The 285401-nt window shown below is 42.1% G+C and overlaps 16 protein-coding genes, 1 long non-coding RNA gene and 1 pseudogene across 34 annotated transcripts; 11 read left to right on the forward strand and 7 right to left on the reverse strand.

Moving 5' to 3' along the window:
- Positions 1–5313: 5313 nt before the first annotated feature.
- LOC147233182 (glycerol kinase-like) lies at positions 5314–30677 on the forward strand. The gene is made up of 20 exons (XM_086147747.1): positions 5314–5488; positions 8081–8154; positions 8253–8359; positions 8436–8513; positions 10487–10566; positions 10697–10834; positions 10947–11056; positions 11151–11217; positions 17456–17491; positions 18090–18157; positions 18250–18292; positions 18392–18472; positions 19271–19349; positions 19444–19540; positions 19935–20019; positions 20848–20968; positions 22122–22265; positions 22349–22444; positions 23274–23333; positions 23415–30677. Exons 1-19 carry the CDS (start codon positions 5435–5437, stop codon positions 23330–23332), a joined length of 1617 nt encoding a protein of 538 aa, XP_086003873.1. The 5' UTR covers positions 5314–5434; the 3' UTR covers position 23333; positions 23415–30677.
- Positions 30678–33438: 2761 nt separating this feature from the next.
- On the forward strand, positions 33439–37321 carry LOC147233183 (uncharacterized). Its single transcript, XM_086147445.1, has 2 exons — positions 33439–34058; positions 35318–37321. Exons 1-2 carry the CDS (start codon positions 33564–33566, stop codon positions 35957–35959), a joined length of 1137 nt encoding a protein of 378 aa, XP_086003571.1. The 5' UTR covers positions 33439–33563; the 3' UTR covers positions 35960–37321.
- Positions 37322–38200: 879 nt separating this feature from the next.
- Positions 38201–44137, forward strand: ddx18 (DEAD (Asp-Glu-Ala-Asp) box polypeptide 18). The gene is made up of 14 exons (XM_086147765.1): positions 38201–38334; positions 38742–38918; positions 39017–39211; positions 39659–39794; positions 39903–40003; positions 40092–40291; positions 41098–41212; positions 41367–41506; positions 41583–41744; positions 41828–41980; positions 42160–42273; positions 42663–42719; positions 42801–42978; positions 43765–44137. The coding sequence occupies exons 1-14, from the start codon at positions 38229–38231 to the stop codon at positions 43908–43910; spliced, it is 1980 nt and encodes a 659-aa protein (XP_086003891.1). The 5' UTR covers positions 38201–38228; the 3' UTR covers positions 43911–44137.
- Positions 44138–50206: 6069 nt separating this feature from the next.
- On the forward strand, positions 50207–64204 carry LOC147233185 (actin-related protein 3-like). Its single transcript, XM_086147748.1, has 12 exons — positions 50207–50402; positions 54562–54617; positions 55352–55476; positions 56210–56320; positions 56512–56607; positions 56695–56802; positions 58157–58300; positions 59918–60091; positions 60298–60390; positions 61688–61813; positions 61895–61978; positions 63203–64204. Exons 1-12 carry the CDS (start codon positions 50359–50361, stop codon positions 63296–63298), a joined length of 1257 nt encoding a protein of 418 aa, XP_086003874.1. The 5' UTR covers positions 50207–50358; the 3' UTR covers positions 63299–64204.
- A 1704-nt stretch (positions 64205–65908) lies between these two features.
- On the forward strand, positions 65909–80448 carry LOC147233186 (MAGUK p55 subfamily member 4-like). Of its 6 annotated transcripts, XM_086147755.1 has the most exons (22): positions 65909–66270; positions 66872–66921; positions 67137–67206; positions 67390–67511; positions 67659–67736; positions 67885–67968; positions 68050–68181; positions 68275–68356; positions 68469–68554; positions 68639–68725; positions 71778–71974; positions 72795–72853; positions 73038–73055; positions 73538–73573; positions 73665–73685; positions 74421–74459; positions 74557–74724; positions 75272–75352; positions 75608–75701; positions 75776–75884; positions 77858–77992; positions 79625–80448. In XM_086147755.1, the coding sequence occupies exons 3-22, from the start codon at positions 67188–67190 to the stop codon at positions 79808–79810; spliced, it is 1833 nt and encodes a 610-aa protein (XP_086003881.1). In that variant the 5' UTR covers positions 65909–66270; positions 66872–66921; positions 67137–67187; the 3' UTR covers positions 79811–80448. The 6 variants fall into 6 exon arrangements, with proteins under 6 accessions (XP_086003881.1, XP_086003878.1, XP_086003875.1 ...); XM_086147752.1 differs by having other exon boundaries at positions 66872–66981; positions 67885–68181; XM_086147749.1 differs by having other exon boundaries at positions 67885–68181.
- A 3189-nt stretch (positions 80449–83637) lies between these two features.
- tmem237a (transmembrane protein 237a) lies at positions 83638–91296 on the forward strand. 2 transcript variants are annotated; one of them, XM_086147771.1, is made up of 11 exons: positions 83638–83748; positions 84790–84872; positions 84978–85103; positions 85839–85944; positions 86028–86182; positions 86381–86501; positions 87201–87392; positions 89901–89974; positions 90064–90151; positions 90303–90424; positions 91157–91296. In XM_086147771.1, exons 2-11 carry the CDS (start codon positions 84803–84805, stop codon positions 91222–91224), a joined length of 1122 nt encoding a protein of 373 aa, XP_086003897.1. In that variant the 5' UTR covers positions 83638–83748; positions 84790–84802; the 3' UTR covers positions 91225–91296. The 2 variants fall into 2 exon arrangements, with proteins under 2 accessions (XP_086003897.1, XP_086003898.1); XM_086147772.1 differs by having other exon boundaries at positions 83682–83748; positions 84793–84872.
- Positions 91297–91697: 401 nt separating this feature from the next.
- On the forward strand, positions 91698–142171 carry LOC147233188 (abl interactor 2-like). Of its 5 annotated transcripts, XM_086147770.1 has the most exons (13): positions 91698–91831; positions 112292–112459; positions 125063–125239; positions 125526–125543; positions 126153–126256; positions 133135–133287; positions 135272–135396; positions 135734–135922; positions 136050–136115; positions 137149–137313; positions 137414–137494; positions 137770–137931; positions 139071–142171. In XM_086147770.1, exons 1-13 carry the CDS (start codon positions 91715–91717, stop codon positions 139244–139246), a joined length of 1701 nt encoding a protein of 566 aa, XP_086003896.1. In that variant the 5' UTR covers positions 91698–91714; the 3' UTR covers positions 139247–142171. The 5 variants fall into 5 exon arrangements, 4 of the variants coding, with proteins under 4 accessions (XP_086003896.1, XP_086003892.1, XP_086003894.1 ...); XR_015106254.1 differs by lacking the exon at positions 125526–125543 and having other exon boundaries at positions 135734–136115; XM_086147766.1 differs by lacking the exons at positions 135734–135922; positions 136050–136115.
- A 6029-nt stretch (positions 142172–148200) lies between these two features.
- Positions 148201–152755, forward strand: cnot11 (CCR4-NOT transcription complex, subunit 11). Its single transcript, XM_086147447.1, has 7 exons — positions 148201–148923; positions 149645–149809; positions 150152–150304; positions 150596–150798; positions 150900–151102; positions 151212–151308; positions 151449–152755. The coding sequence occupies exons 1-7, from the start codon at positions 148605–148607 to the stop codon at positions 151644–151646; spliced, it is 1338 nt and encodes a 445-aa protein (XP_086003573.1). The 5' UTR covers positions 148201–148604; the 3' UTR covers positions 151647–152755.
- Positions 152756–154461: 1706 nt separating this feature from the next.
- Positions 154462–159689, forward strand: LOC147233190 (CCR4-NOT transcription complex subunit 11-like). Its single transcript, XM_086148435.1, has 6 exons — positions 154462–154561; positions 155773–155901; positions 156222–156433; positions 156574–156776; positions 156860–156956; positions 159498–159689. Exons 1-6 carry the CDS (start codon positions 154495–154497, stop codon positions 159687–159689), a joined length of 900 nt encoding a protein of 299 aa, XP_086004561.1. The 5' UTR covers positions 154462–154494.
- A 1737-nt stretch (positions 159690–161426) lies between these two features.
- LOC147233191 (dynein regulatory complex subunit 3-like) lies at positions 161427–163124 on the forward strand. Its single transcript, XM_086148437.1, has one exon. The coding sequence runs from the start codon at positions 161427–161429 to the stop codon at positions 163122–163124; it is 1698 nt and encodes a 565-aa protein (XP_086004563.1).
- Positions 163125–167727: 4603 nt separating this feature from the next.
- Positions 167728–180944, reverse strand: LOC147233192 (plastin-2). Its single transcript, XM_086147773.1, has 16 exons — positions 180835–180944; positions 176790–176871; positions 176544–176692; positions 176333–176456; positions 174352–174484; positions 174075–174156; positions 173817–173982; positions 173602–173744; positions 172928–173023; positions 171743–171938; positions 171205–171283; positions 170263–170377; positions 169924–170057; positions 168702–168822; positions 168063–168187; positions 167728–167961 (listed from the first exon to the last, which is right to left on the reverse strand). Exons 2-16 carry the CDS (start codon positions 176854–176856, stop codon positions 167829–167831), a joined length of 1863 nt encoding a protein of 620 aa, XP_086003899.1. The 5' UTR covers positions 176857–176871; positions 180835–180944; the 3' UTR covers positions 167728–167828.
- A 2094-nt stretch (positions 180945–183038) lies between these two features.
- Positions 183039–190964, forward strand: LOC147233193 (GDP-Man:Man(3)GlcNAc(2)-PP-Dol alpha-1,2-mannosyltransferase-like). Its single transcript, XM_086147774.1, has 6 exons — positions 183039–183162; positions 183707–183928; positions 187023–187225; positions 187424–187592; positions 187765–188399; positions 189234–190964. The coding sequence occupies exons 1-6, from the start codon at positions 183083–183085 to the stop codon at positions 189515–189517; spliced, it is 1593 nt and encodes a 530-aa protein (XP_086003900.1). The 5' UTR covers positions 183039–183082; the 3' UTR covers positions 189518–190964.
- On the reverse strand, positions 186764–189361 carry LOC147233194 (uncharacterized). The gene is made up of 3 exons (XR_015106255.1): positions 187656–189361; positions 187421–187563; positions 186764–187237 (listed from the first exon to the last, which is right to left on the reverse strand). It is a non-coding gene; the product is annotated as an uncharacterized LOC147233194 (long non-coding RNA).
- nek5 (NIMA related kinase 5) lies at positions 190403–213520 on the reverse strand. Its single transcript, XM_086147775.1, has 22 exons — positions 213396–213520; positions 212536–212632; positions 212327–212424; positions 211671–211754; positions 210044–210114; positions 208207–208293; positions 203921–203975; positions 202959–203072; positions 202714–202800; positions 201490–201556; positions 200893–200987; positions 199870–199925; positions 199666–199785; positions 195497–195575; positions 194305–194418; positions 193953–194045; positions 193725–193820; positions 193530–193607; positions 192335–192481; positions 192081–192255; positions 191068–191290; positions 190403–190598 (listed from the first exon to the last, which is right to left on the reverse strand). The coding sequence occupies exons 1-22, from the start codon at positions 213510–213512 to the stop codon at positions 190412–190414; spliced, it is 2340 nt and encodes a 779-aa protein (XP_086003901.1). The 5' UTR covers positions 213513–213520; the 3' UTR covers positions 190403–190411.
- Positions 213521–217703: 4183 nt separating this feature from the next.
- Positions 217704–231842, reverse strand: LOC147233196 (integral membrane protein 2B-like). 8 transcript variants are annotated; one of them, XM_086147784.1, is made up of 7 exons: positions 231621–231842; positions 222621–222752; positions 222298–222366; positions 220306–220455; positions 220062–220172; positions 219661–219811; positions 217704–218668 (listed from the first exon to the last, which is right to left on the reverse strand). In XM_086147784.1, exons 1-7 carry the CDS (start codon positions 231702–231704, stop codon positions 218580–218582), a joined length of 786 nt encoding a protein of 261 aa, XP_086003910.1. In that variant the 5' UTR covers positions 231705–231842; the 3' UTR covers positions 217704–218579. The 8 variants fall into 8 exon arrangements, with proteins under 8 accessions (XP_086003910.1, XP_086003909.1, XP_086003906.1 ...); XM_086147783.1 differs by having other exon boundaries at positions 220306–220458; XM_086147780.1 differs by having other exon boundaries at positions 222298–222399.
- Positions 231843–234114: 2272 nt separating this feature from the next.
- On the reverse strand, positions 234115–236381 carry LOC147233197 (putative tubulin polyglutamylase TTLL9 pseudogene; annotated as a pseudogene).
- A 3134-nt stretch (positions 236382–239515) lies between these two features.
- Positions 239516–246673, reverse strand: donson (DNA replication fork stabilization factor DONSON). Its single transcript, XM_086147785.1, has 12 exons — positions 246237–246673; positions 244919–244990; positions 244618–244818; positions 243675–243853; positions 242997–243072; positions 242804–242906; positions 242539–242638; positions 241787–241930; positions 241506–241704; positions 241135–241204; positions 240867–240997; positions 239516–240551 (listed from the first exon to the last, which is right to left on the reverse strand). The coding sequence occupies exons 1-12, from the start codon at positions 246609–246611 to the stop codon at positions 240408–240410; spliced, it is 1794 nt and encodes a 597-aa protein (XP_086003911.1). The 5' UTR covers positions 246612–246673; the 3' UTR covers positions 239516–240407.
- Positions 246674–254663: 7990 nt separating this feature from the next.
- Positions 254664–277523, reverse strand: runx1 (RUNX family transcription factor 1). The gene is made up of 8 exons (XM_086147786.1): positions 277115–277523; positions 275177–275328; positions 274993–275103; positions 271561–271717; positions 266210–266314; positions 263167–263382; positions 257017–257163; positions 254664–256939 (listed from the first exon to the last, which is right to left on the reverse strand). The coding sequence occupies exons 1-8, from the start codon at positions 277140–277142 to the stop codon at positions 256389–256391; spliced, it is 1467 nt and encodes a 488-aa protein (XP_086003912.1). The 5' UTR covers positions 277143–277523; the 3' UTR covers positions 254664–256388.
- Between the last annotated feature and the right edge of the window lie 7878 nt (positions 277524–285401).

Below are 285401 nucleotides of genomic sequence, written 5' to 3' on the forward strand. Positions count from 1 at the left end.
GATGAAACCCAGACGTCAGACTGACAGTTGCTCCCAAGGTCGAACAAAAGGCCCTCCACACCTGCGAGGTAAACTGGGGACCCCGGTCCGAAACTATGTCCACGGGAATCCCATGGAGGCGAAACACATGTAAAACCAAAAGGTCAGCCGTTTCTTTAGAGGAAGGGAGCTTAGGCAGGGCAATAAAATGAGCAGACTTAGAGAAACTATCAACGATGGTCAGTATGGTCGTATTTCCTCGAGGTAGGCAACCGAGTGACAGTCGACTGCAATATGTGACCAAGGTTGACAAGGTACTGGTAAATTGTGTAGGAGACCTGTGCTGGGCTGAGTAGAAGTTTTAGAAGCAGAACACACAGTACAAGCAGCAACAAACTCACGAGTATCTTTTTCAATAGTTGGCCACCAAAACTTCTCTGTGAGTACCTCTAGTGTCCGGGAGGTGCCAGGATAACATGTCATCCTGGACGAGTGGGTCCACTGGAGGACTTGGGAACAAACAGAGGCCGGTACATACAGCCGATTTGGAGGTCTGCCACCCGGATCCGGGTTCTCCTCCGAGGCTCGTTGAACTACGGATTCAATTTCCCACACAAGAGTAGCAACACAGGTCTCAGGTAGAATGGTATAGGCTCACCTTGAGTCTCCAACGTAGTGAACTGACGAGAGAGGGCATCAGGTTTAATGTTCTTTGAGCCGGGACGGTATCAGGGTGAAGTTAAATCTGCTGAAGAACAGTGTCCAACGGGCATTAACTCTTAGCCGAACGTATGTACTCCTGATAACGATGGTCGGTCCAGACAACGGATGTTCAGCTCCCTCCAGCCAGTGGCGCGGCATTCCTCCAGTGCCATTTTTCACCGCAAGCAGTTCCCTATTACCCGCGTCATAGTTTCTCTCAGCAGGAGAGAGACAATTTGAGAAAGGCACATGGGTGGATTTTATGATCAACCAGGGAACGTTGAGAAAGGACGGCTCCGACTCAGATGTCGGAAGCATCAACCTCCACAATGAATTGCGGACTGGTGTCTGGCTGCGGAGCTAAACTTGTCCTTGAGATTATTGAAGGCTTTGTCTGCTTCAGGTGTCCATGAAAAGGTCTTGTGAACAGAGGTCAGGGAGGTGAGAGGGGCTGCAATCTCTGATGAAACGACGGTAGAAATTTGCAAACCCCAGGAAGCGTTGTAGTTGCTTACGGGTTTCCGGAATTGGCCAATCCTGTACTGCAGACAGGATCTGTGGATCCATCCTCACTTCTCCAGCTGAGACGATGTAGCCCAAGAATGAAACTGTGGAACTCACATTTCTCAGCTTTCACAAACAGGCGGTTTTTCAAGCGGTGTTAAAGTACAAGACGGACATGTTGGTGCTCAGCGAGACTTCGGGAGTAGATCAGAATGTCATCCAGGTAAAGGAACACAAACAGATTAATCATATCCCGAAGATCATTGAGATTCTGAAAAAAACTGCTGGAGCATTTGTCAAACCAAAGGGCATCAAATATTCAAAATGTCCAAGGGGGTGTTGAAGGCGGTCTTCCATTCATCTCCCGGTTTAATCCGAATCAGATGGTAAGCATTGCGAAGATCCAGTTTTGTGAAGATGGTTGCTCCGTGCAAAGGGGTGAAGGCTGAATTGATCAAAGGAAGAGGGTATGTATTCTTCAGTGATCTCATTCATTCCTTGGAAGTCAATGCAGGGACGTAGACTCTTATCCTTTTTACCAACAAAAAAAAAAGAATCCAGCACCAACAGGAGAAGATGAAGGACGGATGATTCCAGCTGCCAGGGACTCTCAGATATAAGTCTCTGTTGCAGTCTGTTCAGGTTTTGAAAGGTTACAGGCGGCTAGTAGGAAGGGTGGCTCCAGGAATTGGCTCTATCGTACGATCATACGGGTGATGTGGTGGAAGTGAAAGGGCTTTTTCCTTACTAAAACTACGTCATGGTACTCACAAGGAACTCCTTCCAAGTCTACTGCAGGGGTGGGAGACGAAGGAACCCGACTGGCAGGTGTGAGAGCTGAATGCAGACAAGTTTCATGACAGAGAGGATCCCACCTCCCTTTTTCTCCAATCCAAGTGTGGGTTGTGTAGCTGGAGCCAGGGGTATCCTAAAACCAACGGAGAATTGGAGTGGTCGATCAGGTAGAAGGAGATGTTTCCAGCAATCAACAGGGTAACAGGAATAGTTTGGGGTGACTCGAGTGAGGTGTAGGCCATTTAAGGCTCGAATCTTCAATGGCTTAAAGATTTTCCACAGGTACTCCCATTTGGAGAGCTGACTGTCTGGAAAACTCTTCAGCTCCAGCGTCAACCAGGGCTTGAAGAGGGACTGACTGATCCTGCCAACAAGGGGAAGCTTCGCACTGTAGCCGAGGTGGGGATGAAAAGGTGGCTCGACTCACCAGTGATTCCCCAATTACTGATGAGCCCTTTTCTTTTTCCCGACGGAGAGGACAAGCGATGAGGAAGTGGCCAACCTTTCCACAGTACATGCAGGCATTTGTGTCCCTGCGGTGCTGCCTCTCTTGTACAGAGAACTGAGTGTGGCCCAACTGCATGGGTTCCTGATCAGGAACCCGGGGCTTAAGAACAGCTGGTGGTAGAGGAACTGGAGTAGAGCACTGCCGCTTCTCTCGGCGACGTTCTCTCATCCTGCTGTCTATTCGGCTAGCCAAAGCAATCATCTGGTCCAGACTAGTGGTTGCATCTCGAGTTGCTAATTCGTCTTTCACCGAATCATGCAGGCCTGCATAGAAAGCTACCTGGAGAGGTTCGTCATTCCATCCACTAGATGCCGCCATGGTACGGAACTCAACGGAGAATTCTGCAACGCTGTGATTTCCTTGACGTATATTCGGACTATTACTGGCATCTCGACCCCTGATGGAATGATCAAAAACTTTCTTCATTTCATCCGCGAAGGCGGAGTAGGAGTTGCAGATGGCCTCATGACGCCTCCAAACCGCTGTGCCCCACTCTCTCGCCTTTCCAGTGAGTAGGCGAACGAAGGCTACTTTGGCTCGGTCAAAGGAGTAAGAAAGGGGCTAAAGCTCAAAGAGACCCGAGTCAAAAAGGCTTCACATGAATCCGCGTCACCGTTAAAGCGCTCAGGGACTGGAACATTCGGCTCACGTGCCGATAGAGGAACATTCAAACCAGCACAACTAATTGTAGGTGACAAGTTAACTGTGGCACCAACTGAGAAGTTAACTGGGTGACTACCAGTTAATCAGGAGACTTTATGTATAACGGCGCTACTGCTTTCAACCAGATTCTGCAGCAACGCTTCATGTTGGCCTAAAATGGCTCCTTGACTAGCTATAGTTTGTTGTAAAGTTAACTCATGTTGCGCTGCCTCTGCACCGGTCTTGTTGCCCGCTGAGTTCATCATGGCCAGAACGTTCTGTTACGGATGGTTCAAAGACTCCGGTGCGGAGCAACCAGGACTCAGAAATTAGTAATAAATATTTAATGGTTGCCAAAATACAAACAGAAATGGAGCCAAACAAGAACCGAATAAGGGACAAAGGACGACTAGCGAAACTAGTGAACAGGCAAACAAATTGACGGCGACTAGCTTTAACGCCAGCCTAAGTGGCGATACAAACAAACGTTATCAATTATTGGACGGGTTACGAACAAACCTTGTTTGCTGATTGTCAGTTGCTTCCACCTGTCTACCTCGCCGCCACACAACCGCACACCTGGAATCAGAGAAGGGAGAGAGAGAGGAACAGGGAAAACACAACAGACGTTGCTTCTAGCAGTGGACGTAACACAAAAACAATTGTGAATTATTTGAAAATCTTTAAAACTTATGGAAAAATCCAAAAACCAAGAAATATGCAGTTTGATGACTGGTATTCCTTTAGAGCCACTGAGTTAGGTACATATTGTATTCCCCTTGCCACTTTTATTATTATTTTTTTATTATTATTATTTTATCATTATGTCATTGATATTCGATTGTATTTTGCCATGTTTGTTCATGTGTTTTGTCTGATAACACTTTATAAGTTCAAGAAAAAAAATGAAAAAAAATTCTGGAAGTAGAACACCATAATAAATGGCATTGAGAATGGGAAGGCAGTACGAACATATTTTATTTTGGAAAACTTTTTTTAAATATTTAGGTGTATGTGTATCAGCTAATAAGTATTTTAGTTATACTCTTTACATGGCTGTCTGATTTTTTAATCTATGTATTATTTTTGGAATTTCCAAAAACAGCTGTTTTATGTATATAACAAAAACAACAACAACAACAACAATAATAATAGGAATAATAATATAATGTGACGAAACACCTAAACATTGGTGGTAATGAGAATAACATTTAAAAAAATACTTGTATTTGTTACTTCGAGCTGAACATTCCGTCAAGTTGTCAGCCCACTTTCCAAGTGACGTCACGAAAAGTGGGGCGATGAAAATCGAGCCCAGACCCTAATAATAATAATAATGATGATAATGATAATCTAAATCTAAAACAAATCTAAGATAAGATGAATCTAAGATATATCTAAAATATCTCACTTGGGTGATTTATAACTTCGAGCTAAACGTCCCGTTAAGTGTTCAGACGGATTTCTAAATGACGTCACGAATAAATCTCGATCCCATCCAATCAGCGACGTCCGCAGGTGGCGAAGCACCCGGGTTTCTATAGCAAAAGAATAGTAGGAAAATATGTCTGAGATTTCTTGTGAACCACCAAGTTGAATACATGTTATATTCTCCTTACAAGATTTTTTTTATTTTTTATTTTATTTAATTTTTTATGTATTTATTGATTGATTGATTGATTGATTTTTAAATTGTATTTATCCATATATTTATTTACTTGTTTTCTTTTACTTTCTTTTTTGTCTGGCATAAAACATTTCTCACAAACCTTTAACACTGTTAAACTTCTGATTACATACAGAACGATGTCCTTATGTCCTTGGCTCCCTCATCCCCGGTTGTTTCATTGACATTCGATTCAACCTTGCCATATTTATTTGCGCATATGTATATTTGTTTATACTGTACATGTTCAATTTAAAAATAAATAAAAAAATAAAATAAAAAAATGAAAAAAAATAGCAGAAAAATAACCAGTTTGTGGGGCCGCGCGCGCTGCTGCGTCAATTCCTATCACCGGCGCGGGCTCACGCCCTGATTGGCCGGTTGATCGGCGGGCGTCGGCCACGTCCTGTCCAATCAGACGAGGGGGCTCGCTCGCCCTCCGCTCACGAGGCATGTGAGCGGTGCCCTCTTAAGCCCCGCCCCCTCCTGAAAGCTCCCATCCGCGAGCGGGGCGGAATCAGACGCGTGCGCAGAGCTGAGTGACGGCCGGCTCCGGTCAACTTGTTGCTGCTTTTCGTTTTCGAATAAGATACTAGTTTTACTTTTTGTTAAAATAAAATAAAATAAAAACAGGAAGTATGGACCCGCTTGTTGGCGCCATCGACCAGGGCACGAGTTCCACTAGGTTCCTGGTGAGTAGCGTGGCGCGGTCGAGCTTCGTTCACAGCTGCTTCACGGGGGAGGGGGAGGGGGAGAGGGGGTCCGTGGAAAATACTGGAGTTTCAATTGAAGATCGTCAACGCGGCTCAAGACCACGTGACTAACCCCCCACCAATTAATGAGATTTGTTTATAAGATTTGAGTGATAGGTTTCCCAAATCATAATCATCATAATTAGTTATTAGGTTATAATCATACCAAATTATAATCATAATAAATAGTTATTTTATAATCGTCATTATTATTATTATTATCATTATTACTATTATTACATTCCTAAAAGATGTCTGAATAAAAATACTATTTTATTTCGAAACACTCAAAGTAGAATTCAGTGATAACTTTGCATCCAGGCCATACATTCAGAAATTAATGAAGAAATATTTACTTAAATGATAAATATTAATTAATAAGAGTGTGTGTATGGCTGGCAGCGGGAGAAATGCACCTGGTAGAAAATGAATTTAAGTATTTGACATACTTCTTGTCTGAAAAAGTTTGGTGTTTCAATTTTTTATAGATTTATTTATTTATGAATTAATTAAATAATTTAAAAAATCATTTTGAAAAATTGCCTTTGTTTTTTTTATTGTTGTATTCAGTCTGGTTTCACACTTCCTCTTTTTCTCGCAAAGATTTATTCATTTTGTAATTGGTCATCCTAGTAGTTGTGCAACAAACTATGGCCTCAGTGACCTTTGAATCGCTTTTTAAACTTAACAGCACCGTTCAACTTGAATTTCAGTAAAGGCGGAACATCACTGTTTTCATCGCTCGTTTGTCAGTCTTATCATGTTGTAAAATAATAATTTCCAAATTACGAGGGTTGAATTAAGGTTATCTTCAGCTATTTAATGCGATGATGTTCATTTAGTTTTTATTGAACCTTTCAACCGCACAGGTCAGGGACGTGTCTTATATCTGAAAGCTTCAAGTCCACCAGACACTTATATTGCTTTTGGATCAGCAAATAGAAGGGTTGGGTTTGGGTTTAGATTTCAACATAACTTTTCATGATTGCATGTAAATTATATATTATTATATAGATATGTGAACTTTTCCGTGCGAGCTTTAAGTTATCATGTTGCTTTATTATTTTATTTATTTATTTATTTATTTTTGACAAATAAGTGAAATGTGTGATGATCCCTGCCGGAAGCAAGTAGGTCAGCCGGATGATTCCGAGTTTGGCAGGAGACAGGAGGCAGGAAATGGCGGCGGCATTTCTGTGCCGCTTGGTAAAAAAAAAAAAAAGGCTGCGTTGGTGTAGAAACGCGTTTAAAAAATAAAGCATGGCCTGGATTGAGCTCCAAGGCTCGAAGCCCCGGCAGACGAAAATTAATAATCATCAATAAATTATTAATAACATTATTAATTTGATTGAAAATTGATCAGCAGGTTTGTGCAACAGGAAAGAACAAGCAGGTTCTGGTCGTCCCTGTTTTTCTATCTCAGGGTCACCTGAGAACACCAAGGTCACGAGGGGCAGGAGTTTTATTTTAATAGAAGGTAAACTTTAACCCACATGTTAAAGGTGGTGTTTGAGGTTGGCAGGGCGTGCGCGCGCGCACACACACACACACACACACACACACACACACACACACACACACACAGAGACACAGAGTAACTACACTTTGGTCTCGAGTCGCAGTTTTAGGATTGTAAGAAATGCACGTCGTGTAAACGCAAGGTGGACATTTCCCTTTACTTAAAGCGTCAGCATCTTCTTGTGATGCATTTCTGACGTAAAACTGACATTTAAATAAGCAATCGTAAGAATGAAAGGTCCCTGGAATTTAAGCCAAGTCAGAAATGATCCTATAAACAGTAATAACTATGCTTTTTTTAATACTCATTACTATTGTAATAGCAATATAACAACAACAATGTCCAATATAATTTTTCTAACCATTGAATTTATTCTTGTTACTGATAGTAAAGAAAAGCATAAAGTACAAAGAGCTCTTGCAAGGGTTAGTGTCTTGTATCCTGAAGGTCCCATGGTTGGAGTTTGCATGTTCGTGTTAAAAAAAAATCGCAAAGTAGGATCATCGGAGACCCTAAATTGCCCTGATTGAATGATATGATATTGAGTGACTGGTTGAACGTCTCTATATGTGGCCCTGCGATCGAATGGCGACTGGTCCAAGGTGAACCCCACCTCTCGCCCAATGAAAGCTGGGATAAGTTCCAGCATCTTAATGACCTTGGGTCCAGGATAAGCGGTGTAGATAATATATGAATGTCTTGCAACAAGTTGTGAACTTGCTGTTGGTCCCTCTACACAAAAATCACCCTATTATATTGTTATTACTGTGTTATAGACATGTTATAACTGGTTGCTCTTGCTACTGAAGTGGGATGGGAGGAGGGGGTTGCACTACACGAAGTTGATCCTATTACCAAAGCAGAAGAAATGCTGACTTCTGCTTGCTGCGCGTCCCCCCACCTTTTTAATCCCACCCGCAGAATCTTATGAGAAAGCCTGCGTTTGCATCACCCGTGCTAGCAAACAATTCAGATTATAATGTCTTCCTTCCAATCTTTCTTTTCCTCCGCAGGTGTTCAACGCCAGGACGGCCGAGCTGATCAGTCACCACCAAGTAGAAATTGAGCAGAGTTTCCCCAAGGAGGGGTGAGTTAACCCCGTTCCCAGGAACGCCGATAAATATTCACCCACTTCTTCCGAACGCCGGGTTTCTTGTTTTCTGAGAGCGTGCATTCCTCCGTCAGCTGGGTGGAGGAGGACCCCGTGGAGATAATACGCTCCGTCTACGAGTGCATGGAGAGAACGTGCGAGGAGCTCCGCAGGCTCCACATCGACATCAGTAACATCAGAGGTGGGGACGGCGTCCGCCCGACTCGCCGGCGCGTCCGCCGCCGTTTGACCGACTGTCCTGGATGCTGTCTTCCCAGCGGTGGGTGTGACCAATCAGCGGGAGACGACGGTGGTGTGGGACAAAGAGACCGGAGAGCCGCTCTATAACGCTATCGGTAGGTGTATTTCACCAGCTGGATTTTCGTCAATCATTCATCCGTTATCCGGATAGCTCATCCTCCCCAGGATCACATCAGATCCCATTCCAGCTGTCATTGGCCAAGAAACGGGGTTCACCCTCGAAAAAGTCGATCATAGGGCACGAAACCAGTCATCATCTCACGTCATATAAGAGATATATATATAGAGACATACAATGTCACATAGAGATATACACCATACACTATTCACCCTGTCATTCACATGTCATATAAGAACATATAACATTCACCCTCTCATTCATGCATCATATAAAGACAAATGACATTCACTCCATCATTCAAACGTTATATAGAGACATATAACCATTCACGCCGTAATTCACGTCATATAGAGATCCATTCATCCTGTCATCCACATATCGTATAGAGATACACATTCACCCTCTCATTCAGACGTTATATGTAGATATATAACCATTATGTATCCCATTCACTCATCATATAGACGCATGAGATCTCTCACCCTCTCATTCACATGTAATATAAGAGAGATACAATCATTCACTCTGGCAGTCACGTGTCATATAAGGACATATAACATTCACGCCCTCATTCATAGAAACAGACGACCATTCAATCCGTCATTCAAACATTATTTTGCGTTCAGTGTTCAAAGCATGTGAAACAGTCATCTAGACCAGTGTTTCCCAACCTTTTTTGAGCCACATATTTTACATTAGAAAAATCACACGGCACACCACCAAATAAATATGTCAAAAACATTTTTTAACGAATTAGAATGAAACCGTAGTCTCAATTTACTTAGTGTGAAATCTAATATATCTAATATCTGTAGATTTGTCAAGTTGCAATGCAAATTTCCCACTGATGTGCAACTTTTCAAAACACTTTTTTTGCAATGTCTGAAGACATGTCATCAATATGTCTGAAAATTGTATTATTTGAGAGAACTCGGGCTAATTCTTTATCAACGCCAGAGCCGAGCATTTCTTCTACAATGATTTGCCGGCAAGTGGTATTAATTTTTTGCCACAGTGTGTGGCTGTTTGGATTTAGAGATGAGTTCAGCAACTTTGTAGCAAGCTTTCGCCGCTTTCTCACTCGTCTTGGTAGTTTTCAACAATGCTGCCTGTTTGTTTACGCAGATACGAGTACTTTTTATTTTAAAAATGTATCACGCAAAGCATCACTTATCACTCTGATACACAGATGCACAGGTTAATTCACTACCCGTTGCCATCGAAAGGGCACGCTGCCCACATAGACATAGGAAGACACATTACTTGCGTTGAATAAATTATTTTCGCAATATCAGGTGAAAGTGGGTATTTTTCCACGGCACACTTATGTGCCGCGGCACAGTTGTTGGGAAACACTGATCTAGACATCTAACCATTCATATCCCATATAGAGACAAAAAATAAGATCGGCTAACTGGTTATAAGCTAAGCTCCGCCCCTATCCCTAACGCAGCCTGGGATTGGTTAATCCTGATGTCCTCAGGTGTCACTTCAGCTGGAGTCGCTTACCTGGTTGAACAGGATAGAAAATAAATGAATGATGATTGAATATGATCTTTAAAATTGTTGCACAATTAACTTTTCATCAGTTGTGGTGAGATGATCCAAATAGAAACACAAAACTGATTCAGCATTTTTATCTGTGATAAATGTTTTTGTGTGCATTTGTGTACACGCATGCCTGCTCCAGCCATGACTGATGTATCCTTTACGACTATGGTGTTTTCCCCTGAGGTGCGATATTAGTGTGTGTGTGTATGTGTGTGTGTGTGTGTGAGTGAGTGTTGCCGCCGGAGAACAACTCAGCAGAACCAGTTCTACGAGTTCCTACAGCTCCCTGGCTGCAGGCAATTTTTTTGACAGTTATTTTTTAGAAATGCATGATAACAGGGATGTTCTTTGCGCACTTGTCTCACCCCTGTGCGCACTAACTCACACCGTGCACAGTTTGGCTGGACTTGCGCACGCAGTCGACAGTGGAGCGGCTCATCAACAAAGCTCCCGGCCGAAACAAGAACCACCTCAAGGTGTGATTCACCTTTTTATTTAAAATACTCAGAAATACTACTCCACGCAATGCATATACTATACTATTAAAACTACATCCGACCACACAATATTCACGCTATACTTTCTGATGTGTCCTCGTCTCGCCAGCACAAGACAGGCCTCCCCATCAGCACCTACTTCAGTGCGGTGAAGCTGCGCTGGCTGCTAGACAACGTGGACAAAGTACGGCAGGCCGTGCAGAGCGGGCGCGCTGCCTTCGGCACCGTGGACTCCTGGGTCATCTGGGTGGGTTTGCAGGACGCCGCTCTGACCCCGCAGGGCCACACGGTGCTAATAATGAGTTTTTCTCATGTTTGTTTTACAATCACACACACACACACACACATGTCACAACCAGTGTCTGACGGGGGGCAAAAACGGAGGGGCGCACATCACCGACGTCTCCAACGCCAGCCGCACCATGCTCTTCAACATACACACCATGGACTGGGACGCGGAGCTCTGCAGGTAAACACACACACACACATACACACACACACACACATTTTAATGTCACTGTAGGGCCTCAGAGATGTAACTCCCGTGTTTCCCTCACTCTTAGGTACTTTGACATCCCAATGGAAATCCTTCCCGAGGTCAAAAGCTCGTCTGAAATATACGGGAGGATCGTAAGTTCATTTCCTGATAGCAGATCTGTGTGTTTGCATGTGTGTGTGTGTGCGCGCGCGTACACTTCTCTCGTGACACAATCCCACAGAGCAGCTGATCGTCTGCTGACGGCCAGGAAGCGGTGAATGTTTTTCCTCATTTGTGTTTTTTTTTTTTTTTTAAGAGAATGAATAAATAGATGTATTTGAATCACACAATGCGCCTAGAAAGACACACACACATAAACAAAGTCACACACTGATGGCGACAGCAGTCAGCAAGCGGCTACCCAGACCGCTGGCACCGAAAGACACTTTACCATGCAGAAGGCAGGGCGGGAGCTGGGAATTGAACCACGAATCTTCCGATTAGCAGTTAATGACATTTCCCGTGTGTCACATGACTCTCAGACGGGGCTCAGACGTGCCATGGAAAACGTGGCGAAAAATGACAGATTTATTTTCAATTCATGGAAAACATGGAAATGAGAAGAAAAAAATCCCAGAAAATTGTTTCTTATTATTTTCTAATATTCATATATGATATTATATGTAACTTAATTTATTTATGTATTTATCATACTGCGCTGTGCATCTGCTTCAAGCAGCAGTGAGTCACATGAATGTGCGAATGGCTGATTGAATAATTAGGTCTCTAAATTATGTGTGAATATATGTCTTTATATATCATGTGAATGACAGAGTGAATTTTTATATAGTATGTCTAAATGAATTGTAAGTGAGACAATGAATGGTTGCACGACAGAGTGAATGTTGTATGTCTCTATGATGTATAAATGAGAGTGAATTGTAGTATGTATTTATATGTGAACGTGGGAACACATGGTTTTATGTCTCTATATGATGCGTAAATGAGAGAGTGAAGGATTGTTAGTTTCTATATGTTGCTTAAATCTCTATATGTTGCCACTTCGATCGAGCAGTCCCGGGTGAACCCTCTCGCTCAATGATTTTTGGGAAAGGCTCCAACACCCCTGCAACCCTGAGTGCAAGATAAGCAGTATAGATCAGCAGTTCCCAATCTTTATTGTACCAGGGACCAGTTTTGTGAATGAAAATGTTTCCACAGACAGGTTAGAGCAGACCTGGGAATTTTACAGCCCGCAGGCCACATCTGGCCCGTTTCTCTTTTTTATCCGCCCGCCAAACAATTTTTGAGAGACAATTTTAATAAGACAACAATTTTCTCTAAATATTTTGTGTAGTATTTTCAATCAATATTGGATTGAGAAAAACTCCTTATTTTTTCCTTTTGTTTACTTTTGTACGGATGATTGCATATTGAATATTGTCAGCACATTTATATGATCGTGAATGATTTTCAAGTTGAAATATAATGCCGAAACATTTAAACCACAATTTTCATTTTGTTCAATTTACTTGATACCTAGTTGGCCCGCGCATAAAAAATTAAATAAGAATTGTGGCCCGCCAGCCAAAACAATTGGGTTAGAGGCACAGGGGTTCAAATAATAAAACCTTTTGTTAGTTCATAATATTTAATCTGAACACAATGATTACACTTTATATTAGGCAATGACAATAATTTTTCACTATAATAAAAAAATAAAAATAAAGTTTTGAAGGTTTCATAGCTTCATTTGCCAGCTGTTAACCGCAAATAATGCATAGCGGGTGCAGAGCTGGTGTATTACCTGTTGAATGAACCCGCGACTTACTAAACTGTGGTCTCATCCTTTTACTAATTTCCTCCCGAAAAAGCTCTCCGGTCACTTTTGTTTCTGGCTCATATCTTTCAAGGGCTAGCTTGGGATAGCCGAGGTGTGAAATGGCAAAGAGTAAAGTGCGGCAGGAAGGCAAAACTATTTGTACCAAGAAAGATTTTGTCTGTGGACTGGTACCAAATGATCCGCGGATGGGGGGGTTGGGGGACCCTGGTATAAATGACGAATTCATTTATTAGTTAATCTAATCTGGTTTCATGAAAATTGAGAAAGAAATTGTTGGAACTGCTTCTTTAAGGTTCCCCCATCTGATATATTGGATTTGGTTGTGGCTCAGTTAGTAGAGCCGGCGCTTCTCCAATTGGTGGTTGGCGGATTCGATCGCCAGCCCCTCCTGTCTGCATTGGGCAAGACACAGATCCCCAGCGCTGTCCCCATCAATGCATGAACAAGTGATGGAAGCGACATATAGGTAGACCTTGAACCATTTCCCACCGTAACCCTACACCCCAGGCTGTGCCGGTAGAGAATTCTCTCACACAACCGAGTCTCAGACGGTGGCTGACCACCGGCGTTATCTTTATTTGTCGAAATGTTCTTATCTCTTGTCCGCAACTCGACCTCTTAGGGAACGACGCAATATGTGGAACATGACCTTTGCCCTCGACGCGGGTTGCTTGTCCAAAAATGCCCCTTCAAAGTCGCTTGTGATTATTTTGGCTCTTCCGCCAGTAACATCTTTTATCATCTGCCCAAAAATAATCTAAAAGCATCACTGAAAAGAGATAAGAAATAAAGATGACGTAACCCCCACCCAATGTGACACCTTGGGCGAGATTTTTTATGGTGCCCCCCCTCCTTCGGCGATTTACGTACACAAAAAAATCAAATTGGGTTGTCTTTACACTACTCTCCCTCATGTATAGCATCATCCAATTAACCTGTGCTTAGAAATGACAAGTAAATGCAAAAGAATCTGAAATTCAATATAAATACCCTTACCACAAAATAAAAAATACTATAAATATTGAATAAAAAAAAATAATGAGGAAAGATAGGGGAGAGACTAACTATATTATGGTACTATCATATGTAGCAATATTAATTGGGCATTTCTCTACATTTGAATCAATGTCATCTAGACAATTATATTGACATGAATATTTTTTCCTGAGTTGCCTTTGACTCCAATGACAGTGTTTCCCACTGAGATCAATGTAAAACCCATTGATCCATTCTCCAGCCCCAAAAACAAACTGCACTCTTGAAACTTTTTTCGAAAAAAACACAAAAAGGAATTAAAGATTAGACCTTAATTATTGCTGTTCTTCAGGTGTTCTTTCTCTTCTTGCCAGCACTTGTACTCGGCCTTTCTTTCACAAAAATTATCATGCAAAAATAAAGCCTTCTCACATATGAGGCCCTTGCTAATGCTATCTGCTAACACTATCTCCAGCTAACTGTCTTTCATTGATCCAAACTAACAATAAATTTGCTTGTAAACTTACTCGTCCCTTTAGCCACATGCACCGCCTTTGGCGCATTGTTGTTCTTCAGGATTGTACAGATGGTTGACTTAGCCGTGCCGTGGTGCTCTGAGAGATCTGTAACGTCTACACCAGGGGTGTCAAACTCATTTCTCATCGTGGGCCACGTACGGCCTAGGTAGATGTCAAGTGGGCCGGACCATTAAAATAATAGCATATTCAACAATAAATAACCAAAATATCATGTCTTTCCTCTGTTTTGGTGTAAAGAAGTACAAGGACATTAGAAAATCTTGGAATTTAATGACCAATCCCTTTACAAAACATTTCATGAAACACCTCATATTTCCTCAGACAAAAGTGCGATATACTTCTATCATTCACATGTATGAATTGCAATCATGTGATCATGAGATCCCACTGATCGTACAAAGGCACAAAACTTTAACAAGTAATTGGTATTGAAAAATATAGTAATGCACTTTAAGATTAAATGAGACTTATAAAGAAAGGGATTTTTAAACCATTTACACATGTGCATATAAAATCTAAATTGAATCCCTGCCTACACCCTCCAAACTAAAAAGGGTGCTATTAAATGTGTAAGGATTGGAGTATTCACCTGCCCCGTAAATGTGTAAACTTCATCCATGAAACATGCATACTCATACAAAACATACTGAAAATGTATGGAGTTGCATAAACAGTAGAATTCCATGATACTAGTTTGTAGTGAAGCTGGTGACTTAACTTTAAATTGCACATATTCGCTAGCAATTAGCTAGCTGGCTTTTACCGCTGCTTCACTGATTTCTCGGCTATCGGTGAAAGTGGACGCTGTTTCCTCAGACCCGCCAGCAATTCGTTGATCTTATCTCTTCTCAGTTGTCTTTACAAGCTGTCATATTTTTCGCTCTGATGAGTCTCGTAGCGGCGCCGTATATTTTATTCCTTAAATACCGCAACTTGTTGCAAACACGCTAAGCACAAAGGTTGACGTAGTCCATTTTTCTTTGAAAATTCTACACTTTTTAAGTACTTTTCTCTGTTTTGATAACGACATTTTGGCTAATGAGGGCGTAGCTGGGAGTTAGAGAACAGGGTAGAAACAACGTCATAACAAGCAGCAGGTGGTGCATTGATGACGTCTGCTGATTGGTCCGTCTCAGTGATGCGGATTGTTGTCTACTCTGACCAAAATAGTGCGCCTCCTAGCGGAAAATTCTCGAATTGCACTTAATTAAAAAAAAATAAATCCTTGTCTTTTAAGCATTTTTTCACTTTCAAATTATCCTGCGGGCCTGGTTGAATCCCCTTGCGGGCCGGTTCCGGCCCGCGGGCCGTATGTTTGACACCCCTGGTCTACACACATGTTTACATGCTCACATGTTTAGCTATTATTTCCTTCCTCAGATAGACTGTAACCTTTTTGCGAGTTATAATGAGAGCTAGCTTACTAAATAAACAATGGATGATGTAAACAGCGCAGACTAGCACCCACGACTGCCGCTATGCTACAACACCACAATGCAGAAAAGCCTTGAATTTTTTTGTGTTTGTGCACCAAGGGCTTATTAACAGCTCGATTCGAAATCTAATCGAAAACTCTGTTCGTGGACCGTTTTGTTCGTGATTAAGGGCGTTCAGAAGCCCAGGTTGTGCTGTATTGTCTAATGGGCCAGTTAGCTTCAGCCAAAAGGACATCTTGACAAGGTGCTGGTGTGGAGCTTAGCAGGGTTTTGACAAGAGCAAAGAAAAGTCTCAGAGCTCAAAGTGGACGGCCTTCTGTCTCGACCAGGCGGGATAGAAAAAGAGAGTGAGCGAGAGGGAAAGCAAGAGTGTGATAGATTGATTGCACAAATGATCTGATCTTAATATGAACAACGGTGCTAACATGCTAATTAGCTAGTAGCTAATATGATACTGTAGCGAGTCACGAATGTTGGGGTTAATGTTGATGCTTGTTTTCTGTGTGATTTTGGGCTTGCTGGGAATTTTGTGGGTGTGGTTTGGGGTGCAAGGAATTTTGTTTTATTTTTTACCTGGAATTGAGCCGGAACAGTTAGTTCTATTGCAGGCTTGTGTGGCGTGGCTCTGGCCAACAACAGCTATTGCTTATTAAACGGACGTTTAATCAACCAGATGTTTTCCCAGACTAAAACGCTAGAATACAATAGCCCTTTATAGGTTTTATAGCTTTAGCTATTGCTTTTTATAGCTCCAAAGCTTTAATATTCATGAAATTACTAATGATGGGTGCCCAGCAGGACTGCTGCAGTAGATTAACCCATGCCCCCCTGGGAACCTGTGAAATAATAGAGCCAAGGGACTCGGTAGAAGATAGTTAAAAATCATTGTACTTAAGTCCTTACAGCCTTGACTTGTTACTTAGACACTTTATAGTTTTATTTTTATTTCTTATTCTCCCCCCTTTTTTTATACTGTTTACACAATTTCCTACTATTATTTATTATTGTTATGTTTTACTTGAAACTCTGGCACAATTTCCTTTGGAATAAATAAAGTTGTTCTTATTCTTATTTTTATTCTTACTTATGAAGAGACGTGAGTTCAGACAGGATAGGAGGAGCGAGAGAATGAGAAAAATGCATCATGGGATAGCGATATGGCAACATAACTGGAGGCTATCCTGGCAATAACTACTAGTTTTCTTGTTTTAAGCCTGTTCTTAAACAAAGAGTTGTGTGTATGTGGGGGGGGGGGGGGGGGGGCTCATGTTCCTGGATTTTGGAGGAAAAAAGAAAACGAAAAGAGAGGCCGGAATGAGCCACTGCAACCATTTTCTAAAGGTTTTTGTGTGTATTACGTGTCAGGTGTTTCAATGACCTGATGTGAAAGCTTCCCTTCCACCACTTCAACTACTAATACCACTACAGCTACTACTACCCCTAGAATACTATCAACAGCCGCATAAGTATTTCACTGTTATTTCTTGTTGTATTTTGATATGAGGTTCTGGTTCAAATCATTACATAACAGTTTCATGCAGTCATTATTGCAAATCGTTAACATGTGTGTGTGTGTGTGTGTGTTTTGTTCCTCCAGGGATCAAGCTGCCTCGCAGGAGTTCCCATCTCCGGGGTAATGAAGATCTCTTTCGTCTTACGTAACAAAAGTGTTCAGAGAATGGTCACACACAGTATGCACTCACTGATAATCTTGTCTGGTTATTGAATTTCACTTATTTATGTTTGCTTATTTATTTAAAAAAGAAATTCTGCTTGGTTATTAGTTTCTTCCAAAAAAATATAATGTTTTTTTTCTTGCATGTTTTTTGGTAAACACATAAAGATTTTTAGCCCAATTTTTTTCTTCTTTTTTTGTATTTTTTTTCTCAAAATGAATCTTATTTCTTGCAGATGTTTTATTCTAAAGGAGTGCATAAATCTTTGCTTTTGGAAGAAATGAAAAAAATAAATGTATAAACACATGAAAGCAATTAAGGGTAAATAGGATCAAATGTTAAAAATTAGCAATAATACCAGCGTTCTCTTCTTTATTTTGAAATCCACAATTTTAATTGGCAGCTGTTTTACATCCTGTTGAAGCTGACTTTTATTTTAAAAGGTCAAACATTTAGTTTTATTTCTCAAAAGGATTTTACATATCAGCTGGTTAAAGCTGGAAAACTCGCATTTAAAAACCGAACCACCCAAGCATCTCTGACTTTTCCTTTCAGTGTCTCGGCGACCAGTCGGCTGCTCTGGTCGGTCAGATGTGCTTCGAGGAAGGCCAGGCCAAAAACACGTGAGGCGCCATTTTCCTAATTGTTTTTTTGCCTTCTCGGTCACACGGTTTGGTGTTTGCGTGGCAACCTCACGGTTGGTGATGGTGTGCAGGTACGGAACCGGCTGCTTCTTGCTCAGAAATACAGGGACCAAGGTGAGGACGACAGCCACTTTTTTTTTTTTATTTAAGAGCAGCCTTTTTTGTCCGCTATTTCCTCCTCCTTATGTTTTTGTCCCCCCCCTTGGTTTTCAGCCTGTCATGTCAGAACACGGCCTGCTGACTACAGTCGCTTACAAGCTGGGTAAAGACAAGGCCCCCTGTTATGCTCTGGAGGTGCGTGAACATCCTGAAATGAATGAGTGACTCACCTGACCTGGTGTCTCACTGTAGATCACAATGTCATCAGCAAACGTCATGGTCTGTGGACATTCTTGTCCAACCTCATCCGTTAGCCTGTCCATCGTCACTACAAGCAAGAAGGGGCTCATGCTGATCCCTGATCTAATCCCATCTCCACCTTGAACTTCTGTCACACCTACAGCACACCTCAGCACTGCCTCACAGCTAGCATACATGTCCTGCACCAGTCTAACATACTCACCTGCCACCCCAGAATTTCTCATACCATACTAGAGTTCTTCTCTTGGCACCCTGTTGTATGCTTTTTCTAGGTCTACGAAGGCACAATTCAGCTCCCTGTGACCTTGTCTGAACTTCTCTACAAGCAGTCTTAAAGCACATTCTGCATCTGTTGTACTCTTTCTAGGCATGAAAGCATACTGTGACTCACAAATGCTGACTTCTGCTCTCAGTCTAGTTTCCACTACTCTTTCCTATAACTTCATCGTATGGCTCATACTCAATCTCTGATGATTTTCAAAAAGGCTCAAATCCATAAGGATTTTTCTTGTTGACATCAAGGCAAATTTAGGGTCCTTATTAGTGTCTCGTGAAATTTTTGGAGACAATTAGGTTAGGTTGAGGATAGAAATCACTTTGGTGAAAGAAGTTAAGCGTTTGGCTCAAGCATTGTCAAATTATAAAAGCTTAGGCTTCCTGCGTATTAGTTTTGATGTGGTGTGTGTGATTGTCGTTCTGGGCAATGATGTTTCTGGTCCTTGTCGCCCACAGGGTTCAGTGGCCATTGCCGGCGCCGTTGTCCGCTGGCTAAGGGACAACATGGGCATCGTGAAGACCTCCGCTGAGATTGGTGCTCAATCTCTCTAGGTTTTTTTTCTTCCCCTCCTCATGTAATCTAGACAACATTTGTTTTGAATGACCATTGTTCCCTTCTATCACGGCAGAGAAATTGGCTGCCGCAGCGGGGACATCTTATGGTTGCTACTTCGTGCCGGCATTCTCCGGACTCTATGCCCCCTACTGGGAGCCCAGTGCCAGAGGGTGAGACGGCGATGAAATCCGAGCCCGACACCTGTCAATGTTACGCTTTTTATGATTAGCAACTGTTACCTCCTCAATCTGGGACACTAAAATCATTATTCTATCAGTTAGCGCACCCGACACGAGCACTTGTTTCCAACTATGGGGCTGTTCTGTTCTGAATAGATGTATGTCTCTATGTGACGAGTCAATAGTTATACGTCTCTTTATGTGACTCTCGATTGGCAAAGGGGCCAGCTTGAGCCCCGTCTCTCGCCCAATGACGTCTTGGATAGGATCCAGCCCTCCTGTGATTTTTACTGCAGGAAAAGCGACATAGAGAATGAATGAATGAATGAATTATTCCCAGTTATGGCGTGTCCACGATGACTGTCTCCTCCCTCATGTCTCCCAGCATCATCTGCGGACTCACCCAGTTCACCAACAAAAACCACCTGGCCTTCGCAGCCCTGGAGGCCGTCTGCTTCCAGACCAGAGAGGTCGGTGTCACCGTTTGACGATACATCCATATATATAAATGTACACATATACATACACACACCCACATATATATATATATACTGCTCAAAAAAATAAAGGGAACACTTGAACAACACAATGTAGCTCCAAGTCAAACACACTTCTGTGAAATCATAGTGTCCACTCAGGAAGCGACACAGATTCATTTTGACTTGTTTTAAGGACATTACATCAAAGTTGGATCAGCCTGGAGTTTGTTTTTACACTTTAATTTTGAGTGTGATTCCTAATGAGACCTCCATGGGTTGATACAATTGATTTCCATTGATCATTTTTGTGTGATTTTGTTGTCAGCACATTCAACTGTGTAAAGAGCAAAGTATTTCATAAGAATATTTCATTCATTTAGATCTAGGATGTGTTTTTTAAGTGTTCCCTTTATTTTTTTGAGCAGTGTATATATATATACATATATATGTATGTATATATGTACACATATATATATGTATATATATATGTACACACACATATTTATGTGTGTACACATATACATACACTCACCCACACATATATATATATATATATGTATGTATATATCTTTATATATCTTATATATCTATATATATCTTTTTTAAATTATTTTTGCTTATAGAAAATATACTTCTGCTACAGGAAGCTAAATTGACAATTTGAGCCCTTTTAAATTTTATCCTTATCTCGAGGTTCGTGATTGTTTTTTATCTCTCATTTTCAAACCCCGTGCCATTTTATCGCGATAAGTAATCAGATGCTACCTGTAGGGAAATACACTGATGGTTCCCTGTGGTGTGCCCATATTTGTGTCACAGATCCTGGACGCCATGAACCAGGACAGCGGCGTGCCTCTGCTGCAGCTGCAGGTGGACGGGGGGATGACCACCAACCGGCTGCTGATGCAGCTGCAGGCTGATATCCTGTGCATGCCCGTGGGTAAGCTGCTTTTTATCCTCAAGCAGCTCATGGGATGGGACACTAGTGTGTCATGTAAACACCAGTGACCTGAACCGGAATCTGAACTTTATCCCCCTTTCTGACGGGGGAAAAAAAACAAAATATCAAGATGTTTTTTTACCAGGATTCCAGTTACCATAGTAATATACCGGGATCTCTGCCTAGCTGGGAAAATCACATGTCAAATATACCAAATTAATTTTATTTTTATAAGCAATTTAGCTGCAGTTATTGAAATAGCATGAAAATGAATTATATGTATTTTGCTTTCCCCATTTAAATTTTGTTTTGAAAAATATCCCACATAATTTTTACCTCTTGTTCTTCTTCTCCTTTTGGTTTTTCCCTTCATCGGTCGCTACAGCGAATCAACTTTCTCCATCTAACCCTATTCTCTGTATCCTCCTCTCTCACACCAACTACCTTCATATCCTCTCTCACTACGTCCCTGAATCTTCTCTTTGGCCAAATCATTTTTGATGCTTAATCAAAATAATTTCTAGATAATTTCTCACTGATTCTAAAGGGGACTGGCCGTTGATTTGGTTGAATATATATGATAATTACAAAAGAGGTGATTTGCCTTTTAGCTTCCAAACAGATGGTAATTTAACAATAAAAATAAAAAAATCTGAGATGTAGCACAGAAGAAAATCATCATATAGCAATATATTCTAAATAATAATACATTTTGTTTAAGGTGTCTTACCCAGCACTCAAGGACATACTCGGTATTCAATATTCAAAAATATAGATTTAAAAGAAACAATGAAAATAAAAACGATAACCAAAATGGTAAATTTTTTTCTTCTCGTTTTTTATATATAGTCACCCTCGAAAAATAATGGCCTATGTCATTTTTTCAGATTTTTCAGAAAACACAAAACACTGATCCATTTGTCAAGCTCTTGAAATTGGCAATTTCAGCATCATGAGGAGAAAAACATTTTTGTAAAAAAAATGACTTAGGCGATTATTTTAAGAGGGTGACGATATGCATAATCACATACATACACACATACTATATGTATGTATAAATACATACATACATATATAATCTATAATAAGAGGTGACAGCAGGTAAACAAGTCACTATTTTATTGTCTGTTGTTTTCTCTCGCCGCCGCTCCAGTGAAGCCCTCCATGTCGGAGACCACCGCTCTGGGTGCCGCTATGGCGGCGGGGGCGGCAGAGGGTGTGGGGGTGTGGAGCCTGAGCTCCAAGGACCGCCCTCACATCACCTGGGAGAAGTTCCATCCCCAAATCAACTGTGACGGTGAGAAAATCGCCGCCGATCCCCTCGAGGCCGTCTGAGCAGCATCTGATGCCGTTCTCTGACGTGACTCTTCTCGTCTCAAGAGAGCGAGTTCCGCTACGGACGCTGGAAAAAGGCCGTCCGGAAATCGATGAACTGGGAGACGACGGACATAAACGAGACCAGCTGCGACACAAATGGTGAGAAACACTCAGCGTAAAGGTTTTTCTCCTGCGTTGAAAATAATGAAAAAACAGATTTAACAGTGTAAAAATTTGCTTTATTATTTCGGAAAAATTAGCAGCTAAATAATGACTCATGTCCAAGAAATTACCTGAAGGTAAAATTGAAAATGAGCAATTACAGAAATGTTTCTTTGTGTACTTTATTTTGAAATGCTTTTGCTATTTCAGCTTAATCCATTTTACTTCCTGTTAGGAAGAACAGCCTTTTATTTTGAAGGATGTCATCAGAAAGGCTTGCATGTGATACAGTAACTTGACTATAGGGGACTTACATGCCACGGAAAAATGCACAGATAAAATTGACTTGATTGTGCAAGTCTATTTTGCAAATAAAAAAAGTTTTTCGATGTTTCGCAGCATTGGTAGATGTATTATGCTCATATGCTGGGAAAGATTTCTTTCATTTCGCATTTTTTATGTTTTTTCAAATGTAATTTTACAACCATCGTTTCAACTTTGTTTGCTACACGGCAAACTTCCAGGTACTGACTTGAAAAATAAGCAAGAATCGAGATGAAAATCTGCATCGTAGTTGAGAACTCTGTCCATTTTGGGAGCTAAAACCCAGTCGTTTACATAAAAGTGGATAAAAATGGAGCTAAACAACTTGCATGAAATGAAACGCAATGAGCTACGTTTGTATAACTACGAAATAGATATCACGACACATTTATTTGTATTTAACAAGCAAAAAAAACTTTAATGTTTGTATATTACAAGAGAAATGTCGTGCCTTTTGTCTTGAATGTGAAGGATTCTATCCATATAGTCTCTCTGCCTGCAGGTGTGGGGTCAAAGGTCATCAGCACCCCGTCGGGCATCTCCACCGAGGTGGATCACTAAGGTCAGGCTTGTGGTGCTTGTGCGTATGTGTGCCTTCCTGCACTGTGCATGTGACAAAAACAGATTTTTTTTTTTTTTTAAGACTTTAAGGAACCAGGAAGCGGGCAAATTTGGTAATTTTTTGTACCTTCCAAGATGTCTGGCCGCAGACTCTCCTGCTGACGCCGAACAGCGAAATGTCCGGCGTTTACTTTTACCGGTGCTAACCTGCTAGCGGTGGCTTTGGAGCAACAAGGACAAAGAGCAGCGAGCGGGAGCAGGAATTGGACACTATGGAGCTCAATATTTATTGCGGTATCTTGAAAAAAAGACTTTTTTAATCTTAAGTTTACGTTTGTATTCATCGTAAAGCAGGGTGATCTCGACTAACTGGATTTTGTAATTGATGTCATTTTAAATATTATACTTATATACTGTATGATAAATCGAATGCTGTGGGAATGTTAAGGGATGAATTAGCGGTTGCTAATTTTTGTACTTCGTAATTTTGGAAGCATATAGATGCGCTCCTATAAAAAGTATCAAAATTCAAATTTGGATTGGCAATCCCAAGCGGCACAGGAAGGTGATGTCAGATTCTGATCTTCTTTCACAACTTGTCTGGGCACTTCAATACGGCACACACTCAGCTGTTTCCCTGCTAGCTTATATCTGATACTCCCGACAACCCCCCTTCCAGACACCACCACATCCAGATTTTTTGTTAACAGATAATCAAAAACAAATCTGTATAGGCAGGGGTAACACAAATATATAAAAATGTATAGCTAAAGTACTTTCTGTGCACATATTGTTACGCTTGGCTCCCAGGAGGACAGAGACAGGATCGTAGATGGTTTAATAAGTGGTTAGTCAGGGACGTCATACACAGGTGAGGTAGAAGACAACGCCAACTTCTCATAGCGACGAGATCAGACAAGGTCTGCAATTTTGGGTCTGCTTTTATACTTCTGGCCTAATTAGCGGGATTGCTCCCTGGTGTGACGTGTTAACCAGGTGCGGCGGACAGTACCCCCGCACAGCGGCGGCGTAGAGCGGTGGGCTCTGGCCCACACCCTCTCACTCTCCCTGAACCACTGATCGACTTCTGAGGATTCCCTGTCCAGGGAAACATGGGTGGTTGGTAGCCAAGCATGCACTGGAAAGGCGTCAGCCCACTGGTTGGCTGCTGGAGGGAATTCTGAGCGTATTCTGCCCAGGGAAGGAATTGACTCCAGTTTGCAGGGTGGCGAGGACAGTAAGTGCTGAGGTAGCGGCATACCTCTTGGATTTTGCATTCTGTTTGTCCATTGGTCTGGGGATGGTAACCAGACAACAAGCTCACTGTCACCCCCAGCAGGCGAAGGAAGGCTCTCCAATTTCCTTCAGGATTAATAAAGTTGTTCTCATCTCAATACCTGGATATGAATTGAGGTCCTCGATCAGAGACGATGTCCTCCGGCAGTCCAAAGTTCCGGAAGACCTGGTTGAAGAGGGCTTCTGTTGTAGGGACTCCCCTCATGGGGGATCAACTTGCATCCCTTGCAGGGGGGAAGGTCTGTGGCATAATCGATGCAGAGATGGGACCAGGGTCTATTTGGGACGGGTAAAGGTTCCAGTTTCCCTGCTCTTAGGTGACAAGGCGTTTTCGCCCTGGCACAATCGGGGCATCTGCGGACGTCTCGACATTCCTGGCCACCAATATTTGTCTCGAAGCAGGTTCTGTGTTGCACTCATTCCTGGAGTTGAGTGTGCAGAGGTGAGGAGAGATTTCTGGATGGTTTGCAGTACGAGCGGCCGGAGTGTTGGGTGGTGCGGGGTCGGACACTGATGCTTCCCGGATTTCTTCATCCAGGCTCCACGAGCACACTGTTTGGCAGAATTTTCTCAGGTTCTTCCGGGGCGTTTTCTGGGGAGTGAATTCGTGACAGAGCGTCGGCTCGCCCATTGAGAGTGCCAGGGCGATATCGGATGTTGCACTGAAATCGGGTGAAGAAGAGGGCCCAGCTAGCTTGGCGGGGGTTTAACCTCTTGGCTTGGCACAGGTACCGCAAGTTCTTGTGGTCAGTTAGCACCGTGAAAGGGTATTTCGCTCCCTCAAGCCAGTGGCGCCACTCTTCCAAAGCCAGCTTGATGGCCAGGAGCTCTATTGCCAATATCATAATTGCTCTCTGCTGAGCACATCCTCTTTGAAAAGAAGGCACAGGGCTGGAGTCGGGCCGGCTTTCGATGTGGCTGGGACAGGATGGCTCCCACCCCGGTGGTCGAAGCGTCAACCTCCACCATGAAGGGAAGATCTGGGTCCGGGTGGTGCAGCAGAGGAGCGGTCATGAAGGCCTTCTTGAGCTCCTGGAAGGTTCGTGTGGCGGTTGGGTTCCATTGAAGGTGTTTTGGTTTGCCATGCAACAGGGAGGTGAGCGGCGTAGCCAGTTGGCTGAAGTTCTCTATGAACCGTCGATAGAAGTTAGCGAACCCCAGAAACCTCTGGAGTTGCTTGATGGTCTGGGGTTGAGGCCATGAGTGGACGGCACTGACCTTGTCTCCATCCATACTCACTCCCTGTGGATGGAGATGGTAGCTGAGGAACTGTACGGTGGTCTGGTGGAACAGACGTGTCTCTGCCTTGAAGAACAGTTGGTGTTCGAAACCTGGTGAATGTGACTGGACAGATCAGGGGGTCATCTATATAGACCACAAATTTTTGGAGGAAGTCCCTGAATATCTCGTTCATGAAGCCTTGGAACACAGAGGGGGCATTGGCTAGGCCATATGGCATGACCTTGTATTCCCAGTGACCAGAGGGGGTTACAAAGGCCGGTTTCCACTCAGTGAGGATGCTGGCGCTCTTGGCTGCCGCTTCCCGCTCTCAAACCAACCAAAGACAAATCTCTCTATAGTTACGGTTCTCCAACCAACTAACCAAAGTCTAATCGCTCTATAGCTACTGTTTCGGTCTCTCCACCAATCTACCTGGATCTCACAACCTCGACATCTCCCCTGGACTGCATGTGTGCTGCTGCTGGACTTACCTCCTGTCGGACGCTGGACCGGCTGAAAGGTGCAACCATCGGGAGTAACCACCACTGCTGCCTGGGTACGGCTCACCTGGACAATCCCCGGCGCCGCTCCAACTGCCAGTTGGACCTGAGCAGGCTGGCCGGCTACCCTCTCAAAACGCCGATCCCGACGGCGCCTAGCAAGACGGCATTTCCATAGGCCGAAATATGCTTGCTCCTCCATCTCTCCCTCCACCAGCAACTATCTCCGACATCCAGCACCTGTCTCCTCACAGCCCCGGGTATGACAGCTACACACCGAAGCAACTCCTCCAGCTCGTCCCTAAACTACCCGCCCCCCCACGACACTCCTCGCCACACTCCGTAATCATGGACTTCTTAGTCGACCCCGCTACATTCACCGTGGCTCCCGTCGCAACTTTTCATACGACCTTACAAACAGAAAATTAAATTCCAACGCTATTGACACAGCACAGCTCACAAACCAGACCCAAGCCTCTTCCCAGAGTCATCACAACAAACCGCGCCATCAGAACACTTCCCGCGTGAACTATTTAAACCTCCGTCAAATTCCAACTTCTGCCCCTTCCACTTCACAACAAAAGTCAATAAGAATCGCTCTCTTCAATACAAGATCCCTCAACAATAAAAGCCTCATATTAAATGATTTCGTCGCAGATAAACTGGACCTTCTGTGTCGAAATGAAACATTGCAAAAACCCCAGGATTATTTCTCTCTCAACCAAACCCCCCCCACTGGATACTCTTACCTGGACAAACCACACACTGAGGGCAGAAGAGGAGGCATTGCTGCAATTTTCCACAAGGATCTCCAACCTCGCATACTCCCCATCCCTTCTGCCCCTTCTTTTGAACACCTGACTTCTTAAACTACCTGGACCCAAACCACTCACAGAACAAGGGGATATTAATGCACAATTCATTTCGTGCACCGTAAAAAAAAAAAATAAATCATATTTTATTTTTTACTAAAGGGTGCGGTGAAGGAGCATATGAAACTGGTGGGGTTTGGTGCCTCCAACAAGGTTAAGAACCACTGCACTAATCCATGCATTTATCACCTCCAGACTTGACTACTGCAATAGTATCCTATATGGCCTCCCCTCTAATGCTCTTCAAAAACTGCAAGATGTCCAAAACTCTGCTGCCCGACTACTTACCCGCTCCCCTTCCAGAACGCATCACCCCCATCCTCTGTCAACTTCACTGGCTGCCCATCAAACACCACATCCACTTCAAGATCCTCCTCACCACCTACAAAGCCCTCAACAACCTCGCCCCCCCATATCTCACCGACCTTCTACGTCGCCACTCTCCAGCACGTCGTCTTCGCTCCTCTGATTCAAACCTCCTCACTCCAATCTCTAAGTCCAAGTACCGCATCCTGGGAGACAGAGCCTTCGCCACCCCACCCTCTGGAACTCCCTCCCCCCAGCCATCCGAGAGTCAAACTCACTGTCTTCCTTTAAACACAACCTCAAGACCCACCTCTTCCAAATCACCTACAGCTCTTCCCACTAACTATTTGTATGTTCTATGTCTTCTGTCATCAACTTGTAAAGCGTCTTTGTGTACCTTGGAAAGCGCTATAGTCCTCCGGTAGTCCACACGGGGCCTTAACCCTCCATCCTTCTTTGCGAGGCCGCAGGGGATTTCCGACGGTCGGATATAGCCCTGGTGCAGGGATTCCTTTATATAGGTCTCCAGAGCCGCCTGTTCTAGGAGAGAGAGGGTAGATCTTTCTGTTCGGCAGAGGATGGCCTGGAAGTAGATCGATCGCACAGTCCCCGGGACGATGTGGAGGCAGCGCTGTGGCTCATTGGGGACTGAAGACGTCCTGAAAACCAGCATACTGAGAAGGGATCTGGGCCCGGTGGTCTGGCTTGGGGCTTTCCACTGATGTGGCGTTGAGGCACTACTCTCATTAGAGGGAGCTGGGGAAAAAAATTGCTCCTCAGTGGCCCAGGAAACAGGAGGCTCATCCGCAATCAACCAAGGTCTGCCTAACACCAGATCCATCTGTGACTCCTCCAGGACATGAAACGAAATGTTCTCCACATGTAGAACCCCATTCTAAGCTGAAGGGAGGAGGTTTGTGTGTTGATGTGCCTGGGAGATAGAGGTTTTCCCCATCACTGATCGTACGATGAAGGAGGGGGAACTTGTAGCTGTCGGCAGAGTGCACCGGAGATGAAGTTCCCCGCCAAGCCGGAGTGCATGCACAAGGTGGGTGGAGTTAGACGCACCAAGCTGGACTGGGATAGTCAATGGAGTTAAATAGATGTTAGAAGTCACAGCGCCCACCTGGCATTTTGGAGGTCTCGTGGGGCAGTGTGATACCCGGTGATCCTTATCGCCACAGTAGAGGCAGTTGTCTACGCGTCGGCGTCTCTCGGTGGTTGATATTCGGAGGGCATCCACCTTCATGGCCTCTTCTGCTTGCTCCCGGATGGCCCTGTGGCCGTGGTAGACCTTCCCAGGCCAGAAAAAAGGCCTCTCTCCGGTACGACACTCGGATGGCAAGCTGGATGAACCTCTCCAACCCCATGGTGTCATCATACGCCACCAAGTGGAGGCGCAGGGAGGTGTTCAGGCCTTGTCAAACCTTGGCCAGTAGGGCTGGCGCATTCCATCCACTGGCGGCTGCTAGCATCCGGAACTGTAGGGCGTACTCCGCGATGGACCCTTTCCCCTGGCGGAGGTTGAAAAGTTGACCCTGAAGCGAGGAATCCCCCTCTGGCAGGCTGAAGGCTTCTAGGAAGTGCTCCATGAAGCTCTGCGCCATCGCGGTCACCGGGCCAGGGGTATTCCATATCGCTTCAGCCCACTGGAGTGCCTTACCCGACAGGAGGGAGATGATGTAGGCAATCTTGGACTTCTCAGCGGAGAACCGCGTGGGCTGCATCTCAAACATCAGCGAGCATTGCAACAGAAAGCCCTTACAACTTTCTGGGGAGCCGGAGTAGGTGGCCGGGCTAGCCATGGGGGCCGCACGGATGACCTGATGAAGCGTGGAAGAGCTTGTGGGCTCCATACCAGGTCTGATCTTCTGTTACACTTGGTTCCCAGGAGAACAGACACAGGATCGTAGATGGTTTAATAAGTGGTTAGTCAGGGCCGTCATGCACATGTGAGGTAGAAGACACCGCCAACTTCTCATAGCAATGAGTTTGGGTCCGCTTTTATACTTCTGGCCTAATTAGCGGGATTGCTCCCTGGTGTGGCGTGTTCACCAGGTGCGGCAGATCCTTGCCTTGATTGCTGTGCAGCTTGCCCGGGGACCTGATGAGTCATGACACGTATACACATACATACAAATATTAAACACATTTTTCCAAAATAAAGCTTTTTCTACCATTGGCTCGTGAGGTCCATTTAAAGTGGTGTTGTAAAAAGACTTTAAAGTTTGCTGTTAGTCCGTTTTCCCAAAAGTATAACAAGTTGTACAAAAAAATGAAGTCCTTTTCCTTGGTGCGGGCTACAAAGTAAAGAAAAATGTCCTTATCTTGCAGCTCCAGCGAGACTCCAGTTTCCCTCTTGATAAAGGCTAATACATTTGACCAGAATATTTGAGTACAAGCAATAATAAAATAAATGTACAATAGATTCTTCATGTATTCTACAGAAATCACAAGTGTCACCAATATCAATTTTAAATCTTTCCAATGTTTTTTTGCTTTGTATGTGAGTTTGTAAGATATTTCCTAGATCTTAATGCTTTGACAGAATTTATTACTAATCAGCCATATTTAAGTCCAATCTAACCACCACATTCCAGTTGTCGCAGGACCGGGAAGAGGCTAGCTCGGGCAAAATAGTTGATAACGGCGTCTGTTAGGGCAGAGTGTTCAATACAGCTCAAGAATCTGCTCAGGTCTGTCACAGCATCCGATTCAGAAGTTGTCTGCAATTCCATCTGGTCATATAATTGTATGATTTGCTGGACAACATTAGGAGGTGCCATGCTAACAAGTCTGAGTGGTCAGCTAGCAGGTAAACAGCTGAGTTGGTGTTGTATTCTAGTGCCTGAAAGAAGCGCCGTTTGGGTTTGCGAACCCAAATACAATTTTGGTACATTTTTTGTGCGGCGGGACATGAAAATGAAAATGCAGTTTGCTCATTTTAGTTATAAGTCAAATTATGCTGCTACATTCTGAAAATGAAAAGGCATTTTGTTAATGCATTTTTTTTTTTTCAAATTGCAAGTTGATAACATTTTGCTGGGGTATGTTTTGAAAATTAAATATTAAATGTATTTTACTTTTTAATTCTGTGACAGAATGAGCAGTCTGGAAGAAGAAAATAAAAATGCACTTTGGATTACTTATTACTCATTTTGGTTTTGAGTCAAAATATGCTACCCCATTCTGACACTATTGTCTTTTCATGTCAGCGAGGCATAGTTATGGTTTATTAAAGTGAAAATCGATAAACCAAAGAGAAAATAACCAATATTTCATGCCTCTCGGGTCTCTGGTAGTCATATAATCAGCAGGCGCTATTGTCTCTGGTCATGTGTAGCTGAGGCAGTAGAGAAACAAGTACACATGTTGAAGCTATGCTGCTGCTATGCAGAAAAAGAAAGCAGGTCTGTCTTTACTGTGTCATAAAACAAGAAAAGGGATGACAAAAGCTGATACTGCTCATCACCGTCGTAACTGCTTGTGGGGTGAAGCAGAACTAAGTATATGGGAACGTGTTTCTGCTCGGCTCGGATTTTGGGGCACATTCTGTTCAAATTGTCGAAATTTGACGGAATAAAGGCACTCGGAAGTAAAACTAAAATGTTTATGAATGGGGATAAAGACAAGGAATGGAAAACGTGGGGACCCCAAGGCGTTCCCAGACCAGCCTAGAGACATAGTCTCTCCAGTGTGTCCTAGGTCTTCCTCGTGGCCTCCTCCCAGATGCACATGCCCGTAATACCTCCCCCAGGAGGCATCCTGAGCAGATGCCCGAGCCACCTCATCTGACTCCTCTCTATGCGGAGGACCAGCAACTCTACTCCGAGCGCTTCCCGGATGACCAAACTTCTCATCCTATCTCTAAGGGAGAGTCCGGCCACCCTACGGAAAAAACTAATTTCGTCTGCTTGTATTCACGATCTTGTCCTTTCGGTCAGTACCCACAGTTCGCGACCATAGATGAGTGTAGGAACATGGATCGACTGGTAAATTGAGAGCTTCACCTTCTGGCTCAGTTCCCTCTTCACCACAACAGACCAGAACAGAGTTCACATCATTGCAGACGCCGCGCCAATCCACCTCTGTATCTCCCGCTTTATCCTTCCCTCACTTGTGAACAAGACCCTGAGATACTTGAACTACTCCACTTGGGGCAGGACCTCTTACCCGACCCGGAGTGGGCATTCCACCCATTTCCGGTTGAGCACCATGGTCTCGGATTTGGAGGTGCTGATCCTCATCAGTCAGAGCTGAAGATCATGGCGTAGTGATCAGAACACAACAGAACTACATCATCTGCAAAAAGCAGAGACTCAATCCTGCGGCCACCAAACTGGTAGCCCTCGAAATTCTGTCCATATAAGTTATCAACAGAATCTGTGACAAAGGACAGCCCCGGCAGAGTCCAACTCCCACTGGCAACAGGTCTGACTTACAACCGGCAATGCGGCAAAGCTCCGACACCAATCATACAGGGACTCAACACCCTGTATAACGGGTTGGTACCCCATACTCCCAGAGCACCCCCCACAGGATTGAACGCAGAATACAGTTGAATGCCTTCTCACAAAACACATGTAGACTGGTTGGGCAAACTCCCTTGGCCTCTTGAGGATCCTGCCAAGGGTGTAGAGCTGGTCCACTGTACACAGTGTTGACGGAGCACTGCTTACCCCTCCTGAGCTTCCAGATGGTGGACCAGAATCTCCTCAATGCCAACCAGAAGTCATTCTCCCTGAACTCCTCCCATGCCCGAGTTTTGGCCTCGGCAACCACCACAGCTGCATGCCACTTGGCCCGCTGGCACCTGTCAGCTGCCTGCAGAGCCCCACAGGCCAGAAAGACCCGATAGGACTCCTGCTTCAGTTTGACAGCATCCCTCACCACTGGGGTCCACCAGTGGGTTCGAGGGCTGCGACCTCGATAGGCGCTGATCGCCTTATGACCGCCGCTCCGGTCTGCCACCTTGACAATGGAAGCACGGAACATGCCCCATTCAAACTCAAAGTCCCCCACTTCTTTCGGGGCATGGCTGTGGTTCTGCTAGAGGTGGGAGCTGAAATTCCTTCCCTCACATTACATTTGGGTCTGCCAGGTCTGACTAGCATCTTTCCCCACCATCACAGCCAGCTCACCACTAGGTGGTGATCGGCGGAGAGCTCCGCCCGCCTCTTCCCCTGAGTGTCCAGGACATGCACCCGCAAGTCCGATGAATCTACCACAAGGTCGATCAAAGAACCGTGGCCTAAGGTGCGTTGGTGCCAGGTGAACATGTGAACAGCTTTATGCCTGAACACTATGATTGTTATGGACAATCCGTAATGAGCATAGAAGTCCAATTACAAAACACTGCTTGTGTTCAGGTTGGGGGGGAACCATTCCTCACAATCACGCCCCTCCAAGTCACATTGTCGTTGTCCATGTAGGCGTTGAAGTCCCCCAGTAAAACAAAGGAGTCCCCGGTAGATGCGCTCTCTAGGAGCCCCTCTAAGGACTCCAAAAAGGGTGGATAAACTGAACATGATTGCTAACAGATGCATAATATTGTTTCCATAGTACAACTTCTTACCTTTTATACAATTATTTCTTTTAACTTTCATCATCGCCTTCATAAGATAACCATCCACGTATTGCACAATGAAAGCTGAGATAGACTTCAGCATCCCCATGATCCCTAACTGCAGGATAAGTGGTAGATAATGGATTACTGACTCATGAGTCAGGAGTCGGTTACTGACCCATGACTCAGTAAAATGACCGGAGTTTTGAACGATTCGTCCAGGACTCGCACGGAAGTAATTTTCTGTTGTCCTGACACAAACGTTTTAGTTTGTCTAACTTACGATTTAAAACAAGGGCTGTGACTTCGGTACATTAATTGGAATACATTAATAGAGCTATTTAATGACAGGAAAGAAGGGTTCAAAAAAGTGACACATTTTAATCGCGATCTCAATTTGCATCGCGGAACGTTTGTCAGCGTGCGACTTGCCGGCGGACATATTTAACCGACGCACGGGGTCGATTAGCATGATGGACAAGACGGACGAAATCACGCTCGTCGACGGGAAATTTAAATTCAAGATACTCCCCAACGGAAGTGTAAACAAACGCGTCGTTATTTGCACACTGTGCGGGAAAGAGTTCGCGTATCACAAAAGCACCTCCACTCTCCGTTACCACCTCAACGCAAAACATGCTAGCGTACAGCTCGGTAGCGTCCATTCAGCTAGCCGCGGCGCCGGTGCTAGCAAGCGGTGCGGCCAGTCGACGTTGCCCCACATGTCGGGCTTCAAATTCAGAAACAAGGTGTCGAAGGCCACGTCCAGGTGGATCGCCGTGGACTGTAGACCGCTTTCCATGGTTGAAGACAGAGGCCTGCAGGAGGCGCTGCAGATGGCTTCGGTCGATGACAATTATCAGCTGACGTCCAGAAGGAACATGTCCCAAAAAATCCAGCACCTGTATGATGGGGATGGGGAAGTAAAACAGGTTCTGGTGAAGACTGGAGATCACTGGGCCACTGTGAGTCTGTTTGGGATCCTTTCTTTATTATGCATGTCAACCTGAAAATATATAAAATAATATGTATAATATCTAAAAATATTTAAATACTTAACATATTTATAATTTTGAAAATTATTGCTGCGCTCATCCATTGGTCTGTGTCGTAGATTTGAATCAAATGTTCAAGTGTAGGTTGATGTTCTCTCACTGTCTTTTGTGCTGTTAACATTGTGAATTTTCCACGCTTATATCAGCTCAAGCTAAGTTTATGTCAAATTTTGAAATACTACTTCAATTGCATGCACTTGAAATTTAAATTGCATTTCAGTGTGTGGAAACATTGATTTAACACCTAAGTTCATTTGAGAAAATAAAAAGTGCTTTCGAAAGATGAACCTTTTCTTGAGCACTTCTTCATAGACATGACGATACATGTGCTTGACATGTGTGGTAAAAAACTGAAAATAAATTCAGTTCGTTCCATCATTTGCTACAAATGAAGTCACATTTATGTATGTGCCACAAGTCCAATCAGATCTGAATTATATAGTGCCAAATCACAATATGGCACTTGTCACTCCACGCATTGTAGAGAAGGTCTGGATGACATTCTTTAAAATGACTGTAAGAAAACCAACATTCTCCCATCATCGAGGAAAATCTGCCTTTTCAGTGAGGCGGAAACTCAGTGCAGGCGGCCTTCTGTCTCGACCGATCGGAAAAAGAGGTCAGAAAAGGAAAGCAAGATTATGATAGAGACATGGGCGGTATGAAGGTTAGGCTCAAATAATCTTATATTAATAATAGCAGTCACACATACAGTCACATCTTTTTTGCTAATGTAATACAATAAGTGCTTTGACATTTTTAATTTCAATATTATATTAATAATATTGAATATTGTAAAGACGTGTGTGTGTGTTTATATACATATATATGATGTTCAATAACAGCTTCAATATCTTAATATTAATATTGGAATAGAAATATTAATTATTGACCAATACTAATGCTGTAGTATTATTTATATGATATTGAATGTTATGTTTATAATATTCAGGATTTATAGTCATAAAATTAATAACAGGATTGCTTCACAAATTAAGAAAAAAATATTTATTTTTAAATGCAATTACATTTAACCTTATTCTAATTTAATTAATTCCAGATATTTAACTCGATTTTTTTTTTTTTTTTTTTTTTTTTTTTTCCAAAACAGCCTCACGGTTTTGTGCTTTTTCTGTGACTGATTTGTATCCTCCCTTGGTCTGTTAAAGGGGGACCAGTTTGAGATGCAGAACGAGGATGGAGACGGTATGGAGTCCAGTGCCGCTGCGGAGATGAGCCCTCTTGGTCCAAACCTCACCAGGCAAGACCCGGATGAGGAGCATCCCCCGGTGGCCTCCACCTCCAGCCCGGCTCCCCCGCGCTGCCCCGGCCCCCAGCCGCAGGTCCCGGACGTCATGACCCTTTGCTGGGAACGTCACCACGACGACCCGCTGGACGCCGCCGACCACACGCAGCACATATTGAAGCAGTTCTCCGAGGTGATGCTGGCGGACATGGGGCAGATCAGGGACCCCCAGGTGCTCATGAAGCTCCGCAGGGACATCACAGATTTGGTGTTTAGAGCCGTGCAGGAGGACATGCGTAGACGCCCTCCCCGACCCCAGAGCGAATGTTCCTGGAGGCAATGGCTCCTGAAGAGGAACGCGCAAGGCTGCGAGGCGACACCGCGGGAGAAATGGGACGAGTCCAGGCACACCAGGAGGACATCCAGGGGTGTTGTAATGCAGCCTGTCCAGCAGAGCGCCGCGGCGGACGGGGTTGTTGACGCCCTGATTCCGCCTTTGGACATGGACACGGAGACGGAGGCGCATGGGATTAAGATCGAAGATGAGACCGGCGTTTTCGATTGACATCTCTGGCGGGTCGCTGCTCTTCCTTCCCCTCGCCAATGTTCAAGTTTTTAATCCACAGTCCGAAGCTCCACCAACAGAGAGAGACGGTTATTCGGATAAGATGATTTCTCATGATTGTATCTTTTTTTTTTTTTTTTTTTTTTTTTTAATTATTTTTCCAAGTAGTTTGTTTACAAACTTTTAGATATTTTCCTGCTCCCCTCTTCCCCCCCAAGTTTCCTATAATTCAGAGTTATTTCCTGCAGATACTTCCGATACCCAGAGATATTGCAAATTTTGCTTGCTCTATAATCTCACATAGGTTTTTCGTAACTTCAGGTCTGACCTTTATATATGTTTTTGTGTTGGATGGTAATTTGCTCACTCTTTTTGTGGGAATATACTGTAAACTGGTAAAAAATGACAAGAAAATAAATGGAAAGTGCTGGACATAAAAGATAGCTACATAAAAGTTTATTAACAAGAAACAGAGCTGCTGTGTTTGCTTTTGTTCCTGTTTATTCCTTTTTATTCTTACAGTATTTTGGCAGCTTTATGCTGACATGTGAGTTTTGGTTGTTTAGAAACAGCAAGGACTTTAATCCTTTTTTTAAATGATCACTTTATTTATTTTTGTAAGAGTGTAAATTTGAACTATCATAGTTTTTCAAGTCATATTTGTTAGAAACATGACCATAATACATTTTAATGTAAAGGAAGCCTTGCAGGTTTTCAGTGAATTTTCATCTCGAAGTTGAAGTTGGGGTGATAAAGCCAATAATGATGCCATGATTATTATTCCTCTCAAAATCATGAAATGTTTCCATTATACATTAATGATGTGTGTTACTATCAATTCCATCTATTATGAATTAATCTGGCATAAGGTATACTTTATTGATCCCCATAGGGGAAATTCTTTTGTCACAGCAGCATAACAATTACAGTATCAATGAATATAAATAGAGACACAATTAAATCTGAGGACAGTTTTTTTTTTTTTTTGTTTTTTTATATGATGACAATACAATTTCAATATCTTGAAACAGAGAGAAGTTAAAAAGCAATGGAGTATCAGATTCACGTCCTTGTGTGTGTTTAAGACGTGTTTTATTAAAAAAAAAAGCTGGAAACTAGCATTGTTATCTCGGTCTTTCTCTTTTATATCCGAGTTCGCTCTTCAAATCCTTTCATCCAAATTAGCAGAGTAACAGCAAAGAGAATTTCAACATGTCTTGGAAGACAGAACATGGCTTTTTTTTGTTTTATTTTGGGCGGAATTGTCAATAAACCACTACTGAATTTTTGCACTGACCAGCTCCTGATTTCCTTAAATAGACGAAAGTCCCAAACTAAAAAAATAAAAGTACATTTGCAACCTTGTTGGCAGCTGCTCTGATGATTCTGAAGCCCTGCGTTGATTATCACGATGCTGAGTAGATTGCTGCAGGTTTGCTCTCTAATGATAAAACATACAAGTAAAACACAATGTATAAGCTTATTCACACTACAGGCCCGAAATAAAAACTGCGCGCAGTACTTCATCAATAACGTTTTTACACACTGACATTTGTTTTTACCGCATTCACTGATTTGTGTGTCCAATCTGTTTATAAATTATAAATTAGACCAGGATGGATAGGATCAGGAATGAGTCTATCAGAGGGACGGCACATGTTCGATGTTTTGGAGAGAAGGTCAGAGAAGCCAGACTGAGATGGTTCGGTCATGTACAGAGAGGAGATAGTGAATATATTGGTAGACGGATGCTGGAATTGGAGCTGCCAGGCAAGAGGTCTCGAGGAAGACCAAAGAGAAGATTTATGGACGTCGTGAGAGAGGATATGAAGGTAGCTGGTGTGAGAGAGGAAGATACAGAGAATAGGGTTAGATGGAGAAAGTTGACTCGCTGTGGCGACCCCTAACGGGAAAAGCCGAAAGAAGAAGAAGAAGAAGACGGTTGGCGTTTAAATCCCCGCATGTGGTCTAGGGAACGGCCTGTGAAGGACTCAATGAGACTAGCTGCCCTTCATTGTGCCTGATTGTAAATCTCCGGGTCCTAAAACTGTGATTTTTTTTGTCATCCAGGTTATGGTTAATTATTGACACATATTATTTTGGCAACCGGACTCAGTTTTTTCTTGAATACGAGTCAACTCTTATTCGAAACGGGTTTTCTTGTTCAGTACGCTGGGTCTTATACATTTCGCTCAGGCAGCTCAATAGTATTTCCGGAAAGGTCCTGAATATCACACACACGCGCACGTGTGCGTCCATCCCTGCGAACATGGCGGACCTACAGATGAAGCTTCTTCGGAAGAAAATCCAGAAGAGAAACGCGAAAAACAAAGAGCGAAAACTCGTGAGGAAGCAAGAGGAGGACGAAGAAACGGGTGTGTTTTCTCAAATACGAGCTATTTTTGTTTGTATCTTTTTCAGAAACCCTCCATACCGTCTATTAGCCTTTTTAGCTTAGCGCGATAGGTTCCTTCCTCGCCGGTTTAAATTAAAAAAACAGAACTCAGATGTTTTATCGGTCTGTACTTCCAATCCATCGTTTCATTTCTAACGTGCTGTGTTACCAATAAAATCGCGACAATATCGTCTAAATTCAGTTAGCGTGATGTTACACATGGCATCATCTGCGTTGGCTTACAGCTATCCGTTTTGTGAAATCCCCGTTTAAACGTTTTGACTTTACTGAGGATGGTCTGGATTGTGACTTATTTCATCATGTTCAGTTTTAGTTAAATGTCAATCATCCGACCTTATTCGTCATTAACGTCCGTGTTGTGTCCAGTGGATGCCGACGAGCTGCTGGAGGAACCTGCGCCTGTCACTGAGACACAATCTAAGCCTGTGAATAAACAAAAGAAGAAGAAAGTTGCTCCTGTAAACGTCCAGTGTGTCACAGAGAACTCTCAGAAGCTGCCGAAGAAGAAGAGGAAGAAGGTCGCTGATGATGCAGAGCCACCAGGTAACAGCTGCCTCAGATTAATCTCCAAACTTATAAATAAACTTTTTTTTAAATTTAAACCAAGAGAGATAAATTAAATATACCCGTTCCCATTCCAGCTGAGAAAAAAACTAAAACAGAGCAAGGCGGTGAAGAAGAGGAGGAAATGGAAGATCACACAGAACAGGTTTCTGACGAAGCACCGGCAGAAGAAGCTGCAGAGGTAGATGAGGAGGAGGAAGAGGAGGAGAAGGATGGAACTGAAGAGGACGAAGAGGAGGAAGATCAGCCTGAACTTCCGTCTGGTCTGACAGGTAGAGAACGACTCATATCTGCTCTTGATCGAGAACATATGAAAATAAGCTTTTTTTCATAAACATAAAAACTTTTTGTCCCTTAGGGGCAATTAATCAAAATAACAATTACAGGATGAAAAAAGTCCAAGTGCTGTCATTTAAATTACTCCCAGTAAAGCACAGGCATCCCACTCTCTGCCTGTTGTCAAATTTTATTTTATTTTTTCCCTTCCATATGGGTTGATTTTTTTTTTTTTTTAAGTGCCCCAAAGTCTACACCAAGACATTTACAGACACAGGTCGCTTGTGTTGCTTAACTCATCTGACGGGGCAAACCGCAAGGACACGTTATCCGGACTGGAAAAACAGACACTTATTCCCATGAAGAAATTTTTTTGTTTATAAAGCAATGAATGTCAAGCCAGATGTGCATCTGAAATGCCGGTTTGTCCTATCGTGTGTCAGGAGCTTTCGAAGACACCTCCTTTGAGTCCCTCGCCAGCCTGGTGAGTGAAAACACCCTGAAAGGCGTGAAGGAGATGGGATTCGAACACATGACAGAGATCCAACACAAGAGCATCCGGCCCCTGCTGGAGGGAAGGTGAGTAACAGTTCTTCGCCCCAGATGAGAGACTGCTTCCCTGCAGGCATTGAGGGTTTTTGTGGATTTTTATGCCCCGTTCTTCATTTTTGCGTGCGTGATTGGCAGGGACGTCCTGGCCGCCGCCAAGACAGGAAGTGGTAAAACCCTGGCCTTCCTCATCCCGTCGATCGAGCTCATCTACAAGCTGAGGTTCATGCCCAGGAATGGTAACTGTTCATTTTAACGCCGCCCACACCTTCACTGCTGCAGAAGCAAAGCTGCGAGCCTCTAATGCTCCTCCCGCCCTTCCTCCAGGCACAGGGGTGGTGATTCTGTCCCCGACGCGTGAGCTCGCCATGCAGACGTATGGCGTTCTGAAGGAGCTAATGACCCATCACGTGCACACCTATGGCCTGATCATGGGGGGCAGCAACCGTTCGGCCGAGGCCCAAAAGCTGGCCAACGGGGTGAACATCCTGGTGGCGACACCAGGCCGCCTGCTGGACCACCTGCAGGTGAGCGTGTCCCCAGCCGAATAATCAGATCCAGTAGAACCTCAGATTATGAATTTGATTCGTTCTTTGACTCTGTGCTCAATCGGAAACATTTGTGAACCGAATACATTTTTCCCATTGCTCAATTTGCCAGCCCCCAAAATATACTGCACTATTTTATAACCTCTTATGGGTTTATTCGTGGCAAAATATAAAAAGGAATTAAAGATAACCCACTGGTGTTCTTTCTCTTTTTGCCAGCACTTCTTGCATGAGACCCCCACTAACGCTCTCTTTCATTAATCCGAACTTCAAATCACATAGCTGCTACTTCTAAGACTTGTGACATTTGCTCATGTAGTCGCCCCTTTGCCACTTCAACCATCTTTAACACATTTGTGTCCTTCAGGAGTGTACAGATGGTTGACTTGGTGCATAGTGAGATCTCTAATGCGAACATCACCTTCACATTTAGCTATTATTTCCTTCTCCAGATTGGCTGGGATTCTTGACTCTTTCTTAATACTCCTATTGCTAGCACTTATAATTTTTGGGGGGTCATGATGAGGGCTAACACTCCGATGAGCGATGTGAACCGCGCAGAGAGCCTGTGAGTTCGTGCATCAAGGCTCGTTCGCGGCTCGATTCAAAAATTTGATCGAAAACTCTGTTCTTAGGCTGAGTTGGTCATGATGAAGGGCGTTCGTAAGCTAACCGTATGCACTTTCACTATAATCTTGTAGAGAAGTAAAAGAATGCTCGATGACTTGCAGCTTTTTTCATTTGTGAATTTCAAAAAAAAAAAAAAATCATGTGCATGTCTACAGAACACACCCGGCTTCATGTACAAGAACCTGCAGTGTCTGATCATTGATGAGGCTGATCGGATCCTGGAGGTGGGCTTCGAGGAGGAGCTGAAGCAGATCATCAAACTCCTGCCCAGTAAGCGATGCGTTTACGGTCACGCCCTCCAGCAAGGGAGTCACACCCTCGTTCTGCCATCCCGGGTTAAAGTTGCAGTTTTTTGCGTGTTAGCGTGTAATATTGTAGCGTAAATGCAACCCGGTCAGAGCCACTCCGTCCTGCCTTTCCGCAGAGAAGAGGCAGACCATGCTGTTCTCGGCAACTCAGACCCGCAAAGTGGAGGATTTGGCCCGCATCTCCCTGAAGAAGGAGCCGCTGTATGTCGGTGTGGATGACAACAAGGAAACAGCCACCGTGGAAGGCCTGGAGCAGGTACTGCCGGCTGCCACTGGCGGGTCGGGTGGCCCCGAGGGCTGTGTGTGTGTGACGATTGACCTCTCGCCTGCAGGGCTACGTGGTGTGTCCATCAGAGAAGCGCTTCCTGCTGCTCTTCACCTTCCTGAAGAAGAACCGTAAGAAGAAGCTGATGGTCTTCTTCTCCTCCTGCATGTCCGTCAAGTACCACTACGAGCTGCTGAATTACATCGACCTCCCGGTCATGGCCATCCACGTGAGACCCCCACGCCTGACGTGTCTGCCGCCGCCCTTCCTCTCGTCTCTGTCGTAACCTGCGTCCGTTTGTCCTCCCGACAGGGCAAGCAGAAGCAAACCAAGCGCACCACCACCTTCTTCCAGTTCTGCAATGCCGACTCAGGCATCCTGCTGTGCACCGATGTGGCGGCGCGAGGGTTGGACATTCCCGAGGTGGACTGGATCGTCCAGTACGACCCGCCCGATGATCCCAAGGTCCCTTTTTCCGTTGTAGCCGAGTCTCTGCCGCGCCTACCTGCGTGTTGTCTGAATGTTTGAGTTGCTTGCTTCTCTGGTGGTTTCCCTAGAAAGATGCTGAGCCTGTAACAGTGTAGCTTAAGAAGAGGTTTCATTTGAATATGTATTTACCCCCCCCCCCCCCCCCCCCCCTGCAGGAGTATATCCACAGGGTGGGCAGGACAGCCCGGGGCGTCAATGGCCGAGGACACGCGCTGCTGATCCTGCGTCCGGAAGAGCTGGGCTTCCTGCGCTTCCTCAAGCAAGCCAAGGTAACAAAGTGAACGCCGCAGAGGTTGCACATCGCGGCTCGCACACAAATGTCACTCGTTTTGTCGTTTATTTATTGTAGTGCAGAAACTGAGTGACTTTTTTTTTTTTTTTCATTAATTTGTTAGCCACGGAAGTAAAATAGCCTTGGTGAACTTCAGTGACCGAGCTGATAGTCATTTACACCGGATTATTTTATTATAAATTATGGTTAATTTATAATTGAAATAATCTGATATGAGGTCATTTTCTGTGTTTTAGGCATTGTTTTACTGGCTTTATTTTTCCTGTTGGGAAAAAAAAAACAGCAATTAATTTGAGTTGGGTTTTTTGTTTTGTTTGCAGTAAATAATATGAAAAAAAAACAACAATTTGTACCTTGTATTTCCAGGTCCCGTTGAGCGAGTTTGAATTCTCCTGGGCTAAAATCTCTGACATCCAGTCCCCGGTAAGGACACCCGAGCAACGGATTTGCCAGCCCTGCCGCCGTCCCCCTCTCTAAATCGGAGCACTCTTCTGTGTCCCCCAGATGGAGAAGCTGATCGAGAAGAACTACTTCCTCCACAAGTCGGCCCAAGAGGCCTACAAGTCATACGTGCGAGCGTACGACTCCCACTCGCTCAAGCAGATCTACAGCGTCAACACGCTCAACCTGCCCATGGTGGCGCTGTCTTTCGGCTTCAAGGTCCCGCCCTACGTGGACCTCAGTATCCTTCTCAACTTGTCGGGTGAAATCGACTGCGTTTTTTAGGTTTTCCGTCTGAGCCCATCACAGCTGTCATTTGGCGAGAGGCGGGGTTCGCCCCGGACTTGTCAATCACAGAGCCACGTGTCGTGCAACCACTCGCTCTCGTTCAAGCATCCCTATAGACGGCCATTCACCCTCTCATCCATAAGTCAGACAGCGACAGACAACCATGCAAGCGTCGGGCCAGTTTAGGGTCTCCGGTGAACCTCCTGCATGTTTTCGGCCTCTGGGAGGAAATCGGAGAACCCCATGGAACCCCCCAAACTGAAAGGCCCCCTCACTCAGATTCGACCCAGGGACCTTTTTGCTTGTGAGGCAGCAGTGCTAAAGATTTGATAATGAGTATCTTTATATAGTGCTTTTTATCATAGTGATGCACAAATGATTAGTAGTTGTGGCACAACATGCATAGCTGAAAGTTTGCTTTGTCTGAAGAGGACTAGGGTTTAAACTTTCAGGTTACTGTGGCAACCACGGTTACCATGAAACCAAGGAAAAATCCCCCTTTTTGGAACAAAAGGGTAGATTTGAAGGGATGGTAAGTTAAAATGGTCTCCTTCCCACCCATGTTGTGAGTACACTTGTAGTTTGACAGGAATGTGTGTGAGAACGATCATGTTTCTCAAGCTAGAAAACTGAGATTCAAGAATTTTGATTTCCCACTACACAGAAGTTTGTTTTTGATGAGAATCTTCTAGACAGCCAAAAAAAAATTTTCCTTAATGCCATTCCTCCCCCTTCCAAGACGTCAACAGCAGTAAAGGTGCAAAGCTGCAGAAGCGAGGAGGCGGCGGCGGGTTCGGGTACCAGAAGTCCAAGAACGTCTACAAATCCAAAATCTTCCGCCATGTCAGCAAAGGGAAGAGCGACAAGAGGCAGTTTTCTCGCTGAACCTGCCCATGGACTTTTTTTTTCTCCTTTTTTTTTTTTTTTCCTTTTAATCATTTTCCAGCTTCAAGAAACCGGACTCTCAGACTTAACATTGTATATTGTTTCTTATGAAATGTTCATGTATTTTGTATAAACATTAGCTTCCACTTCACATGTTAGGACTCAAGATTTCCCTCACGTCTATAAAATGCTGATGTAAATTCCAATGAAATTCTTGGGAAAATACATGTGAGGCACTGATGTCGTGTTTCATTTCAAAAAAGGGAATTCTTACATTTCATCCTTGCAGCAGATCAGCAAATAATCTCTCCCAGTGCATCTATACAGTATACATTCATCTTTTAAAACACAAGTAAAAAACAATATCCTTTGAATTTTTTTTTAATTTCTGTGCATCGGCACCACTGCCCATTATGTTATAAGTCACAACTTGATTTTTTTTTTAAATTAGTTTATAGAAAATGAAGGAAAATGAATATCGGGTTAAAAAAATTGCTTCTGCAATTTACAAATCTTCTTTCGGCTTTTCCCGTTAGGGGTTGCCACAGCGAGTCAACTTTCTCCATCTAACCCTATTCTCTGTATCTTCCTCTCTCACACCAACTACCTTCATATCCTCTCTCACTACATCCATAAATCTTCTCTTTGGTCTTCCTCGAGACCTCTTGCCTGGCAGCTCCAATTCCAGCATCCGTCTACCAATATATTCACTATCTCCTCTCTGTACATGACCGAACCATCTCAGTCTGGCTTCTCTGACCTTCTCTCCAAAACATCGAACATGTGCCGTCCCTCTGATAGACTCATTCCTGATCCTATCCATCCTGGTCACTCCCAAAGAGAACCTCAACATCTTCATCTCTGCAACCTCTAGTTCTGCCTGCTGTCTTTTGGTCATTGGAACAGTTTCTAGTCCAAACATCATCGCTGGTCTCACCACTGTCTTGTACACCTTTCCTTTTGTTCTGGCCGATAGTCTTCTATCACATAGTACCCCTGACACTTTTCTCCACCCATTCCAACCTGCTTGGACCCGTCTCTTCACCTCTTTTCCGCACTCTCCGTTGCTCTGGACTGTTGACCCTAAGTACCTGAAATCCTCCAGCTTCTTGATCTCCATTCCCTGTAGCCTCACCGCTCCACCCGAGCTCCTCTCGTTCACACACATATATTCTGTCTTGCCGCGACTAACTTTCATTCCTCTCCTTTCCAGAGCATACCTCCACCTCTCTAGATTTTCCTCTACCTGTTGTCTGCTCTCACTACAGATCACAATGTCATCCGCAAGCATCATGGTCCATGGGGATTCCTGTCTAACCTCATCTGTCAGCCTATCCATCACCATTGCGAACAAGAAGGGGCTCAGAGCTGATCCCTGATGGAGTCCCACCTCCACCTTGAACTTCTCTGTTACCCCTACAGCACACCGTACCAGTGTCTCACAGCTAGCATACATGTCCTGCACCAGTCTAACATACTTCTCTGCCACTCCAGACTTCCTCATACAATACCAGAGCTCCTCTCTTGGCACCCTGTCATATGCTTTTTCTAGGTCTACAAAAACGCAATGCAACTCCCTCTGGCCTTCTCTGTACTTTTCTATTAGCATTCTCAACGCAAATACTGCATCTGTAGTACTCTTCCTAGGCATGAAGCCATACTGCTGTTCACAAATGCTGACTTCTGCTCTCAGTCTAGTTTCCACTACTCTTTCCCATAACTTCATTGTATGGCTCATCAACTTTATCCCTCTGTAGTTGTCACAATTCTGCACATCCCCTTTATTCTTAAAAATAGGCACCATCACACTTTGTCTCCATTCTTCAGGCATCTTCTCACTCTCTAAGATCCTGTTGAATAATCTAGTCAGAAAATCTACCGCTGCCTCTCCTAGACACTTCCACACCTCCACAGGTATATCATCAGGACCAACTGCTTTTCCACTCTTCATCCTCTTCAATGCCTTCCTCACTTCACTTTTACTAATTTTTGCTACTTTGTGGTCTACAATAATCACCTCTTCTACCCTTGCCTCTCTTTCATTTTCCACATTCATCAGTTCTTCAAAGTACTCTTTCCATCTTCCCATCACTCTTCTAGCATCTGTCAATACATTTCCCTCTCTGTCCTTTATCACCCGGACCTGTTGTACATCCTTTCCATCTTTATCTCTCTGTTTCGCCAACCTGTATAGATCATTCTCACCCTCCTTACTATCCAACCAAGCATACAAGTCATCATAAGCCCTTTGTTTTGCCTTTGCTACCTCTATCTTTACCTTTCGCCGCACCTCCCTGAACTCCTGTCTGTTCTCTTCAGTCCTCTCAGTATCCCACTTCTTTTTCGCTAACCGCTTTCTCTGTATATACTCCTGCACTTCCTCATTCCACCACCAAGTCTCCTTATCTACTTTCCTTCCAGATGACACACCAGATACTCTTCTACCTGTCTCCCTGATAACACTAGCTGTTGTTATCCAATCATCTGGAAGCTCACCCTGACCACCCAGACCCTTTCTCAATTCCTCCCTGAAAACCATGCAACACTCCTCCCTTTACAGCTTCCACCATTTTGTCCTCTTCATCTTCCTTGTCACCAGAGTCATCCTACAAACCACCATCCTATGCTGTCTGGCTACACTCTCACCTACAACTACTTTGCAGTCACTGATCTCTTCCAGGTTACCTCGTCTATACAAGATGTAGTCTACCTGCGTGCTCCTACCTCCGCTCTTATAAGTTACCCTATGTTCCTGTTTTTTCTGGAAAAAGGTGTTCACTACAGCCATTTCCATCCTTTTTGCAAAATTTTTGCAATTTACTTTACAAATATTAACCATTTATATTGAAAGACTTTTTTAGTATTCTGTGAATCTCAACATTTGTGTTCTGGTTGACTTTGACATCCATTACCCTTTTAAAATTTTGTTAATTTTAACTAAAGTGACTTCTGTTGCATTACATCATTCAGGTACATACATACATCCACAAAAAAAAAGGTTTTAAGTATTTAGAAGAAAATACAGTTACGTCTGTGCTCTCATCAAGAGCAACTGAGAACGAGGGAGAATGATTAGCTTCCTCAAGCAATTGATCGTAAATGTCAGCTGAAATTTCAGAAATGTGCTCTGCCAATGTGTTGGCCAAGAGGCTGATGTCGCTAAACTGACCCTTCTTTTCCAGACAGATATACTTACAGCATGCTGATATATATCAGATATACACACTTGCAGCCTGCAACGTGCACTGTTTGATGAACTCACTGTCTTTGAATGGCTTTCCTGCCTTAGCGATCATCTCACCGCATTGCTGGTTTCGGTTGCTGCAACTGTTTTTGAAGAAATCATTTTGCCTCAATTTACATGTTTTAAGATCAGCAACCCGGTTCTCTCGCTCATCTCCCTGGTATTTTGCGTACTGAGCATTTCTAGTTTAGTAATAATGTCTGATGTTATACTCTGTGCACTGGAACTTTAACCATGCATGATAGACATGTTGAGATGCCACTGCTCAACAAAAAAAATACCCTACTTCTAAAATCCTCTGTCTTTTGATAAAGACATGACATGATTTATTTCCCCATTCATTCAGTGACAGTCCTGAGCCATGGTGACCAACGTCGGTAATTAATGTTCTTGTCAATCCTGTCATGGCAACTTGAATTTCTTCATTTGAAGACGTCCGAGAAGCTTCTTCGGTTCTAAAACCCTGGCAGTTATATTCGGAAACTCCCCGCAGGTCATTAGAAATAAAGAAGCCTCTCGGATGAGCGGTGAAGCGTCCTTGAGTGAAGAAATTCAAGTCCAGTTATCACGGACTAGACTCATTTGTGATATTTTTTTTCCCCGAGCCTGAGCTCTGGTGGCCCACAAGATGCGGGAGAGGAAGAAAAGCACAGGCCTGAAATTAGATATCAGGTAGGGGACCTCAAAACATCATTTCCTGGGGATGTAATTGGCCCCCTTGGTTGCAAGTCTGAGACCCCTGCTTTAATCAATATTGATCGATCAATCACCCGCTGTCAGGCGGGTTTTGAACTCCAGGTCTGCTGTTCAGCGTGACTGGAAAATGGTGTCTGAACTCATTTACCATAAAATCATTTGGATACGCTAAGATGTCAATGTGACACAGGTATGTTTTTGAGGTTCCGTGTATCTTGGCTTCACAAAGATATTTTGCAATTCCAAACAAAAATATTTTCAATTTTGTAGACTCCTGCAAGTAGGGGAGGAGAGACTGGCTTCAATGTTGATGCCACTTCTGGCCCTGGCTTTTTTTAAGTGCTTTTTTTTTTTCCCCCACTTGTTTTCAGGACTTTTGAGTCTCGCTGATGTTATCACTCATTTCATATATACTGTTTTTCCTGAGCTCAGGGTCGGGGGTCCCTGGTCAGTCTGTCACATATAGATACAGACAACCATTTGAATGTCAACAAAAGATGTCCAACTATCACTCACACCCACACATCATTGAAATTTAAGGTCTCAAATGAACCTCTTGTATGTTTTTGGACTGAAGGAGGCATGCAAACATGCAAACTCCACACAGAAAAGCCACCCTGATGGAATCTGAACTCCTTGCCGTGAGGTAGAAGCACCAACCACCATGTCATCGAAATGTTTTTGATAAAAACTCTGTTGAATAAGCAGATGCTTAGTACCAATCACAAAAAAGCACATCGCGTCGTGCACATTATACGGTTTCTATCCCTCAATGAGCATTTTTCCTGCATCCACACCATTAAAGGATGCAATTACAACCTCCGAATGCAAGATGGCAGTAGCATTGTTTTTAGAGGGAGTTGATGAAGTTGTGGTCAGAGTTTTTCTACTTTCACTGAAATGTCTAAATGTATTTAGAAGAGAAATGGTGGTGTTGGATATGATAATATTAACGATTATGGAAGAATTTTGCCCCCGTATTCTTTTCTGACTTACCCTAAAGGGCCACATAAGGAAACACAACCTCTCACTTCCTCATTCATGCATCATATAGAGACATAAACATGAACACATCTGGGCAATTCAGGGTAGTGAACCCCCTTCATAATTACGGACCATGGGGGGGGAAACCAAAACAAAAAAAACAAAAAAACATGGGAGGAAACCCCTACCAACCGCTTTGCCACTGTGCCTGCTGGTCAAAATACACTTTTTTCAAAATTAGTTTCATTATTGTTTTTGTCAAAGTACCTTGGCATCTTCTGGACCCTGTAAAATGCGCTTTTTTTAAACACATAACAGTGTATTACAAAACATGCAATGCAGCAAAAGCATGGCATACTATGAGACACCTGAGATACAATACTTACCTTTTTCTTTTTTAAATCACCAAAAATCTGAAAATAAAACATGGTGTTGCAATGATATACACACCGTTATATACCAAAGTGTTTATATATGTATAAAGCATCTTCTGATAATTACAACAGGGGAGACTCGGGTAATAATACTAGAAGTTGATGGCTACGGAAGGCAATTTCATTTTTATTTTCTTTCCACTTTAAGAAAACACTTTTATAAAGTGATAATGTGACTTAGAGAAATATTTGATTTAAGCCAAAAATGAAAATAAAGAATAAATATGATACTCCAATCTAATAAATTACAACACACATCACATAGTTCATCCCAATATCACTAGGAGGGATACCTTTTTTTCTTTCTTTGACACAGATGTTGGTGCGATTGCGTTTCAGTACATTATATTTTTTCAATCCACAATACTTTTATATAGGTTTAAAAATGTTTGCGGTTGAATAAAGTCTCTTCTTTATGACTTACATTTGCAAATGAAAGATTTCCTTTGACTAAAAACATTTAATGCCCACTCTCCAGTCTGACTCCCTACAGAGTCTGTGAAACTCTGTTTCAGAGAAGGGCTGACAAATCATTATCCTGTTACAGGCAAAAAAAAGTTTTTTTTTCACTTCCTTGAAGAAATTCTATGTTTATTTTTCAGATATTAGTAGTTCAAGTTAATGTAGAGTTTATCCTGTGGTGAAGGTTAATGTGTATTTTTCAACTGCACTTACAACTTCTGTCCAGAGGGGGCGCCAAATCCAACAAATACAAAGTTCCGTGTTGTAGTTTACAATGAAGAATTTTCTTTCATAGATAAAAAGGCAAGAAAATGAGTAATAAGTAAACCTGGTTAACGAGAAAGAAATAAAAATAAGAAATGGCAACAAAGTTGATCGGAAATCGTTCCTCCTCCGCACCCCACAGACCCCCGGTGAGTGACAGCTCCTCCGCCGCGCCTGCGTCGCTCTCCCCGGCCTCCGCCATCTTGCCTCTCCTCCCTGACTGGCAGAAGCCGAGTGCGGAAGTGGAAGCGGCAGTGAGCGGCTCAGGGTTCCGCCTGCGGACGGTCTGCCAGGTCTTCCAGCGGACACAGCCCGTGATACGTCGAGTTCAACAGCTTCTGCTCGACGGAGACTCGGGGGAAAGATGGCTGGACGGCTACCGGCGTGCGTGGTGGATTGCGGTACAGGGTGAGTCGCGGGGCAAACGTTGGGGCTTCGGGCTGTCAGTGTCAGCACTAACGGGGTGTGTATGTGTGTCAGTCAGTCCGTCTGTGTGTGTATGTTCGCTAGTATGCTAAAGACGAGCTAGCAGTGGGACTTATCGCTACGATGCTCTTTCCAAGCGTGTCTCACCGCTGTTATTAGCTTGTTAGCTAGCTAACGTAATTTTTGCGCGAATCCCCCCATGTCTGTTGTGCTCCCGTCGAGCGGATTTCATTGTAAACCCTCAGCTCGTTTCTGCCGCCGACTGGGTAAATCTTTGCTACCCTGCCGCTTGCATTCGTGAGCCGCTCTATTAATGCACTCAGGGTCAACAAGGCAACGTCCTGCGTGACAGTTAACGTGCCCGTGGTCTCCCGGTGCTCGTCTCTTTAGCCCATTTAATTCATGAATCTTTCTGCTCATCAGACTGGACCTGGCGCATGCGCACTCGTGTTTTCCACACACTTCCTCATTCACGCATTTTAGCCCATATATGGTCGTTCTCGGCATCCCGGCAGCTTCTTTCCATTAAGCTGTCTTTTCGCTTCTTCACCGGCCCACTAATACTTTTATCTAGCAAGGATATATTCAGAAATGCGGGCACTGATTTGTTTTCCAGAGAGGTCATACAAACAGACCGTCCTGTTTGTTCTTATCTACGTGCATTTCCTGCTTTGGGGAACTATCCTTACTTCTTGATAAGGGCTTCCTAAATCTTGTTCAGACATTTGACAGAAATCAAAGTTACCGTGAGTCTGTTTTCAAGGAATAAATCAATGCAGAATCCCTTCAAAACTGCAGTCAACAGGATGACACCAGGTTCAGGAGTGTATTGCATCGTTTTTCATGTTGAGACTTGAAGTCATTCATGGTTCACGCTGCATACCTTTGCGTTTCCCTGCCTGCTTACCAGCCCTGCTGCCTCAGATCTGCACCCAGACAGAGGCCGCAGAGCCAACTGCGAGGTGACCCCGCGCCGCTCTCTGCTCCCAAGACGGATTTCACTAACCCCGGCAGAACTTTGCAGTCAGCAAGGTGTCTGCAAGTCTCTAAAAGGCACTTAAATAACCTCAAAATGTGATGTAGTTTTTAAATGAAAAGTATTAGCAATTTTTGCAGAACTGAAACCAAAGGGAACATCGGAATGTATGACGTCTCCCCCGTTTGCATAGGTTACAGTAGATCATTGATCATATATTCAACACATTGATTCAGTTTTCCACTGGATTAACTCAGAATTTTAAACACAATCCAGTTAATCTATAGTAGAAAAAGATTTGGCAATCTATGTCAAGACTGAAATCGCAAAATAAACAACAATCAGGTAGAAGGTAGCTCTAGATATCCCGGATCACACACATCTTTACATTGTATCTGACACAATCGCTCCACTTTCAAATCTTAAGATATGGGTTCTGATATCATTGTGTAGCTGAAAGAATGAGGTTGAGATCCACAATGGCTTACTTTTTGATTATTTTTTATTGCCATAGCTATATGCTGCCACTGTGAGCAGGAAGTTAGCAGCTGTCAGTGGATGTGGTGAGGAGCTGGAGTTTTTCAACAGTTGTGCGTCACGCTTCATTGTAAAAAAAAACAAAAAAAAACCACAGACAACCAAGGATTCGACTCAGCTGTCCCTTAAACGCCTCTAGATGACAGTGAGATAGAAATTTGGATATATCACTCATGCACATGACTGCGCATAAGTGTTTTTGTTTTCGTACCACATTGCATTGCATACCCGTAGGCTTCCCAGCCAGGAGCGTTCAGGTGTCGCACCAACAGCCGACTGCAGTTTGGGTGGAGTCGTCGTTCATCCGTGCTCCCGATGCATCTTTCAGACTGCAGTCGGCATTCGTTTCTGCATGTTTGTCATCATAACAGGATGCCGGGAACGGTCAGGGATGTTGAAGGTTACTGAAGAGTTGATATGAAACAAGTAGAGGGAAGCAACCAGCTTCTGTCAGAAATACATAAATATATTTAGAGCAGGACATTGAAGTTCTCTCTTTTCTTTTTAGCCTTTATGACTGTGCTATCAGCGAAAGAATTATTTTGGTATGCACCCGGTGAAAAGTTCTGTTTGCTTAGATAAAGCTGTTGACCTCTACCTGAAAGATAAAGCTAAGATAGAGTTTGCACCATTGGGAAAACATTCTTATGTCGCTGAAGACTGAAAAACCACCTAAGATATCTATACCCCGCATCTCTCCTGATAGAAACAAGGAGTCATTGAGGTGGAGTAGATCTAATACACGCCTACCTTTAGCTCAACACACGATTTGTTTTTAACCTGCAGCTCTCAACCATAATTCGCTAAACCGCGCGGCCCATCCAGGAATTCAGCCTAGTGCGGAGGCTTCAGTCGTCCTCTCAGCGTTGCGATTTATTCACGCCTGTTGAGGCAGGTAGAAGAGGACAAGCTGAGACTCTTCTATGGTATGAAGGTGTTAAGATCCTGCTGCTGCTGCTGCTGCTTCTTCTCTTTTTTTTTTTTAATGGTCTTATCAGGCTGCTGCAGTTGCCTCTCAGCCTGGTGCTGCATTGTTTCGGGTTAAATGTGAGAAAATGTCATTTTTATTTCTTTTGTTTACATGCACCTCTGTTTAGAATTTCCCAGCGAATCGTCCCTCCGGCAAACACGGTGCTGAAGATTTTGCATACAAATGACCTATGCAAAAATCATTGATATTTTAGCAGGAAGTTAAATGAACAACATACTCAGACCATGCATTCATAAAACATGACAAAAACCCTGCTACCTTTTAAAAGAATGAAACATCCATGCTTAAGTTAAATGCCGAGCTTCTATGCTTCTTTCATATCTATTGCCGTAAACTAATTAGCGACCGATCTCCCGGTTTTCTATCATAATGTGCCCATTTGTTCGTTTCTTTTGGTTTCCAATCAACACGGCAGCGGTGTTTGTGAAATGCCCACAAAGGATTTTCATGAATTCCCCAAAGTATCTTGAGTTTTTTTTTTTAGCAGTTGTTTAATGATTGGCGTGGCCAAGTTCAAGTACACCACTGCAAGGTCCTTTTATTCCCTATCTTAAAAAAAAAAAATATTGAATTCAATTCATTAATCTTTAACTTTTTTCTCACCTCAGTCACGGAGGGAAGGTGTTTTGTCATGTTTGGCTCCATGTGTTTTATTTTTTCAGAAACCTTTACGGGCGTCCCTCATATTTTAATCAAATGGCAGTCGGTCAGTTAGAAAGTCTTGCTTCAGTGTTTGCATCAGTTTCCTTTTCTGTCTTTTGTTGCCGACATAAGGCATTTGCTCCACATTGTTATTGTTATCATTATTATTATTATTATTATTATTACTACATGGCATGTTATTATTGACATGGAATATTAAAGCTTTAACTGGGTGCAGTCAAATCTTAAATGTCTTGAAGTCCCTTTTTTTTTTGTTGGTCAAAACATAAAAAGAATCACAGGCACACACTTGTTTTTACTTCCATATCTGATTTCACATCTTTGCTGATGTGGCCCTTTCTTTTTTTTCCCTCCTCTTCATAAAGTTGTATTCAAAGGAGCTACTATTATGACCAGGATGTGGTCCATTAAAAGTGTTAAGCAGTGTCCTGTATCAGGAAGTCCTGGAGGCCAGTCTGGGTCCGTCCCACACAGGAGCACATCTGGCTGGCATCTGTCTCTCAGGGTGCAGTCGCGGCGGCGGCATGAAATTTCGCCAAAGTCTGAAAATATACTCCTTAAATCTGAATGCAGGATGACTTTTTTTTTTTTTTTTTTTTTTTTTTTTTGATTAAAACATGAAAATGCAGAAGTCAAAAGTCGGTGCAGAGGTCACAGCTAGTTTACTGACTGGAATTGTGACATTTTTTTTTTTTTTTTTTTAGTATGGCTAGTTTCTCTGGGCGACATGAATGGCTCTTTTAGCGGATTCCCAGCGGCGAACTGCCGAGCTGCCGTCGCTTCTGGCGCCAAACCAAGCTGTCCGAGGACAGTGATGGCATTGATGAAGCGATGGCCGTCACTGACGCGGCCAAACCAAATCTTGCGCTGAATTAAACTTTCATGCGTCCGAATGTAGCGGGGTGTTTGTTTGTTTTTTTGCCGAGAGCACATTACAAATGGAAATTCTTCTTCCTTTTTTTTCCTCCTTGTAGATACACCAAACTGGGGTATGCAGGGAATACAGAGCCACAGTTCATCGTGCCATCATGTGAGTGTTTAAACTTTGACCTCGGTTCCACGCACACACACACACACACATACACACACGCAGTCCAGCAACCCCTAGAACCTGCAACCAGTCACACAGGCTGTGTCCAGGGCGCGTTTTCAAAATGAATCACAGCAGTTTATTTATAACAAAATGTAGTCCAGTAACAAATCCAAGGAATTAAAATCCCCTAGGAACTTTCATATAAATTTACATGATTTTTTTTAGTTTATTTTGGGTATAACATATATACACTGCTCAAAAAAATTAAGGGAACACTTAAAAAACACATCCTAGATCTAAATGAATGAAATATTCTTATGAAATACTTTGCTCTTTACACAGTTGTGCTGACAACAAAATCACACAAAAATGATCAATGGAAATCAATTGTATCAACCCATGGAGGTCTGGATTAGAAATCACACTCAAAATTAAATTGTAAAAACAAACTCCAGGCTGATCCAACTTTGATGTAATGTCCTTAAAACAAGTCAAAATGACTCTGTGTTGCTTCCTGAGTGGACACTATGATTTCACACAAGTGTGATTGACTTGGAGTTACATTGTGTTGTTAATGTGTTTGAGCAGTATATATAAACAAATGCCACAAAGATGCTTAAATATTGACTGAATATTGCATGATATGTAGCAAAAAAAACGCAGATTAATTCGTGCTAAAACTGCAGTGGTTGAAAAGATTCACGTTTTAACCCGGCCGCCGTCGCCATCAGGTATCGCCATCAAAGAGTCAGCCAAGGTGGGTGACCAGGCGCAGAGGAGGATGATGAAGGGGGTGGACGACCTGGATTTCTACATCGGCGATGAAGCAGTAGACAAACCCACGTATTCCACAAAGGTACAGACTCTCGGCCATAATGCTTGCACATTAGTAGAAAGTTTTTTTTTTTTTTGGGCATGTAATTTAGTTTGGAATTGTAGATTTTTATTTATCAATTTTTTTTACAGATTTTAGACTTTTCGATCATTTTAACTGGGATTCAAAGGGTCCTTTTTTTTTCCCTCCCCACATGTCAATGAAAGTCGTGAATGTTAGATTTTTTGGGCCAAATTTTTCCAGGAGCTTGCAAGCTGTTTTTCAAAAAAAACACACGTTTTGTGTATTTTTTTTTCTATATAATCAGCGAAATAATACTCTAATTTGTTTTCTGAGTGATTCCTTTTTTTTTTTTAGATATGAAAATAATTAGAAGATAAAAAAAAAATAATGATCAAGAGTTTGTGGTATCTGCTTTTTTTTTTTTTTTTTTTTAAGTTTTAGTTTTTCCATCTCTGACCATCAATTATAAGCGACCCGTCTGCGGAAGCTGCTGTTCACAGTGCCTGCAGGAAACACTCATGACGCGTTTCAAGGGATCTCAGACCGCAGGCACGTTTATAAAATATGTGCGAAACGAAATTAGCTGCAGGCACTCCATCTCAAAGCACATGCATTACTCATATCGTCCCCAAGGGTGTTGTTATATTTTCTGTCTGCGTTTTATCGTCCTGAGAAATCAACCAACATTTTGATCGGAAATAAAGAAATAAAATTAAGACGCGTTTCTCTTTCTCCCGCTCTCTCCGAGCAGTGGCCGATCCGTCACGGTATAGTTGAAGACTGGGACCTGATGGAGCGCTTCATGGAGCAGATCATCTTCAAGTATCTGAGAGCGGAGCCTGAGGACCATTACTTCCTGCTGGTGGGACTCTCAAAAATAATTGTTTTTTTTTTTCTGCCGTCCTGTTTCGTGAAAGACAATAAAATCGGAAATGAAAAATCATCTCGGTATTCTCTGCTATAAATGGAGAGACAAGACACATAGCTGTAATTCTTGCTTCTAACCTGTGTGTGTGTGTGTGTGTGTTTTTGACGTTTCTTCTGCATTTGCAGACAGAACCCCCGCTGAACACGCCGGAAAACAGAGAATACACAGCCGAGATCATGTTCGAGTCCTTTAACGTTCCCGGGCTTTATATCGCCGTGCAGGTCGGTGAAAAGCCTTGCACACGTTGTCCCTCCGTGGTTTACACTATGATGGTAATGTGTGTGTGTGTGTGTGTTTGTGTGTGTCAGGCTGTGCTCGCCCTCGCAGCCTCGTGGACGTCCCGACAGGTAGGAGAGCGCACGTTGACAGGCACGGTCATCGACAGCGGAGACGGAGTCACCCATGTCATCCCTGTGGTGAGTTTACAGACACACACACTGACTTCCAAGACTCACACACACACACAAACACACACATAAACAATCAGAGCTGTGCAATGAAAGTGGCTCCAAATGAAAACATGTTTGTTTACATTTGGGTTTCTAGTTTGAGGGCCCTGATGGAGCTCCTCACCAGGAAATCCTCTGCCGAGCAGATGCGCCAAGAAGGAATCTCTCCTCAGGCAGATTTATTTACTAGCCAGACATCAGACTTCCTGTTCCCCAATGAAAATCCGGCAGCGGATGCTTAAAGCCCCCACCGCCGTGATTGTCGCTCCGTCCACAGGCTGCGGGCGGAGGTGATTCTCCGGCTGCTCATCCACGGGATCCGAGCCTTTTCCCTCTCGGAGTATCGCACTCCGATGGGAGATTTCATAGTCGCGTTGCGAGCGAGGCAGCGCCGCGGGTCATATTAATATTTGAAAAGATGTACATTTAATTTTGATTGAGTCCTGGAGAAAAAAATTCCGATTCAGTTGAAGACACGAGGTCAGAAGAAGGCAAAAAAAAAAAAAAAAAGACACAATGACCTCATGCTAATGTTAGCAGTGTTAACAGTTCTGGGGACATGGTCCAACAATAGCTTTAATATTAATTTAAAAAAAAAGGAAACTCAACGGTTTCTTGGTATCCCGGATTTTTTTTTTTTTTCACTCAGTAAATCATGTCTATTTGGAGGTTAACACCTTTTTTTAAGCCCCGAAACAGGAACAAACTACTTCAGCTTCATGGAAGAGGAAATGAATCGTTCTTTGCCGCTCGCTCACCCTGAAATAAGGAAGTTGCGCTCTCAGCATTTGATACTCGACAATCCCACTGATCAAACATTATGCTTTAAAATTTGACAGTTGAGGCTGATAATAAAACGCGATTCCTCTTATTTCCTCGACCAAGAAGGCGCCATATCACTTCTTTATGTATTGAAAATAATGTATACGTGCGCTTTTTGTTCTTTGACATTAAGGGTTTCGGCAGACACAAAAGTTGGAAGTGTCGGAATTTGTATGCTCGAAGGGGAAAAACGTGTTTTTTACCCGTTTTTCTCCAGAAAAACCTCTCCACTTTGACACGATAGTGTTGATCTTCTCTCTCGCTCTCTGGTTTGGAAGGAATTACTCAGCATCAGGAAATGTGCTTGCAGGAACCATTTAGATGTAGAGGCTCTGAATCAGCATGTCTGTGGCCTGAACACACACACACACACACAGACACACACACACACACACACAACGCTCGCCGATCCAAACGGCAGAATCAAACAGCCTCTCCCTTTCTTTTGTGGCCCTGTTGGCGTGACGTCGCCTATGTTTTGTGTTCCCGCGTCTCCCAGGCCGAAGGTTATGTCATCGGCAGCTGCATAAAGCACATTCCCATTGCGGGGCGGGACATCACCTACTTCACCCAGCAGCTGCTGAGAGAGAGGGAGGTGGGCATCCCGCCCGAGCAGTCCCTGGAGACCGCCAAGGCAGTCAAGGTTGGTCCGCAGCCACATTCTTTTTTTGTTTTGTTTTTCTCCCCTTGAAAAATCACACGGACCTCATATCTCATGTATCTCTGACCCAGCTTTGGATTTTCAGAAATTAAACCGTAAAGGTTATTTGAAGCAAAAGACTCGGGCCAAAGTCGTCGTAAGAGATGTATGTCAAGGAATTATTTTATTTTATTATGATTATTTTGCATTAAAAAAGATTTTTTTTTACAGGCTTTTCATAAGTGTGCACCTAAATTCTTACAAAAAAATGTGCTGGGAATTGGAATTAAAAAAAACTGGAAGGAAAATTTTGAAAAAAATTAGAAGTAAAAGACTCGGGTCAAAGTCGTTGCAAGAGATGGATGTCAAGGAATTAGTTTATTTTATTATTATTATTATTTTGTATTCAAAAATAATTTACACATGCTGTTCATAAGTGTCCACCTAAATTCCTACAAAAAATGTGCTGGGAATTGGAATTAAAAAAACTAGAAGAAAAATTTGAAAAAAATTAGAAGTAAAAGACTCGGGCCAAAGTCTTTGCAAGAGATGAATGTCAAGGAATTAGTTTATTTTATTATTATTATTATTTTGTATTCAAAAATAATTTACACATAGTGTTCATAAGTGTCCACTTAAATTCCTACAAAAAATGTGCTGGGCATTGGCATTAAAAAAACAAGAAGAAAAATTTGAAAATTGAAGTAAAGGAGTTGGGCCAAAGTCATTGCAAGAGATGTATGTCAAGGAATTATTTTGTTTTATTATTATTATTTTGTATTCAAAAATAATTTATACATGCTCCTCATTAGTGTGCAACTAAATTCCCTACAAAAAATGTGCTGGGAATTGGAATAAAAAAAAAACTAGAAGAAAAATCAGAAAACAAATTTTAAGTAAAAGACTCGGGCCAAAGTTGTTGATAGAGATGAATGTCAAGGAATTATTTCATTTTATTATTGTTACTTTGTATTCAAAAATAATTTATACATGCTCTTCATAAGTGTGCACCTAAATTCTCACCAAAGATTGTACTGGGAATTAGAATTAAAAAAAATGCTTTGCCTTTGTATTTGTCGCGAAAGGAGAGTTGTTAAAAAAAAAAAAAACCTTGGAAATATTGAATTTGTGACTCATGCACTAATTTTTAAACACTTTCCATCCAGCCCTCCGTGCAGGTTTAAACTCAAATCCCTGCTTTTTACCGCATCCCCAAATAGCAGTGGGCGCACAGAGCGGCCGCAGCTCGCTTCATCGTGTTTCCACGACAACGCGGTCCTCGTCCAAAAATATTATTCCAATGACCCTTGCATGCACACGTGCCTTGCGTATTTGCGTGTTGCACTCGTGACGCTGTCTAAAGCTTTTATTCGCTGCAAAGATTTGAAAAATGTTTGTAGATAATCTCAGCTAATCAAGAGGAGCATGTCTTCATGAGGAGCTGCTGCTCAGCAGACCCAAATTGGAAAAAGAAAACTGTTTTATTAGCACCCCGCCGTCCTTTTTTGCAAATTGCATCCAAAAGTGCAGCCGGTACAGAGAAAGTGAAACACCCAACAGCTGATCTTTGTCCGGATGTCGCGGCGAATGCCGAGTTGATCGAACTCCTCCTCCCCGCAGGAGCGGTTCAGCTACGTCTGCCCAGATCTAGTAAAAGAGTTCAACAAGTACGACACCGACGGCTCCAAGTGGATCAAGCAGTACACCGGCATCAACGCCATCAGCAAGAAGGAGTTCACCATCGACGTGGGCTACGAACGCTTCCTGGGTCCCGAGATCTTCTTCCACCCCGAGGTACCAACAATTATTCCCCGTTGTATGGTTCCCAAAATTCTTTCTTGAATTCCCCTGTATTATTTCTCGCTAATTTGCAAAAAATATAAAACAGAAAAAAAAAGAAATCATTTGAGCACTGCGAAGGAAGTGAAGGATGATGAAATGTCGCTTTCTATTCGACGCCCCCATGGTGACATTTCCTGTTTCTGGACTCCCCGATGCAGTTTGCCAACCCGGACTTCACCCAGCCCATCTCGGAGGTCGTGGACGAGGTCATCCAGAATTGCCCCATCGATGTCAGGCGCCCTCTGTACAAGGTGAGACGACTTCTGCACAACAGCTCCTTCGGCGCTGTGCAAACTTTTTGCAAAACCATTGCAGGAACCGGGACGTTTACGTGCATTTTGACAGCAAAGGAGTCAGGGACGGCAGACCTTAGCTCCTAGAAGCACTTCAGCTCCTACTTTGAGGCAGGGGGTTTTGACAGTTCTGTAGGTAAAATAGCATTTTGCGAATCTTAAAAGATTTTGCCAAAATGAAGACCTAAAAAAAGGGAAACATGTAAATGCACTTGACGGTAAAACACATGATTAATTTACTTTGATATGGTTAATGGATATGGATAATTTTGATCGGAATTGTGTGATGATTGACAAGCGGAACCCTTTATTGTTTACGTCCGGTGTTCTGACAGCACACGAATTTACAGCAAAAAGGAAACAAACTGAGCTATATGCACAAATAAGCCTTAGCGAGGTTAAATAATTGTGATTGTTTATTTCCATTGTCACCCGGAGGCTCATACCTACATATGTTACCGCGCCAAATCTATTCAAGATGTGAATGATATGTTTATTAGTCGGACATGGTCATTACATTTGTGTAAAGTGGTATAAAAAAGTATTAAATTCGATTTAGCTGATAACAACAGAAAGCCTGTAGGTAACTGGTGGGTCCATTACCAGATACTTCTTGACGACTCTGCCATTTTTTTTTTTTTTTTTAAATGATTGCACCGGCCAGCTGTTTTCTCAAAAACACTTCAACCCACATGACGGTCCATGATTATTATTCCCGGCATGCAGAACGTGAATGTTGTGGCAACTCCACCTCCGTGTTGTCCGTGTGTTCTTCCACCTCTTAAAGGGGTTTTAACCTGGTTCCTCATCTCCTGTAGGAACGCGAAACAAAAAAAATTCCAAAATGAATTTTTGTTTTTTTTTTTTTTTTTCCTGTCTTCTAAGCAGCTATCTGTCGCCTTTAAATATGCAAAATAATCCAGAATACACCAGAGGGAATAAAACCTACCATGTTACATGTACACAAATACATAAATAAAATATGACGCGGTATATATTATTCACACCACAGTTAACATGGTGAAAATGAGAAATTTAAAACGATAGAACCATCACAAGGATACACGTTGATGTTGCAGTTGACGATAGTTTTCGATTTCAGTAAATCATGTAATTAATAGTAATAATAATAATAATTCCCTCTTTTGCCAGCAGGGGGCGCTGTTGCTACCGAGGAACCTTTTCTATCCGTATTTCATTTCACTGCTCGATTGTCCCTCTCAGCCCAGTAACCTCGGGGTGTTTCCGTCCGCAGAACATCGTGCTGTCCGGCGGCTCCACCATGTTCCGGGACTTCGGCCGCCGCCTGCAGAGAGACTTGAAGAGGACGGTGGACGCCCGGCTGAAGACGAGCGAGGAGCTGAGCGGAGGCAAGCTGAAGGTGAGGCCGAAGAGTGACTAAAAGAATTTTTTTTTCAGAGTAAACCTTTTTGCAATCGATTTATCTCTCTCGTTTCGCCAGCCCAAACCAATCGACGTGCAGGTCATCACTCACCACATGCAGAGATACGCTGTCTGGTTCGGCGGATCAATGTTAGCATCAACTGTAAGTAGGCTTTTGTCTGAGTGGAAACTCCCCTTATGAGTGTCCTGACTTACAAGTAATGCTCAGTCTTTTTTGTTTTAGTATTTAATATAGAGTTAAGAGCAAGCGGAATGAGCATTTCCCATGAAGTGGTATTTAGAAACACTCTGGGCGCCGCCTGGAAAAACATGGGCGAAGTGTGTGCGTCGCAAACTTGACCGTGAAGTTTCGGTGATATCGTGACTGAAAGCATCATCAGCGAGAAGATGATGCGCAAGACATTTACGGGTCGCTCAAAGTCAGAGACTTTGATTGTTTTAAAAAGAGGAGCTGCGTTCACTCGGTTGCTAAATGAAGCTTAGCGTTAAAGTGTAGCAAAGTGTGCAATTTACTTTGTAACATTAAGTGTGTAGCCTGTAAGTCAAATGACAGAGCATGAAATGAAAAACTCCTCCGCCGATCTCCGCTAATATTTTCGTCTGATTTTTTTTATTTTTTTTTAAGGAAATACACTTAATAAAGCCAATTATTTTTCTTTGTGTTCTCTTATATTATATAGTATCATTTTTATTTGTAAAGTACAGTTTTCTTTCTAAAAATTACAGGATCTGGAACAGATTAATACTGTTTGTTGATTTAATTTGAAATTTAATTTAATAAACATACAAGCTCTGTCACAATACGGATTAAACTCGCAAGTCAAGATATTACTTATTATTATTGTTGTTGTTGTTGTTAGTGTCAGCCTCATTTTGTCTGGAATTAGCATTAGCGTTCTAATTCTGCTGTTGGTTTACAGAGATCCAATCTCTCCGGCCCGAAAACCAAACTAATGTCACCATTAAAGAGCAAGTAGGAGATTAGATTTTTTTTTTTAAAGACGGAGACATGTTTTTTTCATTGTCATCGCCAAAGTTGCTTCCAGGTCTTAATAAATGAAAAAATAAATGTGGAAGACAAGAATAGCACTTCAAGATTTTCCACGGTTTAATTGAACTAATTGAATTTTTCACACCATCGTTCTTCCTCCCAAAAGACGATGCTCTTCCTCGGGCATCTGCGCCGCTTTGTTCAGGTCCTTCCTTCGTTGGTTTTTAAATGCGGCGAAAATCGTTTTTTCCTCATAATAGCTGCCTCGCACTGAGGTAACAGGGTTGAAAAAAAAACAAAGTGACCTATGAATCAATCCGCGAAAACACACACACTCTCCAAAGTGTTAATGCGCGCCTCTTTCTTTTTCCGCAGCCGGAGTTCTACCAAGTCTGTCACACCAAGAAGGACTATGAAGAAATCGGGCCGAGCATCTGCCGCCACAACCCCGTGTTCGGAGTCATGTCCTAACGTGGAGACGGAAACGAGGGAGGTTGGGGTCGGGGTGGTTTGGGGAGGGGGAGTTGCTAACAGACAGGCTCGGGCGGAGGTGGGAGAAAAGGCCGCACCGGTGGTGGTTCCCGCGCTTTGGCTTTCGAAAAGGCAATACGGAATTTAAAGATGGAAAAAAAAAAAAAAAAAAAAATACAAAAAAAAAAAAAAAAAAAAATTGTGAACGCTTTTTTTTATTTTATTTTATTTTTCATTTTTTATTTTATTTTCCCAAAAGTGAGGGATGCTGTTTAGAGAAAAGGATTGTGATGGTGTTTTTGGTTCAGCCGAGAAACATGCAGTGTAGTGGTGAAACGAAACGAAATCAGCAATTTTCACAACTTAACAGTCCAGGTATGGATAGCATAGCATCGTCTTCATTTTTGATTTTTTTTTTTTTTTTTTTTTTTTTTTCCTGCTTCAAATGTCTGTGTATCATGTAAGAGCTTGTTTATATTTCATACTAAAGTTTTTTATATGTAAAAACTCGGGAAATTTGGGGTTTAAAAAAATAAAAGGTTAGGATCACCCTGAGCTTTGATACACAGTCGTTTCCTGTCCGTTCCAACCCGGCGCCGTCTATCCCTTTTTTTTTTTTTTTCTTTTTTTTTTTTTTTCCTCTTTCCTTAACCCTTTCGCTCGTTCAATTGCTCATCCTTGCGTTCATTCACCCGCGTCCGCTTTTGCATCCACCTCCGAGACGCGGCAAAAGAAGAAAAAAAAAAGATCAAGATGGAACTGAATCAGAATGACTGTCAGACCAGTATTGTTAGACTAGGTTATTATTATTTTTTTTATTATTAAATACCAAATTATTCAAAGAATGGGGGTTTGTGTATTTAAAGCCTTGCAACATTCCAATAAAGGCGCCAATCTGTTTCTAAAGACTGTCATGCTTTTGTTGCAGGGGGCGGAATAATTAAGACGCGTTGGCAGAAATGGTTGTAAACAGTGCAGCTGTCAAATTCATTTATTCATTCATTATACCGTTTATCCCAGAATGTCATTCTCATGTCATAAAGAGACACAATTGTTCGCTCTTCATGTCAAAATCATCTTCTCGCGGCAACTGGATTTGGTTTTCTTCCCTAAAAGATGGTCCACCTTGCATTCCTCAGTTCATCCACTCTCTTTTTCACACATATAGATACAATAATTCATTCATTCAGGGAATATAGTAATTTTAGGGCCTCTACTGAACCTACTACATGTTTTTGCACTATGGGAGGGAAGACATAGACGAACACGCATCCGGAGACCTTCTTGCTCTGAGGCAACCGTCAAATCATTTCTATACAGTCTACAACACATTCTTATTTGTGTCCGTGAGGTATAAGTTAGATTTTCTTACAAATAAGGACGCTCTGTGTTGTTTTCTTTGAAATTAATGTAATGCCCCACATCACTTGTCTGCAATACAATACATTTATTTACACAGATGTAAATATTGCATTTTTGTGCCTCATAATATCACATAATTTCCCCCAAAAAATGTTCCCTTACTACAGCAAAATGGATTAAAAGAAATGACAAAAAAAAAAATTACTAAAAGTTAAAAACAACCACATTTATGGTAGCTTGTATTTGATATGATTGGACGATATGATAAACATCCTCATTGTTCAGGCATGGATTTTCTGAATGACGGTCAAAGGTCATATAATCCCATCAATCAAATGAAGCCGTTAATACGCAAGACGAAAACGGCTAAAAAATGAATGGGGTTGAAGATGTAGCCGATTTGGGATAAACCCGATGAATCAAAATTACCCATCGCACCACCCTTTTTTTAACGGATCCACCTGCAGCCACTGAATGTGAAATTTATTTTATTTTATTTTTTAATGCACAAGCTTAAAACAGCTAAAAAATAAATGGGATTGGAGATGTAGCCACTTCGGGATAAATCCGATATATAAAAATTCCCATCACATCACCTTTCTTTTTTATGGATCCACCTGCAGGCACCGAATGTGAAATTTTTATTTTTTTTCTATTTTATTTTTTATTTTTAATGCTCAAGCCTGAAACGGCAAAAAAATAAACGGGGTTGGAGATGTAGCCGCTTTAGGATAAATCTGACGAATAAAAATTCCCATCACACCACCCTTTTTTTTCCAATGGATTCCCCTGCAGACACGGAATGTGAAATTAATTTTATTCCTTTTTTATTTTACTTTTTTTCAATTTTATTTTTTTATTTTTTAATGCTCAAGCCTGAAACGGCAAAAAAATAAACAGGGTTGGGGATGTAGCCGCTTTGGGATAAATCCAATGAATGAAAATTCCCATCTCACCACCCTTTTTTTTAATGGATCCACCTGCAGCCACTGAATGTGAAATTCATTTTTATTCATTTTTTATTTTATTTTATCTTATTTTTTATTTTTTATTTTTTTCTAATGCTCAAGCCTAAAACGGCTAAACAAATAAATCCTATGAATGAATGTGATTTTTTTTTTTTTTTTTTAATCTGACAACTCCGATTATAAATATAAAACCAAACAAACACGAAAGGTAAATACAGTTAACAATAAAGGAACTCAAAATTTAGTAGATACTGGACACTAAATGCCTCCTCCTGCAGTTGAATGTAAATTCTCAAGTGCTTTTTGTTGACAATTAAAGCGGACCCGACAATTTAAAAAATTTACGGACCAACATTTGAGAAGCAAATCAGCTCCCGATGTGAAACATCGAAGAAGGAACCGCACGTGAGTGAGGGCAGGTCGACGTGGCGAGGCGGATCGAACCGCCTCAGTTCCGGAGGTCAAGGTCGAAGGTCAGGGGTTTGTTATGTCAGAGTGCGTGAGGCTAAAAGCAGCGGAGACTTAAAGTCCTTGGCGGTGTGACGAAGTGCTGCAGGCTGAAGAGGAGCGGCGAGGTGTGAGACGGCCGGCGAGCGATGAGGATTTCGGAGGAAGGCGCACAAACGGACAGATGACAAGTAGGTAAGGAAGGTTTTGTGGATTAAGACGAGTTACGAGGGTGGGATTAGCATCCGCTCGGCTGGTTTGGTGAGTTCTGATCCCACTCGATTGATCTAAGCTAATATTGCTAACATTGCTAACATTAGCGCGCCGGTTCCTGCAGAATTGCTGTTTTTTTTTTTTTTTTTTGCCTGAAATTGCATTCAATTTTTTTTAAGCTAATTACAATGAGTCGGTGTTAATTATTGACTGTTTATTGTGGGCGGGGCTTAAAGAAGTCTGGTCATGCATTTATGGCCTTGGTGGATATATTGGAAGGCCTATTTTGATATATAGAAAAACCAGTTGTTTTATTTTGTTGTGTTCTGCAATAACAAGAATGGCTATTTTATTTTATTCTTTTTCTAAAAGGATGACTTTTGCCACTGTCAAGCGGCCATATTTAATTTCATAAACAAATCAGGCTCCTGCCCGTGACTCCGAGTGACCAACATCTTCCCAAGATGGCGACGCCATCCTTAAAAATTCAAAGCGGGAAAACGTCGGCCCGAAAAACACCACGCCGGTCCGTGTGACGTCACCTTTCCTGTGACTTTGCATCTTTTTTTTTTTTTTTTTTTAGAGGCGGCTCGTCCTCAGCGCGGGTGAATGGAAACCTGGAGCTGAGCCGAGGTAATTGGCTAAAGCGGAGATGTGACCTCGGACTGTCACAGGAAGCACCGAAATAAAACGGTTGGCTTCCTCCGCAATCGCCCATTAACGGCCGGTCGGGTTCTCAATGATCCACATGCGATTTATTTATTACAGTGGCTAAGTAAATTCAATTAAATTAAACTAGGATGAGTTTAATTTTCCTTCTCATCGCACTCACGAGCGTTCATTTTCAGTGACGTAAAGCTTTGAGCTTTATAGCTGATCTGGAAGGTGGGACAATCGGCATGAAACCAATGGAAGGAGGTGAGTGTCACACACACACACACACACACACACACACACACACACACACACATGCACACATTTCATAAGTCACTGCTGATTCTGGTAGTTGTTAAAATGCAGGCAAGTCTCCACTACACTGTACTCATCGGTGATGTGTGTGTGTGTGCATGTGTGTGTGTGTGTGTGTGTGCATGCGTGCAGGCGTCAGTGACGTGCTCTCGAGCGTAGTGGAGGACCTCGGCGATGCCGTCAGCAGGGACGTCAATGGCGCTCAGATTCTCCACGAACTCCTAACCGCGCCATGGCTCTACGCCCTGCTGAAGGTGCAAGGCCCGTCGAAATTTGCAGGAAAATACTTGTTGTCGGAGTAATCTGATTACACAGAGAATGTTTCAGATACCTATAATGTGACTTCCAAGGACAATCGCTCCACACTTGTGCTTGTACACTCGTTATTTTTGTCTCATTAGGTATACGAGTCTTTGGTGCAGTTCAAGAGACTGTCGCCTCGTCCACTCCTGCCTCATGCTTTAAGACTGTCCCAAGAGGTACACACACACACACACACACACACACACACATGGAATTCTCTCAAAAACATTTAGCAATTCTCAGCTCGACCTGGCTTCCTGTTACCCTCCGGGGTCAAAGGTCAAATTTTGACGCTGTCTTTGCGTGTGTGTGTGTGCGGGTCAGATCATGTCATCCTTGCAGAAGGCCCGACGTCCCTCCTCAGATGCTAAAGACCTCTACATGCTCCTCAGCTCGCCGCACATCCAGGTGTGTGTATGTGTGTGTGTGTGTGTGTGTGTGTGTGTTCTCTGTTGCAACACTGACACACGCACTTTTTTTTTTTCTCAGGCTCTCCTAGCGGCACATGACAGCGTATCCCAGTCAGACTACGGGCCGATTCTTCCCCCGCTTCCAAGTGAGCTTCCCGAGGATGAGGAGGCCATGAGGATAGTCTGCCTGGTGAAGAACAACCAGCCGCTGGTGAGGAAGCGTGATTGGAGGGAAAAGCAAAAACCAAATCGAACCTGTCAACTATTTTGTGTGTGTGTGTGTGTGTGTGTGTGTATCGGCCAGGGGGCCACCATAAGGAGGAACGAGGAGACGGGAGACATCTTCGTCGCTAGGGTGATTCATGGAGGACTGGCTGACCGCAGCGGTGAGTTCAAGGAGGTCATTGAGAAGGACCATCGAAGATAATGTCTATTTAATGTATGCATTTTTAATGGTGTGTGTGTGTGTGTGTCCGTGTGTGTGTGTGTGTGTGTCAGGCCTCCTCCATCCCGGCGATCAGCTAGTGGAAGTGAATGGGAACCCTGTTGTCGGTCTGGAACCGGAGCAGGTGATCCAGATGATGGTGCGTCTCCTCTTACACAAAACAATGAAATCTTAATAAAACAATTCTAAATATGTATAAAAAAAAATGTTTTGTCTGTTTCAGACCAGCTCAACCGGCACGATCCTGTTTAAAGTGGTTCCAAATGCGGTTCAGATCATCAGCCGCAGCAGCAGCAACAACCACAAACCGGTAGGAAACCGTCTGACGGAATCAAATCGCCAGTAAACGCACAATAAGTCATACTGGAATACGAGGAAATAAATCTAGAGTCTAAAGCGTTTATTGTCACATTCATGGACAGGAAACTTTTTTCAATGCGCAACAAAATTCTTACTTTGCTGTCTGTAGTGAAGACAGATTGGAAGAGTTAGTAGAGACAAAGAAATGACTGGTAAACATAAATATGTGTATGTATTTGTATATACAGGACGGTCTCAGAAAATTAAAATATTGTGATAAAGTTCTTTATCTTCTTTAATGCAATTACAAAAACAAAAAAATCATACATTCTGGATTCTTTACAAATCAACTGAAATATTGCAAGACTTTTATTATTTTAATGTTACTGATTATGGCTTACATCTTAAGAAAACTCAAAAATCCGATCTAAAAATATTAGAATATCATGAAAAAGTAATTTTTTTTGTTTTTTCAATTGCATTACAGAAGATAAAGAACTTTATCACAATATTCTAATTATCTGAGACAGTCCTGTATACATATTTTTTTAATCAATATTATTTGTATATGGAGGTATGGTGTCCTTGAGTGTAGAGTTTGTTGCATTATATAAAATGTATGATTATGATCATTAATGTAGCGAGTCGCAAATGTTGATGCTTGTTTTCTGTGTGATTTTGGTGTTGCTGGGAAATTTGTGCATGTGGTTTGGGGTGCAATGAATTATTGTTTTGTTTTTTTACCTGCAATTGAGCGGCAACAGTTACTTGTATTGCTGGCTTGTGTGGCGTGGCTGTGGCCAACAACAGCTATTGTTCATTAAACAGATGTTTTAACGTCACCTGGGTGACTAAAACGCAACATTGTTATTATTATTATTATCATTATCAGTATTATTATTATTATTGTTATCATTATTATTATTATTATTGGTCAGTATTGGGCGTACTGATTGAGCGAGTGCAAACTGAAATGCATACGGTTATATTCCCGGGACATGTAAGATGAAAAAAGTGCAGATTGAGATAAAGACAATTCAATGTTTAAAATGGTTGCCATGGAAACGACGAGTGGAAACAGTCCAAAGGATACATCCTTTTAAAAGACAGAAACGTTATCTGCAGTCAGTTCAGCGAATGACCCAGACACTTTGAGGAAGGCTAGTGCTCTTATCTAATATATTATAAATATATGATACATATTTCATATATATATATATATATTATAAAATTGAAAACAATTTGTGGATTATTTTCTTTATTTCTGTATGAAGTCCACCCGTATTTTTTCATTGACTGCAAGTTAAAAGTTACAATTGCTGTTGCTTGCTTTGATATCATATTCTGCACATCGTCTTGAGTTTATCTCTTATTTTTTGCAATAAATCTACTTAACTGAGATCTTTCAGTCGCTCAGCCTCTCGGTGACTTGACACTTCCCTCAGCTACAGGGAAAATGTTCGAATTCGTGAACTCTCAAGAGCTTGTGTGTGGTGCTGAAATATATTGAATAGGATGTGATATACTGTATGTTCCGCATTATAAGGCGCACCTGATTATAAGGCGCACCTTCAATGAATGCCCTATTTAAAAAAAAAAAAATCACATATATATGGTGCGCGGCATTATCAGGCGCATAGAATAGAAGCTACAGTAGTGGCTGAGCTTGCGTTATGCATTCACTAAACGGAGCTGCGCTGACGGGAATGTCAACAAAACAGTCAGATAAATCAGTCAAACTTTATTGATAGAATATAAACCAATGTTCTGACAACTCCGTTCACTCCCAAAACAAGTTAGTGGATTCACAATACGGTACCGCATGTACCGGTAGCTCTTACCGGTATTACCGGTATTCAAGGCGTTTCATAAAAGGAAAGCACCAAGAAGGAGCGCCTCTAAATTCATGGATGTTCATGTCGCTAGCTAGCGCTGTTGCCTTCATTCGAATACTGACTGTAGAGACGCTTCTACTTGCTGTTTTCTGTTCAACAACCCACTGTTCAAGTTTGTCCTCTAACTGTAGCCATCGTGCTTTGTCTCCTCTGGAACTCTGCTTAGTCTTCTTTACTTGGCGTAGGTCATCTTGTAGCTTCCTCCACTTCTGCACCATTGATTCGTTCATGTTGAATTCTGTCACCCGTGTTCTACTGCGTCATTGAGTTTAAACTCTGCGTCGTAAGCGTGTCTCTTGAAAGGAGCTATTTTGGGGTCTTTATACACACACAAGTGGTGTGGGACTGGAATTACCCTTTACCATTTTTACCACTGCTACTTCTGCAATAGGCGCACACACACACAAATTGAAATGAAAAGGCACGGTTCGCGCAGTCATATATCCCGGTATGCATCGCGCGCTACTTCTTCTACGGGGGAAAATGGAGTCAAGCGGCTGCTTCCCGTAGTTGGGAGACCTCTTGCGGCTCAATATTGATCCACATATAAGGGGCACCGCATTATAAGGCGCACTGTCGGTTTTTGAGAAGGCTTTTACTTGCGCCTTATAGTCCGGAAAATGCGGTATGTCAAAATCACTGAAATCCAGCTGTATCCCTTTAGAAGATACAGCTATGGTTGAATGTCTGTAGAGGATCTTGTTGTGGCAACTGGACCTCAATCCATGTGATCCAACAGGTTTCACATTCTAAGAAGTTTGGCTTCACCCTTCCACAATCTGATCCAGGTGAATCCCCAAAAGTTGCTCCTTTGTCCCCAACTAACGACACCCTGCCGATCGACTCAAGCCATCGTAACTGAGACCCTTGCACAACCTTGACAGTTATATTCGGAAACTCCCTGCAGGCCATCGGAGCTGAAGAAGCCTCTCGGATGAGGGGTGAAAAAAATTCAGTTGCCGCGACAAGAAAATTTTGACAGCATGGTGAATGGTTGTTGCCCTGCGATTGATTGGGTCCAGGGTGAACCCCATCCTTTGCCCGATGACAGCGCCCCGCGACCACTCAGTGCAGGATAAGCGTTAGATAATGAGTGAATGAAAACAAAACAAGCTCGAAAAGTGACCCTTTTCTTCTTCTTCTTCTTCTTCTATTCCTCTGCATAAGGTGTTCATGAGGGCAATGGTGGACTACTGCCCCCTGCAGGACTCCTCCATCCCCTGCCCAAGCGCAGGGATGGCCTTCAACAGAGGGGACCTGCTGGAGGTGGTGGACCAGTCCGACGGCAGGTGGTGGCAGGCCCGCAAGCTGCCCTGCTCCTCGTCATCGGCGGGGCTGATTCCCTCCGCGGGTCTGCTGAAGAGGTGACACGTCCTGACACCCCACAACCTCACAGATGTGGAGTGTCCCTTTTCAACACATTATTTTTTGAAAGAAATCACCCCATGTCCATCAGGAGGCTTTTTGCAGCCTGGACATTTCAGAATGTTAGAAATCTAAACAGCAAATTAAATTTTACCTGATTCAAAATTCCTTGAAGGTACCTTTTTTTTTTTGACATGAAAATTAATCGTGCTTCAAAATACAGACGATTAAATGCATACATGATCATAGGACACCGTGGGACGGAAAACGATAAAATCAAAATGTTATATAAAAAAAAGTTAAATATTATAATGCAATATTATTGATATTATTAATAATATGAATAACATTATATATATTATTATTATTATTATTATCAACAATAACAATAATAATAATAATATATATAATGTATATAGTAATATATAATAATATTAAATATATATTATATAGCTATATGACTATATATTCATATCCAGGAGGAGCAGTGTGGTTTTCGTCCTGGTCGTGGAACAGTGGACCAGCTCTAAACCCTCAGCAGGGTCCCCCAAGGGGCATGGAAATTTGCCCAACTAGTCTACATGTGTTTTGTGGACCTGGAGAAGGCATTCGACCATGTCCCGTGGCAAATCTTGCGGGGGGAGGGGGCTACCAAACCCCAATTGTACGGGCTGTTCTGTCCCTGGCTGACCTGGGACAACTGAACATAAATGTGCACAAAGTCAACAATAAATTTAAAGGATGAGAAACCAAAATTCCATCAAGGGGTATGATTGAAAAAATTCAAATTTTGACTTTTTCCTTCCCCCTGTCTTGCAGCAAACAGAGGGAGCAATGGTGGTGCCAACCGCTGCGGGGTCACGTCTGCATCAGACCACGTGAGGGTCGCCGTCGGCAACCACGATGTGTTTCCCCGTCCCGTGGGATTTCTTACAGGGTTCCTGTAGTTCAGTGTTCCTTATTCTCCTGTTGCTGGTTTAGTATCGGGGAAGGTTAGTGGTTAAATTCCCGACTCCTTTAGCAATCCTTTTCAACGTGTTTTTTTTCCTCCTACTGCTGCAGTGACCCTGGCTGATAACGGTGGGTGCAACTGCTGATTCACCTGCACACACACACACACACACACACACACACACACACACATGCATCATTTTAGCAGTCACAGAGGTTCGGAGGCGAATCTGGAGCACTTATATTTTGAAGCCCCTGCGTCATGACCTAGCGGCGCACTGCCCCAGATATACAGCTATAACCTTTTTATAAATGCGTTTATTCCATTATCGCTCTTTAAAACAAGATGATTGTTCTCTCGGCTGCATGTTCTGTCATCCGGGGTAGGATGGTTATGTAAATATTTAAATCAAAGGAGAAGGCACATGTTCGGGGTTCGATGCTTTCCACCAGAAAAAGGAATCTAAGTATTCCCCGTGGGAGCAGGGCATCAGGAGGAATGTGTACAACTCCAGACTAGTTCTGGGAAATAAAAAAAAAAGACAGTTGGATGTTTCAAACTTTCTACTTTTTAGCTGATTGATGAAAGTGTCTTGTTGTCTTTGCTACAGAGGAAGATTCAGCATCCGAAGATAAACAAGCCGCAGGTAGAGCTGGTCTAATGCCTCCTTGATAATGTAGTACACGAATTCCGGCTGTTGAAATAACTACTATCCATCTATTTTGTTTTTTTTTCAGATCAGGAAGATATTGATTTTGGTAGGTAAGTCTCTTTAGAGACTCAGGTAGATGCTGAATATTGTGTTTTCTCACTAAAATCCCCCTTAATAGTAATAATAACAACAACAACAACAACAACAATAACAATAACAATGATAATAATAATAATAACAACAACAACAACAACAATAATAATATGATTATTATTATTATTATTATTATATTATCATTATTATTATTGTTAATAATAATAATAATAGTAATTATTATTATTATTATTATTATGACAACAACAAGAACAACAACAAGAACAACAACAACAATAATAATAGTAATATGATGATGATGATGACGATTATTATTATTATTATTATTATCATTATTATTATTTTTAATTATTGTTATTGTTAACAATTGTAATTATCATTTATTATTAGTACTATTATGTAATTATTATTATTTTAACAATTGTAATTATTATTATTGTTAATAATAATAATAATAATAATAATAAATCAATACATAATAAATAAATCAGCCTAATGTCAAGAGAAAGACAGCTCCACAGCATTGGTGCACAAAAAATGTTTTTTTATTGCTTTTCTTCAGGGATTATTCGGTATTAGTATGCTGATGTAAATTGGAAAAAAATTACTGCAATTTCAATGCCGCTATCTTTTGCCAAAAATCATAAATAATGTGATCGATTACGAGATCCAAAGCTGTTTTTGGAGTTTTATTTCTTTTTTTAAATGTGATATTTTCCACCTTCAGAAGAGGCTGATGCCGATGTTACAGAAGGGATCTACCTGGGTGAGACATGTCTTAGTTTTAGTGCAAAATCTCTCCTAATCTGACTGAGATGGAAATTAAAAAATGATGGAATTTCTACTTTTTCCATCTTCATCAGCCGGTTTCAGGCAAAGTTTCCGTCTCTGGAGGACAACGTCGTACAGGAAGAGGCGTCAGTCCTGCCCCTCCTGCTCGCCCAGCAGCAGTGCCCTGTCCTCCCCGTATGAGGAAGTGACTTTGTACCAGCGCCCCCCGCAGGAGAACCACCGCCTCATCATCCTTGTAGGTAAGAGAGTTTGTTGCCATGGTTACCTTTTGAGTTCATGTTACTTCCTTCTACTCTCAAGGACTTGAGTTTGAATCCACTTTTTACTATTGAGAACAATGAACTTCCAGTCCAAAGGATGACCTTCATACCAAAAGTATTATAAAACAGAGAAATCAAAACGCAGGAAACCAGATTTTAAAGCTAAATTCTGAGCTTATGGCGATATCAAACAGATTCTCTGAGCGCTGACCTTCATAAATGTTTGTCCTGACTCAAATTCCTGTTATCCAGAATCTGACATCCGGTTTATATTGGGATAATCTAGTTAATGTCTCCTTCGTCTTTCAAAAATCATAAAAAAAAAGTAAAAAAGGTGTTGGACTCTTGAAGCAACTTCTCCAGTTCAGCACAAGCTACTTAGTGTGTCAAAAACATTTTCCTGAAAGACATCGAGTCATGCAGCTTTAGAGACAAATACAGCAGTGTCATCTGCATAGTGATGAAGTTTTCCTTCACCGTATGTCCAATTTTTTTCTCTTTTGATACCTGACCTTGCTGACACCAGGTGCTTCAGGAGTCGGAGTGAACGAACTCAGGAAAAGACTCATCAAACTGAATCCATCAACATTCCAAGGACCTCTTCCTCGTAAGAACCCTCCACTTTCCACCATTCTCCCCGACTGAAGTCAGTCACATTCGTGTACCAGAGTGATAGTAAGAAAAGCAACTCATACAGAGACGATGCAGCAGAAGTTTGGTATCCAGAATAGTTATCTGGGCACAAATTTTTTGATAAATATCTTGAGCAGGAGGTGCGTCACAATGATGATTGATGTTTCTCGGTACGCTGTGCCGTCTTGTCTGCCATTGAATGATGCTGCGCTCGCGGTTCGCCTGTCAGACACCAGCCGTCCCGCTCGGCCAGGGGAGCAGCCGGGGAGGGAGTACCACTTTGTCAACAAAGAGCTGTTCGAGTACATGGTCTGCAACCAAAGGTATGCTTCTCTGGGACAGCTCATTAGCATCCTGTGGAACATCATGAACCCACCAACCTGCTGTTCGCCTCTAGATTTGTGGAGTACGGAGAGTACAAAGGCCACCTGTACGGGACCAGCTTTGACGCAATCAACGAAGTGCTTAAACGAGGAAGGATGTGCATCATCGATGTTGAACCTCATGTGAGTTTTTGCCCAGTATTTGGGTCTTATGGTGATATCATCGTATGTCACTAATCCTGCACTTTTTGGACTGTGGGAGGAAACCAGAGAGCCCTGAAGAATCCCACGCAGACACGGGGAGAACATGCAAACTCAACCTGGGTCCAGGATCCATCACCATGTCCCCCAATTCGAACTAGTGTTATAAAAAAAATAAATAGTCGGTTTCAAAGAGAGCGCAATAATGTTCCCGGTGTCCCTGGCAAACCCTGAAGACCAACACATCAATGCGCTGTAACTCGGGCAGAATGTTCACATCTTTGGTGTACAGTATACCCTTGTTTTTCGCGGGTTTTACGTTCCAAAAAGAACCCGTGACAGGCAAAATCCATGAAGTAGAAACCTTTATTTTTTTTTACAATTACTATACAATTGAGCACTCTATTATACATTGCTGCTATCGTCCTTATGTTTTTTCTTCCTTCTTTATGGAACGAACGGAAGATTCATTAATTCCGTAATGCCGACCTACAGCCGCATCGCTTTTACCTTCCCTTAGCATGTCCAGAAGTTTAACTTTATCTGCGATAGATAGCATCTTCCGCTGCCTTTTGGGCCCTGCCGCAGGTGCTTTTGTCGGTCCAGAGCGTTTTGTCAACATGATGGGTTTAAGAGAAACTCGAAATTGCAAGAGAATTTGCACATCTGTAATGTAAATTTGGCAAGCTGTTTTATGTACGTGTACATATTAAACTGCAACGTTGCTGACGCACAGGTAGAGAAGAAGCGGAGTGACTTTTTAGCCAATCAGAATGCAGAACACAACGCACCATGCAAATCCGTGAAGTAGTGAAACTGTGAAAAGTAAACCGCGTTATAGCAAGGGATCACTGTACAACATCAACGCAAAATTGGTCCGATTGATTGGTAGTGATAGGAAAATGACCAACTTGAAATTCTACCACTTATCCTGTCCTTAGGGTGACAAAGAAGCTGTAGCCTTTCCCGACTGTCATTGGGCGAGAAGCGGGGTACACCCTGGAGCGGGGTCGGTTGACATATAGAGGCATACAACCTTTCACTCTCTTTTACGCATCTGGACATCCGCGATGATCCATTGACCTTGGGCGTCCACCGGATGTGGGGCATTCAGCAAAAAATCAATTTTTGGAGGCTCACAGCAGTGCGGAGGCAGTTGTTAGCTCTTTGTTCCTTTAAAACGGTGCACCCTTTCTGTCTAGAGTAAATGGTACTTCTGCCAATCCCCCTAAACTCACGCGCATGATTTACATGTGTTTCCTTGACTCATAGCTCGTGCTTTCTTCAGCATTTTGTGCATCAAGTTCTTTTATAAGTTCTTTCTACTCAGATTAGAGTATAGCTCTGGAATGGTTGCAACTTTTCATAGTTTTTTGGGGGATGTTCAATGAAATATTTACACTTACTGCTCGCATTTGTTCAAACTGAAATTGATAAAATCATATCTGAGGTCTTCTATTTCACAGGAGTGAGTGAAAACCTGGCTTTATTAAGCACTGAAAAAGAATTACTCAAAGCTGGTGTAAAAGGTGAAGTAGTACAGGTGTTTTGCGACGGAAAGCATCATTCGGGGAAAAGACTTCTATATGTTTCATTGATTTATATAAAAGTCAAAAAAATAAATGTATAGAATATCTTCAAAATATTAGTATATTAGGCATTATACTTGAGTATTTGAGGCATACAAGTTTTGCCCCCTGAAATTACTGGCAGAGGCGCCAGGCGCTGCACCACAGCGATTGATTTGGAATTAATTCCTAAGCTCGTTTAAAGTTAAATCTCTTCATTTGAACGTCGTCTATCTACTCTCTGATGCCATCATATGATGTCTTCAGTTTGAAAAGGCAAGGGAGGGTGAAACCAACCAGCACGACAAGCACAATGACTTAATGATTGCAACTAATTTCCCCAAAGTTTGTTTGTTAGTTAACCCCTCATGCTGCTGTCACTGTCAGAGCATCCCGCCTCTGCGGACGAGGACTCTGAAGCCCTACGTGATCTTCATCAAATCCCCCAGCCTGGAGAGACTGAGTCAGACCAGGAGAGACGCTCGAATGACCACCAACTACAGCATCAACAGAGCTTTCACGGTAACGCCATCCATACATCTAAAGACTTCATCTGCTCCTTTACCGTGTCTGCTGCCATCATACCGCTCTGTTGATTGTTCCTCTACCAGGTTTTCTTTTTCCGGTTTTGTTGGAGCTCATCTATTGGTTATTGATCGTGTTACGTCGCCGTAACAACTGAAAGACTTGCGATAATATCGGGCACTTTTGATATTGTTGTAAACCCAAGGCTCGGAAAACACTGATTTAAGACAGCTTAGAATACCACCCACTAAACAACCAACATGACAGAGACTCCGGTACAACTAATATTTTCTTCCGACTTTCAGTTTTAAGTCCGCAACTTTGAAAATTATTAGCTGTAAGTCCAGTATAAGAAATCCACCTGCCATGCTTTTTTCAGCGAATAATCATGCAGGAAAGACAGAGGCTTCTGTTCCGGCGTTGAACTTTCCATTTTTCTGTCTCCTCTTGTTGAAATAGCAAATATTCTGGTGCCATTTGTGTCTGGGGAAGCGTTACTCTTAAAATGTTTCTTAGATCACTATGCATCAGAATAATCACTACCTATGATTCTCTTACTTCTTGTCAAAATCTTCTTGTCTTGACAACTGGACTTGAATTTCTTCACTTATATTATATATATTATATTCGGAAACTCCCCATTAGAACTGAACAAGCCTCTTGGATGAGGGATGAAATGTCCTCAAGTGAAGAAATTCAAGTCTAGTTGCCAAGACAAGAAGATTTTGTTTTTTTTTTAATTTCACCATGACCCATAATTCCCATAATCAGACAAATGTAGGCTTATACTGAGAACAGAACCGATTATTTAGTTTCAGTATGCTTAAATACACAAAATAGAAGTATTGAAAGTCAAAATCACATCAGGGTCGTCTCATGACACGAACCGCCACTCTTTAAAAGTATTCAAAGAAACATGACTTTTCATTCTGCAAGCATTACAAAATCTGTATGGACTAAGGGCTAGAGGTGAAAAAATGATAAAAAAGACAAAATTATATGTAAATTGACAAAGTGTTAACACGGTAGAATAAAAAGAGATGTTAGCAGAATACAAATAGATGGTGGCAGCAGGAAAAAAAGGGTGTGGATAAAGTGCAGACTTAATGCAACATTACATTACATTGCAGTCATTTGGCAGACGCTTTTATCCAAAGCGACTTACAAGAAGCGCAATTCAGTCACCGAAGATCCAAAGTACCAGTAGTTGGAAGTCAGAAGTGACCACTCAACCAAATAGCCATCTCCGAACCATATACCCAGATACATCAATTTCATCCTTATTTTTTTTTTTTTTGGTGCAGCGGTTGGGGGCTGAGTGCAATTTGTAGGGTAGTGGTTGGTGAAGAGGTATGTTTTCAATGCAAAAAAAAAAAACCTGCGCTTTTACCAGAGCAGAAACCCTGGACTTATCCAAGAAATACGCCTTTCGCCTCAACCGGTTGGGGTGGAAAGAGGAAGAACGAGATAGAAAGCAAGGGTGCGACTGAAACAGATGGGGGCACAAAGAAGCGCTAACAGTTACATGCTAATAGCTAATAGCGAAGGAATTAGCGAAGAGCGTGATGGGATGTCTCGGGTTTTTACGTCAGTTTTACAATCACGACCCGGCGTCTTTTCCATCTGCAGCAGGAGGAGCTGCGGGAGCTGGAGGAGACGTCCCAGGTGATGGAGGCGAAGTACAAGCAGTTGTTCGACAGCGTGCTGGTGAACGACGATCTGCAGGACGCCTGCATGGAGCTTTTCTCCATCATACAGCAGGTTCAGAACGAACCCCAGTGGATTCCCGTCAGCTGGACCCGGGCGGAGGAGTAGGAAGAAGAGGAGGGGAATAAAACGGCGGTGCAGGACGAGGGCGGACCGAAGGTGTAGGGCAAGAACAAGCAGGTGATGCTGTTGGTGAAGGTAGTAAAAATAGATCGGAGAATCGTCAGGCTGCTATCGTATCGTCGTAGTTGACTCTCATCCACAACCGGCAGCTGACTTTCAGGAAAGAAAGAAAGAAAGGCAAAAATCATCCTCATTGTTGGTGAATAATCACGACTCGGTGCCGAACACTTGGGAGGACTCATCAAGTCAAGTCAGATTTTTGTTTATATGGCACCAAATCACTGTTGTCTTGTGAAACTTCCCACATTGAGCAGGTCTTGGACCACCGCTATCTACAGAAACCCAATATTCACGCACAAGAAAGCGTTTGACGACGGCGGAAACCTTGGGTGGATCTGAGCTTGAATCGGACGACTTTCTGTCTCGACCGGTTGGGATAGAAATAGAAAATCATCCTCTAGATTTCCTGAGATTTACACTGAAAACATTTTAATACACCCTGGATTCTGTCAGATGTGTTTCTTGCTGAAATGCTTTTCAAATTAGTTTCTTTTTATTGTTTTCATGTAATCACATATGTAACGGTGAGTTTTTTTTTCCCTGCCAATCAATTGCAGATTATTTCCCGGTCATCAATAAAATATATTTCTATCATCTTCGTGTCTCGTTCATTAATCCCTGACTAAGTCGGTCCCGCCATTCACACCTTTCTGGTTATGGAAAGCTAATGCTAATGCTAACACAGCGTATCCTTCTGCTTCCCCTTGTCATCAAGGAATTATAAATAAAATGTGTCGGGGTTTAAATCTTGCCGGATGAATCTGTTCAGATATAAATTGATTTTTCACGCGGGACACAGGCCAGGTCGACCTTTGACGCTTGACCTTGTTTACTCGACTTCCTGCACTACGTTGGTTGCCGACGCCCGACCAATTCCTGACTCCCGTCTCCAGGCCTTCGTGTTCGCGCCAATTAGATCGATGGTGAATGTCGGCTTCTCTGGGCCTCCGTCTGTTGCTCGGGTTTAATCCATCCCGGGGCCGGCAGACGCAGCTCAACAGATTAAGAGCGGGATTAGCGTCTTTTTGCCTGCATCGTTCAGCTTTACCGAGATGCAGACAAACGGTCGGTGGGCGCAGCGCAACACGTGTGGGTCTCCGGGACGGTTGACCCCTCCCTTGTCGAAACCTAAAAGAGGGAATATGCCGCTGCCGTGTGGGGAAAAATGCACATGTGGTTAGAAAAGAAAATTTCAAGTCAGACGAAAAGCCAGAAAGTCAGACAAAAGCTATTTCTTTAAGTGAAAAAAAATTTGAATCTGACAATAAAAATCAAAAAAATTTATTTGGAGTTGATCAAACGGCTATATGATGACAAATACAATATGGCCACAAGCATGTGTTTGCCTAATAGGATTGGATGAACTGACCTGGTTTCTTAGACGGGATGGTTTTACCTTTGACCTGTTAACCTCAATGCAGTGGCAGCGGCGGCGACGTACCTCATCCAGATCTGTGTGAACAAAAGCTCACAATCCCCCTGGGACTCACTTTGTCATTGTACTTCCTGCAGTACAAAAGTCATATATTCACTTTATTTCCAAACATGTGATCCTCCTGTAATGTATTTGCTAATGTTGGAGATGTCATGGAGACACAAGAGGTAGTTTTGGACCATAAAAGACTATAGATGTTTTTTTCCAGAGAAGAGGATGCTAGAAGGAGAGAGACGACGTTATAAATTGAATACAAATAGACATTCTCTCGAGCACTATAGATTTCAATTATAAAATAAGTCTTATAAAATATAGCTGCAACCCACGATGGATTTGCAAGGGAGATATTTATAGCTGTGGCTAGATTTATATGAGATGAATCACCAGTGTAGGCAGTGCTACCAGCACATGTTTGTAACCCTATATAATATGCAAACGCACACAAAGAGAAATAAAATGTATTACATTGGACATTGGACTTGGACAGCTGAGATGGTCGGACTCTACGTTGAGCTTCACTTGCATGGGCAGGCTTTGCACTTTTTTCTGGGAGTCGCTAAGGTGGTTTAATTTCCTCCAGCTAACCTTCTTTTCTCGCACCTCTAACTTCTTGTCCTCTTTCACGCCATCCATAAATCTCCTCTTTGGTCTTCCTCAAGTCTTGCTCCTTGGCAGTTCCAATTGCACCCTCCTTCCCAGATCTTCACCATTCCTTCTTAGTCCATGCCCAGACTATTTCAATCTGACTTTATTTCCATAGCATCTAACATGTGCTGTCCCTCTAATGGACTCATTCCTGATCCCAGCCGTCCTCCTCACTCTCAAAAAGAGAACCCGGATATCTTCATCTCAGTTTCCCGTTTTCTCCTAAATGCCACCGTCTCAAAAGCATACAAGTCACTTTTCTCCACCTGTTCCAACCTGCTCGGACAAGTTCCGTCACATCTTCTCCACCCTCTCCATTGCTCTGGACTCCCTGTCTAGAGCACCCTCTCAATTCATTCCTCTCCTTTTCCGGAACATACCCCCACCCATCTTGTTGCCTCCCCCACCTGCTTCAAACTCTCACTATAAATCACAGTGTCATCTGCAAATCATCATAGTCCATTCAGATTCCTGTCGAACCGTGTCTATTACCTTGTCATCACCAAACTAAAAGAGGCTCAGAGCTGCAGGCTTCTGCAATCATTGAACAAAAACAAACACCGTATTTTCCGCACTATAAGGCGCATCGCCTTATAAGGCGCATCTTCAAACAATGGCCTTTTTTAAAACTGTTTTCATATATAGGGCACACTGCATTATAAGGTGCATGGAATAGAAATGACTGTAGTGGCTGGGGTTGCGTTATGCATTCACGAGATGAAGCTGCACTAAGGGAATGTCAACAAAACATTCCGATAAGTCAGTCGGTCAAACCCCATAAATACTCCAAGAGAACTCCCTTCTCTCCCAAAACAAGTTAGTGCATTCACAATGGGGTACTGTACGTACAAGTAGCTGTTACCGGTATTTGCGCTGCCTTCATTGAAAACAATGTTTTTCCAACTCCAGTTGTCACAGTTCAAACTGTTTCATAAAACAAAAGCACCAAGAAGGACCGCCTCAAAATTTATTGATGTTCATGTCGCTAGCTAGCGCCGTTGCCTTCATTCAAATCGAGACTATAGAGACGCTTCTAGTTGCTGCTCTCTTTTCAACAACCCACTGTTCGAGTTTGTCCTCTAACTATAGCCATCTCGCTTTGTTTCCTCAGAAACTCTGTTTAGTCTTCTTTACTTGGCGCAGGTCATCTTGTTACTTCCTTCACTTCCGTACCATTGATTCATTAATGTTGAATTCTCTCGCTGCTGCTCAATTCCTGTGTTCTACTGCGTGACCGATCGCCTTGAGTTTGAACTCTGCGTCGTAAGCGTGTCTCTTGAAAGATGCCATTTTGGGGTCTTTCTACACAAACAATTGGTGCGGGACTGGAATTCCCCTTTACCGTTCTTACCGCTGCTGCTTCAGCAATGCCCCCTGACTACGGTAGCCATAACTGACCGTTATTGATCCATATATAAGGCGCATCGGATTATGAGACACACTGTCGGTTTTTGAGAAAATCAAAGGCTTTTCGGTGTGCCTTATAGTGCAGAAGATACGGTATGTAAGACATTCTTACTTTTCTGTTTTACCTATGTTTGTGTGTATTTACTGTGCACACAAAGACAAGTCTGTTGACTACAATGGGGAGTTAATGGGTATGTGCGGCACATGACTGCCAGTGGAGCAGTTCAGAGGATTAAGCGGCGTCTATTGCTACTTTGCAGCACCGCCAGCTGGCCACTCCATTGCCGCTCATCCCATTGCAAATCTCCCCAGAGCAGCACTCAGATCCGCCAACACCCTCCTCCGTCCACCACCTTGCTGGACCTTCGTATCTCAGGTATGTACTTTTCAAGTTTCCATTTTAGTGTCCTTTTTGTTTGAAAAAAAAAAACCCAAATCAAGCAGTTGAGCTCGAACAGGACGGTATTAGAGGACAGACGGGGGGGGTATTATCTGAGGCGTTTCCTCTGACACACTGAGCTCAATATGCTAACCGGACCTTTGGAAGTTCCTGGAAATCACTGATTTTTCTGCACATCTGACTTGTAATGACGCCACATGTTTTTCTGTACGTCATTACAAAAACAATAGTTGCACCAGGGTCCGGGTAAGGACTTCCCCATCAAGGATAAATCCAACTAACCTTACCCGTACTGTTGTAGACTGATAGTGGCTGCAGACGGGGAAATGTCCGGATTCATCTAACTGAAGATTCATTCAGGTTTAGATTGCCGAATGTGTAAAACTAGACAATGAGATAACGTTGAGTCAAGTTAAGTTAAGTCAAGTTTTTATTTATTTGGACAAAATTACAACAGTTTTCTGTGCTCCTTTACAGAAACAGGAAACAGGGAAAAAAATGATCCAAGTTCTAGTCAGGTGGCCTTCTGTCTCGATCGTTTGGCATGGGGGAAAAGGAGAAAGAATGCAAGAGTGGAATAGAAAGATTGGAGGTATGAGAGTTTTGCAAGACTGGTGCAAAGGATTTCTTGCTAATGGTCGAATTAATGATGGAACTTGGGAGAAGATATGGGGTAACCATCATGCATCGATGAAGAGATGTTTGTGCAGACAGGCTAGGCAGAATGGCAGGAACAAGAGAAGTCCATCATGGGATACAGGATGACCTTTGACCTCTTCCCAGTACATGCCAATGAAGGTTTTTTTTTTCAATTAAGGGTCAACCTGATGGTTGTATTGATACAACATCAGTCCCAGATTCGTCATACTTGTTTATTAGATCAATGAGACCGATATTAGAAATTAAAAAAGCATAAGGGTCAAAGTGCTGAGAGGGACGAACTGTTCACTCTGATGGAGTCGCTGGTGATCCATGTTTTTGCACAAGAGCCCTGTGACCCGCCAATTCCCTTTCCAGCAGAAACGTCACCATGCCTGCCGCCAAAAGCAAGAAGAAGAAGCCGAAGAAGGAGGTGAACGAGGTGGAGGAGCAGGCTGAGGGTGAGCGTGCACTTGGGAGCCACTGACCCACGGATGTGTTTGATTCAACCACGATGTGCATCTGATTCTTTTCTGCTTTATTTCCTTTTTTTTTTCTCTCCGCAGGTCACGAGGTGGAAATGGAGGAAGCGACCAATAAGAGCCACTCCGACAGCAGAGACCAGGTGACCCCAGAGCTGCAGGACCCGGCACCACAGAAGAAGAAAAAGAAGAAGAAGGCGCAAACCATGGGTAGCATTTAGACCAGCGGTCGGGAACCTATGGCTCGCGAGCCATCTATGGCTCTTCCGGTGATGGCGTTTGGCTCCCAGACAATTTTGAGTTGAAAAAAAAAAACAGTTTGGAACTGATTTTAAAATACTTGTGATATTTCTTCATAATACTGTCATTTTAAAGTAAACAGAAATTAGATTTGAAGATAAATTTCGCGGGTCACCCGTCGGTCGGGACGGGAACCAATGGCTTCCGAGCACGTCCGGATAATTTTAAAGGTGAAAAAATCTATTTTATCAGCCAACTAGTTTATCCTTGTAACAGATTACCGTGCATTCCAGGGGGCGTGGACGGAGGAATTTGCATTTGGATCTGCGGTATGTCAATATGCAGTGATAAAATAGTCAAATTATAAGCGACACTTCGAACTAATCCATGCAGCACGGAAAAGTCGCATTAAAAGTAATACGTATTTAATTTATTATACGTTAAAAATACTATATGGCGCTCAATGGTATATATTTAGAAATATTTTGCTTTTATGGCTCCCCAAGTCAAAAAGGTTCCTGACCCCTGATTTAGAGGTTCCCTTCTGCAAAAAAATCTCGTAAGATTAATTTTTCTGATTTATTTCAAAATTACATGCAAGGGGAAAACAAAACAGTACCAATAAATTCCTCTGGTTTTACCAAAAAATTGCTTCACCCAGACGACAAACTCTGCAGGTTTTTACTTCAGGATTTCTTCTCTCAGATCAGGAGACGGAGGTCGCCGATGTGCCGAACGGAAACACCACCGAACCGGTGGTGGATGAAGAGGAGATGACGGTTGCCGTGACCAGACGGACAAAGAGGAAGAGGTGAGGGCAAGAGACACGACACAAAGGACGTCCATGAACCCGCGTCACGTGTTTTTTTTTTTTTTGTGAAACGCCCTCGGCAGGAAAGCCAAGATGACAGAGCACTACGGCGACGAGCTGGTCGCCGAGGATGAAGACGTCACCAACGGCAACCAGTCGCCCATCCCCCAGCTTTCCCTGTTTTCCGCCCCCCACGGGCAGAGCCAGCCACTTGGCCGAGTCTTCGTGGAGCGAAACAGTCAGTGTGACACACATTTCACACATAACATAAAATTAAGCCGAATTGTAATTAAAATGAGCTGTTTTTTTCCCTTATTCATCTCTATTTTAGATGTGTTTCATACCTTATGATTCATATTGTCTCCTCAATTTCCCACAATGCACAGCTGTTGCTGTAATTACAAGTGTGTGTGTGTGTGTGTGTTTGTGTGTGTAGGGCGCTTCCAGGCAGAGCGCGTTGAGCAGTTTCGACACTCAGAGCTGACGGACGACTACGTGGCCCCCCAACAGATCTGGACCACCAGAGACGTAGCAATGAAGGTCCATAAGAGCTTCAGGTCTGACCCGGATTCAAACCCTCACTCCTTTTAAGCAAGCATTTTATTTATTTATTTTTTTTATTTATTTTTTTGACAAACACCTACTGATCATAGTTATATTGACCTGAAAAATCAGCTGGTCAGCATCAATGGAAACCTAATGGTGAAGAAGTTAAAAAAAAAACCAACATGAAATAGATTGGAAAAAAAAAACATATAGCATAAAATTTTAAACATACATCCATTTTTTTTTCTTCTTACAAATAAGTGAAAAGGAAAAAATTAAAAATATATATGTATATATATGTATATATATATGAGAGTGTGTATATTCGTATACGAACTCTACACACACACACACACACACATATATATACATATTGTATAGTATTCTATACATATTTCCATTTTTTTCTTCTTCTAATCCAATGCCAAATAGGAAAATAATCAAATGAAAAATCACTATAAAGTAGTTTTTCAATGTATTTTTATGGACATTGATGTAGCACACCACAGTTTCCAATGGGTTTTTGCCTATTTATTCCCTGTTTTTTTTTTCTTTATGAGCTGCATCCCCTGCCCCTCCACACACACACACACACACACACACACACACACACACGAGTCAATAAAACACAATTCCTGCATACGGAAAAATCCTCACACCCTAAAAACGTGCTGATGACAACGTTTTTTTTTTGTTTTTTTTTTTGCCAGGGTGCTCGGCCTGTTCTCCCACGGGTTCCTGGCCGGCTACGCCGTGTGGAATATCGTGGTGGTGTACGTGTTGGCGGGTGAACAGATGACCACACTGCCAAACCTGCTGCAGCAGTATCACCCGCTGGCTTACACCGCCCAGTCTCTGCTCTACCTGCTGCTGGCCATCAGCACCGTGTCGGCCTTCGACAGGTCAGCGTGGGACTAAACTAACTTAACTAACTAAACCGAACAAAAAACAGTCGAATATTACGATTCATGACAGGATGTTTATCCCCATTTGATTTCCCCTAAAATGCCCCTGAAACGTCCATGTATGCCAGAGGGCGTCAAACTCAAAAACACACAAAAATCAAAACTTGGACAAATTCCTGGGCCAACAATGATATTTATTGAAAAAAATCTTCCTCCAGATATAACAATGAACCCAAAAACTAAATATGGACCAAGTATAGCTTAATGCTATACCTTCTGCAGCTTCTGCTTTACGTCCAGGTCCTTGTAATTCTCATAATGCTTTGTTTCATAGTGTCTTCTATGCTATGTTCATTCGTTAAAGCCACGTTGTAACGTGTTATATTTGTGAACAGATAATCTGCCTCCTGTCTTGAAAGCTGCGGTTGTCCGTCTTTTGTTTGGCAATTTTTGTGGAGGTCGAAATTAATTTGCCCGACTGTGACTGTAGCATGTTTGTTAGTGACGGCTGACAGAAAAAAGGAGCGCTTACGGGTTCGACTGCGCGGCAACATACTAGCAAAGCATTGTGGGATTTGTAGTATTAGCGGTACGTGCGGCGGCCCGGCTTTAATGCACATTTGATATGATCTCACGGGCCAATTAAAATTACACAGCGGGCCAAATTTGGCCCTCGGGCCTGAGTTTGACACATTGGATGTATGGGATTAAATCTCACACAACTTTTAAAAATGTAATTTTAATTAATTTAATCTAATTAATCTAATTAATCTAATTGATCTAATTGATCTAATTAATCTTATCAATTTAATTTAATTTAATTTAATTTAATTTAATTTAATTTAATTTAATTTAATTTAATTTAATTTAATTTAATTTAATAAAACAATGGCTTAATATCGTCATCAAAATGACAATTACAAGATTCCGAGTCTCTTGAGCTACATTTGCAGGACGTTCCTGGTTGTTCGTTCATCGCAGACATCCTCAAGCCCCTCTCTGGTTAAGGGTTGTTGTAATTTCACCATCGTTAGTGAAATGAAAAAGAATTTCAAAGTATCTGTCGAGGTTCTCGGTCATCCAGGTCATCTGGGTCATGGAGACGTCTTGTTGAAATCTTTTCGTCGTGGCAACCTGGCTTGAATTTCTTCAGTGGAAGACGTTTCACCCCTGAAGAAGAACTAAAGAAGCTTCTTGGATGAGATTTGAAACGTCTTCAAGTGAAAAAAATTCAAGTCCAGTTGAAAATCTTGACAAGAATCTTAAAATACTTTTCGGGCCGAGTTCACACATGGGATTTGTAGCTCATCGTGGCCTTTGCCTCCCGCCATGGGGGATTCAAGGTCATATCTTTAGGTTGGGGGTCATGGGGGTTTTGGTTTGGCTGAGAAACATTAAACAAAACCCCCCAAAAAACTTGCCAGGTCTTGCCGATGTGCTGTGTGTTTTGGGCTGGTGTGTGTTGGAAAGGTCCAGGGCGCTGGCCGTGGTGCTGAAGCTGCGTCGCTGGTGCCTTCTTCCCTCAGTCCTGTCAGTCTTTGCCTCTCCACTCTTCCCCGATAATAATACTTTTAAAAAGGGGTTGTCATCTTCTCCTACCGAAAAAACAGCTTGTCTTGATGGATATGAAACAGTTTACCTGAATAAATATCAGCTGGTTTTGCTTTTACTCCCCCAAACAGACCAAGCGGTCATGTCCGCCTTGATAAGATCATTTTTTTCAAACAAGCTTTATGAAGTAATCAAAACTTGATTCCGATGAATTAGTTAGAATTAAATTAAACAAATGGGCGGCACGGCGGTGCAGTGATTAGCGCTTCTCCCTCTTTCACCCAATGATTAACCCTAATTATATGAATTAAAGAATTGTATGAATAAATATTCGGATGATTACCAAGTTTAGTCACTTGTGAATGTACATCTAAAAGTATGGTGTTGCCTTCAAAAATAAAACACAGTTGCTACTTTGGTGAAAATATCTTATTTATATCTGAAAATCTTATAATCCATCTTGAGATCAGACTGCGCTACCACCGCGAGAAGTGAAATTGTGAGTCATTTTATCTGTTGGTTAATTTTTTGGAAAGGAATTCTAAAGAGGAAAAAAGGTTAAAAATATGTACTTGTAACGTCACACACACAGAAACCATGTATAATTTTTCATTTGTTATCTTTACCGTCCTGAATTAATCGGGTCATGATTCGGCTGGGATTTGAACTAGAACCTCTAAAACCCCATGAATGTTTTTATTTGATTTTTTTATTTTTATTTTATTTTCAGATTTTATTTGTGATGGATGAGAACCTCTAAAACCCCATGGAGAACTGTGGATGAATGTTTTTATTTGATTTTTTATTTTTATTTTATTTTTAGATTTTATTTGTGATGGACGAGAACCTCTAAAAGCCCATGGAGAACTGCGGATGAATGTTTTTTATTTGATTTTTTATTTTTATTTGATTTTTAGATTTTATTTGTGATGGCAAACCTGCTGTGACCCACAGGGTGAACCTGGCCAAGGCCTCCATGGCCCTGAGAGGCTTCATCACCCTGGATCCCGCCGCTCTGGCGTCTTTCCGTAAGTGTGGCGTGATGCGTACAGCGACGACAGCGACGACAACGACGACAACGCCTCGGATGATGATGACGGTCTTCTGTGTCCTGCAGTGTATTTCATCGCGCTGATCCTGTCGCTCAGTCAGCAGATGACAAGCGATCGCATCAACCTCTACCCCACCGCCAACGAGACTCTGTGGTGAGGAAATTCTGGATCTGTCGATCATTTTTTTTATCGTTTCGAAACACCCTCTTGTCTTCGTGCAAAGGAAATGCTTCGCTCACCCCTGGGCTCTGGAATATCATCTGCATCTTAAATATTTGTGGGTTCTGTCTGCGTCCTCATGAAGGCCTCCCGGTTCTGAGCAGCAGATCCTGCAGCCGTGGATCGTGGTTAATCTGGTGGTGGCGCTGTTGGTGGGCCTAGCCTGGGCTGTCATCTCCACCCGGCCTGACATCGACTACACCGAAGGTAGGCAAAAAAATATCTACTGTGCAGAAAAATTGACTAAAATACAGAGCATAAAAATCTAAAAAAGAAAAGACATTTTTTTAATTAAGCATCTGTGTGGAAAAATCATGTGATGCTAAGCTTGATATTTCGTTTCATACAGTTCCTAAGAATCCTGTCTCGCTATGTGACCTAAGAAAAGTCACAGATTACATTAACCTCATAAAAATGTCAAAGTTTGAACTTCAATCTGCATCCACTTTAATAATGATACTAATAATAATGATAATAATAATATCACTGATACATTTCATATAAAGGCGCTTCACTTGACACAATGTAGACATATACATATACACAAAATACAGAAAAAAAAAACAATAAAAGTGACAAAGTGGTAAAAATAAAAAAGTTGAATAGATGAAATAGGCACTTTAATTTGCAGTCTTAAAATTTAGGCTATTTTATGTGCTTTTTGATATTTATTTAGAGGACATTTGTGTAAATACAAGGAAGTAGGTGTTGATAAATAAAGTTTCCAAAGTCAAGTATGACCCCATTAGCTGCTATTCCTCATTACGCCACTAGGCGGCAGTAAAGAGCCGTGTCGTGAAGTTCTGGGCGCTTGAATATAGTAGCAGCTGCATGTTGTAGGAATTGTAGTCAAAACGTGTGTGTATATTGCAAAAATTAAATTTCATGTTCAGTCTTCAAGATATGACGATCTTGTGTGTGTGTGTTTGTTTGTTTTAGAGTTTTTGATGACCATGGAAGTTGATGGATACCCAAGAGGGGAGGAGAACCTGGACCTCCCCGCGTGAAAAACCCACAACTGGACCTTGTTTTCGCCAGAAATTATTTAATTAGAAAAAAAATATTGTTTTTTTTCAAAATCAAACAACCCTCACACCTCGCAGGGATAGTGCAGTAATGTTAGTTATTTTTACCTGCTAATTTATAGAAAAAAAAAACATTCTAACATCAGCTGATTGATCGGTTCCTCGTCGGTGCGTTCAACTACACCTCGTTCATAACAACCACCATCTATTTCATCCGTCACCAGGAAGTTGCCTTCGTGTATGTAAAGCGTAAAAAAAAAAAAACAATCGGTGAATTGAGATTATCAATCTTCGTATTCCGAGCCTCGTAAATATATATATTTTTTTTTCAAATGAAGGCCTACTTCCACCCCCGCCTCAATTCGCCTCTCCGTAGTACCGGCGTGTCCGAGCGTCCCTGAACGCAACATGGAGCCGTGCTGCCGTTCGAGCGAGCAGCCTTCAGTTAGTTGATAGTAAAAGCATGTAAAAGATGGCGGAGTTACAGATGCTGCTGGAGGAGGAGATTCCCGCGGGGCGGAGAGCACTGCTGGACAGTTTCCCCAACCTGGAGAGGGTCGCCGAGTACTGCGAAAGCAACTATGTACAGGTACATGTCGGCCCCGGGGGTTGTCGGTGGGCGGGCGGGCGGGCGGCGAGACGTCCGGGACCGGGACGGAGCACCGGTCCTCTAAGCCGAGTCCGCCTCACTGCGCCCGGGTTAAATAGATCCGGACCGCCGCTGCTCTGGAGCGAACACAAGTGTTGTAAACAAGTGCGGTAAAGTTATTTTTTTGGTCAAGTTTTGATAGATATTACGAACGAGATTTTTTTTGTGGATAAACTTGTGTGATAATTTACAATGCTAAGTTGTATTTTATTTTATTTTTTATCTTATTTTATGGAAGGTTGGCTCGGTTTCTCACTTGCTCTGTAACGTTGTAATAATTGAAATGAAAAACAGGATAGTTATTTTGTACGGAGAACTTTTCATCATTTTAAAACTACACATCGTCTGTCAACGTGGAATTGTGATTTATTTTTTAAATTTAATTCAAGTAATTAAATTTAATTTAATTAAAAACTTTGTGATTAAATCAATGAAGTATCTTCATTCTGTCTGATTTTGTAACCTTACGTTTGGGATTTGGATGAGGCTTGGAGTGAATTAATTTAGTTTTTTTGAGTGGATTACATCAATTGTTTTGGCTTTTGAATGGTAAAGTTTAAGAGTTGCCAAAGAGTTTGTGTAAAACACAGATAAAAAAGACGTCTATCTATCTATCTATCTATCTATCTATCTATCTATCTATCTATCTATCTATCTATCTATCTATCTATCTATCAGTCATCTAAACATACTCTTGATATTGCTGATTTTGATTTTTTTCCCATTTTACGTAATTATCTCGATCAGATCAGGAAATTTAGTGTTCATATTTCAAAAATAACGCGCTTTCACTCAGTTACTTTATTCCAAGACGTTACAATAATATAGTTACAATGCGATAAATGCGTTTCTGTCTTCAGCCACTCGGGGGCCGACTGGTTCTGGAATTATGATAATTAGTAGTAATTGCATCTTTAATTTTCCTTATTTTCGCATCTGATTTTTTCTCATGGTATTTTGATATTCTACACAAATAATAACTTTTCTGTTTTTATTCCAATACTTAACATTGTTGATGCAAGTCTCCCGTTGAAGCCTTTCTGTGCCGTTTCCGATTCTGTTTATTACACCCATCCGATAGCTATTCCCATACAGCTTCAATTTTATGCATGAAAAAAGCAATTTGATTTGCTAATAGGGTATTTGTACCGCATCCAGTATGATTTGTTGAACCTCATCTCAGCCCTGCCAGCGTGGATCTCGTAATGGATGAGCTGCTCATTTGGGAATCTGTGGATCGATAAATTGACGGATCATGTCTTGTTATAAACTGCCTGTCAGCCCCCGAACACATTTGTCTCCATGTCATTTTTTTTTTTGCGACCTCTGGATGGCCTGCTGGAATTAATTAAGGGAGATGAGCGTCCCTTTTTTTTTTTCCCTCTCGCGATTCAAACGTACATCAATTTTTTCAGCAGACGACCCGATGACCATCATCACTCATTTTACTCGGCGGGATATTTAGCCCGGTTCTGAGTGTAAACGCTTTTTACATGATTACGTCTAGATTTCTGCAATGTGAGAAGGCCGAAATTGTGCTGTTCCTTGCACATTTCAGGAAATAAAGATATTAAGCCTTTTTTGCACTGTAGGAACTTTTTGCTGGTCAGATAACCCTTGCAGGAACTAGTCTGTTTTTTTTCTCTAAAAAGCTCTTAAAACCCTTTTCAGCTCCTACTCTGCGACAAGGTCTTTTTATGGTTCTATAGGGACTCATAGGTGCTTGGTGATTGTTAGAAGTCATAAGCCACAGCCATTATCAGATACTTCTTCCAGTGCGGCATTTTCGAAAATGATCGAGCTCAGCTGTTTTCTCACGACTTGCAAGAAACAGCAAGAAATCGACCAACGAAGAGGTCCGAGCGCTCGCAGCGGAACATAAAAATTCTGCAAATTAAGTTAGCTAACGCTGGGGTTTTTCACAAGGTGAAGCATCGCCTCACCGCTTGTGTTATACCAAAACTAAAAGGAAGAGGCTGGTTCCTGGAACGTGATTTGACCCGGACAGTCTGGAACTTTTCTATCCGAAAGCGGCTGTTGACATGGCTTCAACATGCCGATAAGACCTCCGGTTCAGAAGCAGTAAACAAAAAGTTGTAGCATTTTTTACAGAAGTAATGAGCACACATGTATGTGAATATCCAGTTTCCACTGTGTGGCGCCACCTAGTGGGCAAGAAGACTCCCTGAAAGTGCGGATAATGTCGGAATGGATGTAACACATTTAGTGTTTTCATACCTTCTGATTTCAAAATACTTTTCAAGAGATTGCATTCACACAGCAACTTGGGGGATCAACGTCTTGCCCAAGGGTACTTTGGCACACCGACCGGTGGATTCGGGAATTGAACCGCTGACCTTCCTTTTTCGAGGGACCCATGCTCCGCATCTGCACATCCAGCCCCGGAAACGTTGCTTTTACTTGACGTTTAAAAACAAATCAATGTAAAGATGCACGTCTCACCTCTGATTATTATCAGGATACCCTTTTTCAAGATATAATCCCCCAAATTTTTCCATTGGCAATAATATATTCAGCTAATGAATGTTCAATTTGACTTTGTAGCAAGTGCTTTGCAAAAGGTCCAGTTGCCCTTCTGTTCCAATGTCATTAGTTGGGTAATTAATCCAGCTCCAATTAATCATGGTTTTTCATGCCCCAATTTTGCTATTTTGCGTGGCACTATTTTGCGTAGCACTTCCGTCTCGTCCTGGTTCGATTACGTCATCTCCCTGTGTCTGGTGGGTTTCCTCCAGATTCCCCCTACCGCTCCAAAAACATAGAGTAGGTTCATTGGAGACTTTACTTTGCCAAGATCAGGTGTCGGCAACCCGCGGCTCTGGAGCTGCATGCGGCTTCCTGTATTTAGTATTTAATTCAAATATATTTTATTTTAGTTCCTTCATTTTTACTTAATAAGTGACTGCACGCGCCAGTAAAAGGATGACAGCACACAGAGAGAGGACGGTATTTTCGGTTTTCTGTTGTTGGATGATTTAAGTGCGGGTTTTTTTTGTTCATGAATACAAGAAGGATTCAAATAGACATTGAATACTTTGCTTAAAAGTAACCTTCAACCCAACGTCTTTTTTTGCGGAGTTCAAAATGTTTTTGTTGCATGCAGAAATGTAATTTCATTTTCTTCGCAGTTGTGCGTTGATTTAAAAAAAAAAAAAAAATTACACATATTTTGTTTGTACAAGAAAAATAACGTTATATGCTGTGTTAAGTCATTTTAAATTTCAAAAAAGGTTGTATGGTTCCCGGTGTTTTCTTTACTGTTGGGAAACAGGTCTAAATGGCTCTTTGAGTGGTCAAGGTTGGACTTTATTTTCTATGTGACGTTTGAATGAGAGAGTGCATTGAGACATATTGCCATTCACTCTCACAGAAAGATTTAGTGATTTTGAATTTTGAATTAGAGAGTGAATGGTTGCAGATTTTGCTCTATATTTTTGCAAGATTGACTTGTAACCGATCCAGGGTGAACTCCGCCTCTTGTCCAATGACAGCTTGGAGAGGCTTAAGGGTAAACGCAGGATAAACGGTATGGATACCTAATAGATGAATTTCTGCTTATTGATTTGGAGCTTCTCCAAATAATCTCCAAAGGTCGAATGCCAGCTGGCGCTCCGAGTTCTAGGATCTCCAGCGATCATTGCGTCTAAATGTTTGCCATGCAGTCGACCTGCTTTTTGTTTCCCCGCGTGTTTGTTCGAATTCTCTCATGTTTTTTGCCCTTTCTTCTCTTCTTTCATACCCAACCCCCCCCCCCATCGTTCCTTATTTTTGTTCCTAAACTGACTCATTTTTTTTTGTTTTTGTTTTTTTGTTTGCCTCAGTGATCTTTTAACTTTTTCTCCTTTTGGGCATCACACACTGCCTCCTCATGAAGAAAAAAGAAAAAAAAAAAAAAACTTTCTAGTTCATTAGCCTGTTTGTCCAAACGGGGCAAACTCACATGGCCTACTTTCCTGCTGCCAGCAGATGAGAGGTTACATAACCCCCGTGGTGGTTTTGATCCCGTTGTAGGGGCTAAGTCTTGGCCTTCAAAGTTGGCTCATTCTAAAGCTATGTGACACTCCCCCAACCCCCTTGGTAAAAGCGTTACATCACCTTTTAGCCAGTATCTAGAATAAATCCGTCACGGTTTTGCTTCCAGCAGGACCACCTCTAATGACAAACGAGTTTCCCCTTTTTTTTTCACATCTGGCTCGGTTTGTCACCCGGACAGGCAGCGTCCCGTCATTGACCGGAAAGTGGTGCTGCGACTTTTCGCAGATGGACGGATAGGAGCCACTGCGCTCCGGCTGTGTGACCCCCGGGATTCGGGTTTTTGGGTTCCAGGTCCCGTATCTGCAGACGGACCTCACCGACCGCGGCATCTTCTGCAGAGCTGTGACAGCAAAGCCAGATTTATGACGCTAGAGATGGCACGACAGTTTTTGATGATCCGGTTCAGCTGTGAAAAATCTTTTTTTTTTTCCCCGTCAGAGGTAGCTGCCCATCTCGGTTTAATTTGTCTGGTTCTCTTCCCAGGAAGTCTGGTTTCTAGCTACTGAGCCAACTCCAACCGATGAGTTTGATAAAGGGACGGGCCAATGAGGCATCATTGGCCTTCATTCTCTCCAATCGGTTGTTTTAAACAGGCTTAAACCTCTCGCTGGGAAGAAATTTGTCATTCCTGGACTTCGATCAGCGTCAGGCACGTGTAGAATTTCGGCGCTTGTCGGTGTCCCGCCTCTGGTTTCTTTGGTGTGAATCTGAACTCGCTGTGCAGCTTCTTGTGCGGAAAGTTAAAGCTAAATAGCCGGTTCCTCCGCTGCAACTGAACATTTCTGGTCTTGTCGGTGGAACTGAAGCGCCCGGAAACACTATATATGGAGCCGTTTGTTGGGATTAAACAAAGGGAGCATGGCTTTAACGTAACTAATATTCCACCAGGTCGGAGTCAAAGCCTGATTCGGTCCCTTGCTCTGATTGGTCGAACCAAAATAATGGTTTGATCGATGTTACCGAGCTACTGTTGTTTATGACTGTTTTTTAAAATACCCCAAATGATCTGCTTTCCTTCGACATGCCCACTTCTAGCTTGGGTACTTCGTGTTTCCCATGGGGAGGTGCTCCAGTTTGGTATAGTGCACATATTTCTGCGTCTGATTTGTCATTTAACTCGATGTTCGGCTTGCGTTATCCAAACGCTTCGTCTTCTCACACTTTAGAAACGTGTTGGAAAAACGGCTTCAAGTTCTGAAGCACTCGCTGTTGTGCAAAAAAAAAAAAAATTAAACCCGTGGCCGCTGAGGTTTGGCGTCCGTTCCTGTTGAGCGCTCGCTCACTGGCGGGTCTCCCCGGTAACGTCCCGTCCGTCATTTTGCAGAAATCCTGAAGGTGGTATCCGCCTCGTGTGCCTTCTTTTTGGAGGCGAGCAGGATCACTGCAGCCAAATGAACATTTTTTTTTGGTTTTCGGCCAGAACTTTGAACGAAACACCCCGCCAGCAATTAAAAGGTTGCCCTAATTTTTTTAAGCAAAAGAAGCCGCAAAAGATGGCTGCATTTTTACAAAGCGGTCGACAGGAAGGCAGGTGTTTGGATTCCCCGAATTCTTCTGTGTGTCGATCATCGGTACGTTTTTGAAGGTGGTGAATTGACGCGTTGTGAAAATAAAGCGACATTTCTTACCAACCCATCTGTAAATAAGGGTGGATTTTCCTTGTAGGAGCCCCCGAGCGGACCCCCCCCCACACACACACACACACACAAACACACACCCTCTCCCCCCCCGAATCCACCACAGCTGGTAGCTCTTAGCAGCAGAGGGAGGTGTAATGTAACCCGACCTCCGTCTCCTCATTGAAAACACATGGCGCTGCTGCAGGAGGCTCGGCACGGAGGCCGCTCGCGCGTGTGTGTGTGTGTGTGTGTGTGTGTTTTCTCGCTGGTAAACCGGGGTGATCAGTTTCCCCCGTTGCAGGAGAATCAACCTCCACCTTGGGGTTCGGTGCCAAGAGGAGTCGAAAAAAAAAAAAAACGTCTGAGCCTTTGGAAAGAAGGGGAGGGGGGCCGTGATCATACGCTTGGCAGGAAATGTGCGCAGGATTACAGGATCAGAGCCTTGCACTCCTTTACGTTCCCGGTGATGAGGTAGAAATGAGATAAACCGATGCAATAGAATGGTAGCATTTTGTATAAAAACGCGGGTACTTACCGTGTTCTACGGGATTTTTTTTTTTTTTTTTTGTGTGTGCGACATAATCGCCGATGTTCGCAAGAACGTTGGCAAGATTTGGGATTGTGCACATCCTTAGCTCTCTGTACTCTGCTCTGCCTGCGTCACGGCAGACGCAAACGGCAGATGGCACATTTTGGTCTGGTGCCATAGTTTTGTTGTGTTTAAAGGAGCTAAAAAATCAGGTTCGGAATTCATGATTTTTTTTTTTTTTTTATACCATTATATGGAAAATCACGCCAGATAATCCTTGCTAGGAGATATGTCATTTATTTTACTTTATTTTAGTTTTTTTTTTTTTTTTTTTGCACCAGGATCCTTCTTACTGACTGGGCAAAATTACAGAGAAATATATGTTAGATAACAGAGACATGTAATGCTATCATGATTGTCTATTAGCGGTAAATTATTATTATTTTTATTTTTACCAAATAATGCATCCAGAATGTTCATCTAGAACCTCATGTAGAATGGATTTTGTCTGTTGCAAAAATCTACTGATCTATTTTTTTTGTCATAAACGCTGAATTACGAACCGCTATTCATTCATTTATTATCTATGCTACCTATCCTGCACCCAGGTTTTGCAGGGGGTGCTGGATATCGGGGATCACCTTGGCCGCGAAGATGGCTGCCTACTGCTCGTGGTTCATACATTATGGGTTAACTGCAGAGAGAATTTCCTACAAGGGATTAATAAAGTAGAATAACCTGGAATGAAACATTAGCATTAATTCACAACACAAAGGATGCGGTACTCAGTTATCATCACTTGTTTGGATCTAGTCTGGGATCCTCCAGTAAAAGTCAACAAATCGAAACAAAGAAACAAATGTTATATTTGCAAATATTCCCGCAGACTAATGAATGAATCACTCAGTTTGACAAAGAAATATACAAAATAGGAAGGGTTACACTTCTGGACTTTGGTACCAGCAATGTATGCTCCGTAGCATTGATTCATATATTAGTTATACCACTTGTCTTGCATTTGAGGTTGTGGGCAAAGGCAGGGTTCACCCTGGACCGGTTGCCTGTCAATCACAGGGCCGCATATTGAGATATACAACCATTTTACCCTCTCATTCATAAAGACATACATCCGAGAACAAGCAAACTCCACACTTGCTGTGAGGCGGAAGTGCTAACCACTGTGCCACAAGTCTAACTCTGAATTTGATTTATAAATATCGGTCGCTGCTCTGACGACCGGTCACTTCCTATCCTGGAAACTCTGACCTGCGATGAAAAGGCTCAGGCGGTGAATATCTTGGAATCCTCATACTCCTCCTCTGTTGGCCGGTCGCCTCGTTGTACCTTAAGAGGCCAAACGAAAATTGGAGAGGACAGACAATGCCCACAACGGCATTGACAGAAATCGTCTGAAGCGGTCAACAACGGAAGCCAAACCTCAGTCCATGCGCAAGATACCCGACCGGAGAGATTATCTAAAAGAAACGGCAAGTATTCTCTGCTCCTGGCGCCTGACATGTGAGAACCGGCAGTGCCGCGCTGCTTGAAGCCAAAGTGCGCCCACACCGCCAACACACAGCACGTCTCTGCCGTTTCAGCCCGTCCTCTTTAGCACCTGCCCACCTCCTCCATCTGTGGCGCGTTCTATGACGCCTCCGAATCCCAGCTCCTGCCTCAGCCTCCGGACTCTCTGCTGCTTTTTTTGTACGAATTTTGGAATTCTAATGCACTGGAAAATGCATAGATCTCTTTTTACAAGAGACTGAAAGCTAAATCAACCACGAGCTACTGTAGGTGGGGGATGAGTCTTGCTGATGATGAAACCTGAAATTTGAGAGGATCAATACAAGATATGAAATGTTATGCAGGTGCATCTGATTACAGCCTCCAATAGGCTCGAGATGAGGTTTACCAAAAGGTAATCTAAATCAGAAGTTTGCTCGAAATGTTCCCTCTCTCTGTCTGGACTCAAATTCCAGACACTCACACCTCAGTTCCAGAATTGAATATTCGTTCAATCTGTTTACCGGAGGTCACTTAGCCGCAGCTCCGATTTGCTCCTTATCATCTTCCGCTTTTGGACCAAGAAGTACTAAGACATGCAGCTCGATTTTCCTTTTAGGAAGTACCCTCCTCCATGGGAACCTTTTGGTCACGTTCAAAACAAACCACCATGAAGAAGAGGACGACAGGGACAAGATGTAGAGTAAAGTTACAACGGCACGGCAGGAACCACGGACAATCAAATGGGTTCAACCCTTTAGTTATTTTGGGGCAAACATGTATGCTTTACTGCAAGCCCCTGGAAGTCCCTCACAAGAGTACAGCTGACAAGGGCCCAAAAAAGTTTTTAAAAATGGAGCTTCATTGTACGCAAGAAGCATCTGGTAACGGTTTAAAGGAGTCAGATGAGTTCCTATGGAACCGTTAAAAGACCCTGCCGCGGAGGAGGAGCTAAAACTGACCAAATGCAAGGGGAAAAAAAATGGGCCTTGTTCCTGAGAAGGTTCTAGGAACTGCAAAAAGTTACTGCAGCGCAAAAGCGGCTATTATTGGTGATCCTTCATTTACGAAAGTCATGTGGCTGACGAGCGAGGCCCGATGGTTCATACGCCACCGCGATAAAGGTCACCGTCTCTGAATGAGTGAGTGTGAAACACAAAACACGCATGACCGAAACCGGGTCAATGGGTGATTCACCCCGTTAGATTGGTAAAGCAGGGCGTTGAACGGGGGATGAGAAATGTTACTCTTTCTCCTCATCATCTGTTCAAAGGCCAACGCCGCGTAGGCGTCGTCGCAGATGGAGTGGACTTTCTCGCTGACCTCCTTTACGTTGGAAAGAAAATACATTTGTCGGTCTTCAGGCTTGGTTTCAGTCTTGAACGTCAACTGGACAAAAGGTTACTCCGTAGCCGCGGGGCCTCCCGGACCTCCATCTAGACAGCGTTATTTTTAAGAAAAACAAACCATCAACGCCATTAGAAATTCCCAGCTCACTTTCCACTGCAAAAGATGCCCCCGGAAAAAACGTCACGTCAGGAGCCGAGGATGAGATGCGCGAAAAGTTTCGTCGCGGGGAAAACGAACCATAGGAAAACACGTGTGTGCTGGAGAACAGACCCTGACCTTTTTTAATCCTCATGCTAATTTAGTTAATTTTGTGAAAGCTCTTGAAATGTAATTTTTCGTTAGTTTCCTTTTTTTTTGTTCAATGAGAAACAAAAAAACATCAGTGAATGTTCATTCATTCATTCTCTGTACCGCTTATCCTGGACTCAGGGTTGCGGCAGTCGATCGCAGAGCCACATATCTAGACACAGAACCATTTACTCTCATTTGATTTACAACCATTCACACAAATTCAGTCTCTATCTATAATCCTGACGGATTCATTATTACACCATCTGCCGCTGGGGTGCATCCGGTTTTCTTATCTTATCTTATGACCTTCACCTGCAATTAACATAACTCCCAGACTATAAGCTGCTACTTTTTTTTTTTTTACACAATTTGAACATTCCGGGTTAAACAACGATAATTTTCAGATTTTTTATTAATTTATTGATTTATCCTATTAATTTTTTATATTTTTGGGGGGCCTAACAAGCTTCATGCTGCCAAAACATTTAGCCTCGTCACATCAAACCAGTGAAATTCTGAGGCTGTTCAATTCCGACACTGAAAAAGGCAACTTTACTGATTTTAGTGCTAAGGAAGAAAACGAAGATAGCGATCAGCTGCAGGTAAGTTGGACAAAGTGGGGATAGAAAATGGATGGATGGACCTATTGGTGTTAATTATTATTAATCAGTTTTTATCAGCTGAGTTACAGGCACTGTTCAGAAAAAAGAATTTCCAGTATGTATTTGTGGATGTTACTGGTATGTATTTAATTAAAAATTCAAACATGTTACAACGTGGACACCTGCGGCTTATAGACAAGTGCATGCTATATATGTACTTATATATTTACTTAGTTATATTTAGACAGTGTGGCTTATATTCAGGTACACTCAGTAGTCCAGAAAATATGGTATGCGTCATTAATCAGCAGGAATGTCATCTTCACATTAGCTTGCACACACACACACACACACACACACACACACACACATAGCCACGCACACACACAAACGCACACACAGAGGAGAGTGAGCAATCCCTGTAAGGTAAAGAAGGCAACTTGGTGGCCCTAGGGGAAGGTACAAACTGTGTGTGTGTGTGTGTGTGTGTGTGTGTGTGTGTGTGTTAGCTGAGTGGCTCAGACGCACTTGGCATTGGTTCAAACAGACATGCAGGGAGTGTTAGGAAGTTAGTGTGTGAGTGTGAACCTCGCACACACACACACACATATCCTGGTTTTTTATCAGCTGGAAAATTGTGCTTATATTTATATTTATGTACAGCTTTCCTTAGCACATAAGGGAAACTCGGCTTAGACGGCCGTTAGATCGCCCTCCTTTCCTTTCCAGGAACTTGTCTTTTCTTCTCAACTGCAGTCAAGTCTCAGATAGACATAAACACACTTATTTCTCGTGTCGGAGTTTGGTTTTTCAGACTCAAATTACTCTTTACTCATGATCCACAATGTGACATAACACCAGGTAGCTCATAACAACACCCTCGAGCCCATCACGAGTGCACACAAACATGTCGCCCACATCCCATAAAAAGTCAAAACAGTTTTATTTGCTGCGTGACTCACCGTCATCATCCGACAATCATTTATTGGCGGCCAACCTTGTAGCTTTATTTTTTTTAAATTTTTTTACAAAGGTGACATCGAGTCGTTCATAATGGAGAGGATCCTTATGTCATCAGCACACACACTCTGCTCTTTTTTTTTTGGTCCGCAAACATTTTGGTTCATGAACATCAAATAATGAATCAAAATACGTCTTTTCTCTAAATCTTCTACCGTCCAAAAGCGCTAACCCTGGTACCACATGTACGTGTCGCTCCCATTTGAATTCGAGTCCGACTCGTAGCATCTTTAGGTTCAGGCTCAGGTCAGGCACGCGCACGACGGCGAATGCAGAGGGGAGTGAAACACGAATTTTTGTCGTTTAAAATGGAGAGGTTCCTTTCGTCATCAGCAAACACACACTCTGCTCTGAAAGCTCAAGACGGATTTAGAACCTGGTTATTCAGAGTCTGACCCGAACACCCACCAGGCACCAAGCGCGAGTAAGGAAGGAAATCTCCGCGGGCGCCGTAAATGTTCGCACCGAAATAGTCGCGGGATCGACCTTTCATCCAGAGAGCTTTTTCCTTTTCTTTTGAGCTTTGTTTTTAAAGCAGAGAGGGGTCACAGACCCCGAGATCCAATGCCCGGGGATCGTGTGAGGTTTAGAGGCATGCATAAAGGTGTTTGCGATATCAGGAAGATGAGCAAAAAACTTAAACAATGGGAATCCGCAGGGATGGATTTCAAACCGAGGTTTATCATATTCGGACCCTGGTCAACAACAAATAGGAGCTGGAAACAAGCACAAACATGCAAATAAACAAATTCACGGGCTTCACATGTTTCAGCATCGTAGCGTCGCAGCAGTTGTATATGCTACTCCGCATTGTTTACATCAGGAGTGCTCACACTTTTTTAGCATGTGAGCTACTTATAAAATGAAATGATCTACCCACAACAAAAATGCAAAACATTTTTTTTATGTGCAATGTATGTTGATGTACCTTGCATAAACACATGAGCCAATATTGTTCAACTCAAAATAAATATGTACCTTAATTTCCGGACTATTTAGCGCACCTCAATATAAGCCGCACTGGCTAGCTGATTGCTATCTTGGGTGCACTAAAACCGTCAAAGTCGTCTTCTTCAGTGTTGGAGTTGAACGGACTCAGAATTTCCCGGTCATTTCATCGGTCCGATGTGACGAGGATGAATGTTTTAACGGCATGAAGCTTGTTAGCCCCCTCCCCCCCCCCCCCCCAAAAAAATCCATATATTAGCCGCATCGTTGTTGAAGTGAAAAAAGTCGCAGCTTATAGTCCGGAAATTACGTTACATTTTTTGTCGTTACCGATGACAAGGATGGCGTGACTCACCCGGAACGATGCTTCGGACGCGGATTTCGCTTTTGAGGTGTGTTGTGTGAAAAATTACCGCTGTCCGGACAACTTGGATTTCAGTTCCTTCACCTTTCTCTTTCTCAGCTCGCTTTTCAACGGGATATCTGTGTCGTATTTTCCATGAACAGTCCGAAAATGCCACTCCACATTACCCTTCTTTGGTATTTCGATGTTAGACCGGCAGATGAGGCAAACAGACTTCGAAAAGTTTTTGTCTTCTTACTTGGTCCAGGTCCCCCACTCATTTTATACTATTTCTTAAGTTTAAGAGAAAAAAACGAGGGCTAAAAATTGGAGGTAACTTTTTGCTCCACTTTGCGCTGTTGTTCGTGCATGTGCAGTGACCTCAGTGTCAGAAAAAAATCAAATGTCATCTGACTGGCTGCCCTGTAAATCAAGTGACGGGATGTATGATCGGCTGATGTCTATTTTTTTTAATGTCACGCAATCTACCGGTATTACCTTTGCGATCAACTGGTAGATCGCGATCGACGTATTTACAATGTAACCCCTGGTTTACAATGTTCATCATTGAGTTCTCCTGTTATAATACTTTATCGTGCTTTGTCAGTAAGTTAGCCCTCATTATAGCTCCTTAAAAAGTTGAGTGGTAGAAAATGTGAGCGTGGCGTTCGTCTGAATCTACCATCTGTACGATCCTGAACAACAAAGATGCGCTAAAGATGGCTAATGTGGCGAGTATATTAATGGAGCAAAGGTCTCAAGTCTTAGAAGAAGTAGAAAAGGCATTAGTTTGTATTAATGGAAGACAGCTTGTTGGAGATAGCGTGAGCATTAGTAAGGGTCTCATGCAAGACAGCTTTTGCTGGTTTAGTGTAGGAAATGCCGAGTACATTTGCTGGCAAGAAGAGAAAGAACACCAGAAATCCAGCAATAATTATGGTTATCTTTCATTTCTTTCTGTATTTTTGTCACAAATAAACCCATAAAAAAGTTTCGAAAGAGTAAAGATCAATTGCATTTACATTGACTTCTACCAGAAAACATTTCTTCAAAGAACAAATTGCATTTGAATTTTTCTGTTGAAGATCAGCAGCCTCAGCTCTATGTGTTTTCTCTAAATGTTTAACCGTCCAAAAGCGCTAACACCGATAACACACAAGCAAGTCCGGCTCATCTGTGCTGGAAGTTCCAGCTCAGGTCAGATGCGCTCATGTCAGTGAGGCATAGAAATGTGAAATGTTTTTGTTTAAAATGGAGAGGGTCCTTTCGTCATCAGCAAACACACTCTGCTCTGAACTGCTCAGGATGGATCTAGTACCTGGTTATTCAGAGTTTGACCCGAACACCCACCAGGCGCAAGGCGTGGGTAAGGAAGGAAGTCTCCGCGGGCGCCGCTGGGTAAATGTTTGTACCGAAATAGTCGCGAGATCCTTTTCCTTTTTCTCCAGAGTTTTTTTTTTTTTAAGCCGGAATGGGTCACGGAGATCCAATGCCCAGGGGTCGTGTGAGGTTTAGAGGTATCAGGACGATGAGCACAAAACGAGGGCAAAAGGAATCGTGCGTCGGTTAGCACGTACAGCTGGTCTGATTCATGCGCAGAACCTCTGAGATTCGGTTTGATTAGGAAAAAAAATCCTCAGCTATGATGTGTGTGTGTGTCTGTGTGTGTGTGTGTGTGTCCTCGGGCCAGAGGAGGCAGCCCGCAAACTAGGTCAACACTAACGGAACATCAGATGGCTAATGGGAAAGAAAGAGAGAACAAGTGGGAGATGTGAGGACGATGTGGTGATGAGTGGGAAGTAAAAAGAGACGGGACGATTAGGAAACGTGAAAAAAAAAGGCCAGGACAGAGCGGATTAGAGAGGAGGAAAAAAAAGGGAGACAGTTCCGACTCAAGGTCGTCAAGGTGCGCTTCAGAGCCGGGCTGGCTGGGCCTGCACGTCCTCGAACCACCTTTTCGTCAAATAGCATGTTTTCGACTGCAGAATCAGTGGGCCGATGCGATTTCTCATTTTGAACAAAATACAAATTCCGCTATCACTTTGGTTCGGTTTAGATATAGATGTAGACATGACCCTTCGACAAAAAATGACAAGGAGTGGTTGTCTGATGCAGTGGTCTCCAACCCCCAGTTGGAAGTAGTCCGCAAAGAAAATCTTTCTCGGTACAAATTATATTTTTTTCATTAGACTTTCCGGATCTTATTTTGAAAAACACTTAACTCACGCCATATCACACATCAGCTAGTGAAAGCTAGCCCTTGAAAGAAATGAGCTAGAAAAAAAAGTCGCTTTCTCGGGAGGAAACAAGCAAACAATGAGACCACAGAAACGTTGCAGACAGCTAGCAAAAAAAGAAAGCTGCATTTAAAAGAAAATATCAAGATTCTTCTTAAGTTAGGGGTTCATCGCAACAGATGATACAAAAGCTCCGTGCCTGCTATGTATTATTTGCAGTGAAAGGCTAGCTAATGAAGCTATGAAACCCTCAAATTTTTATTATTTATTTATCATTTTTTGTAATTGCCTAATATGAAGTGTAATTGTTGTATTAAGATTGATTACTGTGAACTGACAAAAGTTTTTATTATTTGAACCCCCGCGCCTCTAACTGGTCTGCGGAAACATTTTCATGCATAAAACTGATCCCTGGGGCAAAATGGGTTGGGGACCGCTGGTCTAATGCGTAGGAATATGGGTCATCGGGGTAGGAACATGGGCCCTCACCCAGTGGAGGGCTGTCAGGGCCTGCAAGGCCTTCTCTGCTGGCCTAAAAAAATACGTGACTCACATATTGATTCTAATTATATATTTTGTCCATGAATACTTGGTCTGTCTGCTTCCTGTCATAGCTTTTTATCTGGCTTTGCTGCTCCTAGACATGTATGTTCATATTAGAAACATTTAACTTATCACATTTCAGCCATTACTTGTTGCCAGACAGGGTCAAAGTCAAAGAAATCTGTCTGGAGGCCTGTATAATCATAGCAAAAAAATAAGTGCTGATCAAAGTGTGGCTTTAACCAATCAGATTTTGAGTTGCAACACCGAGGCCCTCTAGAAGAGTATCCTTTGATTGGATAGTCAGAGAGTGTACTAGCCAGAGCTAGCATGCTGCATCTGTAGCAAGCTGCATGAACACAAATATAGTATAGTGTTGATATAATACCTAATTTGTCAATCCATGATGGCTGAAGGAAGAGAAGAAATTGGTGCGGTTGCATATTTTTTGTCAAACCCATTTTAGAGACAGACTTTTCAAGTAAAGCTGGACGTCATATAGAAAGGTCAGGCAATTCCGAAGCTAGCAGGCCTGTTACAGCAAGGAAAAGGAGCACTACTGAAGGCCTAGGTGTGAAATGCACTGCCCGCCACTGCCTTCACCTAACCATTTTCACGGTCACAGACTTAAAACTGAAAGACAGAAGGAAATTTTAGGAGTCTTTTTAGAGTCGCAACGCCCCTGTCATCAGGAGCAGTCTTGGATCAGTCTTTTCAAAGTCTTGGTCTTACGACAATGTTCTGTCAGTCTTCACGGTGAGGTAACACAATCGACGACCAATAGATGACCTCCGACAAAACAGGAAACCGGACAGACAGACCGATAGACAGACAATCACCAAAGTGGTATTTGTTGGCGGATGAATGGGAACAGCGAAGGATGTCCCGATCAATACGGAGAGTCCAGAAAGGGCAGTGGGCAGCCTGTCTTGAACCATCTTAAGTGTCCAACGTAAAGCTCTGCAAATACCCAAGGAAAACATTGCATGATGGGAAAAAAATTGCTGGAAGAAACTACACTGCTCAAAAAAAATAAAGGGAACACTTAAAAAACACATCCTCGATCTAAATGAATGAAATATTCTTATGAAATACTTTGCTCTTTCCACAGTTGAATGTGCTGACAACAAAATCACACAAAAATGATCAATGGAAATCAATTGTATCAACCCATGGAGGTCTGGATTAGGAATCACACTCAAAATTAAAGTGTAAAAACAAACTCCAGGCTGATCCAACTTTGATGTAATGTCCTTAAAACAAGTCAAAATGAATCTGTGTTGCTTCCTGAGTGGACACTATGATTTCACACAAGTGTGATTGACTTGGAGTTACATTGTGTTGTTCAAGTGTTCCCTTTATTTTTTTGAGCAGTATAGTTGTAGTCTTGCAAATTGTGTCCCTGTAAGATTCAGAATCTCAGCCTAGTCTCAAACTCTAAAAAACTAGTCGTTCACGTGATTTGATAGATATTCAGTCTTCTCCAAGTCTTTTAGATTAGATCAATTGTTAGCATGACTCCAAATCAAGATTTGTATAAAACAGGGCTCCGCCAGCGCCCTTGCCTCTATTTTAGAATCATGATCAGAAATGCTGTATTGATCCCGGAAGGAAATTGAGTCTGCCGGACTCCCAGATCACATTTTTAAACCGATGATTCATTTTTGATGCGGATGCCTTCCTGCTGGTCGGCACGGTTGAAAATCCAATAGCATCCCGTGGCTAAAAGCACTGTGGTGCGACATGCATATTTTAATGAATGAACAAGTACAACACTCATTGGATCATTTTGCATTATAAGTACATAATGCCAAAAGCACTGATGTATTCGATGAATATAGAATAGCAGTTGATATGTAAACATCAGCTACGATAATCCCGTCTCTGTCGGATGAAGCCTAAAGCCCTAATAAGCAGCTGAATGTCGGGGCTTGGATGTCTGATAGAATCAATTCCACGTGCCTTTTGTGCCTTGAGTGTGTGTGTGTGTGTGTGTCTGTGTGTGTTACTGGTCGGTGAAAAAATAGGCTTGTGTGCTGACAGGACAGCTGGAGACGCCGGAACTGGGTCTGCATGGAGCCCACAGAACAAAATGAAAAGGAAAAAAAGTGCTTTTTTTGAATCTGTCAGCATCTAACTGTGACCTTGAACATCTCGGGAAACTTGAAATGTAACAAGTACAATTTTATTTTATTGTATTTCACTGTAAACATTCTTTTATATATATATTTCTTATATAAAACATTCTTATCCATTCTTAAATATTTGTATCAAGCATATCATATTTACATGTATAAAACACAAAATATTAAAATGTATTTTATTTAAATACAAACATTGATACATTTATGTATTTTTATTATTTATATCATATTTCTAGATATAATATTCACAAAAATCATGCATATTTTATTTAACTTTATCACCACTTGAAAACTTAAAATCATATATATATATATACATAATGAATATCTTATATTTTATATATATTCATTTATATATATATCATTTTTTTATTCACAAGTATCTCATTTACGTACATACTCTGGGATCAATTTAGTATTTATGATTCTGATTCTGACAAAATACAGAAAATTAATGTATATTTTTATTTTACTCTATTTCATTGTATCTTATGACCACGTGAAAACTTTGAATATAGATATTTAGACTTTGATTTAATATATGTATCATATATACGATTTTTTTTCAATTTCCTCCATGATCAATGAAGTATCACTGTTTCTGAATCAGCTGAAATACAGAAAATGAATGTTTATTTTATTTTATTTTTTAATTTAATTTAATTCAGATTCATCACCCTAAGAAAATTTGAAACTTTTACATATTTTATTAAATACAACTCATTTTCATACATAAAATACAGAAAATTAATGTATACATTAAAACCAGTTATGGTTTTATTTACAGGGAAAACTGTTTTGTGTGGGAAAAATACTCAAGTGCTTATTTCAAGATTATTTTATATTTTCCTGAATATTGTGATACACAATTTTTCCCCCGACTTTCAACAGTTTCATTTTGACCAGCTGTGACTGAACAGCTCAGAGCTCTGGGTCACTAACCGACTCCAACTCTGTGTGTGTGTGTGTTTGTTTATGCTTGTAGCGTATCTATTGTGTATGAGTAAGTGTGTAGTGTGTGTTTTTCTGTGTGTGTGAAGAGGGAGGCAGAGCGAGACACACACACACACACATTGGTGTCAGCATGCTTCTTGTCAACCTCGGGCATGAATGAGTTTGCACTGACCTACATCAGGGTTTCGGTAACGTACACACACACACACACACACACACACACACACATCATACGTCTCTCTATGTAAGTTCTCCGGCATGACACACCCACAAGAATGAACGTACTCACACAGATGGCCACACACTTATTGATGCAAGCTGACACGTTACACACACACACACACACACACACACACACACACACACACATGCACGGTTCTCCTAGTAAAATGATGAATTTGACATTCCTGCACAAATCACAGGATTGTGCTGTGTGTGTGTGTGTGTGTGTGTGTGTTGGGGAGAATGGGGAAGGAGGGAGGAGGTGAACCAGAACATGTACTGTCGCATTGAATTGGAAGGCAGATGCACAAACACACACACACACACGCACACACAAACACACACACACACACACATACACACAGACCTAGACAAGTGTAATGTAAAAAGAATCTTCAGGCCACTGTAGGTCTTTTCATCCAGTCATTACTAACCCTCGGTTTTACACACCGGCGTTTTTGCCTCACTGGAAGCAGTCGAGGGATTTCATTGCTCATTATAAGGTTGTGCACATTTGGTCGTCCCGGCTGTGCACGGGGTCTGTAAGATCAATGCGGGTAGACGATAAAAATGTTGAGGAACGTGAGCAATGGGAATCCGCAGGGACGTTTTTGATCAAATTTTAAATCGACCTGCAAACGAGCCTCGGTGCACGAACACACAAACAAACAAACTCGCAGGCTTTTCTGCGTTATGGCGTTGTAGCGTAGCGGCGGTCGTGACTGCTACTCCGGGTTGTTTACATCATTCATCGTTGTGTCCTCCCATAATAACACTTTTGTACTTTTTTTCAGTCAGCTAGCCCTCATTATGGTTCCCAAAAGGTTATAAATGCCTGTGCTAGTGGTGTTAAGAAGATGTTTAGAATTCCAGTCAATTTGAAGAAGAAAATAATAGCTAAATATGAGAGAGGTGTTCATGTTACAGATCCATCCAAGCATTACAACTTGGCTAACTCAACCATTTGTACAATCCTGAAGAAAAAAGATGCACTAAGGTCGGTTGATGTGTCAAAAGGGGTGACTTGGTTCACAAAGCAAAGGTCTCAAGTCTTAGAAGAAGTAGAAAACTTTTTGCAAGTTTGGATTAACGGAAGACAGCTCGCAGGAGATAGCGTTAGCATTAGCGAGTGTCTCGTGCAATAAGGCTTTACTTTTGCAGGTTTAGTGAAGGAAACAAGTACAAGGGTGGCAAGAAGAGAAAGTACATCAGACACACAACAATAATTATGTTATCTTCAATTCCTTTCTGTATTTTTTTTCACAAATAAAACCATAAAAAAGTTTCAAAAGAGTGCGGTATGTTTTTTGCCGCTTGAGAACAGATCAATGGGGTTTACATTGATTTCAATCAGAAAAATGGATTCGGTCCGTGAACATCCCGGTTCAGGAACGGAGTCAATGAACAAATTAAATTCGTAAGCTGATAATAATGTACATGATCCAATTTGTTTTTCGTCAAAGGTCATTTGCCTCAGCTCTACGTCGTTTCTCTGAATGTCCAAAAGTGCAAAAATCTGAGTCCAGCTCATCACCACTGGAGGTTCAGGGTCATGTCAGACGCGTTTGTGTCTGCAAACGCAAGCTGAATGAAATATGTGCCGTCAACAGGAAGGCGGGACTCGTCACTGTTTTGTGTTTCCCCGTCACTTTGCGTTTTCCTCACCGGGAGCTTGGCTTCGGCATCTCAACGCTCACAGCTGCGACAGGAGGCTGTCGAAAGAGGGCGGAAAAAAGAATTTCAACTATTTCAAGGCTTTGTTTTAAATTTTAAGACTCAAACCTCGAAGAGAGTCTGAATCCAGAGTTTGACCTCTTTTCGGGCGATAAGGGTTGTATGATTATAAATTGTTCTTCCCAGAAAATTTCCTGATATGAATTGTTCATCTTTTGTTTAATTGTAAATTAATAATTCCAGTCGCTACTAAATCCAGTGGAGCTTTTAGGTTTGAATTTCTTCGTCCTTGTTCGTCCCTCCCGGACCCATATTTCCCATTTTTCTCCGTATGTTAGCATAATGGTGATAATGTTCTCTCCCAGTCCGCAGACAAGCAGCGGGCGCTGGAGGAGACGAAGAGCTACACCACGCAGTCGCTGGCCAGCGTCGCCTATCTCATCAACACGCTGGCCAACAACGTGCTGCAGATGCTGGACATTCAAGCCTCGCAGCTCCGCCGCATGGAGAGCTCGGTCAACCACATCTCGCAGGTCAGTACAAAGGGGACGGGAAAAAGTCCCTTGGGGTCGTCGCACAGAGTCAGAACTATGTGGGCGAAATTCGTGATCGTGTACTCGGTACCAAGTAACGCTGAGTGTGGCGGCCTGGGATTCTTCCCAAGAGGTTCGGGCACTTAAGACAATGGAGGAAAAGCAATTGACGGTGAAAAGTAGTCTGAGTGCAGAAGCATGTTTTTTTTTTAACTGTATGATTTTGAAATATGCAAGGTTTGGTAATATATGATTGTCTTTAAAGGGAACCATTATACTTACGCTTTACGGCTTGTCTCAGACTGGAATGTGTTGATAATAAATCACCAAGAATTAATATTTCTTTAAAAATCACAATTTAGAACATATATTTTAATCCTGGGGTTCTGCCATTGTTTTACTAGCACAACACATCCTGGGTTGTTGATGTATGGAGGTCGCTTGTGTTATTTTTGACTTGGCACAGTATGTTATATACGCTAATAGTGCCACATGGTGCTGCTTTTGGGTGCAATTTCCAGTTCAAGGTAAACAAAGGCACTTATGCTAGGCTACACACCTTTCCAAGGGACAAGGAGAGAAGAAGGGAGTGCAAAATTGCTTGTTATATATGCTAATAATGGCACATGGTGCTGCTTTTGGGTGCAATTTCCAGTTCAAGGTAAACAAAGGCACTTATGTTAGGCTACCTACCTTTCCAAGGGACAAGGAGAAAAGAAGGGATTGCAAAATTGCTTGTGGACATACACAACTTCCTAATAGCCATGGCCTTTGCCGCTTCTCTATGGATGCATTAAACCAAGCTAAGCTGCTGAAGGAGCTCACAGATGCAAGTTTGAAACAGAGATTTTCTTTCACAAGCATACAAACGGTCCTCGTGTGAAGCCCGCTCGCTGCAGGTAGGAGACGCTGGATGTTCTCCTGCGAGGATGTCAACAACCCACTACTGCAGAAGTAGTATCCGATGGTGAAAGACCGGAAAGGTCACGGAGGAAGCTGACGCTCAGTCAGTAAGTCTTCAGTGAGCAGCTGATGACAGAAAGTGGAGCTCCTCACAACAGACGCTTTCTTTCTGTTAGCATAGCAATGCAGTTGCAGCACGCGCACCATCTTCTTCAGCCGCTTCTTGCCTCCTCGCGTCTTTGTTCATCTTCGTTTTAAAGCTCATTTTGAATTCCATCTTCAGCATTCTTTCACATCTGTCGGGTTCAAAAGGGAAGGGTTGCACAGATCACATGTTTTTGCACCGTACGGTGAAATGAACGGGACAGAGTCACCCTCGTGACATACCCATCTCTACCCAGCACTCTGGGCAGTGCTTTTTTTGTATAAAAACTAAGATACGTTTTTATAAAAAACATATCTTTTTTTATTATCGATTTTATGTTGATCAAATAGGACAATAACGTCTTGGTAACCATGGATCCCTTTAAAAGTGTTTTGTTTTTTACAAAACAAAACTATGACAGTTTGCATCATGAGGCTATAAAATACATCTCCTGTTTTAGTCCCCCCAAAAAAAAACAACAGAGATTTCCTGAATGACACTTGGTTGACCCTAATGTTCTCCACTCTGCACCAAATGGGAAAACTAGATGAGGGAATTTATTCATTCATGCATTCATTATGTATGCGGCTTATTCTGCACTCGGGGTCGCCGAGGGTTGGAGGGGGCGAGACTATTCCAGTCGTAATTGGGCGAATGGCGTGGTTCACCCTGAACCGCTAACCAGTCAATCACAGAGCCACATACAGAGACAGACAACCATTTATTTCCTCATTTACATATCAGATAGAGATATACTGTGGAACCTTGACTTACAAGTGCATCAGCTCGCGAATGCTCTGAGATACAAGCTGGAGAGGTGTTTTGCTTTATGATACGAGCGGGATTAGCGTTTGACACAGACGCTGTCCACGAAGTGGCGTTTAAAGACAGTCCGACATGCCATCCGCCACTTCAGGGGTGGCCAACCAGTCAGAGGCTAAGAGCCACAATTTTTATTGTGTTACTACAAAGAGCCACATCTTACACATGAACTGCCGCACATGAACCCCCTTCGGTCCACTCTCTCGCTGTCTCTTCCACACAGAGACCTCTGTAAATGTCACACATCATCATGATAATGACAAAAAGCCATTCCCACAGAAGTAAGGCCACAGGCCAGTCATTTTCAACCATGAACACTGTTCATGTCTACAAACAAAAATATAATAATTTGCAACATCATTTTTTCTCTTACCATGCATATTGCTTAGTGGGACTTCTGGCATTCCTTCACGTCCGTCTCTCAGAACAGATTGATGTTTTGATTTCACATGTTTCAGGGTAGAACGAAAGGGACTCGCAGACATATGTTGACCCGTTTGACATTTGGGTACTTTTCCATTGGCATACTTTTCCAGAATTCAATAGTCAGGTTTTGACTTGGTCCTCTTAACAAAGATCGATTATCTCCAACTCAGACGCGGCCTCATCTGTGACCAGTGGGGGATACAAAAAGCCCATATCCGCATTAAACGGGTCGTCGAGGAACGTAACTGTAATGTCATTTTTGGAACAACTGTGTCTGCTTTTTCTGCCTGACCTTTCAAAGCGACCAACTTGTGCTTGCGATGTTCAGGCCCCTTTGGAAATTCCTGCTCGACGTTAGCATGGATTTGATGTCTTGAAATGCGCCAATGATCCCTGACATATAAAGCAGAATGGCTTACCATTACATTCAACAAAAAAACACTCTCCCCGCTCTGTGCATTTTTTCCCTTCCATTTGTGAGAATGCCGTGGGTGGCCAGGCCTGCACCGCAAGGTAGCCTAGCAAAAATCATGAAACAACGTGTGCCTGTAGTGTCCATGAAGAGCTTGAGAAGTTGTTGTTGGTGAGAAAGGATGACGGAGAGCATCATCTGTGAGAAGACTGGAGACATTAATGGGGATTTGGTGTAGCAGATGGCAGGGATGTCAACAGACAAGGTGTGAATCATTCAAAGCCAGTCAGAGTTGGATGGTTTTAACAAGAGGAGCGAGATTCACTCTGTAGCTAAATGGAGTTTGGCAATAAAGTGTAGCTAACTGTGTCAATTACATTTAATGGTACATTGTAGCGTTAAGTGTGTCGCCAGTAATGCTGGGTTTACACTTTAATGATTCACGCGGTCGCAGACTAAAAACTGAAAGTTGTAAACACATTTTTTGGAGTTTTACTGGTGTCACAGCGCAGTTTTGATCTTGATCGTAATCTGATCAGTCTTTTTCTAGCCTTGGGCTTCCGCCAGTATCAAACGTGTTTGTCATTATCACAAGTTTTTTGGCTAATCAACAACCAGTAGATGAGCAGGAACAAGAAACCTGGTAGACAAACAATCACCAGAGCGGTATTAGCAGCAGAGATGGTATTTGTCGATGGTATGGATGAACAGGAACGGCGGAGGACGTCCTGATCAATATGGAGCGTCCAGAAAAGGGAGCGGATGGTGGAGCTGTTGGCAAAACAGCCCGGCTTGGACCATCTCAACTCTCAAACACATTGCTTCTCAAATAGCGGTGCGCCCCAGCGGGGAACGGGCTTATTTTTGCTGGACTAGAATAAAGTGTAGAGCAGGAGATATGAAGTGCACAAGTGAACAAACCCTCAAGAGACAACATGGAAAAAAATATTTAACAGGGATGATAAGAAAGGTGGTGAGAGACGGAGAAAAGGAGATAAACGAAAGTCACCTGAAGGCTAAGACGAGGAAATATGACATAAGAGACGAGTGTGTTTGCTGTTTATAAAAAAAAAAGGGTCCTGAGTTAATGTTGTTGATCAATTTGAATTATTATTTATTGATTTTATTTATTTATTTTTCAGTATCAAATGTTTCAGACGGTCAAAAAATGTTCATAATTAGAACTTAATTGTTTTAATTAATCAACAAATTGATTCACTATAAATCTTTTCTGATACAGACTGAAGAACAATGTGAATAAATTATTCTTTGTTGCAAGTTACTCCATATTTCTTTCCTTTTTTTCTTTCTTTAATGCAAATTAGAATACAATGTTATGCAGAGGTGTACAGATAACAATTTTAGAGACAAATTATACTATTTATACTTGCGGCAGAGTGTGGTGGGGGCTTGAAATGTTTTCTTCTCCCTGGAGGGGGGCGTAACAGAAAATAATTGAGAAGCAGTGCTCCAACAAATCACTACCGAGTGGAGAAGGAAAACCGATGGACTGAAATAGCAGAGATTCTGCTAATAACATTGCATGGTGGGAAAAAATTGCTGAAAAACTAGTTATAGTCCTGTAAATAGTGACCTTGTAAGATTCACAGTCTTCATAAAAATCTCGATCTCTTAACTTAAAACTCTTAAAAATAGTCATTAGATATGAGCGGGTGCTATATGATAGCTTTCCATTAGGCTTTTCCAAATCTTTTCAAAGTTTTCTCCTCTAGCTTAAGTCAAGTGATTGAGCATGAAATGAAAAACCCCAACCTCCACCACCGATCTCCACATCTTTGTGCGATCTTATGTAAATTAACGTGATAAAAGCAATTTATTTCTTTAAAGACTTTTTTTTATTCTGTCCTCTTCTTCTCCTTTTGGCTTTCCCTTCAGGGCTTGCCACAGTGAATTAACCTTTTCCATCTAAGCCTATTCTCCGCATCCCCTCTCTCACACCAAGTAACTTCTAATCCTCTCTCATTACATCCATAAATCTTCTCTTTGGTCTTCCTCTAGACCTCTTGCCTGGCAGCTCCAATTCCAGCATCGGTCTACTAATATATTCACTATTCCTTCTCTGTACATGACCGAACCATCTCAGTCTGGCTTCTCTGACCTCCTCCCATGTAACGTGCTGTTCGTCTTATACTCATTCCTGATCCTATCCATCCTGGTCACTCCCACAGAGAACTTTAGCATCTTTATCTCTGCAACCTCTAGCTCTGCCTCCTGTCTCTTCATCATTGTCACTGTTTCTGGGCCATACAGTATCACTGGTCTCACCACCGTCTTGTACACCTTTCCTTTCTGGCTAATAGTCTTCTATTGCACGGTACCCCTGATACGTGATACTACCACTCCAACCTGCTTGAACCCGTTTCTTTACCTCTTTTCCACACTCTCCGTTGCTCTGGACTGTTGACCCTAGGTGATGAAATCCCTCAACTTCTTGATCCCCACTCCCTGTAGCCAAACCCTTCCACCTGGTGTCCTCTCATTCACACACATATCCTCATAACCATCATTCATCTCCTTTCCAGAGCATACCTCCACCTCTTTAGTTGTTCCTCAACCTGTTCCCTGCTCTCACTACAGATCACAATGTCATCTGCAAACATCATGGTCCATGGGGATTCCTAACCAACCTCGTCTGTCAGCCTGTCCATCACCACTGAAAACAAGAAGGGGCTCAGAGCTGATCCCAGATGAAGTCCCACCTCCTCCTTGAACTTCTTTGTTATACTTATAGCACACCTCACCACTGTATCAGAGCTAGCATAGATGTCCTGCACCAGTCTAACATATGCCACTCCAGACTTCCTCATACAATACCAGAGTTCCTCTCTTGACACCCTGTCATATGCTTTTCTTAGGTCTACAAAAGTGCAATGCAGCTCCCTCTGACCTTCTCTGTACTTCTCTATTAGCTTTATCAAAGCAAATACTGCATCTGTAGTACTCTATTTAGGCATGAAGCTATACTGCCGCTCACAAATGTTGACTTTTGCTCATCTAGTTTCCACTACTCTTTCCCATAACTTCATTGTATGGCTCAACAACTTTATACTTCTATGGCTACCGCAATTCTGCACATCCCTCTTATTCTGATTCAGAATAAGAGGGATGTGCAGAATCACATCACTCTTCTTCTCTATTCCTCAGCCATCTTCTCACTCTCTATGATCCTGTTGAATAATCTAGTGAGAAACTTCTCTGCCTCTCCAAGACACTTCCATACCTCCATGGGTATATCATCAGGACCAACTACCTTTCCACTCTTCATCCTCTTCAATGCCTTTCTCACTTCACTTTCACTAATCTGTGCTACTTTGCGGTCTACAATATTCACCACTTCTACCCTTCTCTTTCTTTCATTTTCCTAATTCATCAGCTCTTCATAGTACTCTTTCCATCTTCCCATCACTTCGAGCATCTGTCAATACATTTCCCTCTCTATGTACTGCCCATCATTTCCTGTAGATCCTTCCCATCTCTGTCTCTCTGTTTTGCTAACCTGTATAAATCATTCTCTCCCTCTTTCTCTCCATCTTTACAGTCCAACCGAGCATACAAGTCATTGGACACCCTTTGTTTTGCCTTTGCCACCTGTATCAATACCTTATGCTGTAGCTCCCTGTTCTCCTGTCTGTTCTCTTCAGTCCCCTCAGTATCCCACATATTCTTAGCTAACCGCTTTCTCTGTGTATGTTTCTCCTGCACTTCCTCATTCCTCCACCAAGTCTCCTTATCTACTTTCCTTCCAGACGATACACCGAGTTCTCACCTACCTGTCTCCCTTATCACATTAGCTGTAGTTGTCCAGTCATCTGGAAGCTCTCCCTGACCACCCAGACCCTTTTTCAACTCCTCTCTGAAAACCATACAACACTCTTCTCTTTTCAGCTTCCACCACTTTGTCCTCTGCTGTGCCTTTTTCCTCTTGATCTTCCTTGTCACCAAAGTCATCCTACAAACCAGCATCCTTTGCTGTCTCACCTACCACTACTTTGCAGTCAATGATCACTTTCAGGTTACCTAGTCTATACAAGATGAAGTCTACCTGCGTGTTATAAGTTACCCTATGTTCCTGTCTTTTCTGGAAAAAAAAGGGTTCACTACAGCCATTTCCAACCTTTCAAAGTCTACCACCATCTGTCCCTCTGCGTTCCTATCCTGTTTACCAAATCTGACCATCACTTTTTCATCCCCTCTATTTCCAGCACCAACATGACCATTGAAATCTGCACCAATTACCTCTCTCTCACCTCTGGCTATATTCTGCATCACATTATCTAACTCATTCCAGAATTTCTCCTTCTTTTCTAATTGACATCCCACCTGCGGGGCATAGCCACTAACAACATTGAGCATCACACCTTCAATTTCCAGTTTCAGACTCATAAGTCTATCTGACATTCTTTTCACCTCCAGAACATTCCTAACAAACTCGTTCAAGATAACCCCTACTCCGTTTCTCTTCTTGTCAGTACCATGATAGCACAACTTAAAACCTGCTCATAAGCCTCAAGCCTTGCTACCTTTCCATCTGGTCTCCTGGACACACAGTACATCCACCTTCCTTCTCTGTATCATGTCAACAAACTTTCTCTTCCTGTCATAGTCCCAGTGTTCAAAGTCCCAGATTCTTACCTTTCCTCTTCTCTCTCTGCTTCCAAACATGCCTTTCCCCTCTCCTTCTTTGACTCACAGTAGCCCAATTTCCATTGGTACCCTGCAGGTCATCAGTACCAATGCCTCTACCGATCCAGTATGGGATATGTTAGGTTTGAATTGTATATTTGGTTTTGGCAAAAGTTTGTGCCCCCCTGAGGCTCCATTGAAGTCTTTTTTATTATGTACGACAATATTTGGTCATTACTTGTCATATATAAAGCACATTTTTCTTATTTAAAAACACATGACAAAACCGGGGGGCTGGATCAGATTAATAGCTTTTCAGTTCATTTTAAAGGGGAAATTTAATATGATATACAAGCATATTGAGTTACGACCTCAGTCATGGAACAAGTTAGACTCGTAAGTCAAGGCATTACTGTACAATGATTCGCTGTCATTTACACGTCTTGGCAATTTATGGCATGTTAACCTACTGCATGTTTTTTGGACTTTTGGAGGAAACCGGAGAACCCAAACAAACACGGGGGAATACGTGCAAGCCCCGCAACCAAATGCTAACTACTGCGCTACTGTGCCGCCGCCAGCAGAATTCAATTTTCAAATGAAGTTTACCAAACAGGGAACCATAAGATGAAAACAACAAAAAAAAGAACAGTATTTTGACAGAAAAGTAGGAACGTAGATTCAATTCCAACTGCTTTTAAAAAAAAAAAAAAATCATCGAACATTATTAATTCCTTGCAGGAGTTCGCTTTTAAGCTAATGAAGGAATGGTTCGTAGACATCTGAGTGCACTAGGAGAAAACTAGGTTGTCCCTGAACTGCGGCACGAAGATTTTACATAACACTCGTACATCTCACACTCGAGCTGGCTCACACTCCCAGAACAAACCAGCATGCTGCGCATATCAAACACTTCCACCACTGGCCGAATGAACTCCCAAGTTTCAACCCCCGGCTTCGGGTCTATGGGGCTACCATCTACTTGGAACCCAGTGTAATCCCAAAACTCTGCATGCAGAAACGACGCCTCGCTTCCACTCCCTCCCCCCCAAAGCCAGACAGGGTCACATCTGCTCTGTCGGCGGCGAGTCCCCCCCCCTTGAGGAATCACGCTGATGCCGATTTTTCTTTTCTTCCAAGTACATTTCACCTTTCGAGATGTGCTCATCGACTCCGCGGACGATTAAAATGAACCAACCAATTGATTTCTTCACCTTCACAATCACCTCCTGCTCATCTGATCTGAGGTTTAATGCTTTTGTTTGTCTACGAACGGGATATACTAATACCTTGACTTACAAGTTTAATTCGATCCATGACTGAGAACTTAACTTAATTCTTCTTGCATAACAAATTAAGTTGCCCCACATTTTAAACCATATTAATCCCATTCAGGTAACATTTTGTTGTGTTTTTAAATAAGAAAAATGTACTTTATAAATGACAAATAATGCATAAAAAATGAGAATGCAATGAGGTTCGTGGAGTTTTTTATTCTACTCCACGAACGCACGCACTCTACTAGCTTACTGGCTACACACTTGATGTTACAATGTATTATTAAATGTAATTTGCATGCTATGCTACATTTTTTGGCTGAAATCATTTAACGATGGATTGAACGCCGTTCTTCTTTTTAAAACAATCAATGACTCATCCGTTGACGTTCCAGCCATCCGCTGCACGAAATCCCTGTAAATGCCTCCTGCCTTTAAGTTAAGGGACTGAGATTTTACAAAGAGTGTGAATCTTACAGGGTCACTATTTACGCGACTACAACTAGATTATTCCAGCAATTTTTCCCACTATGCAATGTTATTAGCAGAGCCTCTGCTATTTCAGTCCGACGCTTTTTCTCCTCCACTCGGTGGTGATCCGTTGGAGTGTTGATATGGTCCAAGCTGTTCTCCCAAGTTCTCCTCTTTCTGGACAATACATATTGATTGAGACGTCCTTCGCCGTTCCAGTTCATCCACACTGCCAACAAATACCGTCTCTTCCGCCAAAACCGCTCTGGTGATTGTTTATCTACCAGGTTTCCTGTGTGCGGTTTTCTTGGAGCTCATCTGTTGGTTGTTGATTGTGATATGTCACTGTAAAGACTGAAAGACTTGCGATAATATCAAACACGTTTTATATTGATGTAAGTTCAAGTCTAGGAAAAGACTGCTCATATTATAAGATGACATATTATAAACTTCCAGTTTTTAGTCTGCAACCATGTGAATCCTAAGGTGTAAGCGCAACGTTACTCGCTACACACTAAATGCTACATTGTGTTCCTAAATGTAACTTGCACACTATGATCTACTTTATTGCTAAACTCCATTTAGCTACGGAGTAAATACCGCTCTTCTTTTTAAAATGATCAAACCGTTTCTCGATTGGCTTGGAATTACTCTTCCGATGCCTCGTCCGTTGACGTTTGCAGCAGCGAATCCCCGTAAATGTCCCCTGCCTTCTCACAGATGATGCTCTCAATGACAACAACTTCTCCTTATCTTCATGGACGAGTTGAGAACACATACACACACTGGGAAAATCAACTGGGCTACAAAAATGAAGGCCTGAGATACTCCCAGTTTATGAGAGAGGATAATAATTTAGAATTACAGAGATTATCATCCATCATCAGACAGTATTTCTCTGTCTTCCTGCAAAAAACACAGCAGGTGGACTTTGAGTGTTTTAAATTGACGGTTCTGCTGTCTTCCCTGAGGAGGTACACAGAGTTTAAATTTTGAAATCCCACCCAGGCGCACAAAGAAAGCGTTTGTGTCCAAGTCACACCTCGAACGCGGCGTTGTCCTCCAGACCAACAAAATGTCCCAGTGTGCATTGAAATCAGTCCTTTCATCGGGGACAAAAACCGTGTCGCTGTTAACAAAGTTTAGTTGTGCAAATAAAGCCGCCGTTGTCTGAGACTTCATTTATAAAATGTGCGGCGGAGTCTATTCACTGTCGCCTTTTTGTGTTGTACAGTTAGTAATGCAAATTGTGGCTCTGTGTTTCTTGTTATCATGCCAGCTGAATTAAAGTACTGTGGGGTGAAACTTTTTGGACAATATATAATAGAAATAACAACTTTACACAAACATTTAGACATTTTAAAAGATACAATACTGCAAAATAGTGTAAATAGTGCCAGCTAAAATTTCTGTTGTTCCCTCAATGTCTTTTTCCCCCCGACCTGTACATTTCTGATTTCCTCCTGCAATCCAAAAACATTCATTGGAGTGTTTATATGTGTTTATATGACCTGTGAATGAGGGAGTGAATTGTTGCATGTCTGTATATCATCACTTTTTTTTTCGTTTGCAAGCTACTCTTAAAATGATCAAATCAAAATTATCTACCACACACACATGCATACATATACATATACATATACATATACATATACATATACATATACATATACATATACATATACATATACATATACATATATCTTCATATACATATCTTCTAGTTTGTCTTCATTTTCCTTTCAGCTTTTCCCTTCAGGGGTCGCCACAGCAAATCAACCTTCTCCATCTAACCCTATTCTCTGTGTCCTCCTCTCTCACACCAACTATCTTCATATCCTCTCTCATTATGTACATAAACCTTCACTTTGGTTTTCCTCTAGACCTCCTGTCTGGCAGCTCTAAATCCAGCATCTATCTACCAATATATTCACTATCCCAAAACCATCTCAGTCTAGCTTCTCTGACCTTCTCTCCAAAACATCTAACATGTGCTGCTCCCTCATTCCTGCTTCCATCCTGGTCACTCCCAAAGAAAACCTCAACATCCCCGTCTCTGCGACCTCCAGCATACATGTTCATGCATACACAGGTCCCTCTCAAAAAATTAGCATATTGTGATAAAGTTCATTTTTTTCCATTATGTAATAATAAAAATTAAACTTTCATATATTATACATTTTCATGATATGCTAATTTTTTTGAGATAGCAATTTTGGGTTTTCATGAGGTGTATGCCAAAATCATCAGTATTAAAACAATTAAAGACCTGAAATATTTCAGTTGGTGTGCAATGAATCTAAAATATATGTAAGTTTAATTTTTATCATTAAATTATGGAAAATAATGAACTTTATAACAATATGCTATTTTTTGAGAAGGACTTGTATGAATAAGAGAGTGAATGGATGTTTACCTCTGTCTGTCACTTTGACTTAACTTTTGGCTGCAGGTATTTTTATTTATTTTATGTAACTGTATTAATCCCTTGAGGTCAAATTCCTCTCTGCATTCAACCCATCATCGATTAACCACGATTAGTTAGCTGCCATTTTGAGCCGCCAGGGGAGCAATTGGGGGTTCAGTATTTTGCTCAACAACACTTCGACACACTAGGAGGATGTGGGAACTAAACCAGGAATTTTCGGTTCTAAAGATGATCACCTTTCCCCCCTGTGCCAGCCCCCCCCCCAAAATTGTTATTTTGTATTATTATTGCATTGGCCGGGAATCGAACCCGCGTGGCAGGCGAGAATTCTGCCACTGAACCACCAATGCTTTCATATATATTTCAATTTCTTCACGAATCATTAAAATAATGACAGCATACAGCCAGATGATGGAATTTTTGGTTTGCTGCCGGTAGATAATTTAAATCGGCCAAATTAAGTTAAAAAAAAAAAAATTATATTATTCATAAATAGAAGAGGGACTCAAATAGATATTGACTATTTTGCTTAAAAGTAACCATCAACCCCCAATTTTTTTTCGAACTTCAATATGTTTTGTTGCAAATAGAAATGTAATTTTGTTTTTTCTTCGTTGAGTGGTAAAAGTTGCCGACACCTGCACTAGGTTTGATTTCCGGCGGGGGAATATTTGTTTCCGAGGATGATTACCACGCTGCCCCAATGTGACACTAAACATTCATTGGGTCACACACAAAAGGGTGCACTTCACTCACATTCACATTTAACCACTATGCTAACGGGCCTGCAAAAGTAACATTTCCTCAGTCAGCCAGCAGTTGTCATGAGAAAAGTATTGCTTTGTCTGAAGGAGCTGCAGAGAAACAAAAGAGGACCATCTTCGCCAAAGTTCTGCACAACAATTGACTAGCAATGGCTCCACTCTTTATTTACCCTGCAGGCTTGTAATGGCGGTTCGCATTTTCGGAAACACGTTATTTTTCTATATATTGTTACAGTTTGGGGGGTTTGTTATTGTCTTCATTTTGTCAGATGAATGAAAACCAATCTGCCGCGACCCTCTTGTCCTTCCAGACCGTCGACATTCACAAGGAGAAGGTGGCGAGGCGGGAGATCGGCATCTTGACCACCAACAAGAACACGTGCCGCTCGCACAAGATCGTCGCTCCGGCCAATCCGGAGAGGCCGGTGCGCTACATTAGGAAGCCCATCGACTACAACGTGCTGGACGACATTGGACACGGCGTCAAGGTGGGAACAAGGATAGGACTTTCAAAAAAAAAAAAAGGTGACCCATCGGAGTCACCCAGATCAGGAGTGGTCCAATAGTCAGTGTGTCTCAGTAAACTCAGGTGATGAGCGGGTGGAGTCGATTATCTGGTTATATTTTCAGGTTTTACGTTTTATTGAAGTGCCGCTTAGTGTGCCATAGTGTTACTCTGGCATTTTGCGCTTTTTTGCCCCCCCCGGATGACGTTTCTCCCCTCTGTCTCTTTCTTTTCCCTCCTCTTCTCTTTGCTCTCGTTGACGCGTTCAGTGGTTGTTGAGGTTTAAGGTAAGGATTCACGATTCCTCTGCATGAAAACAGCACAAAAACGGCATTATAAAGAGAAGCCAGTAAATGGATTTAGATTAATCAGACAGCGAGCCCAAATGTTTCTTTTATTTTGATTCCACAGCAGCAGGAAAATGTGCAAAACAACCTGCGCGTCATCCTGTTTGCAAATTCCCCTTGTGGAATGCAAAGTGGAAGGTTCCTCCTTTTTTTGAGCTTTTTTGAAATATCGACTCCTAGAATTTTCCCTAACCGTCAGAAAGTTGGGGTTTATATGTTGACGGATTGAACCAGTCGTGTTTTCTGTCGGATGTGGATGTTCAAAAGCACACTTTTTCATGTGACTTTTTTTTAATTATATTTTTTATTTTTTGTCATAACAAAACAAAAATAATCTAATAAATGTATTAAATAAAAATAAACAAAACAAAAATAATTTAATAAATTAATAAAAAAAATAAAAAAATAAATTTAAAAAAATAAATAAATATATATATATATATATATATATATATATATATATATATATATATATATATATATATCCCCCCCATTATTTATTTATTTATTTATTTGTTTGTTTATTTGTTTATTTATTTTGTCTGGCAGGTGAATGGTCAGCAGAACCCCAAACTAGGAGGGGGTCTATCCAGGTCCAACCCCCCTAACCAGAAACCACCCAGCCCTCCCCGAGCAGGCAGGAGCATCTTGGGGTAGGAAATGTCACACACACACACACACACACACACTCACCCTCTTTGCAGAACGGAGAAGTGTGGATGGCGTTTCGGTTGTAATCAAAGTCGATGTGGCAACGAGAGTATGAGAATGAACAAGATAAGTCAGTCAAACTTTATTAATAGAATACAAACCAACGTTCTGACAACTCTGTTCACACTCCAGAACAAGTTAGTGCATTCACAACTATGATACCGTACGTACCGGTAGCTCTTGCTGCTATTAGCGCCGCTGTTGTTTAAAACAATGCCATTTCCAATCAATTTGTCACAGTTCAAAGCGTTTCATAAAATGAAAGCACCAAGAAGGACCGCCTCTAAATTCATTGATATTAAGTTCCCGTGTTTGTTCTCTAACCGTAGCCATCTCACTTTGTTCCCTCGGAAACTCTGTTTAGTCTTTACTTGGTCATCTTGTTGCTTCCTCCACTTCTGCACCATTGATTCTGTTGAATTCTCTCGCTGCTACTCTATTCCCATGTTATACCGCGTGAATGATAGCCTTGAGTTTCAGCTCTGAGTCGTAAGCGTGTCTCTTGAAATGACCAGTTTTGGGGTCTTTACACACAAATGGAAATGAAAATGTACACTTTGCGCAGTCAGATATCCCAGTATGCACGGCGCGCCACTTCTTCTATGGGAGAAAATGGAGTTCGTGGCTCCTTCCCGTAGTTGCGAGACCTCTTGCGGCTCAATATCGATCCATATATAAGGCGCACTGGATTATAAGGCGCACTGTCGTTTTTTTGAGAGGATTATAGGCTTTTAGGTGCGCCTTATAGTGCGGGAAATACGGTACATTCAAAGGTTCTGTGAGAATTTCAAGATTGAGGGACCAGCCAATCACAACTAATCAGATCTGGATTTATGATTTATATTTGCAAAAAAAAAAAAAAATTGGCTTTTTACTCATCCATTGAGTGAGTGAATGAAATTTTTTTCCCTTCCCGTCCTTGTTTCGGGGCTTCCAAAGATGCCTTCAGTCGATTGTTGCTTTTATTGCAAAAGCTCCAGGAAATCCCTGGTGTTGACCTGTTGTGTCGCCTCCGCATTTCTGATTTATATCGATTTCGGCTTTATCGGCGGCACAGTGGCGAAGTGGTCACAGCCTCCGCCTCAAAGGTTTTTCTTGTTTAGATTCCGACTGGAGGTTAATTGGAGACCCTGCATTATCCAGACGTACGAGTAAGAGGAGTGAATGGTGTCATGTGACTATATGACGTGTGAATGACTATCAGAAACTGTTGACAATCCTGATAAAAGTCCATCAGGGTTTTTTTTTTCTTTTGTGAAGGGCATCGGACGGATCCAGGACTTTTCCCTTGACTTTTCACGCGAACATAAAATGGGTCAAAGCGGGCCGATGTGTTACGAACATGCTGCGGTTGTGTTTGTCTGCAGTGGAAGCATCCTGCGGCGAGGTTATTAGACAGAGGGGATGACATCACTCGGGCACACACACACACACACACACACACACACACATACACGTAGACTCGGAGGAATAACGTCATGCATTGTGAAAGCTTGTTGTGTTCCGTCTCCTCAAACATGTAGGTCATTCAACCGTGGCTCTCCCTCCCTCACTCTTGCCAACTGCAACCTCCCACCTTTTTCTTTGACTGAGTTCCTCCCCCTTTATGTCATAATAATGTTCCTCATCCCACTTTCATTTTTTAACTTATGTCATCACCAAGACGGACTTTTCGCTTTGTGCAGGCGTAAGCCATGTTCCCCTCTAAATCACTAAAAATGTAATAAAAAAACATACAGAAATGAAGCGCAAGAGCGAAGGTGTTGGAATGGAAGGTCTTTAAAAAAAGCAGAAACACCTTCACTCTGTGAGGCTTAGTTTATCTGTTTGCGCTTCATTTCTGTGTGTTTTTTTATAAAATTGATTTAGAGGGGAACATGGCTTACGCCTGCACAAAGCGAAAAAAGTCCGTCTTGGCGGTGACATAAGTTATAAAATAAAGGGGGATGAGAACTATGACATAAAGGGGAGGAACTCAGTAAAAGAAAAAAGTGGGAGGTTGCAGTTAGCAAGATTGAGGGTGGGAGAGCCACGGTTGAATGAGCTACGTGTTTGAGGTGATGTTGTTTCTGCTTTTGCTAAGCCTGATCGACTGTAGCGTGACTAAAATGACATGTTTGACATGATCTTTCCTGTTTTTTTCATTGTTGATAACCTTGAAAATTCAATTTTCTTTATTTCTCACCCTGGTTTTCCGACTTTCAACTCCCGAATCACCCGGATATAAGGCAGCAGCTTGTGTCTTCATGCCTGATAAACTGAAACATCCAACACAGCTGTTGCTCAGCTTATTACACGTCTGAAACATCCCCGGAAAATGTCAAGAGCTGACCAGCTGTGTGTTAAATGTTCAAAGTTGGCATTTTACTCGGCAATGGGAGTTTTCATCTCCAATTTTGTGCATCGGATTTTTGGACTTTTGCGCTTGTGTCTGAATTATTAGACTTTCTTTGCAGATTTAAATGGGGAAAATCACCAACTTGTTGCTTAAGGCGTGAGATGCAGCGCCCTCTAGTGGCGAAGCTGTGAATTACACTCAACCCTCCTATTAGGTGTCCTTTCCTTGATGAGATAAACAAGTGTGTATTCAATCAGGAAAAAAAAACTTCCCTTCCTTCAGTGGTTCTGCTTGTTTCCTCCTGTCCAGGTTTCTGTTTGCTTCATCACACAGATATGATGGTCCGATATCGTATGTGTGTGTGTGTGTGCACGCGTGTAATTGCATGACATGCCAGCTGGCAGGGTCGGTGTTGGCTGACCATATTGGTGGTGTCAGTGTTTCCTCCTGCTGGTTGTCCGCCTGTTTCCTGACACTGAATCTTAAATGTGTGTCAGAGTTTTATTTTTTTTATTGGTGCATAAAACAGGCAAAAGTATAGAGAAATGAGACATTACTTGACCCCTCCTAAAAAATAAGATTAATGTACCCGACGGCTGTAGAGACAGTGAGCAAACACTGCAGAAGCTCTGACATTTTGCTCCAACAGGCCAAATCCTTTTCGTTACAATTAGAAGGAGGAAAAAAAAAACCACACACAAAAAATACCTCCCATCCAATTTCAAGCATCATTTTAATTTTGGGTCGAGTCGCTTCTCCTCTAATGGCTCATTTCCTTTTTTGCATAATTGTATCCAGCTGGAACCTCATGTCAGAAAAAGGGCGGGTTGAATGATATACGACAGGCAAGTAATATGGTGGACACAACATATATCATAGCTTTACGTTCGCAAATAAATACTTATTCCAAATAATAATTTGTACTTATTTTTCCTTAATTGATTTTAGCATGATGACTTTGAGGACTTCATAAATTCTTAAAGGACTTCAAAAGAATGTGTTGTTTCTGACAGACCTGGATGGTCCTTTTTCTTGTCCATTTTTTCAGATTCCTGATCACAATCCTTTCTTTTTTTTATTCTTATTATTTTTTTTCTAATTCTCATATCCCTATGCAGGAAAGGATATGATAACGGCATTTTTTTTTTCTCAGAGTACCAACGTAACAAAAAAAGCTAGAGATGAAGCGGTTCGAACATTGAACAGCGTTAAACCAAATTTAGCCACGCTCAAGCACTCGCAGCTATATTCATAACCCTTAACATTTTGGAGAAACAGCACGCGTCTTCATAAACTTAGCCAAAAAAGTGCTTGCATTTAAGTCTCTAACACAAATACGGAGAGAGAGGAGCTATTTTCCCGGAACAGCTCACGAAGTTTGCGCCGAGTTAAATAGCACTGCTATTTTTACACACCGTGCAAAACAGTACTGTGCAATTAGAATAAAAATTGTATTTTTGACAGTAAGTATATTTTCCCATCCCGATAACCATTTATGATAATTTAGAGGGAAATTGCAGATTTCCCTTGGATACCCTAAATAAGCCAGATGAGTAAATAGTTGTATGTCTCTTGTATGTCTTGTATGACTTGTATGTCTCTAGCGGTATGAATAATGACAAAAATTATTATTTAGGTTGAAAGTAAGGAGGGATGCATGAGTTGCATGTCTCTATATCAAGGATGTCATCAGCATATTTGTTGCCCTCAAAATGCCACCTGTAATGGTAACAGTAGAAATGTAACTAAATGCAACCAAATATAATGTCAAATAAATGTAGCTACTTCTTAATGTTAATAACAATGTATTACTCATTCAAATCCAAAATGATTGTACTCTCTGACAACTGACGCTGCCTCAAAACACCAAAGAGATACCGTTTTTTTTTTCCTCAAAGCACAAACATGTATTGACCTTCCCATCTTTATTGAAACAGCCTACTTTTCTCTTCCTGGACATTTAGAGATCATTTGTATTTCTCAATATAATTTGTTAAAAATGGCATTGTTGTGGATACACTGCAGTCTTTTGGCGGGATTGCTGTCACTTAACATGATCGGCATGAATCGTGGAAAATGTAGTTTATGGTCAATGCACACGTTTTATTTATTTATTTTAACACAATCGGACCTTTTAAGACGCTCTCGCGGGCCACATTTGGCCCCCGGACCTTGAGTTTGACAAATTTGTTCTATATGAGGTGGTAAGGGAGGGTTTATAGTAGTATGTCTCTATCCTGTGATTGGCAGGATGAACTGCCTCTCACCCAATGACAGCTGGGATAGGCTTCAGCGCCTCCGCGTCCCTGAGTGCAGCGTAAGATGTGTAGACAATGACTGAATGAAAGACAGTTGAAATTAGGAGGTTGTAGATGATAGATGCCTCTCAACATAGAGCGTGTCGGATCAGTCCCGTAAAAGCCTACGTGCCTTTCGACTGAAATTTCAGACAGCTGTGGGTCCTTTTCCGGCTTTTGGTTCATTCCGGCTTCGAAAACCACAGTCGCAGATGCTTGAAACGTGCTCAAGAGGAAAATGTGGTGGCTGAGATGCGTCGGAATGTGTCTTTATGGAAGTTCATATTTCACTGGTTACGTTTTCAAATGATCTCCATCTTTGTCCGACCCGAGATGAAAGTGGTCTGTGTGTGTGTGGTGATCTCAACCCAAAAAACCCCGCATGAGCAGATAAGCTACATTCCTTCAGGACAGGCGTTGACTTCCCATTGAATCCCCAGAACGTGTCTATGAAGGCTCTCCGTCATCCAAGTTGAGGTCAATCAAATCTTGTCGTGGCAATTGGATTAAATGTCCTTTTTTTTCTTCTTCAATTCTAGTAGACCATGGGGAGTTCATGGTTGGGTTGCGGTTGGACGCTGGTCCAAGTCAAGAAGATTTGTTATGTTAATAAGTGAGTTTTGCAAGGAACTTGGTTGATAGGGGTTGTTATGTTTGTGTTGGTGCCATTTGGAGAACAAAAGTACGAACTCTTTGGACTCACCTGAGTTGAATTCTGATTTTGTAATCGTAAGTTGTAGATAGCGTAAAACAGAAGAAGTCTGTTGGTTAACTTGGGCTTGGACTTTGGCGGTAGTCCCCAGTGCTTGGTTTGGGTTTTTGATCTCTCTGGGTGAGTTACAGGGATCTGGTGTATTCATCTGTCTTGGAACTGAAAGAGCGTCCCTCGTCCTTAGAGTGTTAGTGGACCGTGAAGGTCTGATCTGAAGAGGTGGCTCTCCTGTGTTTGGGCCGTATGTTTGTGCAGAGGTTGTTTTGCCTTTCCAATAAAGAGGTCATTACACTCTACATTGCACTTAACGTCGTACACTACATTTGCGATCTTGTATCTGGGTGTTCTTTCTTTTTGGTGAACCAAGGCTTTGTTTTAGGACACATGGATCAAACTCAAGGCTACATCTAGCGAACTGAGCTTTGATACACTTTCAATTTTTACTGCATTTTCATTTTTGTATTTTTTTCAATTCATGTTTGTTTGGTTGTGGTTTGCGTGTTGAAAAATCTTCCTGATGTTTCTGAAAACTAATTTTTTTTTCCGTCTTTTATATAATTTATTATCTGATTAATATTGCTTTAGTGGCACTAACCTATAGGCTTTGTTAGTTCCAGGTTCAATACTGCAATAGGGTAATTTCAACCAGATTCCACGAAACCGAACAAGTCAGGACATCAAGTTGTACCCATTTTTTCAAATTTTGGGTTTTTTAGGGTACCCAAAATTTGGGTACCCCTGCCTTGTGTTGCGGGCTATGAAATGTGACAGTATTTGGTGTTTGCGGGAAACCCCTATTAATTTTGTCCTGATACTAGCAGCATATTGTACCGGGCATCAAGGTTTGCGTAGTGGTTTGCACTTCTGCCTCACAGCAAGAAGGTGCCTGGTTCCATTTTCGAGGGCTTTCTTTGTGGAGTTTGCTTGCTCTTGGATGTATGTCTATATATGATCTGTGAATGGGAGGGTAAACTGGTAGTATCTCTTTGTATGTCACCCTGTTATTGACAGGCAACCGGCCCAGGGGGTACCTTGCCTTTGCCCAATGACCACTTGGAGAGGCTCCAGCCCCTCCTCACAACTCTGAACGCAGGACAGGTGGTATAGCTAATACCATACATTGCTGGTACCAAACTCCCAGACCTGTAACCCTTCTTTTTTTTGGTATATTTGTTGGTCATACTGAGTCAACCAGATGATGCACAGGTATGACACGGTCATACGGTTACAAATTTGGTATCTTTGTTTTGACGTGCTGTATTACTTAATAAAGTTAAAGATATGCACTTTTACCGGTGGATCCTGGACTAGATCCGAACAAGTGACTACAACTGAGTTCGGCATCGTTCGTGTCGTGAATTTACATTGATGTTTCGTTCCAGGTTAATAGGTTGGGGAGGAGGTGCTCCGCCGCCATCGGGCAAATTAACCTCCGTGATAACGTGTTCTCCACCTCACCTCTTGCATGTACAGGAAGAACTCCCCCTACAGGACACTGGAACCAGTTCGCCCCCCAGTGGTACCCAATGATTACGTGTCCAGCCCAACCAGAAATAGTATAACAGGCGGGCAGCTCCCAAGTCCGGTCCGCACAGCCACCCTAAACCACCGCCCTCGAACCTACAGGTAGCCATGTCGCCGTGACAACATGGCTGTTGGAAGGAAGCTACATGCCCAGTATATCACATGGCAGATCTTCAGCCAGCATGTCCTGAAAAGGGTGTTTTCACTCCTGTGGTCTATTTACGCCAGTTTCAAATCTGGCGGGGAACGTAACAAGAGTCCTGTTTAAACTGGAGGTGCGAAAACACCCTGAAATATCATGATTGCAGCTTCTGCATAACCTCCTTTGCGCTTCCATCCGTGTTATTTCTGATTTTCATGAGGAGACATAACGAGGGGCAAATATTTGGGCATTTGATGGAAACAGGGAAATTAAGAATTGAGAGCGCAAACGGCTAAATTCGCCACCATGGAGTTGATCAGGCGTCACTTTGTCCCAGTTTCCCTCTGAAAATGTGCTCCCGTGTGTGATCACCTCACCGCCGACTCAAATGACCTCGGCTTCGCCTCCGCTTTGTGCTTTTCGTCCGCGAACCGCCGCCGCTCAGTGTTTCTTCTGGGTTTGTCGCTCCATTGGAAACTGTAACTTGCATTGAAACCCCGCAGTAAAGCGCAGGGCCCAGTTATTGAGCCATAAATCATTGACCATAAACGGTCACAAATTTAAATTCAACAACGGAATGATGATAGTAATCTAGTTTGAAAAGTTGCCTGGAAAAATGCACCAAGCAGCTTATTCTCTGAATGTCATTCACACCGCAGGGGCGTCTCTGCAGGGTCCCAGCTGAGAGCGCCTTGTGAATCCAGACACGAAGGACCAAATCTTGGACAGTTTTTATCCTCATTAGATATCGGAATATCTCACACGGCAATGATTTTCTGACGCCGTGGGGTAAATAGCCGGAAAAAACACTGAGCCTTCTGCTTCCATCCTCGCAGCATCAACTAACTGACTAACTGATGGTCTTCTCACCACACGGATTTACTTTCTCTCCTCCTCAGATGTTTGACAGGTGAGGCCTGTTGCTTCTCTGGACCGGGAAACAAAAATGCAACTTTTTTCCGTTGCGAATCAAAATGCACTCGAATTGGTTTTTTTGTTTTGTTTTTTTATATAGAATTCAACATCGTTAGTTACAGATTTTTAAAATGATGGTCGATTGTAAAGAAATCGGTTCCATTGATTTCGAGCTCAGGTGACGAACCCTGTCGAGGTTTGTTAATTCGGCTGAAATATTCTGCATCTGGAAGTTATTTCCAATATTTCTTCATCCAGTTCACAAGCTGAACTTTTCCACTTTTCTTTTCCTCTTTCTCAAGTTGCATTTCTCCCACAGATATTAATACAATATAATTTGATGAAATAAACAAATAAACTTTGAAATTACATGATATAATTGATATATATATATTTTATATTTTTAAAATACACCTTAATTTCAAGTTTTTTTGAACCATTATGCACTATTCTGACTTTTTGTACTTTTCAAAATCGCCGTTCTGCCAGAGATCCCCTAGGCCCAATCAAGCGGCTGCCTCAGACATTGGCCCCGCCCACTGCGCGTGGATTCGGCCAATGAGGTCGCTGATTTCCTCTGCTCCTGATGTCCAGGTCACAGAGTTCCCGCGGCTGTCGCTCTACGGTTCCCTCCGTCGTTCCCTCCGCCGCCGGCCGATCTGTTGCTCCGTTGTTCGCATCTCCATCCGCCTGCTTCTGTCGCTGCCTCTTTCTCATTTGCTAGTTTCCGTCTGACATCACGGCCCTCATTTATCAAAACGAGCCAGAATAAAAGATTTTTTTTTCTCGAAGAAAAATCGGGCTCATTTAATTTGTCATCGGTGGATGTTTCAACCACATTTCACATCAGGTCTTACGCAACAATTCTCCGCGATGATCCCACTGATCTACTTGTTTCTATGCAAGATTGATAAATGAGGGCCGACATTTCTGTCTCTTTTAATTCTTCAAACTGGCTCAGCGTGGCAAAGGTAGCATTAAATAAAGCACTAATGTATTCACTTTGTGTGCGTTTGTGTGTGTGTGTAGCGGCAGCAGTGGAGGTAGTCACCCGAGCAGCAGCAGTCGCAGCAGCAGCAGGGAGAACAGCGGCAGCGGCTGCGTCGGCGTTCCCATCGCCGTGCCGACGCCATCCCCACCCTCCAACTTCCCAGGTGCCAAACACCCGCACGCCATTGAGTGACAGTCTGCCAACTCAAGGATGTTTGCATATTCAAACCCCATCCACACCTGCCGTCGATATTAGTTTCGGTTGCCTCGAGATAAACTGTGACCGCTTCATAAAATCTGCGCTTGGGTTTAAATCAACCAGTCTTTTCACGGCAAATATTGCTTCATCGCCCATCAAGGCCGAGATATATGAGATGCAATATCCTTCTTAGGCGGGTTGACTCTGTCATTTTTATGTTTTCCCCCACTCACTCCCTGCTTGGACTGTCCTTCACTTCCTCGTGTCGTTTTCCTCACTTCCTCTTCTTTCTTCCCCTCAAGTTTCCCCGACTGCCGGACCGGCTAGCTCCTCCTCCACCGCTCCTAACTCCTCCCCCTCCCCGACCCCGTCATCTTTCTCGTCCTCCTCCTCCAACGCGACGCTAACGCAGCCGCCACAGCACGCCGACTCCCCGCCTCCACCACCGCACTTCCAGTCAGACGCCGGCCCCTCCCCGCCCCCCCGACCCCGCCTCCTCCACGCTCCCCGACCCCGCCTCCTCCGCGATCCCCGATTCCGCCCCCAGCACCTCCCCTCCCTCCGACCCCTCCTCCGCCGCCGGCCTTCCCCACGAACAGTCGGCCGTTTTACCCGAAGACCCGTGCCCTCTTGCTCGTCCTCTCTCTTCCTCCTCCTCCTCCTCTTCTCCATCACCTGCTGAAGGTGAGTTTCTCCTCTCCCTCACCCCACTTGCCTCCGAAACAACTCTCCTTCTCGCAAGCTGAACAGAAAAAAGGATTTAAAGTCGGTGTCGCTGTATTTTTTTAACAACTTATAAACCAAGGTTTTGTGCAAGAGGAGGGAAACGGTCGCTAGTAGCTGCAAAAACCGGGGGTGCCCAACACGCCGATCGCCATCCACCGGTCAATCGCAAAGCCAATCGGTCCGAACGCGGATTCAAAATAAATATGCCACGCACAGTGTGCAATGTTAAAGCACGTGAATACACCACAGTACAAGTTGCATGACTAGATCGCATGTTAGTAAAAAAAAAAAAATAGTCGTTAGCCTATCATCCATCCCCGCTGTGGTATTTGGCATTTGATTGACATACAGTCCAACCAATCTGAGCTCTCTATCCCATTACTGTTGTATTGTCAGGACTGTGCAACAATATACAGAAATACCTTGACTTGCAAGTTTAATTGGTTCTGTGACCGAGCTCGTAACTGAATTTGCTCGTACATAAATCAAATTTCCCTATTCAAATGAATTGAAATGCTATTAATTTGTTTCAACACTGTGTTTATATGAAAAATGCAAATAACAAATAATGAATGAATAATAATAATGCATAATAAGAGAATTTAAGGTAATCAACTTATGTTATTAAGCCTATTTACTTTTACTATCACTTAACTTACTCACTACACACTTTATGTATTTGCTACCTTGCACACTATAATACACTTTATCGCTAAACTTAAGTTAGCGACGGAGTTCATATTTTTCATGCTCATGTTTTTCCATGATTTTGTTAGACCACAAAGTGTTTTTAAACGCCACTTATACGCCACTCACGAACAAAAAAAATTTATATCTCTATGTAAATATACATGTATCTATGTATGTATATATGTAACACTGTTATTGTTGGTAGGTCATATTGACTTGGTCATCTTAAAAGTTAGATTCAAAGACAGCTCAAGTGTTTTTTTTTTTTTTTTTGGCTAACGGTAGCATCATTGTGTATTAGGTCCAATTGTACCACAGTTCTACAGCATGAACCGACCCCAGCCCAGACAGCAGACTCCACAGGTGGGGGGGTCACTGCCTTACCGCCGCCCGCCCTCCGTCACCGGTCAGCCAATCGCAATACAGAACCAGGTCAACGGTGGCCCGTACTACAACCAAAGCCCAGGTATGCAGACGAACGGGTGCTGAGGTTTGCAGACAATGTGATGATATTGTTAGGATTAGCGCGAGTAAAGGTGTGTGTGTGTGTGTGTGTGTGTTTGCAGCGTCACCCCCGCCCCCTTCGCTCCTCCAGTTCACCCCTCAGCTTCCTCTGATGGGCTTCGTCGCACGGGTTCAGGAGTCCAGTGAGTAGAGAAAGAATCCGAGCCGTGGAATCTGGGTCAGAACCATAACTAAATTAGCTAGCGTTGACCAACCGTGCAGCACACATTTGGATTGGAGATCATGTTTGTATTCAGGTGATGAGTCCCAGAGAGTCGGTTGAACTCGACGTTGAAGTGGTGACACAAACTCCAAGTAACTGCGAGTTTGCCTCGGTGCTGCCCCCTACAGGCCAAAAGATGAAACTGCATGTTTGTTTGTTTTTAATGGTTTATTATCTTGCGTGTCTGACTCTCAGTTTCGGACGTCATTCCCCCACCTCACCTGGCTCCTGAGGACCAGGCCGCGGCGGAGGAGCCTCTGCCCCCGCCTCAGGAGGACGAGGACTCGGCAGTGGTGTACAACGACCCGTATGCCGAGGAGGATCCTCCATGGGCGCCGAGGAGCTACTTGGAGAAAGGTGAACTGCATTACTTCTGCTACCACTACTAATACAACTAATGCTTGGCTTAAACCTGAAGCCTTTTAAAAGATTTTGAAAAGACTCGTGTAAATTTATAATCTTACACCAGCTCAGATTTAAGACTAGTTTTTAGGGTTTAAGTCTCAGCCTAGTCTTAGCATAGTCTGAGACTAAATAAGAATAAGAATAAGAACAACTTTATTTATCCCGAAGGAAATTGTTGTGCCAGAGTTTCAAGTAAAACATAACAATAATAAATAATAGTAGGAAGGAGGGAGAATAAGAAATACAAACAAAACTATAAAGTGTCAAAGTCAAGGCTATAAAGTGTTTTAAGGTCTTAAAAAGTACAAAGATTTAAAGATTAAAGACAGTCGATCTTACATTTAAAAACTTTGCAAAGATTTTGAAAAGACTGCAACTGTCTTTTCATGTCATGCAATGTTTTCCCGTCATGCTGATACTAGGTTTCCTGTTTTCGGTTTAGTTGGAGCTCAGCTATTGGTTCTTGATTCAGTCTTTACGGTGACATAACACAAAGACAACAATGAGATGAGATGAGATGAGAACAACTTTATTTATCCCGAAGGAAAGTTGTGCCAGAGTTTCAAGCAAAAACATAACAGTAATAGGTAATTGTAGGAAGGAGGGAGAATAAGAAATACAATAAAATATAATAAAATACAAATTGTCAAGGTTTATATAATAGCAAACACATTGATATTGTCGTAAGCCCCAATACTAGACAAAGACTGAGCTACATCTGCACGAAGGCTGTAAACACTGCCAGCTTAACCCTCTTATTATGTTAAGGGTCAATTTGACCCCTTTCACCCATTGACCCAACGGGTCAAATTGACCCTTAACATAATATGAGGGTTAAACTTAATGACCAAGATGGAGGGAGCGCTTTGCAACCCCAGTAAGACTCTTGAGATCTCCTTCAGACTTCCAGTTTTAAGTCTGCTACTGGAAAATTGTAACGTGTAACCCCAGCATTATGCTATTGCTACCTTCAGTACCACAGTCAGGCATCTCTTATCCTTAATGTAGGATTTTCAATGGAATAGAGGTCCTCTCGTGAAATGAAACGATGTCCCTTGTTCAAGTTCATTTTCTGGAATGTCGCCCCCTAGTTGTGGCCATTTACGACTACACGGCTGACAAGGAGGACGAGTTGTCCTTCCAGGAGGGAGCCATCATATACGTTGTGAAGAAAAACGAAGACGGCTGGTTCGAGGGGGTGATGAACGCGACCACCGGCCTCTTCCCCGGGAACTACGTGGAGTCCATCATGCACTATGCCGACTGAAGACGGAGACTTCCTGTCTTTAAGCGCGAAGAGAAGGGAAACGGACACTTTTGAAGTTCTTCTGAAAGTTCACATGCGTCAATCGCCACGTGGCTGATATTTTTTTACAGTCATGTTCTCAATTGAGTCCAAGCATCGTTGCTTTCAAAGCCAAAACCGTCAATTTCTACGCACAAGCTTGGTATAGCATTGGTATATCAGGTGGACGCCATCAACATACTGTATTTTCACTACCATAAGGCGCAATCTCAGTTGTGTGTGTCATTACTGTATTTAACACACACATAAGGCGCACCTGATTATAGGGCGCGGGGTTTATATACAATCCACGCCCACTCTCCCCCTTTAACGTTCTTATGGTGTCCTCTACTACATCCGCCTTACAACAACAACACACACACACAAGCATACAAGTTTGTGTATTTAAAAATAGAGCTAAACTAAGTTTGGTATTCACATTTTTTTACCGGAAATCGTCATCAATTATACCCATCGAAGTCCTCAGCCTCTGTTTCTGATTTGAACAGCTGCGTTAAATCTCCATCAAACATGCCAGGTTCACTTTCTTCACTGTCAGAGTCACTTTCCGTGCCGAGCGGCTCCTCGAAAATGATGGCGGCTTTTGCGAAACCTCGAACAACAGTGCCAGCAGGACACGTTTAGCCCGAGCATGGGCTCGAAAGTGAGCGGCACCTCGTCCATGTTGGTGATGCGGCTGGGCTGCATGTTTGTCGGCGATGTTTTCAGGGTTGTTAAAACAACAATGTCCAGCATAATGCACATACCCGTTCTTTTATATACAGTACAATCAACACCCACACTTCCCCCTATAACATTCTCATGCTGTTCTCTACTACGCACACAGGGCGCACTGCACTATAGGGTGCGCCACACATTTTGAAGAAAATCTAAGACCTTTATGTGCGCCTTATAGTCGTGAAAATACGGTAGTTAGACATTCAAGGAATCAAGGATTTGCTCTCTGCAAGCAGCTACCACTGGTCAATTCCAGGCTTAAAAATTTTCTTCATAGAATTAAACAGCAAACTTTTCGAAAGAAATTTAATGTGAGGCTTTAAGTTTAGAGGAAAGACGCCGCCTGGTGATGCAAATGAATATATCTAGAGCCAAAGTCCAGCAGCCAAACATTGATAAAAATGGCGAATCAAAGAAGGCCTTCCTGTGAAGCAAAGCACCTTTTGTCACTTCTGGGAGCCAATGGTCCTCTGTTGGGTATGACATTTAAAGCCAAATGTTTGGCTTTAAATTTCATACTCACAAAAAAAAAAAAAAAATGCTCAATGTTAGCAAATGAAGAAAAAAAAATTGCATTGTGAATTTAAATATCAGACGACACGCGATAAAAAGAAAAGTAAGAGGGAGCGGGCGGCGGTTGTTTTCTCGTCCTACATTCGAATTAATATTCCTGAACTCGCACAGTTTATAACCAGTCAGAACTTCACAATGACCAAAAAGTAACAAAAAATGTGCAAATTTGAAAGGTAACCTAGCAACAGTCAGCTCATTAGGAGAGGGGTCACGAAACGATGGGTCAGGAACTATCCCTCGGACACGGGGTTCCCTTATAAAGGTCTCCTCACCTTGGGTTGTGTGAGAAGCTGATTTCTCGCCAAGACTCAAAACAAGGTTTGTCACAGTGCTACGGTGAGAAGCAATCAGAGGATCTGGACGCCGCCAGGCGCCAAATGGCCAATACAACACTACCAAATAGCTTTGAGAAAAAAAAATCAAAATTTCTTTGTTGGTTTTTTTTTTCCCCCTCGATGGACCGGTTGTGTCCGATCTGTCAAGACAAAACAAACCGATGGTGATCCAGATTTTTTTCCCTGGAAAAAAAGCACAGAAGAAGAGAAGCTCCCATCTGTTGTTTGCACGCTTTTTTGCCATGGGACTACCTGATTCATATATTTATGTCCTGTGATTTTTTTTTTTTTTTTTTTTTTTTTGCAGTTCCCTGCAATGAAAACTGGAGCTCAAGACAAACGTTGTTTAAAAAAAATCTATGAACTCTGCTTTTTTATGTTTTGACCCACCTGGGAGAAGGGAGGGTTGGCAGGACCCTCCGTCTGCGGGATCCTCAACATGGGTGTCGTGGTGGTTTGGTGCCTCAAGAGTATTGTGTCGTCGTGAAGTGAAGTGGATCCGAACCAAACTGCCTGCATGTCTGATATATATTACATTCATACATGACTTTTTAAAATTGCTATTATTACCGGTGCGTTGTTCTCTTACGTTGCCTCAACAAATTGTGATTTTTTTTTTTTTTTTCCACTTCGCTGTTTTGTTTTGTTTCTGCGACGACCCTCTTGCTTTGGGAGTCCAGTCTGTTTCTCAGATGCAGATGTATTCATTCGGTGCCATATGTGTGTGTGTGTGCTGAGTAAATGCAGATGTGTGGTTGCAAGCCGGAGTGCACGAGTAAGGATTCAAGGCTAGTCGGTTTCTAATTGTGTGGCTCCGACTCCCAAACACTTATTTAACAATCTGCATTAGCCAGACATGTTGAAGTGACCAGCGAGCCTTTCGGTCAGAACACGGCGAACCAAATGTGAGATTTGCTCGTCAGGCGCTGTTCATCCTGTCTTAACTCTGCAACTTCCAAGAGGTCATTTTTGCATTTTCATGAAATGAGAAAATTAATCATTTAGTGAATAATGGTGTGTGGGATTGATAAAAAAAAAAAAAGAGCATTTATAAAATTGCCAAAGGGGTGAAAAAAAAACGCTGTATATTTGGCTGCAGCATCAACATGGTGCCTACATGAAGTGTGTGTGAGTATGTGTAAAAGAGAAAATGCTTTTTTTATGCAGAGTAGTTTCTTCCTCTTAAGTAGGCCTAGATGTGTTATTTTGTTGTTGTTCCTTGATGAAATCAATTTGCAATAAACTTTAAATAAAGCAGAAACCTGAGGAGCAACCACCTTTTGTCCCACCATGATCCGTGTTCCGGTCAAAAAAATAATAAAAAAAAGTGCTAAAACACTGGATCATCTGTCATTGTGGAAAATCATCAGGGCCTTTCTCACTGGAGCTCCAAATTTATCTGGATTGCATTTAATGAGAATGATCTTGAAAATAGTGCAGAACCTGCTAGTATAAAAGAACACCTTATGATTCAAGCCTGTCTAATATGCAGTAAATCTTGAAATGAATCTTGAATGAAAGTTCAAGTCAAAAATGAAATGTATTGCTGATTCATGTGACATGTCTGTTGTGTTGCTTTCCATTCATGTGAGCAGAAGAAGGTTATGCATTGTATCAATGGATGATTATCTAGAGGCATTTGAAAGAAGACGGTTTGTGCATAGTGTGTTCAAAAACCAGATTAAAACTTAATCCTTCATCTTTTTAGATCTATCTATCCATCTATCTATCTATCTATCTATCTATCTATCTATCTATCTATCTATCTCTATATATATACACATATCTACACATACACATACACATATCTATAAATACGTGTGATATGTGTACATATCATACACATATCTATAAAATATATACATGAATACATGAATCGACAGAAACACAGTAAATGAGAAAAGCATCCAAAACCCATGTAAATTAATATGGATTTTTTTTATTATTTGTGTCAGCCTTATGTGGTATTTGTTTTAGTTATGAATGCAGGTTTTAGAAAAAAATACATAAAAATACCAAACTACAAGGCCCGTAATGTACTTCTTGGACAGGGCTCAGCCTCCCCTGGCTGGTTTGCTCTTGTTGCCAAGTCCGGATCCAGAACATTGCGAACAGCAGGCTGGGTGCTCACAGATGGATCTGATGGAGGCTGAGCAGGAGCAGCAGGATACATAGATATATTTAGACGATGGGCCGTGGATTACGTCTGTCAGCACCAACACGACTGCTGTCGGTATCACCGCTCCTGCAGTGGGTGGAGGAGAATCTTTTCAGCACCAGCATTCCCGCTCATCATTCAGAAAATATAAGAGATAATATCGGGAATATAAGACACACAACGGTTTAAAGTGAAAGTATTTATAAACAGGGACTCTGTGTTCCCGTCTATGTTTTTCTGGATGGGAAACAAAAAAAAGTGGAAAGCTTGTAGACTCTCAAATTTCATTCAGCTAAAAATTCTTCTGCCTGTCAATGACGCCACCACTGTCACCATCATAAAAATAATGAGTTTGTCCTCAAACATTTAAACATATGAAACAACACTATATATATGTATATATATATATATATATGTATGTATATATATATACATATATATATATATGTATGTATGTATATATATACATATATATATATATATATATACACACACACATATATATATATATATACACACACACACACACATATATATATATATATATATATATATATAACTTAGTGTAATACATAAACTCCTTTAGAAGAATTAATTTTGGTTGCTTCGCCATTTGCTAATTTCCTGTCAACTGTTTGGCATTAAGAATCACTGAATTGCTAAGAACATGTTTTGTATTTATGTCTAATTTCTAATTTTTCATATAGTTTCTTGCATTGTTTTTCGCTAATTTGTAACAGATCATTTTTTGAAATCTAATTAGATATGCGGGTGTGGTATTCAGAGACCTGATGACGAGATGTCAATAGTAAATTATATAAAACAGGTGAGATTAGAAACCAAAACACAAACCCTCACTGCTTCATCATAGAAAATAATAATTCAACATTTTATTTAACATGCCTTATTCAATTCAGCCTCAGGGTGGCACGGGCCAGTGTCTCACTGAGCCAGTCTCAAGCTCGGATAAATGAGTCAGGAAGGGCATCCGGAGTAAAACTTTTGCCAAAACCAAACATGCAAATCAATTATAATGACCAGATCAAACCCGATTGGTCGAGGCCTGGGTTAACAACGACCGCCATTGGTACCGATGACCTAATGGGAACAAATGGAAAGAAGGAGGTCAAAGAAGGAGAGGAGGAAGGTATGTTCGGAAGCCAAGAGAGAAGAGGAAAGGCAAGAGTCTGGGACCGAGAGTAGGGACTTTGAAGGAAGGTGGTTATACTGTGTGTCCAGGAGACCAGGTGGAAAGGTAGTAAGGCTAGAAGCTTAGGAGCAGGTTTTAAGTTGTACCATCATGTTACTGGCAAGAAGAGAAATGGAGTAGGAGTGATCTTGAAGGAGGAGTTTGTTAGGAAAGTTTGTTCTGGAGGTGAAAAGAATGTCAGAAAGACCTATGAGTCTGAAATTGGAAATTGAAAGTGTGATGCTCAATGTTGTTAATGGGTATGCCCCGCAGGTGAGATGTGAGTTTTAGGAGAAGGAGAAGTTCTTGAATGAGCTAGATGAAGTGATGCAGAACATTCCCAGAGATGAGAGAGTGGTAATTGAAGCAGTCTTCAATGGACATGTTGGTGAAGACAATTGAGGGGATGAAGAAGTGATGGGCAGATTCAGTAAACAGGATAGGAACGCAGAGGGACAAATGGCGGTAGATTTTGCAAAAAGGATGGATATAGCTGAAGTGAACACTTTTTTTCCAGAAAAACAGGAATATAGGGTAACTAATAAGAGCGGATTGCAATGGTGATGGATAGGCTGACAGATGAGGTTAGACAGGAATCCCCATGAACCATGATGTTTGCGGATGACATTGTGATCTGTAGTGAGAGCAGACAACAGGTAGAAGAAAATCTAGAGAGGTGGAGGTATGCTCTGGAAAGGAGAGGAATGAAAGTTAGTCGCAGCAAAACAGAATATTTGTGTGGGAATGAGAGGAACTCGGGTGGAACGGTGAGGCTACAGGGAGTGAGGATCTAGAAGCTGGAGGATTTCAGGTACTTTGCGTCAACAGTCCAGAGCAACGGAGAGTGTGGAAAAGAGGTGAAGAGACGGGTCCAAGCAGGTTGGAATGGCTGGAGAAAAGTGTCAGGGGTTCTATGTGATAGAAGACTTTCAGCCAGAATAAAAGGAAAGGTGTACAAGACAGTGGTGAGACCAGCGATGCTGTATGGGTTAGAAACTGTTACAATGACCAAAAGACAGCAGGCAGAACTAGAGGTTGCAGAGATGAAGATGTTGAGGTTCTCTTTGGGAGTGACCAGGATGGAGAGGATCAGGAATGAGTCCATCAGAGGAACAGCACATGTTCGATGTTTTGGAGAGAAGGTCAGAGAAGCCAGACTGAGATGGTTTGGTCATGTACAGAGGAGGGATAGAGAATATATTGGTAGACGGATGCTGGAATTTGAGCTGCCAGGCAAGAGGTCTCGAGGAAGACCAAAGAGAAGGTTTATGGACGTAGTGAGAGAAGATATGAAGGTAGTTGGTGTGAGAGAGGAGGATACAGAGAATAGGGTTAGATGGAGAAAGTTGACTCGCTGTGGCAACCCCTGAAGGGAAAAGCCGAAAGAAGAAGAAGAAGAAGAAGAGCGGAGGTAGGAGCACACAGATAGACTACATACTGTGTAGGCGAGGTAACCTGAAAGAGATCGGTGACTGCAAAGTAGTTGTAGTTGAGAGTGTAGCTAGACAGCATAGGATGATGGTTTGTAGGATGACTCTGGTGACAAGGAGGATCAAGAGGACAAAGGCAGAGCAGAAGACAAAGTAGTGGAAGCTGAAAATGGAGGAGTGTTGTAGGGTTTTCAGGGAGGAGTTGAGAAAGGCTCAGACTGGTCAGGAGAGCTTCCAGATGATTGGACAACAACAGCTAGTGTTATCAGGGAGACAAATAGGAGAGTACTTGGCGTGTCATCTGGAAGGAAAGTAGATAAGGAGACTTGGCGGTGGAATGAAGAAGTGCAGGAGTATATACAGAGAAAGAAGCGGTTTGCAAAAAAGAAGTGGGATACTTAGAGGACTGAAGAGAACAGACAGGAGTTCAGGGAGATACAACGTAAGGTAAAGATAGAGGTAGCAAAGGCAAAACAAAGGGCACTTGTATGCTCGGTTGGACATTAAGGAGGGAGAGAATGATCTATAAAAGGGTGGTAAACAGAGAGATAAAGATGGAAAGGATGTAAAGCAGGTCCGGGTGATTAAGGATAGAGAAGGAAATGTATTGACAGATGCTAGTAGAGTGATGGGAAGATGGACAGAGTACAATGAAGAGCTGATGAATGTGGAAAATGAAAGAGTATTGAGGGCAGAAGAGGTGACTATTGTGGACCACAAAGTAGCAGAAATTAGTAAAAGTGGAGTGAGGAAGGCATTGAAGAGGATGAAGAGTGGAAAGGCAGTTGGTCCTGATGATATACTGTACCTGTGGAGGTGTGGAAGTGTCTTGGAGAGGCAGTGATAGAGTTTCTGACTTGTTTATTCAACAGGATCTTAGAGAGTGAGAAGATTATGGTGGAAGAATGGAGGCAAAGAATGGAGGCGAAGTGTGATGGTGCCCATTTTTAAAAATACGGGGGATGTGCAGAATTATGCCGACTATAGAGGGATAAAGTTGAAGATCCATACAATGAAGTTATGGGAAAGAATAGTGAAAATTAGACTGAGAGCAGAAGTCAGCATTTGTGAACAGCAGCATGGGTTTACATCTAGAAAGAGTACTACAAATGCAGTATTTGCTTTGAGAATGTTAATAGAGAAGTACAGAGAAGGCCAGAGGGGGCTGCATTGTGTTTGTGTAAACCTAGAAAAAGCATATGACAGGGTGCCAAGAGAGTAGCTCTGGTATTGAATGAGGAAATCTGGAGTGGCCGAGAAGTATGTTAGACTGGTGCAGAACATCTATGCTAGCTGGGAGACAGTGGTGCGGTGTGCTGTGGGGTAACAGAGAAGTTCAAGTCGGAGGTGGGACTCCATCATGGATCAGCTCTGAGCCCCTTCTTGTTTGCAATGGTGATGGACAGGCTGACAGATGAGGATAGACAGGAATCTCCATGGACCATGATGTTAGCAGATGACATTGTGATCTGGAGTTAGTGCAGATAACAGGTTGAGGAAAATCTAGAGAGATGGAGGTATGCGCCGCAAAGGAAAGGAAAGGAAAGTTAGTCGCAGCAAGACAGTATATGTGTGTGAATGAGAGGAACTCAGGTAAAAAGGTGAGGCGACAGGGAGTGGAGATCAAGAAGTTGGAGGATTTCAGGTACTTGGGGTCAACAGTCCAGAGCAACGGAGAGTGTGGAAAAGAGGTGAAGAGACGGGTTCAAGCAGGTTGGAATGGGTGGAGAAAAGTGGCTGGGGTACTATGAGATACAAGACAATCAGCCAGAATGAAAGGAAAAGTGTACAAGACGGTGGTGAGACCAGGGATGCTGTGTGATGATGACCTGGTCACTCATCCTGGAGTGACCAGGATGGATAGGATCAGGAATGAGTCTGTCAGAGGACCAGCACATGTTAGATGTTTTGGAGAGAAGGTCAGAGAAGCCAGACTGAAATGTTTTGGTCATGTATAGAGGAGGGATAGTGAATATATTGGTAGACAGATGCTGGAATTGGAGCTGCCAGGCAGGAGGTCTAGAGGAAGACAAAAGAGAATATTTATGGACGTAGTGAGAAAAGATATGACAGTAATTGGTGTGAGAGAAGAAGATACAGAGAATAGGATTAGATGGAGAAGGTTGATTCGTAGTGGCGACCTCTGAAGGGAAAAGCCGAAAAGAGAAGAAGAAGTAGCCTGCGCTATCCTAGACCTAGAAAAAGCATATTACAGGGTGCCAAAAGGAGCTCTGGTATTGTATGAGGAAATTTGGAGTGGCAGAGAAGTATGTTAGACTGGTGCAGGACATGTATGCTAGCTGTGAGACAGTGGTGCGGTGTGCTGTAGGGGTAACAGAGAAGTTCAAGACGCCATCAGGAAGATTGATTCGCTGAGGTGGAGGAGAAGGAGAAGAACCCTTGCGAAAAAAAAACCAAAAGAAACAAAAAGTAGCCTTGCGCTGTCCTCCGGTCCACGTGGTGGCGCTAGAGCTACCCTACGCAACAATAGGCACCGAAGAAGAAGAAGCGATTCCAACCCAAAATTCAAACGGCTAATGTGTGGTGGCTCCGTCTGTCCTACTCGGGGATCAGAGCCTCTGTTTTGACCAGGGTTCGCGGGTCCATCGGTGGTTGTCGAGATTCTAAGGCTGTTATGCAGCTCCCGAATCGTCCGGGGTGGAGTTTGACACCGGAACTTCTTAGTTTTGTCATGACTTCGCCGGCTCTCGTCAGGTAGCGCTGCTAAGCTAGCTCGTTGCTAAATGCACTCCGGGAGGTGATGACTTCCAGACTTTTGAAAAACTTGTCAACAATCATGAATTAACTACCCTCGCCTTGGGATTTATCGTGGTATATTTGTCGCGGCGACAGATAAACGTACGGTCGAAGTTACAGGGGTCGATTTATCCAGAGCCGAACCGCCGCCGGTGCGACCATGACGCTCGCCCCGAAGGAGCTGTCCAACCTGCTGAGCATCATCTCGGAGGAGGCTTGCACCAACACCTTCGAGAGCCTCTCCACCCACTTCCACCACTATTTCGGGAAATCGGAGCACTTCCGTGTGGGCTCGGTGCTGGTGATGCTCCTGCAGCAGCCGGACCTGCTGCCCAGCTCCCCGCAGCGGCTCACCGCCCTCTATCTGCTGTGGGAGATGTACCGCACCGAGCCGCTGGCCGCCAACCCCTTCGCCGCCGTGTTCGCCCACCTTCTGAACCCCGCGCCGGCCGGGGAAGAGCCGGAGAAGGTGCTGTCAGGTGGGTCCAGAAATGTTGACGAAAAGGCACTTTTTCCCTCACAACCCTACCCCAATGAGACAATTGTTGTTTAGAAGAATGCAAAAATACGTGACTGATCAGAATCGGTACTTCTTTATTGACTCCCCAAGTGGGAACTGCATAGAAACCTAGTCAGAGGGTGCAAGTTAAGAAAAATAAGCATCAATCTAAATATATAAAAGCATATATACAGATGAATATATAGTTCCCAGTTATTGTAATTTATTAGCATTGGATATGGGTTATTGCACAAAGTGAGTTTTGTGTAAGCTGTCTGATACTCAAGAGTACTTGTGGCGGGTTGCACAGTGTGAATGACCCTGACCGCCGTTATGACTTTCACTTATGCAATTAATTATCCATATTTTTACTTCATTATTTTTGGACCATCCAAAGTTTTCTTGGAAGAAATTGTGTGTTTCTGTTTTTTTGGGGGGCATCGGCGCCCTTTTTGTGACACCAAATGCCAGAGACTGAGAAACACCTCACTCATTTGAATTGACAAAAACATTCTGAAATGTGACACCCAGACAATCCAGATCTAATTATGGTATCACATAAGTGATGTGTTGAACCCTTAAAACATAAAATCTTGTTTTCCCACTGTTTTAACCTCTCATTTCAGAATTTGTATAGTTTCTTGAAACTAGTGTTGTGTGTGTGAGTATGATACATTGACTCTGTTATCTGGTGTGTCCAGGGTTCCTGCCGCCCATCACCCAGCCCGAGAAGTTTTTCCTGTCGCAGCTGATGCTGGCGCCGCCCAGGGACCTCTTCAAGAAGACACCCAGACAGGTGTCGTGCATGGACGTTGGCAACATGCCCCAGTCCATAGACATCAGCGGGCTGCAGCTCGCCTTAGCAGGTCTCGCATTCATCTACCGTAGAGTTTTAGAGCAGTGGCACAGTGACACGTTAAACACAAGTGCAAAGGATAGTGTATCCCCTGTACCCATGCTTAAATTGTGAAATGAGTTAGACGCAGCCGTCACGTCTCAACATGTACATTTTTGATTATAAGATTGTTCATATAATGAGGAGATCTTAGTATGTGTGGATGCTGGTCCTAACAGGGTCGGTCTTCTGTCTCACCATCCCGATTTCGAGGACGGACCCACCAAATCCGATCGGCATTCTGATTTTATACCGTCAAGAGTTCAAATGTTAACTTTTTGTTCAAGTAAATGTTCGAACTTTTCTTTCACAGAACGACAATCGGAGCTTCCCACCCAGAGCAAGGCCAGCTTCCCCAGCATCCTGAACGACCCGGATCCGGACTCGTCCAACTCGGGCTTCGACAGCTCGGTGGCCAATCAGATCATAGAGTCTCTAGTCACGGGGCCACGCCCTCCACTGGAGAGTACGTTTCCTTACAGTCCTTCGTCAGTGTCCTGTTTTTCTCTCAGAAGACTTGTAAAGCAAACCTTTTTTTTTATATATTAGAGTAAGTCTGACTTCAGAATGTTTTATTTTGTTTGTTGGTTACACATTTGTTGTCCCTACCAGTTCTTCGTGGTCCACCATGATCATTGTAAGGTCCTTTGTTGCTTTTGCTTGTGTCGCTTTGGTTACCAACCCATCGTGTGCCTTTAGACGCAGCCTCATGTATCGATGTCGACGTGCTGTAACTTCACACTCCGCCGTCCGTCAGGTCACTTCCGGCCAGAGTTCATTCGGCCCCCGCCACCTCTCCATGTGTGCGAAGACGAGCTGGCGTGGCTGAACCCCACAGAACCAGACCACAGCATCCAGTGGGACCGATCCATGTGCGTGAAGAACAGCACCGGTGTGGAGATCAAGCGTATCATGTCGAAGGCCTTCAAAAGCCCGCTGTCCGCGCAGCAGCAGTCCCAGGTTAGCAAAGGGATCGCTCACGAGCCTGCCAATGAAATGCTGATTTTCAGAGAGAAATGCGAAAGTCATCCTGTTTCTCAAAGGGTACTTTTGTTTTTTAGCTGCTGGCTGAGCTGGAGAAGGACCCCAAGCTGGTCTACCACATCGGCCTGTCCCCGTCCAAGCTGCCGGACCTGGTGGAGAACAACCCGCTGGTGGCCATCGAGATGCTGCTGAAGCTAATGCAGAGCAGCCAGATCACCGAATATTTCTCGGTGCTGGTGAACATGGACATGTCGCTGCACTCCATGGAGGTCGTCAACAGGTGCCTACGCATCAGCAAAACTGCGTTGGATGCGGGGAAATCTCCCTGCTGTCACATCTTGTAGATTTAGGAAAGGGGTTTTTATTGATGTTGTTTTTTCCTGCGTCAGATTGACTACCGCTGTGGACCTGCCTCCAGAGTTCATCCACCTCTACATCTCCAACTGCATCTCCACCTGTGAACAGATAAAAGACAAATACATGCAGGTACAGACTTCCTTTTTGTTTCTTGCTTCTAGGAATCTACCCATAAGCTGGGATGAATGAAACAGAATTAAAAGCACCTAAAAGTATGTCAGAAATGCATAAATACAATTGGCGAAATGTGTTTTTTCGTTGATCCACAGAATCGTCTGGTGCGTCTGGTATGCGTCTTCCTCCAGTCGCTGATCCGGAACAAAATCATCAACGTGCAGGATCTTTTTATCGAGGTCCAGGCCTTCTGTATCGAGTTCAGCCGCATCCGCGAGGCTGCCGGCCTCTTCCGCCTACTCAAGACCCTGGACACTGGCGAGAACCCCCCCGAGGCCAAACCTGCCAAATAATTCACAGACGCTTCACAGACACTACAAGTGGACTGAAATTAAACTTGTAAATATGAAATGACGTTTTTCTTTCAGACTTTTCCGTCAAGTAAAAACAAAAAAAAAATACATTGGCAAAATCCGGCATCCCGATTTTGTTTTAAAAATTTTTTGTTGAGAAGTTTAATTGTACATGTCACCCTGTATGTATGTGCTTTCATGAATTCCAGCACTCATCGTGAATAACACGCGTCTCTACTTAAAGCTCCCAAAAGTCCGACGGTGGATGAGACGCCGAGAAATTATCGGACGCAGCCCACATTTCAGAGCAACATTACACTGGTGTTCTTTTCAGATAAAATATTAAAGAAGATGCTCAATGTCATAACGCTCTTTATATCTTTTTATTTTTATTTTATTGCCGCCACAATCAGCTGCACTGCTTGCAGTGCATGGACATCTGCAAAGGTTTGCTAAGTTCCATCCAGGATGCTCCTGGGATCTTGATAACGGAGACAAGGAAGACCTGACACTTTTTTTTTTTTTTTGTAAAACTGAATGTCAGACTACAAACCAAGAAGTTTGCTCGTCTCAAACTCTGGGAGGGAATTCAAACCAAATCACATCGGTTCAGGTTGTTCATCATATCCTGTTGATGAATAATATGGATCTCCTGCTCTGCAACCTCTGGACTTCAGGATCAATGACACACGATGACATGACAATTGCCTTGCATTTTCTCCTGAGAATTACTTGTCACCGTTATTTGAAACAAAATTGATAGAATGACCATTTCTGTGAGATATTTTGTCATTTTTCTTTATGTATGGACTCTCATTGTCGCAGGTAAAGCGAGGAAAAACAGACCAGACCAACTATGCAGGAATAGATTTGTCTGCCTCAGTTAGTTGCAGTTGCAGTAATTCTGCTGTTGACATGTTGAAAGTACACGTAAACTGGTCTTGTCACAGCGTGAAGCCTCGAACAGCCACCCAGACTGCGTCCAAAGCTGCCCAAACCTATAAAGAACTCTAGTAAAATTGTGATATCTTGTTCATTTCAGCAATAGGTCTCAGGAAGAATCACATGTTTGTTTTTGTAAGGAGGACAATAAATATGATTAGGAAGGCGTGGATATTTGTGTCCTGTTTTCATGCAAAACTGTTCTTACCAGCTGTTTCCTGTAATGTTTGTAAACCGTGCATTGTGTCTTGCCGGAACATTTTGCTCATCCGAGATATATAAAGTGCATTGTTTCCTACAAGTAGCACACACACTGAAAATAACTCCATACTTAGCATATTTTTGTTTACAAAAGCGTGGGTGTGCAGAATTCATTTTGAAACAATGCCATTTATTTTTAATTTCAGAAATGATTCTGCTCAGCTCGAGCAATTGGATGGGCACATATTGAAAGCATCTCCTGGGTTTGTTTGAAAGGAATCAGCACAAAAGCTTGCATTTGTTTGTGTCTTCGCAGGGCCCCTGTCCATCATTCCTGGTCCAGGATCTGCTGAATTGGGAGACGAGGTTTTAAAATCTTGAGGTCCATATTAAGCCCACCATTGTAAAGAAAAAAGATGGATGGATAAATACATACATACATACATACATACATACATAAACACATACACTGGGCTGACAAGGCTTGCATGGCCAGTAGGGGGCTTTGTGAGCCATTAAACGACCGTTGAGTGCACTTGTCGGTTTTTGAACATTTTATCCCGTTCTAGAGGCCAGCGAGTTCCAGCAGAAATACGGTCTCGGGCTAACGCCAGCCTTGGTAACCAGCTTCAGACACACTTTTACTATCTGAGTGGAAATCAGAGAATTTCGATGGCTAAGTGTGGATGTTGTTTTGTGTGTGCAGCCGCGACAGGTGTGATGTCACGTAGTGGAAGAGAACTGATAAGGGGGGGGGGGGGGGGGGCTGGGTTTATTGCATTCCTTTTAAATAAGAATGTGTGTGATAATGGCAGTGGCTGTAATTGTTTTCAAATTACAACAAAAAAGTAAAAATTAAACATTCATTCCGATTTGGCCACTCTTGACAAGCACCGATGTATTACATTGCTAACAACCCGATGCTAACAATGTGCGCCGTGTGCTAGGTCTGCTGAAGCTACATGAAGATGTAGCCGCACTCCTAGGCGTTGTGAGGAGGGAAACTGATGTCTAAATAGGGGAACAAAACCAGAAACGGGGGCTGGGTGTACTTTTTTAAAATAAGAGACTATGTGATAATTATTAGGAGTGTACTTATCTTCATTTGGCAAATAAAAACTAACAATTAAACATTAATTAAGATTTGGCCATTCTGGCTAGCACCTATGTATTACATTGCTAACAATGAGCGCCGTGTGCCAGCTCTGCTAAAGCCATGACTAAGCTAAAGATGTAGCCGCACTCCCAGGCGCTGTGAGGAGGGAAACTGATATCAAAATAGGGTAAATAAACCGGAAATAGGGCGTAAATTGGTTAATTTTTCAGAATGGTTATCGTGATAATTACAATTACTCCACTTATTTTCTAATGATAAGTGAAAAAAAGATAATTAAAGGTTATTTTGGATTTTGTCCGTCTGACAAGCATCGTTGTTCTACGATGTTAACACTATTTTGTGCTAGCTTTGCTAAAGCCATGACCTTAAGCTAAAGACCTAGCTTCTTTGCACACTGTTTGGCTCTTACAGCAAGTTTTGGTAAAAGTTGGAAATATGTTATTTACTATGACTTCACTTTATCTGTGAAGGTATATGTGTGTTTGTATTTGTGTCTGTTTGTGTACACGCCCTCACAGACCACAGTCCCATGGCCTGGAGAGTAGGCTGTGATGTCAACAAAGGTGAAGCCATGATGTCACACAGGGGATGATACATTGTGCCAAAACCGCAGTGGGTTACACCATTTACCTCCACAGGATAGGTGTCACAAAGGGTGGGTCAGTAATGAAACCTTGGGTATGTCGGCTGCCATGAATCCTTACTGAAGGAGAGAAAGGAGAAGAAAGCATCATATTCATTCAAGAGTCCTGCTTTAGAGCCAAACTTGGTTTTGAATTGGTATGTGATGTGAAAGGGGGTGGGTTTTGCTTGGAAATGATGTGGAGTATGTAGTATGTGTAGTCAGGGTGGGCAGAAAGTACGAAGAGGTATGGCTGAGAAACTACTAAAACCAATGCAAAAAGACATCAATGCGGTAATGTGGAACAGGGTTTTAAATAACAACACAATATGGAAAAGTGGGAGAAAAGATGCAAATGATTAGTTGGAGGAATTCTTGATATTAAAAATAAATCCCTGTCGAATCTCACTTGGCTTTGAGGCACCACAACATCAGTCCTTGAGATTTCTGGTAAGAAGCATGCAAAGTCAGTTATGTGGACTGATGGATTAACTTGGTACTTGAATAAACATAAAAATAACTTTAAAAGAATGCTTCTCTGTGGAAAGTGCCTTGACTTAATTCATGTTGTGATTTGGCACTACGTATGAATAAAAGTGAATTGAATGACTTGATGTAAAACATTGCTAAACGTTGTTATACACTGGAAAAAATGTCAGAGAAGCAGTAAAAAAATAAAAGTCAAAAGACATCACATTTTTAAGCATGACTGTGAGTATACCAGCGCAGGACAATAGAGCCTTAAATAAATGATGATCTGGAGAAGATACTGTGCTCAATTTGGAAAGTAGATAGGTATCTAGAAGGAGGGAAAAGGAGAAAATGGACTGAACCTGTGATTCCTGATGGAAAAGAGAATGTCAGAGGTTTAGTTCTCCTGTACTTTGACCAAAGTAAAATAGAAGGGCAAATCAGAGTTCTAGGGCAACTCTTGAGTGAGACATAAGTTAAGAAAAGACAGCAGAGGATAAATAGAAGAAATATTGCCAACAATCATTTTAGCAAGAAAGCTTTGAAATCGTCCAGGCCTGATTTTCTTAATGTTATGTATTTTTTTAATGAGCATTTATCAAATGTGAGATTAATGTGAAAAATAAATGATCAATTAAATAATCGTTATGATAATCTGTTGCCATCACATGGCTGTTACTCGCTGGATCAGAGATCTTTTTTTTGAGGTTTGAAAGTGATTGTGTATTGTCATTTTCCCTGTGTGAGCGAACCACTGTGTGTTTGTTGCCCAGAGCGACAGTCAGAGCTTCCCGCTCAGAGCAAGACCAGCTTCCTGTACAACCTGGATCCAGGCACGTCCAGCTCAATGGCCAATCAAATCATAGGATCTTTGGTCTTGGGGCCGCTCCCTCTGTTGGAGAGTAGGTGCCCTTTCCAGTCTTCCAACAACTTTTCAGACTATTGATTCCAGGAAACACATCATTTGGCATTTTTGAATTGCAAACAGGTCCAGAAAGATATTTGACAGCAACAAGATCAAATCTTTTTGAGAAGAGTAGTTTTTAAACTCAGCAATTACAAAGTAGGTCAGCAGCCCTCTGCTCATCCTTGCCCATGCTGACCTTTATTGCTTTTGGCAGTGTTGCTATGGATACTGACATTTGCCTGTGGGCCAGACCAAAATCCACCTGATATATTAATGTTGACCTGCATTAACTTCACACACTCCACCGTCCATCAGGTCACATCTACCCCAAGTTCATCCACCCGCCACTGCCGCTACCGCCTCTGCACGTGTGCGAGGATGAACTGGCTTGGCTGAACCCCATCAAGCCCGACTACACCATCCAGTGGGACCAGTCCATGTGTGAGAACAGCGGCGGCAGTATGGAGATCAAGCGCATCATGTCAAGGGCCTTCGAGAGTTCGCTGTCTGCTCACCAGCAGTCCCAGGTCAGTCTGCTGTCTTTGATTACAGTTTGCCCTCGGCATCATGAGCTGGACAGCAACTCCTCGTCGCTTCTAACAGCAGGCTTCCTGCTGTACCTCAAATTGGTTTTGCTGTTATCTGTATTGGCCTTGTTGTGTTTCAGCTGCTGGCTGAGCTGGAGAAGGACCCCAAACTGGTCAACCACATCGGCTTGTCCCCATCCAAGCTGCCGGACCTGGTGGAGAACAACCCGCTGGTGGCCATCGAGATGCTGCTGAAGCTGATGCAGAGCAGCCAGATCACTGAGTATTTCTTGATGCTGGTGAACATGGACATGTCGCTGCACTCCATGGAGGTCGTCAACAGGTGCTCGAAACCGCGTCGGTTCGAGCTGGGAAGTCACCATGCTGTCACATATTGTGGATTGATGCTGTTGTTTTGTGCGTTAGATTGACCACCGCTGTGGACCTGCCTCCAGAGTTCATCCACCTCTACATCTCCAAATGCATCTCCACCTGTGAACAAATTGCAGACAAATACATGCAGGTACGCACATCCTTTCCCGCTTTTACTGTCATCCTCACTCAAGTTCCCTGAAAACTTTCCACAGGTTACCAGAAAGCAACTTTGAAAATAGCAAATGTTGGTCAAGTTTACAACAACACACTTCTTAAACTGACACAAAAACAAATTTCTAATTATTGATATGAAAAATTAAAACCTCTTTGAGGCCAACAAGGAAGACCAAAGAGGAGAGAAAGCTAGAAATTAGTTTAGCAACACTCAGCCTCCTTTGAATCATTATGAGAGGCTGCTGGATACGACAGATCAAACATATGTAGCGGTTGTAGACTTGGACGTGTAACGACTAAACATCTACCTAGGCTTGGGAGAGAGGTAGGGCTTAGGTGTCTTAAAAAAGTAATAGAAACCGGTAAAAATGACTCGAACAGCTAAAAAATTTATTGATTAAATGAAGTGGAAAAAGAAGAAAAAGAGCTCTTCAAAGCAAAAACAAAAATAATTCTGTCTCTAGTCCAAAAATAAATTCCAAACAGTCCCCGCCCCCCAAAAAATGTGTATTATCCAATGACTGAGTTAAGTCAGCGGTAGTACTCTTACATGGTGACTTATCTGTTGTCGAAGTGATCCATTATCAGGTTCCTCTGAGGAAACCACACCGCTTTCTTGACCATCCTCCGACTTCATCTGTTGCTCACCAGAAAACCAATCTACACAGACTGCAGACTAATGAATGATTCCATTCTAATTATATTCTTCTACCTTTGTGTAACCAATAACTAAGGATACACCCCTTTTTTAACAATGAGATGACGTACTCATCACATCAACCCATAATATAATAAGCATTTGCATTACTTATAAACTTACTCTTCAGTGTAAAGAAAATATGTTGTATAAATCACACAAATTGCTTTGTGAAAAACATTACCACCTGCGAACTGGCTTAAACCGAGTGGCGTAAAGTAAACAAAATACGCAGTTAAAAGTTCCTTTTAATGCTCAGACGCGGTTCAGTTGGCTACTATCCTGGCTGTGCTATTACGCAGCACCAGCAACTAGAGCATTTGCTACCTCTTATCAGACAAGCACAATGATATAGGATATACTAAGTGGATAAAACATTAACATTAACGCTAAGTGCATTTGTAACTGTAATAACTCATAACACAGTTCTCAACATCTACTCCAACTGGTTTTATCGGAATCCTTGTCAGTGAGCTAAATGATAATCCCCCTGCATTGCTAGCAAGGGTTGATTTAGCAGGGGACAAAAACACGCTCAACTCATCAGAGTTCTCAGTACGATAATACTCAATGTCACAGTCCTGCTTTCTTGCATCAGTCTTCGTTTCGAGTATCTCAAAAGACTAAGTGGATGGAAAATAATCCGTTTTAAAGTATTCTTTATCTTTTTTCAATCAAGTGCTTGGAGCTCATTAACTCATGTAAAAAGTGGGGACTGAGGAGGAAAAAAAATTGAAGAAACTAGTTGATCACTTTTCTCCGGGCAGCGTGGTGCGCCATCTTTATGTAATCCCTATATTACTACATTTTAGTAGCCTTCATATTCATAGGGGTTATACATACCCCGTAAAACATTATATTATACAGAAGCAAAGGACTTCATAAACTGAGGAATTCGATTTAGACTGGATTCATCTCAATATCATGACAGATGTACAAGTACATGGCAACACAATGCAGTTCAGCATCTAACGGTTAGATGCACGGAAATGCAGTTAGCAGCGGGCTCAGATATAAAAAATAAATTAACAGTATGTACATGGCATATTATCTCAATAATTTAAAAGTCATTTACAGATAGGGCACTATGAAAATAGAGATAGATATGCCCATTAAATGTAGTAGACTATAGATAAGAACTATGGGCATCATTTACAAGTAGAAATGTACAGATGATAAGTAATGCTGTACAAAAATGCAGTTGAAATGGACATTAAATAATACATAAATATGGACCGTAGCTGCCTAAGACTACTAAACTAGTATAGGATTGTATGGTAGATTGTGTGTGCTTGACAGTCCCGTAGTGCACTGGTCCCCAACCTTTTTATTACTGCAGACCGCTTGACAATTTTACCGCGGACCAGGGGTTGGGGGGGTGCGGTACACATAGATTATTTATATTGCGACTATAAGAATAAACATGAATCAACTGTGTGGATCCACCTTTTCCCCTTCAAAAAGTAACTTAACGTCTGACGTCTTTTTTTTACTCATTTTGCTAGCTTGTGGGTTACATTTTTGGCGTTCAAGTGACCGAGATGTAACCGAGAGATTCCGGTCATTTTTCAAAATAAAAGATTTTTCAAAATAAAGATTGTTCAGGCTCAGATAATAAATCCAACGGAAATAATTGATTATTTCTTGTGCTTCCCGGTACTAATTGATCCAAGGACCGGTACCGGTCTGCGGCCTGGGGGTTGGGGACCACTGCAGTAGTGTACTGTGGAGGACAGTCCCTGATCCAAGGAGGAATGAAATGGTATGAACAACGTCACTGTTAAATAAAACTATTTCTTCTCGTTTTGTGATCCGCAGAATCGTCTTGTGCGTCTGGTGTGCGTCTTCCTCCAGTCACTTGTCCGGAACAAAGCTGTTAAAGTGCAGGATCTCTTTAAGGCAGTACAGGCCTTCTGCATCAAGTTCAACTACATCCGTGAGGCAGCCGGCCTTATCCGTCTCCTGAAGACACTGGACGTGGGCAAGAACACACCCAAACCTGGCAAATAATAAGCTCAGAGAGCTTGCACAAACAACAAGAGATGGACTGAGATTTCAGGGGCGTAAATACAGATTGACGTTACTTTCAGACGTCCCAAGTCTTGTCTTCAGTTCTGACATCTTCAACTTCTCCTCCTCTTCGCCAGGTTAGACCAGCAGCTCTGGATTCTGTTTTATGTTGTTTTTTTGCAACTCTCTGTCCTCTGACAAAAAAGAAGTCCTGTCAAGAATAGAATTGTTTTAAGGTTCTGTGTTTGCGTTTCCATGAGTTCAGCAACTGGACTGAGATCAAACATGTATAGTTTACATGTCACGGTGTTTCATTCAGACCTTCTGTTCATTCATGTTCCCCCCCTTCTTCCTCCAAGTACCCCATCCAGGATTCTGGATTTGACTTTACCATCCTTCTGTTGAATTCTGAGAATGAGTTAGATTGTTTAAATAAATATATTTATTGTGTTGGTCTGGTCCCATGTTTGGAGGATGACCACTGCTACGGTCTGAATGGCAGTTGACAGCTTTTCCCTTCACTGTCTCGCCACGCTTCAGAATGTCCCATGTAGGAAAGTGACAGTGGCCTCAACAGAATTACAGTTAAAAGTGGTTAATCTTCTTCTCCTTTGGGCTGCTCCCTTCAGGGATCACCACAGTGAAACATCTGCTTCCGTCCGACCCTATTCTCTGTGTCCCCTTTTCTCACACCAACTAACTCCAACTGTCCTCCGTTGATGTTGAGAACCTCAACATCTACATCTCTGCTACCTACAGCTGCTTTCTCTCTTCCACCCTTTCCATTGCTCTGGATTGTTGACCTTAAATTCTGAAAATCGTCCACCTTCATCTCCACTCCCTGTGGGTTCATCCTCACACCTGGGTCCCGTTCTTGCTGCGGCTAAATCTTCATTCCTCTCTTTTGTAAGCCATACCGTCACCTCTTTAGGTGTTGCTTCATCTTCATCTCCCCGCTCTCACTTACAGATCAAAATTTCATCTGCAAGCATCATAGTCCAAAGAGATTCCTGTTGTATAAAATGACAAAATCAATCCTTATCTCACCCACACATATTTGTAGAGATGAATTAATGATTTTTTTTTTGGATTTGTTCTAATAAGTTATTTAAAAAGACAAAACTACTGGCTGATACTCTATCACACCTGGTATTTTTCTCCACCTGTTCCATCCTGCTCGAACACATGTCCTAACCTCTTTTCCAAACTCGCTCTGGCTCCGGACGGTTAAAAATCCTCCACCTTCTTTATCTCTACTCCGTATAACCTACACCGCTCCACTTGGGTTCAAAGCATTTAATAATCACACAAAAAAACACTGGAACCAGAGAAATGTGGAAATGCCAAGAACCTTATGCTGACCCTCGAGAATACTCAAGGAGATCCAGGTTAGAGGAGGAAAAATGTAAATCAAGATAGGACAAGCCAGTGGAGAAGACGTCTGAGTTCAGAACAATGAGGAATACGGAATTTTGTAATCTTTAAAATATAACTCACTGTTTCTAGAATCTTAGCAGAGACCACTGGATCTGCAGTTGATGGTAATGTCCATGATCACTCCGTCTCTACAGTACAGACTGCAGTTTCACATGATGTCACACAACAGAGAGTGACATCGTCACCGTTTGCCATGGTGTAGCTATGATGTGTCATCTGATCAACACATTTGACGGTTGTATGTGAATGGGGGGCACGTGAACTTTTTACTTTCCCCTCAGTTCTGCAGCAGCTCCAATGATGAAAAGCAAAAACATACACGCCACCGGCACCCAAGGCAAAGGTTCTAAGTCCAAACGGCTGGCCCAGCAAGTCCAGGAGGTGGGGGAGCAGACCCAGCAGGATGTGACGGGACAGACAAAGTATCAGGCCACCAAGGAAGAAAAGGACGCATTCGAGCGGCAGAGCCGCAGCCTGCAGGACGAAATCCGATTGGCCGTGGTGGAGCAGTGTCCTCGGGATCCCGCCGGGCGCGTCGCCAGGTTTGAGAGGATCAACTTCAGCGAGGTCTGCGAGTTGCGTCTAGAATTCCGAAGCATACAGAAGATCGACCATTTGTGGGAATTCACGCTGTTAACTAAGCTTGATTTGAACAACAACGTCATAAAGAAGATCGAGGGGCTGGAGAACCTGATCAATCTGACGTGGCTCGACTTGTCGTTCAACTGCATTGAGAGAATTGAAGGCCTAGAGACCCTGCAGAATCTGGAGGTGCTAAATTTGTCGAACAACAAAATCAAGATCGTTGAAAACATGGATACGCTCGAGAAACTGACACTTTTCGGGATCACGAACAACCTCCTCAAACAGCTGGACAACGTCCTGTATCTTAGGCAGTTCAAGAACCTGCTGACCCTCAGCCTTTTTGGAAATCCAATCTCCAAGGACAACGATTACAAATACTTCATCATCGCCTACTTTCCGAAACTGAAGTTCCTGGACTACATATGCATCGATGAGAAGACGAAGAACGACGCGTACGAGAAATTCCAATTCGCCATTGAAGAAATGAAGCACGAGGCTCTGCAGATGAAACAAGCCGCCGAGGCCGAAGCGGAACGGGCGGCCATATTAAAACTGCACATGGACGCCTTTGTGGAGGATCTGAACGGCTCCAACTTGTTCAAGGACATGCTCAAAGATGACCCTGAGGCAGACAAACTGCACTGCCTGTCCGGGGTGGCCAGTCTGCTTCACGCCTTCGAGGAGCAAATGGTGGAGCTGTGGGTCCAGCTCTTCGAGACGGGCTTGGCCGAGCACAAGCGGCGGGAGGTGGAGGTGAGCTCCTTCTCCAGGAACCAGACCCTGGCTGTGACGGAGTACCAGAGCAAAATAACGCACATCCTGGCCGATTTCGAGAGGCAGCACAAGCAGAGGGAAGAGGAGCTGCAGCAGTTAACAGATCCTGAATTAATGGCCGCGAAAGTCACCCACTGCAAGGAGCAAATAGCCCTTCTTTGCAACAACCTCCTGATGCACGAGTTCCAGCAGGTGTCCCTGCTGGAGGACATGATCAACACGTTCGACACCAACATCTCCAACATGGTGGGCAACTTCATCGAGACGGCGCAGGAGACGTTCGCCCGTTGTCGAGATCTGGAGGATGACTACAACAAGAAGGTGCACGAGCTGGCCGAGGCCACCGTGGAGGTCGTCGCCGAGGAGATGGAGGAGGACATGCCGGACGACGTCAGGGAGCTCTTCACCGACCACCAGCGGGTAATGGAGGCACTGACCATCAGCCACGACAACCACGTCATGAAGATCAACGACAGGGAGACTCAGTTGCTGACGCGCATCGGCACATGGAAAGACGCCCTCATCAAAGGGTCACAGGACAAAGAGTTGAAGCTGCACCGGGTGCGGCTCTCTGACATCCACACGTACGTGGATCACCTCAGGGAGCAGCTGGAGGAGTTGCTCCTGTACGATCACTGACAAGGTCAGAAAACTAGGTCAAAGCCACGGCTTCACTGGAAAAATGCCATCAGGGTCGTCCATGTACTCGTATAATAAATGAGCTGACCCTCGCAAATTTTTTAGACATGAAAATAGGCGTGTTTTCTAGTTTTCATTAAAAAAAAAAAATAGCTTTGTGACATCACTGCTTCTTGTTTCACAGCCCTTTCGCCAGCGCACACACACACACACACATGTATTCACCAATATTTGGATCTCATACATATATGAGTCTTAAACTATATTTTACTAAAAAAACAGAAAATATATTTTAATTTCTCCCATTCTGCCTAGAAATGTTCTGGCTATATTAACCCCCCCCCCCAAAAAAAAAAAACAGCTGATTCATATAAAGTCTACAAACACCTAATTTCAAAGTCCTACTTTGGGTACTTTTAGAAGAATCCATCTTGTGAAAAAGACATAAATGTGGATAAAAAGTTTGTATATGATAGAAAACATAGAAATTGAATAATTTTGAAGTTAACCAAAATTTAATGTCTTATTATCTTGCCCCTCACCTTTCCTATATAAAATCATTTGAAAATCTTCACTCGCAAAGGCAAATTTTTAAATGTAAATGGCTAGAAAAGTAATAAACTTGACTCAAAAAACTGAAATGAAAATGGAAGTGAGACTAGCTGAAAGACAGTGGGCATGTATATACATATATATATATGGGTGTGTGTGTGTGTGTTTTACTTGTTTTTTATTTGCAATTTAAAAATCACCCTTTTAACCTTTTGACTCAGATATTTTGACATTTCAATTTCTATTTTCATTTTGCTTTGTTGCATTTGGATGGTCTAATGCTAGGATTATTGAGAGGCGTCACCTAGCGAACAATGGGTTACCTCATGGGATTAATAATGGAGGAAAGCGCAATTGAATCAGGGTGATTATCATTACCAGAAATCACAGCAAGGCTGAGACGAATGTTCATGTTTTACAGTTTCTGATCATGAAAATTCATAAAAGCATAGTGTTAGACAACAGCTGGCTGTATATACAGATGTTTTGGTAGTAACTTTCTGTCCCCCCAGTGTCTGCGTAGGTTTCCTGCGGGTTCTCCCGGTTCCCCCAACAGTCCAAATTCATGCAGTAGGTTCACTGGAGACCCTAAATTACCCAAACATGTGAATTACAATATGTGAACTTCAGCGCTTGATTCACGGTATTTGAGTACCAGTATCCAGACAGCATTATTTGGGATCAAGAATATTAATACCAGGAGATGAAGTAGAAAGGTAGCAAGGCAAAAAGCTCAAGAGAAGGATTTCAAGTGTTCTATTTTGGTATTGATGGGAAGAGAAATGCAGTTGGAGTTATCTTGAAGGGGTTGAAAAGGTGATCAGGATCTGCTTCCAGATGACTGGACAAATACAGCTAATATGATCAGGGAGACAGGTAGGAGAGTACTTGTTGTGTTGTCAGCAAGGAAACTGGATATAACCATTAGGTCATGGAAAGAGGATGTGCATGAGTGTTTGCAGAGAAAGAGGTTAGCTCGGAAGACGTGAGACACTGAGGGGAATAAAGAAACCAGCTCGGAATACAGGGAGGGATGCATCGCAAGGTGAAGATAGAGGTGACAAAGGTCAAACAAAGGGCGTATGATGACTTGTATGCTCAGTTGGACAGTAAGGACAGAGATGCACAGCAGGTTCACGTGATTAAGGATAGAGAGGGAAATTAATTCACAGTGCTAGAAGAGTGAGCATTTTGAAGAGTTGATGAATGAAGAAAATGAGAACAAAAGAAGAGTAGTAGAGACAGTTGTGGACCCCAAAGTAGCAGAGATTAGTAAAGGTGAAGTGAGGAGGAGATTGATGAGGATGAAGAGTGGAAAGGCAGTTGGTCCTGATGATATACCTGTGGAGATATGGCAGTGTTTAGGAGAGGTGGCCGTAAAGTTTTTGAATAGGACATTCAACGACCTGAGAGGAGTGCAAGAGGATGCCTGAGGAATGGAGGAAAAGAGTGCTGGTGCCCACTTTTTAAGAACATGGGAGGCATGCAAAGTGGTGGTAACTAAAGGGGGATAAAATCAACAAGTCACACAATAAAGTTAGAGTAGTGGAAACTAGACTGGGGGCAGAAGTAAGCAGTGAGCAGTGGTAACGTTTCATGCCAAGACTATTGGCAGATGTTGTGATCTTTACTGAGAGCAGGGCGCAGGTGGAGGCAAATCCAGAGACATGGCGGTATGCCCTGGAAGAGGAGAGGAATAAAGGTGAGCCCAGGCTCTCTTTGCAGGTGATTTAGCAGGGTTTGCTGTTATTGTTTTTACTATAAACCTGCAAATCTGTCACTTCCAGATATAAAGAGAAGGAAATCAAATGCAAATCTTCACTGAGTATGAAAACGGCAGCACCTGTGTTTCAGAAAAACACAAACAATATCAAACTGTTACTATGGTGTTGCATGAAAACCTATTGAAATGAAGAGCGAAGTAATTAATGGCAGGGACTTCCTATGTTGATAATCTTAACTTTGTGTTTGCACACAATCAAGAAACAATAGCTGACTGCTGTGGAATTTATTGGATTATTGAAATATAATGGATTATTACTTGGATCAAACTTTGACAACAAAAAGTGGATGACTGAAAGCCTGCGGCGTGCCTGACATCCCTCTCAGGTCAAATGATGTTTGTCAAATTAAATCACTGAATCTTTAAAATGTGCCACTTCATAAACATTGTTCAACTCAGACGCTTTGATTGACGGATGGTCGCCGAGGAGATGACCATCAAAATGTTTCCATTCATTTTTAAAATCCTTTTTTTGATTTAATTTTTCAGCCAATTATCCCTGTTAGAGTTTTTATTCTGGTTCAATTTAATCTAAATCACTTTTTCTTTTAAAATCAAAGTGTGCTTTACCTGCGCAGATTTGTCACTTATGAATTTAGCCTGGAGAGGCGGGATTAAATTGCAAAGCTTTAATCGCCAATGATTTATTATTCTAAATGATCAAGAACTCAGGCCTGCAAGTGTGTGATCACAAAGCATACAAGTCCCTACTTGTATGCTTTGTGGTTTCAAAGTGCTTTATTTTGGTTTACACTCACACACAACCGAGGCAGAAGAATCCTGCCTTGGCGGTCTGTCCAGAGTTGCGTTCTTACCAGCACGCCAAGTAATTGTGCACATGCATGCGTGCACACACACACACACACACACACACACACACATCATCTTAAATACATCGAAGTGCAAGACAATAGTGATGGTAATACAGATCCATGGATGCCAATTGATATTAAACTCAACAAAAGAATATTTGCTAAACTTATGAAGTTGAGATGTTAAAGTCTCACAAATCGTTGACTTTAATTTTTAATTATACATACTAATTTTATTAAATTATATTTTTATATTGGTTTTATTTCACTTCTTTTTTCAGTATGCATCATTGTCATACTCGTGTCCTGGTGAAGAAAAAAAATGGGAGAGGCTGCCAAGTAAAGACCTCGCTGAGAATAATTTTATTTTGATTTTAATTCATGTTCCTGTACCACTTCTCTCTTGCTGTAGTAAGAACACTTCTTTAATCAGTTAAATTTATTTTATTGTGTTCCAGGTCATCAGGTTAAGTTCTTTGGTATCGAGTGGATCACACCTATCAGGCGCAGAGACAGATTCATTCATTCACTCATTCATTCACCTTGCGGGTTTACACATTGCCATTCCCAGGATTATACTGATAAATTTCAAAACACTGTTTCGCATCATAAAGTTTATCTATCAGAAGAGACAAATAACGCCCCCCCGAGGGATGATAATTTGTCTTTTGTCGTCAGTGTTTCGGCACCACAAGGAGGCTTTTTGGCTCTGACAGCGTGTCCTCCTGCTCGCGCAGCGGTGGACACTGACAGTTTGGGAAAAACCAAGTTGATTCATGCCGAGAGCTGAATTTACATAATTAGTCTCTCATCCTGTTTGTTTCGTTGAGTGTTTTCTTTAGGATGATCTGCCTGAGAACAGTTAGTTTACTGAGTTAGGGATGTTTTCCGTCTTTATAGGGGATCATATAAAGATGTATTAAAATGAATATATTACTGTCAAGCATTTGGGATAAGCTTTCTGATATGCATGAGTTGATGATAAGCCACAGGAGTAATGAAAAAAAACAAAACAACAACAAACCAACAGCATTAATGTCCGCATTGTCATTCAATGATCATTTTTATCACTTCTCAACAACTAACAGTGTTTTGTTTTTTTTTAATGTTCCGCTTTTTAGTCCACTGAACACACATATCTGGAGGCAGAAATAAGTTTCATTTCAGCTGGCTGATTTTTTTATTTCACATTTTAAAAAAAAATCATAATAATCCAGATTAGCCCTTCAGGGAGGTTCCCCACGATGGAGACGATTTACAGACTTTATACTGAACAGGCCACATTCTCTCTTTTTGTATTAACTAGAAAAATTAGCAAGCCTTTCAGTTCTCGTCATATATATATAAATATATATATACTGAAGAGATAAGGGGGTTCTTCTTGCATTACTTCACTTCCTGTTTGTGAGACCTGTTGATAAATCCAATACATCAGCTCATCGAGTTGGTCGATACGTTTGTTTTTTTTTGGTCTTTCTTGCACAGAGTGCGCAGCTATGTCCTTTGACCTCGTTGCCTCCAATATCCGGATTCTTTTCAAGGGCTCGCTTTCGTCGTCTAGGCTCTCTTCATGCCTCGCGCCATCAGGCAGGCGAACACCGTCATCACCATTTTGGGTTTAACCTCCAGCAGGTCCTCGGGCAGCGCGTACACCCGGGCACCAATCTTCCTGGCAGTGGAGATGGCGTACCTGGCAAAAAAACAATCTTTTTACATCCCGGTTCTTCACGTTTCTAAAGCCATCGTCCGATCCTCCAGTTTTCTTCTTTGTTTCTACATTGCTCTACATACTTTGCGTTGTTGAGCTTCTCTTCTTCAGTCAGGTCTTCTGTCTTCAGCAGGTCGTATCGGACTGATCCAGGCTGGATGGCATCGATCAGGTCCAGCACCGGCAAGCTGCTGCTGATGGAGGTGTCCTGTTGCAAGTGTGGGAATGCACATATTTGCCATGATATTTTAAATAGGCTTTGTGATTTTGTGAAATCCGGTGTCAACAACCGGAAGCGTTCTGTTCCGTTGCGCATCTGGTACGACTTTTTCAAGCGAGTGAAGTGGATGAAGCATCTGTGTTTGTGTTTTCAGATACAAATCTGGAAAATACCTCTTGAAGCTTTGAGTTTATGATGTAAAAACCAAAAGAGGAAAAATTTTTGCTTGCAAGCTACTTATAAATTGACCGAGTCAAAATGATCGACCAACAATAAATATTATAAATGTATATGTACAGAGTATACATAAGAATTAAAATATATATTGTTTACCTTGCATAGAAGCATGGACAATTCAGTTGAATAGAATTGTGCGTTGCCTATACGATTGACCGATAAATCGCAATTGACGTGTTTGGCTAAATTATATATCTTTCGTGCTAGATACATAAAAACAGGATATAAATTAATGAATAATGAACAAAGCGTTGGTATTGGGTACCTTAAAGCTGGAGATGGTGGGTTTGCCCGCTTGCGCGAGTGTGTCGTTGACCCAGCCCACGATGGTGTCGTCAGTCACCTTTGTGCCGGCGCCCAGGTCCTCCAGGATGTTCAGAGTGTATCTGACGAGACGAATAAGCAGGTTCAAGGTTTTAAAAGTTCAATCAGCTCATTTCGAATAAAAAAATATCAAGTTTTTGTGTTTTCTCCTGGTCTATACAGCCCTAAATGTCCAGGTGCCATTGAATCCAAAAGAACTCTTAGGACCCCGCATTCATCCGGGGGGGTGGACGCCCTCTCTTTGTTTAAGAACAGGCTTCAAACCTTTCTCTTTTAGAGATCTTATAGGGCTAGGCCTTATTTCATTTCCGAATATTAAAGCTATCACTGTATCATTTCGGCTGTTAGCATGTTACTGTTAGTGCTACTGTTTGCCAAAGGGGAATGTTGGGTTTCTGTCAATCATATTCTGATCTACATCGCCATGTGTATATATATATATATACATATACACACACATACATATATATATATATATATATGTGTGTGTGTGTAAAAATATATCAACACATATAAATACACATACATGTATTTACATTTACGGTCTATGTAGAAATGCATTTACACATATATGTATATGCATATTCATATATACTTACAGCTATCTAAGTCGAATGGATGTCACAACACTAATCAAGGAATGACAAGTCAGATTTTTAGGTATATGTATGATATACATATATGTATCTACATACATATATATATATATATATATATATACACATATATATATATATATATACATATATATATTATATATATATTACATATATATATTATATACACACATGCACGCACGTACACACACGCACACGCGCGCACACACACACACACATGCACACGTGCGCGCGCACACACACACGCACACACACACACACACAAAAGCTGTCTTGACTTTCCTTGACTTGAATATGCGAGAAGATAGCATTTCAACAAAGTTGCTACCTCCATTCCTCTTACAAAGCTGTCAGCTAACAGCTGCACAGTGGGGTTCCTCAGCCAATCTGAGCTATTTCAGACTATTACATTGTCACTTCCCACCTGCAAACATTAGAATCTTACAATTCCTATAAGCAGGTGAATCAAAATCACAGTCCTTCTCCTTCCCTCTGTTGTCAACAAATTATTTTGTTATTTTTGTGATATTGTGAGATCTGATTTACCTCCTCATGAGCTGCCAGAGCAGAGCAAGGGTGAGGGTCCGATTCCCTACGTTTAGGTCCTGGCCCGCGATGCCGACCAGGGAGAACTTGGCCTCTTTCTTGCCCAGCTCCACGGCGTAGTTGCAGTTCTCCAGCTGCAGAAACAGAACCGAGCCTCGGGTTAGGCCTGAGTGGACGGAGCAGTCATGTGACTCCCATCTTGAGGAACTAATGAAACCAAACCAGGTTTCTAAAGAGCATCAGTCTCTCCCTACAATATCAATCACATTCAACTGCTTTATATATTTTTTTAAACACCAAAAAAGGTGTGGATTACTCTTGAATTCCACAAAGTCCTACCTTCTTCATGTTGCTGCCCAGCTTAGGGTAGGGGGGCTTGTTGACTCTGTCCCAGTCCACTGGCACCTTGATCTTCTCGTACAGCTGGAAGATCACCAGGGCGTCGTCGATGTCCCTGCAACACATGGAATGCAATGCTTTTAAATAGATAAATGAATTTTAAAAATAATTCAAATAGCAATAGTAAAAAAATATAAGTATAAATATTTTATATAAAAATATACATATAATTCATTATTTATATTTATAACTTGATATCAATATTGTATATAATAACATTATAATATAATCTTATATTACATTACATTACATTATATTATATCATATTATATTATATTACATGATTACATATAACATTATAATATTGTAATTTATTTATTGTCAATTAGTGTCACTATTGTTGTTGTTGCACAATATAACATATTTTAATATTATCAATAATAACAACAAAAACAACAACAATACTATTATTAAATTGGCCTCCTTGTGGAGGTTGAATAGTTCCATCAGATGCTGAACTCCCAAAAATGAGAATTAGGCATGGCAGCACCTTTTCGATAAAATCTCAGTCGAATAAACTGATATTAGGTATAGCGTTGTGGAAGATAAATATTTTATACATTATGCAAACAATAACACACCATCCGATTTCCGTATATTTACATACATACATACATACATACATACATACATACACATACATATATAGAGAGAGAGAGCAAGAGAGAGGGGGAAAAAACTTATATTGGGAAAATAAGATATATACATATTTTTTTAGGCGTCATTTTTCGGGTATACCAAAGCCTCCAAAAGCAGGAAGTGTGTGATTGTTTTTTTAAAGCCCCTGCTCACAGTGATGTTCCCTCACCAAGATCACACTTTGGAGTCACTTTTGAGAATTCGTGTGATCAGCGATAGTTAAAATTCAGATGTTTTCCTTACGCGTAGAGGTGATTGACGCGAGGGTTAACACCCAGCGAGTTCATCCAGTTCCGGAAGGTTCGCTCCTCCCTGGTTTCCCCTACCAAGAAAAAAAAAGTTAATATTGATATATAAAAGCACATATTTATATCATTTTCAGCAGCTCTTGAGCTTTGTGATGCTCCTGACAAAATAAATCCATATTTAGAGTAACATATGAATGTGATAATTAGAAATATGCCTGTTTGACTTTATTTTTTGACAGAAACAGGATGTAATGAGCGCATTATAATTCACAACGATCCACCTACACACTTGCTCACAGAAAAGGTGCATGGAAATATTTAGGCAAGCACAGATATTATGCCAAGGCAAATTCTCAGTGGTTGTCACCCGCAGGCTTTAAGCTTTCCACATCCTCAGTGGGGTTCTGAAACACGGGTCTGGATTTTCCTCTTTTATTGCCGATGTCAGAAATCCCGCCATATAAAAATCTAATTTTCACCAATCTGGCTAAAAGCTGTCGCTCTGATCAGGGAACCGAGATTCAGGAGGTCACCTTCGATGGAGCTCCAGTCTATGTCCTGGTTCTCTGGTTTCTTCAGAGCTGGGTACTTGTTGAACAGGTTGGCGACGAAAGCCAGGTTGAGTTTGGGGTTGCCCCGGACGACGTCAGCCGGCATGACAAACTGCCTGCAGCCCAGCCTGTCGGCCTGGTCCAGCATGCACTCGGCCCGCTTCAGGTCGTCTTTCTCCTGCCGAAGACGATATCGTGTCAGGGTCGAGGAGAGTTTGATTCATTTACCTATATGTGACCGTCAAGGTCACATATAAAAACATTAATCATTCACGGGTCTGGGCCATTTCGGGTCTCCAATCAACCTGCAGCATGTTTTTGTTTACTGTGAAAATGGAAATCGGATGGAAAACCAACATGCATGAATTGGGAATCGAAACCAGGGACCTTCTCGCTCTTGGTTGGAGGTGCTAACCAGCGCGCCGCTCTACGATGTGACATTTGTGGATTCATTGTACGAAAAAACGATTACATTTCCGACCTAAATGCTTTACTGAAGCATAAATGCTGTATTCGGACACTTATGTTTTTATAAACACAAATACGTCAGGTGACACTGACAACAAATAAAAGTTAGCGCATCTGCTAAACCCCTTTCCCTTTGGGAAAGCGTATACCTTTGGCTAGGCTAGCACTTGTCATGCTGCTATAGGCTTGCTCTGCCAAGATTTCCCACAATGCACTTCGAATAATAACCTCGAATCTCCTCCTGAGACCCTGGGCTCTTCACATTTTCGCAAGTTCCCTGTGGAGTAACTTGATTTAACATAGTGGCCTCACCAAGTGTCAAAGGATTTCTACATTAAAAGTATTTTTGTCATGTCAGCTATTAGCATGTAACTGTTAGCACTACTGTTATTATCTTATCACACTCTTGCATTTTTTGTCTCTCGCATTCTCTCTCTTTCTACCCTGACAGCATAGTGATCTGTCAAATGTTTCCGGAAAAAAAGGGTGGGAAGTGTCAGGAGACAACTCTTGTTCAATTTGCATTTTTAATTCGGCACAAGCCGGTTCAATGAGAACACTTGCTTGTGCCCCCTTGAGGCAAAATTGTGCATCTGCACCCCCTGGCCCACAAAATAACACCACACAAAATGAACAATTTAAAAATGGATACCTGGGCCTGATGAGAGCTGCTAGTCGTTCTCCGAATTTGGGTCTTACCCTGATTCCGGACACGTCGATGGCGATGGGAGGGATCCCTTCTTCATCTCCTTTTGGTGCCACCTGGTTCAGTAGGTTGTAGTAGGCTCTGGAGTCCTGGAACATTTCAAGAACATTATAACATGTGAAAATGACTAACAATATTCAGTTTATTCATCAGTCACTTTATTAAAAATTCTGGATGGAGGTCTTTGCTAAGCAAATGAGGAGCTAGTAATAGGTGTAGGAACAAGTTTTGATAGATAATTAAATGAAAACTGCGAATGAGGCTACGCAAAGACCACCGGTGACGACCAAAACAGGATGTCTCGAGCACCTTCCTGTGGTCCACAGTTTCCCCTTCGTCAACAAATCTAACCGACAAGAACTGCTTGCCATTCTATTTGAGATCGGTGCTTAAGGTGAAGATGAATTCATAATTCAGAAAAAAAACAAACATGTTTAATTTATGACTACAAGTGGATTTGGAAGATTTCCGTACAAGTACATGGAAAAAAATCTCTTGAATGAACTTTAAACATGTTTTGGTTTTGGGGAAGTGTTTGGATGAGTCTACAGGAAATTACCGCATATGAGGTTAAGCGGCTGAAATATGACTATAATTGAGAAGCCGAGGGAAGTTGGTTGGTTAATTTTTCCCATCGGTCAATCGTTCTCGGTATGTGCACAGTCACCTTGATGTCCGAACTGAAGTTGTTAATCTTCGGCGCGCCAGCGTTCTCCAGGTGATAGTTGGCCCAGCGCAACAGCAGCTCCTCCGGCGAGAGTTTCATCAAGTCCTCGAGACTTTCCCCGTCGCGCAGCAGAGCGATCAGAGCTTCAAAAAAAAAAAAAAAGCAAACTCAGCTGTCTTGTACGAAGAAGTTCACTAGTCACTAGTGTTCTTCACCTTCGTTCCTGCTGAGCTCGATGTCGGCGAAGAGTCCGATTTTGATGATCTGCCAGAGCAGACCCAGGACCAGGTGCTGCCTTCCCTCCTTCAGGTCCTCGGCGCCGATGTTCACGACGTGGCAGCCGATGGCGGACGATGAGTTGAGAGCCAGATTCAGGTTCTCCTGGCAGATCAGGAGCAACAAAGCCAAGACATGAGCATTTAGAAGGCTAAGGGTTCACTTTCCGATCAAAGTGCCGATGCGTCACGTCTCACCTGGATGGTAAAGGGCGTGAGCTTCTTCTTATTGATGGTTCTTTCATCGATGGTGTCCGGGACAGACAGGTTGATCATCTTGCTGCAATTTATTTAGTTATTTATCTTTGGTTTGCTAACTTTTCTGCGAAATACCAACAAATCCCCGCAAATGTATGCTAAAAATCATCAACATGAATTATCCTAAGCCACAGCTGTTTTACTCCTTTGAATTGATTTTTTTTAATTCCTGCTTTGCGGCAATGCTTTTCAGAGTGCTGTAAGACACAGGACATACCAAAGAATGATCCCGTCGCCCACTGCGGTGAACAGATCATTGCTGTTGGGATCCACGGGAAGGATGTGACTGCAGTCTGTGTCCTTCTCCAGGGCCTTATTGATCCAGTTCACAAAGGCCACCTTCTCCTCCTCTGCAGCCAGAAGATGGTCAGAGTCAAACCCGTGACCGTATGCAAGAGGGTCAGCAGTTCAGCTGCTGACCAATGACCCAATAAAATCAAGTATGCATATGCCAATAAAAATATTGCACATTTCCTGTCTTTGCATGTTTTGCAAACATAACATTTTCCACCATTACTTTTCCACCATTCTGAAGGCTAACAATGCAAATAAAAAAGAACCAAGTTGTTGGTAAAATGGTATCACCCCTGTTAACCATGGTTTCTCTTTTTCTTTTTCAGCCATTAGTGATTGGGTCCATCGATTCAGTTAAACTGAAGAAATCCACTTGGTCCACCTTCAGAGAGTGCAGGACCCAGTCAACATGTTTGGGTTTTAGAGCATCTTACTTTACCTGTCAAAATGTATCCTGAACTGTCCGACACTGCTCCCCTAAATAAGACTAAACTCCATTCATAATAATGTGTGCAAGAAATGTTCAACTGTGGAATTTACTCTTACTACTTTATGCCATGTACATGATGGCATCACCAAGTCAACAAAAAAATCCATCCATCTTATGCCGCTTATCTGGGGTCGGGGTTGGAGGGGGCAGCAGCCCAAGCAGAGATACCCGGACCACTTTGTCCAACTCATCCGGGGGAAAACCTCGAGGACTTTCCCCCTGATATGCCCGGTACACCTCACCAAGGGGAGATGTCCAATGGGCATCTCAAACTAAATCCACTTCTGGCAGCGGCATTACCCTGAGCTCCTCTTCTACCTCCGAACTCTTAGCCTATCTCTAAAGGAGAGGCTGAAAACCCAACGGTATTCAAGTCTTCTCCTTTCGGCTTTTCCCTTCAGGGGTTGCCACAGCGAATCATCTAACCATATTCTCTGTATCCTCTCTCACACAAACTAACTGACTACTTCCATAAATCTTCTCTATGGTCTTCCTCTAGAGCCTACCTGGCAGCTCCAATTCCAGCATTTGTCTACCAATATATTCTCTATCCCTCCTCTGCACATGACCGAACCATCTCAGTCTGGCTTCTCTGACCCTCTCTCCAAAACATCTAACATGTGCAGTACCTCTGATAGACTCATTCCTGATCCTATCCATCCTGGTCACTCCCAAAGAGAACCTCAACATCTTCATCTCTGAGACCTCTAGCTCTGCCTCCTGTCTTTTCATCATTGTCACTGTTTCTAGGCCATACAACATTGCTGGTCTCTCCACTGTCTTGTACACCTTTCCTTTCATTCTGGTTGATCGTCTAGTATTGCGTAGCACCCCTGACATGCTTCTCCACCCATTCCAATCTGCTTGAACCCATTTCTTTACCACTTTTCCAAAGTCTCTGTTGCTCTGGACTGTTGACCATAAGTACTTGAAATCTTCCAACTTCTTGATCTCCACTCCCTGTAGCCTCACCATTCCACCCGGGTTCCTCTCATTCACACACATATACTCTGTCTTGTTGCGACGAGCTGTCATTCCTCCCCTTTCCAGAGCATACCTCCACCTCTCTAGATTTTTCTGCTCTTACTACAGATCACAATGTCATCTGCAAACATCATGGTCCATGGCAATTCCTGTCCAACCTAATCCATCAGCCAGTCCATCACCACTGCAAAACAAGAAGGGGCTCAGAGCTTATCTCTGATGAAGTCCCACCTCCACCTTGAACTTCTCTGTTACATCCACAGCACACCTCACCCCAGTCTCACAGCTAGCATACACAAGTCATGAATAATGTGATAAAATAGCTGGAGCTTCTTTGCTGCTTGAGGAAAAATTTGGTGGTTTGAAAGCTACTAGCTTCGGTACAAGCGTTAATGAGCATTCAGTCACAACAGCGCTGGTGTTCGCTGACCTGAGTAGGAATGCTGAGTTCCCGACTGCTCGGAGGTGCCTGCCACGCTGCAGAGCCCCTCCTTCTTGTTGATTGCTTTTCTGAAGGTCTTGCCCACCTCTGTGCTCTTCAGCCCGTGGACGATCTGAGGGCGAAAGAGTCCCTTTACTGGTCACCCGCACTTTATTCGTGTCTCTAACCGAACAGATCAGCTTGGCGCAAGTGAACGCACCTTAGTGAACTCGTCAAAAGTGAGACGGTCGCTGGTCATGGTCAGCTCCTGGATGATCTCCCTGACCCTGTACCCTGGAAGCGGCAGGTTGGCTTCCCTGAAGAGTCTGCTGAGCTCATCTTTGCTGATGAAGCCATTGCCGTCTACGTCTGGACAGGGAAGCAAAGGGTCGGTCCAAAGTCTGGTCTCTCTGGATCCATTTGAACTTTGATGGCCAAAATAACGAAGTTGTATGCTTTCACTTACCGATCTTCGCAAACGCTTCTCTAAGTTCTTCCAACTCCTCTGGAGAGATAGGTGCAGTGGTTTCCATGTTGAGATTCTGAAACTGGCAAAACACAAAAAAAAAAGACTGAAAAAAAAAAAAACAACACAAAACAGCAACATCTAAATTAAAAGTCAAAACCAGAAAGGGGGAACTCTGGAGATCGGTTGATTTCATACTGTGATGCAAACCGTTCATAGTTCTCACTTCTGTCAGCCTTCAACTTCCTGATCCTGCAGCACTTCCTGTTGCTTTGTATAACGAGATCTGAGGCAAACCGGGCTTGCAGCAAATCTAACAATGAAAACCCAGGGAAGGTAAAGCAGCAGGAGGCCCGTGGTTTTTGATGGAGGGTTGAGGTTTGTTGTAAACTCCAGTGTTCAGTAGCTGCGCTGGTCGTCGGACGCTGTTATTCTCAGGGGAATTACATTTTTGGAGTCTTTCAAAATCAACCCGAACTGACATGAAAAATGCTATTTTAAAAGGCAAGAAAGAGGAATACATATATTCTGTCGCTGCGCATTCAAATGACGACACTTGAAGGTCAGCTTCAAGGCCAAGATTCACTTTGGCGGATTTGTATTCGTAACACAAATACGGGAAGTTAGAGGACTCGTCCAAGAGCAGACAGAATGAAGATTGCAACGGAGGACTTTGGATAATCTGACAGATCATCAAAAAGTGCATTGATGGGGCCAATAAACACAGCTCCTCTCGGCCTGCCAGTTGGACTCTTGTCCTGTAGCTTGAAATATTATTCTATTTCTTCTTTTGCAGGGCATTAAAATACAAGAGGTATATACATCTATGTTTAAACATTTATAAAATTACACATCAACACAACGCCAATGGTACAATCCTGTCCTGTGTTTTGGAGGCTGCAGAGTCAACGGTCCCAAGGTGGTTTGATATGTAAGTTTTTGTGCTGTAGCTACTGGTGGTCTTTTCTGCAATGTTTGAAGAGGCATCACACTGGTCAGAGTGGCCAAACCGTCTTAAAATGAAATAATCTGGCTTTTTTCAATGTCTAATTCGATTAGGTTTCAAATGAACTTAGTCTAAGATGATCCATCGTGCGTCCATCCGCCGGAGAGGTCTGAGCAGAGTCAGAGGAGATGAGTGTCGCACCGTGGCGGCAGATCTGACGATTAACATCTACGATTTTGGGGCGCCTCCGTCTCAAAGCAAGAAGGTCCCTGGTTTGATTCTGACAGAGGAGCTTTCTGCGTGGACTTCGCATGGACTTTGCGTGGACTATGTCTTCGTGAACTCCCTCTGGACTCTCGGATTTCCTCCAAACGTCCAAACACATCGCAGAAGTTCATTGGAGACCCTACATTCCCCATGAGGCTATTGAATGGTCGTATTGTTTATACTGACTGGAGTACAGATGATGAATGAATGGATGATTGGAAGTTTTTCTCCCTTATTCACTTTTTTTTTAAATGTAATCGCTTTTAACTTGGTAAAATGATCCAACATTTACCTTTTTTTTTTCCATGAAACTACCACAAGTGTTTCGTCTTTGCAAGTCTTGATAAGTCTTCCGCATAGATTGCGATAGGAGGGTTTAGATTCTATAGTTTCATTAAAAAAACAAAAATCAAACTTCAGTTTGCAGTGAGCGGAAAAGGCTGCTGCAAGAGAGAGAGAACCTGAAGTGAACCTGAAATATCTGCGGTCACATCATCTTCGCTCTTCAGCTGCTGATGATTCAGTTCGAGCGAATGCGAGCCTCTGCAGATCCTTTTTAAGGCAGACCTGTGACACTGAGGAGGAAGGTCTTCAAACCAGACGAGATGACTCAATCTGAAATGGCTAAAAGTAGAGGGTCTTTTTTTCTTCTACCTCCTCCTTCTGAGCAAAGTCAGCGTGCGAGACTATAATGCAGTTGTAGTCGGGAAAAAAAGGGAAAGACGTGATCTATATTGGGATAAATTTAGGTTGGTGATTGATTATAAGTCACATGCTGATGCTTTTTGTTTATAGATTCAAATCTGGCTGGTCAGATACTTTGGAGAAGGTGCACTTGGAATGCAGACGGCGTCGGCATCCTGTGTTTCCAAGGGCGACCGCAGAGGCGAAGAAGCTGCTTCGAGAGGGCATTCAAGAGCCAAGATCAACGCCTTCCTATCAATCCCTTGCATCTCTTTGCAATTCGGGACATTTTCAATTAAAACGCCCTCTTTCGAGTACGTCATCTAAACGTAAGCTACAATCTGAATTATACATATCCGGTTCTCTTCAAATCCAAGTTGTGTTAGACAAGAGTCTGGATAATTAAGATACTCTGGTTCATTTTTAGAAAATGGTTTTGCGAAAAAATACAACAGAAAATGAATTTGAATTAACCTAAAATGCCTTTAAAAGTTCCTTTTTTTCTGAATAGCTATGTGTCCAATCAATATTTGTTAGGTCACATCAGAAGGAGATATGATGGGATGTCCTATTTTTTGTTGGGAAAAACAAGTTTGTCAGTGTAACGTAATTTACGAAAATTAAGAATCAAACCAAACATTATCTGTTTAATAATGACCTCCTAAATCTAGTTACTGTTAAGTTTTAGTGGTTTAAAAAAAGTTTTGAGTTTTGCGTATGAAGATATGAGCAAAGGTTGAACCCGGATCCTGTCGAGTGAAGTTCGACGAATAGAGGAAGAAGAAAGGCCATGAGATCTGTTTGCAGTTATGGCAAATAATGCACTCCGAAGGGGATGCTGGTGCCCGTGCGCATTTGCAGGAAGAAGCCCTACAAGCAGAAATGAAAGTGCAGCTAAAAAAGACGAGGACAAAGATAAAATCTCCCTTGTAGTTCCCTTGACGTGTTTAAAAACTTCCAGTCACGCCTTTAGATAATTTCATCCAAGTGTAACTACCGAGAATCAGTGTAAATGAATAGAAATGTATCAAAATAATCGCAGTGATCCACATCTATTGGCCCGTGTGTTTATTTTCACTTGTTTCATTCACGATCGCACTTATTTCATTAAAAAAAAAAAAATGGAATATGGAGATTAGTGGCAGAAATGGGAAAAATAGCCCAGATATGCAAGTGAGACAGTGACTGATTGTATGTTTGCGTACATGGCTGGTGACCAGTCTCTCGCCCGACGGCGGCTGGGATGGGTTCCAGCATCCCCCAAATCCCGAATAGGGTAAGCGGTAGACAACAGATGGATTGATGGATAGAGATTAGCTGCTCCTGCTTCTGCATTCTTGTGCGCTGAGAGGAAACTGTTCCGTAAAATAATTTCAAAACTCTGCGATTCCAGGAGGTGACTCTTCCTGTTACTGATAGCGTAGAGAAAAAAAAAAACTGAACCACTGCACCCGTTTAAACTTTAAATTTAAACTTTGGGTTTGGAAGGAAGGGTAAAAAATTATTGTAGCATTATGATACTAATTTGCTTTTTGAAAACACATGTTTTATATTTGTATTTGGTTTTTTTTTTTTTTTTACACTCACAGTAGAAGAATATTTACTCAGAATAGCGATGCACAAACCTCGACAAGGAGGAAGTGATGATACTACCATGTGGTCAATATGTTTAAAATGGCAAAGATTCTTGTTATACTATTAGTGGTGTATTTTAAACAAACAACCAAAAAAAAAAAAAGGAGAAATAAAAAGCCTTCTTTTTTTTTGCAACTTTTTTTTGACTCCGACAGATAATAAAACAGAAGGGTGACCGTCAACCATCATTTTCTATGCGCTGCCAGGAACATTTTCTACAACTGTTTTGCGGTTAAAGCGAGGAAGACTATAGACTTCCTTTCAGTTGTGCAGCTTCATCTTCATGGCTATGAAGGCTTGAGCTGCAAATTGGGTTTTCATCGTCAAGTTTGAATTGATTTAGAAAATGCACCGGCAGTGCGGCCTGGATCCTGAATCCAAATACGGCACAAATATCAAGTCTGAACACCAAATATGGCTCTTAGACACAAATATAGAAAAAGAAATATGGAGTGAAATCTACGATACGGCGCCTTCAGGGAACACCTGAAAAGTGAAGTTTGGAGCGGTTACCTGAGAGGTGAGGCAGTGTGGGAGGTCAAGGCTTGCAGGTTGTCTGACTGCTTGACAGGCGGCTCATGGAGTCAGAACAGAAAACACGACGGTGGCTCACCAGATCCAACCTATGAGGAAGGAAGTGACATTTGACAAACGCTCAGCTTTTTGTTTTTTCTTTATAAGGCAAAAGTGCTTTACGGAAGCCAAGGTGATTTGGTCGACGGGTGTCGGTGACACGAGTCACTGTGCCACTGTGTGGAATTTGTGGGTTTCATTGAAAATACGATGGAGAAAGTTTACCCTCTGTGCTGATGAAACACAAGTGACGCTTTTTATAAATATTAAAGACAGAGTCCCTGTTTTTGTGAATGTTCTGTCAGAGTGCACGCGAGCAAACACACAAACAGGTACTTAAATTCATACATCATAGTCTATTTACACTGCACTACTTTGTGTTGCTTAAATTAAAATAATCTGACCTGACAAAAGTAAATTTGAGTTAATCAGTACATAGCCAAAGTTGATGTTTAAGGAAAGATAATCTAAACAGCCGAGACGCCTTACTTGAGAGATATTGCGTAATTGAGGAACCAGTATGTACATTTCATAATTGAGCATGAGAATTTGCCAAAAAAAATGTAAAATTAACAAAGATTAAAAAAAAAAATTGAGATCGTACCCCACTGATACAAAAACACTTTTTAACAATCCAATTTTCGCTCTGGAGTGTGGAGATTTAAGCGATTCGCCCCGTTTCCTGTTTAGCTTTTATTTTGAAAATGACTTGCTGTCACTTCCGGTATGTACAGCCCGTAAAAAAAGTAGCTTGGCTCTAAGGACACATTGACGGAGAAACTAAACAGGATTTTTTTTCGTACTAGCAGAGGCACAAGGTTGGTATATAATTTTTAATATTTTTTTTATATTCAGCAGCTTCACTGTTTACGTCTACATATCTCTTTATGTGAAATAAAGTCAGTTCCGGCTCTGAGATGAAACAGCTGCTTGTTCACGTTTTCTCCTCGACTTTGGCGTTGCTTCGGGGATTTCTATTAAATCTTAACTCATCATTTCTTCAGTGTAAGAACTTCCACTTCTTGTGTAACACAATCACAGAACTTTCACAATTGCTCTGCAAAACAGTAAACAAACCCAGTTTTGACGCCCCAATGAGGTTTATAATGTCTTCCTCATTGAACCCCCATCTCATCACAATATTGTACACCGAGGTGTTGCAATGAATGATTTACAAGAGTAGATATACAAATATGTCAAATGTTGATACATTTTATAGCTTTTCTGAGTCATCTCAACCATGTCCTCTTACCGACACGAAGGTGCTTTTCTACAAATGGTGTCAGTAACTTGTAGTTCAAGGAATTAAAAAGATTTTTTGCGATGCAGCGCCCTCTACCGTTCAATTGCTGAATGCAAACTACTCCAAATAAGTAATTTGCTATTAAATTTTATGTTTTTGTTGATGAGGTCCATTTGTTAGTTTAGAAATTGAATCTAGTGGTGTGAATCTGTTACCAGTTTAGAACCTTGTTTCTGTGGATACGTAATCCTGGAGGAGAGTTTTTTTGCCGTTAAAATTTGATATTCATTACAATGTCGGCATGCTACGGTTTCTTCATTTTTATATTGCTTTGTACTTTATCCTGCAGCAGAAAAACAATTTCCCAGAATGGAAGGAAGAATAAATAAATCCTGTCCAATTAATTGTTAGAAATCCTTCAAATCACATGTTGATGACGTATAGGTAAACAAACCCTGAACCAATCAGAGACTCGGAAAATCGGATGACGTCTCCTCCAGCGTTGCGGAAAGCAGAGCTCTCTGCGGACCGCCACGACCCACATTGATTGAATCACGTGACTGGAGACAACCAATCTTTGACCGAGTTCTGAGTGTCAATATTCTTTAATTTACTTTGTTTTTTCTTTTGCAGGGCACAAAAAATGATTCCCGGCAATTTCTGTATGATTTGTTTTTCTAAATATTGCCTGAAACTCTTCATCTCCCAAAGCAACTGCGTGTTCAGAAACTCATTCTGTTTAACTCACAATTCATACAGCAATTTCTTGTCGCTAATTTCACGGGTTTATTATGCAACAAATGAAAAAATAAATAAAACTGAATTATTCCATTGTATAGAATTTTTCTCACATTTACCCAATAGTGTGAAAACGTGTCGTTTTTAAATTTGGTGTCACGTGATTCTCATAGGTCGTAGTGGTCCGTGGAGTGTTTTGCTGTCAAAATGGAGGAGCACGGATACTACCACGGAAACCACCACCACCATCATCACAGCCTCGCCCCGTGTTTCTGTGATTTAATGCGGTAAATTTCGCCACCAAGCCTCGTCTCGAACAGTAATTCGTCGTCCCCGGAAAAAACCTGATATTTCGTTTTCAGAGAGCCAAGTTGACGTTAGCCTATCTAGAAGCTAGCTGGCTAAGCTAAATACGCCAACGTTTTGTGCATTTCACTTGTATCTCTTTCGTCGCTGTTGATTTAATTACTTTCACAAATACTGAAAAAGTTAATATGATTTCTAAATTTGAAGTTTGGTAAATAATGTAAAAAAGCAATAATTATTCAGAATATATATTTATATATTGCATCTACCTAATTTAAAATGGGACTTGTAATGTTGACATTTTATCTCTGGATAAACAGCGGTTTGTGCAACATTGCTAGTATCTTGAAGACCTTTTGATAATAATTCAACATAAAACAAGTTTGGGAGTGCGGTTTATAAATTACATAATGATTGGGGTATAAGTACCATCATTTATTTGAATGAAAATAATAACTTGAGAATTAAGTTCCCTCAAAACCATCTCTACTTTTTATAAATATGGCTCCCCCTCCCTCCCCCCAGACTGCTGTGGTCCCTGGTCCTACCATGTATGTACCTCAGCCTGCTGCTGACCCTGGTCCTGCTGCTGCTCCTGCTGGGGATCCGCGTGTGGCTGCAGAGTCGCCAGAGGGCCCGCCGCGCCCAGGATGGCGGGCCCACGGTGGCTTTCTTCCATCCATACTGCAACGCTGGTGGAGGAGGGGAGCGTGTCCTCTGGTGCTCTCTGAAAGCCCTCATGCGACGGTACGTCGTCTCAGCAAAGTCCTAGACTAATAGTCCTCTCCTCAGCAGCAAGTTAAGGTTTAATGGTTGTGATTACCAACCCTGCTGGAACTGGAAACAATAACTATTGTAGTATTGCTAATGTTGACTTTAAAAACAAAGAGAACAACTTAACTTGGTGCACTTACACCTGTACTTGTGGCTATGCAGTTATTCTTTTGTAAATTAAGGAGGTAGTTAGCTTTAATTATAAAAGATATCTTCTGGATTTTTTATGCAGAAGCAAAATATTCAAAAAGCAGGTTTCCTGGTCTCACTCTGCAGATTAAGGATCTGTGATATAAGATATGCAAAAGCCCATAGAACAGTGAAAAATGTGTGATATAAAATTCTATCTTTGTATTCTTAATCCGTGATTCCATCCATCCATCCCTCCTCCACTGCTCATCTGGTGTTGGGTCTTGAGGGCAGCAGCTAGAGCAGTGAGGCCCAGACCCCCATCTCCCCTGCCTTGGTGTCCTTCAGGGGGACCCTTAGGCATTCCACACCCAGGACAGCTAAAGACCTAGTTCCTCCACTGTGTCCTTGGTCTTCCCCAATCGGCTGTGAACCGCTCCAGTGAGAGCTGGAGATCATGGCCTGATTAAGCTAACAGCACCACATCATCTGCAAAAAGCAGAGACTTTGGCCACCAAACTGGATCCCTTTGACGCCCTGGCTGTGCCTAGAAATTCTATCCATAAAAGCTATGAGCAGAATCTGTGACAGCCCTGGCGTATTCCAACTCTCACCGGAAATGGGTCCGATTTACAACCGGCAATGCAGACCCAGCACCAAATCCTATCATACAGGGACTGAAAAGCCCATATAAGGTTTTGTACCCCATATTCCCGGAGCACTCCCCGCAGGATTGTCCACGGGACATGGTCGAATGCCTTCTCTAGATTCACAAAACACTTGTGGACTGGTTGGTCAAATTCCCATCCCCTTTGAGGACCCTGCTGAGGGTATAGAGCTACTCCACTGATCCATGGCCAGGATGAAAACACACTGCTTCTCCTGGATCTGAGGTTCAACGACCTGATGGACAATCTCCTCTAGCACCGCTGAGTAAACCTTACCAGGAAGGCTGAGGGGTGTGATCCCCCTGTATTTGGAGCACAACCTCTGATCCCTCTGACCCATCTTTTTAAAAAGGGGGATCACCCCGGTCTGCCAGTCCAGTGGCATCCACACAATGCACAGAGGCCTTTCAGCCAGGACAGCCCTACAGCCTCCAGAGCCCTGAGGAGCCCAGGGCGGACCACATCCAGACCCGAAGCCTCGCTACTGAAGAGCTTTTTGACTGCTTCAGCAACTTCAGCCCCGGAAATAGATGTGACCGCTCCAGAGTCCCCGGCCCGCATTCCTCATCGGGAAGCATTCCAACGGGGTTGAGGAGGTCTCGGAAGTATTCCTTCCACTGATCTATAACGTTTTAGGCACCATTGGAGCCAGCTCACCACCAGGCGGTGATCAGTTGACAGTTCCGCCCCTCTCTTCACCTGAGTGTCCAGGACATGCAGTCGCAAGTCTGATGATATGACCACAAGGTCAATCAAAGAACTGTGGCCTAAGGTGTGTTGGTGCCAAGTGCACATATGGACACCTTTTTTCCTGAACATGGTGTTTGTTATGGACAATCTGTGACGAGCACAGAAGTCCAATTACAAAACACAGCTTGGAATCAAATCACGCCCTTCCAAGTCGCACTGTCGTTGCCCATGTGTGCGTTGAAGTTTCCCAGTCGAATGTCCCCGGTCAGAGAGCTCTCTATTAGCCCCGCTAGTCAGAGCCCGTCCCACCACCTGAAGGCGGAGAGAGGCTACCCTCTCGTTCACAAGGTTGAACTTCACCGTGCAGGCGTCGAGACAGAGGGCAGTCAATATGCCCACACCTTCCTGGTGCCTCTCACCGGGGGCAACTCTAAAATAAAAAAAAAAGAGTCCAGCCCCTCTGGAGAGGCCTAGTTCCAGACCCCACGTTGTGTGTTGAGGTGAGTCCGACTACATCCAGTCGGAATCTCTCAGCCTCACGCACCAGCTCGTGCGCCTCCCCTGCCAGAGAGGTGACGTTCCATGTTCCAAGAGCCATCTTCTGCAGCCGAGGATCGGACGGCCATGGTCCCCTGCTCCTTTTACTCCCCAGCTCACACCGCATGACCCCCTTGGCCACAGGAAGGGCCAAGGGGAAGAGGGACCCATGTTGTTCCTTTGGGTTGTGCCTGGCTGGGCCCCATGGGTGAAGGCCCTGCTACCAGGCGCTCATCACAGAGCCCCGCCCCTGGGCCTGGCTCCGGGGGTGGGCCCTAGTGACCCGCGTCCAGGCAAGGGAAAACTGGGTCCAATCATTGTCTTCTTCATGGGGGTCTCCTGAGCCACACTTTGTGTGGTTTCTCACCTTGGACCTGTTTGCCTTGGGTGACCCCTGCAGGGGCATAAAGATCCCGACAACATAGCTCCCAGGATCACTGGGACACGTGAACCCCTCCACCACGGTCAGGTGGCAGCTCACGGAGGGGATGTATTTTCATATATTTATTATTTCAATTATTTTATTGTAAAATAAGCGTTGCCAAGGGTGGCCAGCAACCAGAGCATGGTATTCTGTGTCCTGGGCTCTGATTGGCAAAGCGATCATAGCATCTTTCTCTAGCGCGCAATCACTGTTTGTTTACTAGTACAGGAAGTGTTTATAAGAGTATGGGAAAGGTAAATAAAAGTGATGGGGGAAAGGTCATTAAAGCTCTAAGTATATATAGATAATAAAACAAAAAATGCGGTTGCTATATTGCAGATTTTTCTTTATTATCGCTGGTTCTGGAACGTAACCCCTGTGATAAACAAGGGACTTCTGTACATCACATTTTCAGCTGACCAGCTCTTGATAACTATCGTGCAGTGTTTTGTTTTTTTTTTGTTTTTTTTTTAGAATCTTGTTTTGTGATGTTACAGTGATAAACAGTGATACATCCTTATTAAATTGTCACATAAGATCCCTTAAGTTCACTGCATTATAGTTCGACACAGAAACTTAAACAGATGTTGCCTCCCCCCTCCCTCTTTCTGCAAGACAGATACCCGAGCGTGTCCTTCGTGGTTTACACCGGTGACCAGGGAGTTACTGGCGAGCAGATTCTGGAACGAGCTCGACTGCGTTTCAACATCACGCTTCCCCGGCCCGTCACCTTCATCTTCTTGCGCCATCGCGGGCTGGTGGAGGCGGCATCTTACCCCCACTTCACCCTGCTGGGCCAGAGCGCCGGCTCCATGTTCCTTGGTGAGAAGCAATCTGTTTAAAAAAATACAATAGCGGTACATGAAGTTATATTCTATATATAATCTATGAGTATACAAGTAATTTCTTAGGGAATCCAGAGTTTGTGTGTCTCATCACAATGTGAAGTGCAGCTCTGAGTTTCGGTGCTGATGTGTGTGTGTGTGCGCGTGTGTGCGCATGTGTGTACGTACATACCAGGCTGGGAAGCTCTGACAACTCTCGTCCCGGATCTTTACGTGGACTCAATGGGCTACGCCTTCACGCTGCCCATCTTCCGCTACCTGGGGGGCTGTATGGTGGCGAGCTACGTCCACTATCCCACGGTCAGCACCGACATGCTGTCGGTGGTCAGAGAGAGGAACCCAAGGTGAGACACACACACACACACACAGCAGGATATCTAAGCTTTTGGAAGTGCAGTTGAAATTACCCGGGGATGAAAAGTCGTTGTCTTGTGAATGGATTACTTGATTCTTGATGTTTGTTTGGGTCTTAATTCAATGAAAACCCATGTCCTCTTGTATCCCTCTGTCCTCCAGCTTTAACAATGCCGACTTCATCTCGCGAAACCCGATCCTGAGTGCGGCGAAGGTGCTGTATTATTGCTGCTTCGCCCTGCTGTACGGCTTGGCCGGCTCCTGCAGCGATGTCGTCATGGTGAACTCCACCTGGACGCTGGGACACATACTGGCGCTGTGGCGCTCCCCGAGCCGGACCAGCGTTGTTTACCCGCCCTGCGACGTCAGAGCGTTCCTGGACGTCCCGCTGGAGGACGAGGACGAAGACGACTCGGAGGAGGGCTGGGAAAAGCTGGGGCGGGAGCTGGGAAGCGAAACGGAGGGAGCGGGAGACAGGAAGTGCCATTCCATTGTGTCGGTGGGTCAGTTCCGGCCTGAGAAGGATCACCGGCTGCAGATAAAAGCGTTTTGCAAGCTGCTGGACAGGAGGGGCGGGGGTCCCGGAGGCCGGGAATCCCTGCGGCTTGTGCTAATCGGCGGCTGCAGGAATGCAGAGGATGAGGAGAGGGTGCTGATGCTGCGGGGTCTCTGCCAGGAGTTGGGCGTGGAGGACCGTGTCGACTTCAGGCTCAACGTGCCGTTCGAGGAGCTGAAGAGAGGCCTGGTGGACGCCACCATCGGTCTGCACACCATGTGGAACGAACACTTCGGAATCGGTGAGAAGCAGCGGCAGAACTACTTTCACTTTATCTTATACTTGAGAACAATCAGGCTTTGGATTTTACAAAATGACAGCTATTTGAGTTAAGAATCATCTGGATTGCGGCACAGCTAAATTCCCCTTCAATGTCCCAAGGTCTTTTCGAGGCAACTTAAAATAAATAATTGAGATGACTACTTTCCAATGTACAAATTTTTCTCCCTTAATTCAGAGGAAGTCAATTAGTGAATGAGAATGCTGTTTGCCTTAGATTAACCAGATTAGCAGACAAAAAAATGAAGTTATAAGAGGGTTCTCAGTTCCCATGTCGCACTTCCTGTTCTGCTCCGATTATAATTAGGCGCAGAGCCATGCATACTTATCATAAGGCTTCTGGATTGAGATCACGCAGAAATGCAACGGGAAATTAAATCATGAACATTTGGAACGTTGAGTTTGGACACACAGAGCAAAGAAACATCAGTCCCGTTGAGTTTCTTTTATGCAAATGAGGTCGAATGAAACTTAAAAACAGTCAAAACCAGAACCGGAAGATGCAGGGAGTCACACTTGAAATGAAAAGCCCCTGCGGTAACCTTTTACTGTTGAAAGTCAAATCTAAAAATTTAAACTAGATTTTAAAATGCACAATGTCACAGTAATAGCGCTGGATTTCCCGCATGTATGTTGTCAATTCTGTGAAGATAATGAGCCGTTGAAAACACTGATAAATTAATTCAGCTTGCTAACTTGCTAGGACTTTAAGTGTGAAATGCTAGCAGTGGGACATTGGTATGCCTTTTTTTACCCGTGTGTGTGTGTGTGTGTGTGTATGTATGTGTGTGTGCAGGCGTGGTGGAGTGCATGGCTGCGGGCACCATCGTTCTGGCCCACAAGTCCGGTGGACCGAAGCTCGACATTGTGGTCCCATACGAGGGTCAACAGACTGGCTTCTTGGCGGACAGCGAGGACAGCTACGCCGCCGCCATGGAAACCATCCTATCCCTGACACCGGCAGCTCGAATGGAGATACGACGCAACGCCCGTCGCTCCGTGCAACGGTTCTCCGACCAGGAGTTTGAGGTCTGTTTCTTGGCTGCGACAGAAACTCTGCTGAGTAAATTGGAGCGATAAAAACAGACGCCCGGCGTGTTTTGTAAAGCTGCGTGCGGTCGGAGGTCGATCAGGTCAACATCCGCTGTCAAAAAAACGTGCTTAAAGCTGTTAGTGAACAGATAGTTCTGGTGTAAGCCCGGTTTCTCCGCTTAATGGGCGTAAATTAGTAATAAGGGATGAAAATAATCAGAGCAAGAAAGCTGGAACTCACAAACGCTAAATTTGTCCGTGATGTTCACCCAGTGTTAAAACATATCCAGGACGGTCCCGGTGCACGCAGCAAATTTCGTATCGCACGGAAAGACCATCGGGATAATGGGTTTCTTGGCCGGGGATGGAACACCTGACAGCTTCAGCATCCTCGTCCTCAACCTTTCAGAGCTCTTCTTTTAAGCACTCGCTGTTGCTCCTTCATCAACCCCCTCTTCTAGAACTTCTATATTCCCTCTTGACTCCCATCAAGTCTTGAAGGCTTTTGTCGTGATTGTCAGTTATAAATAACGGCGATCGTTGTTGTTGTTTTTTTTTCTACGGTGCTGCCAGTTGAAGAAACGCGGTCTTTACTTGGTGTCTTTTCAGAAGCCCACTGTGTTTGGGTTCAATGCCGACCAGATTAACTGATTGTAAATGTTACATTCCTTGTGATTAGATCCAGGCATGGAAGGATGATCATTTGTGACATGTTGTGAAAAATATATATTATTAATATTTAAATCTGTGCTTACAGATAGACCAAAATCTGTTCAATTTTTGTTCATCTCAAGAGTGGGTATTGTTGAAGGGACAAGACGGTTTCAGTCACGGTTGTGATCCGTCTTTGCCGTCACTTTTAAGCTAAATAAAGCAAACAGATGCACACAGAATAAAGAACTGAAAACCCGATGGTTTCCGAGGGAGGATTTGGGGGGCGTTTCATATCGTGTCGTCTGTCTGGGACTCGCCTGGACACTCGAACCTAACAATGTCGTCACTGCACGGCTGTTCCATTTCGTGCGGCGTCTGAGGACCTGCCGAATCCCCGGTATCCTCCAGGAATAACAGGTTTCTCATGGAGTCGGCCACCTCCTCTCTCAGCTCGTCCTCTGACTCCTCAAAGTTCCTGAGGAGAGGAAAAGCAGATTGAAACTATCTGGAAAACGTTTTACGACAAAATGGGAATATCCAGGATATGATGAACCAAGGCGGTCAGATTTAAAGACATTTTCAAGGAGGGTCATCTCAGTTGCATGAAATTGTGTGTAGAAAATACACACAAACAGACCTTGTGTTTGATTCACTTTAATGACAACCGAACCTTTCGAGTGCATTTCCCCCCTTTTTTTCCGCTATGTGAGACCAAAATATGAAACATTTCGTAAGATCAAAATCTGTAGCTGAAGGGGAAGTTGGGAGTAGTAGTTGTGCACGTAATCCTGGAAAAAAGTGAATGTTATTTAATTAAAGTATGAATACTTCTAAACAGCAATTTGTTTTTGTTTTTTTTTAATTTTAATATTTTTAGTTGTAAATTTTATAATGCTGATCAAGATCAAATGTGCACCCGTTAGCAGCCGAGTGTGTTCACGTACGTGTCTTCGTCGTCCGACCTCGGCTCCAGGCGCTCTTCGTCCATTTCCACATCAGATTCTTCATCTCCTGCTTCATCCACTGAGTCCCACGGCGACGGTGGTCCAGCTGTCGCCGTCACAGAGTCTGACGCGGACGATGCAAAGTCGGCCTGAGCGAGGGCGTCAAGCAAAGATGCGGGGGATCCTTCCACCCACTGCCTGCGACCCTCCTCTTCCTCTTCACCTGCAGGCACAGTGACATCATGGAGAAAGCCGCGTTTCACCATTCACGATTTTAAGCTGCAAACATGCAGCGAAGGTCAGGGGTTGGCAACCTTTATCACCCATTTCTCCACAGTAAAGAAAACACCAAGAGCCATACGACCCTTTTGAAATTTAAAATGAATTAACACGGCATATGATGTTTTTTTTTTGCCTTTATGCTTATAATTAATATATGTGTTGCATTTTTTTAAATCAGTGAACAACTGCAGAATAACAAAATTAGATACTCAATACTCAAGATACTCAATGCGTATTGGAGTCCTTCTTGTATTTATGAGCGAAAAAATTTAAATTATCTACCGGCAGCAATCCAAAAATGCCATCGTCTCTGTGTGCTGTCATCCTACTACCGAGTGCAGAAAGAGCAACGAGCAACAAAAGTATTTTAACATGTTTTAACATTATTTACAAGATCACCATAATCTTCAAATTTCAAAATGAACAAACTAGAAATTAAATCAATTTAAATACATGTTAATTTCAGACGGATCAAAGAGCTGCCTGAGTTGCTGACTCCTGTCTTTGGTAAAAGACATATGTGGGAATACATTTTATAGCTTTGTGTGATTGTTTACAAAAGTATTTACCCGTTTTTGTTTTGTTTTTTTTTAAGATATTTTTTCGGCTTATGATAAAATATTAAATATTGCTAGTTATCTTTCGGGCCCTTTATATGGGAGTTTCAAAATGTTGTCAGAAAAAAAAAAAAAAATCTATATATGTGTATATATTTTTTCTTTTTGCCGCACCTTGTTCAGCCTCCATCGAAGTGCTATAAACTGAAGTGACGTCCATGTTGGCGAGCACCTCCAGCAGAGTGCAAGGGGTCCTCTGGCTCCACCCTCTCTTCCCTTCTGTCCAATCATTCTGCTTCAACCTCTCCCCTTCCTGATCGCTCAGGATCTGGTTTAGCGCATCCACCTCCTGGAAGGGTCGGAGAGAGACATTTAAAAAAAAAAGGGTTTAAATTTGATTCCCGATTTTTGCGTTGCCAGTTTCTCACCAACACCTCCGGGCTCTCCTCGTCTTCCATCTCCTTGTCCCATCTCCTCGTGTCCTCCCATCTTTTCTCCAGCTTGTCTCCTCCCTCCTCCTCGCCGTGTTTCACCTCTTCTCCATCATCCAACCGGATCTCAAACATGATTCCCCTCTGCAGAAAGTACAACAAAACAAAGGGTTTTTGCAAGTTAAACTTTTCGGTATTTTAGCTCTACGGGTTATTTTGATGGGGAAAAAGCTATTTCCTTTTTTTGACTGTTTGTGTGCACAGAACAAAAGAGGAAGCAAAATTCAGAAATGAGCTTTTTGTAGAAAGATAATGGCCTCCTCCACACTCACAGTGACAATCACTGAAAATTGATAAAAACAGATGACGGTTAGCATTTCAACCTCAGGGCAGGACGGTCTTTGGCTCAATTCCGACAGGTTCTCTGGTTTCCTCCCACAGTCCAAAAACATGCTGCAGATGTGCCAGGATGTGTCAGAGAGAAAGTGAATGGTTGTATTTCTCTGTGCGAATGAATGGCTGGGTGAAGGTTTCTATGTCTGTATTGACCACCAGTGAGAGAGTGAATGTTTGCATGTCTGTGAATGGTTGTATGTCTTTAGGGTAAATGAATAAGAGGGTGAATAGCTGTATGTCTCTGTATGACGTGAATGAATTGTCTCTATTGGTGGTCCTGTGATTGACAGACGACCGGCCCAGGGTGAGCCCCGCCCCTTGCCCAGCTGAGATAGGCTCTGGCCCCCCAAACAGCCATGACTGCAGGATAAGCACTATTGATAATGAATGAATGAGTGAATTTGAAGAATATAAGTTTTCTACTTTTGTGGGCCAGCAATGTAAATCAGCTGGTCTCATGTAAACACAGTAGGTTTTCTTGGGTTCTCTGGTTTCCTCCCACAGTCCAGGAAATTGCAGAAGATTCTTTGAAGAACCTCCATTGCCAGGTGGATGGATGTATGAATGACAGGGTGAATGGTTATATATTTCTACATAACATATAAATGAGAGGGTGATTGTTTGTGTCTGTGTGTAGCCCTGTGATTGACAGGTGACTGGTCCAAGATGACAGTATGGGGCTCCAACCCCATGACCATCAGTACATGATAAAAGGTGTAGATAATGATTTTCTGCCTCTTTTGGGGCAGAGATTTAAGTCAGCAGGTTTCAGGTGAACTGGCAGGCGTGAGTTCACCTTGTCTTTGTGCTTTCCATCCACCTCTGTCCTGTCCAAGCTCTCCTCTCTGATCTGCTCCAAAGCCGCTTCCATGTCCTGACCAGAGTCACAAGAGATACTGAGATGTTTGTCCATGCAGGTGACTTCACCGTATGACAGGAGTTCAAATATCCATCAACAGTGATTATTCACAATGAGAGTATTCAAATTTACAGGCTGGGCTTCCTGCAGCTCCTTGCTGCCTCCTAGAGGTTCTTGATCTTTGGCCTTCACCACCACAAAGGTCCCTTCTTTCTGTAGAGCATGAACCTGCTTAAAGAGATGGTTATGACGTACGGAGATCTCGCTCTGCATCACTGCTTGTGGTAAAAATAAGGAAATGGCTGGATTTAAAAAACAAACACATTTAGCGGGTTTTTATCACTGTTACCATCGTCTTACCGGCGTGTGTGTCTCTGCTGCAGCCCGCTGCCTCATCTCTCTCATCTCCTGCTGATACTGTCGTCTGATTAGATCCAGCTGACGCAAGTACTCCTGCAAACACACACAGACACACACACACACACTACTTGGACATTCATGGGTGAACTCTAGAGTGACTATGAGGTTTGTGTACAGGTTTGTGCCTCTAGAGGAAGCCGTTTGTATTTGTGACTCCAGCAGTCGACGCTTTTGGGACTCAAGGGCCAAAATAAATCTAATAAGTCACACTTTAATGCAGAAATAACAGCGTGTTTTGATTTTGTTCACATTTCTGTTTATTGTTTCTAGGACGACAGGTGCAGGCTAGTACCTGCTGCCTCTCCTGCCGCTTGTCCTGAGGTGTGTGTTGAGGTACATGCCGCCCCTCGTCCCGGCCATGACCATGTTGTTTCCGGTCACCCTCGGCTGTACAAGGACGCAGACCCTGACCGCAAGAGAAAGAGGGGTTTCCATGTCACAAAAGTGGAGAATACAGAGGCGGCTGGCCCGCTAGGCAATATCGGATAATGCTAAGGGCGCTGTCGCCTCCAGAGGACGCCAAAAAATCCAGAAAAAATTCACCTTAAATATAATTATAGTACCTAATTTTTACTATTAACTCATCAAATGGAAAAGCTCACATTGATTCCCAATGCCCAATTAATATTGATAATGATAATACCAAATAGGTCTAATAAGGGTGCAAATTTATTGATGCAACCACTTGTATTCATTATTTATATTATTAATTTATTATTAAGAATAAGAATAATAACAACTTTATTTATCCCGAAGGACATTGTTGTGCCAGAGTTTCAAGTAAAACATAACAATAATAGATAATAGTAGGAAGGAAGGAGAAGAAGAAATACAAATAAAATATAAAGTGTCAAAGTTAAGGCTATAAAGTGTTTTAAGGTCTTAAGAATTAAGAAATTAAATTATTATTACCATTTAGTCACTCATTTACAGAACTTGTATTTTGAATAAAGGTATTCATATTGTATTTTTTTTTTTTGTATTTGAAAATTGAAATGTCATGTTATCTTATAAATCAAAGACAATGGTAAAAGCAATTTTATTTAACTTCTTTTGGAAGTGTTCGAGATGATGATGGAGGCAGGCGCCGTATGAAATCTTGTTCAAAATGCCACATTCGGTAGCTCTGGGAAAATACCAGAAAATCAACTTCTCTTTCTTTTTCTTTTTCTTTTTCTTTTGTTACACCTAACTGTGTTTTTCATGCTACCACTGGAGGACGCTAAAGTCTGCAAGCGAGTTTGGTTTTAGTTCTGTCTGAATGACGTTTACAAGTTTGTGTAATATCTTTATGGTTACCAAATTGGAAGCATGAAATGGATCCATCTGAGTGCCTGTGGGAGGTAAAACCATTTAACACCTCTGATTTTATATGAAAAATTAAACAATTAAACAGGAGTTTAGGAATGGAATGGTGTCTGGTTGGGTTTCCAGACGTAGGCTTAGGTATGTGGTGTATACACGAAGCTTGAGCATTTTCCTACCAGCTGCTTCTGGGCTCTCAGCTTGTACTGGCTGGCCTCCTGTCTCCGCTGAAGGTATTCACAGCGAGCTGCCGCCACTCTGTCGAACACAAAACGCAGCTGGAGACAGCAAGCGAGGAGCAGGACCTCGTAGCTACGGCTGCAGAACTCTTAGAGCATTGTCTTTGCGCTTGTAAACAAAAAGAGGTTAGCTGATAGTTAGCCTGCATGTGGTGTGTTTGTTTGTGGACTGCAATAGATACAATTTATATATCCAGTCTATATTTGTGGTGAAACAGGTGGCAGTCCGTGTGGGATGCAGGCAATCCAATCATCGCAGCATCACATTAGAAAATGAGTAAACGCGTTATCTTCTGGCTCGACTGTTTCCATCTACCTCAGCAATCCAGCTGAGTTACATGACCGATTCAGGCCAAATTCAGCTGTTACCACTGGAAACAAATATTGTGAAGGGAGTACAGGCTAGCCGTTCTTGCACAGTTTCTTTTAAATCCTTTTTTTTCATGAATCTTTTTAAGATAAGGTGAAAATCGCAATCTGCATCATCTTACCATCAGAGAAAATGTACTATACCACCATTCTTTCTTTGATTTCAAACTATTTGTGATAGGTATCGAAACCATGGTGAAGCTAACTGCTGGCCATCACTAAAGCTATTATGGATTCCATAACTTTTATTAGAGAGGAGACCTGCCTTCAGAGTGGTGTTTGTTTGTGACAGATTTTGAAACTGCGTTTTACAGTTGAAAGTCTGACAACAAAAGGGAATTCATCTAACATTATCTATGATGCCACAGAGCCATAAAATAAATTATGTTATAGGTTTGATGCGAACAGTCAGGTGGCAAAATCAAAGACATTCCTGCCATGAGTTCAATAATCTAACCCAAGAATACACATTTAAGTGTATTTAAGAGTGTAAAACTGTCTAAACTGTGTTAAAATGTATTTTCTGTATGATTCCAATCATTTTTTTTTTAGATTTTTGTTAAAAATCCCTGAATTTGTGCATTTCCAATTAGAACAGACACCCGAGGCATTGGCGAGGTAAGCTTCTCTTCAGCATGAGTTGTCCCACACAAAGTGGGCTGCGTGTTGCTTCTTGATTATATTTCTCAGTACATCACCAATATATTGCTTTTAGAAAGATTATATTATTATGTACCAATGTCTTTCAAGTAAGTGGGTGACAGAATTATTCCTGCTGATCGGTCAATAAACTGCAGAAAAAGTCATGAGGTGATTCAGACAATACTGTGCACATGAGCTCACAGGCGCTTGTTGCTGCTGTCCTTCTATAGGTAATACAGAATCAAATGAATAATATAAATAAAATAAGGGTGACTTTTACAACAAGGTAAGAGAGCTTTTCTTAGAGAAGGATAGGTGCATGGCCCTTCCGTGAGCTGCCCCCTTACTGTAGTGGAGGGGATGGCGTATCCCAGTGATCCTGGGAGCTATTTTGTCGGGTTCTTTATGCCCCTGGAGGGGTCACCCAAGGCAAACAGGTCCCGGGTGAGGGACAACATAAAGTGTGGCTCAGAAGACCCCCATGAAGAAGAAAATCATTGGACCCAGTTTTCCCTTACCGGGACACAGGTCACCAGGCCCCCCGCGGAGCCAGGCCTAGGGCTCGGAGGCAAGCGCCTCATGGCCGGGCCTTTACCAATGGGGCTTGGCTGGGCACAGCCCGAAGGAATGGCATGGGTCCATCTTCCCCTGGGCTCACCACCCACAGGAAGGGCAAAGGAGGTTGGGTGCACTGTGAGCTGGGCGGTAGCCAGAGCAGGGGACCTTGGCGGTCCAATCCTCGGCTACAGGAGCTGGCTCTTGGAGCATGGGATGTCACCTCTCTAATGGGGAAAGAGCCCAAGCTGGTACATGAGGCTGAGAGATTCCGACTAGATAGAGTCAGACTCACCTCGACACACAGCCTGGGGTCAGGAACCCGACTTCTTGAGAGGGGCTGGACTCTTTTTATTCTGGAGTTGCCGCCAGTGAGAGGCACCAGGCAGGTGTGGGGATATTGCTTGCCCCCCGTCTTGGCTCCTGCATGTTGGGATTCAACCCGGTGGACAAGAGGGTAGCCTCTTGTCACACTCCTCAGCCTCCCTGGTAAGGTCTATTCAGTGGCGCTGGAGAAGAGGTTCCGCTGGGTTGTTGAACCTCGGATCCAGGAGGAGCAGTGTGGTTATCGTCTTGGTCGTGGAACGGTGGACCAGCTCTAAACCCTCAGCAGGGTTCTTGAGGGGGCATGGGAGTTTGCCCAACCAGTCTACATGTGTTTTATGCACCTGGAGAAGGCATTTGTCAGTGTCCGCCGGAGTATGGGGTACTGGACCCTGTCCTACGGGCTGTTCAGTCCCTGTATGATCAGTGTTGGAGCTTGGTCTTCATTGCCGGATGTAAGTCGGACACGTTTCCGGTGAGAATTGGACTTCGTCAGGGCTGCCATTTGTCACTGATTCTGTTCATAACTTTTCTTGCCAGAATTTCTAGGCGCAGCCAAGGTGTTGAGGGGATCTGGTTTTGTGGCTGCAGGATCGAGTCTTTGCTTTTTGCAGATGATGTGGTTCTGTTGGCTTCATCGGGCCATGATCTCCACCTCTCACTGGAACGGTTCGCAGCCGAGTGGGGAAGGCCAAGGACACAGTGGAGGGACTAGATCTTTAGCTGTCCTGGGTGTGGAATGCCTAAGGGTCCACCCTGAAGGACACCAGCGGCCAGGATGAGGATGAGCACCTCCATATCCGAGACCATGGCGCTCAACCGGAAACGGGCGGCATGCCTACTCTGGGTCGGGGAAGAAGTGTTGCCCCAAGTGGAGGAGTTCAAGTGTCTGGGGGTCTTGTTCACGAGTGAAGAGAGGATTGGAGCGGGAGATCGATAAGCGGATTGGTGCGGCATCTGCAGAGATCTGGACTCTGTACCGGTCTGTTGTGGTGAAGAAGGAGCTGAGCCAAAAAGCAAAGCTATCAATTTACCACGCGATCTACGCTCCCACCTCCACCTATAGTCACGAGCTGTGGGTAGTGACCAAAAGAATGAGAAGCAGCCGAAATGAGTTACATCTGCAGGGTGGCTAGACTCTTAGTGATAGGGTGAGAAGTCCGGTCATCAGGGAGGTGCTCGGAGTAGCGCCGCTGCTCCTCCACATCAAGAGGAGTCCGATGAGGTGGCTCAAGCATCTGGTCAGGATGCCTCCTGGACGCCTCCGGGGGAGAATTTCCGGGCATGTCCATCTGGGAGGAGACCACGGGGAAGAACCAAGGACACGCTGGAGAGATTATGACTCCAGGCTGGCCTGGGAACACCTCGGGGTCCCCCCTGAGGAGCTGGACTATGTGGTGGTGGTGGTGGGGGGGAGGTCTGGGCCTCCCATCCATCCATCCAGGTGGATGGATGGATGGATGGATAGGCACATGGACTTTGTACACAAATAAAGTTAAGACCACCCATGTTTTTCAGTTTTATCAAAAAATTTGAGATGAAGCTATTAATACATTAAGTATTTGACCTTATGTGAATTACTCTTTCTTGTTATCCTCTTGATGAGCAACCTGTATTAAAACTGAATTAAAACTGTATTAAAACCCCATAACAATTTGAAAAAAACAAAAAAACAACATTGTCACTGAGTCATAATTAAAATTGTAAACTATTTTTCAAATAAGTATGAATTGTTGAAAACACATTTGCTCTATCTGTTGTCTCTTGCCATAACGGTCTTTCAAGGCCAAATATGTTTCTGTGTATGTTTGTGCTGGTGTGTGTGTGTGTGCGTGTGTGTGTCAGTGACAGAGAGAGAAACATTGATGTGATATGACACATTACCAGTTGTCAATAATACTATTTTAAGTAGTATTTACAGTATTTTCAGTCTATAAAATTGTATAGGAGTCAGTGCCTTACCAGCCTTGAACTTCACTCCACTCCACTGATTTCTACCAACCATTATGGGGAAATCTTTGCATATTATTTTTTATGAATCTGTTATTGGCTGGGTTAGACAAACACTATTTCATTAGCTTTAGGAAAAAACATAACTCTTTGGGTTAAAGGTCACCAACATCAGACCACTGTGTTGCACTACGTCGGCCCACCAGTGGGACGTGCACGGTCAGTGCAAGTGTCGTCCTCATACTCCTGGCCGTTTTGGTCGCACTTACAGTTGATAGGGTTCCATAGGACCGGGGTCCTCACGTGGCTCCTGTCTCTCCTCAGGAGGAAGGAAGACGTCCAAATGGCCGGGATAGAGCTGGTGCTGGACCATTGGCTGATGGCCAAACCTGCACCGGTTAGAACAGGCTTCAGCACAAAACACGCATACTGGACCGACACTACATCGACATCGACGGGGGATTTCTGATCACCTCTGGTTCTGGTGCTGTGTTCCCTCCTTGTGATGCTCTGCTCTAGGAAGGAAGGGCTAGAGAAGGAGAATACAAGCTTAAAGTTAATCAATGACCTGATGTAGAGCAAAATAATGAATCATTGAAGAATAATACCACAATAAAGAGGGAAAGTGAAAAAGCCTCTCCAAAGAGTGGTCAGGCCTGTCTGAAATGGCACTATTTAAATTAAAATGAGACCGTCCTTTTAGAATATAGCCCCCCTAGTATTTGGTTTTTTTTTGAAAGCTGATGACATTTTGTCATTTACAAAATGTGCAAATTTCTCCTCTGTTTGGCCTATTCCACCTGATGCCAAAAGCTCAGTCACTCTTATACATTTATTTATTTATTCATTTATTTTACTTTTAACAATTTTTTCACTTTTATTTTTTTTATTTTTGTTGTTTCATTTAAATCTGTGTTTTGTGTATATGTATATGCCTGTACAGAGTCCTCGAGTGTCAAGTAAGGCACCTTAAATAAAATGTATTATTATCATTATTATTATTATTATTTGTTGAGTTGGTTAAGGCAACAGTGTGAATATACATAAAAATAAGCTAGATAAAATTAAAAAATGTCAGAGGAGAGATGAATGCCTGAATCGAAAAACCGGACTGAATGTCTGAGCAAGGAGACATACACGGCCCAAAAGAGGATAATAAAGAAATCCCAAAATGATCAATAAAACTGTTTGATGACCCTACGAATCAGCAATGTGGAGCAGGAGTAATTCATTTATTATTATTGAATTATTACTATATTAATCATTAATATCCACCCACCCACCTCCCTTCATACCTTTATTGAAAGGATGCAGGGCCGCAGTTGAAACCACATAATTACAATTTAAAACTAATTTAAACCAAAATGTATTTACAGATGGAGAGTCCTTAGAAATCAGTGTTGTTGGAATCAAACACTCTGCGACAGTTAATCTCTTTAAACTTCAAAAATTGCTGTGCACACGTGGCACATGATAACAATGATTATCCGTCTTACTTTGCAGTGGGCAGGGGTGCAGACTCTGAGAGGGACTTTCCAGGCGGGTTTTGCAGGAAGCTTTTTCACGGCAGCTCTGGATATCTGTATCCTGTCTGGATAACAAGATAAAATAATCAGAGATGGACACCGGGATTAACCATGTGCGTACCCAGAAGCACGGACAACACCTGGCAGTCTTCGATGAGTTTAAAATGTTTTGTCATTACGCTTCTTAAAGCTTGTTCAGTGAGGCAAATGTCAGAAAGCTACTAGGACAGGATGATTAACACATTCCCCGTGTCATCCAAGACGATTTCTGACGCGAGCACAACATTTTTTTTTTTTCTCCGACATGACATGGTTATTATCAGGCCAATTACAAATGAGATCATCACCCATGAGGGCAGATAAGGGAGTCCTTTTTTTCCCCTCTGCGATTTATCAGATGTGTTAGACAACAGTGTCTGGAAAAGGCTGGGATCCCATTGTTTGTGAAACCACCACCGGGTGGGGGTGGAGAGTCCGTTGAACTTTCCCCCGACAGCCTTCGCCGTCCTTACAGATCTTTTAACGGAGCAGTGAGACGATCTGGGATTTGTCGCTCGGGTTGGTTACCTGGGCGAAGGCCGTCCTTGCCGATCGCGGCCGGCTGTCTGTCTCCATGGAGATCCAGCTGCGTCACCTGCACACACACCAGAAATTGCTGGCATGTATGCTACTGTCTGCCTGCCTGGGGAGATCTTCAATGAGATAATGCATCTCCGAACCTCTAACTTTAGCTACTGCGAAAAAAAAAAATTCAATTATTCATTATTTAGTGACAAAGTGTTTTTGAAATTTTCAGAAAAATGTGATCTCCGACCATAAATTCTGAAAAAGATATTGTGCTTGACACTTTGCACTACATGAAAAAGCTAAGCGCTACGTAAACATAATAGCGGCAATGAGTATTCACACCTTGCAGTTTCAAAGCACTTCGCATGGAAGCAAATTTATGGCTGAGCTGCCATGCAAGGTGCTGAACAGGCCGTAGGGAACAACTTGGGGTTTGGTGTCTTGCCCATGGCTTATGCGGATGGGGGTGAGTGCTGGGAATCAAACTGGCAACCTTCACAGTGGAGGTACTAACGGAGCCACAGCCGCCCCAACTAACTCACAGACTAGTGCACATGTGCAAAGAAGACATTTAAAGGAATCACAGTAGGGAAAGAAAATGTTTCTGTCTGCCATAAAATATATCTATGGGGTAAAAATATAAGTAGACTAAAAAAGGCTGTATTAAAAGTCGGTAGAGCTACGTGCAACCACCTGAGATGTTTATAAAGGCAAGGGGACTAGAGATGTCTGGAGGGCCACAGGAAGGAAGGCCCTCCCGCCGCACAGCAAAGGTCCTTCCTTCCTCCAGAGCAGCCACAAACTGCGATTCTTTTTTCTTCTGGTCATTGAAGCTGGCAGATTTATGGACGATCACTAGGACCAGGGTGCAAAGAGTGCGTTCCTGCGGCCGATAATTACTCCTGTTTTTCTTCAGTACAAAATGCGCTTTTCTTTAGTACATTTTATTGGCGTTTCCTACGTGAAAAATCCTTAAAGTAGGGAATATTTGATTTGGCTGTTTGTGAGCTTAGTAAACTTTTAGATTTACTTTCTCCACGTGAAAGGCAAAGTGGATCTCAACATCGCTCTTTATTGAACAGTTTGTTTTATGAGCATTTGGTGTAAACAAAGTAAACGCTAATTCCTTATTATTGCCAACTGCTAGCTCCTGTGAACCCGTGGGAAGGAGAGGGTTTATTCTGAGATGAGCGTTTAAAATTTACAACCAGTTGGATGCCGTACCTGCGGGCCCAGGTGTTTACTGAGGTGCTTCTCGAGGAAGGGACGTCCGAGGATGGAGCTGACGGACGGACGATCCCTGGGGTTGACCTGAAAAGGACGTTGCTGAGCTCCAAACACGCAGTTGATGTATAACACAAACAGTTTATCTGATTCCCATAAATCAGAAAGTAAGATTTGAACCTTCCTTTCCTTCTCTGTAAATTAAAAAAAAGGAAAATTAACAAACGGGTGCCAGAGGATCTGACCTTGAAGAGTTGGGTGACCAGCAGACGCAGATCATGGGAGTAGCGCCTGGGCACTGGGCTGTAGCGCCCCCTACAGATCTTGCATACCAGCTGCCGTAGGCTGCTTCCCTCAAACTGTTAGTGCGCACACACACACACACACACACACACACACACACACAAACATTTCACTACACTCGCCTCAAACCACTGCATTAGTGTTTTTCCATTTTGTGTAAATTATATAAACCAAAGTGAAAGACTGGGGGAAGATAAGCTGTCAAGTTGCTGTGTTTGTCTCTCATTTTAAATAATACTTCTGTTTGAACAAAACCTCACATGACCTTTTGCATTTTGCCACCAGACGTCATTTCAACATCAAAAAGACATTTTACTTTTATTGTTACTTCGCTTTTTATTTTTCATACATGTTACTGTTCAGTTAAAAAGAGTGAGGGTTAAATTATAATTTCTATAACAGTGACTTAAAGAAAACACCATGATGCAGATGTCCCCAGACAGTAGAAAATATCATGTTGTGTGACCCCTTAACATCAAAATGTTTATGAGATGTTAACAACTTTCATCCCATATTTGTCGTTGTCACATGACTGGATCCCACTAACGTCATAAGGGGACACTCTGGCTTTGAGTTTTGGTCAACATTTAGCTAAATATTAGCCTGATTTTGACTTATAAAGAGAAAAAGACAAACCAATGATTAATCTGTGTGTGATACTCAACGTCATCGTTTCTAACATGAATTAAATTATGTTAAAAATCACTGGAATCGCAGGCACATACCGAAGTGATGAACATCATTGAGGAACCGAGTACAAACAGGATAAACTGGGTGTTCTGGCTGTGTGTTTGTGTGTGTTTGTGTGTGTGTGTGTGTGTGTGTGTGTGTGTGTGTGTGTGTGTGTGTGTGTGTCTGTGTGTGTGTGTAGCAGCTGCTGATGGAAGGGTGTGGTGCAGCTTACTGGATGCCTCAGTGTGCAGAGTTCATACAGGACACAGCCTAGAGACCAGATATCCCTATAGAGAGAGAGAGACACACACACACACACACACACACACACACACACAATCGCATTGGCTTGCATTTATTATTTTCCCCGCCAACATTTTTGACTACAGTAGTAACAGAGTTTTCAACAAAATATTAAGTTCTATGAACTGTTCTGTTCTGTGAACATGGGAGATATTGAAATAAAAAGTAAATCTTTGAGGTGAGGTCATAACCATCTCTTTGTCCTTTTACATAAAATCCACCTGTCGGTGTGGGTGAGAAATCACGGCGGGACTTTCTTTAGGTACTTTCTAAAGGGGTTTCGTCTTTGGTTGACCTATTTCCGTCTGTTGGATAATATGTAACTATGCTCCTGGCGCAGTTAATATCGCAGGCCTTCACCTTTATGCCGTAAATATTCACCTCTGACGTTCCACGCTTCCAAAGTCTTCAGCAAAGTAGCTGTTCATTATTGGGAAATGGTACAAGTGCTTGGAGTCTGACAAGAATTGAACAAACCTCACCCAAAGGACCAAAGAGATATTTCATGTTTGTCGTGATGTTTGTGATGTTTGTGGAGCCCCATCAGCTCACTCTTGGAAACAAGAACCCGCGGAGACAGAATGAGGCTGTCTGATGATCTAGAAGGGAATTGCGTGTCATATCAAGATCCAAATATCCAGATGGAGGGAGTTAAAACCGTCTAAAAAACAAAAATAAAACTCCTTCCTTTATCCCCGCTGAGGAAATCCTAAATACTTAATAACGTTTTCAACAGCCAGCAATATATTCATTCAGTCCATGTGCGCAACATGGACAATGACATTAGAAAGTATTAGCATGAATTGATTAATTCATTCATTCTTACCGCTTCTATACTTATCCTCCACTCAGGGTTGTGGGGGAGAGAGCCAATCCCAGCTATCAATGGGCAACAGGCGGGGTTCACCCTGGACCGGTTGCCAGTCGATCACAAGGTCACATATACAGACAAAGTACCAGTCACCCTCTCATTCACATGTCATGTTAAGACATGCAACCGCTCACTCTATCATTCACATGCCATAGAAAGACATACAACCATTCACCCTCTCATTCACACGTCAGGCAAATGGGCTATATCACAGCTATTCTGCGAATAAGAGTGAATGGTTGTATGCCTTTGTGTGACATATGAATGAAAAGGTGAGTGGTTGTATCTCACTGTGTATCATGCGAATGAGTGAATGGCTGTATGTCCCTGTATGATGTGTGAATGAGGGTGAATTGGGGTGTGTATGGGAGAGTGAATGTTGTATGTTATTATATATTGTGTGAATGAGCAAATGTCTGTATGTCTCTAGATCCTCCATCTGGATTGGTCTCATTCAACCATTGAGAGGGTGAATGGTTGCATGCCTCATAAAGAGACATGCAACCATTAACCCTCTCATTCGCATATAGAGATATGCAATCATTCATTCTCATTCAGTTTGATAGAGACATTTAACCATTCGCCCTCTCATTCATATGTCAAAATAGTCTTACAACATTCATCCTCTATTTTACACATCATATAGAAATACAACACTCACTGTTGTATGTCACATGCGTCACATGCATCACATGAGAGATGAGATGAGAACAACTTTATTTATCCCGAAGGAAATTGTTGTGCCAGAGTTTCAAGTAAAAGCATAACAGTAATAGATAATAGTAGAAAGGAGGAAGAATAAGAAATACAATGAAATATACATTGTCTTAACTGTTAACTGTAACTACAAAGATTTGAAGATTCCCTGTGGCTGAGGGAAGAGGAATTAAATTAAAAAGTGGTTGCATGCAATTATCACCTGAAATTATTCACCCTCTCATTCATGTACCAGAGACATATAACATTCACTCTCTTATTTGCATGTCTAATAGAAACATACAACCATTCAATCCGTCATTCGCACGTCTAAATAATCATACACCCATACACCCTCTCATTCACACGCCTTCTAGAGAAATAAAACCATTTACCCTCTCATTTACATGTCAGAACAGTCATACAAACATTCATCCTTTCATTTTCACATTATATAGACATACAACATTCACTATGTCATTCAGACATTATAGAGATATGCAATAATTCACTCTCTCATTCACACAATAGTGATACAGAACCATTCACTCACTCATTCATGTGGCATATAGAGGAGGAAACCATAGCATCAGAATCAGAATCAGAAAAAACTTTATTTGTCCCAGAGGGACAATTTTGGGGCACATGGGGTAGCAGCATCAAATTGTGAGCATCAAAGAATAAAATAAAAAACAAAAGAATACTATGTATACATATATAAATAAATCACTGTACAGAATTGTGCATATTGTAAGTAAGCAATTTATATAATAAAAATATATCATGAGCAGCATTACACTGGGGGGGGGGGCGATAAGGAGTTTGCAGGGTTGCTGGGAATTGAGGAGTTGGACGGCTCTGGGGTCAAAGGTTGCCCTTCTCTGGGTTTTGCTGGTGGGGCAGCGGAGTCTGTGACCAGAGGGGAGCCACTCGAAGGTGTAAAATAAAATGTGGTACCGATCTGCAACAATCTTTTTGGCTGTTTTTAATATTTGAGTGTGATAGAAGTGGGAGGGAGGTCTGGGGGGGCTGGCCACTTATTTTGGAGCAGACCAAGGTGGTGCGCTCCAGGCAATTCCTGTTGTGTTGGGTGATGGAATGGAACCAGCAGGTGAAGAAGAAGGTCATTACGTTCTCAATGAAGGCGTAATAGAACATGGTGAACCCGGAGGAAAGCCACGCACACACGCACAGGCATATTTTTACACAGAAAGACCCCTGTCAGTATCAAACCACAGACCTTCTTGCTCTCAGGCAGAAGCAACGACCCCACCGTACCACCAAGTAGTATCACCTCATGATTAAACATCAGATGTGATGCAAAGATGCCAATATTAGGAGAAAAGGAAACAACTGTTAGAGGTTATTTGATACTCAGTTTGTGAAAGTGAGGACATCTCAATTTTCTTGGAGTCTGCAAAACAGACATGGATTTTTTCTGAAGTTTGAATACACCGATTACGAAAACAAACCATATATCAGGTCTAACCGTGAAACCCATAGCTGTGAGTGCACGTTTGTGGGCCAGGCTGGGAACAGGATGCAGGTGGGGATAAAGGTCCCCCACGTGATCCTCAAGGCACAAACAAAAGAGACAAAGTCCCAGAGTCGAAATGCAGCCGGAGTGAGAGGCGGCTAAAGAGAGCGATGCAAAGTCCAGTGAGGTGTGTTTTTATTTCCAGACACTCATATGCGTGATTTGGCCCTCTATCTTTGCGAGGTCCAGTCTCGGATGATATAGACCTCGAGAGCGAGGCCGACTTTGAAACATGAGAATCGGCTTTGCTTTCTTCAAAGTGCCCGTTCGACGACCGGGACCCGTAAAGGTCAGGTCATGGCTCAGAAGCAGCGTGGACAGAGGCAATAAGAGTTGCTCACAGACGAAAACACAAGAGGAATTGTGTGTGTGTGTGTGTGTGTGGGAAAGAGGAAGTGACATTGACCTGTTTTTATCAAAACAAGGGAGCAACGGACATGCTCACACACACACACAAACACACAGACACACACACACACGCATACACACGCACACACACGCACACACACGCACACACACGCACACACACACACACACACACACACAACACTGTTTCCTGTTAGAATGTGTGAGTACATGCTGTGAAAGTACTACAAAGCGAGGATTTACTAGCTTGAAGCGCACATGATCGATGTCATATAAAGACAACTTGATTTTTATTAACTTTCTAAATGATTCTATTCAGCTATTGTGATTATTCGTAGAGACTGAGCACACTGCGCGTTCCGATGTTTCCTTCTGTTCCCTTTATTTACTGTGACATTTGTTCACCCTTTATCAGATTGAAATTCTTGGGCTTTTGGGAGATTGAAGATTGGACTTCTGGCTTCGATAGCACTGTCTGGCTATTGCGAAAAGTGTACCCTCAGCTTTTAAGCAGCCATTATAAATACAATTTATAATGGCCAGGTTTGGAATCTCAGCCTCAAGCAGAAAATCAATGCAGCTAAGCCTACGCAGATTTAGGTCTATTTCCCTTTCACTTCAGATGGAACTTAACACCCTTCTTAGTGTCAGCTGGAGCTCTGATGTGATTCCATTCGCACCTTTTTATCACTAAAAGGAAAGATGCTAAAAGGAAGTAGCTACAATGCGGCGCAAGGTGACCTACGTCTTGTTGTTGTAAGGTCGATTCTCGCAGATCTCCGGGGAGAGGTAGTACGGTGTCCCGACGCATGTCCTGACTAGCTCCATGGTGCTGAGAGGACACAAACAGGGCCACAAACACAACAGAGGGACAGAAACATGAAATTAACTTGGTGCTGATCAACACCACCAACGACATTTAGTAAATACGACCTCTTCGAAGTAAAGCTTCACCATACAGATCATTGGACTAGTCAAACTATGGTCAATGGAGTGCCATAACTGTTAGCTATGAGAACTAGCTCACTGGCCGAATGACACGATGGAGATTTATTGACAACATGTTTAGACTTCATTCATCCCTGAGGGATTCTAACACAGCTGGATTCAGCAGATAATCACAAGGGTTAGTGGAAAGCAAAAGAAATGGTGGAGCTCTAAAATTAGTGAAGATTGGAAATTCCTCTAAAGTCAGGTCAGATTTTATTTATATGTAGCGCCAAATCCTAACACAATCGTCCCATGACACTTTTCATGTCAAGCAGCTCTGGACCAGGGCTCTTTAAACTAGAGACCCAACATTTTCCATTGGTGAGGGAAAACGGGACCCTTTATCGGATAGAGCCAAGCTCAATATAGGCAGCCTTCTGCCTCAACCAGTCGGGATGCAAAGACAAAGCGCCGGAGAAAATGACAGAGATAGATAGCAATGGTGTGATCGAGACAGGGCGGTGTGAGGGTTGGCACAAATTATCTCAAACTAATGATAATAGTAGCGCTAATAGTTGTTGGTTTTTTGTCTGACATGATACAATAATGGCTTCAATATTCATAAAATTGTTTTCACTGAATTGATTCCACTGAGGTGCAAGACTAAGCACAGGAAGTCATTCTTGCCTGTGGCCATCGGGCTAATGAACCAATCTTATTAATGTTACCCATATCTGGTTGTATTTTGCTCTTTTTAACTTATCTTTTACCTTCTGATATTTCTTGACATTAGTCATATTTGATCTTTATCTTTTCTTGTTAATTTACTTCTGTTTTATCCTATTTTTATTAATTTCTATTTCTTACTTGAGTGCAGACAGGCTAGGAAAAGTGAGAGGAATGAGAGAAATGCGCAACGCAGAGGAAACTTACAGCAGCCTAACTAGGGGCTAGCCTAGCGCTAACTAAAGGCTTTCTCAAAAAGACAGGTTTTTAGTCCTATTGTTAAAACAAAGAAAAAGTCTGCTGGTTTGTGGAGGATTTCACTGTTTATATCAGACTTAACCTCGGAACATCCAGAGGAAATGCTGATGTAAACTGATGTTTTTCTAATGGGAAATAAAAAAAAGAACCTTTTGGAATCACTTTTATTAAAGACATGGTTTGAGGTTGTAAACTCATTGCAAGATGTCACAAATCCAATAAAATCGGGCCAGTTTTTTTTAGTATGTTTGTGTGTCCAGTCAGTCTAGAAGCAATAGGGTGTTGGCCCGCAGTTTCTTTGCAGCTGTGAGGGGGTTTCTCCGTCTTGTTTATCAAAAAAATAAGCAGCTCTGTTTTCACATACTGACTTCTGCGCAAGTCTGATTCGCGGGCCTGAACACAAAGCAAAAAGGGGGGGCGTGAACCTCTCTGATTTCATATTGCACTTCACTATTTGTTTTAGCTAGTTCTTCGCCGTCCTCACACTCCCACCCGTGTCGTGCAGAGTGTGTTCGGCGGCCGAAGACCACAGGACGAACACGTGTTTACATGTCCTGGTCGACAGTTTGCGGAATGATTAGGACTTGTTTGGAAGACTTCCATGTGTTACAGAGCCCCTCAGTGACAGACAGCTGCACCGTATGTGTGTGAAGATGACACTGACTTACTTATTCAACATTCTTGCAATTCCAAAGTCGCCCAGCTTTGCTTTCATCCCTCCGTCAGTTAGGAAGATATTCTGGAGGAGGGGGAATGAAAACAGTGACTGGGCATGAATCGAGCGCACCCCAGAATGTGCGTGGAAAAGGATACGACTGATGAAAGATAGCGACAGTCATTAACAGGGTGGTCATCGGTGTCTAGTTACTCTGGCGCACAGGGGTCTTTGTTCAGAGCAAAGCCAAGCGCCGGACACTCCATCCTCTGAGCTCTGTAACTGATAATACTAACAAATTATCTGAGGATAATGTTGTTTGCGGGCTCAAATAGGAATGCATGATGGAGGTTAAGAGGCTTGCTTGTGATAGTCCGCTCCAATGTGATCCTTATAGGCAAAAAAAAAAGAGAAGAGAGGCTGCAGAATTTCTAATAACCAGCAGCAGCTTGGATCAGATGGGATTGTTGGTTATTATTTTGGCGATCATAAAAACATGCGCTCGGATCACGTCTTGCACATCGACAAGTGCACCCGGGTACAGCCAAGGTCTGAGGGGAAACAGTGGAAAAGTTTGGAGGCGGTTGTTATTTTTAGAGACATGATATCATGACCCGCAGCGTGATTGATACACGCTTAATGAAAGCAGCAGCAACTAAATACTGATCTTCTCTCCAATATTAATCAAAATGGCAGTTGGGGGGTTTTGGGGTTGTCATTTAAATTATATAATGTGGCTGCTTTCACCTGAGAGACAAACAAACAAATAAAAAAAATAAAAAAAAACAGAAAAACGCACATTGTCCTTGACAAGACAGTTGCAGTTGAATCTGGAGAGAAAAAAAAATGGACGCAACAAGATTTCCCAATATTTGCTTCATGACACACATGCCCTGACACAACTGTTAAGAGCTATGTTGCTTAACAAGCAGACAGGAGCCTAAGTAAAAAAGTGAAGTTCGTTATTCTGCTTAAAATGTGTTGAAATGTTGTGACTGGCAAAAATGCTTTTTCATGACATTGCATTTTCTTAATCGCTATTGTATTTGAATGATTGGCAGATGGATGGATGGCCGTTATTTCTTTTTTATGAATATTAAAGCCATTATTGTATCATGTTACCAGAACTATGCAACCGTTAGCACTACTGCTAATGTTTTTGTGCCAACCATCAAATTTGAGACAGGAATCACAATAAGTTGAGTTGGTTAGCTTATTTCTGCTGGGTTGAAACATATTAAAGGCTTCCACTATGTTTTGTGGCAGTTTACGTACTATATGTCTGACAGAAACATGCAGCACGTGTGCTGTAAGTCAGATGCCAGTCAGCTGAAGGGATGATGATGGCCATGCTGAGATTTTGCTATAACGTCACCCAAAAGCCCGGGTCCAACAAAGGGATGATACTAGCACAGAGTGACACAGCTGTCCAAAAGATACGTTTACATCACCTTCAGAGGACCTAATTGCCCTCAGACGTGCTAATTGACAACGCACATGGAGATTAAATGATTAAAATTGAGTTAAGATTCTTGTTGTATTTTTTTTTTTTTTTGTTTTTTCTTTGCTGTACAGTTAATTAACCCAAAATGAATTCACTTGCGTGTGTGTCTGTGTGTGTGTGTGTGGGAGAGAGATACCTGTGCTTTGATATCCCTGTGTAGAATCTTCCTGTCGTGGATGTGTTTAAGGCCCAGGCAGATCTGAACAAACCAGTCCACTATCTGAGGAAGACAGTCCAGCTCAGTATCAGTGTGTGTGTGTATGTGTGTGTGTGTGTGTGTGTGTGTCAGAATCAGAATCAGAATCAGAATCAGAATCAGAATCAAAATCAGAAAAACTTTATTGGTGCCTGAGGGGCAACTGGGGGGCAGAGTGAGTAGCAGCATCAAATTGTCAATGTTCAATAAATGTATGGATGAATAGACAAAATATAGACAAGAATATCTAAAAATAGACAAGATAAAATAGAAGTAAAATATAGACAAGAATAAAGTAAAAATAGAGGTAGATAAAAAAGACTAGAATTAAATAGTGTCTGTACTTATGTGCAAGTAAAAAGTTTCTGCACTTATGTGCAAGGTTGTATAATAACTAACTGTACAAAACTGGGCAGATTGTGCAATTGGCAGAAGAGACTGTAAAGTACGCTGGGCTCACCATTTATATATTAAACGTATATGTTGGAGGATCCTTTTGGCTGTTTTTATGGTTTGACGGATGGGGAAGCGGGAGAGGGGCCTGAGGCGTTGTCCAATTATTTTGGAGCAAAATGTGTGTATGTGTGTGTGTCTACCTGTTGCTCAGAAAAAGAGACCCCTCTCTGCATGTTGATCCTCTTCATCAGATCTCCTCCATCACAGAACTCCATCACAATGCACAGAGAGCCTCTCTCTGCTCGAACACACAAATCACAATGTGAGACACACACTCATCACACACACACACACACACACACGCACTGCACTCCAGCATAACACGCTGATGGCATGCTTCTCCACACACCTTGGAACGAGCAGCGGAATGTGACGATGTTGGGGTGCTTCATCATCGACAGCAGTGTCACCTCTTTTTTTGAGGCTTCCTTTTCCTTGGAAGACATCTGAGTAACAAAGACATTTCGAAACCCAAAATGTAGCACTTCCATAAGCTAAATGTTCGAAAACACAAATAGGGGCTTTAAGGGATTTACACTGCAAACCAGTTCAGGGGGCAGTTCTGATTAAATCAAAATAACATGCGTGCGAGTTATACACGTACACACATTTTCAACCTGCAATTATTAGCAAAACAATAGTTTCCTTTTACATTGATCACTCATCATATTTGGAGACACAAAATTGATTCTGGCTTCTTTACTTAACTATGACAGAAATTTGAATGAATATCAGGATAGCGCAAGAAACACTGATTCATATTTTTCAACCGTTTCTGAACTTTTAGGAATCAGTCAGAAAATCATTTGGCATATTTATCCCTTTGATGAAAATAAACTGACATTTTTTTTTCTATTATTACAATTCTATCAAGCAATGTAAATGAACCTCATCACTTTGGTCACTATTCCAAACAAATGAAAATAATAAAGAAAAAGAGGGTTGATATCACTTTAATATTCTATTATTTAAAGGTCATCATGTATAGTGGCTAAATAATTATTGATCAGTTTGAGGCAAAATCTAGCAAAACTGCAACATAGAGACAATTCACTGAATATGATTTAATCATCCGTAAAGGGGAGGCTCAGACTGAGCAAAAGTAATTCAACTTTTATTTGATATTAAAATGCACCTTGTTCTCGCGGGAGGTTTTAAACCCATGAAGTAACACTCCTCTTTTAGAGTCAATTGGAAAAGTGGTTGTACCTTTGAGAGATCAATCTGTTTGATCACACTCTCTCTGTCTCCACCCTTGTCTCTGACCAGGAAGGCCTTCCCAAACGCACCCTCTCCAATCTGACGGACAACCTCATAGTTATTCATTACACCAGGAGAGCTGAGGGAAAATAGAACAATTATTATATTTAGTTTAGTTCGTAAACATTTTACAGGAAATGACTGAAGCTGAACACAATGCCACAATCCAAGCCATATAAAGAGAAGGTTGATTTCACTTTGATACTTTATTATTTAATGGTCATCACAGGCCGTAGCCAAATAATTTGTTGATCCATTTAAGGAAAATCTAGCAAAACTGCAGCACGGAGACAATTCATTTTTCGTCAATTTATTTTCAACAACAAAAACAAAAACAACATCAATAATGATAATGATGACAATAAACATATCATAGTCACAACAACAATATTGATAATAATAATTATATATTCATAACAATTATTATAACGATAATGGTAATAAAATTATTGTTATAATTATTATGTAGTTTTGCCATATAATAGGTGCTTTTGATGTTCTGATCAGTGATACTTGACGAAAATGTGGGAAGCCACTGATACACACAGAAAGAAAAACACAATAAACCTAAAAAATAAATATACAGTGAGTTTTATTATTAGAGAATTCATTTTGTTGTTACTAGCCAGAGGAAAGAAGCAGTCCAAATAATATCTCGCTCTTATCTGGCTTATTATTTCAAAAATAATTGAGGTCAATATTGGACTAACATAATTAGTCATTTAGACCATTTTCCTAATATTCAAAATAACCTTTTGAGGAATGGTCTTGGTCTTGTGTATTTTTCTTTCTCTCAAGAGGGGTTTTTGCTTGTCTGAAATTATCAGCTTTTCACATTACATAGCATGGAAAAAAATCTAATTTAGATTATGAACGAGCCTGCACAATATCAAAATATGTCATTAAAGTTGCAGCTAAACTTTAGTTATTGTTCTATTGTCATCTCAGACAAATAAGGATCAGGCCAGTAATTATTATACCCAGATGTTAAGTTATACATGTTTCTTCAGGGTAATGTTTGTCATCAAAAAGTTATTGAATAATGAGGATCATATTCGGCAAATAAAACCCTGTTTTTTCTTTTTTCTTTTGACTTGGGAGAGGGCCAGAGAAAACTAATAAATTGACTAAATTGACTAACTTGGTGATAAAGATCGATCACTCTCGGCCCTATGACAAAATAGTATATTTATGGCATATGTGACATGTGAATAGAATAATGTAAAGTACATGCACTACAGTTGATATGGCGGACAACAAGTAACATAGAAGCCTTTTAAATGTTTCAAAAAAGACAATTAATGTTCAAATGTCTAAGGTTAAATGTGTTTTATCTACAAAACCCACTGTCACTTGATTCACCACAGCAAGTGGACTCCAGGTGGAAGACTTCCGTTGCTATGGTGACAGGTACACAGGCGGATAGCTTTCCCGTTAGCATACTAACTTACGTTCCTTCCGCAGCGGGAACTAGCGACATTTTCTCGTGTTTAGAGTGTTTGGAATTAAATTCTTACCTTGACAACCTTGCCTCGCAGGTCAAAAACTAGCTTCTGGCCCGAACAGTTAACCGACATCGAGTTAAACACGGGGAGACGGTAAACTATGGCAAAAGCGAATCTCGGCGCAAAGCATTCTGGGAGATGTAGTCTGTGTTGCGTCTCACCGATGCCTTTACCGACTTCCGGTTTCGAAGACGTTTTTCTAACTTAATTAGCTTTATTGGGTCTCTGCAATATCACGCAGTTTCATCATAGATGCTTGGTTGTGTTCTGCATTTGCTATTTACTCCAAATGACCCCAAACAGTGCAGTCAAATTTGGGAAAAGTACAAAATCATTTCAGTTTTCACAGTAAAATGGGCTTATTTTAATATATCATGAATAAAGTAATATAAAAACAGCGACACCTGGGCAAGATGAGTAGATGCTGTGTCAGTACCATTTTGTTTTTTTAAGATGCTTCAGAGAGCAAAGGTTCATATGAATAAAAACCAGAAAATGGAATAAGGTGACACCTGAATTTGTGGAACACACGGCCACAATATGAAAAATTCTTCTTTTTCTTCGTCTTTCGGCTTTTCCCTTCAGGGATCACCACAGCGAATCAACTTTCTTCATCTGACCTATTTTCTGTATCCTCCTCTCTCACACCAACTGCCATCATATCCTCTCTCACTACGTCCATAAATCTTCTCTTTGGTCTTCCTCGAGACCTCTTGCCTGGCAGCTCAAATTCCAGCATCCGTTTACCAATATATTCTCTATCCCTCCTTTGTACATGACCAAACCATCTCAGTCTGGCTTCTCTGACCTTCTCTCCAAAACATCTAACATGTGCTGTTCCTCTGAAGGACTCATTCCTGATTCTGATCCTATCCAGACGGCCACGATATGAAAAATAAATTAATAAATTAAATGATGTGGAGCCAAATCAAACTAAAACAGAAAAAAAAAAATGCTGGGCCTCTGAAGGTCAGAGGTCATGGAGCACTGACCCAGTCTGTAGCTGTTTTCAATTTTGCAGCCAGTTTGTGCTGTATCTCTATATCTGGGGGGCGGGAAACCAATAGCTCCTCAGAATCTGGCATGTAAATGTCTAAATAAAATAAGGAATATATTAAGAAATATATATATTCCCAACTGGTAACTTTATTCGGATGTTTCAGGAATTGACTCGTTATGCGTGTCGCTCTCTCTGTCTACTGGACAAGGTGACACTCCTCCTGGCCCGTTTCCCATGATCCCCCAATGTGTCTGGGTCCCTCTGATTAGAACTTTAATCAAGGACATGTTTCCACTGTGATGGAATGACTGGCAGGCGGGTACCGCGGTGACACCTGATAGGGTGTCAGTCCAGACGTGTTATTGGTGACAGAGGACCAAAAGAAACAGCAGGTGACTGTCGTCTGCTCCGATAATGAATGTGCGACACCATAGTGTAAACACTTGAGTTGTTCAAAGAATTTTATTTTTCAACTCCGTCTCATTCTGTGATTTTGATTTTTCGAAGCATTTAAATATTATACATTTATTTTGTTTAAGATAAAAGTAAATGTTTCGAAATTTTCACAAATGTACCTGTAGCATATACAAATAATTAAGATATAAAATACCTTCCTGTTTGCACATAGTATGAAAGCAGAAAGTGATATTTCAGAATGGTTTGGGGTAAAATAAGACACTGTAAAAAATATGCTCTAAGTTATATACGTCAGTAAAAGTGCACTTCATGTATATGGAAAATTAAAAATGTCAATAATGTCTTTGGAGTGAAGGCTTGTGTGAGGAACTTGCAAAGAAAGACAGTAAGTGATGTCTCTATTGGTTAGCTTCAACTGGAGTGACAGCTGCACTCCATGTAAGGTTACCTTTTTTATAAGTGAAACAGCAAACACAACTTCATCTTTTGTTTTCTTTCAATTTTCATTTATTTATCTTTACTTTTATTGAAACTTAGAATAACCAAGTTGGGGCAGCTGTTAACTCACTCTCACAAAATCACACGATGAACGCTAACATCAGCAACGAAATATAAAACATCAGAAAATGAGCTTTCTCGGCATTTGGATGTGATTTAGAAACATTACTTGAGAACTTGGAAAATCTTATTTTACAAAGTTACATTACAATTTTAATTTGTACCATTTGACCTCGGGGGGCAATGATTTTGTATTTTCTATTGAGTTTGTGGCCTCTATCTCCAACTGAAAGTAAATTATGGCTTGTGAATAAATGTGCCACATCCGGCCATAAAATATTTCTAATCCAAAAACTGTTTCACCTTTAAAGAAAGATCAACTAAAATCTCATTCTTCTGAAAGCAACGATATTTGAAGGAAATCATGGATTTGAATTAATAATTTCGATTGGATCACTGGAGGGGATTTGGTGTTTCCAACCTCAAACTTTTCCTTTTTTCCAGGATTCATGATCGTACTTACCACTCACCCTGAACTACTGTATTTCAGAAGGGCGATGCAAGCAAGTTTGTGTCACAGTGGGTTTTGACCTTGAATGTAACGTTAGAAAAAGAGAGAAGTTTTTTTTTTTTTTTACTTAAGGCACATTTAGTGCATGATCACACACTTCTGTGTCTGCTTATTGCGGTCTCTTCACAAAACAGTCTATGAACCCTCGGGACAACTAGGTCCTTCTCTTCTGCTGCAGGGATTAATATAGAAGATAAGTCATACAGGCTTTGGACCATCGTAACATGGAGAATGATGGGAGGCAGAAAGAAGAACACACCACAACACGGCTTTTTTTTTTTTAATTTTCTTTGTTGTGTTCCACTTTTCAACGTTTCAAAGAATATATATATATACAGATTATATTAGTAAAAGAAGAGTTATCTTCCCCCCCCCCGAAAAAATTACACATTCGAAAAAAAGACAGACAACACTTGTTCGGGGAAAATGAATATGTTTTAATGCATGTGTTGTCCCCTGCGCTCTAAATTATAGATGATTTTAATTTTCTCATACTTCTTAGGTTTTAAAGATTCTATTGAAAGCTACATGACAGGAAGACGTGCGCAGGCTTTATTTGATGATTCATTTCCAGTTATAAAACGAAGAAGTGGTGTGTTGTATTAATAGCTACAGCAGACAAAATAGAAAAGACTTCCCCTGACTGATCTGTTCATAAACCAGGCTGATTGGTACAAAAGTTCCCCTTTTCCTGCGATGGTATAAACATGTATATTCAGTTTATAAACCAGGCTGATCGGTAGAAAAGCTCCCGTTTTTCTTGTGACGGTATAAACATGTATATTCAAATAAATGTTAAAGGTGTATAATAATTCTTTTGATTACAATAATTTAGTATTTTATGCTAAAAAAAGCCTGAATTCTAGTGAGTTATTGTAAGAAATGAAAATGCTTTTTTGAATGGAACATCCCCCTCCCCCGCCTGAAACAGCAACTGTCTTTATCCCGTCACAGTCACTGTATATTTACCAAACAGATCCACATTTTAACTCACTCACTCACACAAGCTACCTGAAGAAATGGCCCAAAAAAGAAAAAGACAAAACAAAAAAAAAAACAACAACAAAAACCTACAAAGTGAAGAATAAACAATCACACTGCACGCCAGTGACTTTAAGAGCAGTTGTGAGGTGACGGGCATCTTAAGGCTCACAGATTAGAGTTTCCACCACGAATCTGTTTGCGAAGTGACGAATCTTGCGGCAGACCTTCGCCTCCCTCTTCTGCATGCCTGCAATGTGAAACAGACGATTAGAGTTATGACTTGAGGACGCTGTACGGTGCTCCTGAACAAGATGACAGACTCAGAAATCCAAACTGAACCGGACCTACAGATGCTTCGTTGTGAAGCAGAAAAAGACTCCTGGGTGAGAATGTCGACCAGAGGAAAAAGATGCGAAACTATGTGCAAATTGTTTGAGAGGATCATCAGTAGTCAACTACAGGAATGTATAGAATCCAATAATATTTTATCTCCCCTCCAATCTGGCTTTGGAAAACAGCAGAGCACCGTCATAGCGGCATTGAGGGTCCTAAATGATTGACGCTCTGGATAGAAAAAAATATTGTGTTGCTCTGTTTATTGATCGATCAAACGCATTATCTAAGCATTTAGCTGCCAGGTTCACCAAATATCTATCCAACGAACACAATGTATTCAGACAGCTGGAACTTCCTCTTATTCTCTGGACACAACAAAAGGGGTGCCCCAAGGCTCAGCGCTGGGACCCATTTTATGTTCAATCTGTATAAACAATCTCTGCAGTAACTTGCGTCATATATTATGTAGGTCACACCACGATTCACCGCTGATCAACCTCACTCACTCACTCACTCACTCACTCACTCACTCACTCACTCACTCACTCACTCACTCACTCAGGCTTTTGAGTTTTCAAAAGCTGCGTTTAATGTTATCTGGTCTCATTTTTTTTTATCTTTACTTGGTTTTAACCACAGATAAACCCAAGCTCATGGTTTTCCCTCATACAATCATTCCCTGTACTGTAACACCCGAAGGAAATCTTATAGAGCACGTAATGAATTAAAAATACTTGGGTTTTATCCTAGATCGGGAGCTCTCATTTAAAGCCAATATCTAGACTCTGGTGTCTAAACTGGAGGCGAAGCTCGGGTTCTTTTTCAGGAATAGAAACCGCTTCTCCCTCAGGGTCAGAATCCTAATTGAAGAGGAGGTATAAAGGACTTATTTTGTGCTCCTACCCAGGACCCTCTCTCTGCGCTGCAGCTTGAAGGTGTCCTTGCCCTGGCACAGGTTGAAGATGAAGAAGCCGAGCTGGTCGACATGCTGCAGTTGCTCGGTCACCACCATTTCCTCCTGGACCAGGTAGGACTGGGGCAGGTATGTTCCGGCCTGGGCGGGAGAGGGGGAACGCAAAATCAAAGTGGCTCTGTGTAGAAATACAATCTTCTGTGTTGCCTTCACCAGCACTGATCTGCTTTTCATTGGTTGGTTCCACATCTTACAAAACAGTAACTTCCAGACAGCTGAATATATCAGTAAAAATGAGCTTGTCAGGTGTTCTAAGAATCAGTGAGGCCTCTTGTGTTCCCCCAAATGTGAAAAGTGATCTACCAAAGCCTTAATGGGTCACTGTAGATACCTTGACATTGATGAGGAGCTCCAGAAAGTCTCTAGGGGGCATGACGACAGAGGTATTGAGGGGGATGACGTAGCACTTGTTGAGATTCAGATCCAGGTAGGCGGTCAGCCTCTGTGACGGACAGCAAACACAGAAAGATGTCCACAAATATTGAAAAAGGAGGTATCCATCAAAGAAACATTAGCTTGGAATAACACATTCTCACATTCACAATGTGAGAATGCTCACTCGCTCACTCACTCACCCGCTGGAAATCATGAACGATGTCTGCCGGGTCTCCATCTTCAAACTCCGGCACTGGGACAGTGATCAGCTCCACCTCCTCCCTCTCAATCACCCGAATTCTCTCCTCCAGCAAGCGGAGATGGTTTGGCAGCTCCACTTCCACTTCCACCTGCTGAGCAGTTTATGGCAGGTCACCCTGTGGTCCAAGTAACCTGGTGGGAAGGTCCTTTACCTCCTCAGGAGGGACGACTGCACTCAACGCGGGGCACTGAAGGAGCACGTTCTGCTTTTTGGCTGAAATGCTCTTGTTTCACCGTTGCGAGACGAGTCAAAACAGTCTTCGATCTATTCATGCATTAGGCCGCTACGGCCAATTAGCATAAAGCCTGACAGCAGGGCACCAACAGGCCTGGCCCAGTCAGCCTAGCAACTCCACAAAGGCTCACTAATAAACACAACGTTTCTGTTACATCAGTACAAAAGCCAAGGTGTGAATGTTACCCACAGCTATGCATGGGACTTTCAACTGGCCAGGAGCAGCTGCTGCCTGGTGACTGCAGGTTGCAATTAATCTTCAAGATGCTTGTCAAGAGTCTCAAATATATCAAATAATGTATCTTAACTGTGTTGAATGTGACCTTCTTTTTTGCTTCACTCTACAGCAGGAAAGCTACGAGGAACCGTGGCCTATTGTCTATAACCTTATCGAAACTGTAAGCTTTGCCCTCTCGCAGCAGACACAAAACTAGGTTAACTGAGTCGCACGCTGATCTGCAATCAACAGTGTTGAGACTGTGGTGTACGTGTGACCTTTTGGGTTTGTGTGATACGTAACGTGATTTTCTTTTTCTTCCCCCTACACGCAGATCCTTTCCGATAGCCTGTACCCAACACTTTATACTGTATACGTTGCAGTTACGTTGCAGTTACGCAGCAGGAACACCAGCTGGCTCAGAGTTTGGGCTTCAGAGTTAGTGCGTTGTACTGATTTGTGCATATCAAGCAAATGGCAGTTGAAACAGAGCACATCAGTTTGGAGGCTAAAGGTGAGAATGGCTGAGCGAACAGTAAGAAATTAGCGTCAGGATGTGTACTGCAGACTATTTGTTGGTGAGAAAATGCCACGATTGCGCTTGGCCAATGAAATAACACAAATTAGTGTTTAACCCCATGATCGCAAACAACTTTGCTTCCTAGATTTGAATTTACTCTGTGTGCTAATCTGCGTGTGTGTGCATGAGCCTCTGTGTGCAAGTGAAGTGACAATCAGCTGCACCACAGCTGAGACGTTATGAGGTTTACAGAAGCGTTTTTAACAGGAAACAGTGTTTTGCTTGCCTGGTTTATATAGACAACGTTCACACACCACCAGCAGCTGCACTTGTATGTGACAGGCTCATGGAAGCATGACTGAACTGGTTGATACTCAAGGGGGAAAAAAATCATTGATGCGATCCTGCCTTATAAGACCAGTGATATTGTTCATCACTCATAAACTTTACAGTATGTTCTGATTTCTACATGGCCATGCTTATTTTTTGATATTTCATTCCAGTAGAAGGCTGCCACTGGGATGATCAATAAAGGTTATTAGTGCTAGAAGAGTGGGGCAGTGTTGGAAACTAATGGCATCAGTTAACAGCATCAACTAAATGAAAAAATAAAATAAAAAAATATATAATGCTGCACACTAATAGTATAGTGGGGAAATAGTATAGTGGGGAAATAAGTGGCTGAACTTAACTTAAAGATGAGTTTCAAATGAAAGCTTTTAGTCAGAGAGAGTTTTAACTTTTTTTTTGGAATCCTCAGAACCTTATTTTTCACCTGACGGCTAATCACCACATTTGGAGCCAATCAATAAATCAGACCATTATAAAGTATGACGCTGGAGATTTTACAGTGACATGCGTAGAACGCAAACCTCCTCTGAACTGACTGGAAAAAGATGAACCACCAAGTACTGGAACCCGCAGCATGTAAATGGAGGGGGGGGGGGTGTGAATCATACCTCATCTTCCTCAAAGACCATGTAGTCCTCCTCGCGGTAGTTCAACCCGCACACGAACACCTCCCCTTCCTGCGAGAGTGATGGAGGAGCAGTAAAGCAAATCTGAGAAAGTTGAGGCATCGAGGGGAAAATGTCAAGCGTACTGAATAGTGTGAGCAGTGTCGTGTTGTGTGTTGGAAAGCTTTTAATTGAAATCGAAGTTTGAATCATTTGAATTCCTTCATTAGTTCATTTCAATTTAATCTGTGATACTGAAGCACGCTTTTAATTTAAGGGCTTACAATGCGAGAGGAGGTGTTTTTTTGAGGGGGGGGGGTGCTCACCTCCGGGATGTAGTAGTGGTACAGGTAGACTCCGCCCACCACCATACCTGACAGCATGAGAGCCAGGACCAGACACATGCACCAGCACCAGGCCCGCGACTGGTAACGCACTGGCAGAGCAACCTCTGCATCCTGCTGCGGAGATGCAAAAGTTGGCCAATTAGACATGCCCGGCTCATACAGTTAATACTTAGTTATGTGGCCATTTATGATATGATTCAAATCAAAAATCCTGAGAAAAAACAAACAAGAAAAATAAACATAAAAAACAAGCATTATTTGGAATGCATTATTTAAGTCAGGGATTGACATAAAAAACTAAATGCTTTCCTTGTTTTTCGCAGCACTTTTGTAACAAATCTTTTTTATTTTTATTTTGAAAGCATGTTATGATGACATATCCACTTCTCAAAAAACAAAATAATAAATCAGGCTGAGAGGTTCGATGCCTCATTGGGGTTCAATAACTATTAAGTTACAACATTCATCACATTTAACATCAGCTATCAGAAGGGACTGATTTCAGATTTGTTTTCATGTTTCAATGTGTCTTCAGATGGAGAATGGCAGAGGCGTTGCCTGTGCCATGAAAGCAGAATTCTATTGACCCAACGAAGCAGGTAGCGTGTCAGAGCCCCATCGGAGAGCAGCTGCCACCGAAAACAGCTGAACAGTGAGCTCTGAGTCACTGTTAAACCTTCATAAAGCCAAGATTGAGCAGAATAGTGACAGTCTCATATTTTTTTTTTCCATCACTATGTATCTGATTTATACTTTACAGTGTATTATGTATTATGACTTTACCGCAAATATTTTCTGTAATCTTAATCAGGTTAAGATTGAAGACAAAAAAAATCTTAACACAGACGATGCAGCACCTCCAACAACAAGAACCAACCAGTCGTCTCTCTCCAGTCGTAAAGCAAGCGTGTGTTTCTGTGTGTGTGAAAACAAAAGCTACGTTTACATCAGATGAAGACTGCTTTACTGACGTACACAGTAACTCGCGACGCTGTCAATCACAAAGGGACAGAGTGACATGCACTGAAAGCTTGCAAAGCAAGAAAATATCTTGTCGCTGCCTTTTTCAGCCCGTTAATGATTTTCACTCAAGTCATATCTCACCGCTATCTTTGTTTGCTTGTAATGGGAGTCTAATGATGGGTTAATGTTGGCCATGAAGACAGTACTAATGTCCAGAGTGACTTAAAAGTCACAGGACTTCAGACGTGACTGGTGAGCAGCAGCAGTAGCAAAATGTAGATGGAAATTTGGGAGGAAATTTGGGATTTGTCAACCCCAACTCGACGGCAACCTTTGGGAAATCTGTGAGTTAAAAGTGGAGCTGAATTGGGCAAAATAAAAGGTTTGTAGGAAAATACTCAGGAGTGAATAGGACATTAGGTCTTATCAGCAGACACACACCCCCTTGTTGGACTCTAAGCATGTAAGCATGATAAAGGCCCAGCTTCTCCTAGGACAAGCTGGCGCATGCCTCCTTTTTCACATCTTCCAGCTACCCTCCCTACCCCTCCAAAAACAGGGTTTCTTGGACATGGAGAATATGAGGGCAATCAGTCAAGAATAACTGACAACAGCAGTTCTTTGGATGTGTTGCTAGTTTCAGTTAACTACCATCCATAGTTACAAGTAGACGTCTCAATTGCTCATTCACTGCCGCTCTTCAAATATTAATACTATTTGAACAGATGTGTTGTTTCAACGATACCTAATTACAATCTCACACTGTAACAGTAGACTGGTAGCTGCATTGTGTGATACACTATCACACAATTCTTCCTCTTGTTTTTCGACAGGTCATTTAATACAACAATGCAGAACCCGTTCCAGCGTGAGCACGAATGAACACACAAAAGCGCATAGCAAATGGACGCTCACATCCATGCACACCCGTGAGTATTGTAAATACCTGACAAAGTCAGAATAAAAAACATCAGGATAAGCTTGTGCAATACAGGCCAATGGGAACAGCACTGTGCAGTGACCAAATGTTACTCCCTGGTATTCTGAGAAACATACTTGCAACAAAGACTAGGCTAGTCCAGTATGTTTTGGTTGTCTGGGCATGGCCTCCACCTTCTGCTTGCTGTCGCAACTTTTATTTACTGACACTTTTCTCCTTCAGCTGCAAAACTCTGGATGCTTAAGTATTTGATTATAAGGAAGAAGACAAGCTGATTACTAGCTAGGACATAATAACAATGTTGTTTAACCCAGTCAAGGTCCTCAAGCAGTAAGCATGCAAACAAAACAACCTTTTATAACCTTGAATATCCAACTCAACACAATCATCTGCACACAACTACATGACAACGTGTGTCAAGCAAGTGTAATACTGATGAGAGTATTTTTATTTTTAAAACGAAACCTGATTTTTACATCTTTGCTTGCTAATGTTTGCCCATGAGCACTGCATGTAGAAAATGCTGATGGGCCAATTAATTGGGTACAGTCATGAATAGACTGTTGGAATAACTAGCATTTTGTCCTTTTGACAAATCCCAGCATGAAAGATTAAGGTCTCGAGTAAGGAGTCTTGAAAATGTTTTAATAAACTGTAACTGGGTTTTGGTGTATTGTTTGAGAATAATAAAAAGAATCTTTTTGGATTTAGGTAAATCTTGGTTCTGATGCAGCGATCTTACGCTTTCACAACAACCCCGGAGCTTTTGTTACAAGACCTGACAGGCCTTCAGACGAACATTTCATAACTGTGGCTCACACACCCTGATTACCAAAGGTGACAAGAGAGCTGCTAACATTACAAAATGAAAGAACAGTGTGTACTTTCGAAAATAAAAAAATTAAAATCATACACTTGGTAGAGAGGAAAGAGTGGTTATGCCTCTATTACTGGATTTACTGAGAACACCTGATACTGAGTGATATGACTGAAATTACACTTTTAAGAAGTAGGAACCTTTGGATTCTTTTTCTTCCTGCAAACAAAATACAACAACAAAATAATCAATCATTTGATACATCTCTACTAAGTTGTAGCAGTCCACTGTGAAATGTTTTTTGTAACAGAATAGGCAAAATTGTAACATGTATTATGCCCTTCAGCTGGCAGAGTCCAGAGCGCGTCTCCACCTGAGATCTGTTTCTGCAATGAGACAGGTGAGTATCAGTATCAGAACATGACACTGTTTGGAGCCTCACACTCCAGTACTTTTGGTTTGGTTGGAAAAGAGGATTGACACTAAAGGATCAAAGAAAATGAGATGCACCAAAGCAAAAGGGGGAATTAAAAATAAACACAAGCACATGCACGCACACACGCACACACACACACACACACACACACACACACACACACACACACACACACACACACACACACACACACACACACACACACACACACACACACACACACACACACACACACACACACACACACACACTTTGCAGTGGAGCTGAATTGATACATTAATGTCCATGACTAGCAGCTCATCCTCTCAACTAGACAAAAGGGGGAAATGAAACTCTTTGCGAAAGTTGACGCAATATGAAATATAAAATGAAAACTCATTTAGGTCATGGTTGACTTCAGTTTGGAATGAGGACGCTTCTCGGATGACAGGTGACGAGAGAAGAAATTCAAGTCAAATTGGAACAAAAGGATTGTGACAAGTAATATATCTGTTTCTGAACGTGTGCCCTTACTTTAATAATATTGTAATTCTATTCAAGGTGTATTTAAAAAAAAAAGTTCTTCATCTGAAGTCCATTATATTGAAAATTTGGGGAACTGAGAGAAATCCAAGCGCACAAGTAGCAGGGTTAAAACCCAGAAAAAGCATACATATTATCTGTCTGTGCTGATAATGTGTCAGGCTGTCTTGGGAGTCAAAACGTTGTTAGTGCGAATTGTTTGAAAAATAGAAGTCGCTGTAAATTCAGTACATCCAGCTCAAAGTGCATTACACCATACCCACAATTGTGAGGTGGTACTTGTGTGAAGTGGTTATCATATTCTGGCTGAGCCGAATGAATCGGGTGGCACAGTAAGGAGTGCGTGGGTGGTCTTCCCCCACGTCTGCCCACCTGGACGGTTAATCTTGACTTCCACTTGAGTTTTCATGCTTGGCACCGGCGAGAGTCGTCTTTGGTTCCTCAGCCAAGTCTCTATTTTACAGATTAGACTGTAATCCTTCTCTAGCCTCCCACATGCTTCGGAGGACAATCTCAAAGCAGTGAGAGTTCGAATGTAGGAGAAAGGCTTTGGCCTGTACGAAGGTCGCAGTTAGAGTTAATCACAAACTGGGCTGTCAAGAACGCAAAATTAAAAAATAAAGCCTAAAACAGTGAACATAAGAATGATGAAAACTAAGAATGCTGTTGCTTACCGCGGGGCTGAGCAATAGAGGCCAACATTTTCAGTCAGATTATCCAACATTAATGTAACTTGTGCTGTACAAGCGTGTGAAATACCACGTTTGCAAATTGGACTGGCGTTATGGTGGCTGAACATTATCCGCTCATGTCGACGCACATTTGTTGACCCAAGTATTAGATCCAAAAGCTGCTTTGCCTTGAGAAAGTACTAGCGTTAATCGGACTGGATGGACCTTCGAGACTTAATACGATAAATTGGCATAACCAACATTAAGTCGGTTACAGCTTCTACAAGTCGGTTTAAATACATTTTTAATACCCAAGCCCCATTCCTGCAGTGTAAATAGCAGTGGCAGCTGAGCCGAAAGAGTGACAAAGAGTCGTCCAACATTGTCAGATACAAGTGAATACCCTGGGTGGTTTTAACAGAGTCTGTTCAGTAATACAATCAGAATGTCGGGATAAAAAATGGCTCTGGTAAATTTGCTTAGCCCTGAACATCTGCTACAGATGAGTTGATTCATTATGTTTTGTTTTTGACAAAAACAAAACTGCGTTTTTGCACACTATTAGGATGTTATGTTGACCTTGGACCACTCAGGCTTGAAATGTAATCCCTTTACAAGGACCAAAGCCTCACTAAAAAAAAGGCATCCTTATGAACAATTGACTTGGACTGGAATTACAAATGTGACTAAGAGTTCGAACTATAAATGTTTTAAAAACACAAAACCAGACGACACTTGTCAGATCACAGAAAATATGCACCTAAATTACTGTTCATGGTGGGTCACAGGCAGGAGGTCTCAAGGAAGACCAAAGAGAAGATTTATGGATGTAGAGAGAGGATATGAAGGTAGTTGGTGTGAGAGAGGAGGATACAGAGGATAGGGTTAGATGGAGAGGGTTTATTCACTGTGACGGCCGCCGAAAGGAGAAGAAGTCCATAGTAGGCAACACTTTTTCAATTAGCTACTATTAAACTGAAAGCGTGCAATCTTGGTATAATTGAATCTTTGTTCGCCCAATTTACATGAACTCCTGGCAGCACCACAGTCAAATTTCGTAGAGACAATAGGTGCCATGAGAATAGAGGCTGCGGTGGAACAAATTAGAACTTTCAGAAGTAAAAACCATATCAGACGTTTCCATCACCCAGCTAGAGACGAAGAGAAAGCAGAAAGTTCAGCTGAAATGAGCAGAGTATTGTTAAAATTTTCAAATCTGATGATTTCAGAATTATTGTGATGTTATCTGATGTCAATGCATGTTTAACTGATCTGAGACACCTGATTTTTTTTCTTATAATTTTGAAAGGTTCAACATGTGAAATAAAGTGGAAGATAATGACTTCATTTTCAGCTGGATTTCATTTGGAACCAAGAGCTTTCATTCTTTTCATTCTCTTTTTGTAAGTATGAGAGAACATGCAAACCCTTTAAATGAAGAAAAGCTATGAAAAAGATTGCTGAATTTTTTTGGCAGGAAATATGGAAATGGTCAAAAACTTGATGAACATACCAGGACCTGGAACCGCCCCGGGATATTGCATCTATGATTTTCTTCTATTTGCTTTGGATAAAATCAATGGAAATTCTTTTAATCAATATGCATTATTACAGACTAAGTCAATCAACTTTATCCCTAAATCCATTTCTCGGCAACTGCAACACATGGAGAGGATCTACGCAAGTATTTTTGATACTAGCGTAAAAGTTTTCTGTCCCTTAAGCAGAATGTAATGAATAGTACAGTGCTCCTTTTCTAAAGATGGCACACCCTAGAAACAACTGGTATTTCTAAAGAGAAATATCTCAGGTTGAAGCAGTAAATGACAAGACCAGCAGGGGTCAGCTGGTTCAGAAATGGAAGGAAAGCCTCTCAACTTCTGAGCTGATCTGTTTGTCTCCTGTCGCCAGCTGACCCTTGCTGCTAACTTCTAACAGCACACTGACTCTCCATCCCTATTTCCTCCTTTGGTTCCCTTAAGTGAGGCGTTGTTTCTGGCTTCGAGTGGATCAGTGAGTCAGGAAGGCTGTAGCCAAAGAGCTCGATGCAGAAACAACCCATTTTGAACATTCAGAACAGATGAATATTCCTACAGTTGCTTGCAATTAGATTCTCTTAAAAGCCAAATGCCTTTTAATCCTGGTGCCATTTATCTCATGCGATCACTGTGCTACTCGTATGGCAAGTGGCCTGTGCCTGACACCGAAAAAGGCATTCTTCTGCCTGACATCAATGCTTTGCGGTGCGTGGCTGACTGAAGCTGAAATGCATGAGTGAAACTTAAAGCCTTGTCTGCATTTCTGCCCTTGACCAGGGAAAGTGCACGCAGGCAACAGTGACACAAAGGTCCACTGGTGGAGCTGAACTGCAGAGGTTGCAGTTATGCAGTGGAGGTCTTAAGCAGCGCAAAAGCAGAAGTCTCAGCCTGCTGTTGTCTGATCGAGCAGAGCTCAAGTCCTTTGCATCTAGACATTTACTTGCAGAAATGTCAAGCTATGATGACAGAGATGGTTTACAACAAAATGGTTCCTTCAACTTTTATGGAGTTCATTTATGTTATCAGTTGATCTCAAATCAGTAGTGATAGAATGATGCATGTGATTCGCTAAAAATGTTGTAACCCAGATGCCGGGTTTGATTGTGCTGATAGTGAATTTTGAACCTCCAAATGAACAGGAAATCTATCATGGATAGTAACTGTTTAGCATGAAGTGTTATGTGGTGTGCATAACTAAAGAAAACTTAATACTTAATGGCATTAAAAATTAGATCCCGTTCTGACGCCCATTCCCAAGATATCATGAGTGTCATGACTGAGCAAATGCCAGCTCACTAAGAATGGTCTTAATGATGTGTATCAAACCCAGCAAAATAATCCCCAAACAAAAGGCTGCTTTGGCTCAGTTTCTGCTATGTTTAATGAACATACAAATCTCCACAATGTCTGAATTTGCAAAAATGCCCTTCCATGATTTCTATGTCATTTCCACCTCCTAAAAAAATTACATGTCACTGAAATGTAAATCCAACATGCACCCAAACAGCACCATATGGTTTGCCTTGTATTATCAAATTTCCTCCAACATGTGCTTATAATGATTTACTGATTTAGTCTGTTTGTTTATATTTATTTGCCTCAAGCCCATTTCAAACATGTCTGTGTCGTAAGGATGAGAAGCCTATTAATTTCCTACTACTAACACCCCCCATCTTACTAGCAACAACCAAGGTGACATTTTGAGGTAATGCAGGAGTATAAAAGAAAGACTCAGGTAGAGGAATTTAGGAAAATTAGTTAAAAAATACGGAAGAATCAACAGCAGATCTATTTTGGCATTCAGTCAACATACAAACAGCCAGACATACAACTTGCACAATGAAAATACAATGGCACCCTTTAAACTTGTTGTGTAAGTCAATCAATCAAAACTGTTTACCATCTGGTCATAGCAAATAACCGCAGGTGATTCTGCCAACGTGCTGCAAATCGTTACACAAGACGGCCTGAGTTCCATGAGGCTGGCGAAAAAACTCTGCTTCTCATCCCGTTTGACGAACAAACATTGTTTAGTGTTCCCACACAAATCAGCTGGCTGATTTCTGGACTGCACTTTCTTCACTGCAGTATGTATGAGGAAGCAGTTTCAAAGTACTGGTTCTTTTAAAGTGACTCTTCCTGCCATTATTGACATTTTACAATATGAAACTGCAGGAGAGGCAAATTCATATCTTCACAGGGCCTTGAAAAGGAACTTGTTGCAGGAAATTTCTGGCTGAAAATCCACTGTGGCTGATAACAATTGGCACTAATTATTATACTGACTCTTGAGACCAAAGTCTCCATCTGACACATCAACTGCTTCAGCTTTCACCAAAAAGAGTTTGGACAATATTAAAAGCCATGGCCTTATGTGGATTTAACTAGTGGATGAAATATGCCTACCCCACAGCGCCAACTGTATTTGAGTGACGCAGTTTCAAATATAAGGAACTGGGGAAACTGGTTTCACTTTTATTCTTTGTTCCTGAATGTGATTTTATAAAAGGCGCAAGGAAAGCGCAGTCATGCTTCATGAATAGATCCCTATTTTAATTGATTACACATGATATTTTGGTTTTCTTTGTGTGGGTTTTTAAAGCATGGAAGAAATCAGTGAGGGCGAAACAAGTTTTCTATTTTGGTTTTGAGCTTTGACCCCTTACTTAACTAAAATCAGCTGATTAAATTATTTTGGCCTGCTATACCATAAACCACATTTCAGTTGTCTTCAGTGTAAGAAAAGGACCCGAGTAATAAAATCGCAAGTGATTCTCGAGGAAAAAATAAGTACATAATAAAAATTCACATTGAGACTAATCGAGAAGTATCGTTTAGCTATTAGCCAAACGCACTCTAAACAAACTTGAGGGAAAAAAAAAAAAAAAAAAAATTTAAAGGACTGAGTGGTTCCAGTACATTTCTCGGATAATAATTCCCCTGCATGAGTACACGGTAACAGATAAACTCAAATATAAACTAACTTGAACAATTGGGACTTTACTCAAAAGACCGAGAAAAATTGGTGCTTTACTTAAGCGCGTCGTCTTCCAACAAGCTAAGTTAGCTTAAGCTAGCCATTTTCTACTCACTTTGTCTTCTACGGGAATAAGTGTTTCGGAGTCCTTCTTCACATCTTTCTGTGACAAGGCGGAGTTAAAAGACACTTTAACCATCCTGGAATTAACTCCACCGAACCGCTGCTCGGTTTAAATATATAGAGAACGCGCAATAAACTGCAAACTCAGACAATTCTTCTCCAACGGCCAGTCCCGTCACTTGCTGTCCCCAGTTAGACTACAGCCTTGCGGTGTTGTGAAAACAACGGCGCGATCGTGAAGTCACGTAAAGGCGTGACACAGCCACTTCCGGATTTTGAAAAAAATAAAAGCATCTCCCCTAACGAACTTCCGGCTTTAAAATTTATCGCCATCTTATCCTACACTTATAACTTTTCACTGTTAATTCACTTTTGTAAAGAAATTATATTTCAGCTTCTCGTCGTGAGTTACCCCCTAAGATAAAGCTATTTTTTACATTGATAGAATTAATGGAATCACTTTATAGGTGTTATACATATATTATATATATTTGTTTTATTAAGCTGTAAAAAGGAATCAAGGACCACAACGTTGGAATGGTTTCCTCAGAAGCGAATTCAAAGGAATTGTGATGAGATCCAGCTGCTGATTTTAAACATCCAGACATCCTGACACAGCAGGAGGAGGATCAGAAAGGGGTAGAGCCCGCAGGGCCTGGTTTACCTGTGAAGCCAAGGAGCCCAGAGACTGCAGTCTCAAATAGGATGATGTAAAATTGAAATGAAATCGAAATGTTTCTTAAATCACTTTACAAGTAAGTGGACCTTTCACTAAAATTATCAATTCCTAAAAAGAACTGGCACCAGCTGTCACTTCAACCTCACACTTACATTTTAAACCCTGACGCTGTTCAACTGGCTATTGTACATTTTATATAAGGCGCCTTAATCAACACTCAAGGACAGCATACAAATATAAACATATACACAAAATGCAGACTTTAAAGAAACAAAAATAATAAGAACAATAAAAGTGACAAAGTGGTAAAAAAGTGAATAAGTAAATGAAAGTGAGTCACTTTTCGTTGTTGAAATGTGGTTTTAGGGGGGGTCAAGATTTGAAGGGCATTCGCTGAGTGAAATCAACAATGTGGAAATGAAATCCTTAGATATGCACTTTATTGAAAAGTAATGCAAAAATTGCCAAATAATGGTGAGGACGTTTGACGCCGTAAAATATGAGCAATTCAAGTAACCCAACATTTGTGTGTTGTCGTATGCCATCAGTGTGTTGATGTAGGACAATAGCCTATCGGGCACTGCAAATCCCTCCAGCAAACACTCTGCTGCTGTTTTTGTTTTTTGAAATTGAGAAAAACAAGATTCTTTTCAAAAGTTTTTCTTTTCTAATGAAACTGCCTGTACAGCCTCACCCTGGTAGCGTTCCGATTCTTATCTTGCGGGAGCACACTGATCAAACAACAACACGACACCGGAGCTTTGGGGCCAAACATGGAATGCGAGGTCATCACTTTCAGACACTTTGAACTTCCGTATTCGCCGGTCGGTGGTTCTTCAGGCCGTGAAAAAAAAAATAAGAAAAAAAAATAAATTATTGGTTGAGAAATTACCAACCAGTGAATGAAAAGTGAAAGCATAAAAGTGGTTAGTGTTGAATGATGAATATCGGTTTCCTTCATATCAGAGCACAACATTGTAAGGGCGGCAAGGCGCTGGAGGTAGAACCAAATGTTACTGGTTTGATTTCCAGCTCCTCCAAGTGTGTTGAAGTGTTTTTGTATTTATTGCATTTATTCTTATTTTTGTGATATTTTTGTCACCGTACATCATTATAACTATGGAGATGTTTCCAATTACACAGTATTTCAATCCTCCTCCTCATAGTCACCGCTTGTTAACATCATTATTATTATGGCCATTGAGGTTTTAATATTCATGATAGCAAGAGTCTGTTGAAGATGTTGATTTTGGCTTCCGCTTGACTGCGCTCGACAAAGTTTCACTTCTTTTTTGCCTGGTTGATTAAACAGATCATAAAATTAACATAGAACAGTTTCGTGGAAATAACCAGTGTGTGTTTATCTCCTTTATCACAAAATTCCTCCATAAAAGTGCTTGACAGTACAGGCAGCGGCAGCGCGACAAAGTTCACCGTTCTCCTCATAAACTCAACTGGACCCTCCTTGTCCTCCAGGGACTTAGAAAGCAGAACAGTGCGGGCTCTGAGACCAAATAATCATCGCGACATTTCGGTTTCCCTCCACTTGACTGCTATATTCAGAATCAGAGTAGTTTCCCTTGCCCCCGAAAAACGTGTCAGTGAAACTTTAAAATGTGCAGTATATTTACATCGCCATAATGTGGTTTGACATGTATCACACGTGTGCTTTTCCGGGAGGTTACCAAAAAAAATAAAAAAACGTTCATGTTTCATTGGGTGTTAAATTCCGGTCTCAGTTGCAGCGAAATAAAAGGGATTTAAATAGTTTTTAAACCCGACACGCTTCAAATTGTGGGAAGCGCTCCTATTGTGTTGTAAATATTCCCTTCTGGCATGGAAATGGTTTCAGGAGCCGACAAAGCTGCTGCTCCCTGTCATTGACACACCCCAAGTGTGTGTTGGCCGTGAAACACGAGCTGCCAAATGTCTCCACGTTGACGTCCTCTTTATAGACCGGACCGTCATTCCACATGAGATCGTAGCCGCCCACCCTCTTCTCCTTCCCCGTCAACCTTCCCTCCATATCCACGACGTTCAGCGTGTCTTCCAGCAGGCTGAATTTCAACTTGTAGTCCTCCTGACTGCTGGTTGCGAGTGACGGAGACGCATTGACCTCGAGCAACCACGGCTTCAGGTTGTCATCTAGTAGGATGTCGTACCCGTAGAGCTCAAAACAGTGCTTGTCGTTGATGATGATCTTCTGCACGCTCTGCAAACTGCGGATGAAGATGTTGTCCATCTCCTTAAACAGGGTTTCGATCATCTCCCTGCCGTGCTTCGCAGTCAGGTACCTTCGCAGGTGTTTAATCTGCCATTTGCAACCCTTTTCAGGGTCATAGTCGGGCGCCGTTTTTTGAACAGCCACGTTGGTCAGATGCATGTACTTGTCATCGATGCTGCTGAGGTCGAAGCGAGTGGTCGAGAAGCGAGCGAACCCATCTCTGTATAACCAGGCCCTCAAGGGAGCATACGAGGTGACCAGCACGTACACCCTCAGGTCAAATTTACGGCCATTGATAAGGTAAGGGTTTTCGATGTACCTCTGCGCCACGTAGCTCTTCACCAGAGTAGCAGCGTCCTTCTGTTCCTCCAAGCAGGTGCCGTCCTTTCTCCAATCCATGATGTCTTTCAGTTTCCTAAAGAGGAAGATGCCCCTACCTTGAGATCTTGCTGAGGGCTTCATGATCCACGTGCTCCCGGGGCTCCTCTTGAACTCCTCGACGAAGAGGTGGTACTCGCTGGGCAGCACAAAGGTGCGGGGAAAGAAGTCACATTTGGACGCCTCCTCCCTGCCCAAGTCCTTCTCGAGGTTTTTCCGGTAGCGCTTGAGGTTCTTCACCATGAGGTTTTTGAGAGTCAGCTCATAATTGTTTCGGAAATGGTTTATCTTCACGTGCTCCTCCATGTAGGAATGGTCGAAATTCTCCCTCAACCAGCTCACATCGCACCAGTTGAAGTCCCAGTCGCCGTCCTCTTTGACTTCCACCCAGCCCGGTCTTTGCCGCAGGACGTCCAGTATGGTGTTGTACCGGCCACATCTGTAGTACACACAGGTTCTTCCCTCCCGCTCTTTGCATTTGCCAGAGTCAAAGAGACCTTTGTATTTGGTTGGCTACAAGAGGCGAAGAAAGCAAACCGTTACATCATTTGTTTTGGGTATATTATCGTTCTAAACAACATATTATTGGAAAAAAAACAAAACGGAAAGTCGTATCTAAAAATACTTAAGATAAATAGTAATTTAATAATTTAGTATTTTTATTCAACAGGAATCTCCACGGATTATGTTTGCATTGTGACATTGTGATCTGCAGTGGAAACGGTACAGGTGGGAAAAAAAATTGAAAAAAGTTGCAGGTATGGCTCGGAAAGGAGAGGGATGATGGTGTAGGAATGACTAAAAAAGGTATAGAAGAGGGAAGGGAGACCAGCAATGTTATATTCTCTGAAAGGAAAAGGTGTAGAAGATGGAGGGGAGACCAATAATGCTGTATGCTTAAGATGATAGGAATGAAAGGAAAGGGGCGACCAGCGATGTTGTATGCTTGAGAGATATGGACATTTAGAAGAAGACAAGAAGCAGAGCTTGAGGTAGCAGAGATGAAGATGTCGAGGTTCTCTTGAAGAGTGAGGAATGAGTCAGTTAGCTGGACACAGCACATGTTAGATGTTTGGAGGAAGTGGATTTGCTGAGCCGACCTCTGGAAGGAACAGCCCAAAGAACAGGACGTGGACACAAGTAATTTTAAACAACCAAAAATAACCAACCACTGTCTCTGCCACGAAATAGCAGAAGGACGGATTCTTCACGTGAACATGTACACTTTAATACATGTACATATCTAAAAGCTTGGGCCTGAGAACATCCCCAAAAGGCTGGATACTGTCACAAGTCCTACTTCAGAAAGTGTTCTACAAAAAGAGTATGCTTATCCAAATACACCTTCGAACCATTCTTTTGAGGGATACATCTTTTGAGGGATACATCTCGCTCACCTCTTTGAGCTGCTGGCTCCTCTGCAGCTGCTTCTCTTCAAACTGACTGTGAAAACACATTTCTTTCTCATTCATATTCAGCAACTGTCCCTCCCTCAGCTCGACTCCTCTTCCTCTTCAGGCCTGTCAGCTCGCCCGCGGGCGTTTTACAAAGCAGCATGTCTGTGTTTCTTCCCTCAGCTGCTGTCTTGCCTCATTGCCCCCCTGCCGGCTGTTTTCTCCTCCGCACTCACGGGGAAGTGCATCTCGTCCGCCCGGCTGGCCCCGCAAAAGTTGTGAAGTGACATTAAAAGCCAATTCTGTAAAGCCATGTGACATCACATTCTATGATGTCTGTTGGGGTGACGTCAGCCTCTCGACAAGATGTCGCCGCTGCCTGACGCAGCGCCAGGTCCCGAACGGAGCGACCAAAACCAGGCAAACTACGCCCCTCGGGGAGTCATATCAACAATATAATTTGCAGGATACATTTCCCTGGCCAGCAAACATGATCTATCTGTCAATATTTGCTTAATTATTTTGTAATCCGGTAAGTAACTTGCTTTTGCGCCAACATCTTGGACGTAGGTGGACGAATAAGACATTGTAGGTGAATCTGTGAGGCAGCGGCTAACCTTGCAGCATCAGCAGCTCTTTTATCAGGACAGCTGATAGCATAGTTTGCATGCTTAATATTGTTTTCCTTTTTATGAGCGCCATTTTTTTAATGAATGGAAAAGGACAGTGAAAATAGACTCGATAGATTTTATGACATCACAGCTTCCTCCTCTATGCGACGCAGGGAGCCGTGCTGCCCTTTTTGTGACAAAACAAGTCTCTACTGTCACTATTTTCATGCAGCCACCTAACTGTGTTGAGGCTAACGGGGTGACTTCATACAACATGACCTTCTTCTTCTTTTTCTGTGCCTCTCTTGGCATCTCCGATCGCCTCGATGTACTTCTTTTGTCAATTCTCAGTTCTGTCGGGATCAGCCCCCATGATGTCATCACTTCTCCTTTCACAGCATCACTCAGCGCATCCATTGTGCTTCCCCTTTGTGAGATCACAGCTCTCCACTTGGTTTCAATGCACAAAATTCCCGCTCTATGTGAGGTCACAGTACCAGAGAAAGACAACTCAGCATTAGTGTGTTTTTAAGCCTACTTGGCTTCTTACCCCCACAAAAGACACCTGGCTGACAAACCCCCAGGCTTATTCCCTTGGTATTTTGGTCGCTCTGTACTCAAAAGCCTCAACTGAATTCACTCAGAATGACTAACACGGTGAGAATCTTCCATCAGAGGCCGCGGTGAGAGAGAAATGTGCTGCTGCAGGTCTGTCAGGTGGTGGAAAAGCTTCTTCCTCCACCCAGGTGGGTCCTTATCCAGTCCCTCATGCCGGTGGCGTAGACGATGATGCCCATCCATGGTGTTAAGCTGTAAAATGGCAGCCTGGTTTTCAACTGATTTATATCCAAAAAGAAACAGAGCTTCAGGAAACACTAGGATCTCATGGGTTCCAGGAAATAAAAAGTGTGTATTTTAGTGGCTTTACTACAAGGATAGGACAACTTTTTAGCTGGGGGGCTACATTTAGTTTTTCCAATTGGGCAGCGGGACGGAACTTTGAGCGACGAGGTAACAAATGGGGGACGATAAATTACGAAAATCTATGAAAAGTCTATTCTCGCTGATCTACTTTTTAATGAATAGAATCATGAATTAAAATAAGTCTTTGCCAAAGAGAAGGAAACCAACATTTAGCATGCTAACTGCACTAGCAGCTGTCCTCTAAACAAAGAGGTGTTGGAAGTACAAGGTAAGCTGCAAACTCACAGGCTCAGCTGAAAAGTTTTACTCACCCATCTACTATTCAAGATATCAGCACAAAAGCAAGTTAGTTGCTGAATTACAGGTTAGTAAATAAGCAACTAACCTGGCAAACATAAATATCTGATATCTTATAGTTGATGTGACTCCCCGCGTGCTGGAGTAAACAACCCTTCCGTCTGTAATTGGCCTGCAGGCTGTAGTTTGTCCACCTCTGCTTAATAAACATTTAAACAGAATTGGTTCTAAAAGTGAACCAGACTGGATCTTTTCTTAATCCAGTGTAAAATCTAAATTTGACATGTGACCTTTGAGGTTGTTGTTGTAGACTGTGATCGTATTGCCAATTCTGCATCCTAGAAACATTGGTTATTTATAAATTACATCCAGTGCTGTAAACGCCGGGGGAAAATAGGAAAAGATATTTATATTTTACCTTGATATAATCCCAATGTCATGAATAAAATAGGCTTCTCAATATATAATCTTTACTTAAATGGGTCATTTGTCAAACTAATAATGAAATGGTAATTTCCAATCTTTCCATTACTGAGCTAAAACCTAGTGTTGGTCATTCAAAAACAACTTAGTACATTTGCAACTTCTGACCTCAGAGTACATTATCTATGGATTATCTTTTAAAAAGTGTAGAAATTTTCAGCTATCACATATAATTCATTACTGTCCAGAAGAAATTGTGATAAATTATGACAAAGAAATGTAATGTAAATTAATTGAATCAGTACTACTACTCTAATTTCGGTAATTGCTCTTTCATGTCTACTGTAATGGTTAGGGATTCAGATAAAATGTATATGTAAAAAATGACAGTTGGTTTCACTGGAGCATGAAACACTTGTCTGTCTGATTAAGAATAAATATATTTTTATATATATTTCATTTTTATAATATATTTGTGTGTGTATATATATATATATATATATACACACACAAATATATTATACACACATACATTTATATATATATGAATATATCATATATAACATTATATTATTAGAATGGTATATATATGATTTAAAAAAAAAATATATATATATATATATATATATATATGAATGTATTTTTAACTTGTGAGTGTCTGGGAAGCTAGTCGACAATCATCGCAGAAAGCTCATACATGAAATATGGAAGCAAGAAAAATGCATTTCATATTCTTAAAGACCCATAAACTAATATTCTTAAACTTCTTTAAAAGGGCAAACCTCAAAAGAATAATTTAAATAACTGACATAACACATAACTGACAGCCTGACTATGCTATATTTTTACTCTAAATAAAAACCCAGTGGGTTCAAATTTTCATTCTCAGATCATCTCTCAGGGATTGAAGTAGCAGCAGTTTGCAATGACACTTTCCAAGCCAAGATCTGTGCTTAACATTTTTATCGATAAGGATAAAAAACTAATTGAAATATGGTTTACATCAGGGGTGGGCAAACTTTTTGGCTTATGGGCCGCATTGACTTCTAAAACTTGACAGATGGCCCGGGTCAGCACAATAAGATACATATACAAAAAAACGCATTTGTTAACAGTACATATTGGACTCGTCTGACATTTGCTTTGGAAATAAAACCAGCTTGGTCTTGAAGGCTCTGACGTTTGCTTGCATTTCATTCATAAACCGTTTTTTCCCTTGTAGCTTTGCTTCCAGCTCATTCATGTGTGTAAGTATGTCCACAGTACAGGCTAAATCACAAAGCCAATCTGTGTTATTCAGCTCAGGAAAATTCTCAAGTGCTCTCAAGTAACTCCGAAAACGAAATAATCGTCTGTTTGAGCTCCCACATTCATTCACATCAGATATGAATTCTATACTAATCTTTGGCGGGCCGGATGAAAACGACCAATGGGCCAGATGTGGCCTGCGGGCCGTAGTTTGCATGCCTGGTTTACATGCTGCTGACAGTGAAGAGCAGTAGATTAGTCACTGATTTATTGTGATAAAATCTTGGCAACTATGGTGCCATTGAGAAAAAAAAACAAAATACAGAACAAAACAAAAAAAAAAAAACAGAAGTGAGTCATTTCAGACATCAGCTATTAGATCAATGTGGAACATATGGAATAGAACTAATCAAGAAATGTTTAAAAAATGCACTTCAAAATGATGAAATCTGTTTAAATCTTTTAAAAGCTTTTGAAATTGATTCCAACACAAAACCATGCGATTCGAGCGGAGCAAAAATTAATTTAAAAAAAGGACTAATAAGTAAAACCACTGTTTTCATGTGTCAAATATAAAATCAAGATGTTAAAAAAAATGCGCTCAGTTCTTCCAGGTGTAGCTGTAGTTGTTCATGGCGAGCTGGCTCAGGCCAGTCTTCCCTAGGCTGGGCGGCTGCTGCAGCTGCTGGATGGAAGCGGGGTGGAGGCCGCACCCAGACAGGTCTACCCGTCCACAGGATGCCTGCTGGCACACAACAGGCACCAGATGTCAAAAAAACAACAAAAAACAAACAAAAAAAAATGGACGCCCAACTGCAGGCCTGGACTAGAGATGTCATATTTTGAATTTCCAGCTTGGAGCAAGATCTTATCATATCATCTTGTTATTTGTTTCCATGAGCTCTCCTATATGGTGTTGTACACTTTTTGGGTGCTGTTTTTTAGGCATTTTTTTTTTTTAATATTTTTTTACATAACCCATGGTCAGGAAACCCTGATCCACAGCGACTCATAGTTGGGTGTCTCGAGGCATTTATAACGATCGTGGAGGATTTCTGACCTGCGGCAGGTCGATGGGAATGTTCATGACGGCTGTCGGCGTGTGTGTGACAAGGCCAGCGGAGAAGCTTCCTTTCTGCGCGGGCCGGAGGAGGGTTGTGATGGCGTGCAGCGAGGAGGGCATGACCGGACCTGCAGGAGTGATGGAGGCAAGTCAGCCAACGGGAGGAGTAGTGTTGCGCAGCAGCGACCTCTCGTGGAGGAGGGAGCTCATTACCGACTTTGTGCGGCTTATGAAATAATCAATTATTTCTGGAGCGGACATTCACCTGAAATCTCCAGACTGCTGATGTTCTGGAAGGTAGAACCAACTTGTGTTCTGACGTTCACACTGCGGGCCTGGAAAAAACAAAACAAAACACAAAAATGCACGGCAACAAGTGAATTCCAGCTTCTTAAATTTCTGGAGGGTTACGAAAAAGACAAGCATGACTTTAACCCATCAGATTTTTAAATGCATGATATTCTAGAATCTAATGATTCTTATTCCCAAAAAACACTGAATTCTTTTTAACATTTTTGAAGATTTTTTTTTGGGTCATTTTGGGGGCTACTCTAGTCCACACTAAACAAAACAAAACAATCTCTTTTCATGTGAAAATTTCAAGATGAATGCGTTGATCTATTTATGTATGTGTACCTTCAGCGTGTGCATGGAAGCTCCTCTAAAAGTAGTGGGAGCCAGCAGAGTTGGCGGCAACCCCGCTTGGGAACCCGCCACCGCCACTAGGCTCTTGCAGTTGATGAGGAAGTTGATGAGTGTGAACGTGTGTGAGCCCTCCACACACACCACCGACTCAGCCTTGTGGTCCAGTGACATGGTATGAGCCTCCTTCTGACTGGGTGCGCGGTCAAGGACAGGAACAGGACGTTAAGTTTCGGAGTGATGCTCAGAGAGTTAAAGGTCGAAAAGAAGGATACATTTGAAGACTGATGCTGTCCGGCTTCTTGATCTTGTCCTCGACTCCCATCTCCTTCAGCCACGAGAAACCGCCGTCCTCATCCTCGTCGGTGTCTCCTCTGTCGCTGGTGTGGCCGTCCTCGTCCAACGTCTGGTTGGAGCACCTGCGATCGAGACCAGCACTCAGCTTTACTGAGTGGAATAACTGCTCATGCTTTAATCATTTGGTGGTTATTTTCTCTGTAAAATGCAAAATATGTGATCTTAGGAGTCCGGTCGACATGTGTGATCAGCAGTAAATTATGGATGTAGGTCAAAATGAAACAACATCAAGATTATGGGTTTTTGAAAAATTTGCAAATTAATCAAATTACAATTATTTATACATTTCTGTCTTCATGCCATCAAATTTCAGTCATCTTTTCACCTCACCAGTTGTTTGTATCTGCGTACACTTTATACCTTAGAGTTTAATGTTGACTGTGAAATGTAATAGTGCACTTTACTGTTTGATTTGCTCTATTATTATTTTGTCAATTTCATGTCACCGTGGGATTGTAAGAAAACATCTTCTTGATTCCTCTGTATGTCTAGTGCATGTGGAGAAATTGAAAATAAAGCTGACTTTGACTTTGATACATTATGCTACACTGTAATTTATTATTTTATGTTTATACTGTGTAAGGGGTCAATAGTAATACATGCGGTAATAATTTGCAACATACATGCAAGAGGAGCAATGGAAAAAGCTCGAGGTGTGGCAATAACTTACTCATCCTTTGACTCCTCTTCGTCTCCTTGGCTCACTGCCGGGCTCTGCTGCCCTCTGCTCTTTCTCCTCTCCTCCACTAGAGGGAGACTGTACTCGATACCTGACAGGTATTGAGGATAAAAGGCCCCACATTTGACACTTAAAATGGAAACTTTTGTTGAGTACATTTGGAAAAATAGCCCTACAATTGTCTCGCAAGTGTTTCAACTGCATTGACCAAAGGAAGTAAGACCCATGAAACAGGGACTTCTGTTTAGTGACTGACCTTCGGCCTTCATGGCCTCCCGGAGGCCTCTGGTCGTTGGGGAAATCAGGGCCGTGATGCCGCTTGAGCCCCCGAGACCCGCCGCCCGGAACAACACCGTGAACTGACCGAACAGCAAAACGGCAACCAGTCAAATCCCGGAGAGACCTCGAGTAGAATATTTGCGCCAAAAGAAAGTGTTTTTTGGCGTTACCTGATAGGAGCAGAGGTAGAAGTAGGGACACAGCCGGGCCTTGAGGAGGCTGTAGAGGGATGACAGACTGATCGACCTGGTGAGGAACAAACGGACAACATGTGTAAAAAAAGACAAAAAAATAGTACCAGGTTAAAACAAATAAAAAAATAGATGGGCCCTGCATGTTTACACTGAAACAGATGCAGACCTGCAGAGTCAGGATGCATGATAAACACATTTCTCCTCAGTTATTCCAAAACAGAAATTCAAAAACTAAACACTTTGCCTTATTTGGACTATTTATCCAGTTCTTCCCTTGGCAACTGGTTTAAAGCACTGTCACTGGTGTGCCTGAGCGTGGATAATCTCATGATCTGTGTTGATCTATGGTGTTCTCATGTTAATAAATTCAAGAGGAAGTCAAGACATGAGTCGAAATTATAACAGATTACACGGGATGTGTCATATTAGAAACTATACAGCATCATGAGCTTCTGTGATCCTTCAACAATATTGTCGGTGTAATAAAAAAAAGTTGATGCATAATTATTCCTTTCGTTGTTGTGTCACATTGTGCGTGTGCATATGTGATAGGCACTAGGCTAAAACAATTCTGAAGGTTGTAAATTCACATGTTGAATTCTGTGAAAGCGACACAACAAAACATTTGATAGACAAAGTAAATCTGGGCCCCACCATTCTCTCATGAGGCTCTGCTGCAGGCTGGTGTCCTGTGCCCAGGGGAGGCTCTTCCCGGCAAAGCTCCTTTCAGCGTTGATTCTGGGGAAGAGGGAGATCCAAGGGAGGCTGGGATGTTGCCAGTAGATCAGACTCTGCTGGAAGGCACAGCGGAGCTCCGAGCAGGACCGGGGATCCTGCAGGCACAAAAAGTAAAATAAATTAAAAAAAAAAAAATCTCATCCATTTAACATGCATGAATTGGCCTTCTTTGTGCATACTTTCAATATGGAAACAACTTTAAGGGGAAGTCAAGAGAAAAGTCAAAATTATAACATATTACACGGGATGTGTAAATTAAAAAAAACAAAAAACCTAGACATTCCTAAATTATTTTCTTGTGACTGCAAAAAATTTCATGAGCTTAAAATAATTTTGCGTATATTAAAAATATTCATTCCAGTTTATACTTTGGCAGTATCTTGATATCTGAGTGATTTCAGTTTTGCCAATTTTAAGAAAGGCGTAATGCCAATACACTCTTGGAATTTTGGTTTGTAGCTTGGTTACGTATTTAATGGGTGCTTTCCAAAGTTTAATCCGAACAAATCCACAATAACAAAACTGAGAACACATTCGCTATCGCTTTATAGTAATATATGGATATATGTTGACTTTAATAATAATAAAAAATATTAAAGAAAAATGAGATGAATATAATTTTCCTTAATGCCTGAATAGTTATTGTTATCGTGATATTTTTGGAGAGCCCAGAGTGACAACTTGAATGCAATTAATCATCTGAGACAGTGTGACTCGAGTTAGAAGAGATTTGCGTTGTTCGATTTAAGAAAACAAACAAAACCAACAACAACGATGCATTTAGTTTAAGCAAATGGACGTGATACAGCTGTTTAATTGCACTTCAGTGGATTGCCATCAGTCGAAGCGAAAGCTGCACCTGCAGACTATGTGGTAAGGTGTGGAATTGAGCCCTGCAGTGTTGGCTGAGGCCTGCGGCCTCTTCCTGGGCCTTCGGCTGCTCGGCCCACGACAGCGGGAGCGAGGAGGTGAAGAGGAGCCGGGTCTTCAGACTCCAGTCCGGTGGGTATTCTGTGCAGACAGGAGGAGCTATGGAGAGGGGAGCCATGGATTGGGGACTCTGGAATGAGGAAGACAAACTATGACTGCATGCTAATGGGGATGGAAAACTATATATGATAATCAATTGTACGTAAAAAAAAAAAAGTTTTAAAAAAAACCTTTAGGAGTGGACTTTTAAAATGTTCCTCTTTTTCTTCGAGTGAGTCATCTTTTGAGGTAGAGGGACACTTCTGAGCCGGAGGATGGACGAATGCACATAAAAAAAAAAAGTAAGAATAAATAAATAAATAAATACATTAAAAAAAAAAAAAAAAAAAAATCAGACAGAAACTGTTAAAAACTGCAAAAACTTTATCTTTGTGAGAAAAAATGTGAGTCAAATGCATGTATTACAACTGTTGGAGAGCAGCTGCAACCTTATGAATGCAATGTAGTCATTTTTTCTTCTGCTGGGCCGCCAAAGCGAACCATCTGCCTCCATCTAACCCTTAGCATCCTCTTCTTTCACACCAACTGTCCTCTTTCACTGCATTCATAAATCTCCACAGGTCTTCCTCTAGCAGTTCCAACACCAGCATGCTTCTACCAGTATATTCACCATCCCTCCTGCGTAAATGTCAAAATCCCATCAGTCTGACCTTAGCTCCAAAACATCTATCATGAGCTGTCCCTCCTCATCCTGCCCATCCTTCTCACTTCCAAATAGAACCTCAACATGGTTGCCTCCCCTTCTCCTCAGTGCCGCTGTCTCTAAACAATGCAACGTCCCTGGTCACTGGTCATTTGGTCGAGTGGTCACTCCTGACTTCCGACTACTGCTACTTCGAATCTTCAGTGACTGAATTGCACTTTGGATAAAAGCATCTGCCAAATGACTGTAATGTAATGGTCACACAACTTTCTTACATCTTACCATGCATTCTTGGTGATACTCTGTCTAACCCCTTTTTCCAGCCATTCCAACTTGTTTGCATGTTTCTTCACCCACTGACCCCAAGTATTTAAAATCCTCCTTCTTTGTTTATACTCCCTGTAACATCATAGTTCCACTTAGGTCCCTGTCATTCACACACATGTATTCTATCTTGCTGCAGCTCGCCTTCAGTGCTCTCCTTTCCAGTGCATTATTCCACCTCTCTAGATGCTACTCCACCTGCTCACCACTTTCAAAGAATATCACAATGTCATCTGCAAACATCATGGTCCACGTACTTTACTGCTTTAACCTTAGATATTTAATGCCAAGCAAGTCCTCAAATGAGGCCGTGCAGCGTCTATAGCTGTCGTACCAGAAACTAGTAAACGAGCGCTTTAATCTTTGACAAAGGATGACTGTAGTATAAAAGTTGTGGAGTAGTAAAAACGTCGAGTATTGAAATTATGTTATATGTTTAACATTGCGTCTTAATAACTAAAATAGACAAATGAGTAATTTTCCCCGACAGAAATTATGCTGACATGCACGGAATCACTTACCGGGCCGGAAGTGAGTTCTTCGGCTTCAGCTAACCGCTCGCTGAAAGACAAATGACAGTCTGTCCTCTCCGACTTGTCCTCCTCGTCGTGATAGACGAGTAGTTTCTTCCTGGGACTGTAAATGTTTTCGATATTCGCAAACGGGTTTCGTCGCTTCGTCCCACCGCCGGAGCGGCTCTGGCCGACGAAGAGCGGCCCCGGCGAGAAGGGCCGGACACAAGCCGGGGACGAGCCGCTTTGTCCCTGACAGTCACCGGGACTCTGGCCGCTCGGGCTTGAGAAAACTCCCGCTTCGCTTCGGGCTCTTTTCCTCCTCATTCGCATAATTTCGGCGGGTCGTTTGAAGCTCGGCGAGTATCCCACCTTTTCAGACATTTTTAAACAAAGCCAATAGTTTATCTTAAAATTATCGGGAAAAACTAAACTTTAACGCGACCTGATCCCCTGATGTTTATCCCTCGGGTTGTGTTCACTATACAAATTTGCCGCTCAACGCTTTGACGTCGATGCGCATGCGTAAAGTGACGCATGATGGGAGCGGGTACTGATACGTTCAAGGAACGGTGGAGAGCATGGGAAATATCCAAACGCTTTCGAAATAACTGTAAACGTTACACCACCATAACATTGAAATGCGCAGAGAAATAATGTTCACACGTATATTTTATTTATACAGTCTTAAAAGGGGAAATCTGAGGGGATGAAAATTTTGTGTTGAATGAATTTGAATAATTAATTGAACCATGTAACGTGAAACTGTCTTGAATGAATCAAGAACACATGATGCCTATTAAATAACCCTATAGGGAAAGTACCGTAAACAAAATTGTTGAATTAAGTAGCGTTTAAGTAAAGGATCCACTTAATCCAACAATGCACTTAGTCATGAGGCAACTGATTAATCAGTTACTGATAGGTAACTGATTATAATAGAAAGGGGGGGGGGGGTCAAATCTCTAAACCTTTCTGTGTTATTTTCAGTTTGTCATCTTCAATAACGTCCTGCTATTTCTAGGTAGGATGAGTATACAGCATTTAAGTGCAGTTTTTGAATGTAGTTAAAAATTATCCAATGTTAACCACAGACACACACACACACACACACACACACACACACACACACACACACACACACACACATACACACACACACCCGCACACACCCGCACATACACACACACACATACACACACATACACACACACACACATGCATATATACAGTATATATAATGCACATATAATGCATACATATAATGCACACACACACACATATATATATACACATATATATATATTCAGAATTAAATAGATGCCAAAATAATTTGGCTGCTATGGGAATTAAAAGTCACCGTACAACAAGGTTTTAATACACAATTTGTGTTTACTGATAGCAATTTGAAAATCTTCTCTAGGCTACAGGGTTTGAAACAGACTTAAATATATAAATACCTTGCATACATTTCCAAACCTCAGTGTTTCTTATAAAGCTTGAAATTGTCTGGGAGCAGACAGGCAGAGGTTTGGGTTGAAGGTCGGGAGACAGAGGCCGAGAAGGAACCAGAAAACATTGAGACAGTTGGATAGATAATGGCAGCTGAGAAAACAGTGTCTCTCAACAGAGAGAGGAAAACGAATGCTTGATAGGGGAACAGCATATTGAATATTAAAACTATTACTGTATCATTTCAGCAATTTTCATATAACTGTCAGTGCTACTGGTAGTGGCAGAGCATTTGTGCCTCCGTCTATTTCACACTCTATTTCTCTGTCCTTCTCTTTTGCTCTCACACTTTTTTTGCCCCTACTGGTCAAGGCAGATGGCTTCCTGCATTGAACTTGCTCGTTAGAGAAAGTTGGGTTTCTGTAAATTATTTAGAGTGTGGTCGAGGCTTTGTCTGTATGTAAAGCATTTTAAGACAACTCTGCTGTGTTTTGGCACTAAATGTATATATCTCTATATATACATATATGTATGTTTGTATATGTCCTTTGGGATAAATAAAGTTATTCTTATTCTTATTCTTATTCTTATTCTTATTCTTATTCTTATTCTTATTCTTATTCTTATTCTTATTCTTATTCTTATTCTTATTCTTATAAGCACATATATGTATGTAAGTAAGCCTATATAGGTGTATATGTATACATACTTACTGATCAGCATCAGAACGTTCCTTCATCGCCTCCATACATCTTACATATATATTGTGTATATGCATATATATATATCTAAATGCATTTATATATCTGTCTCTAGATGTCTATATAGGTACATGCATGTATACGTTTATAAGTTTATATATATATAAAACTACTGATCAGCATCAGAATGACCCTTCATCACCTCCCATAAATCTCATATATAAATTATATATGTAAATGCACATATATGTGTGTGGAATTGGAGCTGCCAGGCAAGAGGTCTCAAGGAAGACCAAAGAGAAGATTTATGGACGTAGTGAGAGAGGATATGAAGGTAGTTGGTGTGAGAGAGGAAAATACAGAGAATAGGGTTAGATGGAGAAAGTTGACTCGCTATGGCGACCCCTGACGGGAAAAGCCGAAAGAAGAAGAAGAAGAAGAAGAAGAAGAAGAAGAAGAAGAAGAAGAAGAAGAAGAAGAAGAAGAAGAAGAAGAAGAAGTGTGTGTATGTGTGTGTATATGTCCATATAAGTACATGTATGTAAAATTATATATAAGTATATATATATACTGATCAGCATCAAAATATCCCTTCGTTGCCTCCCATACATCTTACAAATACATGCATATATACATATTGTATGTATATATGCATGTATGTGTTTGTATGTATCTATAAATACATACATATATGGGTATATATACAAGTACGTCAACAGATATATGTATATAATGCAGCCTCAGGGTGGAATGCAGCCTCAGGGCGGCACTGGTCGGTGTCTCCCTGAGCCAGCCTCGGGGGGGGGGCACGGAGAAGTGTCTCCCTGGGCCGATCCCAAGCCCCGATAAATGCAGAGGGTTGCATCAGGAAGGGCATCAGGCGTAAAACTTTTGCCAAAACCAAACATGCGAATCAACTAACCAGATCACACCAGCTGGGTCGAGGACTGGGTCAACAACGACCGCCATTGGTACCGATGACTTACAGGGTACCAGTGGAAATTGGGTTTCTGTAAGTCAAAGAAGAAGAGGAGGAAGGCGTGTTCAGAAGCAGAGAGAGAAGAGGAAAGGAAAGAGCCTGGGACTGAGAGTAGGGACTTTTGATATCAGGACTGTGACAGGAAAAGGTAGAGAGTTGATTGACATGATGTAGAGAAGGAAGGTGGATATACTGTGTGTCCAGGAGACCAGGTGGAAAGTTAGTAAGGCTAGAAGCTTAGGAGCAGGCTTTTAGTTGCACTATCATGGTACTGACAAGAAGTGAAATGGAGTAGGAGTTATCTTGAACGAGGAGTTTGTTTGGAACGTTCTGGAGGTGAAAAGAATGTCAAATAGACTTGTGAGTCTGAAACTGGATATTGAAGATGGGATGCTCAATGTTTTTAGTGGCCATGCCCCGGAGGTGGGATGTGAATATAAAGAGAAGGAGAATGTAAGGTAAAGATACAGGTAGCAAAGGCAAAACAAAGGGCGTACGATGACCTGTATGCTCGGTTGGATAGTAAGGAGGGTGAGAATGATCTATACAGGTTGGCGAAACAGAGAGATAATGATGGAGAGGACGTACAACGGGTCCGGGTGATTAAGGATAAAGAGGGAAATGTATTGACAGAGGCTAGAAGAGTGATGGGAAGATGGAAAGAGTTCTTTGAAGAGCGGATGAATGTGGAAAATGAAAGAGAGGCAAGGGTAGAAGAGGTGACTATTGTAGACCACAAAGTATCACAAATGATTAAAAGTGGAGTGAGGAAGGCATGGAAGAGGATGAAGAGTGAAAAAACAGTTGGTCCTGCTGATATACCTGTGGAGGTGTGGAAGTGTCGAGGAGAGACAGTGGAAGAGTTTCTGACTAGTTTATTCAACAGGATCTTACACAGTGAGAAGATGCCTGAAGATTGGAGACAAAGCGCGATGATGCCTATTTTTAAGAATAAGGGGGATGTGCAGAATTGTGGCAACTATAGAGGGATAAAGTTGATGAACCATACAGTGAAGTTATGGGAAAGAGCAGCGGAAACTAGACTAAGAGCAGAGGTCAGCATTTGTGAACAGCAGTACGGCTTCATGCCTAGAAAGAGTAATACAGATGCAGTATTTGTTTTAAGAATTCTAATAGAGAAGTACAGAGAAGGCCAGGGGGAGCTGCATTGTGTTTTTGTAAACCTAGAAAAAGCATATGACAGGGTGCCAAGAGAGGAGCTCTGGTATTGTATGAGGAAGTCTGGAGTGGCAGAGAAGTATGTTAAACTGGTGCAGGACATGTATGCTAGCTGTGGGACAGTGGTACGGTGTGCTGTAGGGGTAACAGAGAGGTTCAAGGTGGAGGTGGGACTCCATCAGGGATCAGCTCTGAGTCCCTTCTTGTTCACATTTGTGATGGACAGGCTGCCAGATGAGGTTAGACAGGAATCTCCATGGACCATGATGTTTGCGGATGAGATTGTGATCTGTAGTGAGAGCAGACAACAGGCAGATGAAAATCTAGAGAGGTGGAGGTATGCTCTGGAAAGGAGAGGAATGAAAGTTAGTCGCAGCAAGACAGAACATATGCGTGTGAATGACAGGAACTCGTGTGGAACGGTGAGGCTACAGGAAGTGGAGATCAAGAAGCTGGAGGATTTCAGGTACCTGGGGTCAACAGTCCAGAGCAACGGAGAGCGTGGAAAAGAGGTGAAGAGACGGGTTCAAGCAGGTTGGAATGGGTGGAGAAATGTGTCAGGGGTACTATGTAATAGAAGACTATTGGCCAAAATGAAAGGAAAAGTGTACAAGACAGTTGTGAGACCAGCAATGCTGTATGGCCTAGAAACAGCTACAATGACAAAAAGACAGGAGGCAGAACTAGAAGTCGCAGAGATGAAAATGTTGAGGTTCTCTTTGGGAGTGACCAGGATGGATCAGGATTGAGTCTATCAAAGGAACAGCTCGTCAGATGTTTTGGAGAGAAGGTCAGAGAAGCCGGACTGAGATGGTTCGGTCATGTACAGAGAAGAGATAGTGAATATATTGGTAGACGGATGCTGGAATTGGAGCTGCCAGGCAAGAGGTCTCGAGGAAGACCGAAGAGAAGGTTTATGGACGTAGTGAGAGAGGATATGAAGGTAGATGGTGTGAGAGAGGAGGATACAGAGAATAGGGTTAGATGGAGAAAATTGACTCGCTGTGGCGACCCCTAACGGGAAAAGATGAAAGAAGAAGATCTACAGATATATGTATATACAGTAAACCCTTCCTAACCTAACCATAACGTTAACCTTTTGCAGCTTCACTGTTTGGCAGATTTATTTTTGTGCAGCTTTTTTAATGCTTTTTTTTACAGTTCAGTATCCTGTGTTCTGCATCCTAATTGGCTAAAGGACGGTAGACCAGTGTCAACAATCTCCGTGCCTTGTCTCTGTGCAGCTTGCCAAATTTACGTTTGCAAATTTTCTCCATGACAAGACCCACAATGGCGACAAAACGTTCTGCACCAGCAAAGGCACCTGACAATGCGCCCAAAAGGAAGAGGAAGATCCTCACTATCATAGAAAAAGTTAAACTTCTAGATATGCTGAATGACGGTAGATGCTATGCTGCTGTAGGGCGCCATTACGGAATAAATGAATCTGCGGTTCGTTACATAAAGAAGAAGGAAAATAACATATTGACTATTAAATAACGTATTGACTATTAAAATTATTATTTTACTCTAGAGCATTTTTAAAAACTATCACAGCTATTTGTAAGATAATGTTTATCTGTTTATTTTTTTAAATGCTTGGGCCTGAAAACAGGTTTTGATCTTTGGTTTCATTCTATATTACAGTATTGTATTCTATAATAATTGTAAAAAAAAAGCTGACTACTTCGCGGATTTCACCTTTTGTTGGATATTTTTAGAAGGTAACCCTCGCAATAAATGAGGATTTACTGTATGTATATATCTATATACGTTTGTGAATGTATGTATTTATGTGTGTGTGTGTATATACAACAAAGTCTGAAAAAAAGAAAGATTTCTGCGCTTTGTGGCATCCATTCTCAGCATTCTTGGGGCAGAGAACAGGTAGATGTTGCAACAATATGCTAACTTAAAAATTTAGAATAGATTTTTTTGTCTCTTATGTGGTAGCGTTGGCCTCTGAAAAAATGTCTCTGCACGTCTGGGAAAGGAAGCGAGACAGATAACAAGTGACACCTTCTAGAGAGAATGTCACTTTGCCTGGAGGGTGGGTGAGTGTTAACTTTTTTTTGTCATGTTTTCATAGTGAGAATGTTGTAGGTGGAAGGTTTGAGTGCTTGCTCCATGATCTGAACCGTAACCAGCCCCTTGCCACACCAAACAAAGGAAGTAACAATCTTACCAACTACCATTTTCCCACATTGTGCACAAAATTTTGAGATCTGTGTGTGAGAATAGCTGCTGAAAACAGGGTCTGATGTCATGCGCAATGGGTGTCAAAGGCACAAGCAGCAGTGAGCCCCCTAAGCACCCCCTGCCCACACACCCACGCACGCAAATATCCAAAGAAGTTCAAGCATTTCGCAAAATACCATGATCGTTTTGTCTGTAATGAACGAACTACTTATTTTTGCATCACAGTCATCTTGACAAAGGAGCCAGTCACTGACATAAATACTTAATATCTTAATCTGAACAACGTTTTTTCCCCTCCGCTCTTTGCCTGATGTATCTATTTCAGTTTAATTCAATAATGTCATAGTGCTGATCTGATGACCATTATTTCTACTTCTGTAATTAGACAGTCATAACTGCTATCGCAATAATACAAATTTATCATATTATTGCTTATGAAGACTCACTGGGTGAGCAGGGGCTGAACCGGATATTTTAGTGCCACTCCTCCCGGCCCCTTCCCTTTTATTCCCCATTGGAGGACCAGGGAAATATGACTGGACTTTTTGTGAACAGCTTTGGGGGAATTTTTGTAATTCTGCTGAACTTTTATTGTTAGGCCATAACTAATAGCTAATATCAGTGATATTATAGCGGTAAATCAATCCTGAATTAATACCCCACTGAGACTAAGCTGACCTTGATTTTGTAATGTGGCTAAGAAACCAAAATTTGGACTTTTTTTTTGCCTCTTCCAGGAAAACTATGACGTAACTTAGATATTCATGACTACTTTTTGGGGGAATTCGACCAAAACAACTTATTCCAAATAAGTGTTGGTTTTGCTTCAATCTCATGCTAGGTTTCAGAGCCATGCGGATTGAACTACGGCTGGTTTAAAGTGTTCCTGTCTTTGATAAACATTAATGTAGGCTGCAGCTAGCCTGAGGTTTACGATTTTGATCCCTGGCTCCTCGACAGACCACCATGCGAGATACTGAACCCCCTCTGAAGCAATTAGTGTGTGGTTACGAGTGTGAGTTCCTAAATTTAACAGCATTTTGTAAGAGCAGTGAGTGCACAGAGAACTAGAGAGGGGGCCGCTAAACTAGAGAGTCAAAAAAGTGCAAGTGCAGTGGAAATGATTTTGTTTGCAGATGACACTGTGATCTGCAGTGAGATCAGGTGGAGGAAAATCTTAAAGAGGTGAAGGGTAAAGAAAGGAATCGGGAATGAGTCCATAAGAGGGACAACACATGTTAGATGTTCTGGAGATAGCTAGGATATGTAGAGAGGAGGGATGGTAAATATATTGATAGACGGATGCTGAGGTTGGAACTGCCAAGAGACAAGTGGACTAGGATGACTAGAAAGGATTAAGATGAGATTTATGGTTGTGGTGAAAGAGGATATGAAGAGGACAGGATGCAGAGAGCAGGGTGAGATGGAGGAAGATGATTCGCTGCGGCGACCCCTGAAGGGCTCGTCGGATTAGAAAAGAAGAAGATAATGGAAACCATTATGTCTGGCGCAGCTGCTCTTATTCTCTCTGTCTTCTGTCCTTTATATGCTTGTATATTATTTGAATAAAAGCAAGCGTACAAGGCCACATGGGCATTCCACAAAAGAGTGATTAACATTGCGAACAGTTCAATTTTGAGTAGAATCCTGATATTCCCTGACTTACTCCAAGGGTTGAAAACTGAAAATGCAAGAAAACATGATTAAATAATATGTCAGGATATGTGGGAGATTCAAAGTTCGTGTTGAATTGAGTCCATTAACTTACCAACGTGAGGTCACGTGTGGAATTTGTTTAAACCTGTTTGTATTTCCTGAACCATTTTTTTTTTTTTTTCTCAAATTTTTCACAAAATGACACGGGAAGAGGAGGAAAGAATAGGGGTGATGTAAAAGAAAACAAAAACTCAGCAAGGTCATCAAATATTTGATTTCAACAAATTGTCTATTCACATCAACAGCAACAACATGTACAAGAAAAAAAGAAAAAAAAAACACAAAAAACTCGGTTATTTTACAAAGGAGGTCCAGTGCTGCTACGTGCACTCAGTGTGAGACCAAGACACGACCCGCCGCTCTCCAGGATTCTGTTTGCTAATATTTCCTTCATTCACTTCCAGTCTGTGTCATTTTCAGTGTCCAGTTTTTTTGTTTTTTTGTTCAGAAACAGCCACAAATGCGGAAAATGTGAAAAACTCAAACCATATGGCTGCAAAATTGTGGCGAAACCACTTGATGGAGCCACACCGTCATGTAAATTCCATCCTTTTTGGGGTGATTTTTTTTTTATGCTTTAGCACCCTAAACATACTTCTTGCTCACTGTTGCTCACACAAAATGCTGATGAACATATGACATTATTTTGGCATTTCTCGGGGGGGGTTGTGGACGTAATGGTGGAACCCCGCTCCTCGATGATTAGTCCGCTGGAGATGAAAACATATAAAAATGACTCTTGTTGCAAAATGTTTTTTCATCCAAACACCACAGAACACACTTGAGTGGCTACAACTTATTGGCATCCTCGTTTTGGTTTGTCCTTTCCTAATTATTGGTAAATCTCGCGTTCAGACTCAAACCGATGAGCGATTACAGTGTCTATCCAACATTGATATGTATTCATCCTCTGAGCCACAGAGCTTCGTCATTTGTCACAATGTATAAATAAACCACTTTGTGGCAATAGATAAGTGTGTAAAACTGAAATTAACCCCCTGAACCCCGAGAAGCGCTTTAGCTTTTGAAAACGAAAATAGCATTTAGCATTTAAGAGCACATTTAGCGCCTCATATAGGTTTCTTTTCTACTCATAAAACTCTTAAAAAGAGGAAAAAAATTGGATGAGATTAACTTTTTTAAACGAAAATAGCATTTTAGAGCACATAGTGCCTATATAGTTTATTCTCTACTCAAAAATTAAAGAGGAAAAACAAAAGTTTACTTCTGAGAAGAAAAATCTAATTTTAGCATTTTAGAGCTCTGTAGCTCCTTATATAGGCTTAAAAACAAGAAAAAAATTGTATGAGATTAACTTCTGAAAACAAAAGTTTCATTTTAGCATTTTAGCTCCTTATTTGGGTTTCTTTTCTACTCATAAAGCACTTAAAGAGGAAAAGAAAATTGGAAAAGGTTAATATTTGAAAATCACAATAGCATTTAAGAGGACTGCAGCTCCTAATATTGGCTTCTCATAGAACACTTAAAAAGAGGGAAATGGCTTAGAAAAGGTTACCTTTTGAAAAGAAAAATGGCATTTTAGCATTTTAGAGCACTGTCGCTCCTCATATAGTCTTCTTTTCCACTCATAAAGCACTTCAAAAGAGGACAATTACTTGGAAAAGATGAAAAAAACACTTTAATTTGACGGGGACTTAAAAAAACGGGGGGGGAAAACAACATGATTTTGACATCTTGGGATTCAAAGGGTTAATATTTGCGGAAACCTCACGGACTGGTGGTCACTCTGTCAACGAAAGAGTTCCAGGGAAACTGACTCACTCATCATCATAATAAGAAATTAGTTCTGACAGTGAAACAAATCGAAGTGTTTTTTGGGAACGCCCCACTTACACACACACACACACACACACACACACACACACACACACACACACAAAGCGTGTTGGAAGTGCAGTCCTGAGATGGTTTTCCTCAGTAGGGCCTCCAAACCGCCTCGGCGGCTGCCATGTTTGATGGCGAGCTGCTGTGGCTGGACTCCACCTCCACGCCCACGCCGTCGTTTTGGTTGGGCAGGGAGGGATGCAGCAGGGAGGAGCCCGTGGAAGCATTGGTGCACGGCGGCAGGATTCTCGGCGGCGAGCGCGAGGAGTCTCCGCCCCCTGCTCCGCCCCCGGCCATCATGGAGAACTGGTAGGAGCCGGCGGCGGTCGAGTAGTACAGGTGATATGGTGAGGACGTGGACTGGAAGGGGCCGTTCTGCGCCTGGTGCGGGGTGTTCGTCGGGTAAGGGGGCGGTAGGTACGTGTACCTCCCGGCGGGCGTGGTCGCCATGGCTGTTGCCATGGTGATGCCGAGGGCGCTGTTGGACACCGAGTTGTGGGAGGGGGTGTAGGTGAAGGCGGCTGCAGTGGGAGGGTAGTGCACGCGCGGGTCCGGGAAGCGGGAGTCCGGCAGCGACGGGAGGGATGTAAAAGGTCGCTCCAAGGTCATCCGGTGGTCGCCGAACGCCGTGAGGTCGGGTCCTGGTGGAGAGTCAAAGGTTAACTTATGATCGCTGCAAAGCATGAAGCGGCGTCCATGCTAACGCGCGCAGTGTTACCTGTGAGACGTGAGGACAGATCGCTGAGAGAAGAGCGACCAGGCGACAGCGGATTGGTTGAGTGGACAGTGGGTGTGGTTATCTGCCCAAGGTAAGGATATGATTGGTCGTAGGACCAAGATGGAGAGGACTGCATCTGCCTGGAATCTTAAAGAGAAACAAAACCAGATCAAACTTCCTGATCTGTATATTACATTTTTTTTTTTTACCTCGTAAATCCCTGCATGATCTTTACAATCGTAAAGATGTTTGATCTTTTACACAAATTATTTTGATTATTTAAATAATTATTTCATCATCAAGCGTTCGAGGCAAGGATGAATTCCCTCACGGTGAGAACATGCGGAAGAAATGTTGCAGATGCATATTTTCGATGCCGAATTTGGATTTTAAAAACAGATTTCGTCAATCTTAAACTGCTGGAGACAGAAGCAGTCGATGGGAATGAGGACGAGAAGAAAGAGAGAAGAAGGGGGGAGGATGCAATTAACTTAGTGTGTGTTATGGATGGAGGAGAGTGTGTGTGTGTTCTTTCATTCAATCCAGTCTTCTTCCCCACAGCACTAATAAAAGCCGCTGATCACCAACAGACTTGCAGAAAAAGAACGCATGTGTGCGTGCGTGTGTTTGCAGATGGAGAAGGAAGCAAATTGTACACACAGCAGCCAAGACGTCACCCCAAGTTTTTTTTTCAAGTCTAGCCAAGTCGTGATGTGTGTGTGTGTGTGTGCAAGCATATGTGTGTGTGGGCACATATGTGTGTGTCAAGGTGGTAGTAAAGCGCAATACTGCCAAGTTTCCGAGCTTCCTGTGTTAATACGGGCCAGAAGTCATAGAGGATAGCTATAAAAAATGGGATTAGCAGACTTGGTTTTTTTAAAATTAATTTTTAAACCCAGTTAAGACAGCGTTACCCACATGTAATAATACGAGTATGTTTCTATTGGCCCGTCTAGACCTGTCATTAAACCGCATTGCCGCACCCTTTAAAAAGTGCCCTTCCACTTGCTATATGCAAATGAACGTTGACTTTTTCGTTCCCTTTGTTTTTTAACCCACATGAGGCAACAACGTGTCTGCCTTGTCTGTCGGGAAAAACTATAAACAGAACCGAGAAAAAAAAAAACACCCCGGGCCGTGATCCAGGAAAAAAAAACAAAAAAAAAAAGATGTTTTATGCTAGAGTAAGTGAGAGAGAGAGAGAGAGCTGTTTCAGTTCTTAATTTTCGTGTTCGTAAAATTTGTGCGTCTGAATGTTTTCTGGACCAGATTGATCCCGTCAAGATATATGAAGAGTTTTCTTGTGCTGCAAAATGATAATAATAATTAGAATAAATGATACTCATGCTGGGTAAGATGAGAGACGGTTAAATACGAAACAGATGCTTTCAAAGTGAGATGAAAGATGAAAAAGGTTTAAAAAGTTGTCTGTTTTTTTGGTGGATCATTTAAAGATTTGTGTGTTTACATGTCTGTCCACTCTATTTGCATCGTTACCGGTCGAGTTTGTACTCTCGCCCCGCCTTCTGTTTCTTCCACGAATCATTTCAGTGCGTTTCCGTTTCCAGGGCTGTGGTTTCAATCTAACAATAAACCCTAAGCTTCTCGCTTCCTGGTCACCGCATCTGTACAAGTTTCACCCGCGTCGACCTTTTGGGAGCCCGCACAGACAGCGGACGAACTGGACAAATAGATTGAATTGGATGGGAGGAAGAATGGGGATCCAAGAAAAAAAAAAAACATCTTGGAAAAACGAACATGATGTTGAAGAGTTATTGCCTGAAACTCATAACATCTCCTTGCCAAGTCTGGACTGTCTGCTCTGTACTTGGCAGGTAATACAGCCCGTGCACTTCCCATAGCGTTAGCTGCAGTGCATTTAGCCTGACCGACTCGGATCTGTTTTTGCGTCCGTTTGTAAGCGGTTTGGCAGCCGAGGGAGGTTTTTATGCTAACTGGTGCTTTATTCTACTGCCCATGTGTAAATCAAAGTCAGTTTATGCATGCACGCACATGCGCGAGCACACACAGAAACACACATACACAACACATATGAACAAAAGAAGCAAACAAAAAAAAAGCAGTTTGAGCAGGGATAAAGAATTCATACAGTATGTATTACAGTTGAGATTGTTGGAGAAGTGAAAGAAGGGAAGACACTTCGTAAAAGAGAAATGAGAGCTCAACGCCTGTGGATTGAGGGGGTGTCGGGGGAACTTGGGGAGGGGTCACAAGCGAGGTATAGAACGGCTAAATATTAGTTTCCTGTAGCTTTGTTTTAAAGGGATCAGAAACAGAGACGGCGGTGGCGCCCAATGGCGTTTTTCCGCATTCCCTCTACATTTTTGACGCGTTCTAAACACTTCGACTGTCGGCGTGTGAGAGAAGGATGAGTGAAACGCCGGTAAAGTAACTAGTGGTGTAGCTGCGGTGTATTTAGGTGACAGGAAAAAAAAAACAAGAAAGTGAATTAGCGCCATTCAAGTCTCGATTTCGGCAGTTGCTTCTCTCACAGGAAGGAAACTTCCTATTCGATTATTTATCGATTATCTACAACCTTTATCCTGCGCTCAGGCTCGCTGGGGGGGCCGGAGCCTGGACCAGTTGCTTGTCTATCACAGGGTCATATATAGAAACACACAACATTCACCCTCTCATTCACAGGTCTGGACGATTTAGGGTCACCATTGTTTTTGGTCACCTGTTTTTGGACTGTGAGAGGAAACCGGAGAACCCGGGGGAAATCCACTCAGACACTGTAAAACTCGAACCGGGGCCCTTCTGTGAGGCGGTCGCGCGAGCAACTACAGCTTGTCAATCACTTTTTCTTTTTCCTCTGACCTTTACGCACTTGTTCTTAAACAGGACCCAAAAATCCCCAAGTCCCATGACCAAAAACCAAGTGCAAGTACATAGCCAGGCACATTCTTTCATTCATTCACTATCTATACCTGCCTGTTACAGCTGTGATTGGGTGAGAGGGAGGGTTCACATCGTTCTGGCCCAATCACAGGGCCACATATAGAGAAATCAACTATTCACACTCTCAGTCACACTTCTGGGCCATCTGGAGCAGAGGTGTCCAACCCCCGGGTCACGGGCCGGTACCGGTCCGTGGATCAATCGGTGCCGGGCCGCCCAAGAAATAATTAATTTCCGTTGGATTTATTATCTGAGTCTGAACAATCTTTATTGGTCCAAAAATTGAACCCATAAGCAAGCCAAATTAGTAAAAAAAAGACATCTTTGGAAAGTTTGTTTTTGAAGGGGAAAAGGCCAAGTGAGGGGATGGAGAAGAGTCTACAACTTCCAAGAAAAAGCTATTAACAGACGAAACCAGGAGTTCTACTTGAAATATAGATTTATCGCAACAAGTGCTTACCAAAGACCAAGCCCGCTCTGCAAAATATGCGTCAAGCAGCCCTCTAATGAGAAAAATGAAGCCTTCAATATACTCATGTAATGTTGATGGCGCAATGGTACGAGGAAGCTGCGAATAAAGTTGCATACGAATACACAGAGGAATCATGTATATTATTATATCAGCACGTCCGTGGTAAATTTGTCAAGCAATGACCAGTCCGCGGTCTCCAATGAACCAGAGAAGAACATACAAACTCCACAGAGAAAGGCCGCCCTGTCAGAATTGAACCAGGGACCTTTTCGCAGTGAGGGGGAAGCGCTAACCAACAACTATCTTAAAAGCAAGAATGTTAAAAAAACAACTTAAATGTGATGAAAATGTTGCGAAATCCATTTTCAATCTGCGATTAAGTTGCTAAGAATGAAGAACTACGCTAGGAACTTTGAAAAACTAGTGGCCTGTAGAACGCACATGACCATAAACTCTTAATCAAGAAATCACATTATAATGAATATTCAAAACTCACATTCCGATCTATATGATGGGCAGATAGAAAAAATTATTTTTTGAGCCCATACTAAACCCAATGATGCAACATGCCATCTTTTCTTTGTGCGCCTAAAAAAAGAGTGCAAAGAGTAAATCACGTCTGCGAAATTTGTTACCGAAAATCCCTTCCCATGCGTAAAGAATCAAAACCTAAATTTTTTTTTTTTTTAAATAAACAGCACACAAGCACATCCTGCCAGCTGACTCTCATTTCCTTCTACATGACTTACTTCCCCCATCACACACACACAGGCAAACAAAATGCACTGTTCTCGCGAGTCGAGAAGTTAAAATGGTCAATTTTTTTTGGACTTAAAATAATTGGTTGGCTGATTTGCTGTATTTTTTTTTTTTAATTTCGCTTGGTTACAAGCAATGAGGTTTTTTTTTTTGCCAGCTCTCCCTTCACACCGCTCGCCTAGATTACACAATAATCCCTCAAAACCTTAATTTAACATTTACTGCTGTGGTTGACACCTGCTTCCGAAAATCCCCCCTCTCAATTCGGTTTCGGAAAGCAAACATTGGGACGTCACGATTCGCATCACTTCCTATAGTCCAATGTCTAACACCAATAATAATCAACAACCCTTCTATCTATGTGTTGTATTTACTGCAAAAAAAATACCTTGGAGTTTTTAAGTGTTGTGACTCAAATGTGCCTAAGCTAGAGAAAAAGTATTTTACAGGTTGCGCATGAATGCATAAACAGACATAAACACAGGCACGCAAACACACACATATACACATGCGCACGTATACGTCACTAACGTCGAAGAAGAGGAACAGATACTTTCTTTCAGTGAGACAAGGATACACAGAGTCTCCATGGTGACTGTCACCCACACTCTCAGGTACCAAGTTGAAAACACGCACACATACCCCTGCACATGCATGGTAGCATGCTCACACACACACACACACACACACACACACACACACACACACACACACACACGTACGCATGTGAAGACCACAAAGGATCTAACTAGACCGCAAAGAGGAACAATGCGGTTTTGGAGCCAGGCTTGGGAGGACGCTGCAGTTGAGGCCTGTACGGCGGAAGGAAGAAGCGTGCTGACGGTGGATTCTTCTTGGTAACGTCACGGAACAACCGGGGGAGTCGAGTTCACCGCAGGTGAAGACACTTGGCTGTATTGGTAACATTCATTCATCAGCTATACTAGCCATCATTGGGAGACAGGCAGGGTTCACCCTGGACCGGTTGCCGGGGCTACATATAGAGACATACAAGCATTCACTCACTCATTCAAATGAAATATAAAGAGACACAATGATACACCCTCTCATTCACTTGTAATATAGAGAGATACAACCACTGATTCCCTCATTCACCATCCATCCATCCATCCATCCATCCATCCATCCATCCATCCATCCATCCATCCATCCATTCATCCACCCATCCATCAATCTGTTCATCAGTACATCCATGTGTCCATCTATCTTCCTGTCCAACCACCAATCCATCCATCCATCCATCCATCCATCCATCCATCCATCCATTCATCCATCCATCCATCCTTCTGTCCATCCACCAAACCATCCATCCATCCATCAACTGTTCATCTATCCATCCTCCCATCCATCCACCTATTCATTTGTCAATTTATCAATCCACCCATCCGCCCATCTGTTCATGTGTTCATCCATGTGTCCATCCATCTTCCTGTTCATCCATCCATCCAATCCAATAGTCTACCCATCTGCCTGTTTATCCACACATCCTTCCATCTATCCATCCATCCTCAAGTATATCTCCCCATCTGCCCATCCCTCTTTCTTATCAGACTGAAAAACTGTTGCAGATCTATAAGGACATGGGAAACAAGTGAAATAAAAAAAGGAAGCATGAAGTTAAACCCTCATAAATTACATTCATTTGCATTTATGTATTGCAACAAATTTCAATTCAACGTATAGCAAAAAAATAACCTTCCAAAATGATGCACTGGTGCACTGACACACACACAAAACAAACAATCACACTGGACCCAGCACACTGGTTTCCTTGCAGAGTGGGCTGACTAACACTTCTGAGAAATAGACCCATGCATGCTTTTTGCGCCTTTTTTTTTTTTTTTATCAACCAACAGGGGAAACAACAGGGAAGTGCGCTCTCGCGACAGTTAGGTGAGAAGGTCTTCATACATCCTGTCACTGAAAAGCTGCAAGAGACAATGAGCTTCTTTTACGAAGCTCAAGGACAGACTTACCGGCAGTTATCTGAGTGTGCGCGGGGCTGGAGAACGTGGCGGAGTGCAGCGTTGCCGGCTGTCGACCATTAGAGGACGCCTGGTGGTGGTGGTGGTGGTGATGGTGGTGAGGAGGCGTCACCCTCATGGATGTGCGCCTCAGTTGCTCCAGCTCCGTCAGCCTCTCAGAAAACGCCAGGGAGCCGGGCTTGACATCGTCTATCTTCTGGCGGTGACCTGGTTGAATGGACCGCTTTAGATTGAACCTGTTTTTTCTGCCTTTTTTTTTTTCAGCTGTCCACACTCACATCTTTGAACACGTGCAAAAATACATATCGGGTTTCCACTATCGCTTTATGAACAGCTCTATTGAGTTTGTTGGCTATGACTGAGAAAAAAAAGACAACCATAATTATCATGCAATTACAGCCATCAATTATCTTTATGCGACCGCAGAGGGACTTCTCGGCGTCTCTTTCTCTATGTCGAAATGTGCATTTCCTCTCCACTCGGGAGATTGAATGAGCGCGAAATTAAAGTTAGCGCAAATACCCCACGACTTTCGAGCAACTTATTTTTTTACTACATGTGAAACGGTCCAGGTTACAATGAGCACAGAGTTTTTTGACCTACAAGGCTGTTTATTGGGTGTTTGGAGAAGCGGGAGCCTTATAAAACAACATTTTTTTTTTTCCCAAACCTGAAATTATCCAGGTTTTAGCCACATGTGCTGCACCCGCCTTTTTTGGGAATTGGAAGCGTGTGTGAGATGAGTTTATCTTCTGACTGCGGCGAAACAAAAACATCCGCCGCAGAAGAAGGTCATTTACGTAAGAGAAGCCAACTAGCATGCAAACGGCGCCGAAAATATCTCTGGATCGCCGAGCCACCGTCCGGAACCGAAGTGTGTTACTGCACCGGTGTGTGTGTTAACACATCCGACAAAGATCCGCGTGTGTGAAAGGGCAGCTGAGTTTATCGGAGAAAGAGGCCTGGATTTATGAACAGGAGTGTGTGTCCAAAACCTGTCGGCTTCACTTTGCCTGTACATTCTATACACGGTGGATGGTATGGATATATGTGTGTGTCCGTTTGTGCGCACACGCATGGCGTTGTTTGGCAGCACTTCAAAGCACCGAGCCTAAGCTCCAGTTTCAGGCACTTCCTCTCAATGTGTGCATGTGTGTGTGTATTTATACTATCTGTGTGTGTGTGTGGAGACGAGTGATGGTTATTCACAGCTGAGCAGAGCCAGCAGGCGTCCCGACTTTTCCGACCGATCTCATCCCCCTTTCCCCTATTTCTTCCTTTTTGTACTTGCCGAACCAAAAATCCGATGGTTCTCCCTGCCTTGTTTCGCTGTGAGAAAATCTCCCGTGTTTCATCACACCCGGCAGTAGGGGAAGTCAGTGTTGCGTCAGCTCCCCCCCCCCCCGCAGCACAATGACTCACCCACGTAGCTTCGATACGCGACTTTCAATATCGTCAAATTACCCGCAGCGTTCACACACCACGACCTTGCGGCTGGACACGCTCCGGCGCCGGAGCCCTCCCCCTTTTCTATTTCTATTTTCGGGGTGCGGCGTCAGTGGTGGAACATGTTTTCTCATTTAGAACAGCAAGATGCGGAAAATATAAACTAAAACAAAGTTTAGATATAGATGCCAATGCTGATGTTGCTGTTGCTGCAGTTCGTTAAAAAATGACGAGAAAGGGTATGTGTGATCATTCGCCAGGTTGCGTTGACACGTTGGAAGTAAGAGTGTGTTCTGAGATAAAATCCTCTGGTCTGCTGAATGAGATAACCAACCATTTTGCAGGTTTCCAGGTGGCACGGGTATTAATTCTTTTAGAATATCAAAGCTGTCGTATCATATCAGCTAGCATCGTAGAAGTGTTAGTGCTAACAGCTAACAGCTAACAGCCAACGGCAAACAAAACTTTTGATGCTCTTTCTGCTCTAACTGAGCGGATCTGTCCGAGGGTTCGGTCCCGGTAAAGGACAGTTTTCTCTCCTTTTTCGCCGTCGTCAAACCCTTTCTCGTGGGCGAATGATGGGTGTCTGCAAATTGTTTGAAATAGTGGTGGTCTGAAAGAACCTGCTCTAAGTGGAAAGTGTCACAAGACAACTTTGTCATGATTCGTTGTGGTTTAAATAAAATTGGACTCACAGGAATGTCGTCACTCATTCTCAAGCTGTCACCCTGAAAACCCAGCGTTTTTCTTTTGGACCACAAAGCGAAATTCAGACACCAAGAAGTAAAAAAGGGTTATCATTTAGTCCTTAGTTCATCAAATTGCAGTTCTGGGAACTACAGATTGCTTGTTGTCCATTTCGCAGAAAAAAAAACACTGGACTTTTTCCTCTTCTTCTATCTGGGTTTGAAAAAGTGAACAAGTTCAAGTGTCTCAGATGATTTTTAAGAAAAGAGGAAAAGCACCTTTTAAGAAATACGAATTCCGATAATGAATTTAGACCTATTGCTTTCGCCCATAAAGAACAAGGCGGGTATTTTTAAGTTTTCTATTCTAAGCATGTTAGCAGACTGCCGCGCAGACCTTAGATTAATGTCTAGCGATGCATTTCGTTGGAAGCCGTATTTATATTTGCCTTGACGAAACATTCGCAGGAACACAGATTTTTCTCTATGATCTCATCGAACGTGTGAAAGAAAACATCGTGCATGACTGAATAACACAAGTTCATTTAAATGGTCGATAGCCGAGTGACTCAGAAGCGAGAAGGCCTTGTTATCATCGATCGAGCCACGGTGGCATTGGTTTCTCTGGAGGAGTCACAGTGTACGTGCGTGTGTGTGTGTGTCTGTGTGTGTGTGTGTGTGTGTGTGTGTGTTTTCTGATGGCTTTTCTGAAACCGGGGTGAAGCTAAAATATCAACTGCTGCAGAAACGTCATTAATACGAGAGACGCCAACACTGAAGTACAATGAAGCCATCCAAAAATATCCGACTAAGTTTCTGTTAATAAAGTTGCTGTAAATAAAACACAGTAATCCTCAGTGCATGTGTGTGTGTGTGTGTGTGTGTGTGTGTGTGTCACTCACGTCGCGGCTCCCTGGGGCCGTCCACCGTGATTTTAATGGCTCTCTGATACGTGGCCACCTGGGATGGGTTGGTGAACACGGTGATGGTCAGCGTGAAACTCTTCCCTGCGGAAGGAAGGGGAGGGCAGAAAAAGATGGGGGAAAGAAAAAACACACCGATTCGATCAGCATTTTGGTCCACATTCTTTTTTTTAATGCAAGTTTGTGTGTTTGTTCTGAAACATGACCAAATATTAATGTTGCTGCGTGGCTGAAGTCCATGCTAGCTGTCATTTGGCGAGAGGCAGGGTTCAGCCTGTCAGTTATTTGCAGAGTCTAAATTTAATTTTATTGTTTTATGTGTGTGTGTGTGTGTGTGTGTGTGTGTGTGTGTATTTTTGATTGCAAAGACAGTTGAGACGAACCACAGTGTAACCTGTAGTTTGTAGCTTGTGCTGCGATGACGCATTTACATTCATTCATTCATCTGGTTACCAGACAATCACAGGGCCACAAATAGTGAAAAGCAACCATTCATGTTTCATTTAGAGACATAACACATAACATTCACTCATTCACTCAATATATAGTGACATACAACCATCCACCCTCTCACTCACATATAAAATCAACATACAATCATTCACCCTCTCATTCATTAGGAGGCATACAAATGCTCACTCTGTCATTTGCATGATTAATAGTGACATACAACAATCCACTGTCATATTTGCATCATATAGTGACCTACATCCATTCATTCATTCACACGATATACAGTTAAATCCAGTATTCACACTCTCATTCTCATGTTATCTAGAGACATACAACCATTCACTCTCTCTTCTGCAAAACAGCTGTGATATAGCCTGTTGGCCAGACTTGTGAATGTGTGTGTACATGTAATTTTTTTTTAATCACTTTGTCACTTTTATTTTTATTTACATTTTTCCTTTTAAATCTGTATTTTTTAGTATGTCTGTATGATGTCCTTGAGTATCAAGTAAGGCGCCTTCAGTGAAATGTATTATTATTATTATCATTTAGATAATGAATGAATGAAAAAATAAATAAAAACATTAAAATCAGCCAGAAAGCTGCTGCGTATCTACAAGGACATGGAGAAAAATAAGAAAGAAATTAAAAAAAAAAAACAAATATTGGGCAATACGCTTTGAAATAAAGTCAAATAATACTTAAAAAAAAATCTGAAAAAAATTACATTCAGAAGTTGAAGGAATGATGCTGCCACGAATTGATAAAAATAATAAATAAAAACACACACATACATAAACACACACACATATATGCATGCATGCACACGACTGCTGCTGCTGTTGCTGTGTGCCAGGGCTGGGGTAATGTTACAGTCTGGTGCCAAACACAAACGCCTGCACACGCACACACACACAGGCATACACACACATCACACTCATACGGGCAAGGCCAGGTGATTCACTGATTCCTGATCCCTTCTGCTCTGTTTTCGGTCTGTGCAAACATTCCTGATCTTACGTCTGTGGCAACGGGACTTGTGACACGATAAAACAAAAACAAAAAAAGACACGGAATTTATGTGCAAAATGATGAAATATTGTCTTTATCTATATTTTCCGAACAAAGTGAACGTTCCGATGACCTGCAATGGCTATGAATAATAGCTGGTGTCCTGACACAAGACACTAGGGGGCGCCGCAACCGGTTGAGCTTGCATAAACTTTGTGGGTGTTTAAACAAACACGGCGTCTGGTGCCATTGAAGAAAACGTGCTCTTGTTTACGGAGAACCCGGGCAGGAAGAGACTTCCTATGATCAAGAAAGAGAACAGCTGAAGTCTTTGTGTGTGCATGTGTGTGTGTGTGTTGTGTCTATCGGGCAGCTGGTTGCATCACACACACACACACAGACATACACGCTCACACACTCACTTGATCACAAGGGCAACAGTCTTTTCCGGGACTTACTCTCTAATCACCCCTCTGTGTCTCTATGGAGATAAGACTGGATTTTACACATGGCCTGAGGTGTGTGTGCCTATGTGTCTGTCTGTGTGTGTGTGACTGTGTGTGATTGTGTGCGTGTGTGAGTTTGTGTGTGTTTCAAAGCATGCCAAGTCACTGTTGAGTCGCCCAGAAGACACACACACTCTCTTAATCACGAGCTCCTGAAAAACAAAACAGCAAGACTTTGCGATATGTGTTTTCCTGGCAAAAGCATCAAGGTGTGCCCGTGCATGTGCGCATGCACGAGCGAGCATCATGTCAGTGCTTGCCCGACTTTTTGTACGTATCAAAAAATCTCCTACTCACAGCATTTTTCAACAGATAAGTCTCTGATGTTATCCAGGTGTTTTCCTGGACGAGCATAAAACGGCGTGCGTGTGTGTGTTTGTGTGTGTGTGTGTGTGTTTGTGGAGATATTGTGAAACCATAAAATGATGGTTCAGTTTAAAAGAGGAACTAAGAGAGTGACTGAAAACCAGCACCCACCCAACAACCTACCCACGCACACACACACACACACATGAATACACACACACGCACTACCTTAATACCTCAGGGAAATAATTTGCTACCAAAAAAGGTCTTGCTCTGTAAATTTGTCTGATTCCTAGTCAAAATATCACAAAACCATGGTTATGAGAAACCAAGAATCATCTTATTTCACGTAAAACGCCCAATGTCATTGGGTATTTTTATTCTTCTCATGGTCCAATCCAATTATGAACTCGATTTTAAAAAAAATATATGATAAAGTTTCAATGTTGCTTTTTTTCCCCCCTTTAAGTCACACTCAATGTCAAACTAACTTCAGCGAAACAGTTGCTACAATTACGTAATGACGTTCATTCTTTTTTTTTTCAACAGGGATGCTATGCTGTGAATGCCAGGTAGTTCCTCATGTTTACTCCTGGTTCCATCTTCCAGCGTCCTGCTTTACCAAAAGGCTGATGAACATGTTTTTAAATATGCAAACTAGGTAATGAGTCATAAGTCATAGCGTGGAGACTTTTAATATTGTTCTCTTTAGACTTTTAGTACATGGTCTTAAACTTTTCACATCCAGGCTTTTCTCACCCGCTTGGGTTCATCCAGCATGTTAACTTTACGTTTGTTTTCCGGCCGAAATGTTTTTTACAGATCTTTTTTTGTCTGGACCCCCAACAATTCTGGCTCTAAACCCTATGAGAAAAAAAAGAGTCAGCCAGGAGTACAAAGCAAATACCAGCTGCCTCCATCGTGAGTGTATCAGTGAGGAAGCAGTGACTAATGATGACTAAGTTATCACACAGACGCGTGAACACACACACACACACACACATATGAGGAAAAACCATTCGTCAAACCACTAAACCGCTCAACTGTGGTGGCTTGCTTAAGCCAGACAGTGAAAAAGGAGATGAAGTTTTCGACAGAACAGTTTTAAAAACGCTGTTCTCTGCAGCTTGTTGAAGTACCGCGCAGGAAAAAAAAAGCAAACAAAAAAAAAACCAACCTCAAACACATGGAGGCTAACAATAGCAGTATGCGGTTCGATATGAAATGTGAAAAAAAAATGTGCTGTGGTTGTTTGTTAAACCTCTCTGATCACAAATCCAATTGCTAATTTTTAACTAAGACCAGTTGCTATTGGATCACGGGGCCACATATAGATGAACAACCATTCACACATCCATTTAAACTTCTGGATGTTTTTGGACTGTGGGAGGAAACCGGAGAACATGGTGAAAATCCATGCAGATGCATTGGAGACCTGCAAGCTGCGCACAGAATGTCCTCCCTGTCGGAACTGAACAACTGGGACGTTGTTGCTGAGAGGCTGGAGCGCCAACCACTGCATCAGTTTCTCAAAATTTGTTGCAACAATTTCAGGCTTAATTATTTTTTTTTGAGTAAAGCCTCTGATTTAATTGTTTTTCTTAATGTTGTTGTTCAGAGGTGTCGCAATTAATCATTCCTTCTGGCTTTTGCATGCACTTCTTATAGGTGGCCACTCGGGGATCCGAAGCCCTCCGTAATAAAAGAAAAACATGTACAAGAGCAATAAGTTAAAAGATACATAGCCTGCACACACACACCTGTGTGCACAAACGCACACACCCATTAACTTTATAAACAGCACAACTCAAACACACAATTACCTGCTGCACTAAAAGGAATCAGGAAATGCAAGCAAGCTAACATGCTAACTGAGATGCTAACTGATGCTGAAGTCACGTAAACAAGAGGTTTGTTGTCAAAGCCAAAATCAAAAAGGTTAAATGGGACGTCCCATGCACACACACACACACACACACACACACACACACACACACACACACACACATACACACAAACACATACACAATAACCTGCTACAAGAAATGCAAGCATGCTAAAATGCTAAATGGCATGCTAACACTGCATTCACGTGAACAAGAGGTGTTATGTCAAGAGCAAAAGCAAAAAAGAAAAGCTAACAGGAAATGCAGGCAAGCTAACATGCTAAACGATGTGCTACCTGCCACTGCAAAACGGAATTTTACAGAAACAGAAACTTTACCAAAAAAATGGTTTAAACTTAAAGAGGAAAAAGCAGAAAAAGAAAAACTCTGCCAGGAAATGTTGCCAACGTAAACGTAGAAGGACACACAAAGAAATGGTTCCGCATCCAGTGAGCAGACAGAGAATAAATCTTTACATAATGTTTATAAAATCACCTCTGAGCGAAACAACGTCCTGATGCCGGGAAGTGACCTGACTTCTTCTCTCCGCTGGGAAATTTGCATGACCTCCCCACACCCCCTCACAAACACACACACACACACACACACACACACCACCTCCTCTAACTTTCCTGATTTGAATTCTATTACACATGAATTATTAATCCGTACGTTTTTCGGCGGCGTCACCATTAAATCTATATTGGATTGGCGGATTGTGTTTCCGCGTCTGCTGCGTGTGTGTGTCCGCACAGGACAGGCATTTGAAAGAGATCGGTTGGGACATTTGCCTGGTCTAACTGTGTGTGCATGAGTGTGTGTGCATGTGTGTGTGGGTGTGTCTGTGTCAGAACAGGAGAGAGAGAGAGAGAGAGAGAGAGAGAGAGATGGTTGGAGGTCGAGCGAGGTTAGCGTTGACTAGGGTTGAAGAGGGAAGTATGAATACCAGCATTTATTCTCGTGCACTTCCCCTTACTCTCTCCTCGCTGTGTTGTGTGTTTGTGCAAAACACCCCCGTTAATGTTCAACCATTATGACATTTTAATCACTTATACTGTTTTGAATGTCTGCATGGTTATTTGCATAGTGTGTACCCAAGATCATATGATCATATATGTGTGTGTGTGTGTGTGTGTGTGTGTGTGTGTGTGTGTGTGTGCGTGCGCACCTCTTCCGCTGCGGCCGACGAAGCGCAGGTCGTTGAATCGGGCCACCTGGTTCTTGATGGCTGCAGTGGCGTTGCGCAGCTCGGCTGAGTAGTTCTCGTCGTTCCCTGCCATGACCGTCACCAAGGTGCCGTCGGGGATGTCGCCAAGGGCAACCACCTGGTGATGCCACATTGGGCGGGAACAGAGAGGAGATCAGAACTTTACAACAATGCTTTATTTCAAACAAATGTAAAAGAAAAAAAAAACATAATAAAATAAAATGTCTGCAACAATAAGAAAATTTGTCACACTTACTAATTATGGTTTAATTTTTCCATTTATTTTTGTCAAATAGGTAATGTTATTACTCTTAATTTAATTTTTGTTCAAAGGCTATGACAGAAATATCACTGCATTTACCTCTGACAGATATACATTTAACACTTTAACTATATATCTCTGGCTAGTTTAAATTTATATATCGTCACCTTCTTAAAATAATTTTGGACAAAAATAATATAAAAAAAAAAGTCTAAATGCATCACATGGCTCACACATTTTTTTCTGTTTTTTTGAAATACTCGGAAAATAGGACTGAATTTTTATATCATATATTTGAAAGTCACATCAATACTTGTATGAGTAAATTTAACTTCTTGTCCAGAACCTTAAAGGAAAATAAAAACCTTTCAGAAGTTCAAACCAGTTGGTTCACTGAAATAAACGCTCGGTGTCTCACCCTGGCATTTCTAACATTTCTACAGACATGGAGGCCCACCCAAGTCCCTCTCCCCTATTTTTTTTACAGACGTAAAACACAAAATGTGTGACGCTCAGGAGGAGGAAATGTTCTCCTTCCACATCCACATAAAGTCAAATGGCGCGTGTGAGAAAGAGCGGCTGGGGGTTTCTGGACCAGGGCCGATTCTATTTACACCTCTGACTCCAGTTGCTGTGACTCGGGCTCTTTTGTGCGAACATCCCATAATAACCTGGGTTCTACCTCCTGACATCTGCCTATAAAGGCGGCTTCACTCCCTGGGGTGACTCAGTCTACGGAGGTTCGTCTGGATCCACCCCTTCTGAGTATAAACTGTTACAGTCGGGATATTTTTTCATTTATTGTCCCTCTGGGTCGTTTTTCCAAAAGACAGTATGTGTGGGATTTATCACCATGGTTACAACTCCTAGCCCAATGCTGGCCGATCTGATCCCGGCTTCCTTTACATGACAACCCCACCCTGGCTGAATGAAATTTTTTAAATAATAGGAGGATGGCATTATGACACCGGGGAAACAATTAATTAAAAAAAAAAAAAAAAAAGGCAAAACAAACATTAAAAAACAGTAAACGAAAGAGAATGAATTAAATAAATGATAGAAAACAGCTTACAGGTAAAATTTAAATATCAAAAACAGAACCAAAAAAAAATCAGAAAATGAAAGACAGTGAATATAACTGTGAGGTAAATAAATAAATGAATGTATAAATGAATGAATAAATTAGGAAAATTATCACTTACAGGTGGGATAGTAAAGTTTAAATTTGGAACATTAAAATATTCATCACATTTTCAATTGCTCCCACTACGGCTTCTTCTTCTACTACTAAAAAAAATCATATATTTGCAAAACATCAATTTGAAAATGACATCGTTATTTCAGTACTCAAGTGGCCTAATGTATGTCAAGTATCTCGAATATTGTTGGAAGCGAGTTGTCAAACACTTAACCCCCCAGTTGGCGTCCCGCTAGTTCATTTGTGTGCTTTGGTGCCGTTTGGCCATTCGAGCTGCTTTTTCCAGCAGACGTGGTGACAGATAACACTTTAGCCGTTGCAAGATCTCCACTTTTACGAGAAGCATATTGCAGCTCTCGCGTGGATCATCTACCGCCAGAGCGTCGCCATGACTTGAGACTTCAAACCTCCATAGAAATACATTTTGAAGTCATTAGGGGAGGTTTGATGGCTCCTGAACTTGGCCGTTAAAGACAAATCCCTGTAATTTATCTTATGAGAGGATATTTCACAGACATTAAAGAGGAGGGTGATTGCCAAGAATAGAAGATGAGAATTTTTTTTTTGCTCCATTTATTTCAAAGAATTGCACCCAACGCTATAATTACTGAATTACTGAGTTAGATATGGGAAGAAAAAAAAAACTTTCCCTGCTCACGCGCATATACCCACACACACACACACTCACACACATACACACACACACACACCATGTGGTTTAGGGAATGTCCATGTTGATATTCAAGTGTGTGTTAAGTGTGTATGCGTGTGCCTGAGGTCCCACCTTATGTGCACCTGCATTAGATTTCATGATCATTACAATCATCCATTATCAGTAAGAGGCAGTGTCATCCACTCATAATGCACCCCACGCACACACACGTGCACACACATACACACACGCGTGTATACTAATGCATAAAACTCAGTAAATCAATCCGCTGCGTGTTTGTGGCTAAAAGCTGCTTTTTCCACAAATGCATTTTTGCTTCAAAGTGCATGGAAGTTGATATGCGATGGTACACACGGAAATAAATAAGTGAATAAATAAGTAAAGGCAGTATGTTCTGTCCCGTGAATGTAAGAAACAAGCAGCGTTCTGAGGAGCGTTCATTAAAGCGTCTAATGCACCCGAATTGTGTTATATCAGTAATGATAAGAACTTCCCTTGTGGATTTCCACCCCAATCTGAAAGCCATGTTAATCCGTCAAGTGAATGCATGAATAATAAATGACGCGAGGACAACCATTTAAAAAATGATTTCTCGACGCGTCGGGGATTCACAAACATTTCCCCTTGAAAGCGTTGGTAGAATTATTTATGAAAATGATTTAACATTTATGATGTAGGAGATCCTGACAAATGGAAACACTGCATTTTGAAACTTTATGAAAATCACATTTGAGTGGCGACTTTACGACAAGTATTTAAAAAAAATGATAAAATGATAATGCAAAAGTGAAAAATTACAATTTCTAATACTATTGTTATTATTATATTATTAAATAACAGCAATTTTCATTTTATCATTATTGTAATGATATCATAACTATTGTTATATCATTATTATTACAAAATAATGACAACATAATTATTATTATATTATAAAAATAACAGTTATACTCATTTTATTATATTGTTATTTTTACTATTATTATTATTAAATTATAAAATAACAACACTCATATTATTACTATTTTTGTATATAAAAATAACAGTTATACTCATTTTATTATTATTATTATTATCAATAGTAATAATAATGATTAATAATTCAATTGAAAATTTACTTTTTCTTTATGCCCCCTCCTTGCCAGTCCAAAGCAATTTTTATGCTTTGGACTGGTGAATTTCATCTAGATGTTGGCAGATGCACACACACACACTCACACACGAGAGCACAAGAACACCGCATTCTGTCATCATACACACCTTAAAAGCGATGGGCAGAGTCTTGTTGCACCTCCAGTGTGTGGGCAGCACAGAGCACAGGAAGTTTGGGCTGTCTGTCTTCACCAGTTCGCCCGGATGATCCGAGATCACCTGCAACACTGTCACCGTCAATAACCCACTCCTGAACGGGTAAAACCTCAGGGGAAATATCTGCGGTATTCACCTCCACCATGCCGCGGTCGGCCATGCGCAGTTTTCCCACCAGGGCGGCGCCGCCTCCGGCCTCCTGCGCACCCAGGGGCAGGGCCTCGGCCATCTTTCCTCCCGAGGCCAGGGTGGTGGACGGAGGAGTGTAACGCCGGCCAGGGGCGGGGTCTGGACAGGCACGAGAAGACAGAGGAATCATATTTCCATCCCGTGAGTATCTCCATTCACTGGAGGTGGGGGTCTATTATGATCGAGGCTGCAATGACTTCATCTTTTCACACAGATTATTTGTTCTAACAAAAATCTACAGCAAGTCCAAAAACACAACAACAAAAAATTAGACAATGAAAATTTGTTTTTTTTTTTCTCGTATTTCGAGACTTATCGTATCTGATGGGTATCACTTTATGACAATTTCAAAGTTTTATTTTCTGGCTTCGGTTTGTCCCTCAGGTCCTGCCATTAATATCGCACGCAGACAATTTTAACAGGTGAAAACAAACAAAGAGAGGAAGGCATTCGAGGACAAGAGACGCGCAGACGAAAACAGGCTCTGCGGTTTGTTTTACTCGCGCAATCAGTTGCAAACGTTCCGCTGAAATTTGAATTTTAAACAACGGCCGGCTCAAGTCTGGAGTTCCTCTCAGGTAACTCTGTCAGTTACGGCTGTGAAAATATGTTGATCTGAATTATATATGGATAATGTGAAATGAAAGCCCTGTTGTAATTATATACCACCATCTCCATTGTGGACCAAAAAGAAAAAAAAAACATTATTCAAACTTTTCAAACAAACCGTCCACTTTGAGCCGATATAAATGGAACCCGATACAATTAAGTAGATATTATCATCTCATCATAACTACAAAAGAATCAAATCGAAACTGCCGCAGAATTTACAGCGTCTGCAAATGCTGTATATTGGAATAAAAAAAATATATATATACCCATATATATATATGTATGTTTACAGTGTGACATCCCACTTTGTGATGAAAACCATATTTACAACCCAAAATAACCCACGGCCTCAGACAGTCAGTCACCCCGCAGGCTGTCAGTCCGCCAAGCCACAATGGAAGCCACATGCTGGTGGTTTGTAGTTTAGTTTACTGTCTGAAACAAGACTGTAACGTCGCCGGGGCGACAGGCTGCCGATGTATGGGGGGGAACGGGGGGGATGCAAGCCACATTCAAAGGTATCAGCGGTTTTATGAAAAGTCGCCTGTAGACTGAGACGTCAGTCTGGGAAACAGGGAAACAGACAATAGAAGCTCAGGGATGGTTAAAAAAAAACAAAAACACAAAGAACACCTGAACTCTTGCAGCTTCTGTTCTATAAGCTGTAGTATCACCAAATATAAATAACGCAGGGTCAAAATGTGAATTAACACAAATAAAATATGCTTTGCGTTAACAGATTTCTATAAGTTTATTGTTTGGCTAACTTACAGGTGGATAAGCTAAACAACCTGCGCCATCACACTATTAAAACACATTAATTACGCGATATTAAAGCAACAGTTATGGGTGGTACCTGTTAGTGAAATAGTACATATTAAACCGAAATAAAAACATAACTGATGTGTCGCTGATGGGTAACCTCACCATTAAGTTTAATTGAATATCAAAGATCCATCCATTTGAATGGGGACTTTACTAATGTGTTTGGATATTCACCACTGCTTAAATGAACTATATCACTTAAAAAGACATTAGTGAAAAAAAATTATAAACGCAGATATCAACTATGGCTAATGCTATGGGTATGACTATTTAAAAAAGGTGAGTACTTATGCAGGCGCACATTCATTTAGCCTTTTTACTTGTTTGTTTTTAATTTTAAAAAATATACAGAGATATATATTTTCATCAACAGGCTTGAAACGGGTCGTTAGTATTTTTAAAAATCAAAGAGTATTAATAATAATAGTCGATAAAAAGCGGGGCGTACCGTATTTGGCGTCCCACAGAAACACCATTTGTGCGCCGCCGTCAAACCTCCCGGTGAGGATTCTTTGCGCTTCCGTCTCCCGCCCGTAAGTCTCAGTTTAGCAAAGATCCGTGAGAAAATTACAAAAATAAAAATTAAAAATTAAAAAAACAACAAAATCGGTTCCTTCTCCTGGCCGAAATGTGCCTCCCAGATCCCCCCCCGGAAAGAGAAAGCTTTGGCGGCGTGTTGTGAAGTTCTCCACGCGGAGCCTCCTCCTCCTTCTCTTCTCTTCCGGGAGTTGAACCCCGAAACGCGGGAAATGAAAATAAAGACGACTAAGAAATTTGTCAAACCTTCTTGTGTCTCTCAAAGTGACTCAACTAGCGTGGGAGAGCCGCGTATACCCACTCTTCCTCCCGTGAGAGTGTCCATCCCTCGGACTGCGAGGAGGGTTTTTACCGGCGGAAGCTCCAGTATTTGCATTGCGCGTCTCTCAGCCAATCAAAACGCGGGCCGCGAACGAGGTGGAGGGGGGAGAGGGGGATTCGACCAATCGGCGTTACATCCGCGTGAGAGGAGGCGGGGCTTAGACGCGAATGCCCACGCTGCTTCCGCCCGGTTTGCAGAAGTGACAGGCGGATTCTCCTTTGAACGCAACACCTTAAAACCTTAAAAATACGGATATTAAAAAGACGATTAACCGTTTCAAATGCTTCAAACTGATGACACTGAAAACATCACGACTTCTGTCACAAACACGTCTTAAGAAGAGCGATACATAAATCATAAACGACGTCCTCCTGTCTAGGTATGGGTTTAAAATGTTGTATTCTTGTTATCATTACGAAATTCTTCATATCTCTGTGTTTTTTTTTTAATTATAAACATTTTATACGGGTAAACATTTCATTTTTCTGCACCGTGCGAGTCAACGAAACGAAACACGGGCGCCCGAACCGTTTTCTCAGTACAAAATCCAGTCGATAGGGGGCAGTAGGTGATCTAATTCCTGAGAGCTGCTTTCATGTGAAAGGAACACTCAATAAAGGAAAAAAAAACTTTGTAAAAATCTAAATATATGCTTTTTTTTTTTAAATTTTTTTTTTCAATAATAGTCTCCATTTTTCAAGAGTTATTTGACACCAAGAAAGATCAAATTTTGTTTTGTGGTATATTTTGCCTCCACTGCTTGCTGTATTGTTTGTAATTCTATGTAGCTGTTCAATGTCAAAGAAGCTTTAACTTCACATTGTAAAGGAAAGATTGTTTTAGCCCAAATGGGATATTAACATATCCTTAATCAATCAATTCCTTATGTTATTAATTTATACTCTCTAATCCCAGTGGAGACGATGGATAAACATAAAAATCAATATAATTTCAGTGAATGAATTATTATTTTCATTTTGAGGGTGGCTGCCGTATCAGCTGGATAAAAAAATTCCCTCATAGCTTTGCCATCTGTTTTGAGGCTGGAACTGAAGCTGGAATTGATTGATCGAACAAAAATCAACTCCAAACGGTTATGTTTAATTGAAAGAGGATGTTTCCTGCGCAAAATGTCATTCATCGAAACTAGGGAAAGAAAATAAAAATAAGCACATGTTGTGCCACTTCTGTGGAGAATGCCCCATCTTTAAACTGACAAGGCTGCAGTTAAAAAGATTTATCAAAGAACCAAAATATTCTTTTTCTCCATTTTTCCCTGTTGTATTGCCAGGATTACATTAAAAGACAAGATACTTTCATCCATTTCAACACTGATATTTAGTCTGTCACGATGTAGTTACAAAAGCATTTTCTTTTTAATGCACTACTGTGCACTGCTTTGCACAACCAACTACGGTCGCCATTATCTCACTTTTATTTTTCATTTATTTAATGCCTGTTACATGTTGTATGTGTAGCACTGTCAACCAAAGCAAATTCCTTGTCGCTGCAAAATTACTGGGCAAATAAAGCTGATTCTGATTCTGACTCTGATTAGATGTTTAATATCTAAAAAGCGACAGGCATAATTTAGACCAGTATGTTTCTATTTCATTTTTACCCCCCCCCCCCCCCCCCCCCCCCAATGAAATTTCTTGATCTTTATCTACAATTTGACTATTTTGCACAATGCAGTCTCTTGGTTTCATAGGTTGACATCTTAAAATATGTTGTCAAATATACTCTTTTAAAGAGGAGACTATAAAACACACATGTTCGGTTAGATGGTTTTCAAAATAAAATATGCTTTCAGAGTAATATTAATCCTTTGGACGGAACTGAGGGTCAACAATTAAAATAAAATGTTGCCCGATATTAAACGAAAATAAAACCCTGGAAATAAAGCCTGGTTGATTAATAAAGAGCAAGACTGACAGTTTGATGCTGATAATATTAAAAAGAAAATTGAAGGATTTAAATATCTGTGTTACGTGATATACTCTGTAATTTTGACTTTTTTCCCCCCTCTGAAAATAAATGTGTGTTTAATGAATACAACCATCTGCCGCATGGTTTAAAATCTTGTATTCAATTTCCTTTAAGATTCATATCATTGTAAATCAGTTATTAGTCATCGTTAACGGAAGGAGATGAGCTATTTAAAAAAAAATAAAGATAAACTTGTGTTCGTGCTCTTCCTTCTCACAGCATCAACTCCTCCTCAATCACTTTCACTTACATCAATGTGTTTGTCGGGGGCGTTGGAAGAAAACGCCAGGTCTGCTTGGACCCTCTGTAGCCAAAGGGGGGAATGATAAAAAATGTAATGCCTCCTTGCTCAGAGGAGGACGAGATGAGATTTGACCTCGGAGAAAACATATTTTTCACTCCCTGATTTGTTTGCAGGTACTAAAGTGTATTCATGTAAAAAAAATTGTCAAAAGAATATTGAATTCTATTCAAAGCTGATGGGAGATGAATTCTATTGAGCCGCATGTTCAACAAAACATTAAAATTTGATGGAGGTAAAATGTTGAGTGAAACATGACATTAGATGTGAGCAGAAGGTAGGAAGAAGGGAAAAAGAAAAAAACAAAACAAAAGAAAAGTTGCTCTCTTAATTGCCCTCCGACACGCTGCTGGTAACAAGAGCCACCCGGGCCTCCTCGCATCCGCAATCAATATCCCGTCACAAAAGATGATCGGATCTATTGATAATAATTCATATGGTCAGCCGCTGTATCAATAACTTGTCATCACGGGATCAATCAAGATAAAAGAAAAAACAACTTCCATAATTCACAAGTGGAAAAAAATGTCATCTGACTTTTTTTTCCCCTTTTAAACATAATTCAATATTACATATTAAAAGACATTTTAGGAATTGATCAATTTATCAATTATTTCAAATGTAGCTCAAAAAGATAATGTTGAGTTTGGCTGTTTTTCAAAACCGTTATTTCTCAACACCTTCTTGAAGCCTTCAGGAGTGAGTTAATGAGCATTTATGTATTTATGTTGCACAACAGGATTCAAATATGCAAAGGAGTGTCATCCGCGTTCAAGTATAGAAGAAAATAAACACTGTTTATAATTTTAAACCGGAATCTTCTGTAGTATTTGAACAAAAATGTGAGTTCTGTGTATATTAACCACCGCAAACATGAAAATCCAAAAGAGAGAGCAACAGACCGTCGGCCATTTCTCGGTCACAGCTTGAACCGACACAGGGCCGAAGAAACATCAAGTCCCTGAAAATACCAGGGAGATTTATTTTATCACCCGAACCCTATCGAGAAGTTAGAACATGGCTAAAAGATGAACACCCAAGAAACGGGTGGACGAACGCGCGTGAAACAGATGTTACATTCAAGAAAACAACCGAAAACGAAACTCGTAACGAAAGAGCAAAGCAGGAAAATTAGACCACCGAATGGGATGATGATGATGATGATGATGATGGTGGCGGTGGTGATGGATGAGTTTAGCTTTACCAAAGAGTCCGCTGCCTGTCCGGCCTTTCCTCATCAGGTACATGGCCCAGGACAGGGGGCCCGAGCCGGAAAAAGTCCCCGGGTTCATGCTTCAGTCCTGGGTACAGACGCGGTAGCTTAAGCGGGCGGTGGGGGATCTAATTTCAGTCAGTAGAGAATTTTAAGGGGAAAATTATCCCAAGGGAAAACAGCAGAGAGAGAAGATAATATTTAAAATAAAAAAAAATTACAAGAATAAATAGTAAATTACTACAAAATAATAATAAAAATTTAAGTAGCGAGTAAGAAAAAGGTGGAAATCGGAAAAGGGAGATGCGGTCCATCCTCCCCGTTATCCGTTGCTTTTATACCCCTCATCACCCCCCTAGTCGCCCCCCCCCCCACCCTCCACTTAGAATTAGCAAAAAACCAGAAGAAGTGAGGGAGGATGGAGCGAGGTGGAGAGGATCCAGTCAAGCTGAAGTTCATTCCCTCCGTCTCCAAAGCGTAGCCACGGGGGACGCGGCTCCACTTTGCCCTCGGGCTCTTTAAAGCTGCTAATTTCATTTAGCTACTCAAATGATTGCATCCCCTTTACCCCTCATCTCCCTCATCCACCCTCTACCCCAAACGTCCACCAAACCCGCCCTTGTGTGCGGTGGAAGTGCCGATCCGTCCTCTCCCCTACCACAGCTCGCTAATAAATACCATAAGCGCAAGCAAGTGGCTCCTAGAAAGGCCACAAATAAAGTATATATAATTGAAAGATTCTTTAAATGTGGGAAACAACTGGTAGGGGTTCAGAAAAGGAGGATAAAGCGAAGGTAACTGTGAAGCCCAGCAGCATTGATGCACTAAGATGCAAGGATAGACGAGAGCTTCAGCATACAACTTTGGAGCCTCAAAAAAAAAAACGTTTATTACTGTTTCATTCTTTTGCCAAAAGTGACGTGATGAAAGAAAAGTTTGAACTTCCATCATCAGGGCCTTATTGGCCAATTTTCGGCGATGGTACCCAGATAGCTTCTTGCTAATTTCTAAATAATACCTTTTTCTGAGAATGACTATCCATTTGCATGTCTTCATATGATTTGAAATGTGTTGTACGGATTTCCATACTTCTTTTCCACACATTCACAGTCTTTTACTATTTACTTAAACATTTGTGATCAAGTGTCTTGTTTTCATGATTCTTAAACATTTGTGCAATGTTCGTTGATTAATTTATCATCAATACTTGATGATGCTCAGCCTCCCTTCAGGGTCACGTTGGTTGCTTCTTGGAAGAATTATTATTATTTAGTTTGTTCAATACATTTCCAAAGATAACTATTATTAATTATAATAATTATTATAACTGATAACTGAATTATACATAACATCTGCAATGACCCTTTTCCAATGCTTAAATACCTGAAACTATATATTTTATTGGACATATACTTGCACATAATTTTATATTTTTATAAAGCTGCGGCTGTCACAAAAAGCAATTTCCCCTTAATAAAGTAATTGATAATTTGAGTACCATGAAAAGCGCTGTATAAATCTTATGTATTATTATTATTATTATTATTAATATCTTGATTCTGATTCCGATAATTATGATGAAGAACACTTATTTTTTCAGAGTCTCGCATTAACCTCATACTCTTCCAGTAAAAACCCAAAGTTAATAAAGACTGAGAGACACCAACTTGTAATAACAAATAGCTAGTTAAAATAGAACTAGTTAAAATTGCATTTTCTCTGTATTCCAGAACAAGAAGAATTAAAAATGCAAGAGGAGAGTTTTGGAGACATGTCTGATGAAATTTGCATGTCGATTTGCTGAAAACGCATTCAAATAAGTAATAATAACATGGCAGTGAGTACACTAGTACAGTCGTGTCAACCGCTAACGTATAAATACTGTACATTCGACGCGCATACCGATGCAACATTTTTAATTTAATCTATAGGTTGGACAGTTAACATTCTGCGACTTAAATGTTTACAATGATGTGACAACATTGGTGGTAAAATTCCTATTAAATTAGGAAATGACTCAAAATCACCAAAAATCTCACAGTTTTTCCCGACGACTAATTCAAAATTTTAAAGGATTATCACGATCGAAGGAAGGGGAAAAAAACCTGAAGCTTCTAAATAAAGATTGGAACCGAATTGAGTCTGGTGTCTGTCTGCGTCTGACCTACCTAACCTCAAGGTGACCACCGTCAACACACACACACACACACACACACACACACACACACACACACACACACACACACACACACTCACTGAGTTTGCCACAGTGTCCCTCCCCGAGGTCCCTTGTCTGGTGACAACACCGCAAAACTCTCTGTCTATGAGTGTGTGTGTGTGTTTGTGTGTGTGTGTGTATGTCTTTGTGTCTGTGTGTATTTCACTGAACTCCTGTGTTACTCCATGTGCAAAAACTCCAACCCTAAAACAGCATTGCCACCCAACCCCAGACCAGCTGTGTGTGTGTTTGTGTGTGTGTCACTGGGTTCTGGTGAGCCACATTGGTCGATGTACTTGCGTAGTGTGTGTGTGTGTGTGTGTGTGTGTGGAGGGGGGTGGGGGGGATTTGCATTGAGCCAAAACCCAGATCAAGAAACCCTAGCCTTCCCCTTCTGCTTCCATCCCAGTCAGGGCTTAGACTGGCAAGAAGCTGGGAAAGTGAATCACAGATGTAATTGTGACGCGGGAAATCTCCAACCGACTATTTTTCAGATACATTTCGGAGAGGAAGAATTGTTTTTATTCAGTTTTCTTTTGTCCTTGGATTATCAGTTAAACATTACTTATTTAATTCCCAAGGCTTTTATTAAGCTAACATTTCACCAGCATTTTTTACACCGTTAAAAAAATAAGAATAAGAATAAGAATAAGAATAAGAATAAGAATAAGAATAAGAATAAGAATAAGAATAAGAATAAGAATAAGAATAAGAATAAGAATAAGAATAAGAATAAGAATAAGAATAAGAATAAGAATAAGAATAAGAATAAGAATAAGAATAAGAATAAGAACAACTTTATTTATCCCGAAGGAAATTGTTGTGCCAGAGTTACAAGAAAAACATCACAATAATAAATAATAGTAGAATAGTTTTCATGTGGATCCAGCTGGGATACAAAGAAAGGTGTGAAAATGCTAAATGAGTGGGGACAAACTTTTAATTTTCTTAAATATACAATATCTGCTATTCCTACCAAACTGTTTCGATGCCATGATGTCTGAGGACGGATTTTGAATTTTGTTTCCACCCTCTTGCCTGTTGTTGTAGTAACCTCCCTTTAGTTGTAGTTTTGTCCACAATTCTGACCAGATTTGAATGGAACAAATTCATATTTGGCTCTGGACTCTAAAAAATTAATTTGGTGAATTCTGAATTTGAAGGCACTTTTTCTGAGGCACGGTTCCGATACATTATCCTCCCCGCTGACGGATTTGTCAAAAACGATCACAAATATAGAGTTCATTTCAAACCTGAAGACGGAGAGGTTCGTAATTGGACTTTGAGTTGTTGTTTTTCTTTTTTTTTCTAAACCATAATTTTGGTTTATTTTAATTTTTTGGAGTTGGTGAAGTGACAAAATGTTACCTCTGTCTCTCTTTCTCTTTCTCGCTCCCTCTCTCTCGCCCTGCCAGCGGCTGTCTGTTCCAATCGTCCCCTGAGCTGGGACCACCCTGAGGCCAATGACAATGGCATGGCAGGGATCAATACCTCACAATGATGCACACACTCACACACACACACACACACACACACACATATACACACACGCACATACATACTCCGACGAGGGATCGATTAAGAGATGGAGGGAGTCTGGAGGAAAAAAGGCCTCGGTTTTTTATTTTTCCTCACTCCTCATCAGCACCTTTAACACCTCGTCACTTTCTGTTTATAGACCCATGCTCACAGACCCCACTATTTTCCACATTAGTCTATTCCAATTTTACAGACGTGCACAGTTTGTGCACAAAAAGCAGGAAAAAACTGTTTATATATTTTTTTAATTTTCAAGCTGTCTATCAAAGTCTCTATGATCGCACTCCTGACAAGTGGTTTTACAAAACTATAGAAGTGGAAAGTGTACTACATATGTACTCATATGAGTATATTATTCCATTTGCAAGGAGTTTGTTCAACTAATAAGTAGTGGTACACCAATCTGACGTCTCAATACTTGTGATTTTGTTCAGGTATGCCTTACAGCCATGCACTGAGGGCGCAAATTATTGGCATCAGTGGGTACTCAAAGTACCCCTACACGTACCCCTACACATCTAGAGAAGAAAAATAGGAGACCGGAGTGAGATGTCAGGTGTCCATCTCAGGGTTAGTTCCGGAGACCATGGTGTGAACTCCCGTAAGAGGCTTAGCC

This window comes from Fistularia commersonii, chromosome 6, assembly GCF_037954325.1.
Source record: "Fistularia commersonii isolate RoL2024-O1a breed Wild chromosome 6, RoL_Fcom_v1.0, whole genome shotgun sequence".
NCBI classification, from domain to species: Eukaryota; Metazoa; Chordata; class Actinopteri; order Syngnathiformes; family Fistulariidae; genus Fistularia; species Fistularia commersonii.

What these genes read in the sequence shown, in the direction of transcription:
- LOC147233182 (XM_086147747.1), top strand. Translation starts at nt 5,435, where the DNA reads ATGGACCCGCTTGTTGGCGCCATCGACCAGGGCACGAGTTCCACTAGG. An exon ending in CGAGTTCCACTAGGTTCCTG is followed by an intron (nt 5,489 to 8,080) that starts GTGAGTAGCGTG and finishes TTTCCTCCGCAG; the next exon opens with GTGTTCAACGCCAGGACGGC. An exon ending in TCAGAAATACAGGGACCAAG is followed by an intron (nt 18,293 to 18,391) that starts GTGAGGACGACA and finishes CTTGGTTTTCAG; the next exon opens with CCTGTCATGTCAGAACACGG.
- LOC147233183 (XM_086147445.1), top strand. Translation starts at nt 33,564, where the DNA reads ATGATGGACAAGACGGACGAAATCACGCTCGTCGACGGGAAATTTAAA. An exon ending in CTGGAGATCACTGGGCCACT is followed by an intron (nt 34,059 to 35,317) that starts GTGAGTCTGTTT and finishes GGTCTGTTAAAG; the next exon opens with GGGGACCAGTTTGAGATGCA.
- ddx18 (XM_086147765.1), top strand. Translation starts at nt 38,229, where the DNA reads ATGGCGGACCTACAGATGAAGCTTCTTCGGAAGAAAATCCAGAAGAGA. An exon ending in ACTTCCGTCTGGTCTGACAG is followed by an intron (nt 39,212 to 39,658) that starts GTAGAGAACGAC and finishes ATCGTGTGTCAG; the next exon opens with GAGCTTTCGAAGACACCTCC. An exon ending in GAGGTTCATGCCCAGGAATG is followed by an intron (nt 40,004 to 40,091) that starts GTAACTGTTCAT and finishes CCCTTCCTCCAG; the next exon opens with GCACAGGGGTGGTGATTCTG.
- LOC147233185 (XM_086147748.1), top strand. Translation starts at nt 50,359, where the DNA reads ATGGCTGGACGGCTACCGGCGTGCGTGGTGGATTGCGGTACAGG. An exon ending in ACAGTTCATCGTGCCATCAT is followed by an intron (nt 54,618 to 55,351) that starts GTGAGTGTTTAA and finishes CGTCGCCATCAG; the next exon opens with GTATCGCCATCAAAGAGTCA. An exon ending in GGCTTTATATCGCCGTGCAG is followed by an intron (nt 56,608 to 56,694) that starts GTCGGTGAAAAG and finishes TGTGTGTGTCAG; the next exon opens with GCTGTGCTCGCCCTCGCAGC.
- LOC147233186 (XM_086147752.1), top strand. An exon ending in AGCAGGTGATCCAGATGATG is followed by an intron (nt 68,555 to 68,638) that starts GTGCGTCTCCTC and finishes TGTCTGTTTCAG; the next exon opens with ACCAGCTCAACCGGCACGAT. An exon ending in TCCGCGGGTCTGCTGAAGAG is followed by an intron (nt 71,975 to 72,794) that starts GTGACACGTCCT and finishes CCTGTCTTGCAG; the next exon opens with CAAACAGAGGGAGCAATGGT.
- tmem237a (XM_086147771.1), top strand. Translation starts at nt 84,803, where the DNA reads ATGCCTGCCGCCAAAAGCAAGAAGAAGAAGCCGAAGAAGGAGGTGAAC. An exon ending in GGTGGAGGAGCAGGCTGAGG is followed by an intron (nt 84,873 to 84,977) that starts GTGAGCGTGCAC and finishes TTCTCTCCGCAG; the next exon opens with GTCACGAGGTGGAAATGGAG. An exon ending in AGTCTTCGTGGAGCGAAACA is followed by an intron (nt 86,183 to 86,380) that starts GTCAGTGTGACA and finishes TTGTGTGTGTAG; the next exon opens with GGCGCTTCCAGGCAGAGCGC.
- LOC147233188 (XM_086147770.1), top strand. Translation starts at nt 91,715, where the DNA reads ATGGCGGAGTTACAGATGCTGCTGGAGGAGGAGATTCCCGCGGGGCGG. An exon ending in CACCGCCCTCGAACCTACAG is followed by an intron (nt 133,288 to 135,271) that starts GTAGCCATGTCG and finishes GTGTGTGTGTAG; the next exon opens with CGGCAGCAGTGGAGGTAGTC. An exon ending in TTCTCCATCACCTGCTGAAG is followed by an intron (nt 136,116 to 137,148) that starts GTGAGTTTCTCC and finishes ATTGTGTATTAG; the next exon opens with GTCCAATTGTACCACAGTTC.
- cnot11 (XM_086147447.1), top strand. Translation starts at nt 148,605, where the DNA reads ATGACGCTCGCCCCGAAGGAGCTGTCCAACCTGCTGAGCATCATCTCG. An exon ending in GCTGCAGCTCGCCTTAGCAG is followed by an intron (nt 149,810 to 150,151) that starts GTCTCGCATTCA and finishes TTTCTTTCACAG; the next exon opens with AACGACAATCGGAGCTTCCC. An exon ending in TCCATGGAGGTCGTCAACAG is followed by an intron (nt 151,103 to 151,211) that starts GTGCCTACGCAT and finishes TTCCTGCGTCAG; the next exon opens with ATTGACTACCGCTGTGGACC.
- LOC147233190 (XM_086148435.1), top strand. Translation starts at nt 154,495, where the DNA reads ATGATACATTGTGCCAAAACCGCAGTGGGTTACACCATTTACCTCCAC. An exon ending in GCCGCTCCCTCTGTTGGAGA is followed by an intron (nt 155,902 to 156,221) that starts GTAGGTGCCCTT and finishes ACCGTCCATCAG; the next exon opens with GTCACATCTACCCCAAGTTC. An exon ending in TTGCAGACAAATACATGCAG is followed by an intron (nt 156,957 to 159,497) that starts GTACGCACATCC and finishes TGTGATCCGCAG; the next exon opens with AATCGTCTTGTGCGTCTGGT.
- LOC147233191 (XM_086148437.1), top strand. Translation starts at nt 161,427, where the DNA reads ATGAAAAGCAAAAACATACACGCCACCGGCACCCAAGGCAAAGGTTCT.
- LOC147233192 (XM_086147773.1), bottom strand. Translation starts at nt 176,856, where the DNA reads ATGGAAACCACTGCACCTATCTCTCCAGAGGAGTTGGAAGAACTTAGA. An exon ending in AGACTGGAGCTCCATCGAAG is followed by an intron (nt 171,284 to 171,742) that starts GTGACCTCCTGA and finishes TTTTCTTGGTAG; the next exon opens with GGGAAACCAGGGAGGAGCGA. An exon ending in CTCTGGCAGCTCATGAGGAG is followed by an intron (nt 168,823 to 169,923) that starts GTAAATCAGATC and finishes TCGTCTCGTCAG; the next exon opens with ATACACTCTGAACATCCTGG.
- LOC147233193 (XM_086147774.1), top strand. Translation starts at nt 183,083, where the DNA reads ATGGAGGAGCACGGATACTACCACGGAAACCACCACCACCATCATCAC. An exon ending in CTGAAAGCCCTCATGCGACG is followed by an intron (nt 183,929 to 187,022) that starts GTACGTCGTCTC and finishes TCTGCAAGACAG; the next exon opens with ATACCCGAGCGTGTCCTTCG. An exon ending in GAACGAACACTTCGGAATCG is followed by an intron (nt 188,400 to 189,233) that starts GTGAGAAGCAGC and finishes GTGTGTGTGCAG; the next exon opens with GCGTGGTGGAGTGCATGGCT.
- nek5 (XM_086147775.1), bottom strand. Translation starts at nt 213,512, where the DNA reads ATGAATAACTATGAGGTTGTCCGTCAGATTGGAGAGGGTGCGTTTGGG. An exon ending in GTAAACACCTGGGCCCGCAG is followed by an intron (nt 201,557 to 202,713) that starts GTACGGCATCCA and finishes GTGTGTGTGCAG; the next exon opens with GTGACGCAGCTGGATCTCCA. An exon ending in CAAGGACGGCCTTCGCCCAG is followed by an intron (nt 200,988 to 201,489) that starts GTAACCAACCCG and finishes CTTGTTATCCAG; the next exon opens with ACAGGATACAGATATCCAGA.
- LOC147233196 (XM_086147776.1), bottom strand. Translation starts at nt 231,704, where the DNA reads ATGGTTAAAGTGTCTTTTAACTCCGCCTTGTCACAGAAAGATGTGAAG. An exon ending in TGGTCTTTGAGGAAGATGAG is followed by an intron (nt 220,459 to 222,297) that starts GTATGATTCACA and finishes TAAACTGCTCAG; the next exon opens with CAGGTGGAAGTGGAAGTGGA. An exon ending in GCGCAGAGAGAGGGTCCTGG is followed by an intron (nt 218,669 to 219,660) that starts GTAGGAGCACAA and finishes TTCACATTGCAG; the next exon opens with GCATGCAGAAGAGGGAGGCG.
- donson (XM_086147785.1), bottom strand. Translation starts at nt 246,611, where the DNA reads ATGTCTGAAAAGGTGGGATACTCGCCGAGCTTCAAACGACCCGCCGAA. An exon ending in TTAAAAGTCCACTCCTAAAG is followed by an intron (nt 244,819 to 244,918) that starts GTTTTTTTTAAA and finishes TCCTCATTCCAG; the next exon opens with AGTCCCCAATCCATGGCTCC. An exon ending in GACAGCATCAGTCTTCAAAT is followed by an intron (nt 241,705 to 241,786) that starts GTATCCTTCTTT and finishes CCGCGCACCCAG; the next exon opens with TCAGAAGGAGGCTCATACCA.
- runx1 (XM_086147786.1), bottom strand. Translation starts at nt 277,142, where the DNA reads ATGGTGTTTCTGTGGGACGCCAAATACG. An exon ending in CTCTGCCCATCGCTTTTAAG is followed by an intron (nt 271,718 to 274,992) that starts GTGTGTATGATG and finishes TGGCATCACCAG; the next exon opens with GTGGTTGCCCTTGGCGACAT. An exon ending in GCACACTCAGATAACTGCCG is followed by an intron (nt 257,164 to 263,166) that starts GTAAGTCTGTCC and finishes TTTCTCTTTAAG; the next exon opens with ATTCCAGGCAGATGCAGTCC.